General features: G+C 35.9%; 10 protein-coding genes, 1 long non-coding RNA gene and 2 pseudogenes across 12 annotated transcripts in view; 7 read left to right on the plus strand and 6 right to left on the minus strand.

The window, feature by feature from the left end:
- Positions 1-5244: 5244 nt before the first annotated feature.
- Positions 5245-22451, minus strand: LOC138328459 (uncharacterized). Of its 2 annotated transcripts, none has more exons than XM_069275268.1 (17): positions 22295-22451; positions 20390-20518; positions 18808-18950; positions 18212-18328; positions 17517-17630; positions 16949-17101; positions 16612-16820; positions 16036-16194; positions 15073-15233; positions 14574-14717; positions 13519-13661; positions 11574-11690; positions 11040-11153; positions 9899-10051; positions 9139-9347; positions 8539-8697; positions 5245-6702 (listed from the first exon to the last, which is right to left on the minus strand). In XM_069275268.1, the coding sequence occupies exons 1-17, from the start codon at positions 22324-22326 to the stop codon at positions 6538-6540; spliced, it is 2421 nt and encodes an 806-aa protein (XP_069131369.1). In that variant the 5' UTR covers positions 22327-22451; the 3' UTR covers positions 5245-6537. The 2 variants fall into 2 exon arrangements, with proteins under 2 accessions (XP_069131369.1, XP_069131370.1); XM_069275269.1 differs by having other exon boundaries at positions 20390-20515; positions 22295-22441.
- Positions 22452-35790: 13339 nt separating this feature from the next.
- LOC138327227 (uncharacterized) lies at positions 35791-47789 on the minus strand (annotated as a pseudogene).
- Positions 46728-84800, minus strand: LOC138327228 (uncharacterized). The gene is given in 19 exon segments (XM_069273208.1): positions 46728-48340; positions 48343-48503; positions 49365-49447; positions 50143-50316; positions 51808-51999; positions 53287-53439; positions 53666-53802; positions 55375-55659; positions 61164-61363; positions 62785-62870; positions 64167-64295; positions 64681-64857; positions 66988-67132; positions 68105-68244; positions 68709-68895; positions 69270-69388; positions 74174-74315; positions 81389-82383; positions 84602-84800. Coding segments are annotated over 18 exon segments (3570 nt in total). The 5' UTR covers positions 82353-82383; positions 84602-84800; the 3' UTR covers positions 46728-48244.
- LOC138328473 (uncharacterized) lies at positions 75180-77298 on the plus strand. Its single transcript, XR_011209215.1, has 3 exons — positions 75180-75274; positions 75576-75905; positions 76520-77298. It is a non-coding gene; the product is annotated as an uncharacterized lncRNA (long non-coding RNA).
- Positions 77319-80284, plus strand: LOC138328469 (integrase/recombinase xerD homolog). The gene has a single exon (XM_069275285.1). The coding sequence runs from the start codon at positions 78894-78896 to the stop codon at positions 79962-79964; it is 1071 nt and encodes a 356-aa protein (XP_069131386.1). The 5' UTR covers positions 77319-78893; the 3' UTR covers positions 79965-80284.
- Positions 84801-89618: 4818 nt separating the features above from the next.
- LOC138328460 (uncharacterized) lies at positions 89619-92667 on the plus strand. Its single transcript, XM_069275270.1, has 2 exons — positions 89619-89665; positions 90560-92667. Exons 1-2 carry the CDS (start codon positions 89651-89653, stop codon positions 92603-92605), a joined length of 2061 nt encoding a protein of 686 aa, XP_069131371.1. The 5' UTR covers positions 89619-89650; the 3' UTR covers positions 92606-92667.
- A 9178-nt stretch (positions 92668-101845) lies between these two features.
- Positions 101846-123917, plus strand: LOC138328461 (uncharacterized). Its single transcript, XM_069275271.1, is given in 14 exon segments — positions 101846-101869; positions 103093-103269; positions 103662-103790; positions 104317-104429; positions 107870-108069; positions 111672-111794; positions 113609-113893; positions 114516-114652; positions 114885-115037; positions 115965-116156; positions 116632-116805; positions 118040-118096; positions 118098-118120; positions 118810-123917. Coding segments are annotated over 13 exon segments (2004 nt in total). The 5' UTR covers positions 101846-101869; positions 103093-103108; the 3' UTR covers positions 119067-123917.
- A 1412-nt stretch (positions 123918-125329) lies between these two features.
- On the plus strand, positions 125330-128108 carry LOC138327229 (uncharacterized). The gene is made up of 2 exons (XM_069273209.1): positions 125330-125352; positions 126500-128108. Exons 1-2 carry the CDS (start codon positions 125330-125332, stop codon positions 128076-128078), a joined length of 1602 nt encoding a protein of 533 aa, XP_069129310.1. The 3' UTR covers positions 128079-128108.
- An 8392-nt stretch (positions 128109-136500) lies between these two features.
- LOC138328474 (uncharacterized) lies at positions 136501-139501 on the plus strand. Its single transcript, XM_069275294.1, has 2 exons — positions 136501-136597; positions 137383-139501. The coding sequence occupies exons 1-2, from the start codon at positions 136583-136585 to the stop codon at positions 139432-139434; spliced, it is 2067 nt and encodes a 688-aa protein (XP_069131395.1). The 5' UTR covers positions 136501-136582; the 3' UTR covers positions 139435-139501.
- Positions 139502-142267: 2766 nt separating this feature from the next.
- LOC138328475 (heterogeneous nuclear ribonucleoprotein H-like) lies at positions 142268-155809 on the minus strand. Its single transcript, XM_069275295.1, has 14 exons — positions 155630-155809; positions 153887-153989; positions 152912-152981; positions 151704-151832; positions 151187-151226; positions 150570-150600; positions 149872-149941; positions 148975-149112; positions 148339-148378; positions 147059-147095; positions 146626-146698; positions 144533-144673; positions 143704-143764; positions 142268-143042 (listed from the first exon to the last, which is right to left on the minus strand). Coding segments are annotated over exons 1-14 (1026 nt in total). The 5' UTR covers positions 155722-155809; the 3' UTR covers positions 142268-143041.
- A 4498-nt stretch (positions 155810-160307) lies between these two features.
- On the minus strand, positions 160308-243306 carry LOC138328476 (protein dachsous-like). The gene is made up of 20 exons (XM_069275298.1): positions 240898-243306; positions 177215-177398; positions 176374-176610; positions 173903-174148; positions 173479-173648; positions 171747-172839; positions 170476-171483; positions 169954-170196; positions 169601-169735; positions 169049-169258; positions 168543-168906; positions 167958-168352; positions 167498-167707; positions 166983-167194; positions 166348-166633; positions 165868-166058; positions 165427-165522; positions 164985-165126; positions 164596-164767; positions 160308-164271 (listed from the first exon to the last, which is right to left on the minus strand). The coding sequence occupies exons 1-20, from the start codon at positions 242635-242637 to the stop codon at positions 161643-161645; spliced, it is 9963 nt and encodes a 3320-aa protein (XP_069131399.1). The 5' UTR covers positions 242638-243306; the 3' UTR covers positions 160308-161642.
- A 14385-nt stretch (positions 243307-257691) lies between these two features.
- The window catches only part of LOC138328478 (UPF0462 protein C4orf33 homolog), a 19719-nt gene continuing 400 nt past the window's right edge, over positions 257692-277010 (plus strand). The window contains exons 1-7 of the mRNA XM_069275299.1: positions 257692-258344; positions 263241-263267; positions 274103-274309; positions 274896-274953; positions 275231-275282; positions 275500-275690; positions 276346-277010. The exon at positions 276346-277010 is cut by the window's right edge and continues 400 nt beyond it. Coding sequence (XP_069131400.1) covers positions 257942-258344; positions 263241-263267; positions 274103-274309; positions 274896-274953; positions 275231-275282; positions 275500-275690; positions 276346-276463 — 1056 coding nt within the window. The 5' untranslated portion in view covers positions 257692-257941 and the 3' untranslated portion in view covers positions 276464-277010. The remainder of the gene's footprint in view (positions 258345-263240; positions 263268-274102; positions 274310-274895; positions 274954-275230; positions 275283-275499; positions 275691-276345) is intronic.
- Positions 265232-272239, minus strand: LOC138328477 (heat shock 70 kDa protein 12B-like; annotated as a pseudogene).

Genomic DNA, 277010 nt, shown 5'->3' on the forward strand with positions numbered 1-277010 from the left:
GCACGGCGCACGGCGGACGGCGGACGACGACGGACGGTGCATGATGACTATAGGTCATCCTGACCCTTTGGGTCAGATGACCTTAAAAGCCAACAGGCAACATTTCTAATATGTGCAAAGCACATTGACAACTTTTATCTAAAATGATAGAGAATTTCCTTAAACGGAACTCGGAACTGGAAGAAAAAATATCATATATCGCATATTCTTCGCCTTACATGAAAATTATTTTTTCGCACACAAAAATATTTTTCGTCTTACACAAATAAATCTTTTTATTTTATCCTACTTAAAAAATGGCCTACATTTAAAAACGTGTTTTACACAGCGTATAGACTGGCCACCAGTCTCTAGAATATTGGAAAAAAATCACTTAAATTTGGCTTGATTATTTTTGTCTTTCTACTGCATGTCTGATTCTAATATAGTAAAGAACTCTGCTGAGAAAATCTCATCAACAACTTAGGGTCTGGTGGCCAGTCTACAGAGCGTAGCGTAATATTACCTACCTGTGTGTGTAGTAAATTTATAGTATATACTTGCATGTGATTTTCGAAAAGTACTCATTTTAGCCATCACATGTGTATTTGTATGATTACCTTGCATATTACCACTGCTAAAATATGCTAAAATATGTAGGACGTTTCATACTAAATTCAACTCTCTGATTGGCAGATTCCTTTTCTTCGTGTACTATATGAAGTACAAATCCGAGAATTGTGCGAAAATCCGACGTAATCATGACGTCACAATAGAGACGTCGACGTTGCGTATTGATTTGGAAAAAACAATCCATTGGAAAATCAATGGAATTGTACGTTTAAACGTATTTTATGTTATCAAGTAGTCGCAAAATTTTTCAACTTCATCGGGTGACACGGATTCACAGATTGCAAACAAAATTTTTTCATATCCCTTTTAAGTTAAAAAAATAGTATCATCAATGATTTATTAAAACATAGCTGTGATGCCATCCATGATTATTCGAGTTAATTATCCAACAGAAATCACATACCTAACCTATATCCGTTCAAAAGGTTACTAGTCCAATATTAAGCTGGTGGTTTAGGACTGACAAAAATAACATAATGGAAATCTACGTGTAAAGTTTTCGGTAGACAAGTGATCTAAATTAAGATTAAATCAAAGCGATATCAGTAATTGGATAACAAGTTAGAAATATAAATATAAAATTAAAAGTGTTCCAAGAAAAAGGTTATTCAAACGCCCCATAGAAATTAAAAATCCGTGTTTGTCAAAGACGTAATATCAACAGGATTTTCCAGATGACACGGGATCCCATCAAACGTAAGTCTGTAGGATACGAACTACTTTAAATGGTAAATCTGAAACAAAGAAGTGATTATAACCGTCTGCACACAAAAAAAATAATCAAATTTTCGAGTCGATCTGCCCCTCTGTCAAGGCAAACAGAACGAAAACGATTACATAATGTGTATCATATTAACATACATAGTTATTCTAAAAGTCGTATTTCCCACATACAATAAATATCACGCCTTTCAGCCGAAAATTGAAAATCACATTTTTAAATATACACAATAGCAGATGTACGTAAAAAATTAAGGAAGATTAAAAAAATATGTTTTTCTCTACTTTCAATATTTGTGCACTTTATAAAACCTAAGTTACCTTTGCAGATTTGTGAAAAATCCCAGATATTAAGCATCTTATGATACATGTTGTTGTGAATAGTTTATCTCTAATGTGACGCTACCTAACTTGGAGCGCTATCCAAAACGGAACACTTTTAAAATATGTGATACAGAATTTTCAGTTTGCAATCTAAACTAATAATAACTGGCTTGAACAAAAATTAAGGTGCTGACTAGTAACTGTGACAATTTACATGTATTATTTTCTTTCCTGTTGCTTTTTATTCATATACACGAAAATAATGAAATTGTGAGAAAAATCTGGGAAACAACGTCTTGCGACAAGCCTAAAAACACAAGATATTTTAAAACAAGAACAATAATTGCTGAATATAATATTTTTGACATATATGTGACTTAAATAAAGGAAAAAAAATATGTTTGAACTTTCCTTAAATGAATTCAAATATTTTTATCATGTATAGGCATTTATTAATCAAACCATTTTGGGTACTCGAACCTGCTGAAACACAGGGCTGGACCGAGCATGCTTCAAAGCTCTCTATTTATAAATACATTGTATATGAACTGCTGACAAGTAAACAAATCATGAAATTAATACTAAAGGCATCTATTTGTGGAATGTTCAGAAAAAAAATCTGGATTCAAGGACACGTAAGATTTTGTTTTACAATAATCTTCAAAAATAGTTCGGGTGACGTCACGTTGATATAATTTTACTGTAAATTTCTGATATCAGTACAAAAATAGTCAGTGTGCGTATTTCCAATACATCAATCAACAATTAAGCGATTTTAAAGGGGAAACATATTCCGTCTTTGTATATTACAGAGTTAGCTCCCTTTCGGGTAGGTATCGATTTTTACGTCATAATTTTGTGAGCGCAATTCACGTCGTTTTCGCCGAAAAATATGACGTTTTGCTCGCAAACACATGACGTCACACTCAATTAATACTCGCAAGGGCAGATAACTCTTTAATATGCAAATACAGAATAATTCAATTACAGTGTTAGGAACCCATCCTTACTCTCTGATGATTAAAATACTGTATAGTTGTGAAGTTCCACGGGTGTAAATTTTCGCAATTTACTGTTTGGAACTTGTTCACGGGAGATTATTTTAGTGGATTGTCTTTGAAAACGCCAATAATACAACAGACTATGATGTGTGAACCATGATTTTGATAAAGGAGGAGTGTCAATTTCAAACAGAAAATTGCCCCTCCTGTTCAACTCCCTCATAACACACAAGGGAATCCGACCTGACCTAATAATATATATCATGATGTCCTAATCCCCGGGTATCTGTAAACAAAAATATCGGCCATGGCAACCAGAGAGCCCAAATTGACACTCCTCCTTTCGCGAGGTTTTAAATTTCGCGACTTTGGATGGATTCACGAATTTAGCGAAATTAAAGCCACGAGAATATTAGCGAAATTAAAGCCACGAGAATATTAACAACTATATCGTAAACTCGCCCATGTCGTTCTTCTATTGTATCTATAGTGACCGATTGTTTATACTTAATAGACAGTAAAATATCAACACACAACAGGACCATGGGGCTTAACATTGGATGCAAATTAGTTATGTCATTTAATAGCCGGCCAGCTGATGTCTTTTGTTCATATAGTAATCAAGAATATCAAAATATAATAAAATTATCAATTTATCCTGGATGTAATTTTTAAGTTCCAATAATGATTATCATTAGGGAAATAACTCAGTCCCTTACAATAAAGGGAACTAACCCAGTCCCTTACAATAAACTCGAACTAGTTTTCAAACTGGCCATCTATCAATTTTAGTCTGATTACAAAATTTCATTAAGTTCGGTGAATACATGTATTTACTTAGGGTAACATCTACACTAGTTCCAATAATAATTATAATTCCAATGGGAAATGACTCCATTAGTTATGATGGAAGAAGATCATTTATCGTACTTTTTTTTCTAATGTTACTCTGTGTACAATGTTTCGTTAGTTTTGATGAATATTTACACAAGCTATCATGTTCACAACGAAGATACAATAATAATTATTAGTGCAAAGGGCAATAACTCCGTAAGTTACAATAGAATCAAGATGATTTTCAAAGTCGTCCTTGTTCTTCATAGTGTTAATCTTATCTAATGTTCTCTCGGTGCATAAGTTATCATGTTCAAAAAGTCAAATAATTAATGCAAAGGGCAATAACTCCGTCGGTTATGTACAGTCGAACCAAGCTGATTTTTCGAACGCATGCGCGATATTTCCAATGTTAGTCAAAATACAAAAATGCATTTAGTTGAGTGCATATTAATTCAATTTATCGTGTTCACATGGTTCAATTATTATAATAATAGTTGCAAAGAGTAGTTAAAGTCGAATCAATCCGATTTTCGAACTCGTTCCAATGTTAGTCTAAATACAAAGTTGTATTAAGCCATAGACATATATAATTTACTATTTGAATCTCTGATTTGGCTGAGTGCATGTTTACTCTAGTTATAGTATTCACAATTATTTGTGCAATGGGCAATAACTCCGATTGCGTAACTCGTCCGAGATCTCTACTCTAAGCATATTTACTGAAGTTATCGTGTTCATAAGAAAATATTAACGGGCGACGCACGACGACGGACAAAAGACTATCGCAATAGGTCACTATGACATATGGTCAGGTGACTAAAATAGGACTGTTCTTCAAGTAAGATATAAGCTTAAAATATTCATAGGAAAATATCTATTCTTGACGTTATATGTATGCTATTTTTCCTAAGTAATCTATTGAAAACCATCAGATCTGATGAATTAAGCTGTGAAAATCATTCAAATGTACAGACAAACATGTATGGTACCTTGCAAATATTAGTTACAATTACCAATAACTCTGTAATAATGTGAAATCAAATTGCAGATGGTCTGATTTCACTGATGGTCTCATTTCACTGCGCTGTATATGCAAATACATGTATAATGCATTTTGGAAGTACTGCCTGAAAATCTCATCCGGCTATTTAATTGATATTGATGTAATAACACCAGTTAGAGTCCACTTATATTTTATTGGTTATAATGGCCTGATTCAGTGTAATAGCCGATGCATAAAACAGTATACTTTCTATGTAGCTTTAAAGCATTTGATGGAAATATGACAAGAATTGAGAGGTATTTTCACCCGTTAATTATGTATATATTATACATGTGTATAGGTGTACATTACTTTATTGAGCCTTACAATGGATATGTAAGATATAGTTTTTCTTTGAATACATAAAAATACACATATAATTTAGATATATAGTGAAGCTTATATTTTATATATAGGCTTATTTTTAAGTAAATCAGATGGAAAAAGTTATATAACTAGTGACATATAGGGAATGTCTATTGGATGGATATATATTATAACTAGGGATATAAGAAATGTCCATCAGAACGATAGACATTATAACTAAGGATATATAGACAAAGTCAAATATTAATATAATGATAAAGAAATACATGTACTTAATATCATGACAAATGAAAATAAGGAGCCGCCCCAAAGCGTGGCATTATCCCCCGCGCCCCGAATTTGGAATAAGACTCAAATACATCAAAGTATAACTGCATGTATTGTAAAACTGAAAAAATAACAGCAGGTAACAAAATAAAACTATAATTTGGAATTTTTGACTAAGTTTCATTGGTAACAGAAAAAAAGGAAAGTCCGCAGCAGCAAAAGGCACAACTAGGTCACTTGTCTGATATATACAGAAAGTTTCACGGAGCTGCATTGAACGGTTTTGGAGTTAAAGCCCGGAAACAAAAGTAAACAGTTATTTGGTATTTTTACTAAGTTTCTATGGCAACCGAAAAAAGATCCAAAATGAAAGGTCCGCAATTGCAAAAGGCACTTGTCTGATGTATACAGAAAGTTTCAAGGAGCTGCGTTGAACGGCTTTGGAGTTATAGCCCGGAAAAGGATTTCGGACGGACGGACGGACGGAGCCAAAAACAATATCCCCCAAAAACACAGAAAATAGTAAAATAATGGTAGAAGCAAGTATAAAACCATGTAATGAAATGAAAACATAAATTCATATAGTATTTGAACCATTCCAGACAGCTATGGCGTCCATATAGTTTAATTACTCCTGAAGCGGTGACAACTACCTTTGGCTGTTTTTTTTATATCAATGATATAAAGTTACGACAAATCTAGATGTTTAAAGCTGCAAAAACCGCAACAAACTATGATTATTTTCACTTAGAAACTCTACGAAAAACTTCTGCATACGTTTCGACGTTTATTAGATATAACACAGTAATCAGGAAGATGTAGTTGTTGAGCAGACATGTCCATTTCATGCGATCGGATGTTTTGAATGTTCCCGCATCGCGCATGCACATAGGAATTGTTTACACTCTTCAAAAGATAAGAATATGAAATTGTGACTTGGACGTTTCTATTTATTTTCAGTTTTTTTCTCCATTTTGAACAAAATGGTTATACAAACTAAATTTTGTTATTAACACAAAGTACATAACTTTTACAATTATGTTTACGTCTATAATTATTTTTTATCCTTTATTACATGATTTTGAACGATTTAGTCCCTTTAATGAAAAAAATCATTTAAGCTTGGATAACGTGTTAATTAAATACTAGTAAGTGTACCTCATATTAGCGCCAGGAAAACATGACTTAATATGATCATAATTTCTATAAGTCGTCTTATATACCAAAAACTTAAACAACGCCAAGCCATCATTACGTTAACTTGTGAAAAACAATTTTTTGCTAACATTTGATTGCGCCAAATTAATTTCACTTCCGTTGCGTTTGATTGCGCCAAAATAATATCACATCCGTTTGCATATATTGCTTTTTATCATAATTTTCTGATGACAATATATATATATATGTCTACTTTCGGAGAATATTGATGGCATTGCACAGTTTTCGGTAGTCGTCTAGTTCATTGTAGATTTGTGTTGACACTCTCAGGTACAAATGATCTTGTACACAAAATATCTGTGTTTGTACGTCATACTGGGCATATATATCACCAACGAGACGAGCAGCGTCCTCCTGTAAGACAATAAGGTATCTTAGTCAGTGAAAGGCTTATAAATGTAAAAACAATACGCTTGTCATTAGCAAAGTAAAGTCAAACCTATCATTCAGTACTTGTGGTTTTCTATCTGCCCCCTTGTTGTAAATAAAAAATTTTGCCCAAATCCTGATTTTGGTCAATTAGCAGAGGACGCTTACTATTCCGCGGTACCTGATTCTGTTCTCGTTGTACTGTTATTTGTATTATTGGCGGTGTTTTTTAAAAGTGTTAATCGTAAAATGGTTTAAAAAGATTGTGCTAATTGTAATAAGAGGCCCCCCATGGGCCTTATCGGTCATATGACTATTGGCCCAATACAACACCTCAAAGAATGTAGTAGACTGGCAAACATTTAAGTCAATACAAAAGAAGAAGTTCAGGTTCTGATTTATTTGATGAATTGGACCATGAATGAAAGTCCCTTGATCCCCACCGTGCTACAAATTCAATATCCAGTCTCTAGGCCTCTTAGTTATTCACAAGAAGTCGTTTAAAGATTTAGGACTATTTGACATTGTGACATTGAATGAAGATCAACCTCATTCATTTGAACAAACTTGGTAGTTCTTCATCCTATCATGGCACAGGCCCAATATCAGGTATCTAGGCCTTTTAGTTATTCATAAAAAAGTCATTTAAAGGTTTTAGCCTATTTGACCCCTGTGACATTGAATGAAGGTAATGTCATTAATTTGAACAAACTTGGTAGCCCTTCATCCCAGCATGCCGCAGGCCCAGCATGAGTAACCTGGGTCTTTTGTTTCTTGAGGAGAAGACGTTTAAAGATATTATCCTTTTTGACCCCTGTGACTTTGAATGAAAGTCAAGGTCATTCATTTGAACAAACTTAGTATCCCTTCATCATAGCATACTTCAGGCCAAACATGAGTGTCCTGGGCATTTCGGTTATTGAGAAGAAGTCGTTTGAATGAAAAGTGCATGATGCACGGTGGACGGTGCATGGCGCACGACGACGAACGATGCATGAAGACAATAGATCATCCTGACCCGATGACCTAAAAATAGTTGATAAAGATTAGGTTAATCTTAAAAGTAATTTACATATATTGTGCTTATTGTAAAAATAGTTAATAAAGATAACGTTAATCTTAAAAATAATTTACAAATATTGGTCTAATCTTAAAAACAGCTTATAACTATTGCACTAATCTTAAAAAAAGGTTTATAAGTATTGTGGTAATTCTAAATATAGTTTATAAATACTGGTATTGTTTAATCTAAAAATTAATTTATAAAGACTATGTTAATCGTAAAAAAGTCTATACCTGTATTAATAAACTTAAGATTTGTTTTTTTTTTATTGTTGACAATTTTTTTGTTAATATAATATGATTAAACTTTTTTTCTTAATATCGCATTGATAATTAAAAAGAAATACCAACATCTGACGACATGGTTTATTTCTTCCTTGAAAGCATCTTTGATGATTTAAGTATTATTATCGCTGTCCTCTTCCTTTAAAGATTACAAAGAGAGCGACGCCTGACTTCAAAGCAATGCAGTCAAAATACTGTGTACCTTTAATCGATTCTTTTGATGTACAAATTAAGCTGAAATAGCCTATGTCTTATGTTGTCTTATGTTGTGAGTTGTATTATGACATAGTCTATGGGTAGATATAACGACAGTGATAGTAACCCCTGGACTATCGAGGATGCCTTGGAAGGCATTTCATGAAAGTTAACTCATATATATATATATATTTTAGGTAATGTGTGCATTCAGAATCGACATAGAATTATGATCTTGTTTTGACAGATAGAGAAACCAATGTAATGGTCACCACTGACCGCGTTGCCATGGTAATCCTTGAGCAGTGGAAGTTTGATCATTCTAGCACATGGCGGTTCCATTGACTTCGGGATGGGTAGGGTATGTGTGCCCCATCCAGAGATAAGTAGGTCTACTGCTTCATGTAGTAGGTTAGTGTTATAGTCCAAAACCTTCTCCTGGAAAATGCCAAATTAAGTAAATATATTACGTAGTATACCAGGACCAAGTTTCATGAACATTTCTAAGATAAGGAATCTCTTAACTTCAAATTTTTCACAGGAAATCATTACGAATTATAAGGAAGTCTCCTTAACTCAATATATTCCTTAACTTCTGTAATTCTTCCCTATGGACAATTTTAGGTTAAGGAATTCCTTTAAGTTAAGGAATGTTCAGAAAATTGGATCATATCATGATGTCGCGAAACTGGTACTAGATTTAGACCTTAATTTGTAGTCTATTTTACTTCATGACATTCTGAAGCATTTTGTTTAAGTGAAAACATTTTTTACAATAATCTTTGTTGCACTTGGCAAACTAGATATTGGAAGTAAAGAGATATAACCGTTTGTTGTGACGTCAATGTCAGCTCCATTTATTAATTATATGATAATTACCATTCCGCCGATGTCCTTATAGAACTGAAGCGCGTGCTTTAATGTTATATACGGCGTGTCGTCACGACAACCCTGCATTAAAAACTCTTTGGTCAGCCCTTGTTGATAGTTGTGTGACGTCACTAGTGGTTTGATCAGATGACGGTGAGCTTCCTTCACGAACAGGAATCCACATCCTCTAGGGCAAAACGCCCATTTGTGAAAGTTCCCTATTATCAAAGAATTTTAAAAGGTCATATTTTCTTATTCCCTTTTTCAAGTAACACGTACCAATTTTAATACCATTAAAAATAAATCAAATAGAACGAGAGAAAATAAGAATTATACGGTGCAATTAAAGCATTTTCAACATTTCCTTCATATTCAAATGTTTTCAGTGAGTTTTAATTTAAAATGTTCATTCCTACAGGAGGGGGCTAAAATAAACACTTGGAACTAGAAAGACACATACATGTATATGTAATAATTTACTATTGCAGATGTCCATGTCATTTGAACGTAATGTTAAAAAAATTGCATCATCGTTGCAGATCTAAATGCCATAAAACAATATTAGACTGAAATGTCTTGAAATGAGTCATAATAAAAGCATTACGGTGTACTTTCTTCATTATTTGCAAATCACAGGCTTATTTGCACAAGCGTAACGTCATACTTTTTCAGACAAACCGACGTGAATTTCTCTCACAAAAAATGACGTCACAATGGACGCGCAAGGGAGGTAACTTTGTAATATGCAAAGACGGAATATAACACATACCGGAGTAAAAGTCGGGATCCAAAGCCGTAATGTCCAATGCTACTTGTCCGGGTGCATTAGCGCCATCTACAAGAACCATGACGCCCAGTTCCTTACAAAGGTCGACGATCTTCTGGACCGGAAACATTAGGGCAGTACGACTTGTAATGTGATCTACGGGCAAGAAAACAACCCGGTGATTATCAACATACTACCTTTATCATTATCGACATAAAACCTAATCGTACGATTTTATCATTGTTAATCGTACGATTTTATCATTGTTAACAAACTAATGGTATACTGCTGTTCTATACCCCCATCATCGTGGTGCTCCAACAATATCAAACATAATTATATCAACTGCTTACTAATATAAAAGATAAGGCGTAAACCTTACACATTCAAAAACAAGAATACGTCGCCCTTCTAGGAAAAACAGGTGACACATGACTCGTAAATTGTTGTGTAACTTAAATTTTGACAATAAAATGAAACAAATGTGCGAAACAACGTTCGAAACATATCTCTTTCTCCAACAAATCATGTCATTATGCGTACTTGTGTCCCTAGCAGGTAGGGCGTCAGAATTGTACCTGCTGCAACTATTGCATGATCGTAAAAGGCGACTAAATTTAGTATCTTAACTTTTCTCGTCTTCCTAACTGACTTGGCACCGCCTCACTTTGGCATTGAGTTGAGCGTTCGCCCCTTTGAGGAAGGCTATGGGTTCTGTCCCCTGGCCGAGACACACCAAAGTCTATAAAAAAAGGTAGTTTCTGCTCCTGCTTAGCGCTCAGCATACAGGGAATGGGACGACTAGTTCGCCCGTTGTCAGTATAATGTGATCGGGTGATGTTTGTTGTCATCGGCGGCATGCTTCAGTGATATAGCACTATAAAAAGGACAACAGTTTTACTATACAACAAGACACAACATGAATATACCGCAATCTCCCAAAACACACACCTCGCACAACATACACGCAACACACCGCATCCATGGGAGGCCGTCCTTACATAACCATAGCTGTTAATAGGATGTTAATTAATCAAACAAACAAACACAAAAGGTACTTCGAATGACTGTTTGACCGGATTGAACTTTACAAAAGCATACATAACGAATACTTGACAAACATATGACTAATTTCCATAGTTACCTACGACAACCATTTTGATGTCAGGATGGTCTGTTATGAATTTGCGATGTTCCTCAACTACATCGTCTTCGCTGTTGATTGGGAATGCAATTTTCAAAATATGGGCTTTCATACCTGGAAAAGATATGCAGATTTAATCTAAACAATAGGACTAATTCATGTATAACGTAACACCTGATAACGTTTGTGCGGGACTGTTATTATTATCGGTGATGGAATGACGTTAGAATACGACATGCCGCGTTAACGTCATTTCAGCTGGAAGATTACAAAGAGTTACGTTTCATCATCACAGGAGATACTAGTCCCGCACAAACGCTTTATACATAAAAAAGAAAGACCTATTATTATCTCATAGCCCAGAATTAAAACGAGATTTTTTTACAACAGAACTTCATTAAAAAATGGAAAATGGTTATAAATACTGATGAAAGGGGATTATAATTTATTTCAAGTTCAACTGTTTTTCAATACATCCGATTTCAAATCAAGTGTATTTCATTGTAACGTATCATTCACAGTCTACAAAGTTACCTTGCCTTTGGGTCGATAGGTAGCGACACGTATTCTGTAATGCTCCAAAAGAGTTGTCGGTAAACATCAAGGCATCGTCAGGTTTAAACGGATACGTCTTTAGTACAGAATTAAATGCTATAGATAAACAAGAAACAACACTACATTTTTGTAATAATTTTCTTCATCCTAACGTTTCCCTTGATACTGTATAACACTCGCACAAGTGGTGAAGGCTTTGGGTTCTATCCCCTGACTAAGACACACTATAATCTATAAAATGGTAGTTTTTGCTCTTTCTTAACGCTCAGCATGAAGAGAGTTGGGCAACTGGTTTCCCCGTTATCAGTTTAATGTGACCAGGTGGGGTGTGATTGTATTGTATCCTGGACGACATGCTTCAGTGAGGTAGCGCTTTAAAAGGGTATGAGTTAAATTTACCACAGCCTCCAAAAACATACAGACATACACACAAACGCAATATATATTGCACAAATGGGAGACTGTGCTTTAGTTTGATAAGTCCAACCAACCATCTAACCAAATACTAGTATTAAGAACAATTTCAAAAAATTATAAATGCAACTACATTTATATAGCGAGTGTCGCCGATGATGCAGCAGACCACAGGACAATTATAAATATCAATATAAACTTTACTTATTTTACATAGATTACGGAAAAACTTATACAACTATGTTTATAACCCCCGATGGCCCGGATGTAAGCGCGCGAGGGATCTTAGTGTGGGAGGAAACCGGAGTGCCCGGAGAAAACCCACGTGATCGGGCAGGTGACCCCTAATCTTTTCACGTCAGTGCCGGGGATCGAACCCCGGCCGGCTAGGTGAAAGGCGAGAGACTTAACCACTTAACCACCCGATCAAAGGAAAATTATTAAATATTCCTTCCTCCAGCTTCCGAACCGGATTCTTACCAGCTGTTGCAGGACATTTTAGTTTATTACCGAACGTGTTGAAAACCACACTACCTAATGGCGCTTCTGCTGACTTTCTACAATTAACTGAAGTGTTGCTATAGCTTCTTATTTGATGTTCATCTTTGCAACACCTACCTCTTATTCTATTATTGCATGTGGTTATGTAAGCGTTTGTTTTATTTCTCGAGGTGTACACAATCTTGAGATAACTTTTACTTTTTCTTACTCGAGCTTTGCAGCACTCATCTGTTGTTATTATCGCTTTTGCTTTATTTCTCGATGTATGCAATACTTCTCTCTGGTTGTTTGAGGTTTTTGTCGTTACTTCGCGATCTTTACAACACTTACTCATTGTAAATTTTGATTTATATCTCGATGTATACAACACTTACATTATATCTGTTATCTGTGTATTCCCTTTTTCTTTATTTCTATTCTAGAGGTTTACAATTGCCCTGCAGGTAGGGCGTTAGAATTGTACCTGCTGCCCCTATTGCATGATCGTAAAAGGCGACTAAATTTAGGATATTATCTTTTATCTTCTTCCTAACTGACTTTATCTTTCCTAATGCCTCCCTTGGCAACGCCTCACTTTTGGCCTTGGGTTGAGCGTTCGCCCCTGTGAGGAAGGCTCTGGGTGCTATCGCCTGGCCGAGACACACCAAAGTCTACAAAAGTGGTAGCTTCTGCTCCTGCTTTGCGCTCAGCATACAGGGAGTGGGACGACTAGTTCGCCCGTTGTCAGTATAATGTGACCGGGTGGGGTGTGTTGCTTGGTGCCTTTGGCGGCATACTTCAGTGATATAGCACTAAAAAGGACAACAGTTCCACTATACAAGAAGACACAACATGAATATACCACAGTCTCCCAAAACACGCACCTCGCACAACATACATGCAGCACACCGCATAAATGGCAGGCCGTCCATAGCTGTTAATAGGACGTAAATTAATCAAACAAACAAGAGGTTTACAATAGTTACCTGTCGTTGTTTTGATTTAATTTCTCTGTATTTGCAGCACTTACCTGTTGTAGCGTTCTGAACAAAGACAAATCCTTCGGGATCAGCGTTAACGAACTTTGCAGCACAATCTCGGGATTCAATCCACATGTTGTATACTTTCCTCCGCATCCAATCATCAGGGTGGTCATCGAATTCATCAATGTATCTATGGCAACAGTTTGGTTTTAATGAAGTGATAATAATGCACGAATTAAAAAGTATAATTTGAATTTTTATACCGAGCTTATGCACAACACATTAAAATTTTTGAGTTATGATCGAACGTGACCACAAAAAAATGATTGGGCACATCATTTCATAGACTGGTGCAATAACATTTTCCTATCATGATTTAATTTTAAGAAGCATAAAAGAGCTGTATAGTGCAATCTTATTTCTAAAGAGAATGTTAATGATATTAAGGTATGTTTATTTCTGTTTGAAAGCTAACGTGAAAACCACAGCTACTCCTTTATGTCTATCCTTTTCTTGGTCTGTTTGTTGTAGTTTCTTGCCATTTGTTATATTGATTTCAATTATTTCCTCTTTGTATAACCTCTTTGCCGTTAGGTACATTTTATCATTATGTACATGTATATTTTATGTTTTAGGACATTCAATATTTCTTAAAACCAGTTGTTTTCGCAGGATGATATTTTTGCGATTTCTTCGATTTCGCAGGACATTGCTATGGTTGCGAAAATTTGGTCTGCGAAATATTGAGAAACGGTTGAATTATATAATACTACGTAAAAGCCAGATGGTGAAATTTTAAAACCGTTAAAGCTTTCTCGATTTTAGATAAAATCGCAAAGTTTGACCCCTTACGGTACTGTAAACCAACTTTCTTTCGCGTGCGATTTATTTTCGCGAATTTCGCGATAAATGAAAGTTCGAGAAAGTTCATTTCCGCGAATCGATCTCTTCCACAATTCTTGGACAGTAAAATTCAAAGATATCTCCATCAAATTTAAATTCCGCGAAACTTGATCTCCGCGAAAATGTTTTGAAACGGAAATCGCGAAATTTAGTAGCCGCGAAGAAAGTTGATTTACATTAACCTGTTCAACATGCGTACCTCAAGTGGATTTCTCGGACTCGTCTGGGAACACTTCCTCTAGCTGCATTGTTAACAAAGGTGGACCCTTTCCTGAAGGAAAATTCCGCGTCCCTGATTGAATGTCCAAATGACGTCAAAATAGGTGACGTCATTTCTGATGTACTGTAAAAAATATATTAATATATTAAACTTTATTTTAATTCGTTTCTTTTAACAATAAATGACAAAAGTAGCGTCAAGAAAAAATAGGATTTGGAAATTAAGTTTAAAACAACAAAAATATACATGAAGTAGTTTTAATACGATATGTACTAGAACGCTGACGCTATAGTATAGACTATTTGAAGAACCATAACTGATCGTCACTTGTCTTACTCTCTTTAGTTTAAACATATTTTGTTCCCATAAATGCAGCATGACCGGACACAAGTTAGATCTAACTTGCAAACGCCTTCTCCATATACACTATAAGATTGCTTTATATTTTATATATTATATTATAATTATGAAATCTTACTCTCTCAATTCCCGGATGGCTGCGATCAACTTGTCGTAGTCCGACGCCGTGTTGTAGACGTTGGCAGAAATGCGGACATACATGTCTCCATATCCACATATAGTGACAACTTGTATGTTAAATCGGCTGTATATGTCGGCAAACAGCCGCAAAGCGTCATTCTGTAAAAGTAAAGTGTAATGACTTTAGACATATAATACTATAATAGATTATTGACTCATTTACACATTTGAACTTTTAAACATATGGCCGGTTATTCACGCGGATTAAAAATTTGAATAAATAAAGTAAAAATGAGAAGATTAAATTTTAGCGGGTCAACTTTTTCGCGATCTATATTTTATGGTGCATTTGAGTTAACTATTTTCTCAATACACAATGTAATTCGTGAAATTAAGAAAATGTCCTCCTCCGAAAATAGCCGACTATACGGTATTCTAGTTCTACGCATGAACACTTCAACGTGGATTTTCAGCGAAGTCAAATAGTAACAATGTATCCAAAACAATGCAGAGAGTCGTGCATATTAAGCTACCCCTTTCCCTCCTCTCTTTCGCCGATCTTCATGATTGGCAAGTGTTGTGAGCAATGAAACCATTGCCTCATCATTTGGTTTTTAAGAAAACCATTCGCCCTCGTGTTGACTTCTGTCCCCACGGCTCGGTTCTTAAAAATGTGATTAGGCTAATCCCAGTTAATGGCTTTTTTTTAATCAGATGAAATAATTTCTATAAAATCCAACATGAAAAATGAAAATTTCTAAATTCTTTAATAACTCCATTCTTTGGTGACTTACCAATTGTTGACAAGATATAATTACATGATTTACAGCAGAGGGGAAATAAAATATACATTAATTATGTTATTAGCCTAATCAACTTTTGAACAATTTGACCCCGGTCAAGACACATCAGAATCGACAGTAATGACAAATATATATTCGTTGTTTTGATTTTAATTTACCGTAGTTGGTGAATAGCCAGTTAGTTTTGGTAACTTGATCAATCTCATGCATGGCGCCTCCATCTCTTTAGGAACAGGAAGTTTGTGTGTACCCCATTCTTTTACCATCTTATTGGCTGCTTCGTCCAGTAGATCTGAGCAGTATCGTATTATAGTTTCCTAAAGTCAAAATAAATACATGATAGAATATATTCTGGTTTAGTCACAACAAACACGAAACAGTCATATATATCTTCTTATAAAATTGAAACAAATATTACCAAGACAAGAGATTGTGCATATAACGCTTCCTGTTCTGAAACACCTGGCTCCAGAAAAGAATCTTAGACTGGAGTTTTAACTTAGTCAATCATAAACGTTTTGTAACAACATGTTTGATTGGCTAAATCTAAAATTAAAACAGATTTGGACTTAAGTCTGTTTCATGATCCTGAGGTCAGATTGTCATCACTTTTTAATTTTTAAGTTTTTATCTATGTTCAACTTATAGCGATGCATAATTAAATCAGTTTTTAGAGTTGGACTTTGTTGTAGCATGCATCATATTATGCAGATTCTTTTTATTTTCTGACCTACCATTCCACCAATACCATTGTAGAATCGCAGAGCCTCCGGTAAACAGAAGTATGGACAGTCGTCACGTGTGCCCTGCATAAAGAACTGCAGAGCCATACTCTTATTGTGATTGGTTGATGTTACCAATGGACACGCCCACTTCTGGTGCTCCTTTTTGATGTACAGTAGAGCACATCCACGAGGCGTGTATAACCATTTGTGGAAATTCCCTGTGGGTAAATCACAAGAATGCTACAATGGAACCGATTAATTTAATATACTTAATACAAGGATTTATAAGTGAGAAGGATTGTATCAAAAATGGCGAAAACTGGATAATTTTAATAGTACAGGGTACCTGTGTAAAAATCAGGCTCAATATCCTTCATGTCAAGTGGAACCTGTCCTGGAGCATGCGCACCGTCAATCATAGAAAGTACGTTGTGATCCCGGCAGACTTTTATTATCTTTTTAATGGGAAGACGTAATGCTGAGGCACTTGTAATATGGTCTGTTTAAACAAACAAAATCGGTGGAGAGAAATATGGGCAATCAACGCATCTGTTACATTTCAATTTTGGCGGATACTGTTCAGAAATTAACCAATACTAGCCGCTTTAACATTGTGACGATAGTTGATACAGTACATATGTAATTGTAACTGATCAATCATATCCCTCCTAACAATGAAATTATGTTTGCTACTGTAAAATAACCGATCAACTATCGTCGCTTTAACAACTACGAATTGCAGGTTGATCTCGTAAAGAAACTTACCAATCACAGTTTTTCTATTGTTGATTGAAAATGTGAAATAACTTACCACTTAATTGCAAACTTTTCATCATTTTAATGTTGTACTTATGAATAAATCGACCAACCACAGCCTTCCTCACATTGAGATGTTGCTTATTTCAGTAACGTACCAATCATAGCGATCTTTACATCGGGATGCTCGTCGAGGAAGTTGATGTATTGCTGAACGACCTCATCTTCTGATTTGATAGGAAAATGAATCTCCATCATGTGTAACTTTGCTCCTGTTTACATACAGTACAAATGTCAATAACGACTTACGACAAACCAACAGCACAAATGTCAATAACGACTTACGACAAACCAACAGCACAAATGTCAAAAACGACTTACGACAAACAAAGAACAATGATATCCGATTATATGTACCAAATAATCGATAGTTAGAAGTTTTGTAACGTTTATAGTTGCCTATTCATAATTGAGAAAAAAAGACTTTAGAGGTGATAGCACATTATAGTTGATCCCGATGAATAGATATACTGGTAAAGAATACAATTGATAAGCAAATGAATGATAATGTTATAATTCGTTAAAATACTTTTATAGAACAGTTTGCTTTACGGCAAATGCATTATATATGTAATGTTCTTATTGTTTACTTTTTCACCGTGATATCAACGTTTATCAGCAATGATATTTTTAATGATTCGAAATAATATTGTCATTAAAACAATTAACTTTACGACAAGATTATCACATATGTAAGGTTAATATTGTCTGTCAGATATAAATCGGATATTTTTTCCATTGTGATATCAACGTTGATCGAGTGAACGTGGGGATATTTATAGACACGTCCTACCGCCTCCCCCTGTTGAGATATGACAGGCTGTGTTCTGTACGGCTCTGTATGTATTGTTTGTAATCATAACTGCTTCTGTCTCCTTCAGTTTCAGTGCTTTTAATATCGTGTTGACACCTAGAGAGAAAAACAAATCATACAAAAACAAAACAATGTTTGCGTAATCAAACTTTGACACATTAAGAAATCATAAGTACAATGATTAGAATGCGTAATAAAAGAACATAATTCTTCAGAAGTTCTATTTTTTAAAGACTCAAAAAATGTCAAAATGAACGGACGCAGCATTCCATCAGAATTATTTTAGCACTTTGAAAATGAAGCAATCGCTTCACAACTGATTGTCCTTCCTCCTAGAAAGCATTGTTAAGCAACTCCAAACACATTTATGTCATAAAAATTGTCTTAAGAGGATTTTTCTTACCGTCATTAAAACAAACTTGGAAAGTTAGATTTGAAATTGACCATAGAATGCCATACAATACTGACACACAGGGAAAAAAACTTCAAATGTTTAATAATCGTCAATTATCATCCGTGAAATCACGAGTTTTGAAAAGGCTTTATAATATTTTCTTTGTTTCAAATTGCACTACCTGTAGTTGCGTTCTGAACCAAAAACAATTCGTCAGTGTCAGAATTGACGAATTTTGCAGCAACGTCTCTTGCTTCAATCCATAACTGCTCGCCACGTCTCTGGAACCAATCATCTGGGTGTTCGTCTGTTACGTATAAATACCTGAAATATAACCAGTTTCAGGGGTGCTTTGTTGCAGTTGATTATTTTATGAACAAGCTTAATGGTGTCGGAGAAAGCAATAGTTGAAAACGATTCGTGAATCCTTCCCTTATTTTTCATCTTTTATTGAAAAGATAATGAATGTACAAAATCGTTTTTTTCTTCTTAATTTTATTCCCCTTCGATTTCTATATTTTCAACCCACTCAAAAAAGATCTCCAAACCATCTCCATCGACATCGTTGCCGAGTTTCTCTTTGATCTCATGGCACCGTCGTTATATCCTCTTTGGCTCTCAACGAATTCAAATCAACTTCGATCTATGTATAGAATCTGTATGTTTGCGCTAAAGGAATAGCAACGCGTGTATTTTCGGGAATCAATGAGTTAGGATTCACGGTGTCTTATGGTGATGTTCACTAAGGTAGCACTTCAGCAGGTTCGGTTAATCATCGGGGCACACCTATATACTGGGAAGACAAACAGTCCACGAGCAAAAAATGATATATATGAATACACCTACGTTGGTTTTTAAAGGGACATGAACCTAAATAAACCATGTAAATTTGAGTAAAATACATATTTAAGACGTGTCAGATACCTTACTAAGTAATATATATCAGTTATTGTGCAAATGTGTCAAATAAAATAATTATAATGGAAATTCCATCTTTTTGTATTTTGAACCGTCCCGGTCGAATTTTGTAACGATAGTATAGTAGTGTTGAACTTTAGTGACCTCCCACAATGCACTGCACAAATGTAAACAAAATGGTGGGTCAAAAACGTGAGTGAAGCGAACACAAACGAATTCTGATAGAAAACGATGAACGTCAAGAGTCAGTTAAGTGCGCGATTTGGAAAATAGGTAAATGTAAATGGATCACTGAAACACAAGAGACGGGAGCAACTCCCCACTTTATACTTGCGTGATGTACATATGTGCAATAAGTCAGGAACCTCACTTCGCGGTGCACTGTCGAATGAAAAGTCTCGTTTGACTTTTGACTAATAATTCTTACGCTAAATACAAATTGTTTTATAACAAATATGGCTTAAACTTCATTTGTCAACCATCGTAAATTAGAAAACAATCTTAAAATGTGGAAAACAAATATTCCTTGTCTTGTCAGCAAGTTTGTTGTTCATTATAACCTCGCTTTCGGCCAGCTTTCGTTTTGTGTTCCAAAAATAGAATATGACGGTCTATTTTTATCATTTTTGGGGTAGGCATTCCCCACGTTTTCCTGTCGTTTTAGGTAACCAATCATTGTAATAAAATATTCAATAAGCATCTGAAAACCATATCTAAGCATACAGAACAACTTATTTAAGGTTCATGTCCCTTTAAGAGCTTTAATTTTCAAATAAGTAAATGTCAATTTAACTAGTCTTTTGAATTTAATTTATAGAAATTTCCTTTATTGCGGTTTCGCTTACCTTTTTTGAAGTTCCTTGACGCGTCGAGGCACCATCCCATATGAACCATGGTTAATGAATGTTGCGCCTTTTCTCATACAAAACTCCTTCTCTTTAATTTCCTCTCCAAACCGTATACTTCCGAGACTGCTGATGATACAAAAAAAAAGTCGTTAGAATTAATATCTCATTCATTTAAGTTGTATGGTCTATCACTGTTTAAATGTTAAACACATTTTCCTCCGTCTGTTCGAGGTTTAAACTTTCTAATTTTACCACTTTTTATAAAGTTGCAGCACTGGAAGAATTTTTGATTATAAAAGTAAAAACATATCTTTTTAACGTGTATGGCGTGCCGAACGTTGCAAAATTCAATAAGGAAAATAAAATGTGTAAAGAAAAAAATGTTATGTAATATATCGTTATATGTGTTCAATATGTTTTAATTTGTGTGTAAAAACAATGAATGTTTATGTAATTTTTTTAATATTTACATGTAAAAATAATTTTTTGTTCAATAATATCTTTGTGTGTGTGAAAAACATATTTTTGTGTAAAAATATATATTTATGTGTGATTTTCACACACAAACATAAAACAGCATCACACACAAATATATATTTTTTACACACAAACCATTTTTTCGCGCACAAATATAAAAAAAAATACACACAAATATATTTTTCATACACACAAAGAAATTTTGTTCACACAAATATAAAACAAAATCACATACAAATATATATTTTTACACACAAACCTCTTTTTCACACACAAATATAAAGAAAATACACACAAATATTTTTTCACACACACATATTAAAAATAATGAACACATATAACGATATATTACAAACACATTTTTTTTTCGCACAAATGTTTTTTACTTATTGAATTTTGCAACGTTCGGCACGCCATAAACGTGTACACGTGAAAAATATGCTCGAAATATGCCGAATCATTCTGAACTCTTCCGAACATCGTCGCGACAATCCCGAAGTAATCAGAGAGTTGTGAAACCAAGAGATATATCAGCACGATTTGCTCATATCAGCCATCGCTCTCCCTGTAATATTCAAAGTAAATATCTGCAGGCCTGTGATGAGTCATTTTTTCTTCTGAAATGCCTTCGGTTTTTAGAGATAGTCCAGGGGTGGATGTACCGACAGTGGAAGTAACCCCTGCAGTATATACGATGCTTATTTAATTAGCGTATAGCGCAGTACTAGTGTAGAGCAATCAACCGTAGGTCTCCGACGATATGTAACGTCATATTGTACAAATCTATTCATATCCACAGGTCAGCCAAGTAGTAAGGGAAAATACATTTTGTGACAGTATCACGCGGAGCTTTAAATAGCAATTCATTCTGAAAGCCGTTGAGGATGAACCAGTTACTGGTTAACCCACAATCAGTGTTGTTTTGGTGGGACAGGAACACGGTTGATTGTTTTGGTGGGACAGGAACACGGTTGATTGCACTGTAGCGTACGAATACGTATACGTAATGCAGTGCATTCAAGCGTGGGTCTCCGGCCTTGTGTATATCTCGGAGAAATTTCCGAAGATTTCCGGAATTCTCCGAGATGTTGCATGACTGTGTGGTGTTTTTTTCTATCTATTTAGTAAATATAGCTTCACAGAGTAAACATATTATGGTTAAACTACGTTAAAATCACGTATGCCCTTTACAACTAATTTCATTATAATTTCGAATTTTACAAGGCGTGGCGAGTTAATAAGTAATTACTATCCTTCATGCTATCAAAGGGATCGTATGTGCGTCTTATAACAGGATAATTATATAGTGTACTTATCACACACGTACAGTATATATATCACGACAATGTATTGCTCATATGTACAGATGTATAGTTACGTATGTGATATTGACATCAAGGCACAATACACACATTAGATACATACCATGACAAGTCGGTTTCAGTCCCAGTAGCCATGATCGATATTTGACAATAAAACAATAACTACTATCAAAGCATATCTGCAGGATCCCTCTTTGCTACCTAGAAAGGCGTTGTAGGCTGTGTCGTCTGCTACTACAGATATATGGACCAAGGGTCATCGTCTCTATTTACTTTGCGGTTAGTAAGAAATTAGCATAGATAAAATGTCGTATAAATCTAATACAACGTTAGTATTTCGCATTGGCTTTTCCTAGCTTGTTCTCAATCGACATTATTGAAGATAGAACATGAAGTAAATGTTGTATCTCCAGCGAGTGAAGAGAGACATACAAATTTCAGTGGAACGTTATTGATTTAAAGATGCTCCACCGCTGACAAATGATATTTTTTCTATCAAAAACAGGAGCAGACGATATAGTATTTTTATTTAGTGACAAAAGTTACTTACTTCACACCATTACCACCAGTGAAAAGTTTGAGCTTCTCATTTTACTTCGATATAAAAATATTAAAAATGATTAATTGCATCCCAAAAAACTTTTGTGGCACTATGTCCTATATTGAATGAAGTACTGATTGAGCATGCACGGGAAGCAAAATAAACTATTTGTTATATTTTTGTCTTGATTAGAAATACATATACACGATTAAACACGAATTAATGTTCAAATGACGAGTGTCGTTAATGCTCTGTCAACGGTGGAACATCTAAAGCATATCATATATATTATGCATGATTTCTATGCAACGAGTATTAGAGATACCACCAGAATTGAACTTCATTATATAGCAACTAAAATCGTATTTTCTAATTATTTATGATTTTTTTTACATATGTACATTTGTATTTGCATCTCTGTCCAAAATTAACGATTAACTATTTAACAGAACATCTTGAAGTAAGTTAAGAACATTCATAAATCAATTTGGATTTATATCGTCACTTACAAGAAGGATTGAGAATTTTTTCGTTTTATATTATTTCGCTGTAAATGCAATCCCGGTAACTCTGATTTCTTTCTACTATACATTACTACTACTAACCTCTGTAATTTTCGCCACCGATTTTGTCCAGAAATGTAGGGACAGGAATCCTGATTTTCAGTATTTATTTGGATTTTATTCTGCCTCATTGTAAAATATATCAAAAAGTGAGTCGCAGAAATTTGATTCTGTTTCCTGGATTGTTTGAACTGTTCCAGGACAAGTTGCTTTGGAGGCGGAGTATTTAATTAATAAATGTCTAGACATGATAAAAAATGTTTGAATTTATTTTAAAAAATTACAAACATTTTTTTTATTTGAGTCACATATATCTGTCAAATATATCCCGTTCAGCAATTGTTTTCCTTGTTTTAATTCATATGGTGTTTTTAGGGTTGTCGCACGACGTCGTTTCCCAGATTTTTTTTTACAATTTCATCATTTTCATATTTGAATAGAGATAATAAGCAAGTTATGCAACAAAAAAGAATATGACGTATGAATAATGTCACAATTACTATATAAAGCACCTTAAATTTTTATTCCGGTCAGTTTAAATTGTAAACTGAAAATTCTACTTCATTATTTTAAGCTAGATTCTACAGTCCTACAGTATAAGTGTATAGTGTGAATGGGTAGTGTATTATGAACGTAACCTCTATCTGCGACCTTTTAAATAAATAAATTCATTCATTTGTACACTCTAATTAATTATAAATAGTTGTTCATCCTACATGACCCAATATACATAATAAAAAGAAGATGTTGAAAGCATTTAGCCTTAGGCCTATGGCCCGAAATCTTCGTCTTGCCAGAAATGTTTTAAATAACCTTACAACCATTCTGCTTCTGCTTCTACTGTCCTATGAGCATCCCCAGTCGACGTTCCGACTATTTTGATACTTTGGGTGAGTGCGAAAAGTACAGTGGAAAAAAATCTTAATGAGAATAATGAAAGAAAAACAATGCACATATGTATTGAATAAATAATTATTCGCTATTAGAATACGCTATTGTAGAAAAAGAAATAACCACATAGAAATAAATAGGATTAAAAACATCGTTGACATTTACAGTTTAGATAATGAGATAGAGAGTTTTTGAAGCTGTCTAAAGTTTTGGCATGTACAGTAATGGGTGTGAGGTTGTTCCAGTCTATGATCATGCGTGGAAAATATGACATTTTTCTGTACTGAGTTTTGCAGAGTGAAATAGCAAAGCAAATATCATGTTGGTTTCTAGATGGACGTGTAGAGGGGAGTAATGTGTTACTATAATCAATAGTGACTAAGTTGTTTTGGATTATGTCCTTGGGGTTTCTAAACGAGGCCAATCTAAAAATCTATTTCTATGTCGATTTAGAGTAAAACGTGCACCTCTACGTTGGACATTTTCAATTTTGGAGATGTCGGTTTCGAGATCAGGGTCCCAGAAGGTACATAATATGTACATGCATATTCAACAGATGGTCTTACTTAGGATTTAAATGCCCGTTATTTTATGCATTTGGAGTTAATTTTAGGTTTCGTAAGTGTTATTTGCCTAGTTACGGATGTTGCCAATATGCTTCCCCAGGTCAAGTCTGATGTTAAGGTTACACCTAGGTACTTTGCTGAGTTTACATGTTCTAGAGTGTGGCCGTGTAGTGTATAGGGAGCGACTACGTGTAATAGATAGAACATTACACTTGCTCGAGTGAAAGGACATACAATATACTCCAGTCTTTCTTCCATGCCGCCAAATTATCAAGGTCAGACTGGAGACACTTTGCATCCGGCTCAGATGGTAGTCAGGTACATACTACTGTATCATTAACAAATAATATTACTTTAAATTTTAATGTAGAAATAGACCTGGTCCTAAGACAGATCCCTGGGGTACTCCGGACTCTACTGGCATGTAAGAAGAGATTTCACCTTCACACAGGATAAGCTTATGTTCGACCTAATAGAAAATGATTTATTCATTTCTTCCTTACACAATATTGGTGAAGTTTGTGGTGCAGTAGTGAGTAGTTAATTAACTTAATTAAAAGCTTTCGAAAAATCTAATATAAGGACATTTGTCTGTTTACCTGCTTCTAGATTTTTTGAAATATCATCAAAAAATTCCCGTCATTGGGTTTCGCAGGATCTAAATTTCCTAAATCCATGTTGTAGTGGATAAAGGAAACAGTGTTTATCAGAATGGGACATGATCAAGAGGCTAACAATAATATGTTCTAAAGATGCTGATCTATAATTTTCAGTAATATATCGCTGTCCTTTTTATATAAAGGTGCTTCTTGGGCCATCTTACAGTGATTTGCTACAATACCAGAGTTGTACGATTTAGTAACAAGAGGTCCAGAGGGCCTGTATCGCTCACCTGGTTATTTTAATGCTAAGTAATGTTCTGATTACAGGATCATTGTTTCTTTTCTGAAGGAATTTAAAGATTTACCTCTAATTTCCCAATTGAGACCCATTCTTTCTGCTCCAGGGGGTCAGAGCCCAAATTTATACAAACTATATTCTCTTCCCCTAACGGTATATTTCTGGCCAAATTTGGTTACATTCCATGCAGAACCCTATGACTAATAGTGATTTAAAGGATTTACCTCTATTTCACCTATTGGGCCCCGCCCCTCCTGCCCCCGGGGGGTCAGAGCCAAAATTTATATAAACTCTGTTCCCCTCCCCAAAAGGATGTTTCTGGCCTTAATTTGGTTACATTCCATGCAGAACTCTATAACTAATACATAGCAATTTAAAGGATTTACATCTATATTCCCCAATTGGGCCCGCCCCTTCTGTCCTCATGGGGATCAGAGCCAACATTTTTACAAACTCTATTCCCTTTCCCCCAAAGATGTTTCTGGCCAAAGGCTAACACTAGTAGCGAAAAAAAGTCCATTTAATACAGTATCACACAGAGCAAATATTTGTCTCAGAAAAAGCTGATGTATTTTCTGCTGAATTAGGCTCTTTTAGGAAGTTTGAGGTCAGGCCAACATGTAGCTTGCAAACTGGTTTGTTATATGTTATATAATAAATAAATAAAATCATTAAGATATGTAATTATTGTGTTATCTTGTATGCTCCAATAATATAATAAATATAGAAAATTAAAAAGGGTATTTAATAACTTAAAACGTTGAAAATTGCTACATTGTACGTATTCGCCTATATTTAACGTTTTCAGGCCAAAATTTTAAGGGGTATAAGAAAGCAAATCTATGGGGGCATATTTTCTGCCATCGAGTTGCCGACTTACGACTTAATGTAGAACGAATATACGTACCCCCGCGGCCTACTATACCTTTCGGTATTATGTCGATATAATTAAGGCATTATCATATCATATCGGAAGATGTCGACATAAACAGAAAAATACTATGTCGACTTATCACATGTACCTGCCCACATAATTATTCCAAGATAATTATGTAGAAAGTCAGTAACTCGGCCATTAATCGTGTTTATGCTTGGGTGTGACACCGACTTGTCAGGTATTGATGTCGACATCTAAACTTAAAGATGTCGACATCTTGTCTTGAAAGAGGAAATCAAAGGCCATCTTTCATAAAGCACTGTGTATATGCAGCAAGGCACCATACAGCAGAGATCGACGTTGATTTTTTTTTTAAATTCAGGTAAGTTTTTATTTATTTGATTTCAAAATTAAAAAAAAAAATTGTGATCCTGCACATCCCGGCCATGCAGCTGCAGCCTGCGTGTACGTAGCTGTTAGTCCGAGCTGAGGAAGTTAGGAGTGCAAAAGAACTCTGCTTTGTACAGCGAATTTTCCATCCTCTTGGCCATAATCATTTATTAATATATAAAGCTGTGTGTGTGTTTTGTGGATTAGCATTCGTACCAAGCCCATGAGGTACATACCGTAATAGCTTTCGAAAGCTTTCGAAAAAATCTAATATAAGGACATTTGTCTGTTTACCTGCTTCTAGATTTTTTGAAATATCATCAAAAAATTCCAGTCATTGGGTTTCGCAGGATCTAAATTTCCTAAATCCATGTTGTAGTGGATAAAGGAAACAGTGTTTATCAGAATGGGACATGATATGGCTCTAACATGATATGGCTAACAATAATATGTTCAAAGATGCTGATCTATAATTTTCAGTAATATATCGCTGTCCTTTTTATATAAAGGTGCTTCTTGGGCCATCTTACAGTGATTTGCTACAATACCAGAGTTGTACGATTTAGTAACAAGAGGTCCAGCCAGAGGGCCTGTATCGCTCACCTGGTTATTTTAATGCTAAGTAATGTTCTGATTACAGGATCATTGTTTCTTTTCTGAAGGAATTTAAAGATTTACCTCTAATTTCCCAATTGAGACCCATTCTTTCTGCTCCAGGGGGTCAGAGCCCAAATTTATACAAACTATATTCTCTTCCCCTAACGGTATTTCTGGCCAAATTTGGTTACATTCCACGCAGAACCCTATGACTAATAGTGATTTAAAGGATTTACCTCTATTTCACCTATTGGGCCCCGCCCCTCCTGCCCCCGAGGGGTCAGAGCCAAAATTTATATAAACTCTGTTCCCCTCCCCAAAAGGATGTTTCTGGCCTTAATTTGGTTACATTCCATGCAGAACTCTATAACTAATACATAGCAATTTAAAGGATTTACATCTATATTCCCCCAATTGGGCCCGCCCCTTCTGTCCTCATGGGGATCAGAGCCAACATTTTTACAAACTCTATTCCCTTTCCCCCAAAGATGTTTCTGGCCAAAGGCTAACACTAGTAGCGAAAAAAGTCCATTTTAATACAGTATCACACAGAACAAATATTTGTCTCAGAAAAAGCTGATGTATTTTCTGCTGAATTAGGCTCTTTTAGGAAGTTTGAGGTCAGGCCAACATGTAGCTTGCAAACTGGTTTGTTATATGTTATATAATAAATAAATAAAATCATTAAGATATGTAATTATTGTGTTATCTTGTATGCTCCAATAATATAATAAATATAGAAAATTAAAAAGGGTATTTAATAACTTAAAACGTTGAAAATTGCTACATTGTACGTATTCGCCTATATTTAACGTTTTCAGGCCAAAATTTACAAGGGGTATAAGAAAGCAAATCTATGGGGGCATATTTCTGCCATCGAGTTGCCGACTTACGACTTAATGTAGAACGAATATACGTACCCCGCGGCCTACTATACCTTTCGGTATTATGTCGATATAATTAAGGCATTATCATATCATATCGGAAGATGTCGACATAAACAGAAAAATACTATGTCGACTTATCACATGTACCTGCCCACATAATTATTCCAAGTTAATTATGTAGAAAGTCAGTAACTCGGCGATTAATCGTGTTTATGCTCGGGTGTGACACCGACTTGTCAGGTATTGATGTCGACATTTAAACTAAAAGATGTCGACATCTGGTCTTGAAAGAGGAAATCAAAGGCCATCTTTCATAAAGCACTGTTTATATGCAGCAAGGCACCATACAGCAGAGATCGACATTGATTTTTTTTTAAAATTCAGGTAAGTTTTTATTTATTTGATTTCAAAATTTAAAAAAAAATTGTGATCCTGCACATCCCGGCCATGCAGCTGCAGCCTGCGTGTACGTAGCTGTTAGTCCGAGCTGAGGAAGTTAGGAGTGCAAAAGAACTCTGCTTTGTACAGCGAATTTCCATCCTCTTGGCCATAATCATTTATTAATATATAAAGCTGTGTGTGTGTTTTGTGGATTAGCATTCGTACCAAGCCCATGAGGTACATACCGTACTATACTATATTAAAAGAATGAATGAAAAGTGAAAAAAATGCAAAACAATGATTTTTTTCACGTTTTATTTTCTTGCGAATCACGAAAAATACCAGTTACGTAATTTAAAAGCCATAAAGGTCACAGTACTACAGGTACACAATACACATAGGGAAATCAGCTTTACTATACATAAATATTTACATCTCTCGATACACTTATATAAAGGCACAAGGAATGGTCTTCATGGCCAGATTCAAGCTTTGGGCTAAAAATCCTCCCGGGACGCGGTTTTAACTCCAAACTCGGGATATGTCTGCATCTATTTTTTGTAGTTAAAACGTAGTAAAAAAAGTCACGTGCTTATACCTCATTCATGCCTTCGGCTGGAATATACAATTGTATTATGGGTAACTAGTGATCACATGATTGTGTGTTTACTTCCAAATATGGTGATAGTTTGCTTGCCATTTCTTCGGAAAAATTGATTTATTTGTAAATATTTAGACACCAAAATGTTATCAATATTGTATGCATATCATTTTGATTTCCACATATGTACTGTTTTATTATAAATAATGAACTGAAATGAGCTATAAAACTGCCATTTCCACGTTTTGTAAATAAATGATATAATGCGAATTGACCAATTCAATAGGTCTAACCGTCTAATCTAGAATCAGCGAAGATCGGCTACTCCCGGCTAAATTCGTAGAATTCTAAATTTATATTTATATATATTATTACCTGCATAGGTTTCATAACAGATACATATAACACAGAGAAAATAAGATCTTCGTCAAAAGGCCAAATTATATATACTAAATACAAGGTCAGAGAAATCACTATATTTGGAAGTAAACACATACTCATGTGATCACTAGTTACCCATAACAATTCCATATTTATTTCGGCCAGTGACATGAATGAGGTATAAGCACGTGACTTGTTTTACTACGTTTGAGAGAATAGGAAAGAAAGATAATTTTTTACTATCATGTTATATCATGTTTTTGTAAATTAAAACAGAGTAGTTCGATACTTAACTTTTGTACAAAATATTTTAAACAAATGTGGTCTTATGTATATATGGCACTCTCAGTTCCAACACAATTTGAATCCAAAATGGGTAAAAGCTCAAGTTAAGCAAATATTATGTGACCAATTTTTACAAAAATGGAATAATGACAAGATAGAATTTGTAAATATATGTTAATGAGTACTATTACACCAGACCAAATATAATATTTTCACAGCTTCTGAACTCAAAGAATATAAAAATATATATTCTATATTGCATTTCTTGACTGTTGTAAATATGTTTCTCTACACAATGTATTTTGTAAAGAGACTAATAAAGTTTGAAATTTGAAGTTAGACTACAAAGAACACGTGTTTTGTAGTACCATTATGGGGGAAAATTCCCCGCGGATCGTGGTTTCATTTCCACCGTTTGAAATTGCTAAGCAATACTATCATATCATTGTTTAATTTCCAAATTCTTTCCAAAGAAATTGTTAAGCTTCTGCGTAGCCCACTTAGCTTTTTGGGAATCTAATACATGTACTTGTACACATACTAAGGAAAACGATGTGCATGCACGGGCTTATGTGCTAAATTGGGACCTATATGTGTGTAGGACCTAACTCATTATGCTTCGATAGGTTCCGTACGAAAATGCCTAGATACTACTGGTTATTAGTATATCATTTTGTTCGTCAGAATTACTCTTCATAGATTGAAAGGTCTCAAGGCCCTCTACTAAAATTGTGAATTTCATGGCCCTGGGGTCTTGGAATTTTTTCCAGGGGAGAGGGTCAAATTTACCATAGTTTATATAGGGAAACACATTTATGAGCTTTATTTGCTCAATTTTCATAGGAAATGTAGCAGATGTAATGGAATCAACATGATGGCAACAGAATTGTCCGCCTGACTGTGTTTTGAGCTACACAAGCGGATGGGAGCAGTAGACAGGTAAGTCAAATCGCCAGACTAAATTGAATTCTTACAAATAAACACTTTGTTGATAGATCAATAATATGAGAGCCATTAAAATTTAATCTGTTGAAAAAGATTTGATTACATTGTAAATACTGGATCACTGATACTAGGAGATGCGCATGTTGTTAGCACAAACATATATACATATGTATATATGTTTCTGTTGTTAGTCATATCCTGTCCCATTCTGATCAAAACGTTTTCCCTTATCCACTACCACATGGTTTTAGAAAATTTAGATCCTGCGAAACCCAATGACTGGAATTTGTTGACGATATTTCAAAAAATATTGAAGCAGGTAAAAAGACATGTCCTTAATTATAGACTATTAGATTTTTCGAAAGCTTTCGATAAAGTTAACTACTTACTACTGCGCCACAAACTTCACCAATATTGTATAAGGAGGTGGGGGTGTGGTGACTAGACTAGTGGATAAATTATTTTCTTTAAGGTCGAACATATATAACCTGTGCTGTGTGAAGGTGAAATCCCTTCCTTTTTCATTACTAAATCGTACAACTCTGGTATTGTAGAAAATGACTGGAAGATGGCCCAATTGCAAGTAGCACCTTTAAATGTAGCAGGGTCTAGCTACTTAAGTGGTTTTAAAGTACATGTAATTAATAAGCACTAAACGCAGAAGTTTATTACTCCATAAAACACCCTCTTCATGAATGAAGAGGGCCCGACTCCCGGGAACACCCATACGTCGTATACGGCAATGCAAAGCTCCTGGAAATCGCTAATAGCATCGGCTTTGTGTCCAGAAACTTCTCTAAGATCTTGTCTAAGCCCAGACCAGAACTTGTTATGCAATCTCCTATTCCTTTCCTCCGGCAAAATGGACGACACTGCACGAGTCAATAAACCCTCTAATCTACAGGCCCATTCCGCAACAGACTATTCGGGAGACTGATGAGCTGAATAAAATCTTTCCAATAATGTCTCTTGCAAGTCGACAACACCATATAAACTAAGTAGCTTAACAATGATTTGGTTCGATGTAACTGACGAGCCCATTAATCTCATCACTGTCTCAGCGACAGGACCACGTAAAGAACTCCTTATGGACTGTCAAATACCCTCATCATTCTTCCCTGCATCTATCAGGCATTGGACATCATAGTTCCAAAGCTATGACATTGATAAAGTGGCGGCATTGGAAAACATATCGGAAATATTGATACTTCCCGCGGAATGAAACTGCAATTAAGTTATCGTTCTTGGCTGCTGCGCAAAGCATGATGGGAACAATTAAGATCCTGCAAAATTCATCGGAGAGACAGAGAAGAAGTTTACAACTACTCATATGTCTATTATCGTTTACTGTAAAATAGACGTGCTATTATGATTAGACAATTCTATCTTAAATGTTTTCGATTTTCGTTCTCAAACGTAAAACTTCCATGCCAATGTCTAGGGCGGAATAGATATACATATGTACACACTGTCCGACTAGAAATTACATCTAAATGACTGGGTTTTCAATTCATTTTATTGGTTGATAAAATTAGATGATGGTAAATCTCTCTACGTCATACTAAAGGTAATAGGGGATTGATTGAGAACAAGAGAAGGCATATACACGAAACCCGGGAACTCCTGCAAAGCTCACCTTTAGTTCTCGTTAACTGATGGTCTACTCAGTTCAGAAGAAACGATTTTGATGGTGAAATTCCATCTGCTTTGCTATCAAACATAGTTTTAATATTCTCAGAAATACATAAACTATCAGGAGATTGAGGTAATAATGATACTTTCTATTTGATTGAAAATAACCAAGGACGTATATGAGAAGGATAAGTCACACTGGGTTTTGGGGAGTACAAGGCAGGAGCTTTTGTGTTTGTGCACTAACCGTGACGTTGGGCGACGACTGATTTCCTTTGATATCCGCCGGCGCAGCCTTTGATGTAGCTTGCGGGTGCGAGTGTTACCGTCTTACTTTCTGAAGTGGGCCGTCATTTCATGAGCTGTCGTATTTTTTAACGCAAATTTAAGACATATCTAACCTCAATAATGTTTACCTACAATATGTCCTGAAAGCGGGGGATGGACATTCCATGAATTTGCTTGTTGATACATAATTTCTACTTTCTAGATTTAAAAAATATAGCGTAGACTTTTCGCCTTCCTCTATCAAGAATGCTTTTGACCGAATTACACTACCTTTAAGTTTCTCTTCTATTATTTTTTTTCATTCATCTAGATCTATATCTTTCAGATTGTTTTCTCTTAAATTCTTTTGTTTCTTTTTAAAAGATAAATGTCCCTATGAATTTCCTATCCAATGGGCTTGATCCTTATGATGCCCTCGTACCATGTCCCTATGAATCTCCTATCCAATGAGCTTGATCCTTATGATGCCCTCATACCATGTCCCTATGAATTTCCTATCCAATGCCCTTGATCCTTATGATGCCCTCATACCATGTCCCTATGAATTTCCTATCCAATGGGCTTGATCCTTATGATGCCCTCGTACCATGTTAATATGAATCTCCTATCCTATGAGCTTGATCCTTATGATGCCCTCGTACCATGTCCCTATGAATTTCCTATCCAATGGGCTTGATCCTTATGATGCCCTCGTACCATGTTAATATGAATTTCCTATCCAATGGGCTTGATCCTTATGATGCCCTCGTACCATGTCCCTAAAACTCTCCTATCCATTGGGTTTGATCCCATATGATGCCCTCGTACCATGTCCGTATGAATCTCCTATCCAATGAGCTTGATCCCTTTGATGCCCTCGTACCTTGTCCCTATGAATCTCCTATCCATTGAGCTTGATCCTTATGATGCCCTCGTACCTTGTCCGTATGATTCTCCTATCCAATGAGCTTGATCCCTTTGATGCCCTCGTACCATGTCCGTATGAATCTCCTATCCAATGCCCTTGATCCATATGATGCCCTCGTACCATGTCCGTATGAATCTCCTATCAAATGAGCTTGATCCTTATGATGCCCTCGTACCATGTCCGTATGAATCTCCTATCCAATGCCCTTGATCCATATGATGCCCTCGTACCATGTCCGTATGAATCTCCTATCCAATGAGCTTGATCCTTATGATGCCCTCGTACCATGTCCGTATGATTCTCCTATCCAATGAGCTTGATCCCTATGATGCCCTCGTTTCCATCCCTCATGAACACATACCATCCGGGCTGGCCGTGCCCTGGGTGTTTGGACTGTATATCCTCGTCACCAGGTAGGTACACAGGTAAGAAGCCGCGAGGTCCGTATCCGAGGAGCGACAGCACGCCAATTAGTCTGACTATTTTGATGCAATTTTACACTAAAATTGGGTCCGAACTTAATTTTAAAATAACGATATTTCGTTTTATTGTGGAAAACCTTATTGGATATAGCAATGAATTCTATATCACCTACTGAAGGTATGAACATGTTACAGGCATATTATTTACATGTTAAGGGATGCTACAGGGAGGAAATATAATTTATTTTAAAAAAATCCTTAAAATCCGTATTATTAAGTCGTTTGTACATATCTTTAAGCAACCCTGGAAGAAAAGTTAACCCGGTGGCATATGATTTTTATGCGATTTTTGTGATCAGGGTATACCTAAAATCAAAATATAAAAAAATGAACGAAATCCATGAGAGGAAACCAGAAGGGACGGTCTACCTTAATCAACGTACCTTAATTAAGAATCCTTTTTTGTAATGTTACGGTTTTTTAATATGAAACATGACACCAAGTATCCAAGTAGCGGACGATGCATCAACTGCGGAACGGAAGTTGATCTTTCAAGCATGCATTTTATACAAGGATCAATCTGATTGGTTAATTAAATTACAACTGTACAAAAAAACCTAATATCACACATCAATGCCTTCCTGAGAATCAAACGTGATTTTTCTTTAATACAATATTTCAATCTGATGATGACCAATTTCTAATCGCAGTGCGTATTGCCTTATATTGTTGCGATATTCATCTATGGAAAATGTCATAGTAAAGCAGGGGCAGTTCAGGAGAAATAAACTGACCAATCACTGGTCTACAGAGACTTCCATTGCAGAGAGTGTACCGTATGTGCTGTTCGATTCATTTGATGTACATCAAGGACCAAACTTATAATAAGTATCTGTTTTCAAGGATATTCGTCAGTGCTGTGAATATGAAACAATACTTAAAAAGAAACTATGACAAAATTTGGGTTCATACATGCAAGAAACCCAACATTTTTGTGCAAACAGTCTCGAGGGCCCGAATAGCTCATTTGGATATTTTAGCAATCATGGAGAAATTTCAATTTGGAAATCCGCCATGGAAGTGCCGAGCAATGATGCTATGAAGCTGTCAATTCTATTTTTAAAACCATAAACCAAGACATCAAATTGTAACCAAGAATACTGGCCATTTTTCCCTGTAGTAGAGAAGTATTTTTTCTATGAATATGCAACTTTGGTCATGCTTACTGGACCAACCCATTCTTTTCAGCTCGACCATTTGCATAATTGTCATTCACAACAGTACAACACCTGTTACCTGTTGTGAGGGCCTTGTTAAATGTTTTGAACGCACTAACCCATCCTATCAATTGTTTCCTGTTCTGATATTTTTCGGTAGTACCAATGTTTTCAATGTTTTTATGTGCACAAAGCAAGACTGTCATTTTCAGTTGTTTTTTTCTTCTTCTAATACTAGTAAGTTAAAGCACAACGAGTAATAACGTTAACTGCTTAGTTCATTTTTATTTCTCTATGTTGTATATAAGAAAAACGACGATTGTGGTATCTATTCTGTGACGGGCAGGAGAATGGGGGCGTGTCCGTCCCAGCATCGAGGAGCGTTGTCACATGACAGGATGTTGAACCGGTTATGGTTGTGGGCGTCACGCTGTATCTGTAACGTGTGAGTGTGTTCGTTGTCATTGGTGGTGATGACCATGACCTTCTGGTTTTGGGTCAGTGTCCACCAGTCACGTGTGTCGACGTAAACGTCATGTTGGTGAAGGCCGGGTGGCGTGTTGTGGGTGAAGGTCGTAGTAGAGTGGTGCAGATAGTCATCTGGATTATGTGCCTGCTTAGATTTCGATCCAAATGGTGGAGATTCAAAGAACTTCAGATTTTTCGGAATGTCGAGTACCATTTCCTTCAAGGCGTCCATTTCTTTGTACATAGGGCTTCCCTCGTGATGTGAAGGGGCTACAGGATAACGCGTTCGAATTTTTCGGATTCCCCCGATTTCTGGAAGGATGATGCGCGTTCCGGAAGGTTTGACAAGTTTAACGTGACCATGTTTGTCCAAAACACCAACAACGTCTTTGGTCGTGTCCGCTGGATCCCTTCCTACCTCGTTACTCTTGAAGAAATCTACGGGAGTGTAATAGTAGTTAGACCTACTTGTTCCATTAAAAGCCGTTGTTAAGTTGGTACCGCCTGTTCTTCCGTGCATTGATGGGACATTGTTTTTAGTGAAGAAAGTCAAATCGTATGGATTCCACTTGTAAAGAGGCGTCATCCAGATGATTTCCAGTGGCAAGGCGTACGAGTAACGCACAGTTGTGTTACTGCATGAGACATCTTTTATGTTGGAGTTGTACTTGCAGGACAGAACTGTCATTGGAGCTACTCTTGGCTGAGTGGTCTCGGCTACCCAAAGATTTTCGTCAGAAAAGCCCTTATAGGAAACGTGATGAGCTTGTGAGTTTCCAATTTTTGAATCTGTGAATCAATGGTAGTTAGCAGAGTTCTGTTCACTCTTTCCGAAATTCAGCATAGTATTTTCCTCGATTCCAAAAGTTTTATCTTTAAGGGTATGGTGGTAATTATCCTTGCCTGGTATTTCGCTCATGATAGAATCCAAAAGCTCGACTCCGGTATACTCTAGATTTTGTCGCTGTGCAGCCAGGAGAGTACTGTTATACTGGTTGTAAGAGCGTGGGTTAATTCGGAATCGCGCACTTCGCTGACTGTATGCTTTCTTGTATGAATATCTGTGAGCCATCCGAACTCCAAGATTGTCAATCAGAGATAAACTACTAAGAGTCATGTCGTGATTGCGGATTGGATGGCAAACTATTCTGTAGTTCCATTGGGCGTAAACTGGTCTTCCATCTACCACATCTGTAATTGTTGTTGGGAGGAAGCTGTAGTTCTCATTGTTACTTTTGCCACCGGTGTAGGATGTGAATCGAACCTTCTCCAGCAGATCGAACCAACTAGAAGCATCAAGAAAATGGCGGTCGCTGTGGAAGGGTTCGCTTAACGTCTTGGTGTCGGTTGTCCAGGCACCCTCTAGGTAGCATAAAACTGGCTTGAAGTAGTCGTAGTTTTTGTCTGTAAGATGTCAAATTTGGGTACAGTTTCAAGTGATAATATATGCTATCAATATACAACGCTCTGATATAACTAACACATGAAAAATGTTTGTTTACACTGTTTGAAATTTAAAAATCGTCTAGCAGCTAAATTTGTACTTGCAGAGTAGATATTGATTGTGATATCATATGTTTGGGAACGTAACTTCATACTTTTCACAGAAAACGACTTGAATTTCGCTCACACACAAAAAAAAATGACGTCACAACACTTCGCGAGAGAGACAACTCTTTAATTTGCAAAGACGTGGTTTCAAATAATAGAGTGGTATGGTAAACAGGAAGAATCTTCTGGATGAATCGAACATCCGGCCTTCCCTCGCATCCCCTAATGAATGTACATTTTGTATGTAGGTAATTACTGACAATCATTGATAGAGGGGCCGCCGTAGAAATAACAATTAAAAGGAGATACAAAATGCTAATATAAAGTATATGTATGGTATCGCGATGCACAAATGAACTTTTTTGAATAAACTCACGAAAATTTCACATGAATGAAGTTGGGAAGGATGGATACATGCATACCAAAATGATTTAGAATTATACAACAGATTCGAAAAAAAAACTATCATGTCTCTATTTACAAATACATTAGAGCCAGATGTGTACGAGTCAAAAGTAAGGGTTAATGAAACTTGTACTAGGTTTTGTAGAATAAAATTGTAAAATGCTACGTACCTTGCTTGTCGCCATGGTGACGTTAAGCTTTGGACACTGGCTATTTCCACAATGTTGGACTTCCAATTTCCCTGCGGATATATATGTATGTCCGTATCTACGGTATCTATGTCTTCGAATCCCAAGTGGGGGAAGTTGCTAGGTGCTAATCGGTGGTTTTTGTCCGGGTACTCCGGGTTTCCTCCACAACAAATCTGGCACGTCCTTAAATGACCCTGGCTATTAATAGGACGTTAAACTAATAAAACCCAAACTCGTAAACAGTAACAATAAACTGATTTCATGAGAAGTTAGGACAAAACCCTGTGCCTTTTTACTTACGCAAGTTGACGCGAGCTATCGAACAAACAATACTGCTGACTAAAGGTGAATGGCCACAAAACGTTTTTTATACGTGAATTTCAGCTGGTGTTTTTTATCCTTAATTGTTTGACCTGATCATGAAGGCTATCAGAGTACGTCTCCATGGAGATACCTGGACAGTTTTTTCTCACCTGTCATCCCCCCCCCCCCCCCCCCCCCGCCACACCTACAGGAGGAGATTATTTCAACTCCCAACCATATAATATATGCTTTATGTTCATTTTTCATATATCACTAAATTTAATCCTTGTACACATTTATAGACAGTGGGGTCGCTAAAAGGAAATTAACGAATACGCAAATTGGCCGAATTAGCGTGTGAGCGTCGAAGGCGCGAGATTTTGGTGTTTTATTTTGGTCTGACGGTGACCCCCCGGGATTAGTTTTATGTATTTTGATGATTTTGCGATCGCCCGACAGCGCGAGATTTTGGTGTTTGGGGGGTCCGGGGGTCTCCCCCTGGAAAAAATTACGATTTAGAATGGCTTAAATGATTTTTACGATGCATTTTGATGAATTTGCGAGCGCCCAAAGGCGTGAGAATTTGGTGTTAGAGGGGTCCGGGGGTCTCCCCCGGGAAAAAATTACGATTAAGAATGGCTGAGATGAGTTTTACGATGCATTTCGATGAATTTGCGAGCGCCCAAAGGCGTGAGAATTTGGGGTTAGGGGGGTCCGGGGGTCTCCCCCTGGGAAAAAAAATTACGATTTATAATGGCTGAGATGAGTTTTACGATGCATTTTGATGAATTTGCGAGCGCCCAAAGGCGTGAGAATTTGGTGTTAGGGGGGTCCGGGGGTCTCCCCCGGGGGAAAAAAATTACGATTTAGAATGGCTGAGATGAGTTTTACGATAAAGTTTAATGATTATAAAGCGTTCTTAACATGGTAATTTTTCGATTTAAAGCTACCTGCATTTAGAAATGATAATTGTTGTGTCGTCATAACATTATGCAACCCTACTCGATCTGAATATACCGGCTTCACACCATCGGCACATTGTTGTGTAACATAAAAAAATGAATTAATTGTCTCGCTAAGACATATAAACAAATTGATCTTTTAAGAGACATTTTTTAAATAGCACATAAAATCCATTGATGGACATTTTTAGTCTAGTTTGTGTGTATTGAATTTTCACTATTTAAAGTTTGACATTATGTGCTTGAACGATTTAGGAAATGCGCCGCGCAGCGGAAAATTTTCTAGAATGAAGTACGAAAAATGTGTAGGAGGACCCTTTTTTCTTTCAAATAAGCATTTTTAGAAAATTTTAGTCGGCGAAAATGGGGGGGGAGGGGGGGGGCAAAAAGACATGTTTGTCCCTCCCGTCCTGCCCCCCCACCCCCCCCCCCCACCCCCCGCTTCCTACGCCCCTGCGAACTCGCGACCCAGAGGTGGAGGGCTTGTAATCGGCTATCGCGACACCAGGTCTTTGCGGACGTAGTGGCTTTCTTTAACAACACAATCTACTCCCATAGCAGCACTAGACAAAATGCAATGGGCTTCCAAAAAATTACCCTTTTTACATCAACATGCCATCCTAAAAAAATTATGAACCCTGATTAATAAAGTAGTAGTTATTTTTCGAGCGCTTACCTATATGAGGACATTAGATATTATTTTTTATTTACCTGTATTACTCTTTATATGAAACTGTAATATATCTTGAAATTCTGCTGATGTCGTTTTCGACTATCTTTGAAAAAACAATATGCATGCTAATTAAGGGATCATTTTCCTGCAAAGGACCTGTTACAGCTACCATTGAATTTTGCCCACGAAGCAATTTAACAAAACACATGTGCATTTTGTAGTTCTTTGACAGATAACATGTAAGATACCTTTAAAAAATCCAAAAGGCCCCTGGGGCCTGTACTAGGGAGGATTTAATGTTGCCCTCATAAGGTGTACACCAGGGTTCCTTTTTTGGTCCAAAACTATATAAAATTAATGTTCAATTTTGTAAAACGATATCATAATCTCAAAAGTATATATTTCTTCAAATTTTGACCGACTATATGTGGCTTAAAAAATTTAAGTAAAATTTTTACAGTCTTGAGACCAAAAAGTGGACAAAGGAATTGGAGGTGTTTTTTCTTTCTATTTTCTGTTTCAAGTGAAAACCGCGTTCCCGGTAATAACGTTGATGTATTGAAAAGAAAGAATGTTGTGCATGTATGTTGAAAATACATGTAATTGATTTTATTTTGAAAAAAAGAGAGAGAGAGAGAGTGAATTAAGAGAAGAAAAAAATGAAAAATTAAATCTAATATCGTCGTATCCGAGAGCTTATCGTAAAACCTACATCTTAGGCGAGTTCTGTCGACACAATGTGATAATATATTTAAATTTAACTTTATGAAATAAAATCAATTTTTTTTTTTTTTTTGATGCACACCTTTCTTTTTATTTTTATTTCAAAATATTTTGATTTTACCATGGGACTTAGGGTAAAAAAGATTCCCCATCCTCTGCGGTTATGCAAATTTTGAAACGAAATTGAGGATGAAACCCACTTCATTTTTAAGTGTTCCGTTAACTCTACAGTGAGAACAATTTTTATAAAGATGTAATTAACCACCACCTAACAGATTTTGAAAATTTGATACGACTTTTGTCTTCTAATGATCTAAAACGTCTACAGGATTTATGCCTCTTTGTTAAAAAGTCATTTGAACTGATGGAAAGCTGGCTTGATAAATATTAAGTTGTTGTTTTGATCTACTGTGTGTTATGTACATGTATGTATTGCTATCGATCCCCTTTGCATGGATGTAAGGAAGCAATAAAGTCGAATTGAATCGAATTGAATATATTTTATGTCTACTTGCAGGCGACCAATTCTTGCCAAGTACCCAGTCTTGACATCGCATGTGTATTTGTATGATTTTTCATAAATAAAGTCACATTCTGGTCGCAGACGCTACCCGTGCAGGTTTTCAAAAATATTGTTTGGTAATTCGTGTGTATTCATACACGTATAAATGCAAATGTGATGACCTGTAGACATTATTATCTATGAACAAGCATAAGCTTATGCATTCTGTAAAAAAAAAATGATATAATTATTGATTTAGTATTGTCGGTATATTGTAGAACCAAAGCATAGGTGGTATAGCAAATCTGACCACATGTTTACGACGCGCACAAAAAAAAATTACTAAAATAGTATTTTTAGTATTTTTTTTTTTTTTGCGCGCGCGCGTCGTAAACCTAATTTACTAAAATAGTATTTTTAGATTTTTTTTTGATTTTTTTTTTGCGCGCGCGTCGTAAACCTGTGATCTGACAAACGGCAAATTTTTAATGACACAGATATCTCTTTACATTTCGACTCGAAGAAATACATGGTAATGCATCTGAAATAAAATATCCTCATTCGCGAGTCGTCTGTAAGGATGTGCTCAAATTCCCCGACATTTCAAAAAGGTGGCTGCGATGACGTAGCTCTGAACGACGGACGGAAGATTTCTGACAGATGGGAACCGGAGTGGAGGCAGGGTGTGATTATTCGTTCTAGTGCAAAGGCAATTTAAACAACGACAATAAAACAGTACTTACGATTGAATAGTATCTTCAGCCATTCTTCTTTTTGCCCTTTTCCCCTTCAAATTTTCACAATTGAAAAACCTCAGAATATGGCTGTCTTCTTGATGCACACGACACTTTTGAGAATGTCATCCCATGCATGTTCGTTGCACGTGCAAATGTTCTGTGATGTTTTATTGGTGTGTTGTCGCGTCAGTTTGATTGACAAGCAATGTCTGTTTTTACGTCATTCAAAAGTACACCAGGGTCATGACATTAGCCCTTCATCGTCAACTCTTTTAATTGTGTCTGTGCTTGTTTCACTATTGCTTTTATATATATATAGGCTCACGTTTTTGTAGACATTTCCGAGGGATTTTCGGTTGTTTAGGAATTTATGCGTGTCGAGTGTTCAATCCATTCGAAAGAAGTCCACCAAACTGTGCTTTGGTCATGAATATTTACAGTGGTCATAGTAAACTACCCACGTGGAAATTTTACGTACATTTAATCACTATTCCTGACGTCATTTCCCATTCAATCTTAAGCATTGGTTGTCATATTTTTTACATGCATTGATGTGTAACAACATTGGGTGTTCTAGCATATCCAGTGGTGCGCGATAGATATGCTAGAACACCCAATGCATGTTACACACAAGCATATCGGGAACATAAATGTAATTGAATTTCAGGTCAATGATTTTGTATTCTTTAACTGTTGTCACCGGTATTGTAACTTAAGATGGAATGTTACAAGTATCAATAATTCAGAAGCCGAACGAATATTTATTCATCTCCATTTTGAGGCGATATCTCGTTTTGTAAGCAATCTCTATTGGATACGACTTTCTTGACCTTCCATCTGTCATGTGCAAAGTTGTTCAAGCCAATGTAGGAATTCATAGTCTCTTGAGATGGAAACTAGATTCCTGAACCCTGGCATTTAATTGTGTTGCTCTTCTCTTAAGCCTTTCGATGGTTTCCATACCTTTTACTTTTTTCCAATATTGTGGGCTGACTAATGTTTTAAACAGTTAATCGAAAGCACAGGGACCTGGCACGATTTTTTTTAAACTAACAGTAATATACATATATATATATATATATTATAGTATCAAGGGTGTGAACTCGGCGGTCGAGAAAAACGGACCTATTTTCTTAAAACCGTGATTATTTTAATAAATGGGTTCTATAAAACATTGACGGATATCTTACTTTAAAGAGAAATAATTTATCTTTCCATTGAGTGCATGATGAACAAAATTGGCCAAGTATTGACGAAGTTATGGCTTGATGAATCGGGAAATTTGCTAAAAATATGCTAGGTAGACATTTCCCTGTCCGGTCGAAATGTCGTCTCGGCTCTAATGGGTACCTCAAAAACCAAGCCAAAATCACAAAATCTACGCTTGTGGTGGTAAATAGTACCAATAACTGTGTTCATCCACAATCTCCTTTGGAAGTGTCATGACCCGTACTTTGTAGAAACTCCATTTAAACATCGTGTAGCTCACTTACTTTAACCGTCACCGCCATGTTCATTCTTCTCTCGGAACGCTTCTCGAGTTTACTCAGAAGCCCAACATTACATAATTTGCATAATGTAGTCACGATATGTAAAGTCGAGAAGCGTTCCGAGAGAAAAATGAACATGGCGGTGACGGTTAAAGTAAGTGAGCTACACGATGTTTAAATGGAGCAAGGATTTATAAGTGAGAAGGATTCGTGTCTGTCTCTTTACATTACTAAACACCACACGAGACGCCTATGAACCGGGAATAAAAACCGTTTTTCTCAACAAATACTTGTCTTATCGAGTCAAACGAAACACCATTGTAAAGTTTATTAAATTTCACGACGTTTAACGTTATAACTTGCTTTAAAAACGGAATGTTTAGGGGATATGTCTTAAATTTTCGTTAAAAAAAATCGACAGCTCATGAAATGACAGCACCGCTTCAGAAAGTAAGACGGTAACCCTCGCACCCGCAAGCTACATCAAAGGCTGCGCCGGCGGATATCACAGGAAAATCAGTCGTCGCCCAACGTCACGGTCAGTGCACAAACACAAAAGCGCCTGCCTTGGACTTCCCCAAAACCCAGTGTGACTTATCCTTCTCATGTACGTCCTTGAATGGAGTTTCTACAAAGTACGGGTCATGACACTTCCAAAGGAGATTGTGGATGAACACAGTTATGGGTACTGTTTACCATCACAAGCGTAGATTTTGTGATTTTGGCTTGGTTTTTGAGGTGCCCATTAGAGCCGAGACGACATTTCGACCGGACAGGGAAATGTCTACCTAGCATATTTTTAGCAAATTTCCCGATTCATCAAGCCATAACTTCGTCAATACTTGGCCAATTTTGTTCATCAAGCACTCAATGGAAAGATAAATTATTTCTCTTTAAGGTAAGATATCCGTCAATGTTGTATAGAACCCATTTATTTAAATAATCACGGTTTTAAAAAAATAGGTCCGTTTTTCTCGACCGCCGAGTTCACACCCTTGATTCTATAATATATATATATGTATACTATTGGTAAAAAAAAATTCGTGCCAGGTCCCTGTGATCGAAAGTGACTTATCCAAGTAAATAAATGATCTTCTAATCATCCCAACTACTTACTGGTGTTGCACTTTGCAGATCTGATATCAACCACAGGGACCTGGAACAAATTTCTAACCAACAGTATTTTATATGATATATTATATATATCAAAGAAACAAAATTTAACAAAGCATGACAATTTATTCGATCTACGGCACCCAATCGCCTAGCCAAATATAGCTGCGCCTTCTACCACTGCCCCACATCCACTTTAATATATAATTACTGTTGGTTACAATTGAAGTTGTTTTTCTTGTGTGTCAGGTCCCTGTGATGTCAAATAAAATCAGTTTCTTTTTCAATAATACCCTAATGTCAATCATCCTAAATTTAAATTCTAATGAAAACAATAACTTTTGCAGTGAAAAGGTTTTATTCAACAATTCAGTTGTTATATATACTGTACATTAAATTGTAGATGTTGTAATTAAAAAAAAATAAACACTTAAAAATTATAATTATGTATTATTTCAAATTGAAGAACTTATTCTTCCCCGATCCCTAACTGTAACACATCACCTTGTCTGTCTAGGTCTCAATGTACCTGGACACGATGTCCACCTGTAGTGGACACCGTGTTCACACGTAGTGCACTCCGTGTCTACCTGTAGTCTAAATCTTGTGCACTCCGTGTCTACCTGTAGTCTAAATCTTGTGCACTCCGTGTCTACCTGTAGTCTAAACCTCGTGCACTCCGTGTCTACCTGTAGTCTAAACCTCGTGCACTCCGTGTCTACCTGTAGTCTAAACGTAGTGCACTCCGTGTGCACAAGGGTGTAACCTTTAGTCTACTACCAACTGTATGTATGTCACAAAGCGTGGTAAATAAGTGATTTACATGTAGTATTGGGTAGTATTGGGTATTTAGTCGTTTCGTTGGCCAGTATTGAGCGATATTTGGCTTTAAAAGACACATTTTTACACAAAACTGATTTTATAAGACAAACTTTATATTAATTTAACATAGATAAACAAAATATGTCATAAAAGAATGGTTAGTAAGTTATTTACATATAGTATTGGGTAGTTTTGGGTATTTCGTCGTTTCGTTAGCTAGTATTGGGTAATTTCTGGCCGATATTAGGCCTTAAAACTCACATTTTTACACAAAACTCATTTTATAAGACAAATTTTATTTTAATTTAACATAATTAAATAGATTATGTCATAAAAGAATGTTTAATTAGTGATTTACATGTAGTATTGGGTAGTATTGGGTATTTAGTCGTTTCGTTGGCCAGTATTAGGCGATATTTGGCTTTAAAAGACACATTTTTACACAAAACTCATTTTATAAGACAAACTTTATTTTAATTTAACATAGACAAATAGAAAATGTCATAAAAAATGGTTAGTAAGTTATTTACATATAGTATTGGGTAGTATTGGGTATTTCGTCGTTTCGTTAGCTAGTATTGGGTAATTTCCGGCCGATATTTGGCCTCAAAACTCACATTTTTACACAAAACTCATTTTATAAGACAAATTTTATTTTAATTTAACATAAGTAAATAGATTATGTCATAAAAGAATGTTTAATTAGTGATTTACATGTAGTATTGGGTAGTATTGGGTATTTAGTCGTTTCGTTGGCCAGTATTAGGCGATATTTGGCTTTAAAACACACATTTTTACACAAAACTCATTTTATAAGACAAACTTTATTTTAATTTATGATGCCCTCGTACCATGTCCCTATGAATCTCCTATCCAATGAGCTTGATCCCTATGATGCTCTCATACCATGTCCCTATGAATCTCCTATCCAATGGGCTTGATCCTTATGATGCCCTCGTACCTTGTCCCTATGAATCTCCTATCCAATGCGCTTGATCCTTATGATGCCCTCGTACCATGTCCCTATGAATTTCCTATCCAATGGGCTTGATCCTTATGATGCCCTCATACCATGTCCCTATGAATCTCCTATCCAATGAGCTTGATCCCTATGATGCCCTCGTACCATGTCCCTATGAATCTCCTATCCAATGAGCTTGATCCTTATGATGCCCTCGTACCATGTCCCTATGAATCTCCTATCCAATGAGCTTGATCCTTATGATGCCCTCGTACCATGTCCCTATGAATCTCCTATCCAATGAGCTTGATCCTTTATGCCTTACCATGTCCATGATCTCCTATCCAATGAGCTGATCCTTATGATGCCCTTGTACCATGTCCCTATGAATCTCCTATCCAATGAGCTTGATCCCTTTGATGCCCTCGTACCATGTCCCTATGAATCTCCTATCCAATGAGCTTGATCCCTTTGATGCCCTCGTACCATGTCCGTATGATTCTCCTATCCAATGAGCTTGATCCCTTTGATGCCCTCGTACCATGTCCCTATGAATCTCCTATCCAATGAGCTTGATCCCTATGATGCCCTCGTACCATGTCCGTATGAATCTCCTATCCAATGAGCTTGATCCCTTTGATGCCCTCATACCATGTCCCTATGAATCTCCTATCCAATGAGCTTGATCCCTTTGATGCCCTCGTACCATGTCCCTATGAATCTCCTATCCAATGAGCTTGATCCCTTATGATGCCCTCGTACCATGTCCCTATGAATCTCCTATCCAATGAGCTTGATCCCTTTGATGCCCTCGTACCATGTCCCTATGAATCTCCTATCCAATGAGCTTGATCCCTTATGATGCCCTCGTACCATGTCCCTATGATTCTCCTATCCAATGAGCTTGATCCCTATGATGCCCTCGTACCATGTCCCTATGAATCTCCTATCCAATGAGCTTGATCCTTATGATGCCCTTGTACCATGTCCCTATGAATCTCCTATCCATTGAGCTTGATCCCTATGATGCCCTCGTACCATGTCCCTATGAATCTCCTATCCAATGAGCTTGATCCTTATGATGCCCTCGTACCATGTCCCTATGAATCTCCTATCCAATGAGCTTGATCCCTATGATGCCCTCGTACCATGTCCGTATGAATCTCCTATCCAATGAGCTTGATCCCTATGATGCCCTCGTACCATGTCCCTATGAATCTCCTATCCAATGAGCTTGATCCTTATGATGCCCTCGTACCATGTCCGTATGATTCTCCTATCCATTGAGCTTGATCCCTATGATGCCCTCGTACCATGTCCGTATGATTCTCCTATCCATTGAGCTTGATCCCTATGATGCCCTCGTACCATGTCCGTATGATTCTCCTATCCATTGAGCTTGATCCCTATGATGCCCTCGTACCATGTCCGTATGATTCTCCTATCCATTGAGCTTGATCCCTATGATGCCCTCGTACCATGTCCGTATGATTCTCCTATCCATTGAGCTTGATCCCTATGATGCCCTCGTACCATGTCCGTATGAATCTCCTATCCAATGAGCTTGATCCCTATGATGCCCTCGTACCATGTCCGTATGATTCTCCTATCCATTGAGCTTGATCCCTATGATGCCCTCGTACCATGTCCGTATGAATTCTCCTATCCATTGAGCTTGATCCCTATGATGCCCTTGTACCATGTCCGTATGATTCTCCTATCCATGAGCTTGATCCTTATGATGCCCTCGTACCATGTCCGTATGAATCTCCTATCCAATGAGCTTGATCCCTATGATGCCCTCGTACCATGTCCGTATGATTCTCCTATCCATTGAGCTTGATCCCTATGATGCCCTCGTACCATGTCCGTATGATTCTCCTATCCATTGAGCTTGATCCCTATGATGCCCTCGTATCCATCCCTCATGAACACATACCATCCGGGCTGGCCGTGCCCTGGGTGTTTGGACTGTATATATCCTTGTCGCCAGGTAGGTACACAGGTAAGAAGCCGCGAGGTCCGTATCCGAGGAGCGGCAGCACGCCAATTAGTCTGGCCTGGTAATCTACCTGGAACAGGTGTTCTCTGTAGTCTTTTTCTTTTTCTTTGTGGTGTGTCCATCCAAGTAACACCCCACCTAATGAAAGATTGAAACCAAAAGATAAGTTATGATTTTAACAAAGGAAGTTTTAATCAAGCAAACTGCACAAAAATTAGCCCAGGTACAAAATTACAATATTATTAACGATCTACCATATTTGCTGTAATTAGTGCCCCTCCCCCTATCCCTATAAGTGCTCCTCCCTTTCTCTGGAAAAGGAGTTCTATAAACGCCTCCATCTCATGAATGTAACAATGTTTTAGAACATGTGATGCCTCTAACATCAGCATTGTATCTCATATTTCATGAACTTGCAAGTCATTTACATGTGAATCACAACATCACATTGGATAAAAGGCATATACATGTATACTGTAACAGATTAATGTGCCATGAGTACAGAAAGAGTTAAAACATGGCTGACATTTTTCGTCCACAACTTACATTTTGATTCACTAATAAGAGCACCCCATTGTTACAATGTTTAAGTACCTTGGGAGCTAATTACTGCGAATACGGTATTTATGGAATATTAACAGATTTCCTATAAAATGTCAGCCGAGTGATTATGATATCCAGACATTACACAAGCCCTCCATCTCTGGGTCACAAGTGTATATAGATAATATTTGTTATATGGAGGGGACATAACTCCGAGACCTTACTGGGACGAACACTCCACTCAATGTCATAAATGAGATGGGGTAATTTGACAGAAAACAATTAGTAAGGAAGAAGAAAAAAAATGAAATCTCTAATATTCGCTTTTTATAATCATGCAATGAGGGCAGCAGGTACAATTCTAAAACTCTATCTGTGGGGTTTTCAAAACTCCTGACCTTTTCCCTATTTGTCTGACATCGGTGAATAGATCTACACTCTGTACAGCTGACTTACCCTGTTGACTGATGAAACACGACTCTGTACCATAACCAGGGAGGGTAACAGCCATCAGAATCTCAATAGGCGGTGCGCTTTCTCTGAAAATTTAGATTAAACTAAATACAACAAGGTTGTCAACAAATTCCTGATATAGTAAACAGCTATTCAGTGATCTCTGATTCCAAAGTATATTTGAAGAATTTGACTACGGGGCCTGTCCAACAAGATTCATCAATGAGCAATTTCCTATATTGAAATTCCACTAGGAAATCACACGACAGTTAAGGAAGGTAAATTAAGATTTTGAAGTTTAACATCTGCATTACTTAATCCTTAAACTTTTTTTTTGAGACACCAAAAATTGATGTATGTTATAAAACTTTGATAAAATTGGGGCCTCTTAACAGGCTGAAAATCGCCTGATATCATTTTTACAATAATTTGCATTTCATCATTTATCAAACACATTATGTGCTTGGTACAAGAAACCAATAGTAAGTTCTGGTGTCGGGTTAATTTCTTGTTACAACGATGGTATTTAATCAGAGGCAAAATATATATGGGATTAGTTCATTTTCATTATCTGTTGAAATTACATCTGTGTCATTTTAAAAAAGTCCTTTAAGAAAGTTACTAACGGTATTCAACCAAACAAGTGCCCATGGCATTTACAAAATTGAAAAAATGAAAAGGCGCTTAATGAGACGAAATTATTGCAAACCTATACAATTTTGATAGATTTGGTCTTAATTATGGGTCAAATATGGTATTCAAACCTTGAAAGAAATCATACCTTGGGCCGTACACATCTGTTGGTACCAACAATATAACTGTTATATTATCAAGGCAAAGCGCTGCTCTGTAAACTTCCTTCCCATCCCGAAACTCCCTCTTGGTACCGGTAACTTTGATTTTTTCTCGAGTGTTGCAGATTGCTGACCCTTCATCATTCACGGTGAGAGGGGTCCTGTGTCAATTTGAAGAAAATTATTGAAATTTAAATGAAAAACACAGATATGAGATAAAGGCAAAATAATTATAGGGCTGCCCTCATGTGTGCATAGTTTTACCAAAATAAGTGTATGTGCAACATAAGAAACAAGAGTATAAGGATAAAAACTCATTTTAATGAAGACTTTTGTTTTCTTTGTAATTTTTATGTAGGAACTTTAATTAAGAAAAATGTCAAACAAAACATATGTATTTTCTGTGATCAGTTTAATGTTCTTGAAATAATTGATATTAAAGTCTTTATAATATGGTTTATATATTTTGATTTTGGAAATTCATTTGATTTCATTCTATTTTTCTGTTTCTGCTGCGTTGTATTTGCAGTACTTTGATTATTGATTTGTTAAAGATTCCTGATTCATAGAAAAAGCTTGAGTATAAAGCCTTTGGACATTCTCTTGGCAAAATATTTAATACAAATTTTGTTTTGTATCTCAGTTTTATATCATTTTTGTAATGTTCAATAATGCATAACCATGTCTTAAAGGCTCCATTTGAAAAATTTGGAATAAATCTTCCTATATTGAATTGATAGCGTCCTTATGGTGTGGGGATTCAAAATTGTACAAATGGTGGGGCTGACCCCTCACAAGCCTGAAAGGTCGGGATCAAAGTGTCAATCTGGCTATCTCCATATAAATGACTTCTTCTCTGAAACTAAGCAATGGATAGCACTTCTATTGCATTGATAGCACCCTTATGGAGTGGGGATTCAAAAATAGCGGGGATCACTCCCGGGGGCCTGAGGGTCTTGGTCAGAATGCGGCTATTTCCATATAAACTAGTTGGTATAATTGGTCTCAAGCTTTTAAGTTTTTACCGATATTTATCATAAACTAGAACTGTCACCAGAGTGGACAACTAATACCTCCTGCTGCACAAGCTTAGTATAGCTCCATGAATAGGGGACGTTGCAGAGCCATATATAATTAACTCAACTCCCCTTTATGTCAGGGTTCTGTGTACCAAATTTTATCAAAATCTGTCTGGTAGTTTAGGAGGAGTTCGCCGGACGAAGTTGTTTCTACAAACAGACAGACTGATAGACAGCCGGACGGACAGACAGACAGACAACCCGATTCCAGTATACCCCACACATTGCCCCCCCCTCTCCTTCCCCTTCCTAACTTCATTACGGGGTATAAAGACAGGCCCCCACTTTGTTGTTATGACAGTATAAATGAATATTGGAGGAGGGGGTGCATTCTATATATCCCCTCCATACGACACTTACTTGTCAAGCATTTATTAGGAATATTTAGTATTGAAAAGTGTCACCTTCATACATCAATTTTGGCTTGACCAGTTCTTTCCAAAATTTTTGATGTGCAAAATATACTGATAGTAGATTTTTCCGCATTTTCATCTCAAATAGCACCGGAGCAACTTCCAATGGTGACAATTTATAAAAGTTTTTATGGTAGTTTGGTGCTATGAAACAACTCACCCACTGAACTCAGCCGACAGGACGACAGGAAGTGAAACAAAGACATGATCAGGGTCTTTAGGTACACTACAAAACTTTATCCCCATGTCCATACTGACCACAAGAACACATCCTATTAGATCAAGGTCTCGGACGCCAGTAAATTCTCCGTCAGACTCCCTCTCTCCTTTTTGCGAACACCAGCTCCAGATTCTGAAATTAATCAATCAATTTTATTCCTTTGTAAAATTTCATCTAAATTTCAAGTGAAGTTATAATTGAAATGACTAGCACATAACACAATTAATGTATTCAACCCAATAAGTGCCCAGGGTGCTAAGAAATTGAAGAGGGTACATATAGAAAACAAGAGGCCCATGGGCCTTAACGGTCATCTGACTATTAGCACAATACAACATAGTCGTTTAAAGATTTTAGATATTTTGACCCCTGTGATCTTGAATGAAGATCAAGGTCATTTTTTTCAAAAAACAAAATGGTAGTCCTTGATCCCAGCATGTCACAGACCCAATATCAGGTCTCTAGGCCTTTTATTTATTCACAAAAAGTTATTTCAAGATTTTAGCCTATTTGACCCCTGTGACCTTGGATGAAGGTCAAGGTCATTCATTTGAGCAAACTTGGTAGCTTTTCATCACAGCATGTCACAGGCCTAATATCAGGTCTCTAGGGTTCCTACTTATTCTCAAGAACTTGTGTAAAGATTTTGACCTATTTGACCCCTGTGACCTTGAATGACAGTCAAGGTCATTAATTTGAACAAACTTAGTAGCCTTTCATCCCAGCATGCCACAAGCCCAATATCAGTAGCCTGGGCCTTCTGGTTCTTGAGAAGAAATCGTTTAAAGATTTTAGCCTATTTGACCCCTGTGATCTTGAATGAAGATCAAGGTCATTCATTTGAACAAACTTGATAGCCCTTCATCCCAGCATGTCATGGGCCAAATATCAGGTTTCTAGGCATCTTAGTTATTCACAAGAAGTTGTTTAAATGATTTTTACCTATTTGACCCCTGTGACCTTAAATGAAGATCAAGGTCATTCATTTGAACAAACTTGGTAGCCCTTCATCCCAGTATGCTACAGGTCCAATATAAGTACTGTGGGCCTTCTGGTTCTTGAGAAGAAGTTGTTTAAATATTTCAGCCTATTTGACCCCTGTGACCTTGAATGAAGGTAAAGGTCATTCAATTGAACAAACTTGGTAGCCCTTCATCCCAGCTTGCTACATGTTCAATATCAGGCCAGGTGAGATAAAAATGGTTCTATACACCTCAATTTGGTAAGTGTTGCAGATACGACAAATATGTTAAATACCTAGAATAGAGTACAACAAAATAGCCATCAGCTGCAACGTCTCCATTTAATCCTTGTTATCATAAAGTTGTAAACTTAACAAACCATTAAAATCTTCATCTTATAAACTAAAGCATGGACTTCAACAAATAAAGAGCTAACAATAAAACGCTGAAATGTTACCTGCTATTAAAGGTAATACCCAGGAGCTGACTACCAAATATGAACACCCCATTAATATCGGAACATGCTGTCCCTCTGTCAGGATCACATCGGATACATTCCCCAATGACTGGTTTCTTTGTGATATCTATGATCTCAAACTTGGTTTCTGCTCTGAAACAAAAATGTATTACATGGAACTTCAAGTTTTTTTTTATTTTACAAAAAGTTGTAATAAGAGTTAACAATGGTTGATGGTAGACAGACAAAGCATAATGTTATCCATAGGGTGTTAAGCTAGTTAAGCTTTATACTGTTTATGCATGGATTTCATACGATGGGAAAGATGATGTTGATTGAAATGGTTCTAGATTTGATCCAAGATAAACTTATATCTTACGGCTGTTCAAGAAGGATATTCGCTCCTGGAATAGTAAAACAAACTTGATTGCGGACTGCCAATGGGAAGAATGAGTTTTTCTGGTCAAGAGGAGCTGTGCTGGCCATGAAAGCTTCCTTAGATGTCAGATCAATGACCTAAAAAATTAAATTTATAAGTCAACTTTTAAATCATGTTCAGTCATGAAATACCGTGAAATTATTTATTTTCATTTATTGGGCTATATTTTAGTGAATTATGAAATTTCACAAACATTGTCACTCAAATTTGTAGACAAGATCAGCCTCGGTAAACAGCTCCTGGGGTTGGTCCCAACACCTAGGGAAAAGGGTTTTGACTGTTGACCGACAGGGAATGAAACAACAGTAAATTATTTTCCGTGTTAATTAGACATGTTGGTGGTGGAGCATCTTTAAAATGGCAACATCATCACTAAAGTTATTTTTTATAAGCTCTCTCTCTCTCTGTTGATACACGGGCAATATTTCCAAACCTGAAATCTTTCCCTGAAATTAATTTGAAATTGATCAGAATTTAACAGGAATATGACCAGAATTTGATCTCAGTGAATTTTCATGTGAAATTCAGGTCAATTTCAGTTTTTAACATGGAACTGACTTTTCTGCTCCTTTCATGTCAATTTCAGGTCAGATTTAAACCAGAAATTCTTCTCAAATTCAGGCAAGGAAATTTTGCAGGTGTAGCTCCGGTAGAGAAAAAGTAAATCAAAGCTCATGAGAAGCTCATGAGCAGCACATGAGCTTCACATAAGAATGATGTTAGAATCCTATGCAAATTAGGTGAGCCATGTGAGCTTTTGTTAGCTCTTAAAAAGCTCATCTGATTTGCACATGAGTTTTTTTAAAACTAACAAAAGCTCACATGATTTCTGGAAAGCTAACGGACCATGTGAGCAATCTGGACTTAGAGGATAAATGTTTGTGGTCAACTTAAATGAATTACAAATTAAATAACCAAACCCAAATTCTGGCAAATTTTGCAACAATTTGTTTGCCTGATAATTTTAAACATGTTAGTTGCAGTTTAAATATGAATGCATGACCATCAGTACACTCTTGATCTTTGACATAATTTCAGTTACGGATACACAAACTAAAATATTAAACCCTGCAACAAGCTGCTGAAGCCTGATGCTGGCACTATCTCCTTTTTCAGTTTCTCTATAACTTTGAAACAACAAAATAATAGTGTAATAATTACAGTTATTATACCCATGATGTCGGATCTGGCTAATTGTGCTCAAGCATTATTAAGTATTTTGGTTCATCATCATATGTATTATGGTGGATTAGTGAACAACAAATGATGATGGAATCATTGAATTAAAATCTATGATTTATTAACAAATAAAATACCGGGTATTTTGAAAGGATTCAAAAAGGCAAATTGTATTGGGGTTTTTTTTGCAAAACATTTATTTTCAAATTTCTCATGTGAGCTTTTCTATTGCTCACATGCTTTGTAAAGCTCATATGCTTTTGGTAGCTCAAATGGTACTACATAAAAGCTTTTACCTCATTTGCATGTTAAAATTAATTCATGTAAGAAGCTCATGTGCAAAATCGTGTTAGTTCTCGCATGAAGCTCATGAGCTTTTGGGTACCAGATTTCTGTAAGGGAGATCACTATAAACGCAATGTAAGTGAATCAACAGATAAAAACTAGTAGGAAATCCCCACATGACTCACCCATATGTAATTTATATATGAGCCATCCATCACTGTTGTGAAGGTTAGTCGATCCCCTACCACACACAGGTTTCTGAGGACCAGACGGTACTCGGTTGGATTAGCTTTATACTCCAGTTCTAGAGCGGGTGGTTTTTCATATTTTTCATACACAAATTCAACTGGTCTCGCTTTCTTCCCTTTTTTTGGTTCATACAGCCTCTTCAATCTGTTTTCTCTTTCTTTTAGTGTTCTTTCATGGTTTATCCTTAATTCACGCAGGGTGTATATTCGTTCAGTTACCCACTGAATAATGTAAACAAATATTGTATAGAGTCAGATTCAACTCCCCACCAATCCTTTTTCCCACCTTGATATATGATCATATAGGACGAAACACTGAATGTCTCAACATGTTGTTGTCATTCTAACAAATACAAAATCACTTTACGAAATTAATTGTATACATTCAAAACTACAGATTATGCTGGCAATATACCAGAAAGAAAATTATTATTTCCTGTGTATTACCAGTGTAGTCCGGGGTCAATATACCATGATTCAAAATACCATGCTACACCGGCATCGGACTATAACGAACGGAAAGCAAAATCGTGTATTTTTCTACCATTTTGTAAAATCAACGACAGATAACTATACTAATGACATATGAGTTAATTATATGATTTAGTGATTTCACTTGAAACAAGAGGCCCAGAAGGCCTGTATCGCTCACCTGGTTTGTAATGCCAAGTAATGTTCTGAATACAGGTTCATTGTTTCCTTTTTTAAGGAATTTGAATATTTACCTCTAAATCCCCTATTGGGCCCCGCCCACGCCTCTCCTGCCCCAGGGGGTCAGAGCCAAAATTTACACAAGTTCTGTTCCCCTTCCCCCAAGGATGCAAATTGGTTACATGGCAGAAAATTTGTTTACAATCCGTGCAGAACTCTATGACTAGTTTGATTTAAAGGATTTACCTTATTTCCTCTATTGGCATACCCCCCCTATTGGGCCCCACCCCTCCTGCCCCTGGGGGTCAGAGCCAAAATTTATACAAGTTCTGTTCCCCTTCCCCCAAGGATGTTTGTGGCCAAATTTGGTTAAAATCCATGCAGAACTTTAGGACAAGTAGTGATTTATAGGATTTACCTCCATTTCCCCTATTGGGCCCCGCCCCTCCTGCCCCCGGGGGGTCAGAGCCAAAATTTATACAAACTCTGTTCTTATTCCCCCAAGGATGTTTCTGGCCAAATTTGGTTACATTCCATGCAGAACTCTATGACTAGTAGCGATTTAAAGGATTTACCTCTATTTCCCATATTGGGCCCCACCCCTCCTGCCCCGGGGGGTCAGAGCCAAAATTAATACAAGTTCTGTTCCCCTTCCCTTAAGGATGTTTGTGGCCAAATTTGGTTACAATCCATGCAGAACTCTAGGACAAGTAGCGATTTATAGGATTTACCTCTATTTCCCCTATTGGGCCCCGCCCCTCCTGCCCCCCCGGGGGGTCAGAGCCAAAATTTATACAAGTTCTGTTCCCTTTCCCCCAAGGATGTTTGTGGCCAAACTTGGTTACAATCCATGCAGAACTGTAGGACTAGTAGCGATTTATAGGATTTACCTCTAAATCCCCTATTGGGCCCCGCCCCTCCTGCCCCCCGGGGGGTCAGAGCCAAACTTTATACAAGTTCTGTTCCCCTTCTCCAAAGGATGTTTGTGGCCAAATTTGGTTACAATCAATGCAGAACTCTATGACAAGTAGCGATTTAAAGGATTAACCTCTATTTCCCCTATTGGGCCCCACCCCCTCCTGCCCCCGGGGGGTCAGAGCCAAAATTTATACAAGTTCTGTTCCCCTTCCCCCAAGGATGTTTGTGGCCAAATTTGGTTACAATCCATGCAGAACTCTAGGACTAGTAGCGATTTATAGGATTTACCTCTATTTCCCCTATTGGGCCCCGCCCATCCTGCCCCCGGGGGGTCAGAGCCAAAATTTATACAAGTTCTGTTCCCCTTCTCCCAAGGATGTTTGTGGCCAAATTTGGTTACAACAAATGCAAAACTCTATGACAAGTAGCGATTTAAAGGATTTACCTCTATTTCCCCTATTGGGCCCCACCCCTCCTGCCCCCGGGGGTCAGAGCCAAAATTTATACAAGTTCTGTTCCCCTTCCCCCAAGGATTTTTGTGGCCAAATTTGGTTACATTCAATGCAGAACTCTAGGACTAGTAGCAATTTAAAGGAAATGTTGACGGACGGACGGACGACAGACGCCGCGCCATGACATAAGCTCACCGGCCCTTCGGGCCAGGTGAGCTAAAAATTATTCAGATATATGCAGAGGCATGTAAGTCAAGTTAACAATAACATACTTATTGCTTGAAAATAGATTTCAAATGTAAAAAAAAACATGGGCCTTAACGGTCATCTGACTATTAGTACAATACAACATAGTCGTTGAAAGATTTTAGCCTATTTGACCTCTGTGACCTTGATTGAAGGTCAAGGTAATCCATTTGAACAAACTTGATAGCCCTTCATCCCAGCATGCTACATGCTCAATATCAGTACCCTGGGCCTTCTGGTTCTTGAGAAGAAGTCATTTAAAGATTTTAGTCTATTTGCCGCCCGTGACCTTAAATGAAGATCAAGGTCATTCATTTGAACAAACTTGATAGCCCTTCATCCAAGCATGCTACATGCCCAATATCAGTACCCTTGGCCTTCTAGTTCTTGAGAAGAAGTCATTTAAAGATTTTAGTCTATTTGACCCCCGTGACCTTGAATGAAGGTCAAGGTCATTCATTTGAACAAACTTGGTAGCCTTTCATTCCAGCATGCTACATGCCCAATATCAGTACCCTGGGCCTTCTGGTTCTTAAGAAGAAGTCATTTAAAGATTTTAGCCTATTTGACCCCTGTGACCTTGAATGAAGATCAAGGTCATTCATTTGAACAAACTTGGTAGCCCTTCATCCCAGCATGCCACAGGCCTAATATCAGGTCTCTAGGCCTCATAGTTATTCACAAGAATTTGTTTAAATGATTTAAGCCTATTTGACCCCTGTGACCTTGAATGAAGGTCAAGGTCATTTATTTGAACAAACTTGGTAGCCCTTCATCCCAGCATCCTACAGGCCAAATATCAGTACCCTGGGCCTTCTGGTTCTTGAGAAGAAGTCGTTTAAAGATTTTAGCCTTTTTGACCCCCGTGACCTTGAATGAAGGTCAAGGTCATTCATTTGAACAAACTTGGTAGCCCTTCATCCAAACATGTCACAGGCCCAATATCAGTACCCTGGGCCTTCTGGTTCTTGAGAAGAAGTCGTTTAAAGATTTTAGCCTATTTGACCCTCGTGACCTTGAATGAAGATCAAGGTCATTTATTTGAACAAACTTGGTAGCCCTTCATCCCAGCATGCCACAGGCCTTATATCAGGTCTCTAGGCCTCTTAGTTATTCACAAGAAGTTGTTTAAAGGATTTATAGCCTATTTGACCCCTGTGACCTTGAATGAAGGTCAAGGTCATTTATTTGAACAAACTTGGTAGCCCTTCATCTCAGCATCCTACAGGGCAAATATCAGTACCCTGGGCCTTCTGGTTCTTGAGAAGAAGTTGTTTAAAGATTTTAGCCTTTTTGACCCCTGTGACCTTGAATGAAGGTCAAGGTCATTCATTTGAACAAACTTGGTAGCCCTCCATCCCAGCAACCTACAGACCAAATATGAGTACCCTGGGCCTTCCGGTTATTGAGAAGAAGTCGTTTGAATGAAAAGTTTACGCACGGCGCACGGCGCACGGCTGACGGCGCACGGCGCACGGCGCACGACGACGGACGGTGCATGATGACAATAGGTCATCCTGACCCTTCGGGTCAGATGACCTAAAAACTTGAAAGTACTTTAGCATGAATTTGAAATAGAGTTAACAAAGTTTATCCACATATTTTTTTTTTTCAAATTGAGTATGTCTACATAGATAGGCCTGCATTTGTCACCTTCTGATGTAAAAATTGTGTAGCCCAAAGGCAATACACAGGAAATTAAAGCACTGTTTGAATAAAGGTATACTTGCAAATTTATCAACCACACGATTCTTTTCTATGCATCATAGATCAATTATAGTTTCTCCATCCTCAATTGACTGGTCACTATTGGTACCTCGTTGTTTATATTTAGTAAGCACATACGCCCTGGCCTCCTGCAATATGAATTTAACATTTAAGTTACCATATCTACCCACCAATACAATGTATTATGTATTCTCATTGGGTGTTTGCATTTTGAAAGATTGCACAATTCTTTTTTATGGATAAATCAACTAATTTCTGCTCATTCTCTAATTCAAGTACTACTTTTTTAAAATTAAATTGAGCATGAAAAATTGACTTGGACTCCTGTAATATGGACAATTTTAACAATTTAGATCAAGTTCTCCATATCTATACATCAATATGTCAGTTTGAGGCAACGTGCCCTCCTTTAGCAGTTTCGTACCAGTTGTACTGAGAATTGATATGGCGCAACCACATAAACATGAAATGAGATTGGAAAATTTTCCAAGATGGCAAACAGTCCATTGAATGGAATTATAGCACTGTCGAATATGATCAAGATAGCGTAGATGGAGAACACAAAGCTTCATCGCCTATCACTCAGAAGATAGTTGCACAGTTCAAGTATCTATACTTATTTAAACATGGAATTATGAACAATTTAACACAGACTCAAAAAACACCCTCAAAGGAGCCCAGTATATTGGTTGTATTAATACTCACGTTCAGACATCCTTAACAACCATTAGGAAAACAAAAATCATTAAAAAATTTATGAATTGATCTTAACTTAAGCTTAAAACAATAGACAAAAAGAGACAACCTATGCACCCTCCAATAAACTTTTAAACATGGAAATTATGACAATTTAACAGACCTCACAAAGACCCATAAAGGCCCCAAATTGGTTGTATTATCACGTTCAGCATCCATACACATTAGGAAAATAAAATCATAAACATTTATGATGACTTAAGCTTAAACAATTGACGAAACAGAAACTTGCTCAGAAACTTTAACGTGAAATGGGACGCCAACGCTGACGCCGACGCCGGGGTGACAACATTAGCTCCCTCTATTCTTCGAATAGGCGAGCTAATAAGTGATTTTTTCAAATCATCATATTAATGAAATGGTTATAAAATATGTATCAATAATAAATTTTGCATGTAATACATTGAAATACACATTCTATAGAATTTCTTCAACTATTAATACTTTCAACAAAGAAAAGATGAAAATTAAATGAAAATTTCATATTTTGCATCTTGGATGCAACAAGAATTGAACCAATAGAACTGATTGGATTTGGCTGCAACAGATCTGTATTGGTTATAACTGGTAAGAACCCATAAATGAAGCGCACAGTTCAAAATAAGATTTCACTTCAAGGCAATATAATCACAAAATCATGAGAATTCAATACTTTATCATCCATTACCGCAACATAAAAAGGTCAATTTTCAATATAAAACAAAATATACTATGCTTAATTACTGTGGAAAACTTTATATTAGCAAAAGAGAAATCTGTGTGTTATTTTGCAAGAAAATTAAAAAGCAAATACAAATGTTTCTCGAGTAAATTTAACATATATGTAAGCACAATTATTAGTAAGAGCCGTTGACAGCGAACTTTTGTATATTAGCAAATATGAATAATAAAGACACAAAAAATTGTATACACGACTGGGTTTACTATAGGTAATTAGAAATCATACATTATAAAAAAGAGAGTTTACATAGCTACCTTAATGCTGTATTCTCTCATGAGTTTGTAGATGTTCAATCGAGCTTTCTCTCCATTTGGACCCGTCCAGATCAAAGTTGCCATATCGAAGCAGGTCAGAGATCCATTAAACGACTTCCCTGCATTTTGTCCCAGCACCAAATGTACGTTGATACCATTGCTGTTGTATACCTCTAACATTGTTGGTATCACAAATACACCTGTTGTCACAATTTTACTTAGGTTGTAAAATAAACCAATAAAGAAAAGAGGCTCAGAGGGCCTGTATTGCTCACATGGCTTGGTATGCCAATGGTACTTTTTCATGTACCACGTGATACCCGATAACGTTTGTGCGGGACTAGTATTTCTAGTGGTGATAGAACATATTAAGTCTTTGTAATCTTCCACCTGAAATGACAATAATTAGCGTGGGATATCATCTTTTGATGTCATTCCATCACCAATAGAAACATAGTCCTGCACAAACGTTATCAGGTATCATGTGGTACGTGAATTAGCCCCGGTAATCATATAAAGGTTTTAAAGCTCCATATTTATTTAGTTTCAGTACTGTGATTATTGTATAAAATTTAATAAAGCTGTCCCCGTGACATAATCAGCATCTCAAAATACAGCTGTTGTTGCATTTTTATGGTGGTTATAAAATAAACGAAACAAAAGAAAACTTTCCAGATGTGGAAACACCCTCTAATAGTGATTGTTAGTAAAAGTATTTCTAATTAACACATCGAAGGTTATATTTAGAAAATAAAAAGTTGACTGCAAATTTTAGTGGCAACTGATAAACACACAGTTGCTACTGTAAATTCCGGTAAAAGATCTTACACAACAGTATGTTTTAATTTGAGGTGGATCACTCCAGACTCCTAGAGTATTTATAAACTTAAGCTTACATGGAGCTAGACTCTGAGGTAGATCACCCCAGACTCCTACAGTATATATAAACTTACATGGAGCTAGACTCTGAGGTAGATCATCCCAGACTCCTACAGTATATATAAACTTACATGGAGCTAGACTCTGAGGTATATACTCTGAGGTAGATCATCCCAGACTCCTACAGTATATATAAACTTACATGGAGTTAGACTCTGAGGTATATCACCTCAGACGCCTACAGTATATATAAACTTATATGGAGCTAGACTCTGAGGTGGATCATCCCAGACTCCTACAGTATATATAAACTTACATGGAGCTAGACTCTGAGGTGGATCATCCCAGACTCCTACAGTATATATAAACTTACATGGAGCTAGACTCTGAGGTAGATCACCCCAGACTCCTACAGTATATATAAACTTACATGGAGCTAGACTCTGAGGTAGATCACCCCAGACTCCTACAGTATATATAAACTTACATGGAGCTAGATTCTGAGGTGGATCATCCCAGACTCCTACAGTATATATAAACTTACATGGAGCTAGACTCTGAGGTAGATCACCCCAGACTCCTACAGTATATATAAACTTACATGGAGCTAGACTCTGAGGTAGATCACCCCAGACTCCTACAGTATATATAAACTTACATGGAGCTAGACTCTGAGGTGGATCACCCCAGACTCCTACAGTATATATAAACTTACATGGAGCTAGACTCTGAGGTAGATCACCCCAGACTCCTCTATTTGTAATGACTCTGCTATCCCAGGCTGTGAATACTTTGGTTGGACTCTGGTGTTGATCAAACTGTAGAGTCCTGAATCGTGAAAGAAAGGACATAAGATTTGATCAAGATATCCAAACTGGTAAACTAAACAATGTCAAAATATGTCAAAATACAATAGATTTAGAATGTCACAAAAATTATTTATCTCACAAGAGATTCCAGAGGGATCTTGGCACCCACCAACGAATGATCTATGTCTGACAATGGAAAGAGGGATCTTTTCCCTGCTTTTCAAACTTTTTCAAACATACTACATATGAAATTTAAGACAGGTCGCTTCATTACTTTCTGAGAAACAGCAATGAAATCCAAGATGGCGGCAGGTTGGCCATCTTGTTGACCAATCAGTCCCAAAGGTACTATGCAGAACTAGGGCCCAAGGGGAACATACACATGTAATTTGAGAGATATCCCTTCAGTAATTTCTGACAAATAGCGATAACTATCAAAATCCAAGATGGCCGCCAGTCGGCCATCTTGTTGACCAATCAGTTACCAAATGCAATATGCAAAACTAGGGTCCTAGGGGAACCTACATACGAAATTTGAGACAGATCCCTTCAGTACTTTCTGAGAAATAACGGTAACAATCTTTAACTATCAAAATCCAACATGGCTGCCTGGTGGCCATCTTGTTCACTGATCAGTCCCAAAATGCAATATGCACAACAAGGGTCCTACGAGAACCTACATATAAAATATCAGAAAGATCCCTCCAGCACTTATAGACTTCAATAACAAGTGTATTGCTCACCTGTTGCTACCAACTTGAAGGCTTTAGAATTGAACTTAATCTATTTATTTCAATACAGCTGGATTTTAAAGAATTTGCTTTATTTCCCCTATAGAGCCCCGCCCCTCTGGCCCCTGGGGGAACAGCTCCACCGTTTATACAAAATTGGTTCCCCTTTATCCATGGAAGCGTTAGACTACATTAGAACTAAATCCCTTCATTTCCATAGAAGAAGAAGGATTTTAAAGAATTTGCTATATTTTCCCTATTGGGCCTTGCCCTTCAGACCTCTGAGTGACCAGATCCACCATTTATACAAAATTGGTTCCCCTTTATCCATGGAAGCTTCAGCCCAAATTAGTACTAAATTCCTTCATTACTACAGAAGAAGAAGGATTTTACAGAATTTGCTATATTTCCCCTTATGGGCCCCACCCCTTAGGCCCCTGGGGGGCCAGGGTCACCGTTTATACAAAATTGGTTTCCCTTCACCAAAGGAAGCTTCAGACCAAATTTAGTGAAAATCCATTCAGCCGTTTATGACAAGTAGGGATTTTTGTGAAAAGTTGACGGACGATGGACTTTAAACTTACCCCGTGTATGGATTGAGACGGATCCTTCGGATTGGAGGTAGAAACATTTGCATGTTTCCTGTCAAATACCCGCTACTATCAAAATGGAGGTCAAGTGTTTTGGTACAAAGGCCACTTTCAAAGCCAAAACTGGAAATGAAAAACTGATTCAGTTCACCCACTAAAATTTTAGCTCGTATCCAAAATAATGAATGAAAATAACTATATTTTTTTGTAATTCTAAATCATAATAAAAAAAATCAACCATTTTTCATAAAGAATGAGAATAATGTTCAAACAAAAATTGGAGTCAAATTTTACAGGTAACTTTACATAGTGTATAAACCAATACTATATCTTTAATTGGAGTTAGCTTCATTTTTCATCAGGCATTTGTGTTTAACATATATTGGGTAACCTACAAATGCATTACAAAAATATCATAACCAATTCCTTGCTGAAAGACGCAACATTCAATTTCTAACTATGTTACAGTAATTGACAATGTCAAATATAGATAAAAAAAAAACCTTACCCAGAAGCAATATTTAGATGGTGAAGTTGCACCCTCCACAACACAGGCAGAAAGTGGACGTCATTGTCAATCTCTTTCACCATGGTAACCAAGGGTTTCCAAGGATTATATTTGGCCCCTTTTCCACTGAGAGACACTATGTCCCTACCAGGGGCATCCATGAACTGGTCCTCCAAGCTGAAATATTGTAGACTGAGATGAAGACCGGATTCTCCTGAATAAGTTCATTCTTTCTATGTACCGTATTCTACCAAATTAGTGTACCCACCCATCCCTATATGTAACTCCTTCACATTTTAGGACTTCTGACCACATACACTTTATCAAATGCTGATTGAAAATATGAATATGATAAACAATGTTTGACCAAAAAAGACCCCCAATTCCTATAATCACCTTTCCCTCTTATTGAGGCCTCATTTGAAAAAAAAAAAAACCTTTTTGAGGCCTCATTTTCATAAACACCCCCTTTTTGGGCCTCATTTTCATAAACACCCCCTTTTTGAGGCCTCATTTTCATAAACAACCCCTTTTTGAGGCCTCATTTTCATAAACATCCCTTTTTGAGGCCTCATTTTCATAAACATCCCCTTTTTGAGGCCTCATTTCATAAACATCCCCTTTTTAAGACCTCATTTTCATAAGCACCCCCTTTTTGAGGCCTCATTTTCATAAGCAGCCCCTTTTTGAGGCCTCATTTTCATAAGCACCCCCTTTTTGAGGCCTAATTTTCATAAACACTCCCTTTTTGAGGCCTCATTTTCATAAACACTCCCTTTTTGAGGCCTCATTTTCATAAACACACCCTTTTTGAGGCCTCAACTTCACTAAACTTAAATGCAGACTGATACTAGGAAAACTATTTTGAATTTCTTTATTTGATTTCATTTTGCAAATTTATCGATCACTCACTTTGTGCAATTATTTTATGAAAGGCTAGTCTAAATTTGGTTCTATTTAACACAGCTTTATTTTTTTAATCTTTAAGTGCCCAGTGTGCTTATTAGGTTCATTCCTTCAACTTTTCACATATATAATATTCCATGTTATTGTTATTTCTAAAATCTTCACAAATAAATTCTGGATTTTCAAGCTCTAGCAAAAATCTGTATCTCTCGATAATAAAGTGACATCCAGTTAACCTGAAGGTACAAGAGGCCCATGGGCCTTAACAGTCACCTGAGTGCGGATACAGAATGAAGTAAAGACATAAAAACACTATGTATTGTCACATCAGTCTCTTGAAGTCTGTCTTTGATTTTATGAATTTGACCATTAATCTAAGAAGTGTACTTTATCCCATTACATCTGTTACATTTCCTATCAAAATTGAGCAAATAATGTGTTGTGTTTTTCCTCTATAACCTATAGTAAATTTCACCCCATCCCAGGGCCATGAAATTCACATTATTTGTAAGGATCTTGAGCCCTTAAAATCTATATGAAGAGAATTTAATTCTACCACATCTATGAGTGGAAAAGATTTTTGAAACTTGAGAATTTTGACCCCTAATTCACAATTTTGATTGGCCTTATGACTTAGAAGGTTTCACTTTAGCAGTTTTGGAGAAGAAGTCGAAAATGTAAATTGTTTACGCACACACAAATTTGTCTAAGGTGACCTAAAAATACCCTAAAAGACATCTCTGAAAATACCCTAATTAATACTACCCTTTTTACAAACTCCCAGTAGACTGTGTGTTTTTACTATGATCCTTTACCTTTTTACAAACTCCCAGTAGACTGTGTGTTTTTGCTATGACCCTTTACCTTTTTACAAACTCCCAGTAGACTGTGTGTTTTTACTATGACCCTTTACCTTTTTACAAACTCCCAGTAGACTGTGTGTTTTTGCTATGATCCTTTACCTTTTTACAAACTCCCAGTAGACTGTGTGTTTTTGCTATGACCCTTTACCTTTTTACAAACTCCCAGTAGACTGTGTGTTTTTGCTATGATCCTTTACCTTTTTACAAACTCCCAGTAGACTGTGTGTTTTTACTATGACCCTTTACCTTTTTACAAACTCCCAGTAGACTGTGTGTTTTTACTATGACCCTTTACCTTTTTACAAACTCCCAGTAGACTGTATGTTTTACTATGACCCTTTACCTTTTTACAAACTCCCAGTAGACTGTGTGTTTTTACTATGACCCTTTACCTTTTTATAAACTCCCAGTAGACTGTGTGTTTTTACTATGACCCTTTACCTTTTTACAAACTCCCAGTAGACTGTGTGTTTTTACTATGACCCTTTACCTTTTTACAAACTCCCAGTAGACTGTGTGTTTTGCTATGACCCTTTACCTTTTTATAAACTCCCAGTAGACTGTGTGTGATTGTTTTTCCTCCCCTAATAGGGCATGAATCATGCTGAGATAGTACACAAGTTGGGGGTCAGAGGTCGAAAATTCCTCCAAGAGAGATTTAGCTTCTTCCAACCATTCTCTCCCTGAAAGAAGCAAAAATTCATGGTAGTGTTAAAGAATACATATGAAGTAGCAAGTATGAGCTTATTACAAAATTCCCAGTCTATGGAAGTAAAAGTACATAATTATGTACTAAATGACATTATTTGATTCACTCGGTATCAAAATTTTCATTATTCCCATTCTTTCTTTTTTTCATCTCTATTTTTGATGTTAACACTCAAGACATTCTATTAATAATAATCATAATGCATTTATGACCTTTGGTGTGTTTAAAGGAATAATTATACAAAGCATTTCTGACAATTTTGACTTTATTGTACTAAAATGTACAAATCCATTGTCCTGTATTTTAAGGACCATTGACAATTTTCATGAATTGAATGTCACTGGAGTCAAGTGCATATTTTTCACCTTTTTCTCCAATTCTTGGAAAAGAATTTAAAGAATATATTGATAATAAGTGGAACAAACACATGCAATCAAATTAATATCTATTCAGTTCAACATGATACCATGCTTTTTAAAGATGCTCCACCCCTGACAAATGGTATTTTTTCTCTCAATCAAAAACAGAAGCAGGCGAACAAGTATATTTCTTCAGTTACAAAAGTTGCTTACTTTACACCATTACCACCATTGAAAAGTTTGAGCTTCTAATTTTACTCCAAGATAAAAATATTAAAAATAATTAACTGCTTCCCAAAAATGTTCTACAGCACTATATCCTATATGGAATGAAGTACTGATTGCGCATGCACCGAAAGCAACACAAATTATTTTATATCATTTTTTGTGTTAATTAGACATATATATATATGATTAAAAACCAACTATTGTTAAAATGATGAGTATTGTTTATGCTCTGTTGGCAGGGGGGAGCATCTTTAATGAATCTCGCATCATAAAAATCCAAAATGGCTGACCAATAAAGATAAAAAAATGTCCCGACTAATTGGATACAAGAGAAATCAATGCATGAAAGACATAATTACCCTCAAGTGATCCACAATGTGTACAAAGATAAACATCCATGATATGTCTCTCAAGTCTGTCCACCTTCGTACGATACCTGTTGGTCCAGACATTCTTCCATGCTTGTCTTGAATAACTCCCTTTTTGGGGAGACAAGATCCTTACAAAATAAATAAAACATGTATAGTGGACATCAGTCAAGAAGTTTTGTTGAAATCCCTGCAATTGTTTAGGAGGAGTAGTCAGTCAATTTTTAATACTGATAATTTTCTTTTCTTTTTATTTTTTGGGAAGGAGGATAAATTAAAGTTTTCAATATTTTATACAGCATTTACCATTTACAGCTATCAATCAACCCACAAAGTCCCTCCACATATATATGATCATATCAATTAAATAAAACAATTAAAATATTAAAACAATAAAGCACCGACAAGAATACAGGATCAAGGTTGACCTATACCGGTGTTGTACAGAAAACACATCCGGTGTACTGGGAAGTAAAAACAGATTACAGGTTTGAATGTCGAAGAAATTCTTGAACTCAACTTATACTAGAACTACATATAGGTAGCAACTTTTTGTTACCAAAATCTATAGTGGCTTATATTTGTTCAAACTCACCCCTGGTCATTCAGATTGGCGACCAACATCAGCATGTTTGTGGTAATATCGTCGGCCTCGTTACTGTTCTTGCCGTCCTTCAGTAGACTATCACATGACAGCCTGTAGAATTTGGCTGCCCTCTCCACAGCGCCGATCTGAGCATGCATCCTGCCCACCTCATTCAAGTATACAGCCTTCAGGATTTCTGTAAGAAAGATTCAAACAATACAATACACAATAACTATCATTATGATGTCTAAGCAATCATAGCATTAGATGTTATCTTCATGGCAATCAGTCAAATATTTCTTTAAGTGTGTAGAGAATAGTGTTCTCCTTTAAGGATTTTTTTCTGCTGGCCCTCAGGGCTGGCTGACCCCGAAAAAAAGTAACTAGTCCTAACTGAAAATTACTGGTCCTTACAATGTTACAATTCATCCTTCATCCTTGTAGTTTACATGATTACAAAACTATACTTGCAAAGTAATAGTTTTACTAACAAAATATATCAGCATATCCGAATTAGTAACGTGTGCTCTCAACACAGTTGACTGAACACTGTTAGAGAAACAGTCTCACCTTTTGTTGTATTCTGTGAAAGTGACATAAAGAACTCTGTAGACATCTTGATGTCCCCTCTCGCCCACAGAGCGTACGGCACAGCATCGTCAAAAAAGTACGACACCATGGTCGGAAACCTGATCGAATATTTTTAATCAAGATCAACGTAAAATATCACTGAGACAACAATTGATTCATAGAAAAGTTCGTTCAACAAGATCTAATACAACACAACTTCTATAATATGTCTCATGATTTTAACAAAATATGCCTTATATCTTAAATAATATAAGGCAGGGTTTGCACTGCAGTCGTCCCCATATCTTTTCACTTTTTAAGCATAGAAAATGAAAAGGACCTCACTTTTTTCTGAAAGCCCATTCCAATTACAGAAGGGGGCCCTATTTTATCTGAGAAGGACCTCACTTAAGGAACACCCAGTGCAAACCCTGATATGTGTACCCAATGACATCAAAAACATATAACAATTTGTGTCACATAATTTCAACATTATATTTATACATGCATAGCCTCAAAAATCACATTATTTCAAAAAAAAAAATTGTCACACATTTTCAACATTATGTCATGCGACTTCTATGAAATGTGCCATATAATTATAACTTGAACAAAATGATGAACATGGCGTTTTCAGTATCTCTATTCCATTACAAGAGGCCCATGGGCCTTAACGGTCATCTGACTAATAGTACAATACAACATAGTGGTTTAAAGATTTAGCCTATTTGACCCCTATGACCTTGAATGAAGATCAAGGTCATTCATTTGAACAAACTTGGTAGCCCTTAATCCCAGCATGCGACAGGCCTAATATCAGGTCTCTAGGCCTCTTAGTTATTCACAAGAAGTTGTTTAAAGGATTTTAGCCTATTTGACCCCTCCCACTGTGATCTTGAATGAAGGTCATAGGTCATTTATTTGAACAAACTTGGTAGCCCTTCATCCATGCATCCTACAGGCCCAATATCAGTACCCTAGGCCTTCTGGTTCTTGAGAAGAAGTCGTTTAAAGATTTTAGCTTATTTGACCCCTATGACCTTGAAAGAAGGTCAAGGTCACTTATTTGAACAAACTTGGTAGCCCTTCATCCCAACATTCTACAGGCCTAATATCAGGTCTCCAGGCCACTTAGTTATTCACAAGAAGTTGTTTAAAGGATTTTAGCCTATTTGACCCCTTTGACCTTGAATGAAGGTAAAGGTCATTCATTTGAACAAACTTGGTAGCCCTTCATCCCAGCATCCTACAGGCCCAATATCAGTACCCTGGGCCTTCTGGTTCTTGAGAAGAAGTCGTTTAAAGATTTAAATCTTTTTGACCCCTTTGACCTTGAATGAAGGTCAAGGTCATTCATTTGAACAAACTTGGTAGCCCTTCATCCCAGCATGTCACAGGCCCAATATCAGTACCCTAGGCCTTCTGGTTCTTGAGAAGAAGTCGTTTAAAGATTTTAGTCTTTTTGACCCCTTTGACCTTGAATGAAGGTCAAGGTCATTCATTTGAACAAACTTGGTAGTCCTTCATCCCAGCATGTCACAGGCCCAATATCAGTACCCTAGGCCTTCTGGTTCTTGAGAAGAAGTCGTTTAAAGATTTTAGCCTATTTGACCCCTATGACCTTGAAAGAAGGTCAAGGTCATTTATTTGAACAAACTTGGTAGCCCTTCATCCCAGCATTCTACAGGCCTAATATCAGGTCTCTAGGCCACTTAGTTATTCACAAGAAGTTGTTTAAAGGATTTTAGCCTATTTGACCCCTTTGACCTTGAATGAAGGTCAAGGTCATTCATTTGAACAAACTTGGTAGCCCTTCATCCCAGCATCCTACAGGCCCAATATCAGTACCCTGGGCCTTCTGGTTCTTGAGAAGAAGTCGTTTAAAGATTTAAATCTTTTTGACCCCTTTGACCTTGAATGAAGGTCAAGGTCATTCATTTGAACAAACTTGGTAGCCCTTCATCCCAGCATGTCACAGGCCCAATATCAGTACCCTAGGCCTTCTGGTTCTTGAGAAGAAGTCGTTTAAAGATTTTAGTCTTTTTGACCCCTTTGACCTTGAATGAAGGTCAAGGTCATTCATTTGAACAAACTTGGTAGTCCTTCATCCCAGCATGTCACAGGCCCAATATCAGTACCCTGGGCCTTCTGGTTCTTGAGAAGAAGTCGTTTAAAGATTTTAGCCTATTTGACCCCTATGACCTTGAAAGAAGGTCAAGGTCATTTATTTGAACAAACTTGGTAGCCCTTCATCCCAGCATTCTACAGGCCTAATATCAGGTCTCTAGGCCACTTAGTTATTCACAAGAAGTTGTTTAAAGGATTTTAGCCTATTTGACCCCTGTGACCTTGAATGAAGGTCAAGGTTATTCATTTGAACAAACTTGGTAGCCCTTCATCCCAGCATCCTACAGGCCCAATATCAGTACCCTGGGCCTTCTGGTTCTTGAGAAGAAGTCATTTAAGGATTTTAGCCTATTTGACCCCTTTGACCTTGAATGGAGGTCAAGGTCATTCATTTGAACAAATTTGGTAGCCCTTCATCCCAGCATGTCACAGGCCCAATATCAGTACCCTAGGCCTTCTGGTTCTTGAGAAGAAGTCGTTTAAAGATTTTAGCCTATTTGACCCCTATGACCTTGAATGAAGGTCAAGGTCATTTATTTGAACAAAATTGGTAGCCCTTCATCCCAGCATTCTACAGGCCTAATATCAGGTCTCCAGGCCACTTAGTTATTCACAAGAAGTTGTTTAAAGGATTTTAGCCTATTTGACCCCTGTGACCTTGAATGAAGGTCAAGGTCATTCATTTGAACAAACTTGGTAGCCCTTCATCCCAGCATCCTACAGGCCCAATATCAGTACCCTGGGCCTTCTGGTTCTTGAGAAGAAGTCATTTAAAGATTTTAGCCTTTTTGACCCCTTTGACCTTGAATGAAGGTCAAGGTCATTCATTTGAACAAACTTGGTAGCCCTTCATCCCAGCATGTCACAGGCCCAATATCAGTACCCTAGGCCTTCTGGTTCTTGAGAAGAAGTCGTTTAAAGATTTTAGCCTTTTTGACCCCTTTGACCTTGAATGAAGGTCAAGGTCATTCATTTGAACAAACTTGGTAGCCCTTCATCCCAGCATGTCACAGGCCCAATATCAGTACCCTAGGCCTTCTGGTTCTTGAGAAGAAGTTGTTTAAAGGATTTTAGCCTATTTGACCCCTGTGACCTTGAATGAAGGTCAAGGTCATTTATTTGAACAAACTTGGTAGCCCTTCATCCCAGCATCCTACAGGCCTAATATCAGGTCTCTAGGCCTCTTAGTTATTCACAAGAAGTTGTTTAAAGGATTTTAGCCTATTTGACCCCTGTGACCTTTAATGACGGTCAAGGTCATTTATTTGAACAAACTTGGTAGCCCTTCATCCCAGCATCCTACAGGCCCAATATCAGTACCCTAGGCCTTCTGGTTCTTGAGAAGAAGTTGTTTAAAGGATTTTAGCCTATTTGACCCCTGTGACCTTGAATGAAGGTCAAGGTCATTTATTTGAACAAACTTGGTAGCCCTTCATCCCAGCATCCTACAGGCCTAATATCAGGTCTCTAGGCCTCTTAGTTATTCACAAGAAGTTGTTTAAAGGATTTTAGCCTATTTGACCCCTGTGACCTTTAATGACGGTCAAGGTCATTTATTTGAACAAACTTGCTAGCCCTTCATCCCAGCATCCTACAGGCCCAATATCAGTACCCTAGGCCTTCTGGTTCTTGAGAAGAAGTTGTTTAAAGGATTTTAGCCTATTTGACCCCTGTGACCTTGAATGAAGGTCAAGGTCATTTATTTGAACAAACTTGGTAGCCCTTCATCCCAGCATCCTACAGGCCTAATATCAGGTCTCTAGGCCTCTTAGTTATTCACAAGAAGTTGTTTAAAGGATTTTAGCCTATTTGACCCCTGTGACCTTGAATGACGGTCAAGGTCATTTATTTGAACAAACTTGGTAGCCCTTCATCCCAGCATCCTACAGGCCCAATATCAGTACCCTAGGCCTTCTGGTTCTTGAGAAGAAGTTGTTTAAAGGATTTTAGCCTATTTGACCCCTGTGACCTTGAATGAAGGTCAAGGTCATTTATTTGAACAAACTTGGTAGCCCTCCATCCCAGCATCCTACAGACCTAATATCAGGTCTCTAGGCCTCTTAGTTATTCACAAGAAGTTGTTTAAAGAATTTTAGCCTATTTGACCCCTGTGACCTTGAATGAAGGTCAAGGTCATTTATTTGAACAAACTTGGTAGCTCATCATCCCAGCAACCTACAGGCCAAATATGAGTACCCGGGGCCTTCTGGTTATTGAGAAGAAGTTGTTTAAAGAATTTTAGCCTATTTGACCCCTGTGACCTTGAATGAAGGTCAAGGTCATTTATTTGAACAAACTTTGTAGCTCATCATCCCAGCATCGTACAGGCCAAATATCAGTACCCTGGGCATTCTGGTTCTTGAGAAGAAGTCGTTTAAAGATTTTGGCCTTTTTGACCCCTGTGACCTTGAATGAAGGTCAAGGTCATTCATTTGAACAAACTTGGTAGCCCTCCATCCCAGCAACCTACAGGCCAAATATGAGTACCCTGGGCCTTCTGGTTATTGAGAAGAAGTTGTTTGAATGAAAAGTTTACGCACGGCGGACGGCGGACGGCGCACGGCGCACGGCGCACGGCGCACGGCGCACGGCGCACGGTCATCCTGACCCTTCGGGTCAGATGACCTAATAAAGTCAAACAAAGGGAGAAACAACATAAAATTGTCTTTATAGCCAAGTGGTCTTTATATACAGGTCAAATGGTGTTGAAATTGGTCTTATTAGACAGGTGGTCTTTATAAAGAGGTGGTCAGTGGGGCAGCTTTTACCATATTTACCTTTTCTTCATTGCAGATTTCAGTCTAGCAACCACACTTCTGGTTGCCCTGGTGATTCTGTCATCTTCACTCTCGGACTGGTGTCTGAAGGCGTTATCCGATAAAAATGGCGGCATCATCAGAGCTAAAGAGGCAGTCACCACTGTCAACATCAACAACAAAGTAAAGTCAGGGTCAAAAAGGGCAGATTCACTTAATTTGGTGATGTTCGTAATTTGGGGACATGACTTTTCAGGGTCATAAATGGATGTGCTCAGAACAAAAGGTCAAGAGGGTCTGTATCACCATCTGACTTATTATGCATTGCAAGGGGATGTTCTAAGTATAGGGTAAGTATTTTTATCCTGCAACTGCCGCACAAACTGACGGATAGCTTCTGCCGGATAAACTTGTGCTTTATAATATCCGTCAATACGAAATGCTTTATCCGTTAATACAATCACGTGAACTTGTTCCACATCTCACGGAACATTTTCTAACTCGACCCCGAACTTAAACCTTACAGTGAATGAAATGTCATTTGGTGTTGTCTTTTTCTTGGCTCATAGCAAAGGTTTGTATTGTAAAGTAATTCTTTGATGAGTATTTTCATATTATTTCAGTGACATTACACACTGAATAGAATCACTGGTACTGTTTGCAAATTAAATGGGCTTATATATTTCCCACGGAAATAAAAAGGAGTACACTCTCATTCGGTTTAGTGAATGAATCTTTTCCTCCGCATCAAAGAAGTGTCACGCTTCCAGCAAAACCAAGTAAATAACTGGCAACTTACTTTCGTGTTAAATGTCATTATGGTTGCAGGATAAACATAATACATGGTTAGTATCTTACAATACAAGGTTTATTTTGGTGCTTGACACGGAAAGCTGAGATGACTCGGCAAAGCCTTGTCATCTTGGCTTTCCTAAGTCTCGCACCAAAATAAACCTTGTATTGTAAGATACTAACCATGTATTCTCTATATTTCTTCTTGGATTTTTAAGATTAACACCTTTATAACCTCAGTGACGTCAGAGAGATTCTGCGCAGGCGCAGCATCTTTTCGAATTCGATGGGAGACAAGACAGCGCGTTCCTGACGACCTCCGGAATTTAGGTATATATATATTTTCTCCTTTGAGTTTGTTTGCATAATTGCGGTGATTATGTTAGCCTTGGTGGCTTGGTTATTTTATCACGTACGGTACGTGTCATGGATTGTGTTTACAACGAGGTGGTCTCGTTTTTGGTTAGCTGTACATAGAGTGGCAGCGTTCATGGCTGGCGGCCATGTTGGAATTTTTTAGGGAGAATACTAAGTTTTTATATTGGAAACTAATTTTTATGATGCAATTCTGAGAAAGTTTATGTGATGTTGTTCTTGTGGTATAATGATATATATATTGTATGGTTTCCAGGCTGTGAGAGTAAACATGGCCCCACAAATCCTTAAAAGACGACACAGCCTCGTGGGAAAAGATTTACTTCCACTTATAAAAAAGCTTCGAGATTTTCATGGTGACATATCTGGTTTCACATATGCCAGATTGAGATCCTCATTGGCAACGGAGAATTTACCGGCTGCCAAACTTGTCAAACATTTTCGTGAATTAACTGGAGAAAATGAGAAGGAGATCTTGGAGATGGCGGGGCGTGAAGTCAATGGTGACAATTTAATGATCCTGCTTCATTTGTCTATTTTGCATGCAAACGATGTTGGCGGCCCGGATGGACAGGAATTGCAGCAGGTAATTTTTGTTTTATGATATCCTGTGACTTTGTTTTTGGATATGTACATATATTTGTTTTGCGGCGGTTATCAACATGCGTAGGCGTAAGCCAATACAACGTATTGCGTCAATACTCCCTAGTGGGTATCGACAATTGCTCATTACCCCTTAGAGGGATGGTTGTATTGCTCATACTGTCATATACAGGTACGCATAGGTCGGACAACTGCATGTTTCCATTACCATAACGGTATTAACATAGTTTATCGTTTTGAACGAGGTCAAATTCCACGACAGGAGATCTATGAAAGTATGAATGCGCAAAATATGGCAATAGAACAAAAAAAAAAAAAAAATGGCCTAGTCTATGAATGTGCAATATGGCAATATAACATAAAGATCATTGATTAATATATTGTCCTCATTGTCCTGTAGTCACTACTCTTTTCTTTGTTTATTTGTAACTTTATTACCACCTCCATACACATATAACAATGATGACATGATTCAGTAATTAATATTTATCTATATATTTATTTCATTTTTATTGATAACATGGGTACATTTGCGGATTGTTCTTCATTAGTTTTGGGTAGATATTAAATGCAATCTGTAATTTATTTTATTACCAGCCGGTTCGAATACCCCCTAGATGTACTGACATGTCAGGTGCTAGTGGTGGAGGTGATCGAGAGGAGGCCCATGAGGAGAATCTAGAGCCACCATCGAAAAAAAAAAGAAGAATGTGTCTTCGGAGGAGGTAAATGTTCTAAGGGATCGTGTCAAATTCCTCTGCACACAGAATGACCCAAGTGAGATGCTAATTCTGCTGGCCCTAGACGAGCTGGCACATGCTGCAAAGAAGGTTTCATCAGAAGATGCAGACTTATATGATGAACTCTCAAGGCAGGCCCAAAGAAATCAGGGGAAAGTACAAATTCCCTCTCTGGCTTTAACTGTTTTGGGGGGTGGGGCCTCAGATTTAATATCCAGAGCCTTGTCAAAATGTAAAAAAGTTGAAGAGTTACCAAAAGAAAAACCAGTTGTGACACCAACACATGTTCCAATTAGTGCCCAATCCCCATTGGCTAATTTGTACTCTAATACTTTTCCTCCACTATATCCAAATGGCATGATGATGGCTCCTCAATGCCAGCCTATCACACATCAACCCTACTATAGTCAGGGTGGGTACCATTTTGGCCAACAACCCCAGAGTTCTCCAGGTTGGGGTTACAGATCACGTCAATATAGGGGAAGGGTGTCGGCGTCAGCTTCTGGTATAAGACAAGTGGGACTATGCTTATTTTGTGACACTATGGGCCATCATATCAAAGATTGTGAAAAGCTAAAAGCTATTAAAAAATGAATGAAGTTGTTAGGTCTTAAATGGCTATTAACTACATTATAGTGATATATATAAATATATTGTATAATGTGAATTTCATGGATTTGGCATTGTGCTGAATAAGTTGAGTTTTTTAATTCATAGTTTAAGTTTATTGTTACTTTGTTATTTAGACATGTTAGGTGTTTTAGTTAATGATAGCTAGATCTCCAGCCCAAGAGATTCTTATTCTCTTGTGGACCTTGGTTCACATGGGCTGTGGGGTGTGGCTGTCTTTCTCCAGTGAAGGCCGTCTGGATGCTTTTAATAAGGCGTAATATTGAATGTAAAACCCATTTCACTAGAGTTCTGAAGATTAAAACTGGTGTGAGAATGTTTTTTCACCATTTTCAGCCTCATCCTGTTTTTGTCCCGGAAGAGGCAACAGAATCATTAAGAAGGCATCCAGTTTGGTTGACTCTGGAGTCAGACAAGCCTCATCTCACAGCGCATGATCATCCTACGGCAGAACAGGTTTTAGGGGGAAACATTGGGTTTAATGTAAATAAATTGCCTTTAAGGGCTGCGGAATTTTCTGTGTCTGGTCAGTTACATAATTATTTAGACCAGTGGGAAGAAATAATTGACAATCAGAGTTTGGAGGCTAAGAATGTATTGGCTTGGTTGAAAAATGGTGTTGATGTCCAAGAATTCTTCCAACCTTTTAAGGGTATGTTTAAGGGAAAGGCTTATGACACTACTAGCCCACCTGAGGTTTTTATGAAAAATGCACCCTCTTGTATCGGTTTCGAGCCATTTATTGCTCAGGAGATTACTGAGCGCCTTAAAAATGGATCAGTGCGTTTATGGGGAAAGTTAGGACAATGTGAACTTCCCAAACTGATTATGCCATTGACCGTAGAGCCATCAAAGCCCCGGCTTTGTCATGATGAGCGCTACCTCAATTTATGGATAAAAGATTTGCCATTTAAATTGGACACATTGAGGATTATTATACCTCATGCATAATATTGACCTCCAGCTGCAGTACATTCCTTCTCGTGATAATCCAGCAGATGCCCCTTCTCGTGTGGTTGATTTGTCTGAAACTATGCTAGGCAGTGAGGCTTGGCAGGTTGTAGAGGAACGATTTGGGCCCCATTCAATGGATTTAATGTCTTCTGACTTTAATATTATGAAGGATCAGTTTGGGTAATCACTCCCCCATTTTACACGGGGACCAACCCCAGACAGCGCGGGAATCAATGTATTTTCACAGACCCTTTGTCCACTGGAGAATGTATATGTCTTTCCTCCATTTGCTCTCATTTTTCCTGTTCTTAAGTACCTACAGGAACAGAATTTATTCAGATGTACTATTGTTGTCCCAGAGTTTCACCCTATACCAGTATGGAAACCTTTCCTGTCTAGATTCTTGAGAGAATCCATTGTATTGGGATTGCCTGGGGAGACAGGTATTTTGAGGTACCCTTCAAAGCAAGGTTTTACCCCGGATGACTCAGGGTTGAAGTGGCCATTGATTGCTCATCGCCTTTCTTTTATTGTAGGTAATTGACCATGATCTGAAAGTCATTGACCAGCGTTTAAGTCAGTTGAAAGGAACTCTTAGGGAGACACCCTCTTACAAGAAGAGGATCAGTTTGGAAAATAGTTTGAAGATGTTTCTGAGATCTTTGCCTGGGAGTCCTGGACTTCATGATATGGGACCGACTGATGTTTGTCGTTTCTTGGTATGGTATGATTCTAAGGGTAAAACTCAGATCCATTGTCAGGTTTGTCCAAATGTTGGCAAGCATGGTATATTTTCTTGTGGATGTCCCAAGGGTATTGCTGCTACCACACTATCAGTTTTGGTGTGTACTTTGACAAATATTCTTGAGTTTGCAGGGAGAGGTAAATATTGGGATGAATACAGCAACACAGGCAACCCAGTATTATCTAGTTGTGTGAGAGAGTATATGAAAAGTGTGAAGGTAGAACAGGCCAAAGCAAGGATACTTCCCAAACAATCAAAACCTTTATTCATCAGGAAAATTAGGTTAATTGTATCTTACATTTATACAAAACTTCGGAATGGAGATACTTTTCTATCACTTCGGGAAAAATTTACTCTGGTAAGAGACCAGGCTCTCATAAAACTACAATTTTTTGCTGATGATAGAGCATCAGATATGTCAAATTTGCTGGTACAGGACCTCAAGAGATTACCAGATGGAACAGGGTACGCAATTTGCCATACCTTCGGGAAATCTCTGCGAGGTGGTGATGGGAAAAATAATGGTTTTGTTATCAAACGCTGTTCTGAGGGAAGGGTGTGTCCAGTTGAGGGAGTTGAATTGTACATTAATAAGTGTAAAGAATGGGGTGTTGACTTGACAGCAGGATATTTGTTTCGTCCGGTGACCGAGAATGGTGTTGTTCTGACAGAGGCTTTGTCATACTCTGCTATTTATGAGAGATTGAAGTTATACCTCCAACTCTGTGGGATTGATGAAGGTGAAACCCCCCACAGCCTTCGTGCTGGATGTGCTGTTACTCTGGCAACATTAGGGGTGGTTGATAGAACACAATTGAAAGGACATATGGGATGGGCTAGTGATAATATGGTTGATTATTATAGTAGAGCAACTCGTCTTTACGACTCTGATGTGGTAGCATCAGCTCTTGCCTCCTCAGTTACTAGTGATCAGGCGGAAAAAGGTTATGCTCAGTTAGGAGATCTATCTTAGTATCTTAGACTAGACGTCTTTATGTATATTACATTGTATGATATTGAGTGACTGTAGGCCTAGGGTTGAGCTACTGTATGCGACAGCAGTATGAACATGTGATTATGTACATATCATATTGAGAAAAGTGGTTAAAATATATTTTGTAGCCACCATTCAAAACATTCTGGATTAACTTGGAATTTTTTCCCTGATATAAATTGAATTTGGTGCGTTATTTTGTTGATGTTTTTCTTCATTTGACTATGATGTAATTAATGGATTACCGTATTTGTTACTTAAAACTCTGTACTCAGCTAAATCTTGAGGGAACATTCTGATTGTTTTATAATTAATGGATTACCGTATTTGTTACTTAAAACTCTGTACTCAGCTAAATCTTGAGGGAACATTCTGATTGTTTTATCTAACATGATCCATGGTACTTGCTGATCAGGATTTATTTCCCTAATGAGACATTGAAGAGTGATGAGCATTATGTATCATCAATGACTGTTAACGATACATTGTCAAAGATTTGTGTCTTGGTTATGATTGTACAGACTTAACTAATGGAATAGGCCTATTATATTATGGCCACATGTTTGTAATGTACATTTCTTATCTAATATGACTTTCATATTAAAGGGAATTAAATGTATTTAAACATTGTTTTTCTTTTATTGAGTATTGGGAGAATTGAACCCCATTAATGGCTAGTTCATTAAGTGGGTGTATAAGACAATGTCATATTACAGGTAATTTTATGACAATTCATGAAGGCAACAAGAACAAAATGTGAGCTGTGACCCGATTGTGATTTGACGTAGTGGGTTACTTTGCAGTCTATTGAGAGCGAACGGTCACATCATGGAACATGGATATTTTATCTTGTTATATTGCTTAGAGAGTGGTGACATATTTTGCGACGCTTGGTCCAAGAACCTAGAAATACCCAGTACTTAGTTAAGGAGCGATGAAGCTGAATCCATCAAGTCACTTAGGTTATGTTATGAATCTAGAAATACCCAGTACTTAGTTAAGGAGCGATGAAGCTGAATCCATCAAGTCACTTAGGTTATGTTATATTCCCTTCCTCCTAAGGATGTTTCTTGCCAATTTTGGTTAAAATCTGTTTAAAACTTTGACTAGTAGGGATTTAAAGAAATTTCCTCAATATCACCTCAGAGCGCCCTGCATATTGCTCCTACCCTGGAGAGGTCAGAGCCAAGATTTATACAAACTCTGTTCCCTTTGCCCTAAGTATAAGCTTAGTTCACCCTTTGATCACAATCCATGCAGAACTCCATTACTATATATATAAAAAAATGTTGATGGATGAACAGATAGATGATGGATGCCGCGCCATGGCATAATCTCGCCGACCCTTCATTAGAAATGAACACTCATTTAAATATATATTATATATTTAACCCTGGTCTTACCTGCCCATGTAGTGATTGTTCGTCTATCCTCAGAAGACAATGATCTTTCCATATAGGTATACTGTAGTGTAGCTAGCGGATCCTCATCCTTATCCTCGCTCTCATGTTTCACACTGTCCACCTGTCTCTGCACATCTCTAACAAAGTGTAATAACTCTGGTTTATCACCGCTGGACAAACATGCTTCAGCAAAGTTTGCTTCAAAACGTGCCATCGTCGAATGCAACCAGGACAACTGCATTTTTTGTAAAGAGAAATCCTCATCTGGGTAGAAAAGTTGTTTTATTTTCTTTGGAAGTTCTGGCATTGATCTTAAGTTGATTTTATACGATGATTTAATACAAAGTTGAACAAGTGAAGGAACATTTTTACAAATGTCTACAGTTTTGTCAACTAAAGTTTGATCTGATAGCATATGCACAATATCATCTAACTCTTCCTCCATGAAGGGGCGGATATGGTTTTCATACATTGTGCATATTTCTTTACGACGTTTTTTCTTCTGCTTTTTACTAAGTCTTTGTCTTACATTTGAAAAGCTTTCACTCAAACTGGAGTTTTCATCTGTAAACACTAAATCTTCATCATCTTCACTTTCATTCCTTGGCGTGCAAGTAATGGGTACATCATGCTTTCCTTCACTTCTAACCGACCCACTCGCGCTTTCACCAGTAACAGACTCTGAATCGGAAACCAACAATTCTTCGGCTGAAAAGAACTCATCTTCAGAACCACTGAAACTCTCAACAGACAAATTTGACAAGTCAAGATCTACACAATTTTCCTTTCCAAAATCTTGAGTTGTCTCCTCTGATTGTTGTTTTGACCGACGTCTCTTCCGTTTTTGTACAGGTACAAGTTTTGTTTCGTCAGCATCGTTAAACTCCCAAGAAATCATACGAGCATAAGATTGTCGCTGGCTTCTCTGCGCAATAAGTGCCTCTAGACCCTCGTCTTCATCCATGTTGTTTTATGTTCAGTACTGGTCTTGTACTCTACAAAATAGAACCACTAAATTACTAAGTATAAGCAAAAGAGCTTGACTTTCTATCAATAATATATAGCATAAATATGTATATAAAAAACCTATATACTAATTAAATGTATATAAAAACATGTGCTTTTATAAACTGGTCAGCAACCAACTCTTGCCAAGTACCAAATTAATATTCTCGCCGTTGCATGTGTATTAAAATAATTAAATTTGTATTATTACACATGAATTTCCAAGTAATAATTATATATAACTTGTGGAAAACTGCATGTAGTATAGGGTCTCCTATCAGAATATGATTTTATTTATGAAAATAGCCATGCATTCATATACACATGCGATGCCATGGTGAGAATTGGTACTTGGTGAGAATTGGTTGCCTGCCAGTTATAATATAACATTTTCTCCTCACCTGTTACATTAACATCTACATATTGTATGTGCCCACCTTCAACAGTCTGATATACAAATATTTCATGGGTTACTGTGCTCTAGATCATAATATTTAACCCGAGGTGTTGGTAATCAAAAAATGTTATATTGCACAAGGCCTTTTAAATATTATGAGCTAGAGCACAGTAACCCATGAAATATTTGGTTTATTACATAATCAATTTATCACCAGTTTTTTTAGTTGATTTTTAATGAATTCCAGAATCACAGATCAAAATCTTCACCACCTTATCGTACGGGAAACCTTGTAACAAAACATATTCCATGACAGATTGGCGTATAGTCCACATACTTCATGGCGTAACTCCACTTTTCATGTCGTATTGCATTCTTTTAAATTATTAGAACTATATGCAGCCTTTTAATCATTACACATTCATCGTGTTCATCCTGACTCCTCTACTTGATCAAACCAACTGTCAAGCACATCGAACAACATCTATGGCGTGCTTGATCTGACATCTATAAAGCTAGCACAAAACTGAGCGTGAACCTTTGTGACGTCATAATAACGTAACTCACTGATGAGCGCGATTCCTCAGAGGTTTTCTACAAAGCTAGACAACAACGGCGAGGTGTTCCAAAAGCCATGCAATATATAACATCTCGAACCGTGCAATATAACGTTTCCATGGTAGCGTGCAATATAACTTCGAACTGTGCAATATAACAAAGTTTTATTGAACGGTTGATATAATAGTTGGAAATATTATATTTCCTCATATACATATAGATTGGTGTAAACAAATTATGTAATAAATAAAAATACCGGAGGGTACTGATATACATCATAAACATCAAGATCATGTGGTCTTATCTAAGTCTGTGTCATATTAAACTTTATCACATACTTTGTTTACACCAAGCTATTATCTCAACTGTTCAATGAAACCTTGTTATATTGCACATTTCGAAGTTATATTGCACACTTCCATGGAAATGTTATATTATGATAACACGATATAACTCCGGTTTGAATGTCTTATTTTCTTCTTTAACATTATTAGACCTCTATGCGGCCTTTTAATCTAATCCTACATTCGCCGTGTCCGTCCTCTACTCGATAAACATCTACATGACGTGCTTGATTTGAGATCTATAAAGCTAGCGCAAAATTGAGCGTGAATTTGAACCTTTGTGACATCACAATAACGTAACTCACTGTTACGTGCGATTCCTCAGAAGTTTTCTACAAAACTTGACAACAACACCGAGATGTTCCTAAAGCCGTGCAATATAACATCTCGAACCGTGCAATATAACGTTTCCATGGAAGCGTGCAATATATAACTTCGAACTGTGCAATATAACAAGGTTTTATTGAACGGTCGGGATAATAGTTGTGAATATTATATTTCCTCATATATAGATTGGTGTAAACAAATTACATTTGTATGTAATAACATGAACTAGAGCACAGTAATCCGTGAAATATTTGTACAATATTTATGCATTGCTACTGTTTTTTCAAACTCCTGTACATGTGATTAGACAGTTGGACACGAATACAAAATGTGAGTGTGTGTTAGTCCGCTAAAACTGACCATAATCGCAGGCTCAAAATTCTGACCGATCTGACAGGCGATCAGTCAGAATTTTGAGCCTGCGATTATGGTCAGTTTTAGCGGACTAAGTGTGTGTGTCTGTGTATAAAAGTATTTGTGTGAGGAGTGTGCACATTTTGTGTACAGTTTTTAAATTTTAAGACACGTTTATGAGCTTAGAATACTAAAATTCGAAACGCCGATGATTAAAAATTTACAAACCTGTATTTGCTGTTTGTTTACTTCACAACACTGGCCGATATCCCATGCACTTCTTCATTCCCTGTAAAAATCGCATACATTCTGCTAAAATAACGTTCAACGATGCATTTTCGTATTACGATAATCTACCTGAAGCTGCTATTATCATTTATGTATGTATATCATGGGTTGGTGACGCAACTTTACTAAAGCAACAGAAACAAAATATCAACACAGTCACTATTTAAAGTTAGAGTTAACTCCCTTGTTCCTGTTATATCCGGTATTAAGGATGTACACCTCTGAGAAGTCAAAATTCTCTTGTATTAAACTTTTTTTCTCATATAGATTTTTAGGAAAATGAGTTCATACCATAAAATAAAATGGAAGAAAAAACATATGTTCGTGTGCTCGTTTTGAGCTATTGTCACTCAAAACTCTTGTCAGGCCTCATCTGGAATATATGGCACGCCGTTTTGTCATAAAATACACATAATACTTAAGGTCAAATCTTTTGACCTTAAGGGCAAAAAATGTTTTTTGCCATTATGTACATTTCACCTTAAGGGCAAAAGATTTGACCTTAAGGTCAAAAAACTTTTTTGCCCTTAAGGTCAAATCTTTTGCCCTTAAGGTCAAATCTTTTGCCCTTAAGGTTAAATGTACATAATGGCAAATAATTAATCTGTAGAAGTCACTATGCTATTCATACCCCTAATCACATAATGGACTTGTCCACATACTGAACCTTTAAAAGTTGAAAAAAACCAATGAAAACACAAAACAACTGATGAAAATTAAAAATCCCATAAAATAATTTAACAAAATTGTTTTCAAAATTGTTCATTTATTGACACTAGAAGTCTATCTTTTATTTATATTTATATTCATTTATATTGCTACAATTATAATAAACAAGTTGTAACTTTACATGTATATTCAAGAAATCTTTAGCCCTTGCTTAAGGTCAATAAATCTTTTGCTCTTAAGGTCAAAAACATTTTTTGCCCTTAAGGTAAATAAATCTTTTGCCCTTAAGGTAAATAAATCTTTTGCCCTTAAGGTCAAAAAAATCTTTTGCCCTTAAGGTCAAAAAACTTTTTAACCTTAAGGTCAATAAATCTTTTGCCCTTAAGTTCAATAAATCTTATTCCCACCTTAAGGTCAAAAACATTTTTTTGCCCTTAAGGTCAAAAAACTTTTTTTAACCTTAAGGTAAATAAATCTTTTGCCCTTAAGGTCAAAAACATTTTTGCCCTTAAGGTAAATAAATCTTTTGCCCTGAAGGTAAATAAATCTTTTGCCCTTAAGGTCAATAAATCTTTTGCCCTTAAGGTCTAATAAATCTTTTGCCCTTAAGGTCAAAAAAAAACTTTTGCCCTTAAGGTCAAAAATTTTTTTAACCTTAATGTAAATAAATCTTTTGCCCTTAAGGTCAAAAACATTTTTTGCCCTTAAGGTAAATAAATCTTTTACCCTTAAGGTAAATAAATCTTTTGCCCTTAAGGTAAATAAATCTTTTGCCCTTAAGGCAAATATATCTTTTGCCCTTAAGGTCAAAAAACTTTTTTAACCTTAAGGTAAATAAATCTTTTGCCCTTAAGGTCAAAAACATTTTTTGCCCTTAAGGTAAATAAATCTTTTGCCCTTAAGGTCAAAAAACTGTTTGGACTATTTTATACTTTAGACGATAATACAAATTTTACCATTCCCCTCAAAAAATGATAAATACTACAAGATTCTTGAATTATTGAAACATTGAAACCTTATTATCCATCGCTGATACTGTTTATTGAAGAAATACCCACAGGGGGCCACCTCAATGAAAATGGATGTTGTCATACATCTTTTGTATTTGGAGGATGGACTGATGAGTATATATGACAGTCATGTGATTTTTTTCAAAAAATACGAGATTTGAAAAATCATTAAAAAATCGGGATATTTACTATCTCTGTTTTATAGTAAATATCCCGATTTTTTAATAATTTTTCAAATCTCGTATTTTTTGAAAAAAAATCACATGACTGTCATATATACTCATCAGTCCATCCTCCAAATACTAAAGATGTATGACAACATCCATTTTCATTGAGTTGGCCCCCTGTGGGGCTAATGTCATGACCCTGGTGTACTTTTGAATGACGTAAAAATTCAAAGACTTGACACAAAATGAAACAGACATTGCTTGTCAATTAAACTGACGCGACAACACACCAATAAAATATCACAGAACATTTGCACGTGCAACGAACATGCATGGGATGACATTCTCAATTGTGTCGTGTGCATCAAGAAGACAGCCATATTCTGAGGTTTTTCAATTGTGAAAATTTGAAGGGGAAAAGGGCAAAAAGAAGAATGGCTGAAGATACTATTCAATCGTAAGTACTGTTTTATTGTCGTTGTTTAAATTGCCTTTGCACTAGAACGAATAATCATACCCTGCCTCCACTCCGGTTCCCATTTGTCAGAAATCTTCCGTCCGTCGTTCAGAGCTACGTCATCGCAGCTACATGTACCTTTGCACATGATCATTTTTATAGCACTTTGAAATGTCGGGGAATTTGAGCACATCCTTACAGACGACTCGCGAATGAGGATATTTTTTTTAAATGCATTACCATGTATTTCTTCGAGTCGAAATGTAAAGAGATATCTGTGTCATTAAAATTTGCCGTTTGTCAGATCACAGGTTTACGACGCGCGCGCGCAAATAAAAAAAAATACTAAAAATACTATTTTAGTTAATTAGGTTTACGACGCGCGCAAAAAAAAAAAAAAAAACAAACAAAAAAAACTATTTTAGTATTATTTTTTTTTGTGCGCGTCGTAAACATGTGGTCAGATTTGCTATACCACCTATGCTTTGGTTCTACAATATACCGACAATACTAAATCAATAATTATATCATTTTTTTACAGAATGCATAAGCTTATGCTTGTTCATAGATAATGTCTACAGGTCATCACATTTGCATTTATACGTGTATGAATACACACGAATTACCAAACAATATTTTTGAAAACCTGCACGGGTAGCGTCTGCGACCAGAATGTGACTTTATTTATGAAAAATCATACAAATACACATGCGATGTCAAGACTGGGTACTTGGCAAGAATTGGTCGCCTGCAAGTAGACATAAAATATATTCAATTCGATTCAATTCGACTTTATTGCTTCCTTACATCCATGCAAAAGGGATCGATAGCAATACATACATGTACATAACACAGTAGATCAAAACAACAACTTAAATATTTATCAAGCCAGTTTTCCATCAGTTCAAATGACTTTTTAACAAAGAGGCCTAAATCCTGTAGACGTTTTAGATCATTAGAAGACAAAAGTCGTATCAAATTTTCAAAATCTGTTAGGTGGTGGTTAATTACATCTTTATAACTATTAAAGACAATTGTTCTCACTGTAGAGTTAACGGAACACTTAAAAATGAAGTGGGTTTCATCCTCAATTTCGTTTCAAAATTTGCATAACCGCAGAGGACGGGGAATCTTTTTTACCCTAAGTCCCATGGTAAAATCAAAATATTTTGAAATAAAAATAAAAAGAAAGGTGTGCATCAAAAAAAAAATTAATTGATTTTATTTCATAAAGTTAAATTTAAATATATTATCACACTGTGTCGACAAAACTCGCCTAAGATGTAGGTTTTACGATAAGCTCTCGGATACGACGATATTGAACCGAGATATGCCGGGCAGGTGATCTTATACTACCTGTGCAGGTGTCGATTTAATTTTTCATTTTTTTCTTCTCTTAATTCACTCTCTCCCTCTTTTTTTTCAAAATAAAATCAATTACATGTATTTTCAACATACATGTACAACATTCTACCGGGAACGCGGTTTTCACTTGAAACAGAAAATAGAAAGAAAAAAAACCTCCAAATCTTTTGTCCACTTTTTGGTCTCAAGACTGTAAAAATTTTACTTAAATTTTTTAAGCCACATATAGTCGGTCGAAATTTGTAGAAATATATACTTTTGATATTATGATATCGTTTTACAAAATTGAACATTAATTTTATATAGTTTTGGACCAAAAAAGGAACCCTGGTGTACACCTTATGAGGGCAACATTAAATCCTCCCTAGCACAGGCCCCTGGGGCCTTTTGGATTTTTTAAAGGTATCTTACATGTTATCTGTCATAGAACTACAAAATGCACATGTGTTTTGTTAAATTGCTTCGTGAGCAAAATTCAATGGTAGCTGTAACAGGTCCTTTGCAGGAAAATGATCCCTTAATTAGCATGCATATCGTTTTAGCAGAATTTCAAGATATACAGGCAAATAAAAAATAATATATAATGTCCTCATATAGGTAAGCGCTGGAAAAATAACTACTACTTTATTAATCAGGGTTCATAATTTTTTTAGAATGGCATGTTGATGTAAAAAGGGTAAATTTTTGGAAGCCCATTGCATTTTGTCTAGTGCTGCTATGGGAGTAGATTGTGTTGTTAAAGAAAGCCACTACGTCCGCAAAGACCTGGTGTCGCGATAGCCGATTGGTTAAGATGTCTCGACATATTACCACAAGCCCTCCACCTCTGGGTCGCGAGTTCGAATCCTAAGTGGGGAAAGTTGCTAGGTGCTGATCGGTGGTTTTTGTCCGGGTACTCCGGGTTTCCTCCACAGCAAATCTGGCACGTCCTTAAATGACCCTGGCTATTAATAGGACGTTAAACTAATAAAACCCAAACTCGTAAACAGTAACGATAAACTGATTTCATGAGAAGTTATGACAAAACCCTGTGCCTTTTTACTTACGCAAGTTGACGCGAGCTATCGAACAAACAATACTGCTGACTAAAGGTGAATGGCCACAAAACGTTTTTTTATACGTGAATTTCAGCTGGTGTTTTTTTATCCTTAATTGTTTGACCTGATCATGAAGGCTATCAGAGTACGTCTCCATGGAGATACCTGAACAGTTTTTTCTCACCTGTCATAGATACGGTAGATACGGACATACATATATATCCACAGGGAAATTGGAAGTCCAACATTGTGGAAATAGCCAGTGTCCAAAGCTTAGCGTCACCATGGCGACAAGCAAGGTACGTAGCATTTTACAATTTTATTCTACAAAACCTAGTACAAGTTTCATGAACCCTTACTTTTGACTCGTACATATCTGGCTCTAATGTATTTGTAAATAGAGACATGATAGGGTTTTTTTCGAATCTGTTGTATAATTCTAAATCATTTTGGTATGCATGTATCCATCCTTCCCAACTTCATTCAACTTCATGAAATTTTCGTGAGTTTCATTTAAAAAGTTAATTTGTGCATCGCGATACCATACATACACTTTATATTAGCATTTTGTATCTCCTTTTAATTGTTATTTCTACGGCGGCCTCTCTATCAATGATTGTCAGTAATTACCTACATACAAAATGTACATTCATTAGGGGATGCGGGGGAAGGCCGGATGTTCGATTCATCCAGAAGATTCTTCCTGTTTACCATACTACCCTATTATTTGAAACCACGTCTTTGCAAATTAAAGAGTTGTCTCTCTCGCGAAGTGTTGTGACGTCATTTTTTTTTTGTTTGAGCGAAATTCACGTCGTTTTCTGTGAAAAGTATGAAGTTACGTTCCCAAACATATGATATCACAATCAATATCTACTCTGCAAGTACAAATTTAGCTGCTAGACGATTTTTAAATTTCAAACATTGTAAACAAACATTTTTCATGTGTTAGTTATATCAGAGCGTTGTATATTGATAGCATATATTATCACTTGAAACTGTACCCAAATTTGACATCTTACAGACAAAAACGAGGCAAGGGAAACAATATTTTGTATAAGAATTATAATGCTTTTGACCCAGTGTCCAATTAGAAAATTTGACCAATAAGAATATATTTCTGTTCATGTCAAATACTTAACTTTTTTGAAAATAACTTATGTCCTTGATCGTGCTTCTTTGTATGTTTGCAGTGTGTGCTACCCCTGTTGTTCCTGGGCCTATTGGGCACCGCTGTCGGTAACATACAGTCTGACATTGACAAGCTTGTCAATGACATCGACGAACTGGCCAGGCAACTCATGCTTCAGCAGCTTTTTATCGAGGAGAGGATACGATCCGATGGAAACTCTGGAGTGAAGCAGATCCGAGGCAATCATAAGGGAACTCGAGCTTACTTCGGAGATACCTTCAACATGGGATCTATGATGTCTATCCACGATCATACTAACTACGACCGAACTATTGGCATGGGCGAGTTCAATGCTGTGATGAACGGAGTGGAATTCCGGACAAGACACAATGACTACAAACTACGTATGCCAAGCGAAAATAGCACTGACTTCAACCGCCTCCAAGATGTACCGTTTCCAGAGGTCCCGCCTTCCGTGAAAGCCAAGCACAGTGTTCCGGATCAGATCAAGGAGATGCGAGAGTATTTCCGGGCATTCAAGGAGCAGAACGCTTCCATCCGCCACGATTATCGAGACTACTTCAAGCCAGTTTTATGCTACCTAGAGGGTGCCTGGACAACCGACACCAAGACGTTAAGCGAACCCTTTCACAGCGACCGCCATTTTCTTGATGCTTCTAGTTGGTTCGATCTGCTGGAGAAGGTTCGATTCACATCCTACACCGGTGGCAAAAGTAACAATGAGAACTACAGCTTCCTCCCTACAACAATTACAGATGTGGTAGATGGAAGACCAGTTTACGCCCAATGGAACTACAGAATAGTTTGCCATCCAATCCGCAATCACGACATGACTCTTAGTAGTTTATCTCTGATTGACAATCTTGGAGTTCGGATGGCTCGCAGATTTACATACGAGAAAGCATACAGTCAGCGAACTGCGCGATTCCGAATTAACCCACGCTCTTACAACCAGTATAACAGTACTCTCCTGGCTGCACAGCGACAAAATCTAGAGTATACCGGAGTCGAGCTTTTGGATTCTATCATGAGCGAAATACCAGGCAAGGATAATTACCACCATACCCTTAAAGATAAAACTTTTGGAATCGAGGAAAATACTATGCTGAATTTCGGAAAGAGTGAACAGAACTCTGCTAACTACCATCGATTCACAGATTCAAAAATTGGAAACTCACAAGCTCATCACGTTTCCTATAAGGGCTTTTCAGACGAAAATCTTTGGGTAGCCGAGACCACTCAGCCAAGAGTAGCTCCAATGACAGTTCTGTCCTGCAAGTACAACTCCAACATAAAAGATGTCTCATGCAGTAACACAACTGTGCGTTACTCGTACGCCTTGCCACTGGAAATCATCTGGATGACGCCTCTTTACAAGTGGAATCCATACGATTTGACTTTCTTCACTAAAAACAATGTCCCATCAATGCACGGAAGAACAGGCGGTACCAACTTAACAACGGCTTTGAATGGAACAAGTAGCTCTAACTACTATTACACTCCCGTAGATTTCTTCAAGAGTAACGAGGTAGGAAGGGATCCAGCGGACACGGCCAAGGACGTTGTTGGTGTTTTGGACAAACATGGTCACGTTAAACTTGTCAAACCTTCCGGAACGCGCATCGTCCTTCCAGAAATCGAGGGAATCGGAAAAATTCGAACGCGTTATCCTGTAGCCCCGTCACACCACGAGGGAAGCCCAATGTACAAAGAAATGGACGCCCTGAAGGAAATGGTTCTCGACATTCCGAAAAATCTGAAGTTCTTTGAATCTCCACCATTTGGATCGAAATCTAAGCAGGCACATAATCCAGATGACTATCTGCACCACTTTACTACGACCTTCACCCACAACACGCCACCCGGCCTTCACCAACACGACGTTTACGTCGACACACGTGACTGGTGGACACTGACCCAAAACCAGAAGGTCACGGTCATCACCACCAATGACAACGAACACACTCACACGTTACAGATACAGCGTGACGCCCACGACCATAACCGGTTCAACATCCTGTCATGTGACAACGCTCCTCGATGCTGGGACGGACACGCCCCCATTCTCCTGCCCGTCACAGAATAGATACCACAATCGTCGTTTTCTTATATACAACATAGAGAAATAAAAATGAACTAAGCAGTTAACGTTATTACTCGTTGTGCTTTAACTTACTAGTATTAGAAGGGAAAAACAACTAAAAATGACAGTCTTGCTTTGTGCACATAAAAACATTGAAAACATTGGTATTACCGAAAAATATCAGAACAGGAAACAACTGATAGGATGGGTTAGTGCGTTCAAAACATATAACAAGGCCCTCACAACAGGTAACAGGTGTTGTACTGTTGTGAATGACAATTATGCAAATGGTCGAGCTGAAAAGAATGGGTTGGTCCAGTAAGCATGACCAAAGTTGCATATTCATAGAAAAAAATACTTCTCTACCACAGGGAAAAATGGCCAGTATACTTGGTTACAATTTGATGTCTTGGTTTATGGTTTTAAAAATAGAATTGACAGCTTCATAGCATCATTGCTCGGCACTTCCATGGCGGATTTCCAAATTGAAATTTCTCAATGATTGCTGAAATATCCAAATGAGCTATTCGGGCCCTCGAGACTGTATGCACAAAAATGTTGGGTTTCTTGCATGTATGAACCCAAATTTTGTCATAGTTTCTTTTTAAGTATTGTTTCATATTCACAGCACTGACGAATATCCTTGAAAACAGATACTTATTATAAGTTTGGTCCTTGATGTACATCAAATGAATCAAACAACACATACGGTACACTCTCTGCAATGGAAGTCTCTGTAGACCAGTGATTGGTCAGTTTATTTCTCCTGAACTGCCCCTGCTTTACTATGACATTTTCCATAGATGAATATCGCAACAATATAAGGCAATACACACTGCGATTAGAAATTGGTCATCATCAGATTGAAATATTGTAATAAAGAAAAATCACGTTTGATTCTCAGGAAGGCATTGATGTGTGATATTAGGTTTTTTTGTACAGTTGTAATTTAATTAACCAATCAGATTGATCCTTGTATAAAATGCATGCTTGAAAGATCAACTTCCGTTCCGCAGTTGATGCATCGTCCGCTACTTGGATACTTGGTGTCATGTTTCATATTAAAAAACCGTAACATTACAAAAAAAGATTCTTAATTAAGGTACGTTGATTAAGGTAGACCGTCCCTTCTGGTTTCCTCTCATGGATTTCGTTCATTTTTTGATATTTTGATTTTAGGTATACCCTGATCACAAAAATCGCATAAAAATCATATGCCACCGGGTTAACTTTTCTTCCAGGGTTGCTTAAAGATATGTACAAACGACTTAATAATACGGATTTTAAGGATTTTTTAAAAATAAATTATATTTCCTCCCTGTAGCATCCCTTAACATGTAAATAATATGCCTGCAACATGTTCATACTTTCAGTAGGTGATATAGAATTCATTGCTATATCCAATAAGGTGTTCCACATTAAAACGAAATATCGTTATTTTAAAATTAAGTTCGGACCCAATTTTAGTGTAAAATTGCATCAAAATAGTCATGTTTTCTTTTTTTCTGAAAGAATATCTCAAGAAAAATCGATTTTGTATAATTTCCATGAAGATTGGCTGATTTGCAATACGAAAAGCCAATAAAAAGTATACCTCACTGCATTGTTTTTCAAATAATGACCGATTTGCTTCCTAATACCCCTTAAATTTTGGCCTGAAAATGTTAAAAAATACGCGAATCCGTAGCACTTTTCAACGTTTTGTGTTATTCATTTTCCCTTGTTAGTTTGTTACCGATTGGTACATCTTTAGATTGATACACTTCAAGTAAACACTCGAAAAGGTTCTAGACGAAATACTTGCTCGAATGCCGATTTCAGAAGCGAGTTGTAATAGATGGGTACGGGGAAATAAAATACGTTTGCCGGGATTCGGATAGCGACGTAACAAACGTATGACGTCACAGAATAGACGGTCAAAGTTAAACGAGCGGACACTCAATATTTTCGTCAAATTTGTTGTAATTTCAAAGTGAATTGGAGCGTGCCCTCAACTTTCGGTTCATGGAGTGTCTCACCTTGTTCATATAGTAGGGGTAGGATATTTTATTTCTCCAAAACCAGATGCAGACGCCTGCGCTGTATTTAAAGATGCTCCACTGCCGATAAAGCATAAATGATAATCATCATTTAAACAAAAATTGGTATTTAACTGTACATATATATAAATATATATATATATGTCTAATTAACACAAAAAAAAACCCATAAGATCATATAATTTTTGGGATACAATTGATTATTTTCAATATTTTGATCTTGAAGTAAAATGGAAAGTTCAAACTTTTCATTGGTGGGTGTAAATCAAATAAATTTTGTAACTGAAGAAAAATACTAATTCGTCTGCTCGTGTTTTTGATACAGATAAAAATACCATTCGTTAGCGGTGGAGCATTTTCGTCAAAGTTGCGTTTTGCTACCTAAAAACTATCTCACAAACCAGCAGTGATTTATGATTTTTCAGAAATATTCCCATGCAATCTTTAAAAAAAAATTATGAAGATCCACAAAGTTTCCTTAAAAGTTACGATCGAAACAAATATATTACTGTTGAGATGAGAAACATACCATTAGCTTGTAAGACAAGATGTACTCAATTGGTTGGGCACCAGCTTCCTGTATCTGCCCACAGGGACCTGGCACGATTTTTTTAAAACTAACAGTATAGGTATATATATTATAGTATATATACTATTGGTTAAAAATTTTCGTGTCAGGTCCCCGTGTATCTGTCCAGGCTGAGATGAATTTCACAACTGAAGGTTGACTTTATTGATTATAACGGGATTTACAGTATCGTAAGTATCCATCTACTCATCTCGGTTGTATACATGCAATGTCTTATATAAGTTCTGTCACCAAGGACGATGATACACAGAGATATAATGGGCAGGTGTTTGCTGACAGTACAGATGTAATTCTACTCGGGTCAATATTGGAATACTGACAATTACAGTCCAATCAAAGTTAGACTTATAATTTCGCTCCACTACGTACTTTACTATACGCTCGAACGCAGACAGTGTTTTTTTAACTCTTTTTCAACAACAGCCTGTGCCTTTTTGATTGGGAAAATATGATCGGCATATGCGGGAAATTGGGAAAATATGAAACATTACAAAATCACAGAAAAAACACACAAAATCAACAATTCAGTTTTATTATGATGTACCAGCCTTTGCTTTGACTTTACAAAGGTACAATACAGTACTGTATGGCTGCGAAATGAAAATTACAGACAATTTTGTTTTCGTAAAGATTTGTGAAAAATCACAGTCTGAAATGTCTCTAAATCTCAGGTTTGAGACTATTGTTTACATCAAATCGGTGTTATTTATCAACAATACATATTCAATCGTCTTTTAGACAGTAAATTTGTATAGAATTCACATGTCCCGTTTTCTTTTTTTCAGTCCTTTGAAGTCATCAACCAACTTCTCCAGATCTGTAGATTGAAGTTTTACTTCAGTGTGGCAGATCCTCATCACACACCCTCCAGCTGCCGTTGAGAAAGTCGGTTTTCTCTTTGGTGTCAGAATATTGTTCATCAGAGAGAAACCTCTTTCCACAACAGCAGTGGATGGTGGGATGAGCATTGCTAGCTCATATAGTTGCTTGACAGAGGGGAAACATTGTTGTAAAACTTGGTCCGTCATGAAGCGGTGTTGTATGTCTTGAAGTTTCAACTTCTCATTCTTCCTGCAAAGACAAAAATAAAAATGGACATTCAGCACAATCTGTCAGTGTGTTAATAACTATTAAGAAAATCAGAGAATTATAATGATTGAATTTATCACTACTCAACTGCCAAGTGATTCTATTTTTTTCCTAACTAATAGTTTGATAATCATAGTTATCTAGCTAAAGTTTCCCCCAATCCACCAATCTGAAAATAAACTAGTAGGTAAACACAAAGATTCATTTTTTAAGTTAGTAATTTATTTAGAAAACTTAACTTAAGGATTATTTTTAAATAAAAATACTGAATAAATTACTAGTCTATTAGTGCAATTGGCAGTAGATTACCAACAGGAAAATAGAAAACAAAAGGTATCAGATATGGACTACTCTACTAACCTCATCCTGGCTGTGTGACTGTCGGTGTACACATAGTTTGTTGTTATTTTGTAAAAAATCCTAGGGATTCATTGTTACAATTTAGGACTTACAGACACTTGACTCGTACCTGCGTTCACAATCCTATAGACGCTTGACAAATACGTTTACAGATAATGCGATTCAAACTCAAGAGTGACCCTGAACGAAATACCGGAAGTAAAACGCATTGGCGATAACGATCAATCATCAGCGCGCTTTGCAGTCAGATAACAGTAAACACAGAAGTTCTACGATGTTTTCTGAATTTATTACGGCATCTTTTGAGACAAAAAACACTGGGACAAGACAACTGCTATCAATAAACGACAGACAACTCAATTGGGAAAATACGATTTTATTTTGGGAAAATACGATTTTATTTTGGGAAAATATGCTACTTTTGAGCTAGGGGAAACAGCCGAAGTTCGGCGGTAGATTCGGCCTAAAAAAACCACTGGCAGAGCAACATATATAGTGGAGTAGAATTACACGTCCGACTTAAATCATATAGTTTAAAGATGCTCCACTGCCGACAGAGCATAACTGATGTATAATCGTGTTGATATTTGTCTGATCAACACAGAAATGCATATGAAATAATTCGTTTTACTTTTCATGCACAATCAGTACTTAATTTCATATACAACATAGTGTGACTGATTTTTTTTCGGGGTGCAACTAATTATTTTTGTTATATAGTTCTGTCTTAAAAAAAAATTAGAAACCCTTAACTTTCCAATGGTGGTAATGGTCTAAAGTAGGTTACTTTTATAACCGAAGGAAAATACTAAATTGTCTGCCCCTATTTTTGATAGTGAAAAAATACCATTTGTCAGCGGTGAGCATGCATCTTTGATAATTTCCAACATTCTTTCTTATGAAATGATATCCAACCGCTTGTTTTTGAGGGTAAAATATAATATGTCTTTGTATATTAATGTTCGCTAGATCACAGAAATTCCCAATATAGCAAAAAGTCATTTATTAGTTTAATTACTCTGTAATCAGCTCACTAATCAATATGGATGTAGCATACACGTACTTTCATTGTATACAACAATTTCACGAAAGTGATTGTGTCACCCGCACAGCATCACCAAACGTGGCTACAGTTGAAAATATTGTTAATAATACAGTGTATCAAGTCCGTAACGCTTGCAAATATTGATGGATTTTGACCAGTATCATACCACTCCGAGATCTCATTAAATAAAGCAATAAACCAAATATGGTTGAAATTGGACAATAAATACTAAAGCTATCGAGCGGAACCATAGATTTATCTGTTTTGACGATTTTAAAGTCCTGTAACTCTTGCAAATATTGATGGATTTTGACCAATATCAAACTATCTTATTAATATAAATCAATATACTAAATTTGTTTGAAATCGGACAATGAATATTTAAGTCATCGAGCGGAAACCACGGATTTATCTGTTTTGACAATTTAAAAGTCCCATAACTCTTGCATCTATAGACGGATTTTGATCATTATCAAATTCGTATGAGATCTCATTAATATAAAGCTATATGCCAAGTTTTGTTGAAATCGGACAGCAAATACTTAAGTTGTTTCACGTAAACCATTTCCCGGACGCCGACGACGCCAACACATAATCTAAATTCTATATAGATTTTAAATAGAAACTGATACAAAACTCGATCTGGGATATAAAGAAATTCTGAGGATGTGTGACAAAAAGATATGTCTGTTTAGGGTTACATTGGCAAAAACATAGGGTAGGTAGGTCGGGATATTGTTTTAGTGTCTTTTACTCTAAAGTAATGGCCGGTACAGGAGTCTGAGATCGAAATCCCGACTTCTATTTTTTTTCGTATAAAATTGGAAAAAAATTAGGGTCAGGGGTAAAAAATTAGGGTCGGTCTCGTACCCTTAACAGACATTTTTTTTTGTCTAAAATTAAAGTTAGGTCAATAACAAATAGTCATGTTAGTCTGATGAATTTGATTAGGACTTTGGCCATTATACAACGACAATATAAACATATTTTTATGGTTGTTTTTTTAAAGGACCTCTTTCACGAACAATGGAAATTTGCCCACGAACCATTTTTATTTAAACTAAATGTTACATGTAGCAACATTAATGCAAACCCTTGAAATACGTGTAAAAAATTCAAAAGGTCCCAGGGGCCTGTGCTGTGGCCAAATCAAAGTTGCCCAGTAGAGGTGTATGACAAGGTTCCCTTTTTGATCCAAAAAGGTATCAAAATAATGTTTAATGTCATAAAACTGTATTATTTTCTGAAAAATATAAATAATTACATATTATGATTACAAATATGTAGGCAAAATGTAACAAATAAAATTTTGGTTACATTTTTAAGAAAGAAAATGTCGAAATTTTCGGTATTATTTTCGGCCATGTCAATTATTAACAATAGAGATTTACCCACTTCCAGTTTGAGTGCACCAAAAATATTTTCTAAAAAGTTGGCTCATTACCTTAAGTAAATAATGTGAAAATTGCAGAAAAATTGGGGACCGGTAAATTTGTCGTTTAAAGTGAATAGTCGGGCAAAGAAAACCAGTCTAAATGCGTTCATTGGCCTTCCAAATGTTCTCACATATTAATACGACGGCCAAGTTCTGCTTACGTTTCCCAGTTCTGACCATTGAAATAAAGTAAAGTTGAAAGCATTGAAAGCGAGGCTGCGTGGAAATGTAACCACAGACATAGTGAGCCGGGAGGACGTTTTATGTTTCCTATACTTTGAATTAATTTCTACGTACGCAGACAGATTTTGACGAGAAAGCTTATTTTTCTATTCCATAAGAAATTATACTGAATACATTCACACCATTTTTACCGACTTTAGCCATCCTTGCCCGACTGTTCACTTTAAGGGTTATAACATAGTAAGGTCTATTTTTAGCAGTTGTACTTCATGGTCACACCAAGGCCCTTTTCAATCATAAAATTGAGAAAACAAAGAAAGCAATTTCTCAAACTTATTTAATACTCATAACTTACATTAAATGTAAAGTAATATATGATTTTATAACCTATATATTGTAGAATAATCAAAATATTGAAGCACAAAAACAAAGTATTTTGGAATTTTAGGGCATTATCGTTCACTTTTCAAGCTAGATGATGATTACAACTGCATTCTCAGGAATATTCTTTTTTTACAGCTGAAAGGCATGTAAAATAAAAGAATAACAAAATTTAGAAAAAAAAGTGGGAGTAGATTATTATGTAAGAGAATCAAGTTTTTACCAATTTTCACACATCTAGTATGTAAGTACATTTACCGGTATGTATATTGTTGTTGTTTTTCAAAATATTGTACTTCAAAGTTTTGGCAATGGCATCAAATCACACCATTACAAGTTTTTTGTTTAAAAAACCAAAGACAAATTAATATGTTTTTTTTTTTATTCAAAATTGTATTAATTTTACTATATTAAGTATTTCTTAGCAGTTTAAGATTTAGATTGTTCAGAACATTTTGTGATCAATCAACTGAAGTTTAATTTTGAGTTTTTGAATTTTCTGCAGAATTTTCATGAATTTCATGAAGATTAACTAAGATTTTTTTTCAGTTTAAAAACTAACAGCATCTTTTATGGTTAATGAAACAGTCAAAAGTTTTTGAGGTCCACAGGTTTTTTTTCATAATTAGCTTTGTGTATCGTAAACACATCATACTATCAATCAAAATGGCTTAAGGTTTATCATTTCGGGTATTAAATTTTGATTTTATAAGAAATTTGGTTATCACAACATGAATTATAATGTCAGAGGGAACCAAATGAATTAATTTATATGTGACACAAAGCTAAGTAAAATAAAGTATTTGTAATACACTGCATCTAAATGATTTCCAGTTTGATCAGACAACCTCATTTCCTGTTTGACTGTTTCTTCATTATCTCTGTACGATTAATACCATATCCGCCAATTATAATTTTTAGAGATGTTTTTGTTCATAAAGATAACTTCAGAATTATAATAAAATTCATATAATTCTAAACTCAAAGTCAGTTTATATAGTATGGAATAAAACGGTTTCATCGTCACACACTCTTTTCCACTGGGATATACACCATGTATATGTACTGTGATCGAAGCCTTTCTTTTGTGTCTTATACGCAGTAAAGCTATTTAATTTTCTATTTATCTAATAATACTATCACGGAATTCAAATATGATTATTGATTTTCATTATTAAAACTGCTACATTCAGTTAGTTGTTTTGCAAGATTAAAAAAGTATTTTGCATTAATGTATCCAAATCTAAAATGATACATAAATGAGTTTCCCGACCAAATTAAACTTAAAATCTAAAAAACAATATAATATGTAACAATGATATGATTTACATTTGTTAGCATGAATCAACATGAATGTTTATCTATCAGAAGTGTTAGCCCTGCAAATAATTGAATTACTGTAGGTTTTGTATCATGACTAATGTAACCTGGTTAACTCTTCCCTTTCAAACCATACAGTTACTTAATCCCATTTTAATCACTCTCTTCACTGTAAATATGCTCTATAATTGCAAATAAATCATTAGAACAGGCCATATTAGTGAAGCTACTTCAAATGCAAAACAGCTTATTGTGGTCAAAACAGTCTACTGGGAGTTTGTAAAAAGGTAAAGGGTCATAGTAAAAACACACAGTCTACTGGGAGTTTGTAAAAAGGTAAAGGGTCATAGCAAAAACACACAGTCTACTGGGAGTTTGTAAAAAGGTAAAGGGTCATAGTAAAAACACACAGTCTACTGGGAGTTTGTAAAAAGGTAAAGGGTCATAGTAAAAACACACAGTCTACTGGGAGTTTGTAAAAAGGTAAAGGGTCATAGTAAAAACACACAGTCTACTGGGAGTTTGTAAAAAGGTAAAGGGTCATAGTAAAAACACACAGTCTACTGGGAGTTTGTAAAAAGGTAAAGGGTCATAGCAAAAACACACAGTCTACTGGGAGTTTGTAAAAAGGTAAAGGGTCATAGCAAAAACACACAGTCTACTGGGAGTTTGTAAAAAGGTAAAGGGTCATAGCAAAAACACACAGTCTACTGGGAGTTTGTAAAAAGGTAAAGGGTCATAGTAAAAACACACAGTCTACTGGGAGTTTGTAAAAAGGTAAAGGGTCATAGTAAAAACACACAGTCTACTGGGAGTTTGTAAAAAGGTAAAGGGTCATAGTAAAACACACAGTCTACTGGGAGTTTGTAAAAAGGGTAGTATTAATTAGGGTATTTTCAGAGATGTCTTTTAGGGTATTTTTAGGTCACCTGAAACAATTAAATTTGTGTGTCCGTAAACAATTTACAATTTCGACTTCTTCTCCGATACTGCTTTATCAATTTTCAGAGATATCTTTTAGGGTACACGTATTTTCAGGTCACTGAGACGTGTGTCTGTTAACAATTTACATTTTCGACTTATTCTCAAAAACCGCTGCAGCAAATTCAATGAAATTTTGTGCAAACCTTCTAGGTCATAAGGCCAATCAAGATGGTGAATTATATGCCCCCATGAGGCTGTGGGAGGGGTCAAAAGGGGTCAAAATGGCTGAAGTATGAAAAATCTTCTCCACTTGCAGATGTAGTAGAATTGAATTCTCTTCTTAGATTTAAAGTTCTCAAGGCCCTCAACAAATAATGTGAATTTCATGGCCCTGGGATCAGATTACTGCTGGAGATGGGGTCAAATTTACTATAGGTTATAGAGGAAAAACACAACACATTATTTGCTCAATTTTAATAGGAAATGTAACAGATGTAATGGGATAAAGTACTCTTCATAGATTAATGGTCAAATTCATAAAATCACTGACAGACTCCAAGATACATAGTGTTTGTGTTTATACCGCTATGTCTTTGCTTCATTCTGTATCTGAACTCAGGTGACTGTTAAGGCCCATGGGCCTCTTGTTACTTTAATGTTTAGTGAAGATTAGGCCTCAAAAAGGGGGTGTTTATGAAAATGAGGCCTCAATCAGAGGGAATGGTCTTTAAAGGGATTGGGTGGGGAGCTTTTTGGGTCAAATACAGTATATGATATTCATATTCTCAAAAAGGGGGTGTTTATGTAAAAAAGGGGCCTTAATAAGAGAGAAAAGAGTTCATTGGGGGCTTTTTGGGTAAAAAAAGAGTGTGTTTTTGAAAATGAGGCCTCAATAAGAGGGAACATTGTTCTTAGAGATTGGGGTCTTTTTGGGTCAAATACTGTTTATCAAATTTACATTTTCAATCAGTATTTGATAAAGTGTATGTGGTCAGAAGTACTAAAATGTGAAAGAGTTACATATAGGGATGGGTGGGTATACACTAATTTGGTAGAATATGGTACATAGAAAGAATGAACTTATTCAGGAGAATCGGGTCTTCATCTCAGTTTACAATATTTCAGCCTGGAGGACAATTTCATGGATGCCCCTGGTAGGGACATGGTGTCTCTCAGTGGAAAAGGGGCCAAATATAATCCTTGGAAACCCTTGGTTACCATGGTGAAAGAGATTGACAATGACGTCCACTTTCTGCCTGTGTTGTGGAGGGTGCAACTTCACCATCTAAATATTGCTTCTGGGTAAGGTTTTTTTATCTATATTTGACGTTGTCAATTACTGTAACATAGTTAGAAATTGAATGTTGCGTCTTTCAGCAAGGAATTGGTTATGATATTTTTGTAATGCATTTGTAGCTAGGTAACCCAATGTATGTTACACACAAATGCCTGTAAAACCAATAATTACACATTTATTTACATTTTAGCAGATGAAAAATGAAGCTAACTCCAATTAAAGATATAATGTTGGTTAATACACTATATAAAGTTACCTGTAAAATTTGACACCAATTTTTGTTTGAACATTATTCTCATTCTTTACGAAAAATGGTTGACTTTTTGATTATGATTTCGTTATCTTGTATAGGAGCTAAAATTTTAGTTGGTGAACTGAATCAGTTTTGTATTTCCAGTGTTGGCTTTGAAAGTGACCTTCGTACCAAAACACTTGACCTCCATTTTGATAGTAGCGGGTATTTGACAGGAAACATGCAAATGTTTCTACCTCCAATTAGAAGGATCCGTCTCAATCCATACACGGGGTATGTTTAAAGAAAAGGTGGCATCATCTAAGTCACTACGGGCAATAATTGAACATAGTCAAAGATAAATAGAATCTTACATGGGTCTGTGAACTGGACAGATATCTCAACACTCGAGTTGAGATATCCCTGTCCACTTCACAGACCCATGTTTGATTCTTTTTCTCCCATACTTAGTAGAAAATATGATGAAATTCCACTTGGTTTCCCCAGTTACTCCGCATGTATTGATAATGTTACGTTAATGTGTGAGCTGTCTTACACCCCCGTGTGTAAGATAGAGATATCTTTTCCCTAGCAACCACGAGATATTCTGTGAAGTATGGGAGAAAAGGGTGATGAAGTTTATAGCGGTACATTGTTCTTATTGATATCAACTTAACAATAGCAATAGGTGTTTTCTTTTTTTACATAAATAATTTTTGTGACATTCTAAATCTATTGTATTTTGACATATTTTGACATTGTTTAGTTTACCAGTTCGGATATCTTGATCAAATCTTATGTCCTTTCTTTCACCATTCAGGACTCTACAGTTCGATCAACACAAGAGTCCAACCAAAGTATTCACAGCCTGGGATAGCACAGTTGTTACAAATAAAGGAGTCTGGGGTGATCGACCTCAGAGTCTAGCTCCATGTAAGTTTGTATATACTGTAGGAGTCTGTGGTGATCTACCTCAGAGTCTAGCTCCATGTAAGTTTATATATACTGTAGGAGTCTGGGGTGATCTACCTCAGAGTCTAGCTCCATGTAAGTTTATATATACTGTAGGAGTCTGGGGTGATCTACCTCAGAGTCTAGCTCCATGTAAGTTTATATATACTGTAGGAGTCTGGGGTGATCTACCTCAGACTCTAGCTCCATGTAAGTTTGTATATACTGTAGGAGTCTGGGGTAATCTACCTCAGAGTCTAGCTCCATGTAAGTTTATATATACTGTAGGAGTCTGGGGTGATCTACCTCAGACTCTAGCTCCATGTAAGTTTGTATATACTGTAGGTGTCTGGGGTGATCTACCTCAGACTCTAGCTCCATGTAAGTTTATATATACGGTAGGTGTCTGGGGTGATCTACCTCAGACTCTAGCTCCATGTAAGTTTGTATATACTGTAGGTGTCTGGGGTGATCTACCTCAGACTCTAGCTCCATGTAAGTTTATATATACGGTAGGTGTCTGGGGTGATCTACCTCAGAGTCTAGCTCCATGTAAGTTTGTATATTCTGTAGGTGTCTGGGGTGATCTACCTCAGACTCTAGCTCCATGTAAGTTTATATATACTGTAGGTGTCTGGGGTGATCTACCTCAGAGTCTAGCTCCATGTAAGTTTATATATACTGTAGGAGTCTGTGGTTATCTACCTCAGAGTCTAGCTCCATGTAAGTTTATATATACTGTAGGAGTCTGGGGTGATCTACCTCAGAATCTAGCTCCATGTAAGTTTGTATATACTGTAGGTGTCTGGGGTGATCTACCTCAGACTCTAGCTCCATGTAAATTTATATATACGGTAGGTGTCTGGGGTGATCTACCTCAGACTCTAGCTCCATGTAAGTTTGTATATACTGTAGGTGTCTGGGGTGATCTACCTCAGACTCTAGCTCCATGTAAGTTTATATATACGGTAGGTGTCTGGGGTGATCTACCTCAGAGTCTAGCTCCATGTAAGTTTGTATATACTGTAGGTGTCTGGGGTGATCTACCTCAGACTCTAGCTCCATGTAAGTTTATATATACTGTAGGTGTCTGGGGTGATCTACCTCAGACTCTAGCTCCATGTAAGTTTGTATATACTGTAGGAGTCTGGGGTGATCTACCTCAGAATCTAGCTCCATGTAAGTTTATATATACTGTAGGAGTCTGGGGTGATGATCTACCTCAGAGTCTAGCTCCATGTAAGTTTATATATACTGTAGGAGTCTGGGGTGATCGACCTCAGACTCTAGCTCCATGTAAGTTTATATATACTGTAGGAGTCTGGGGTGATCTACCTCAGAGTCTAGCTCCATGTAAGTTTATATATACTGTAGGAGTCTGGGGTGATCTACCTCAGAGTCTAGCTCCATGTAAGTTTATATATATTGTAGGAGTCTGGGGTGATCTATCTCAGAGTCTAGCTCCATGTAAGTTTGTATATACTGTAGGAGTCTGGGGTGATCTACCTCAGAATCTAGCTCCATGTAAGTTTATATATACTGTAGGAGTCTGGGGTGATCTACCTCAGAGTCTAGCTCCATGTAAGTTTATATATACTGTAGGAGTCTGGGGTGATCTACCTCAGAGTCTAGCTCCATGTAAGTTTGTATATACTGTAGGAGTCTGGGGTGATCTACCTCAGAGTCTAGCTCCATGTAAGTTTATATATACTGTAGGAGTGTGGGGTGATCTACCTCAGAGTCTAGCTCCATGTAAGTTTATATATACTGTAGGAGTCTGGGGTGATCTACCTCAGAGTCTAGCTCCATGTAAGTTTATATATACTGTAGGAGTCTGGGGTGATCTACCTCAGAGTCTAGCTCCATGTAAGTTTATATATACTGTAGGAGTCTGGGGTGATGATCGACCTCAGAGTCTAGCTCCATGTAAGTTTATATATACTGTAGGAGTCTGGGGTGATCTACCTCAGAGTCTAGCTCCATGTAAGTTTATATATACTGTAGGAGTCTGGGATGATCCACCTCAGAGTCTAGCTCCATGTAAGTTTATATATACTGTAGGAGTCTGGGGTGATCTACCTCAGAGTCTAGCTCCATGTAAGTTTATATATACTGTAGGAGTCTGGGGTGATCTACCTCAGACTCTAGCTCCATGTAAGTTTGTATATACTTTAGGAGTCTGGGGTGATCTACCTCAGAGTCTAGCTCCATGTAAGTTTATATATACTGTAGGAGTCTGGGGTGATCTACCTCAGAGTCTAGCTCCATGTAAGTTTATATATACTGTAGGAGTCTGGGGTGATCTACCTCAGAGTCTAGCTCCATGTAAGTTTATATATACTGTAGGAGTCTGGGGTGATCTACCTCAGAGTCTAGCTCCATGTAAGTTTGTATATACTGTAGGAGTCTGGGGTGATCTACCTCAGAGTCTAGCTCCATGTAAGTTTATATATACTGTAGGAGTCTTGGGTGATCTACCTCAGAGTCTAGCTCCATGTAAGTTTATATATACTGTAGGAGTCTGGGGTGATCTACCTCAGAGTCTAGCTCCATGTAAGTTTATATATACTGTAGGAGTCTGGGGTGATCTACCTCAGAGTCTAGCTCCATGTAAGTTTATATATACTGTAGGAGTCTGGGGTGATCTACCTCAGAGTCTAGCTCCATGTAAGTTTATATATACTGTAGGAGTCTGGGGTGATGATCGACCTCAGAGTCTAGCTCCATGTAAGTTTATATATACTGTAGGAGTCTGTGGTTATCTACCTCAGAGTCTAGCTCCATGTAAGTTTATATATACTGTAGGAGTCTGGGGTGATCTACCTCAGAGTCTAGCTCCATGTAAGTTTATATATACTGTAGGAGTCTGGGGTGATGATCGACCTCAGAGTCTAGCTCCATGTAAGTTTATATATACTGTAGGAGTCTGGGGTGATCTACCTCAGAGTCTAGCTCCATGTAAGTTTATATATACTGTAGGAGTCTGGGGTGATGATCGACCTCAGAGTCTAGCTCCATGTAAGTTTATATATACTGTAGGAGTCTGGGGTGATCTACCTCAGAGTCTAGCTCCATGTAAGTTTATATATACTGTAGGAGTCTGGGATGATCCACCTCAGAGTCTAGCTCCATGTAAGTTTATATATACTGTAGGAGTCTGGGGTGATGATCGACCTCAGAGTCTAGCTCCATGTAAGTTTATATATACTGTAGGAGTCTGGGGTGATCTACCTCAGAGTCTAGCTCCATGTAAGTTTATATTTATTGTAGGAGTCTGGAGTTATCCACCTCAAATTAAAACATTAAGACATACTAATGTCTAAGATCCCACTGGCATACCAAACCATGTGAGCAATTCTGGGCCTCTGGGCCTCTTTTCTTTATTGGTTTATTTTACAACCAATGTAAAATTGTGACAACAGGTGTATTTGTGATACCAACAATGTTAGAGGTATACAACAGCAATGGTATCAACGTACATTTGGTGCTGGGACAAAATGCAGGGAAGTCGTTTAATGGATCTCTGACCTGCCTCGATATGGCAACTTTGATCTGGACAGGTCCAAATGGGGAGAAGGCTCGATTGAACATCTTCAAACTCCTGAGAGAACACAGCATTAAGGTAGCTATGTAAACTCTGATTTTTATAACGGTATTATTTCTAATTACCTACAGTAAACCAGTCTGCGAATATACATAAGTTGGCTGTCAACGGGTCTTACTAATAATTGTGCTTGCATATATGTTAAATACCAGAGAAACATTTGAATTCGCTTTTTCATTTTCTTGCAAAATAATATGCAAATTTCCTTTTGCTAAAATGTAAAGTTTTCCACAGTAATTAGCATATAGTATGTTTTTGTTTTATATTGGAAATTGACTTTTTAGGTCATCTGACCCGAAGGGTCAGGATGACCTATAGTCTTCATGTTTCGTCCGTCGTCGTCCGACGTCCGCTGTGCGCCGTCCGCCGTGCGTAAACTTTTCACATTTTGAACTTCTTCTCAAGTTCTATGAGTGCGATTTAGCTGAAGCTTACATGAAATGATCCTGACATGATCCTGACAAAGTGTGATTATTTTTCGGGTCAATCCAAAATCCAAGATGGCCGCAACAGCCGCCATTTTGAAAACAGATTTTGAACTTCTTCTCAAGTTCTACCGGTGCGATTTGGCTGAAACTTGCATGAAATGATTCTGACATGGTCCCGACAAAGTGTTGTTATTTTTCGGGTCGATCTGAAATCCAAGATGGCCGCCACAGCCGCCATCTTGAAAACACATTTTGAACTTCTTCTCAAGTTCTACCTGTGCAATTTGGCTGAAACTTGCATGAAATGATCCTGACATGGTCACGAAAAAGTGTTGTTATTTTTGGGTCGATCCGAAATCCAAGATGGCCGCCACAGCCGCCATCTTGAAAACACATTTTGAACTTCTTCTCAAGTTCTACCGGTGCAATTTGGCTGAAACTTGCATGAAATGATCCTGACATGGTCACGAAAAAGTGGTGTTATTTTTCGGGTCGATCCGAAATCCTAGATGGCCGCCACAGCCGCCATCTTGAAAACACATTTTGAACTTCTTCGCAAGTTCTACCGGTGCAATTTGGCTGAAACTTTCATAAAATGATCCTGACATGGTCACAAAAAAGTGGTGTTATTTTTCGGGTCGATCCGAAATCCTAGATGGCCGCCACAGCCGCCATCTTGAAAATACATTTTGAACTTCTTCCCTTGGGCCTCTTGTTTGAAATAAAATTTCTTGAAAGAAATTGAAAATGATCCTGACATGGTCCTGACAAAGTGACACCATATATAATTAATTTTACTATTGCCAAGGTAGTCAGATGACCGTTAAGGCCCTTTGGGCCTCTTGTTTATATTGAGGTAATGGATGATAAGTATTGAATTCTCATGATTTTGTGATGGTATTGCCTTGAAGTGAAATCTTATTTTGAACTGTCAGCTTCCAATACAGATCTGTTGTAGCCAAATCCAATCAGTTCTATTGGTTCAATTCTTGTTACATCCAAGATGCAAAACCTGAAATTTTTAGGTCACCTGACCATAGGACATGATGATCTATTGTGATAGTATTTTGTTTGTCGTCGTGCATGGTCCATTGTGCGCTGTCTGTTGTGCGTCGTGCATTGTGCGTAAACATTTCCTTGTGAACTACTCCTACACGTGTATGAGGTCTTATTCCACCTGATTACATTGGGTGGATATGCGACCTCCTATGAGATCCGTGTGTCCTCCATGTTGCTGGCAGCGCCCGGTTTTTTGTTGCTGGGTTTAAACGTATCTAAGACAATTTAAATGGCAAGATATATAAACGATTACTGATTGACTTACTTGTTGATTATATATTAATCCATTCATGCAAATAATTTTGTATGACACCACCTATATATTGTTAAATCCGTGTTAAATCGTATGCAAGTCGATGTTCTCAATTCTACTGTCACTAAAACGTTATGGCTACTATGGTTAATACAAAACACAAAATTTAAATTTAGCGAAACGCATAATGGAAACGAGGCTTACTTCGTTCCGCTTGTTTTGCGTACACAGTTAGACAACTCCTAAATTTCATAAAACCTCAATATTCCTATTCAAATTAAGAATGGCGACCAATTCAAGTGAAAATACGATGAAAGTTATAAGAAATGCATTTATCATGGCTTCTTGGACTAATTTGTCGGAAATGTCTTGCAAATATGTGTATTTATGATATATAAATCCAAAAAGGTAGGTGACAACATATAAAATGTGACGTTTGATACATTTTACATCATTTTGATCAGCTGTGGCCCAGCAACATGAATCAATGGCCGTGCTCGTTAGAGGTCACACGACGCAATGTTAAAAGTATCTTGTCGTGTTAACCTCTAACATTGTTGGAGTACTTGTGAACTTGATAATTGATAACTTTAGTAAATATAAACTTAGCTTAATGAAACTTTGTATGTACACTAACATTGGGAATATATCAAACGAAATCGAAAATCAGCTTAAATGGACTGTAACTTACAGAGTTATTGCCCTTTGCACTAATAAATTATTGGACCTTGTGAACGCGATAACTTGAGTAAATATAAACCAAGCTTACTGAAACTTTTTATGGAGACTAACATTTGAAAGATCTCGGGCGAGTTTGAAAATCAGCTAGATTTGAAAGTAATTTATGGAGTTATTGTTCTTTGCATTAATAATTATCATTGGAACTTGTGAACGCGATAACTTGAGTAAATATAAACCAAGCTTACTGAAACTTTTTATGAAGACTAACATTTGAAAGATCTCGGGCGAGTTTGAAAATCAGCTAGATTTGAAAGTAATTTATGGAGTTATTGTTCTTTGCATTAATAATTATCATTGGAACTTGTGAACGCGATAACTTGAGTAAATATGAACCGAGCTTAATGAAACTTTGTATGTAAAATTGGAAAGATCTCGAACAAGTTTGAAAATCAGCGTGATTTGACTGAAATTTACGGAGTTATTGCCCTTTGCACTAATGTTCATTTGAGTAAATATAAACCGGGCTTAATGAAACTTTGTATGTAGACTTATTTTAGATCTATGTTCCTGATTTGTGAACAAAAGACATCCGTTGGTTAGTGAATGACATAACTAATTTGTATCAAATGTCAGGTGACCGTTAAGGCCTATGGGCCTCTTGTTCATTTAATTGTCATCAAAATATTTTCTTTGTTGAAAGTATTAATAGTTTAAGAAATTCTATAGAATGTGTATTTCAATGTATTACATGCCAAATTTATTATTAATACATATTTTATACCCATTGCATTAACATGATGATAGGAAAAAAATCACTTTTCATATTCAAAGTGTATCATTCTATGGATGTCGCCATCTTGGAAAATTCCAAACACATTTCAATATATGGTGCCATATCAATTAAGTACAACTGGTATGAAATTGCTAAAGGAGGGCACGTTTCCTTAAACTGATATATTGATGTGTAGATATGATGAACTCGATCTAAGTGGAGAAAATTGTCCATATTACAGGAATGCAAGTCAATTTCTCATGCTCAATTTAATAATAAAAAAAACCAACCTAGTACTTGAATTAGAGAATGAGCAGAAGTTAGTTGATTTATGCAATCTTTCAAAATGCAAACACCCAATGAGAATACATAATATATTGTATTAGTGGGTAGATATGGTAACTTCAATGTTAAATTCATATTGCAGGAGGCCAGGGCATATTTGCTTACTCTATATAAACGACAAGGTACCACTAACGACCAGTCAATTGAGGATGGACAAACTTTAATTGATTTATGCATAGAAAAGAACCGTTTGGTTGAAAAAATGGCAAGTATACCTTTATTCAAATAGTACTATAATTTCCTGTATATTGCCTTCGAATTCGGGCTACACAATTTTTACATCAGAATTTTTTTTACATCTGGTCAAATTCATATGCATGTCAAATGCAGGCCTACTTGTAAATTCATGTCAAATGCAGGCCTACATGTAAATTCATGTCAAATGCAGGCCTACATGAAAATTCATATCAAATGCAGACCTACATGTATTTCTGTAAACATGCTTAATTTAAAAAAAAACCATGTGGACTACACTTTGTAAACTATATTTCAGTACTTTCAAGGGTTTTCTTTCGCATTTGAAATCTATTTTCAAGCAATTACTATGTTATTGTTAACTTAATTTATATGCCTCTAAATAAACTTGTATGATTTTTTCGAATGAAATCACAAAATCATAATTAACTCATATGTCATTAGTATAGTTATCTGTCATTTATTTTACAAAACGATAGAAAATGCACGACTTTAATTTGCTTTTCGTTGGTTATAGTTTGATGCCGGTAATACACAGTTTTCTTAAGAGCGACCAGAAAAACTAATGTCATTTTGATCTGTCCAAAATGCCCATCATCCGGTTGCCGGTTTTTACACGGCTTGGGCAGAGCAATTAAGTCTATAGCTTGTTAATGTTAAAAAAAGAGGTGTGAAATAATTAACCTATAACTGAAGCCCTTTATAAGCAGTTGAACAGACAACACATGCATTGTTTGTTTAGGCTGCCATCTTGGATGGGTCATAGTAATATACAGTACCGGAAATAGGTATGAAAATATCCTCGTAAACCTGAGCTACTCTAATAAGAGACCAATCTCTATTAAGAAACCACTTTTCAATTTTCCTTGAGCGGTCGCTTAAGACAGATTTGACTGTATACTGCCAGCATAAACTTTAGTTTTGAATGTATACATTTTGTTTTGTAAAGAGATTTTGTATTTGTTAGATTGGGAACAACATGTTGAGACTTTCAGTGTTTTGTCCAATATGATCAAATCTACCGGTACGTTTTCATAATTTTATCGGCATAAATAAAATTCAAATATGTTAATTTGCCTGCATTAGCTAATTTGATCAGATGCTTCATTTCATTTGAAATGAGAAAAATACTATGCTCAAACAGTGGTGTAACGAGGTGGGAAATAGGATTGGTGGGAGTTGTGCTCAAACAGTGGTGTAACGAGGTGGGAAATAGGATTGGTGGGGCCGGTGGGAGTTGTGGGAAATAGGATTGGTGGGGCCGGTGGGAGTTGTGCTCAAACAGTGGTGTAACGAGGTGGGAAATAGGATTGGTGGGGCCGGTGGGAGTTGTGCTCAAACAGTGGTGTAACGAGGTGGGAAATAGGATTGGTGGGGCCGGTGGGAGTTGTGCTCAAACAGTGGTGTAACGAGGTGGGAAATAGGATTGGTGGGGCCGGTGGGAGTTGTGCTCAAACAGTGGTGTAACGAGGTGGGAAATAGGATTGGTGGGAGTTGTGCTCAAACAGTGGTGTAACGAGGTGGGAAATAGGATTGGTGGGGCCGGTGGGAGTTGTGCTCAAACAGTGGTGTAACGAGGTGGGAAATAGGATTGGTGGGGCCGGTGGGAGTTGTGCTCAAACAGTGGTGTAACAAGGTGGGAAATAGGATTGGTGGGGCCGGTGGGAGTTGAGCCCAAACAGTGGTGTAACAAGGTGGGAAATAGGATTGGTGGGGCCAGTGGGAGTTGAGCCCAAACAGTGGTGTAACAAGGTGGGAAATGGGATTGGTGGGGCCGGTGGGAGTTGAATCTGACTCTATACAGTATTTGTTTACATTATTCAGTGGATAATTGGAGAAGTACAGACCCTGCACCGATTAAGAACAGACCATGAAAGAAAACTAAAAGAAAGAGAAAACAGAATGAAGAAGCTGTATGAACCAAAAAAAGGGAAGAGAGCGAGACCAGTTAAATTTGTGTATGAAAAATATGAAAAACCACCCACTCTAAAACTGGAGTACAAAGCTCATCCAACCGAGTACCGTCTGCTCCTCGACAACCTGTGTGTGGTAGGGGATCGACTTACCTTCACAACACGGATGGATAGCACACATTTACCATACTTATGGGTGAGTCATGTGTGGTTCTCCTACTAGTTTTTATCCTTTGATTCACTTTCGTTGCGTTTTTAGTGATCTACACCGGCAAAATTTCCTTCCCTGAATTTGACAAGAATTTGTGGTTAAAAATCTGACCTGAAATTGACCTAAATGGAGCAGAAAAGTCAGTTCCAGGTGAAAAATTGATCTGAATTTCACCTGAATTGAACTGAATTTCACATGAAAATTAACTAAAATCAAGTTCTGGTCAAATTCCTGTTAAATTCTGATCAATTTCAAATGAATTTCAGGGAAAGATTTCTTGGCCTGAATTTCAGGTTTGGAAATATTGCCCGTGTATCAACAGAGAGAGAGAGAGAGAGCTGATAAAAAATAACTTTAGTGATGACATTGCTGTTTTAAAGATATGCTCCACCACCAACATGTCTAATTTTCATGCCTTGTCGGTCAACAGTCAAAACCCTTTTCCCAAGGAACTGTTTCCCGAGGCTGATCTTGTCTACAAATTTGAGTGACAATGTTTGTGAAATTTCATAATTCACTAAAATATAGCCCAATGAAAATAAGTAATTTCACAGTATTTCATGAATAAACATGATTTAAAAGTTGACTTATGAATTTAATTTTTTAGGTCATTGATCTGACATCTAAGGAAGCTTTCATGGCCTGCACAGCTCCTCTTTGCCAGAGAAACGCATTCATCCCATTGCCAGTCCGCAATCAAGTTTGTTTTACTGTTCCAGGAGCGAATATCCTGCTTCATCAGTCGTAAGATTCAAGTTTATCTTTGATGAAATCTTGAACAATTTCGATCAACATCATCTTTCCCATCGTATGAAATCCATGCATAAACAGTACATGTATAAAGCTTAACTAGCTTAAAACCCTATGGATAACATTATGATTTGTCTGTCTACCGTCAACCATTGTTAACTCTTATTACAACCTTTTGTAAAATAAAAAAAAACTTGAGGTTCCATATAATACATTTTTATTTCAGAGCATCAACCAAGTTTGAGATCATAGATATTACAAAGAAAGCAGTCATTGGGGGATATATCCAATGTGATCCAAACAGAGTGACAGCATGTTCCGATATTAATGGGGTGTTCACATTTGGTAGTCAGCTCCTGGGTATTACCTTTAATAGCAGGTAACATTTCAGCGTTTTATTATTAGCTCTTTATTTGGTGGAGTCAATGCTTTAGTTTATAAGATTAAATTTGATGGTTTGTTAAGTTTACAACTTTATGATAACAAGGATTTAAATGGAGACGTTGCAGCTGATGGCTATTTTGTTGTACTCTATTCTAGGTATTAACATATCTGTCCTATCTGCAACACTTACCAAATTGAGGTATATAGAACCACATTTATCTCAGGGAGATTCAGATAGTGTATTCTTTACGCAGAGGAAAAGGGGATCATCTAGCATTTTCTTTCCCCAGTAGGAAATCTGGTGTAATAGCTAGCAAAGTCTTTTCCTATGGGAAAATGAATAGGGGAGTGCGTGATCAGCTAGCCTTTTCTTTCCTCGCAGGGACTATCAGCTAGCCAATTCTTTCTCCAGGAAAAAATACAAGTAACTATAGTAGAGAAAGGGGGAATCAGCTAGCAATTTCTTTACCCAGGGAAACTTGAGTGGGAGCAGGGAGGGGAAAAATGGTCTGTTATAGGGACTTATATTATAAGTATTTGTCTTTATAAAGTTAAGTATACATACAATGTAAAATACATTAACATGCTGAATTTGGCTCTATATAAGCGTCCCTATCCATCCTAACGGTCCCATCCATCAAAACCTCACATCCATCAAAGTGTGTTGGACTTTAAGCTTCTTTCTTTTTCAGATTGATGTATGGCTTACTCTGTAGAATAACTTCATGAACTTCATAATCCAAATTTGTTTCTATTATGTACCCCCCTTCAATTTCTTAAGCGCCCTGGGCACTTAATGGGTTGAATACATTAATTGTGTTATGAGTTCGCCATTTCAATTATAACTTCACTTGAAATTTAGATGAAATTTTATAAAGGTACGCCTGTGTTACTTGGAATAAAATTGATTGAATAATTTCAGAATCTGGAGCTGGTGTTCGCAAAAGGGAGAGAGGGAGTTTGACGGAGAATTTACTGGTGTCCGTGACCTTGAACTCATAGGACGTGTCCTTGTGGTCAGTACGGACGTGGGGATTAAGTTTTGTAGTGTACCTAAAGACCCTGATCATGTCTTTGTTTCACTTCCTGTCGTCCTGTCGGCTAAATTCAGTGGGTGAGTTGTTTTATAGTACTAAGCTACCATAAAAACTTGTAAGGGTGCTATCAATGCAATAGAAGTGTTATCCAATGCTTGGTTTTAGAGAAGAAGTCGTTTATATGGAGATAGCCAGATTGACACTTTGATCCCGACCCATCAGGCTTGCGAGGGGTCAGCCCCACCATTTGTACAATTTTGAATCCCCACACCATAAGGATGCTATCAATTCAATATAAGATTTATTCCAAATGTTTCAAAAGAAGCCCCTAAGACATAATTATGCATTGATGAACATTATAAGAATGATATAGAACTGAGTTTTCAAGAACAAAATTTGTATTAAATATTTTGTCAGGAGAATGTCCAAATGGCGTTATACTCAAGCTTTTTCTATGAATCAGGATTCTTTAACAAATCAATTAAAATCATTATACATTTACCTGTCATTATTTATTTTGAAATTTCAAAAATTCTCTTCAAATTGATGCAGGACCCCTCTCACCGTGAATGATGAAGGGTCAGCAATCTGCAACTCTCGAGAAAAAATCAAAGTTACCGGTACCCAGAGGGAGTTTCGGGATGGGAAGGAAGTTTACAGAGCAGCGCTTTGCCTTGACAATATAACAGTTATATTGTTGGTACCAACAGATGTGTACGGGCCAAGGTATGATTTCTTTCAAGGTTTGAATACCGTATTTGACCCAATAAGTTTTCATGTCCCTATAAGCGCCCCAATCTGCTTTTGAGGCTTCAATTCAGTAGCCATGGCATAATTAAGACCAAATCTATCAAAATTGTATAGGTTTGCAATAATTTCGTCTTATTAAGCACCTTTTCATTTTTTCAATTTTGTAAATGCCATGGGCACTTGTTTGGTTGAATACAGTAAATAACTTTCTTATTGGACTTGTTTAAAATGACACAGATGTAATTTCAACATAAAAGATAATGAAAATGAACTAAACCCATATATATTTTGCCTCTGATTAAATACCATCGCTTTAACAAGAAATTAACCCGACACCAGAACTTACTATTGGTTTCTTGTACCAAACACATAATGTGCTTGATAAATGATGAAATGCAAATCATTGTAAAAATGATATCAGGTGATTTTCAGCCTGTTAAGAGGCCCCAATTTTATCAAAGTTTTATAACATACATCAATTTTTGGTGTCTCAAAAAAAAAGTTTAAAGATTAAGTAATGCAGAAGTTAAACTTCAAAATCTTAATTTACCTTCCTTAACTGTCGTGTGATTTCCTAGTGGAATTTCAATATAGGAAATTGCTCATTGATGAATCTCGTTGGACAGGCCCTGTAGTCATATTCTTCAAATATACCTTGGAATCAGAGATCACTGAATAGCTGTTTACTACATCAGGAATTTGTTGATAACCCCTTTTCATAGGCATAATAATTATCATATTTGGATGTGGGGGAGGGGGGTGTAAACGCTCTATTACTCACATGGGAGGGTCCCTCATACTCTAGATTTACAATATAATATAAATTCATTTCAGTTAATGCAAGGTTTACCACATTAATCAAATATGAAAAAATATGAATGAATGAATGAATGAATGAATGTGGACATAAGTAGATATTATAAGCATACATATTTGAGGTCTGAGAGTAGTTAGAAAGGAAGAATAGAATGAAACTAATGTAATAAATTTAAGTCTAAGGATATTTTGATTGCGATGAAAGGTATGTGTGATGTGTGAGAGCCCCCCTGTGAGGGGACATTATTTATATATGAAGGCTGACCCCAAGGCCCCAACCCTGGCAGCCTTCAAATGATAGAGATATGTCTGGGGAATATAGAATGTGTTTTTTGTTGTTTTAAAAAAAAAAAGGCAACCTTGTTGTATTTAGTTTTTGTATCTAAATTTTCAGGGAAAGCGCACCGCCTATTGAGATTCTGATGGCTGTTACCCTCCCTGGTTATGGTACAGTCGTGTTTCATCAGTCAACAGGGTAAGTCAGCTGTACAGAGTGTAGATCTATTCACCAATGTCAGACAAATTGGGAAAAGGTCAGGAGTTTTGAAAACCCGGCAGATTGGGTTTTAGAATTGTACCTGCTGCCCTCATCTCATGATTGTAAAAGGCGGATATAAGAGATCTTATCTTTTCTCTTCTTTCTAACTGACGTTTTTCTGTCAAATTACCCCATCTCAGTAATTAGTTCCCAAGGTACTTAAAAATTGTAACAATGGGGTATTCTTACAAGTGAATCAAAATGTAAGTTGTGGAAAAAAATGTCAGCTATATTTTAACCTTTGTGTACTTGTGTCACATTAATCTGTTACAGTAAACATGTATATGCCTTTTATCCTTTGAGACGCATTGTGATGTTGTGATTCACATGTAAAAGACTCGCAAGGTTCATGTAATATGAGATACAATGCTGATGTTAGAGGCATCAAATGTTGTAAAACATTGTTAAATTCATGGGATGGGGGCATTTATAAAACTTCTAATCCTTCTCCAGAGAAAGGGAGGAGCACTTATAGGGATAGGGGGAGGGGCACTAATTACAGCAATTATGGTAGATCGTTAATAATATTGTAATTTTGTACCTGGGCTAATGTTTGTGCAGTTTGCTTGATTAAAACTGCCTTTGTTAAAATCATAACTTATCTTTTGGTTTCAATCTTTCATTAGGTGGGGTGTTACTTGGATGGACACACCACAAAAAAAAAGAAGAAGACTACAGAGAACACCTGTTCCAGGTAGATTACCAGGCCAGACTAATTGGCGTGCTGCCGCTCCTCGGATACGGACCTCGCGGCTTCTTACCTGTGTACCTACCTGGTGACGAGGATATACAGTCCAAACACCCAGGGCACGGCCAGCCCGGATGGTATGTGTTCATGAGGGATGGATACGAGGGCATCATAGGGATCAAGCTCAATGGATAGGAGAATCATACGGACATGGTACGAGGGCATCAAAGGGGTCAAGCTCAATGGACAGGAGATTCATACGGACATGGTACGAGGGCATCATAGGGATCAAGGGCATTGGATAGGAGATTCATAGGGACATGGTACGAGGGCATCAAAGGGGTCAAGCTCAATGGACAGGAGATTCATACAGACATGGTACGAGGGCATCATAAGGATCAAGCTCATTGGATAGGAGATTCATACGGACATGGTACGAGGGCATCATAGGGATCAAGGGCATTGGATAGGAGATTCATACGGACATGGTACGAGGGCATCAAAGGGATCAAGCTCATTGGATAGGAGAATCATATGGACATGGTACGAGGGCATCATAAGGATCAAGCTCAATGGATAGGAGATTCATAGGGACATGTTATGAGGGCATCAAAGGGATCAAGCTCAATGGATAGGAGATTCTTAGGGACATGGTACGAGGGCATCATAAGGATCAAGCTCATTGGATAGGAGAGTCTTAGGGACATGGTACGAGGGCATCATATATAGGGATCTAGCTCATTGGATAGGAGATTCATAGGGACATGTTACAAGGGCATCATAAGGATCAAGCTCATTGGATAGGAGATTCATAGGGACATGGTACGAGGGCATCATAAGGATCAACCTTATTGGATAGGAGATTCATAGGGACATGGTACGAGGGCATCATAGGGATCAAGCTCAATGGATAGGAGATTCATAGGGACATGGTACGAGGGCATCATAAGGATCAACCTTATTTAATAGGAGATTCATAGGGACATGGTACGAGGGCATCATAAGGATCAAGCTCATTGGATAGGAGATTCATAGGGACATAGTCAACGTCAAATCCCTGTGTTTCAGGTACAGAGAACAATGGTTGTAAATCAGAATTTATTTTTGCTCACCTGGCCCCACGGTTGTGAAACAGACTTTACTCTAAAACCGTCTTAAGTTTAGACTTAGCCAATCACAAATGACGTTACAAAATGTTGACAACAGTTCCATTGACAACAAACTTTTTTATGTCATCTTTTGTCTCTGTTTTTCTGTCATATGATATTTTTTACCTGATCCATGATTTCAACATATCTATTTGACAAAATATCCATGTTTATATAAAATTTCATGTATATATTCCTGTTTTATTTTAAGATACAGGTATCCCATGCTTTTGATATTTATTTTTTCATAATTCCCTCTCTTGGGTAAATACAATGTCATGAACAACCAGTAATTATTACTTGTGAAGTTGAGTTGACATTTAAATAATGCTTTGAACTGTATAGATTCTAATATTCCTGTGGGTTTTAATTTCGCTAAATGCACGGATTTAACCTAACTCGCGAAATTTAAAACTTTTCAAAAAAAATTTTAAAAAAAAAACCACATTACCCGGTACATCACCTGAATGATACATTCAAAGGCTACAACAGTGATTTGTGAAAATAAACCACTTCAAATATATTGACAACAATAAGTCGCAATTTTTTACACTCGCGAAATTACAACTTCGTAGTGCATGTACATGTATATGTGTTTACACATTGAAAACTGAACAAATGATGCAATTACAAGTATTTTTTGAAGTATGCTCCATTTTATTTTTGTTTACTATATACATTTTTTGTTATTGTATTTTAATTCATTTCTGCATTTTCTGATTTTTTTAACCTTCAAATTTTTTGTTATGAAATTACACACATTCAAGGTCATTTATCAAGAATACCACATGTGTGTGTGGTGTTTTTTTTACATTTTTTAAGACAAGGACAATATGACTTGCTATATGAGTAAAATATATAAAGATTATACTCACATAACTACTCACATAACATGAGAGTTGACAGGTCAGTCGTTGTTTTTATCGGACATTATTTTGCTGGCTGTGAATGAATTTCTTTATTAATGAAAAAGAGGTAGGCATTTGACATTGTTGACTGTTTAAATGAAATTTAAATGTTTTATATTGTGACAATCCCAACTTTGAAAATGTAACCCTCATCATCAGGTACATCGCCAATCAGAGGTTACACACAACGTAATGTTTCAGAAGTGTCTCATTGTTTTATTCCTCTAACATTGTTGGAGTACTAGTTCACATACAATTGTTAGGTTACTTGCCTCTGAATAGGATAATTGCAATGACAGGGTAGTAGCTGATGGCTATCTAAACAAACAGAAATAATTCTACATCCTGATCTGTAGAAGATTTTCTGGTTTATATTTCTTTTAGGGTTTTGTTTTATGCGTATATTGATGTTTTTTTCATTTATAGTAGTTATTTGTAAACATGCATGACGATTTGTGTATTTGTGGTTATGCTTATCAATAATGTATCCATGCATTTGTTTTGATAGAAATTATGTTGAATTTTCAAAATTAAACCTCTCTGTTAGCAATATTGAAAAAATAGATTGAATGTGTTTAATTGAGGAAGACAACCACAAAAAGGAATAGTCTAATCAGCCTTATCGACCAACTCTTTAGAAAGAGATCACTTTATGATTGTCTGAAATGATGAATAAAAAACATAATTTGATTTAAAGGTCATGATACCTTCTTTGTCCCATCCTCGATATTCCAGGGGTTCTGATCACTTACGATCTCTACACCCCTGGACTATCTCATAGTAAAACTGGAGACAACAGAATAAAACAGGTAATTTAGTCCTTTGATGTACATCAAAAGAACCGTATAACGGTACACTGTGGTTGACTGTGGCTTTGAAGTTGGGCGTCGCTTTCTCTGTAATCTTCAAATTAAATCTTTGCTGGCCTGTGATTGGTCAAATGTTTTCCGCTGAGTTGCCTTCAGTTTTACTGTGAGATAGTCCAGGAGTGTAGAGATCGTAAGTGATCTGAACCCCTGGAGTATCGAGGATGTCTTTGTCCCTTAAGTGGTCTTTATAAACTGGTTTTACTCTTTAACTGAAGCAATATGGTTGATATTGTGGTTTATCACACTTTTGTCTTTGATAATGAACGTTTTGCCCATGCGATACTGGTGCTGTCAACGCCGTCATATCATCGCCCGGGCTGATATCACATTATGACGTCATGATGTGATATCAGCCCGGGCTGATCCGGGCTGATATCAGTTATCGGCCCGGGCTGATATCACGTCATCCGAGGTTTTCACTCCGGATTTTAGAGTTGCCGCTTCAATTCAGTTTCATGCAGACGATAAGTTGGATAACGGATACAATTTTCAATTTCAAAATAGCTCTCGGATAAACATATTGAGACAGATATCAGAAATCAGAAATAGTCTATTTCATAATTATTTTACTGAAAATTTTGTCTTTTAAGTAAGATCAGGTCGAAATGAGTTTGTCACATTGCCGAAAACAAAGCATTGCAATTCATATTTATAACACAAAATAACGTATTTGTTGTAAATGAAATCAACGACATGCGTTTGTCAACAAGAAGAGACGCAGGAATAAATTAGACAGTTTAATAGTTTAATTTTCCCGTCGAATTCATAATTCCTGTCCATTTTAAAACTGATCATTCTGAAATGAACCCGCTTTGCTGGAATTTGTTGAAAATGGTCAATTTTTAAGTGATAGTTAGCCTTCACAAGGCTCTTGTTAATTTTGCTAAAAATACATTTTTCAACTCGTTCATTTAACCGGGGATTATGTATTTGTAAAACATATCAATGTAATGAAGTTTTTCCACTGTTTCAACATTAAATTTGCCTACATTATGGCCAGTTGAATATCGGTCATTGATCAATGCGTTTTAATACACGTTTTTAAATTGTTAAAATTCTGTTCTCTTTTTATTCAAAATGTGTGATAAAAAGGTTATGATATGACAATTTTGATATTGCACCCTTTATCAGCCCTTGACCTGATATCAGTCCTCAGGCCTGCGGCCCTTGGGCTGATATGGCGGTCTCGGGCTGATAAAGGGTGCGATATCAAAATTGTTATATAATAACCTCTAATTATTTTGGGGATGAAATGATAATAAAGTAATTAAAAGTGACATGAAAAGGTTGGAATAAAATACTAATTTAATGTTGTAAATCTAATTAATAAGATAAATTTTTTAAATGGTTGTTACTGAACAAATTATTTAATTTGATATATGTGTATGTAAATCCATATTGGTAGACATAGTCTCACCATATTGTAGTTAATCGTGCTGTTACACAAAGAAATGTTTATCACTTTTCTAATAAGGAAATGAGAGAAAAGATTGAGAATTACCTGTTATATATTTTGTATAGTGTGATGTATTTGCTGAACCACATGTTTGACCATTTTTATACATGACTATATTCCAATTTACATGTGATATATAGACTGTGATGAAATATATATATATATATATATATATATTTTATTTTTTTTTCGTAATTTTTTTATTTTTTTCAAATTTTGTAACACATTTGACATGACAAACGAGGACACTTTCATTCTTCACATACACACACATACACCTTATACTATCAAATATACACACAGAGAGACGAAAGACAAAAAAACAACAGAAAAGAAAAACAAAGAGAAAGGAAAGAAATAGAGAGAGAGAAAGAGAGAGAGAGAGAGAAAAAAAAAGATAGATAAAGGGGAGGGGTAGACAGAGAGATGGTATTTAGAGTGGCACGTACAGTAAATCAAGATCGAAGACATAAGAAGTTATATAGACAAAACAAAAAGATGATAATAATGAATAAATATATAATGATAATTTTAAAAAAGTAATAATAAAAAATATATTTTGATTTTAACACATATGTATATATCATTGAAACTGACCGTCTGTATGAATTAGTGTGAGTTCGGCAAAATGTCCATTTCTTAATAAAATAATTTATATTGAACAGTGAATTGTTATTGTTTTAGAATTTAATTAGGATGATTGACATTAGGGTATTATTGAAAAAGAAACTGGTATTTGACATCACAGGGACCTGACACGAATTTCTAACCAACAGTAATTATATATTAAAGTGGATGTGGCGCAGTGGTAGAAGGCGCAGCTATGTTTGGCTAGGTGATTGGGTGCCGTAGATCGTGAGTTCGAGGACCAGATAGGGCACGAGTCAATAAATTGTCATGCTTTGTTAAATTTTGTTTCTTTGATATATATAATATATCATATAAAATACTGTTGGTTAGAAATTTTTTCCAGGTCCCTGTGGTTGATATCAGATCTGCAAAGTGCAACACCAGTAAGTAGTTGGGATAATTAGAAGATCATTTATTTACTTGGATAAGTCACTTTCGATTAACTGTTTAAAACATTAGTCAGCCCACAATATTGGAAAAAAGTAAAAGGTATGGAAACCATCGAAAGGCTTAAGAGAAGAGCAACACAATTAAATGCCAGGGTTCAGGAATCTAGTTTCCATCTCAAGAGACTATGAATTCCTACATTGTCTTGAACAACTTTGCACATGACAGATGGAAGGTCAAGAAAGTCGTATCCGATAGAGACTGCTTACAAAACGAGATATCGCCTCAAAATGGAGATGAATAAATATTCGTTCGGCTTCTGAATGATTGATACTTGTAACATTCCATCTTAAGTTACAATACCGGTGACAACAGTTAAAGAATACAAAATCATTGACCTGAAATTCAATTACATTTATGTTCCCGATATGCTTTGGTGTGTAACATGCATTGGGTGTTCTAGCATATCTATCGCGCACCACTGGATATGCTAGAACACCCAATGTTGTTACACATCAATGCATGTCAAAATATGACAACCAATGCTTAATTGAATGGGAAATGACGTCAGGAATAGTGATTAAATGTACGTAAAATTTCCACGTGGGTAGTTTACTATGACCACTGTAAATATTCATGACCAAAGCACAGTTTGGTGGACTTCTTTCAAATGGATTGAACACTCGACACGCATAAATTCCTAAACAACCGAAAATCCCTCGGAAGTGTCTACAAAAACGTGAGCCTATATATATAAAAAAGCAATAGTGAAACAAGCACAGACACAATTAAAAGAGTTGACGATGAAGGGCTAATGTCATGACCCTGGTGTACTTTTGAATGACGTAAAAATTCAAAGACTTGACACAAAATGAAACAGACATTGCTTGTCAATTAAACTGACGCGACAACACACCAATAAAATATCACAGAACATTTGCACGTGCAACGAACATGCATGGGATGACATTCTCAATAGTGTCGTGTGCATCAAGAAGACAGCCATATTCTGAGGTTTTTCAATTGTGAAAATTTGAAGGGGAAAAGGGCAAAAAGAAGAATGGCTGAAGATACTATTCAATCGTAAGTACTGTTTTATTGTCGTTGTTTAAATTGCCTTTGCACTAGAACGAATAATCACACCCTGCCTCCACTCCGGTTCCCATCTGTCAGAAATCTTCCGTCCGTCGTTCAGAGCTACGTCATCGCAGATACCTTTTTGAAATGTCGGGGAATTTGAGCACATCCTTACAGACGACTCGCGAATGAGGATATTTTATTTCAGATGCATTACCATGTATTTCTTCGAGTCGAAATGTAAAGAGATATCTGTGTCATTAAAATTTGCCGTTTGTCAGATCACAGGTTTACGACGCGCGTGCAAAAAAAAAAGAAAAAAAAATCTAAAAATACTATTTTAGTAAATTAGGTTTACAACGCGCGCGCGCAAAAAAAATACTAAAAATACTATTTTAGTATTTTTTTTTTTTTTTTGTGCGCGTCGTAAACATGTGGTCAGATTTGCTATACCACCTATGCTTTGGTTCTACAATATACCGACAATACTAAATCAATAATTATATCATTTTTTTACAGAATGAGAATAGAGACATGATAGGGTTTTTTCGAATCTGTTGTATAATTCTAAATCATTTTGGTATGCATGTATCCATCCTTCCCAACTTCATTCAACTTCATGAAATTTTCGTGAGTTTCATTTAAAAAGTTAATTTGTGCATCGCGATACCATACATACACTTTATATTAGCATTTTGTATCTCCTTTTAATTGTTATTTCTACGGCGGCCTCTCTATCAATGATTGTCAGTAATTACCTACATACAAAATGTACATTCATTAGGGGATGCGGGGGAAGGCCGGATGTTCGATTCATCCAGAAGATTCTTCCTGTTTACCATACTACCCTATTATTTGAAACCACGTCTTTGCAAATTAAAGAGTTGTCTCTCTCGCGAAGTGTTGTGACGTCATTTTTTTTTGTGTGTGAGCGAAATTCAAGTCGTTTTCTGTGAAAAGTATGAAGTTACGTTCCCAAACATATGATATCACAATCAATATCTACTCTGCAAGTACAAATTTAGCTGCTAGACGATTTTTAAATTTCAAACATTGTAAACAAACATTTTTCATGTGTTAGTTATATCAGAGCGTTGTATATTGATAGCATATATTATCACTTGAAACTGTACCCAAATTTGACATCTTACAGACAAAAACGAGGCAAGGGAAACAATATTTTTACAGACAAAAACTACGACTACTTCAAGCCAGTTTTATGCTACCTAGAGGGTGCCTGGACAACCGACACCAAGACGTTAAGCGAACCCTTCCACAGCGACCGCCATTTTCTTGATGCTTCTAGTTGGTTCGATCTGCTGGAGAAGGTTCGATTCACATCCTACACCGGTGGCAAAAGTAACATTGAGAACTACAGCTTCCTCCCTACAACAATTACAGATGTGGTAGATGGAAGACCAGTTTACGCCCAATGGAACTACAGAATAGTTTGCCATCCAATCCGCAATCACGACATGACTCTTAGTAGTTTATCTCTGATTGACAATCTTGGAGTTCGGATGGCTCACAGATATACATACGAGAAAGCATACAGTCAGCGAAGTGCGCGATTCCGAATTAACCCACGCTCTTACAACCAGTATAACAGTACTCTCCTGGCTGCACAGCGACAAAATCTAGAGTATACCGGAGTCGAGCTTTTGGATTCTATCATGAGCGAAATACCAGGCAAGGATAATTACCACCATACCCTTAAAGATAAAACTTTTGGAATCGAGGAAAATACTATGCTGAATTTCGGAAAGAGTGAACAGAACTCTGCTAACTACCATCGATTCACAGATTCAAAAATTGGAAACTCACAAGCTCATCACGTTTCCTATAAGGGATTTTCTGACGAAAATCTTTGGGTAGCCGAGACCACTCAGCCAAGAGTAGCTCCAATGACAGTTCTGTCCTGCAAGTACAACTCCAACATAAAAGATGTCTCGTGCAGTAACACAACTGTGCGTTACTCGTACGCCTTGCCACTGGAAATCATCTGGATGACGCCTCTTTACAAGTGGAATCCATACGATTTGACTTTCTTCACTAAAAACAATGTCCCATCAATGCACGGAAGAACAGGCGGTACCAACTTAACAACGGCTTTTAATGGAACAAGTAGGTCTAACTACTATTACACTCCCGTAGATTTCTTCAAGAGTAACGAGGTAGGAAGGGATCCAGCGGACACGGCCAAGGACGTTGTTGGTGTTTTGGACAAACATGGTCACGTTAAACTTGTCAAACCTTCCGGAACGCGCATCGTCCTTCCAGAAATCGAGGGAATCGGAAAAATTCGAACGCGTTATCCTGTAGCCCCGTCACACCACGAGGGAAGCCTAATGTACAAAGAAATGGACGCCCTGAAGGAAATGATACTCGACATTCCGAAAAATCTGAAGTTCTTTGAATCTCCACCATTTGGATCGAAAACTAAGCAGGCACATAATCCAGATGACTATCTGCACCACTTTACTACGATCTTCACCCACAACACGCCACCCGGCCTTCACCAACATTACGTTTACGTCGACACACGTGACTGGTGGACACTGACCCAAAACCAGAAGGTCATGGTCATCACCACCAATGACAACGAACACACTCACACGTTACAGATACAGCGTGACGCCCACGACCATAACCGGTTCAACATCCTGTCATGTGACAACGCTCCTCGATGCTGGGACGGACACGCCCCCATTCTCCTGCCCGTCACAGAATAGATACCACAATCGTCGTTTTTCTTATATACAACATAGAGAAATAAAAATGAACTAAGCAGTTAATGTTATTACTCGTTGTGCTTTAACTTACTAGTATTAGAAGGGAAAAACAACTAAAAATGACAGTCTTGCTTTGTGCACATAAAAACATAGAAAACATTGGTACTACCGAAAAATATCAGAACAGGAAACAATTGATAGGATGGGTTAGTGCGTTCAAAACATTTAACAGGGCCCTCACAACAGGTAACAGGTGTTGTACTGTTGTGAATGACAATTATGCAAATGGTCGAGCTGAAAAGAATGGGTTTGTCCAGTAAGCATGACCAAAGTTGCATATTCATAGAAAAAATACTTCTCTACTACAGGGAAAAATGGCCAGTATACTTGGTTACAATTTGATGTCTTGGTTTATGGTTTTAAAAATAGAATTGACAGCTTCATAGCATCATTGCTCGGCACTTCCATGGCGGATTTCCAAATTGAAATTTCTCCATGATTGCTGAAATATCCAAATGAGCTATTCGGGCCCTCGAGACTGTATGCACAAAAATGTTGGTTTCTGGCATGTATGAACCCAAATTTTGTCATAGTTTCTTTTTAAGTATTGTTTCATATTCACAGCACTGACGAATATCCTTGAAAACAGATACTTATTATAAGTTTGGTCCTTGATGTACATCAAATGAATCGAACAGCACATACGGTACACTCTCTGCAATGGAAGTCTCTGTAGACCAGTGATTGGTCAGTTTATTTCTCCTGAACTGCCCCTGCTTTACTATGACATTTTCCATAGATGAATATCGCAACAATATAAGGCAATACGTACTGCGATTAGAAATTGGTCATCATCAGATTGAAATATTGTAATAAAGAAAAATCACGTTTGATTCTCAGGAAGGCATTGATGTGTGATATTAGGGTTTCTTGTACAGTTGTAATTTAATTAACCAATCAGATTGATCCTTGTAAAAATGCATGCTTGAAAGATCAATTTCCGTTCCGCAGTTGATGCATCGTCCGCTACTTGGATACTTGGTGTCATGTTTCATATCAAAAAACCGTAACATTACAAAAAAAGATTCTTAATAAAGGTACGTTGATTAAGGTAGACCGTCCCTTCTGGTTTCCTCCCATGGATTTCGTTCATTTTTTGATATTTTGATTTTAGGTATACCCTGATCACAAAAATCGCATAAAAATCATATGCCACCGGGTTAACTTTTCTTCCATGGTTGCTTAAAGATATGTACAAACGACTTAATAATACGGATTTTAAGGATTTTTTAAAAATAAATTATATTTCTTCCCTGTAGCATCCCTTAACATGTAAATAATATGCCTGTAACATGTTCATACCTTCAGTAGGTGATATAGAATTCATTGCTATATCCAATAAGGTTTTCCACATTAAAACGAAATATCGTTATTTTAAAATTAAGTTCGGACCCAATTTTAGTGTAAAATTGCATCAAAATAGTCAGACTAATTGGCGTTCTGCCGCTCCTCGGATACGGACCTCGCGGCTTCTTACCAGTGTACCTACCTGGTGACGAGGATATACAGTCCAAACACCCAGGGCACGGCCAGCCCGAATGGTATGTGTTCATGAGGGATGGTACGAGGGCATCATAGGGATCAAGCTCAATGGATAGGAGAATCATACGGACATGGTACGAGGGCATCAAAGGGGTCATGCTCAATGGATAGGAGATTCATACGGACATGGTACGAGGACATCATAGGGATCAAGGGCATTGGATAGGACATTCATACGGACATGGTACGAGGGCATCATATGGATCAAGCTCATTGGATAGGAGAATCATACGGACATGGTACGAGGGCATCATATGGATCAAGCTCATTGGATAGGAGATTCATAGGGACATGGTACGAGGGCATCATAGGGATCAAGCTCATTGGATAGGAGATTCATAGGGACATGGTACGAGGGCATCATATGGATCAAGCTCATTGGATAGGAGAATCATACGGACATGGTACGAGGGCATCATAGGGATCAAGGGCATTGGATAGGAGATTCTTAGGGACATGGTACGAGGGCATCATAGGGATCAAGCTCATTGGATAGGAGATTCATACGGACATGGTACGAGGGCATCAAAGGGATCAAGCTCATTGGATAGGAGAATCATACGGACAAGGTACGAGGGCATCATAAGGATCAAGCTCAATGGATAGGAGATTCTTAGGGACATGGTACGAGGGCATCAAAGGGATCAAGCTCATAGGATAGGAGATTCATATTAACATGGTACGAGGGCATCATAAGGATCAAGCCCATTGGATAGGAGATTCATAGGGACATGGTACGAGGGCATCATAAGGATCAAGCCCATTGGATAGGAAATTCATAGGGACATGGTACGAGGGCATCATAAGGATCAAGCCCATTGGATAGGAGATTCATAGGGACATGGTACGAGGGCATCATAGGGATCAAGCTCATTGGATAGGAGAGTCATCGGGACATGGTACGAGGGCATCATATGGATCAAGCTCATTGGATAGGAGATTCATACGGACATGGTACGAGGGCATCATAAGGATCAAGCTCATTGGTTAGGAGAATCATACGGACATGGTACGAGGGCATCATAAGGATCAAGCTCAATGGATAGGAGATTCATAGGGACAAGGTACGAGGGCATCAAAGGGATCAAGCTCATAGGATAGGAGATTCATATTAACATGGTACGAGGGCATCATAAGGATCAAGCCCATTGGATAGGACATTCATAGGGACATGGTACGAGGGCATCATAAGGATCAAGCCCATTGGATAGGACATTCATAGGGACATGGTACGAGGGCATCATAAGGATCAAGCCCATTGGTTAGGACATTCATAGGGACATGGTACGAGGGCATCATAAGGATCAAGCTCATTGGATAGGAAATTCATAGGGACATGGTACGAGGGCATCATAAGGATCAAGCTCATTGGATAGGACATTCATAGGGACATGGTACGAGGGCATCATAAGGATCAAGCCCATTGGATAGGACATTCATAGGGACATTTATCTTTTAAAAAGAAACAAAAGAATTTAAGAGAAAACAATCTGAAAGATATAGATCTAGATGAATTGAATAGGGAAAAAAAAGAAAAAAATAGAAGAGAAACTTAAAGGTAGTGTAATTCGGTCAAAAGCATTCTTGATAGAGGAAGGCGAAAAGTCTACGCTATATTTTTTAAATCTAGAAAGTAGAAATTATGTATCAACAAGCAAATTCATGGAATGTCCATCCCCCGCTTTCAGGACATATTGTAGGTAAACATTATTGAGGTTAGATATGTCTTAAATTTTCGTTAAAAATACGACAGCTCATGAAATGACGGCCCACTTCAGAAAGTAAGACGGTAACACTCGCACCCGCAAGCTACATCAAAGGCTGCGCCGGCGGATATCAAAAGAATCAGTCGTCGCCCAACGTCACGGTTAGTGCCCAAACACAAAAGCTCCTGCCTTGTATTTCCCCAAAACCCAGTGTGACTTATCCTTCTCATATACGTCCTTGTTTATTTTCAATCAAATAGAAAGTATCATTATTACCTCAATCTCCTGATAGTTTAAGTATTTCTGAGAATATTAAAACTATGTTTGATAGCAAAGCAGATGGAATTTCACCATCAAAATCGTTTCTTCTGAACTGAGTAGACCATCAGTTAACGAGAACTAAAGGTGCGCTTTGCAGGAGTTCCCGGGTTTCGTGTAAATACCTTCTCTTGTTCTCAATCAATCCCCTATTACCTTTAGTATGACGTAGAGAGATTTACCATCATCTAATTTTATCAACCAATAAAATGAATTGAAAACCCCGTCCTTTAGATATAATTTCTATTCGGACAGTGTGTATCAAGGAAATTTGTTACACTATACATATCTATTCCGCCCTAGACATTGGCATGGAAGTTTTACATTTGAGAACGAAAATCGAAAACATTTAAGATAGAATTGTCTAATCCTAATAGCACGTCTATTTTACAGTAAACGATAATAGACATATGAGTAGTTGTAAACTTCTTCTCTGTCTCTCCGATGATGAATTTTGCAGGATCTTAATTGTTCCCATTATGCTTTGCGCAGCAGCCAAGAACGATAACTTAATTGCAGTTTCATTCCGCGGGAAGTATCAATGCCGCCACTTTATCAATGTCATAGCTTTGGAACTATGATGTCCAATGCCTGATAGATGCAGGGAAGAATGATGAGGTTATTTGACAGTCCATAAGGAGGTCTTTACGTGGTCCTGCCGCTGAGACAGTGATGAGATTAATGGGCTCGTCAGTTACATCGAACCAAATCATTGTTAAGCTACTTAGTTTATATGGTGTTGTCGACTTGCAAGAGACACTATTGGAAAGATTTTATTCAGCTCATCAGTCTCCCGAAAAGTCTGTTACGGAATGGGCCTGTAGATTAGAGGGTTTATTGACTCGTGCAGTGTCGTCCATTTTGCCGGAGGAAAGGAATAGGAGATTGCATAACAAGTTCTGGTCTGGGCTTAGACAAGATCTTAGAGAAGTTTCTGGACACAAAGCCGATGCTATTAGCGATTTCCAGGAGCTTTGCATTGCCGTATACGACGTATGGGTGTTCCCGGGAGTCGGGCCCTCTTCATTCATGAAGAGGGTATTTTATGGAGTAATAAACTTCTGCGTGGAGTGCTTATTAATTACATGTACTTTAAAACCACTTAAGTAGCTAGACCCTGCTACATTTAAAGGTGCTACTTGCAATTGGGCCATCTTCCAGTCATTTTATACAATACCAGAGTTGTACAATATTGGTGAAGTTTGTGGCGCAGTAGTAAGTAGTTAACTTTATCGAAAGCTTTCGAAAAATCTAATAGTCTATAATTAAGGACATGTCTTTTTACCTGCTTCAATATTTTTTGAAATATCGTCAACAAATTCCAGTCATTGGGTTTCGCTGGATCTAAATTTTCTAAAACCATGTGGTAGTGGATAAAGGAAACAGTGTTTATCAGAATGGGACATGATATGACTAACAACAGAAACATATATACATAGAGATGGGAAACTCCTTCTTTGTCTATGTTGACAGGCAGAGGGACCTTCAGTTTATAGGCATTTTCCCTTGGCTAACTACTTTTAAGTGTATTCTTTTATACATGATATTTTTGCATCAACAAAAAGTTTAAACATTATATCATGGTTTGATGTGATCAGTTTTCCCAATTAATGTTATTTAATATGATTTTTGAAAGTATGAAAATGAGCAATTTTACCTGGTTTTTCGAAAATCAGGCATTCAAAACCGGAAGTGCATTTTGTTTTATTAATATATAAGTTAAAATATTATTTTTTCTTTGAAAAATCGTACTCAAACCATCTGAAAATTACTTAACTTTTATAACATATCAAAGTTATTCTGCGGTATTTAACTATAATAGAGTTTATCTAAAAGCCCCTAGAGACATACAGATGTACATCTGCCTATCGTGAAAATGGCAAAGTTGCCAATCTCTATGTATATATGTTTCTGCTAACAACATGCGCATCTCCTAGTATCAGTGATCCAGTATTTACAATGTAACCAAAACTTTTTTAACAGATTAAATTTTAATGGCTCTCATATTATTGATCTATCAACAAAGTGTTTATCTGTAAGAATTCAATTTAGTCTCTGCTACTTGACTTACCTGTCTACTGCTCCCATCCGCTTGTGTAGCTCAAAACACAGTCAGGCGGACAATTCTGTTGCCATCATGTTGATTCCATTACATCTGCTACATATCCTATGAAAATAGAGCAAATAAAGCTCATAAATGTGTTTCCCTATATAAACTATGGTAAATTTGACCCTCTCCCCTGGAAAAAATTCCAAGACCCCAGGGCTATGGAATTCACAATTTTAGTAGAGGGCCTTGAGACCTTTCAATCTATGAAGAGTAATTCTGACGAACAATATGATATACTAATAACCAGTAGTATCTAGGCATTTTCGTACGGAACCTACCGAAGCATAACGAGTTAGGTCCTACACACATATAGGTCCTAATTTAGCACATAAGCCCGTGCATGCACATCGTTTTCCTTAGTATGTGTACAAGTACATGTATTAGATTCCCAAAAAGCTAAGTGGGCTACGCAGAAGCTTAACAATTTCTTTGGAAAGAATTTGGAAATTAAACAATGATATGATAGTATTGCTTAGCAATTTCAAACGGTGGAAATGAAACCACGATCCGCGGGGAATTTTCCCCCTTAATGGTACTACAAAACACGTGTTCTTTGTAGTCTAACTTCAAACATCAAACTTTATTAGTCTCTTTACAAAATACATTGTGTAGAGAAACATATTTACAAGCCAAGAAATGCAACATAGAAGGAGGACAAATTAAATGACTTTTTTAAACATAACTTTGATAAATTTACCTAAATTTCTCATTACATGTATTTTTATATTCTTTGAGTTCAGAAGCTGTGAAAATATTATATTTGGTCTGGTGTAATAGTACTCATTAACATATATTTACAAATTCTATCTTGTCATTATTCCATTTTTGTAAAAATTGGTCACATAATATTTGCTTAACTTGAGCTTTTACCCAATTTGGATTCAAATTGTGTTGGAACTGAGAGTGCCATATATACATAAGACCACATTCGTTTAAAATATTTTGTACAAAAGTTAAGTATCGAACTACTCTGTTTTAATTTACAAAAACATGATATAACATGATAGCTGTAAAAACCTACATATTTGTAATCATAATATATGTAAATATTATTTATATTTTTCACTGGCCGAAAGAAAATAATACAGTTTTATGACATTAAACATTATTTTGATACCTTTTTGGATCAAAAAGGGAACCTTGTCATACACCTCTACTGGGCAACTTTAATTGTTATGAAACCTTATGCAGGGCCATATTTCAGCACAGGCCCCTGGGACCATTTGAATTTTTTACACGTATTTCAAGGGTTTGCATTAATGTTGCTACATGTAACATTTAGTTTTAATAAAATTGGTTCGTGGGCAAATTTCCATTGTTCGTGAAAGAGGTCCTTTATAAACCTTTTAGCACATCACCATAATTAAAAACGATTTGTAAAATGATACATATTTACACTTTGATTGTGTATTGTATTGTTTACTGTCTTCATTATAGAAGAATGGAAAATACATCATTTTCAAATTATCCTCAAATAACATGAATGTTTATATCGAAATATATGTCTTAAATTCATAAAATGATATGATAGTTTTAATGGTAAAGTCATATTATAATCGCGAAGCTTGTTTGAAAAACCTAACCGATGTATTTTTGGTCTTGCAGATTTATGTATTTTATGCCACATGTTCGGGAATCTGACAAAATAATCATTATATTCAGTTTTTACTAGTTATGAATATGCAAACTGATTTGACTAAATGTCAATGATTTGAGCAGTAGTTTTAAAGGTTTAAATGTACAGTATACACAAAATGGTATGAGTTACTTGTTACAGAAGTTAAATATGTAACAATATTAAAACAGATACACATATAAATGGTCCATTTTTGTAAAATCTAAAAGATTTTTTATACCAAATTGAATCATCTAGTGTAAATGGGTTATTGTATTTATATAATAAAACAAAATAAAATATATCAGTAATTAAAAACAATATGTTCATGACGTTACAATCCATCCGTCTATGCTTATTAATATAGTTCAAGTTAAAATTAATTCCGCCTCTTCTTATACATACTATTGTGTCAGAGAGCAAATACAATCTTGAATTCTTGAATATTGAAAAATAAAAACACAGAACATAGACAGATTGATCAAGTTAAGATATGAGCTATTGTTTTTGTATCTATAAGGTCACAGCAGTCAATGTCGTCAATTGTGAAAACATTTTGAGCTTCATTTGTCATTGCTGTTGTAAAATAAATCGCAATTATTGCACTCCAGATTCTGGAGGTTATGCCAACATTTGTATTATGAAATTACTGGACTAGAAGTTGATTTTCAGACAAAGTCTTGCAAAAACAAAACTCTACATTCTTATGAACAATAAACCCAAACATATTTACCAAATCCGCGTTTTCTGTTGTCCATTTGAGTTGATATTCAAAGAGATTTAAAAGTTTACGCCCAATGTTGGACAAATTTGCTGTATGTTACTGTTAAGAAGGTCAAAGTTAGGATAAGCTGATAGCTGGTGTTCCTGATCTATTGATAACCCCATTAATGTAATGATGTAGTGTGAAAGTACATTTGAAAATAAAATATTGCTTTTCCTAAGTTACAATACAATCGTATTACTCAAATGGTAGTCAGCTGGTGTACCTTTATCATTAAGCTTGACCTGGTCAGGTATATAAGCTATCAGATGACCTGGCCGTGTAGATACTGTCCACACCTGCCCGGAGATACGGGGATACATATAAATCTTCGGGGACATTTGAAGCCCAACATTGTGGAAAAGTCAGTGTCCATAGCTTAGCGTCACCATGACGACGAGTAAGGTAAGTTTTATTCACATTAATTTCTGTTATACCTCTGTATCCTAAGCGCTAATAGACATCATGTTATACAAATGTTATTCTTGCCATGGACTCTAAAATTTGATGTTTTTCGTTACTTAATTTTTCACTTATATTTTTATTTCTAAATATTCTCATTTTCGCCCGAATTTTCTTTTCTTATTTACTCCCACGCAAATTACTGTTTTCTCATCCAATGATCCTCTTTTCACCTATTGAACTTCTATTCATTGACGTTTTTATGATTCGCCAACGGGTCCCGTTTTTATTTTTATTTTCTAATACACTTCCTTGAAGCAGGTTTCTTTTCCTTAGTCAATGGACCCATTTTGTCTTTTGTTCCTACTCCCTTGGAGGTTTCTTTTTTCTTTCATAAACATTAGTGTGTGTTGTTTTGATTCCTACTCTGCCATATCACACATATCGCACATCGAATTATGAAGCATATGTTACCTAAAGATGACCTTATCGACCATCCCATTCATGAATGGATTTAGTTTGATTCCTAAAAATATTCCATTGGCTTTCTTGTTATCAAGCATCAGCCTCGTCTATAGCGAGTGTCATACTTTACATAGTTAAGCGGTCAATAACGGATTAAACTAATACTTTTTTTTTCTTTTTGCATCAAATATAATACTTTCTGATATAAGGACATCTGAAATTACAATCTCATTCGCATAATCGTTCGTTTGATTATTAATAGACTTTGTTGACTGTAAATCCTTATTCACATCTTACCATTGTATTCATTTGTATGTTTGCAGTGTATGCTGTCCCTTTTGTTCTTGGGCCTGTTGAGTACCGATCTTGATGCTCGCGACATACAGCCCGACGTCGACAAGCTTGTAAATGACATAGGCGAGCTTGCCAGGCAACTCATGCTTCAGCAGCTTTTCATCGAGGAGAGGATACGATCCGACGGAAACTCCGGAGTGAAGCAGATACGAGGCACTCATAAGGGAACTCGAGCTTACTTCGGAGATACCTTCAACATGGGATCTATGATGTCTATCCACGATCATACTAACTACGACCGAACTATTGGCATGGGCGAGTTCAATGCTGTGATGAACGGAGTGGAATTCCGGACAAGACACAATGACTACAAACTACGTATGCCAAGCGAAAATAGCACTGACTTCAACCGCCTCCAAGATGTACCGTTTCCAGAGGTCCCGCCTTCCGTGAAAGCCAAGCACAGTGTTCCGGATCAGATCAAGGAGATGCGAGAGTATTTCCGGGCATTCAAGGAGCAGAACGCTTCCATCCGCCACGACTATCGTGACTACTTCAAGCCAGTCTTGTGCTACCTAGAGGGTGCCTGGACAACCGACACCAAGACGTTAAGCGAGCCCTTTCACAGCGACCGCCATTTTCTTGATGCTTCTAGTTGGTTCGATCTGCTGGAGAAGGTTCGATTTACATCCTACACCGGCGGCAAAAGTAACTTTGAGAATTACAGCTTCCTCCCTACAACAATTACAGATGTGGTAGATGGAAGACCAGTTTACGCCCAATGGAACTACAGGATAGTTTGCCATCCAATCCGTAACCAGGGAGTGTCTCTCAGTAGTTTATCTCTCATTGACGACCTTGGAGTTCGGATGGCTCGCAGATTTACATACGAGAAAGCATATAGTCAGCGAACTGCGCGATTCCGAATTAACCCACGCTCTTACAACCAGTATAACAGTACTCTCTTGGCTGCACAGCGACAAGATCTAGAGTATACCGGAGTCGAGCTTCTGGATTCTGTCATGAGCGAAATACCAGGCAAGGATAATTACTACCATACCCTTCAAGATAACACTTTTGGAGTCGAGGAAGATACTATGATGAATTTTGGAAAGAGTGAACAGAACTCTGCTTACTACCATCGACTCACAGATTCAAAAATTGGAAACTCACAAGCCAACCACGTTTCCTATAAGGGATTTTCTGACGAAAATCTCTTTGTAGCCGAGACCACTCAGCCAAGAGTAGCTCCTATGTCAGTATTGTCTTGTGCATTCAATGACACTTTGAAAGACGTATCTTGCAGTAACACAACTGTGCGTTACTCGTACGCCTTGCCACTGGAAATCATCTGGATGACGCCTCTTTACAAGTGGAATCCATACGATATTCCTTTTTTCACTGACAACAAAGTCCCACCAAAGAATGGACGAGTAGGTGGCACTAACGCAACATCGGCCTACAATGGCACTAGTCAGTCATACTACTATTATACGCCTATAGACTTCTTCAAGAGTAACGAGGTAGGAAGGGATCCAGCGGACACGGCGAAGGACGTTGTTGGTGTTTTGGACAAACATGGTCACGTTAAACTCGTCAAACCTTCCGGAACGCGCATCGTCCTTCCAGAAATCGAGGGAATCGGAAAAATTCGAACGCGTTATCCTGTAGCCCCTTCACATCACGAGGGAAGCCCTATGTACAAAGAAATGGACGCCTTGAAGGAAATGGTACTCGACATTCCGAAAAATCTGAAGTTCTTTGAATCTCCACCATTTGGATCAAAAACTAAGCAGGCATATAATCATGATGACAATCTGCGCCACTTTACTACCACCTTCACCCACAACACGCCACCCGGCCTTCACCAACATGACGTTTACGTCGACTCACGTGACTGGTGGGCACTGAACCATAACCAGATGGTCACGGTCATCACCACCAATGACAACGAACACACTCACACGTTACAGATACAGCGTGACGCCCACGACCACAACCGGTTCAACATCCTATCATGTGACAACGCTCCTCGATGCTGGGATGGGCACTCTAACGGTCTCCTGCAAGTTACGGAATAGATACCGAAGTCAATTATCACTAACTTCAAACTTTATCATAAAAGAAATAAAAGAAAGAGCTAATTAAGCATGACTGATTTTTTTTATACTCTAAACATTGTATTATTTTAGCCGCAATTAGATTATAATTATGAACGAGATAGCAACATGAAGAATTCGCGAAAGTCCTATTTAACATACAGGCTTAAAGAAATGCAATTAACTCGATCATATTTCATATCTATTAAATGTTTTCAGCACAAAGTAAAAAAATATTATTACCGCTAAAATATGTTCTCCCGTTTACAGTAATTACAAGCTTGTGAACGTATACATTTGTTCTTAATGCATATTCATGATCAGAGGCGCGTTTGATAGATATTGATCATAGAAAAGTATTAAACCTTTATGCAAAAAACGTAATAATAATAGTTATTTTATCGAACACTACACCTTCCGACCTGATTGTCCATAGCATCATAAAATGATATAACAGCTGCACAGTACCGTCTATGAGTTAATATCAACTTTTATGTCTCTCATATTGTTATTGCATGGGTCAGTTTTCTTCCAAGTTCAGTTTCATTGATGTCAGTGACAATGTATAAATCTACAAAGTGTTCATTAAAAAGATTGCGGTGGTTCATTAGTACATGTAGTCCAAGTTGTTGTTTGTGGTAGTGCAGTTGAATGTCGTGTCCATTATATATGTGCCCAAGTTAAGCTGATCACTGCTAAACTATTAAGATATATCTTATGATTTTCAGTACAGAATTTTAAAATCACCTTAATAACTGGATCCTTTTCTCCTTCAACATGGCACATCATGTTTTTTAATACCAATTTTGGTAGCAATTTGCTTTAATATCTTCTTCAATGTTTCAATGTTCTGTGGGTGACACGTGTTGGTTAAAATAGATTAGATATCCAAGTCCCTGTTCACAAGTTGTGGTTCATCGGAAACGTGTCTTATTTCATGTGAAGTTGTTGGTATTGAATAATAGACATATCTATATATATATCTATATTGACGACAGATTGCAGCCAATATACAGCTTGTACTCAAGTGCGGCTTATACGTGTACAAAAACTGGGGAAAAAATCGTAAAATTTTTGCATGCTATACTTCAGTGCTGCTTATAATACAGCAGTTATCATTATGTTTTGTTGTCAAAATGTTTGGGCATCATGCAAAAGGACTCAATGCCTAATATATGGACCATCAATGAAAAATATAAGAAAATCAATTTCATTTATTTCAAAACAATCGACACAGCTTTAATTTCTCTCTATATATCACTTAACCGCAGACTTATAAATACATCATCTGAATGCTTATACATGTCTGTGCACCCAGCTTCTTTATAAAATAATCATAATTTCCCATTTCTTTTCTCCACAACAATAACTGAAACGACTAATAAAGATATATATCACGTGGAGCGCGTTAGCGCTCCTCGGAAGATACAGTTGGTAGTAGACTAAAGGTTACACCCTTGTGCACACGGAGTGCACTACGTTTAGACTACAGGTAGACACGGAGTGCACTACGTTTAGACTACAGGTAGACACGGAGTGCACTACGTGTGAACATGGTGTCTACTACGAGTGGACATAGTGTCCAGGTACATTCAGACCTAGACAGACAAGGTGATGTGTAACAACTTGGGATCGGGGGAAGAATACATATATACTGTATATGTTTGTATGTAGATAGCTTCTGCTATTCATAGCCGCTATGAAAATTAGAAAAATACATTCAATCCATATATTTACATTGGAATGATTCATGAAAATAAGAGTTATTGAAAGGTAATTATATTATATTTAAAATTATGACACCCATACACGACGAGAAACGAGATTAATGGAACAGCTGGATGACACAACGTCACGTTTTCAATCTTTCGCTTTCCGGTCGACCTTTTTTTTTGCAAATGACAAACGATAAACAAGAAATATAGATAAAATAAGATTTGATTGACTTATCACAGTAAACCTTAGTTGATTCTATATCAAGAAACAACGCATAAAATATCATACATTCAAATATTGTGGGGACTAATTTTTTATTGATATGAAACTGGCGTGACTTTCGAAATCAGCTGACCGATGCACGAGAATAGTTGTATTCAGTGTATTCATAGTGTTTTCATAGGCAAATGTTTTTTTCGTCAGCTAGTTGATTCATATAGTGACGAAACACTAAGAATGTAAATATATATTTATAAAACATCATTTCACCTGTTGTGAAATATCTCCACACAAGAAACAAATATAATTTCCAGTCTACTCATTCAGCCCTTGAAGAAACCTTTCAACGTTCTTAAAACAAAAGCTGGAACAGTTCATTATAAAATATGAGGGGTGAATGCGTTTAACAATATGAACTGTTCCAGCTTTTGTTTTAAAAGAGTCCAATAGTCCTATGGTTTCTTCTGGAGTGAAAGATTTAAATGACAACTATCTTCACCTTAATGTGTTTAGTACTTAAATCCTACCACTTTATTTGTGTTTTATGTTTAATGAACAACTTTGTTAATTAAAAACAGTTGGCTATGTTTTGGATATGGAGGAACCGACTTAATTTCACAGCAGAAATCATCTTAGCGTTTTTCATGTTAATTATTTGCACTTAAATATGACTTGTAAATTACATTTTTTAATTTCTTTATATTGCTGGTTTATACCTATTTCTATGAATGCTTTCCTAACCTGCTCAAAGCCAGTTTTGTGCTATTTTCTACAAAATCAGTACTACTGTATATTGTTTGTATGTGTGTTAAATTAAAACATCATTGTTCAACACCCAAAAAGAAAAATGTTTTCAGATAAGATATAACTTCTCACTCTGTTCACAGTTTAATATTTATTCATCACACAAATACACGCATAAACATACTCACCCTCACACACATAGTACACTCCTCTAACACACATACATGTACATACACGTTACTAAAAATGATTGATCTTTGACCAGTTTTCTCTCAAGGTCATTTTACTTTAGAAAATTCCAATGTTGAAACAGCATTGCCAATCCTCTATAATGACCTGCTCTTGAGACTGGACAGAGCCAATCCAAGCATTATGGTAATACTTTCTGTTTCAACATCATGCTTGTGTTTTATATTCTCTATACATTGGTCATTTTAGGATAAATGTCAGAATTTTCACAATGGAAGAAAGAATCAGTATTTGAATAAATATTACCGACCTACAATGCATAGCAACATTTTATGAAGACTTATCCATTGACAGTATAACATTAGAAATATCAAAGAAGTTTTATCCGATGCTTACGAACGATGGACATATATTGTGTACATGTATAACTGCTTTATGACAATGGATCAAAGCAAACATGATGCTCTTGAAATGATGACAGCTAGTAGCCACAAATCAATGTTGGTTTTAAGTTTGTACTTAAAAATGGTAAGAGCTTCTGATCAGTGATCATAACCGTGATAAACGGAATAGAGTTTGCTGATAACCGTCATCGTGTCAAATCCTGTCCACTCTTTCTGTGTGTTCCGCATCACAGGTCAAGCATATGCACAGTTCAAGGTCATGACACATAAATATTTTGCCATTCATCACATAATGTTCTCGGAAATTATTTCACATGTCTGAAACAAATTGCAACAAGAATTAGTTTTACAGTCAAACCTGTCTTTAAAGACCATACAAGGGATAATGAAAACATCCTCTTTATAGCCAAGAAGTCATTATATACACATCAAAATAGGTTAATAATGCTTATTTTTGGCACCAGGAAAGTGGTCTTATTAACAGTTGGTCTTTATACAGAGATGTCTGCTATGGTAAGTTTCACTGTAATTAGAAATGAACCATACCAAAAGTCATTAAGAAGAATGAAGAAGTCATAATTTCATAGGTCAGTTCAAAAGGTCATAAGAAATATGTGACATAGTGAAATTGTCTATCTACAGAAGTGAGAATAAGGCATTGCATTTTAATCACATTGGTTCACATGTCTGAAAGAAAATGGAACAAAAAAATGATTTTACAGTCAAACCGGTCTATAAAGACCATACAAGGGATAATAAAAACATCGTCTTTATAACCAAGTAGTCATTATATACACATCAAAATAGGTTAATAATGCAAATGATAAGATACTGTAAGGTTTATTTTAGTAAATACTTCAAAAGTCAAAAGAAAATACAGATCCTCGAGTGAATGTTAATTCTGTAAATACAGTCAGTATTCGAATGACTATCAATTCCTTAATTCGTCTTAAAGAAAATATGCTTAGCGTTATCTTACCACATCAATTTGTCTGCATATTTGAAATGGATTTCTTTCTCTGATGGACTAGTCTCGTACACTGAAATGATTGAAAAATCAAATATAGAAATATTTTCATATGAAAGGTATACAGAACGACAGGATGATACGAACTACCGAGCTACTTAATTGTGATGGCTTAGATGTTAGCTAGTACAAATGTTTGTACAGTGACAAACTGCTGTCTTTTATATGAAAAATACCTTGATATGAAATTTAAATCTAGTGCATTCTGTATTTGATAACAAGAGATCACAGATGGATCCTTGAGCCCATCAATTGAATCTGGGGAAAATACAGACTGTATCAATTTATTGTTTTATATTTCAAATAAATTTCAAAACTCAAAATGCAGATGCATGTAAGAATCTTTGAAAATCAAAATAAAGAACCAAAAAGTATCAAATTCCCAGATGGCTTCCTTTCAGACATCTTCAAACCAGATCATTCCCAAAAATGAAAAAAAAAACGTGCAGCATTCTTAATTAAGCTTATAAACGATTACACAAGTAGTGTTCTATGCTTAATTATGGTAAATTAATCTGTTACACACAATAGGCCAGTAGTATAAGATTTATATACCATCCTGTACCATTGAATATACATGATCTAGTTGATTTTTCTTTTAAATGCATTCTAATCTCCACCCACGTTGTATTAACTAATTCACCCCTGAAATTTCATAGTGGACTGGTCCAGGCTTTGATTTAGAAGAGTCTAAATGTGTCTACGAGGTGAATGAGTTAAACTCCAAACTAGCCCTAGAAAAGAAGACTATGGTATAACAAGGTTGGATTGTATCACTCACCTTCTATATATCTGTTAGTCATATATTTATTGTTCTTTTCCAGTGTTTCTGATAAATCTTCCTTATCTATCAAACAATAGGCCATTCCGCTTGGCCGCCTGTCTGCTCCGATACCCAACAGAACCTCTGATGCCGGCACACCTAGATAAAATTGATCAAATCTTAATAAGCGTAATTTTATATAAATTTTTCGAGTATTCCTTTAAAAGTTGTTTGTGTTATGATGCAGAAATGAAACTTAATAGGAAATACATTAAAAATGTAAGTGGTTTTTTTAATGGTGCAGGGACTGCAGTGGTCGGGTGTTTAAGATGTTTCGAAACATAATACCACATGTACAAGTCCTACACATCTTAGCTTGAATACCATTGGGGGCAGTTACAAGGTACTGATCAACCTATGGTTGGTCAGTGCGTAATCTCTGGCTGTTAATATGACAGCAATCAACAATTTTAAAGATGCTCCACCGCCGATAGAGCATAAATGATATTCATCATTTGAACAATAATTGGTGTTTTAACACAAAAAATAAAATAGAACAAGAGGCCCAGAGGGCCTGTATCGCTCACCTGGTTTTTTGTTAGTAATTATCACAAGAATCTGACAATTAGAAAAATAAGCAAAATTGACTCCCAAAGTTTAATTTTGAATCACAACCATACAATGATGCTATTGATACCACACAAATATGCTATCCAATACATAGGTTCAGAGACAAAGTAATTTATATGAAAATAGTAGCGTAATTGACCTTTTTGACCTCGCATCTATTGCCGTTTAAGGCCCCGGGGGTCAGCCCTATCATTTGTACAATTTCGAATCCCAACCCTATAAGGATGCTACCATTGCATTATAAATATAAGTGCTCTTCCATTCTTAGTTGCAGAGAAGAAGTTGTTTATATGGAAATAGCTAAATTGACCCCTTTTGACCCCACCCTTCAGGCTCCGGGGGGGGGGGGGGGGGGGGGGGGGGGGGTCAGCCCCAACATTTGCAAAATTTTGAATCCAAACCCTATAAGGATGTAACCATTGCATTATGAGCCCAATCCCATGTTAAGTTGCAGAGAAAAAGTCATTTATATGGAAATTGACCACTTTTGACCCCGCCCCTCAGGCCCCCGGGGGTCAGCCCTATCATTTGCTCAATTTGGAATCCCCAGCCTACAAGGATGCTACCATTTCATTATGGGTGCTATACCATGCTTAGTTGCAGAGAAGAAGTCATTTATATGGAAATAGCCAAATTGACCCCTTTTGACCCCGCCCCTCAGGCCCCCCCCATCATTTGTACAATTTTGAATCCCCACTCTATAACGATACTACAATTGCATTATGAGTGCTATCTCATGCTTAGTTTCAGAGAAGAAGTCGTTTATATGGAAATAGCCAAATTGACCCCATTTGACCCCGCCCCTCAGGCCCCCCGGGGGGTCAGCCCCATCATTTGTACAATTTTGAATCCCCACCCTATAAGGATGCTACCATTGCATTATGGGTGCTATCCCATGCTTGGTTTCAGAGAAGAAGTCGTTTATATGGAAATAGCCAAATTGACCCCTTTTGGCCCCGCCCCTCAGGTCCCCGGGGGGTCAGCCCCATCATTTGTACAATTTTCAGTTAGTAGCCCATAAGGATGCTACCAGTCAAATTTTATTGAAATCCGACCAGCGGTTATGGAGAAGAAGTCGATTGTTGACGGACGACGGACGCCGGGCGCCGGGCGCTGCGGTATCCCATAAGCTCACCTCGGTCCTTTGGACCAGGTGAGCTAATAATTTATTTTGTCTTTGTTGCAAGGGCAATCAGTACTTCATTCCATATAGGACATAGTGCCACAGAATTTTTTCGGGATGCAATTAATTATTTTTTATATTTCTAACTTAAAATAAAATTAGAACCTCAATTTCAATGGTAGTAATAGTGTAAATTAAGTAACTTTTGTAACCGAAGAAAAATACTAAATCGCCTGCTACTGTTTTTGATAGAGAAAAATTACCATTTGTCAGCAGTGGAGCATCTTTAAACAATGCAAAGACAGATTTTGTGGAATATTTCTTTTTTAATAGGATTATGATAGACTTACTAACTTACCAATAAATTTTTTGATGTCCTGAAGTCCTGCTCTGAACGGAATGCCTTTCAGGGTAACAAATGTTTTACCATCCTAAGAACACAAGGTAACAATAGTTATTATTGTAATACATGTACAAAAATATTACCATAACAATCATTCATTTCTTTTACCATTACCAGTATCTAAATATCCAAACCACCTAATTTCCAGATCTATTCTTAAACCAAATTCTTATCATCTTATTATATTATCCAAGTCAAGATTATTTCAGATTCATCTGTTAGTCAAATTCTAATAACTTATGCCCAAGTACATGGTAAAAATTACAGATTTGCCACCCTTCAAGTTTGCAGGGAAAACAATGTGGTCGCTTATAATCTTGAAAATAAGGTATTAATTAAGTAAAATTCCTAAGATCTTAATCAAAAGATATAGTTCCTATGCACTTACCGGAACATTAACCACTTCAGATCCACCAAGTTGGTTTCTTTAAAAAAGAAATGCAAAAAAATTAACTTTAAAGGCCCATTACCTTTTCGAAACAGCTCTTAATTTTTAAAATGGGAATGTAAAACAAGATCGATAATTTTGGAGAGTCTTAAAAATTATTACTTACCGTTAATACTACATTTATCATCACCTTCTGAACAATTTGATTAAAATAAATAAAATATTTATTTTCATAACGCGGGTCGTATTATGTTTCCCGCCGTCGTCCTAAATACCGCGCGGTAGTTGACTATCACTGGCCAGACGGCAAAACAGCGAATTGACTCTCCACTGTTTTCATATATTACGCAGGAAATCTTGCATATGTTTGGTGTCGTAACCTTATTTTAGGTCATCGGTATGCATTTTCTGATGTTATTAATGTTTTTTTAAGAAACCTTTATATTTTGCTCCGGAAAGGTCATGGGCCTTTAACCTAACTTGAATGTTAACAACATAAATGACAGTCTGTGACGTTGTTGATTTTTTCCGCTCCTAGTAATTTGGACTAGTAAACCCCAAGATTTGACTAGTCTGACTATTTAACCACTAGTTAAAATGAAATATACAGTTGTTTTACTTCAGCTTTTAAAATTCAGTCATGATCAATTTACAATTTTTCACCCAAATTACAGTATGCTTTCGTGAACACAAATTTTTACAAAAATGATGCATCCAATTTGAAATAATTGCATAAAGAATGCACTCAAAATGTGTTGAATATATGCAATTGATCACCGCTCTTGTAAATCTAGTATTTAACAATTTTAATCGAATGGGGAGCCACTAGTCCAATTGGACTAGATCATTACGATTGGCACTAGTCTGGCTGTAAAATTACTAGTCATGGGCATCGGACTAGTGTTTAAAGTCGCAGACTGAAATGACTTCTGCCTCCTTATCCAGAGAGAATGGGACAAACACTACTAATACAATAATGAATATTATTTCCCTTATGTAATTTTCTGTATGAATGTTGTATAATACCATGGACAAAATATATGTATATGTTTGATTTAATGGATTAATGTAAACCTTTTGCAGTATTGTCATTTTTGCGATAGATATACATTTGTACATTGTACATTGAAAGAAGTAGCTACCAGGTATATACAATTTATATTCTACATGTAGTGTTACGCATGGTAATATTTTTGAAGTGAAATTAATGTTTGCGGGTAATTACATATGATTGTAAGTTTACAGCATATGAAATCTTTGGGTAAGAAGTTCTAACTTACCTGTATAATCTACTCATCTCGAAAAATGAACAGTGCATCACTGAAAATATAAGGCAAAAGCTTAATTTCAATAGATAGGTTTAAAAGCTGCTTGTTCATAACTTTCAGAATTACTTGGTAATTAGGCCAAAAAAAATATGTCTGTTTAGGGTTACCCGACTGACCCTAATTTTTTATCTCCGACCCTAATTTTTTCCCCTACTTTTCTACAAACACCCCCCCCCCCCCCCAAAAAAAAAAAAAAAAAAAAAAGTCCGGTTTCGATCTCAGACTCTGGTTAAGGCCATTACTTTAGAGTTAAAGACACTAAAAAAACATAAGATGAAATTATTGTGACCTACTGACCCTATTTTTTTTGCCAATTTAATCCTAAACATTTTGACTTTAATAGACAATATTTAAACAAAATGTTTCTTTTGTTTTCTTCTCTTTTTTTTTAATGGATGATTATTTTTATTATACTCAATATAATAGACTAAACAACTTAACAAGTCTACATTAGAATTGGGAGGGATATCATGAATATATGTTTACACTTTAGTAAATATGTATATTTTAAATTTCATATTCATGTTATAAATTGTAAAACTTTTCAGCCTAAAAATACAGGGTCATAAAAAGTAATCTTTTACCTACCTTCGATAAATCTATCACCCATATACTTTTTATGAAGTGCCAACACTTGATGAATGCTGTCTTTTGGCACTCTAACAAAAACTTTTCCCATGAAGCGACTTCCGACTCTGTCAAATATTATATTGTCTACATCAATTCCTGAAATAAGAAGAAACAGTCAATTGTAATAATGGTCTTCAAGTGAATGATATCTTTCAGTACAGATATCACGAAAGTTGATAAAAAAAATGCCCGGACATTCGGACCGGCAAGGACTGTGAGTAAGCAATAAGCCAGACCAAACAAGATTTTGCCGGCCGAACATTAATGTTAATTTTTGAAGTAAACATAACTTCCTGCTATTAGTATCCAGGCAGCTGTTTTCATGATTATTCTATGCAGTTTACATTTTTGCCAGGTTCGACACCTGCATATTGCTTCAAAGACGCCATATTGCAGGACGGATTTTAAAATAGGCGGTCCGAATCAAATTTTGCCGGACATGTCTGTCGGACTGGCAAATTTCGCGTCTGTCTGCAGTACTGTCGTTTGGTTTTAAGATATATGTCCTTTTAAAGTGTAAACAAATATTTGAATTGTACAACCAGTATCAATACGAAACATGTACAATGAATTAAAGGTCATGTCTTTGTCAGTTATCAATCACATAAATTTGAATTCAAACAGGAAACATTTGTCAGATTAGAAGCACCATTTCCAATAATACAGTTGTCATAGAAATATTGATGTCACTAGGATTCCAATGTTTTGTTACAGATCAATAGCATAACTTAAATTCAGAAGGTCAAACTAGGAACTGTACAATGTAAATATTACAGATTCAGTTGTGTAGAACTGTTGATGCAGTGTGGACAATTGCAAAGTACCTGGGGTTTCTAAGATTAATGATCAACTTACCTTCTAGGAAAAATTTGATATCTTCTACTGAGGCTGAGAATGGCAGACCTCTTAGTTTCATGTACCTCCGCTGGAAATTTAATGAAAATGATCTTACAAATATCATACCCATCATGAGTACAGGTTTACTAGTAGAAGTCAATACAGAGGAGGTCCGAAATAGAACCAAATAGGGTTTAGTCATTCATAAAATTATTGTACAAAATAAGCTATAAATCAATTCTCAAAAGAAATCATTAAAGAAACATGTACAGTTTTCACGTTTTCAGTCTGCATTTAATTTCAGGTAATTGAAATCGAGATTTAGCCTATTTGACCCCTGTGACCTTGAATGAAGATCAAGGTCATTCATTTGAACAAATTTGGTAGCCCTTTATTCCAGCATATGCCATAGACCTAATATCAAGTCTTTAGGCCTCTTATTCACAAGACGTTGTTTTAAGATTTTAGCCTTTTTGACCTTCACGGTGACCTTGAATGAAGGTCAAGGTCCTTCATTTGAACAAAATTGGTAGCCCTTCATCCCAGGATACTGCAGGCCCTTCAGGCCAGGTGAGCTAAAAATAACAAAATTAACAAAGTTCCTGCTTGCGCTTCACTACAAATGTATATTTTCAAATACATGTAATGCAATAGTTTTTCTATTGAATCCAATACTTCAGAACAAAAATTATGAATTTGTAAAATATTATACTTACATCACCCATTTCAGCTTCAAGTTTAGCTTGTCTACAACAAAATTGGAAGCATTCAGACCTTGCCATTTTACATTCTCAAAATCACAATCTTGTTTCTATTTATAGTTAAACAACAGGTTTGAATATATACTTTGGTATATCGGTGCATGTATATCAACATCACCATAACAGGGTTTTTTTTGAGAGATTGATCCCAAAACATTAAAATGATGTCACAATTACCAGAAGGTAAATCATACTTCACCAATGTCATTTTGGTATCTCAAAATCAACTTTTTGAGCCTTGGTACAATATTTTTTAGGAAAGAAGGGAGCAAAACACTAGAAGCAACACTAGCATTTGATAATGGTACTGAGAGGAGTAGATATGATGGTAGGAGAAAAATAAACACCAGTAGCATCTATAACATTTACTTTTTCTGAATCAAATTTTAATTTGTGCAATAAAATCCATATTGACGAATTTAGAATAATAATGAATTTGCAATTGCAACGGCAATATACATACAACATTTATATATTGTAAGAACAAGAATAAGATATCTGTCAAAATATGTAGGTTTACAGGATTTCATGAAAAGACGATACAAAATGATGTGAAAAACAAAACTACAAACCTTTCAAGGCTCTGCTCTTCCCTTTCAGATACTTCCTGCACTAAAAATTAAATAGATATTGTAGAAAAACTGTATCCTATGTAATAACTGAATTATAGGGTTTTAAAAATTGAACAATATAAAAAAAAATTGTTGCTTTACTTGTGCACTAATATTGTGAAAAGATAACCTAAAGTTGGTTTTATTAAGCCCTTAACTTAATAACTGGCCCTGAGGCCAAAAAAAAATTATATTCATGTTTCAGGTTACATACATGATTGAAAAAAATAGGGTATGTTGATTGGGATTTTTTAAAATTATATCATTTTATTTTTTAAGGAGGGGTCGGGAGGGGGTTGAGTTGCTTTATTACTACATTACGAAGGGTAGGTAGGGGTACCTGAAACATCCATTTTTTTTTTGTGGGTGGGGGGGTGGGGGAGGCGCCTAATTTTTTTCAATTATTTAAGCGCTCTGCTGGATGCTTAATGGGTTGAATTTTTAATGGTACTTTATAAAATAACAGTAGTTCCCTTACCATTTATGTATCTGCTACCAATGTAGTTTCCGCTTTTTGTCATAGCTGTTTCAACACTGTATTTCGGAATTTGAACGTACACTAAGTATATATGATCTTGTTCAAACCTGATGTTACTGACATCAACTCCTGAAATGAGAAAATGGTCACTAGACTTTCAGGATATATAACTAACTAATAAGTTTCATACATAATTTCACTAAAGTCTGTCTGATTTTGTTTCCAAGTTGATATGGTCCAATACAAATCTAAGGGCAATAACTCCAGAGCTGACATAGTTAACAGCATTCATTACTTGCACAAAACCCATAACAAATGCCAACTAGAAAACTAACAGCTGTCATTTGATCCATTTCAAGTTTTAAATTAATGCAAAAGGAGATAACCATTACGATTTTCCTAAATTAAAGGGAGATAATTAACATGACCTTACAGTGTACCTATCAAGCTCCTTGAGTAAAGGGAGCTGAACACCTAAAGTAAAGGGAGATAACCAACATCTTACCACTTCAAGCCCCTAAAGTAAAGGGAGATAACCAACATCTTACCACTTCAAGCTCCTAAAGTAAAGGGAGATAACCAACATCTTACCACTTCAAGCTCCTAAAGTAAAGGGAGATAACCAACATCTTACCACTTCAAGCCCCTAAAGTAAAGGGAGATAACCAACATCTTACCACTTCAAGCCCCTTAAGTAAAGGGAGATAACCAACATCTTACCACTTCAAGCCCCTTAAGTAAAGGGAGATAACCAACATCTTACCACTTCAAGCCATTTAAGTAAAGGAAGATAACCAACAAGTAAAGGGAGATAACCAACATCTTACCATTTTAAGCTCTTAAAGTAAAGGGAGATAACCAACAAGTTACTACTTCAAGCTCATAAAATAAAGGGAGATAACTAACATCTTACCACTTCAAGCTCATAATGTAAAGGGAGATAACCAACATCGTAACACTTCAAGCTCCTAAATAAAGGGAGATAACCAAAATCTTACCACTTTCACGCTCATAAAGTAAAGGGAGATAACCAAAATCTTACCACTTCAAGCTCATAAAGTAAAGGGAGATAACCAACAGCTTACCACTTCAAGCTCCTAAATTAAAGGGAGATAACCAAATCTCACAACTTTTAAGTTCATTAAGTAAAGGGAGATAACCAACATTATCGCTCCAGAAGTAAAGAAAAACAACCAATATGATCTTACCATCTAGGAAATTTTGGATTTCTTCAGCACCTGCACTAAAAGGAACTCCTTCTAATCTCAGATACACAGTCTACAAAATACAGAAATATGTCTCAGTAAGATTCACCATTAGTCACACCATCCCTTTGATTGTGACGTTATATTTTGACTTTTTATTTTAACTTTATAATTCATATTCATATGACAGGTTAAATATATCATATCATGGATTTGATTGATTTCACGATATGGATGGATTTGTGAAATTAGCGAAATTAAAACCCCCACAAATATCAGCAAATATACAGTTGTACACATCATTTCAGGATCCTGAAAACACCGTAATAAAGTCAAATGTTAAATAAGTTTTAATAAATTAAGTTTATTTGTAAATTCTCAAAATAATAAGAAAAACTGGAGTTATCTTTACATTTATACTAAATATTTTTTCATTGCCATGTTTCACTTAACTTTTTTAATTTTCGTATTTTGTTTTCTTTCAGGATCTAATCCTCCACTTTTTAAGAAAAAGTTACTGTATGTTAATTCATTTAATTAAAACATGCTATGGTCAGTGCAAATATTTGAACTTATTACTTAGAAATCATTTTGTGAATTATTTAAGACCTGTATCAATTAAATTTTGATATTGATATTGCAATCTGGAACGAAGATGGAAAAAACTGCCATATTTTTGTGATCAAGTTTATTTGATTTATCTTATTCCTTTGCCAAAGATAGATACATGTATATACATGGTCGAAATAAAAATTTATTTAGCAAATTTAAATATAACGAATGTGACAGATGTCAACATATCGAGTGCCGACTAATTGAGAAAAGGGAGGGTAAAATCCTGTCAAATATAGTCAACAACAGTATGGAAAGAGTTAATTAAGTCAATATGAGTGGGTGTGGTTTAATCATCTGACCAGAGTGACGTCAGCCTGAATGGTCAATATCCTGATTATCGGACGACATGGCCATAGTACCTACCTCCTGTTCTTGAGTCTGTAGTTGAGATGATGCCGTATCGCAGAAAGTTGCGGATGGAATGATTTGTGGCAATGCAGCATTGTGTTGAAAACCAAACAATGTTCTAAAAAACAAATTTGAAAGGTTCAAACATCAGATATAAATGTAAACTTTGATTTAGATGTTATATGTTTTATTATGTAGTGCTATACACACTACGATCCTTCCCTTTAGCCCATAGAGACATTAACCATGCAGTAAGCTTTAATTTGGGTTGTGAGGTTAATTGATCCCATTCGCATTGTACAGATTATTCTTGCTCCTATCACAAAAGTATGATTATATATTTGAGTAACTAAGACGCATAAAAATGTTTCAACAGTTCAGTCAGAAATGTAAAACAACTTTGAGCTCAAAGCGGAATATTCAGCTTACCAAATAAATAATGTCTATAAACATAACGACAATACATATAGTATATATGGTTTTAGCTGTTAGATTTCATGACTGATAAGTGTGCAGGGATCAATCTAGCTCTGATTTATCACCGTTTATGGGTAATTTCCCCTCAAGGAATGAATTCCCCTCTGGCCTAAAATTCCCCTGACGATTTAAAAATTCCCCATTTGAAGCTAAAAAATGACCGTTTTTGTAACACAATTTCCCCTGTAACTTATTTTTCATTAATTTTTTTAGACTTTTGTTTGCAAATTTCTTCATATTTATCATACAGCTACTGCATATTTTATTATAAACTCAAATTTTTCATTATTGAGCTTAAAATCTTGCTTTACTAAATCTAAAAACGAAATTAGTTGTATAACAGAACTTTTTCGTTAAAATGAAAATTATTTTTGACCAAAATAAGAAGATTCAAATTCCCCTATATTTCGCCAAACTTTTCCCCTATTTTGAAAAAGGTTCAATGCAAGGAAAAGTTTCCCCCAAAACCTAGATTGATCCCTGGTGTGTCATAATTCATTTTTGACTATATATGTCAAATGTGACCTGCTCTTAGATGAGTGAACGCTCAAAGTTTAAACATTATATCATGGTTTGATATGACCAATTGTCCCGATTAATATGATTTACTATGATTTTTGAAAGCATGAAAATTACTAATTTTACCTGGTTTTTCGAAAATCAGCCATTCAAAAAATGTGACAATTAACCTCACCTGTTTGTTTACATTTGTCCAATATAGGTGTAGTCATGCAGATTTGGGTATAACGTCATGTTATTCCAATCTAGCTATATACAGCAGTCAGATTTAGCAGTGCTACCGGACCTGATGTTAAAAGTTAGTGCAAATGTCATGGTTAATTGAGTTTTGCCTGTGTTCTATTTTTAGCCCCATAGGAAGCAATAGAGGATTTACAAACATTCTGATAATGAAATTTGTTTCCATTTGAGTAATGTGGAAAAATGTATCAGTGATGTTGCCATGAAATGATTATGACGCCCTTTTTGATAAACATGTTTAAAACAACTTTATATGTGCATAACAAACAACTTTATATGTGCATAACAAAAATATCCTCAAATACAGGACTGTTACGCAAATGCAAGACTATCCTGGATAGTGTCATCAACCTGCTAAATGGGACCACATAATACATAGGGGGTGATATGGATTCTAGTTTTAAATGAAAAAGTTCGGTTGGGGTAATGACCGAAATAAAGTCAGAAACAGCATGAACTAGCTAGCCGGTACATATCTTTCAATGTCACGTCATGTCACGCAGCGCTAACCATTTATATTACCTTGCAAGTTTTGCTATTTTATCAGGCTGGAACAGTGGTCTGCATCGTGGTATGACAACCGATAGACTCCGAGTGATCCTGAACACATTCATGTTGTTTTTACACTTTTTTCTTCACAACGATAAATGTTGTTCTTTTCCTACACCGAACCACGTTTTAGCCTTGACCTTGAGTATGATTCACATCCGAGTCGGAGAGAAGCTTAAAAAGTTGGACCTCAGTAAAAACACGAATAGGCCCACTGAAGATACATGCGTAGAATTTTTTCTGATAAACATGAAAACCAGCGTATTGTAATATTATTGTTATGGCATCGAGTATTAGGAAGATTATTGGCATATTAATGGAATTATGTAAGGATATTTTATCAGTAAAATCTAGGGGTATGACTACAGTGCGTGCATAAGCAAAACTTTTGACCAGGACTGACAGGATTATCATAAGCTTATTCTCTTTTAGCAATGTTACTATTTCTATGGTGAACTGTGTAGTTATATCAGTCTTTGTTCATGTTTGATTTATGTCAAAATATTTCATCCATCAAAAAGGGGTTCTTAAAACAGTATGTAGATCAATCCTTGTTCAGTTGGGTTTTAATTAAATTTTAATAATACCAACAGATCTCTTAAATATGAATATTTGCTATTACCATAATAGTATATTTGAATTAAAGCATAACTTATATGCATTGAAAATATATCAATGTAGCCAGAAATTTAGATAGTTAATTAAATCTCTGATGTAACCAAAATTGTTGAAAGGACTTTTTAAGAGTTATTGCCCTTTGTTCATTTTCAAATTGTTCATGCTGTCATTTTTTGTTTTCATTCAAAATCATCCAAATTTCTATAACTAGGGCTCAGATATAAAAATATTTATTAACTTTATGGAATTACATTACATATTTAAAGGATGGCCCATTTTTTCTGCACATGTACCTTCTACAAGAGGCCCAGAGGACCTGTATTTCTCACCTGTTTTTTTTTGTTTTTTTTTGTGAGTAATTCTGTAATTTAGTAATTCGTGATTCAAAAATCACAAGGACAATCGACCCCACAGTTTGTTTAATTTTGAATCCCAACCATAAAATGATGCTATAGATACCATACGAATATGCTATCCAATACATAGTTTCCGAGAGAAAGTAATTTAATTTATATGAAAATAGTAGCCTAATTAACCTTTTTGGCCCCGCTCCTAAGGCCCCAGGAGGTCAGTCCTATCATTTTTACAATTTTGAATCCCCACCCTAAAAGGATGTCCCCATTACATTATGGGTGCTATCCCATCCTTAGTTTCAAAGAAGAAGTCATATGGAGATAGCCAAATTGACCCCTTTTGACCCTGCCCCTCTGGCCCCAGTGGGGTCAGCCCCATCATTTGTACAATTTTGAATCCCCATCCTATAGGGATGCAACCATTGCATTATGAGTGTCCTCCCATGCTCAGTTTCAGAGAAGAAGTTGTTTATATGGATGTAGCCAAATTGACCCCTTTTGACCCCGTCCCTCAGGCCCCTGGAGGGGGGTCAGCCCCATCATTTGTACCAATTTTGTATCCCACCCTATAGGATGGTACCATTGCTTATGAGTGCTATACCATGCTCAGTTTCAGAGAAGAAGTCGTTTATATGGAAATAGCCCCATGACCCTTTTGACTTGCCCCTCACCCTATTAGCCCATCATTTGTACAATTTTCAATCCCCACCCTATAAGGATGCTACCATTGCATTGTGAGTGCTATCCCATGCTCAGTTTCAGAGAAGAAGTCGTTTATATGGAAAAAGCCAAATTGACCACTTTTGACCCCACCCCTCAGGCCCCCTGTGGGTCAGCTCTATCATTTGTACAATTTTGAATTCCCATCCTATAAGGAAGCTACCATTGCATTATGAGTGTAATCCCATACTTAGTTTCAGAGAAAAAGTCGTTTATTTGGAAAAAGCCAAATTGACCCCTTTTGACCTGGTCTGCCATGGTCCCATCCAAGTGTTGTAATTTTTCGGGTCTATCCGAAATCCAAGATGGCCATCACAACCGCCATCTTTAAAACACGTTTTAAACTTCTCAAGTCCTACCAATGCGATTTAGCTGAAACTTGCATGAAATGATCCGGACATGTTCAAAATCAAATGTTTTATTTTTTGGATCAATCCGAAATCCAACATGGCCATCAAAGATGCCATCTTGAAAACACATTTTGAACTATTTCTACCAGTGCGATTTGGCTGAAACTTGCATGAATTGATACTGACATGATCCCTACCAAATGATGATGTTTTTCGGGTTGATCTAAAATCCAAGATGGCCGCCACAGCCGCCATCTTGAAAACACATTCTGAACTTCTTCTCAAGTTCTACCAGTGAGATTTGGCTGAAACTTGCATGAAATGATCCTGACATGGTCCCGACCAATTGTTGTTATTTTTCGGGTCAATCCGAAATCAAAGATGGCCACCACAGCTGCCATTTCTAAAACACATTTTGAACTTCTAGTTCTACTAGTGCGATTTGACTGAAACTTTCCTATAATGGTCACGATATGATCTTGACAAAGTGTTGTTACATCTCTGGTTGATCCCAAATTGCAGATGGCTACCACAACACCATATGTACAGCCGTGTGCCAAAAGTCTTCGTAATTTTTATATTTCCTTATATATTCTATGTATATTTACCTTTTTTGTTCGATTTTTCCTGATCTCTTCTAGGCGCAGATTTTAATCGAATTTGGCATACTTGTAGAAAATTATCTACACTTTCCGCTTATAATATTTACATAATTTTCCTTTATGCACTTTTTGAGAAAACCGTATTTCATAACCATGCAAAACTTTATCGTTGCCATTTTGGTAAGAATACAATGACGTCAAAAGTTTAAGTGGTGCACAAAAATAAATATATTTTAAAAACAAAATATCGGAAAATTATACAAATATTATATAGACTTACAAGATTTTAAATATACCTATCTCAGAAATGGAAACCTACGCATCGATAGTATTCAAGTTGTTTATTCTCCAACCAAGCAATGGTCCTCCTCAAAAGTCTTAAGTTTGAAGAGACGGACAGAATTTTTTGGAAGATTTTTCTCCTGGTGCTCTGACTTTCCTCTACTTCCAAAACCAGGCTCCGATTTCTCGTAACAAAAGTGCAGACTTTATAAAGTCAAAACTTAAGTTTTTCTCCTTATGTAACTTATATGAAAACTTTAGACTTAAGTCAGTTTTGTACATAAGTTGTTTCGAGAAATCAAGGCCAGGTAGCATATGTCCTTAATTGAATCCAATAAAACAGAATCCAATAAAATCTATGTATACAGTTAAAATGACAACACAAAGAAATGAAATCATTTATTCTTTTTGTTTTATTACAAATATATTTCATAAACTCCTTTCTCTCAGCAGAGTATCATTGCAAGGAAATATTAATTTAATGAAATTTTGTTCATGAAGAGATGATGAATAAGAAAAACATCACATGGAACTTTTTCAAAGTTCTACATTTGTAACAAATACTTACAATGAGACATTTTGACACAGCTTGACACTTACAAAAATACATAACAATAAAAATTGTAATCACTACATGAATATAAATCACTATCTGCACTACCATATTATTCCTCCCTTGAATTTCATAATGAACTGTTCCAGTGTTGGAACTAGAAGTGTTCAAATGTGTTTTTGGGGGGGGGGGGGTGAAAGACACTCCTGACATCATGAATGAATCGAAAAGTCAGCATTTGTGTTTCAAACAAGAATACGTCTCTTGCATTTTTGATTCTGTTATAACTAAAAAAAAAAAAAAATGCCGTTATTTACAGTTATTTTATTACAAGATAGCACTACATTTCCCTTTCATTAAATATGTAGTTTTATTTCCAAATTTCATCAAAGTGACATGGACATAATCGTAAATTCAGAAACTTGTTCTATTTCTTTGACATTTAACAAATTTTTAATTTAAGGTAAAAACAATGTTCCTGACTAGCTATAAACTTGTAAGAACTACTTTTTAATGTTGTAAAGAAAATATTGCCATTTTCTGCAAATATTATACGATATTTTTCATCAGATATTGTAATTATGACAAAAAAATCACATACTGATAAATACGAGTTTTCAAAACATTGATAATTGGATGAACTAATTCCATGCAATTTATAAATAAAAATTTCGTTGAGAAGGTTTAATATCAAAGTAATATCACAAATCAATTTCAAAATATTGTCATAACATGGTTGTAACTTAAAAGCGTAAACAAACATTTGCCAAAGATTACTTTTTTTATAATCAGTGTTAAAATTATAATCTCTCAAAGGGTTTTAATTGCTTGTCAATTTCAATAAAAATATCTGCAAATCTGTTCAAAAATTATGTGAATGATTTTTTTTTATGTTAATTAATATTTAATGATATTATTGAATACTAAAGCTATATATGAATCTTTGTGTCTCAAGAAATAATATCCACGGATTTCCACAAGTCAGGTTCAATTCTCTCATACAAACTTTCAATAAACATTTTCATCAATTTAAATATACATTCATTTTTCTCTCAAATCAACACAGACACTTTCACCTCTTAGTTCTACTGTTAACGTTTTCTCCCAATCATCTGTTTTAATTCACATAAAATATAACAAGATTTAACGCTATCATCAATATCTATAAAATGATAACAAGATTTAACGCTATCATCAATATCTATAAAATGATACGTATACATTACTAAACTTACACTAGAAATCCTTATATCCTGATTTCACCTAGAAAACTCATATACACATGATTTTAAAAGGAAGTTTTATTTATGAATTTCAGACCATACATTCTGTATTGCAATTAAAACATTCACAGTTATACCTCACAACAACTTCACATACTGATACATTAAAACGTGAAAAGGAATTGCAGGTGTATTACCTTGAAAATTATTTGGAAGATAATCTTTGAATAAAGTAAACAGACAAAAAGTAGAGAGAGAGTAGAGATTAAATTTAAGTAAATTTTAAAGACAATGTACCAAAAGTTACTAACTAGCTAAAAAACAGTATTAATTTCCCTAATTTAACAGAAAAACATATGAAAGTAGAAATGTTAGATATGAATGATTTTGGTATATTTTTTCTCTTACCAGTGATTCAACTGAATAAAATAATATTGCTCCCTTTGAAATAATGGAAGTACTAAATTATGGCTACATATCTAGATGTCGCTATTTACGAGGTGAAATGGCACTAAATGTTGGGAGAATGACAAAAATGATTATTTAAACATTGAAAATGACCTCAGCCAGTCTGAATAGCATAACACCTCTCTGGTGTTGGTGCTCCCAAGTATTCAAGATAAAATTTGAGAAAGTATTCTACATACTGTTAAATTTTTTTGAAAAAAAAGGAAAGAAAAAAAAATACCGTTAATTAATATTCTCTTTAATGGATATATCATCCTGGTATACTGAAAATTAAAAGCAAAGTAAATCAGATAAAAAAGAGAATAAAACTTTATAACCTTTTTTCTTCATGTTGTAAAAATATTCTAAAAAGATTAATGTTAAAATAAATGACTAAAATAGAAAAAAAGAGGAAGAAACAACTGGGAGGTCATTTAATTGACATCAATACAAAAATTCAGTCTCTGCGTCACTTTTGATAAAAATAATTTGACATTGGGTACATAATATTTCGTAAACTATTCACATAATTTGAATACGTCCAAATGCACATACTAAGGTAAAAAAAGTCATAGAACAATATAGAATGCATTAAAATCATATCACAGCTGTACTTGTTGCTAATGCATCTTTGAAATACAAAACTGGAGATATTTCATATCCCATTTAAAACATCCCTGAATGGAAATATTGTTCAGGGCTCAAACTAGTTCACTGGAAGACAATACCTCACTTGCTTCATCAGTGTGACGTCACTTCGATGTCACGTCACACCGACGACATGAAAATTCTCGAGGTATATATATATATATATAAAGGCCGGACACTGGCCAGTCCACTAGATACGGAGCTCCTGGTCACACTCGTGGGGAGGCGATATCACTAACTGATGACCCGATGGAACCCCCATTTGTTGTCTATTTGACATACTCTGTCCACTATGATTGTGTGTGCTTGTAACTGGCGCTCCTGTCGCCAACGGTAACAAAGATGGCGTGAATGATGGCGTAAGAGGAGGGTTGAATCCCCCCTCGTGTGTGATGGGTGAACGTGGGTTACTAGGAAGCGAGACATTGTTTTTGATATTGTTGCTATTTGCTATAGTACGTGGAGGTTTATACGAACTGCTCCCTGCACTACTCTGACTAGACCTTCGATTGGCTGGCTGAGACATCGCCTGGGGGGGAGCGTTCGTTATCATGGGAGGGGGGATCATTTTCACCTGAGGTTTTAATGATGTATTAACACTGTTGATTTGTGGCACAGTCTGTATAGGCCGTTTCTTTGGCTGAATTGTGTCGTCCTTGAGTCTAGCGATCTCGGAGAACACATGAGCAAGGGGCTGATATTGCGGACCCCAGTCTAGTAAATAGTCCCAGTTGTAGGACCCACTGTATTCCTCCTCACTGTTTATAACACTGGACATAGAGCCCGGCTGAGCATAGTGTTCAGGCTCGTGGAATCCAAGGTCTCGTGGCTGTGTGTGGTGCGAGCCACTTATCATACTGATAGGAGGCCCAACTTCATTGTCTACAGGCTCAAGCCTTGTATAGTCTATATCCAGTGGATCATCCACTGTATCAAGCACACCACTCTCCTCCGAAAATGGCGGCAAAGACTCTTCAGAAAAGGAGGTATTTTTATTTTTCGTTGGAATTTGTGAAGAGTCTATGCCAAGCCTAGCTAAATAGTCTTTAGAATTTTGAACTGAAGGTTCAGAAGTATTATCATCGTCTTGTATGCCCGAGTCTGGCATGTTTTTACTCCTGAATCCACTCGACTGATTAAGATCAGACTGTAAAGCATTGATCATACAGATCTCCTCGTCATCTTCCGCTTCTACAGATCCACGTCCACTCGACACGGAATGATGGGAGTGTTCTGATACTTCCGACGTAATGTTATTAGAGTTGGACCGATTGTAAGTTGGAGCCTCATTATAGGTGATTCCTTGTTGAGGCGAATTTGGAGGGAAATCAAATGCCGTGAAATCTGTAGCATCGTACACTTGTGCTACTGGCTTTTTACTCCTCTGCTTATATCGTACAAATATAAACACAATAACCACTACGAGAATGACTAGCACAACCACGAACACTATTACAATGATCATCGTTGTACCACCAAATCCTGCCGAATCCACAGTTTGTTCAGGAATGATCTGACACCCAGTACATGACTCATCAACCTCTATGGCGACAACTGCACTCTTTGAGCGTGCATCTGCCACAGCTGATTTCACTTCGATGATGAGTGTTTTATCTGCATCTGCTATGGACCTCTTGTGGCGAAAGTGTTCTGCGTCTCGGCGCCGGCGACTTCCAGGATTGGAGTTAAATCCCAATTTAACATAAATTATACCAGTGGTGATATTCACATCAAAATAATCATTGTGACGGTTTAGGAAGTAATAGAGGATTCCGGCAGATCCTTTATCGTCGTCACTAGTTACCACTTGTCCTACCTCAGTTCCAACCTCGGCGTTTCCTTTAACAGTAAAACTGTATTCTGGCTTTGAGAATTTAGGTGGGAATTCATCAATGTCACCGATGACGACTCTTGCTCCTACAGTGGCATTTCGTCCATCACTAACCGTAACAATAAAAGTGAAGCTGCCAGGGACATCATTTACAGTAGTCGGAAGATTTTCAACATCAAAGACAATTTTGGGGTACACCCATCCAGTATTAGGATCAATCCTAAAGAATCTGTCATCACTTATCGAGTAGGAAAGCTCACCAAATATTCCAGAGTCACCATCATGAGCAACAGCTTGGAACACAGGTGTTTTCACAGACTGTTCTTCATTGAATACGGTGTAGTAAAAAGGTACAGGGAACTCCGGAATATGATCGTTTACGTCTGTCACATCAACAATCACCACAGCCATACCCGACAACCTTGGAACTCCTGGAGGACAGTCTAAGCAGTCTGTTGCCTGGATGACCAGCCGATGACTCGTGTGTAATTCATAATCCAAACTCTTTGAAGCAGCAATTTTTAAATCTCCAGACGAACTGTTTATTTCAAATATTCCAGCTTCATTTCCAGAAACAATGTTGTATTGTAAACGAGCATGGTTTTCAATGTCACCGTCACTAGCCAACATCGTCAGGAAGCTTGAGCCAGATGGGTATGTTTCCAGCAATGGAGGTACGGTATAATTAGTTTGTCCAAATCGTGGCTTTACATCGTTTACATCTTCTATCGTTACATGCAGCATTATCGACCCTCTCAAAATCGGAGTGACGTTGTCCTCTGCCACAATGTCAAGGTCATATTCGGCTTTTACCTCTCTGTCAAGCTTTCCATTGACAAAGATTTCGCCTGATAAGTGGCTTATGTAAAACACATTGTTGTCATTGCCTGAGCGAATGGAGTAGTAGATCGTCTGGTAGGAGTCGGCGTCCGTGGCGACAAGTTGAGCGACTGAGGAGCCAATCTGCGTATTCTCCATAACACTTATCCTATAACAAAAATTAAAAAAATATTTCAATCTCTTTAAAACCACAAGTTTTAATTTTAATTTTCTTTTCTTTTCAGATCCACAATAAAGAAAATCATGTTAATGTCAAAATATATCTAATTCAGTTTTCATAGATTTATCAAATTTTAAATAATAAAATGAAAATGGTATAAAACATATGTGTACACAATTTTTAACTTAAAACCATTTGATAGTTGAAATACTAAATAGTTTTATTCCTGAAAAACTATGTGACTGTGTTGGTTTAGTCTAAAGAGGGAGATAATCCAATTATGTATTTAAGGTGGAATGCATGTATACTTACGTGCTGCTGGAAGATGAGAATCGTGGAGCATTGCTGTTGACCGGCTCTATAACTAAATGGACAAAAGTGGCTGTGGAGCGAGCTGGTTGACCTTTGTCTGTAGCCGTCACTGTGAGCTGTACTGTCTGATGGTCGGGATCAAACTGGACCTCTCTGGTCGTTGTTATTGCACCTGTAAAATAAGATAAATATTGTTTTAATTAGCAAAAAATACTAATGTCTGTTTTCGCACCCCTTACAAAAATTGCAAAGCTAAATAGATGTAGGAAAATATACAATGAGCTTATTTAAGTAGCTGTAAAGTGGAGACAACTCTGTACTGATTACGCAAAGGGGAGACAACTTTACTGATTATATAAAAGGGAGACGATTCTGTATTGATTACATACCAGTTGATGGGTCTATGGTAAATCCACTGTCTACACCCGTCTCGATACTGTAGATAATCTCGCCGTTTGTACCGCTGTCTAGATCAGTGGCCGTAACATACAGCACCAGAACGTTTGCTAACGTACTTTCCATTACAGTCTCCTGCAGAAGAATTGATAAAAATTAATTTTGATAACATGTTTACAAAGATATGACTTAGAAAGTTGATTTCGTTTTACAAAGATATGTCAAAGTTTTAATCCTCCATCTTCAGATGTACAAATCTGCTAATAAAATTGATTTGCAACAATTTCTTTGGAAGATTTTTCATCATAAATAATATCCACAATCTGACTATTTTCTGTTATAACACACTTTAAGTTTGTCTAACAGCCATTCATTGGAGTGGTTTAACAGAACTTAACACAACAAGCCACATTAGTCATCAGGTACTTTCCTTACCTGATAACTAGACTGTACAAACATGGGTGAGTTGTCATTGACGTCCATAATGTACAGGTTTATCTTTGTCGGGACCGTCTTGTTCCCATCTGTCACCTGCAGTGAAAAGAATAATGCAGTCAGATATCATATCAAACTCAAATAACTACCGAAAAAAAGTGAACATAAGGTTTGTATGAGGTAATGTATAACATGGAAAAAGTGGTCCGTTTTTCTTTAAAGTTAGAAGATATCCCATATTATCTAAGTGAGAAACTTTCCTGGTTTCAGAGAGGAGTGCTGTAATTGAATATCGGACACCTTAACAATTTTGTACTTGGCCCTTGTGAAAGTGAAAGTAAATTTGAGTTATAAATAGAATTAGTAATATCCGTAAGACATATCCATATGAACCCTAGACAAGACAGGATTTGAAATGACATGAAAAAGCCTTGTATTTACCTGGAGTCCTACAACATAGTGGTTAGTCCCCTCGTGGTCGACAGGTCTAGCTAATACAACGTCGCCGGTGAACTTGTTGATTGCAAAACGTCCCTCCTGATTACTATCGTGGGTGAAGTCGTAGAGGAGAGGAGGGAACGTATCACGATCATTGGCTGTTACCCTCATGATCTGAGAGCCGACGGCAGTAGCTGATGACAAACAAATTATCATTTTAAATGCAAATCATTTATTTTACATCAAAATGTTTTGCAGTTTTCTCATTTTTATATCTTATGTAAGTTGAAATTAAAACAAATGGAAAAAATTCACACAAAAACCAAACCTCCTTTAAACTGGTATAAAAGTATACTTTAGGAGAAAATAAAAAAATTGACAAGGGAGGCTAACAAGATCCATTCGTTATAAAGACAATCTAATATTCAAATCACAAAATTAATCCCCATTATAACTGACACACAGACGCCTAATAGAGCTTACTTTCTGTAATATTTTCATCGCGTGGTGGTGGAAACTTCGGACTCTGGTCATTTACATCTACAACATTGATTGTGACGACACATGTCCCAGTCTTAGTAGCGGTCAGAGCCCTGTCAACGGCCTCTATCTCCAGATGGTACTTTTGGACAATCTCAAAGTCGAGCGGGAGGTGGGTCGTGATGTGTCCGCTGTCGTTGATGACAAACACAACATCCTGGTCGTTTGTCTGTAGGATGCTGTATGATATCATGCCGTTCACAGAGCTATCTAGATCTGTCGCTATCACCTGTTTACAATAACACAATGTAAATTTTCAGTGATATATTACCGAGATTTATTGACTTCATATCACAGTCTGTGAGAATTTACTATGTAAGCAGCTTATTATACATTACATAAGTTTCAGCACAATATTTATTTGATACCATAGATTTTATTTTGTGTGTTTTTTTTTAAATATTGATATAATTTTGTTGTGAAGAGACTCTTTCATAACAAGATGGCGATGAACAAAAACCTACAAAAATGGAGGATAACTTTGAAATAATTATTTTGGAATCTGTCCAATAAGGGGAGGTAATTTGTGAAATAGTCAATAAAGGGAGAGTTTTACTTCCGATAATTAATGTCTGTACCTGAGAAACAGTGGTTCCAATAGGAACATCTTCTCTGATGAATGTGAAATAAGGATCCTGAGCGAACTGCGGAGCGTTGTCATTCATATCTAGGACAGCTATCTCCACCAAGCTATAACCGACGAGGTCACCATTCCTGGCCGAGACGAGCAGCTGGATTTTCTCATACATCTCGTAATCCAACTTCTCATTGTTATTGACTCTAATTTCACCTGAAAAACAAAAATGAGGCAGAAATTAATTAACAAGGTAGATTTAAATCTAGTTGGGTACTTCTGCTAGAAATTCATTATTAATTCAATCTTTATTGTTAAAATGAAATTGAACTGAACTGACAACGATGAAACTATTATCTAACCAAAGAATGACTAAATTTGTTTCAGACCGATCTTCTACATAGTCAGATGTCAGATAAGGCAGGTTATATCATAATTCTGGCCACAGTACCTATCTCGTTAGTGCTAATTAACTTACCTGAGCTTGAAATTGAGAAGCGTTTGTGCTGATTAACTTACCTGAGCTTGAAATGGAGAATATATTGTCGTTGTTTCCCTCCACAAAGGAATACTGGATACTCCCCTGTAGGGATCCTTCCATCACCTGTGCAGTTACTGTGGTTACTACCGTTCCAGTGTTGGAGTTCTCTTCAAGCTGTGCGTAGTATGTATCCTGTGTGAACTTGAGATGTGCATGTCTCTCATTTCCAACCTTTATTTGTACAACAGCTGAAAAATAATATAATCATTAGACTTTATACATTTAATATGCAAATGACTTATTTCACAAATTCATTCAAAGTAAGAAATTTAATACCTTGTTTTCACAAAGACATAATATTCCCATCATGTACCTCCCCCAAGTAGTGTGATGCTTAAAAGGCTACAGAGTGCAGTTTTAAATGTTTCATTTCATGACAAGGCTATAATTATTTCACTTAAATTCTTTCCAATGTAGACATGTTTAAGTCAGACTTACTTGTTGTTGTCCTGGAGGGTGATCCTAAATCTTTAGCCATCACATGTAGGTAATGATATCCTTTGGATTCTGTTGTGAATTGTCTTGTGTAAATATCACCGTTATTGTCTATCCGAAAAGCTCGTAACGATCGATCTCCGGAGCTGGTACTGAGGCTGTAGCTGATCTGGTCTAGGTCACGGTCAGTGGCCATAACCCTGATCACCCGCCTGTCTGCCGTCGCATCAAAGCTGATATTGGCGATGTACGGAACATTCTGGAAGATTGGTGAGTTGTCGTTAACATTGTCCAGAGTAACTTCCACTGTAGCAGTTGTACTCTTCCTGTTGTACTGACTGTTGTCCTCGGCAACCAGCTTAAAGATGTACCTCGACTTTTTCTCATGATCAAAATGCCTGCAAGACAAAATTATAAACCTTAAAATCAAAATTATCAAAAAAATTTCAAATATATTTTTTAATCAGGTTGTGACATATGACAGTATGAGGGGAAGGAACATGTGTAAATTATCCATAATGGTCGAGCATAACAATATAGTAAACAAGTCTAAAATTATCTTCTGTAGATTGCAATCAGGATACTTACCTGGCCGTCGTAATGTTTCCTGTAACACTGTCCACCTTAAACATGCCGTCTGTGTCGTTTCCCAGTGAGTATGTGATACGTCCATTTCCGTTCTCGTCGCGGTCAGTAGCAGACACGAGTCTGACCATCGTGCCGATCTCGACATCCTCACTGATGCGCTTCGTGTACTTATCCTGTATAAATGTTGGAGCGTTATCGTTCTCGTCCAGTACGGTGATGTGAATGAGCATTGTCCTGGAGTTTAGTCCACCGTCCTGGGCCTGGATGGTCAAGTTATACTCGGATCGTTCCTCACGATCAAGGTATGTACAGGACAGCTGACCAGTGACTCGGTCAATACTGAAGTGGTCACCAAGATTACCATCTGGAACAAAAATAAATCTTAATTAAATATTTGTAACAAGGATAACAACTTTTTTCCCACCTGAAATCAGATTTAAACATTAAATTTTTTTTCTATATTTTGTCCTTTGTCAATATCTGTTAACATGACCATGAACTTGTACCTGTAATTGTGTAAGAGATTTCTCCGTTCCTGCCCTCGTCCAGATCCTGGGCGCGGACCGTGTAGAATGCCACAAGGTCAATGTTCTCTGGAATCCTCAGCTCTAACACACTTTGTTGAAACTGTGGCACGTGGTCATTGACATCTGTCACCTTGACAACCACCTTTGTGGTATCGTACAGCATAGGGTTACCATTGTCAAACACAAAAGCTGTAAGGAAAAATAATTAAACATTGGTAAATCTACAAAATGTAGTTTTCGAGCTATTTTTTCTTATTTGTTATCCGTTCTAGGGACCAGGAATTGACTTCGACTCAACCCAGTCAATCATCTTAAAATACAAACACAAAGAAGGAAAAAAAACGGGACTTCAAAATTAATTTGACTCAACCGGAATTTCGACTCAAGCGATTTTGAGATAATGAGTTTCGACTGTAATTAGAGTATACAAAATCATTAAATTGGCTGTATTTTGGTATATCACTTCACTAATGTAATACACAATATATTTTCAATCATACTGCAATTAAGAATTTTATGCTGATGAATTACCTGTAAACTCGTAAGAGCTCTGTTCTTCCCTATCCAGTATAGTGGTGACTGTAAGAGCGCCGGTCTGGGAGTCGATGGCAAACTTCCCTCCAGCAGTGCCTGGAGGTAACATGTACGTTATCTGTTGGTTATCACCTGAAAAATACAAACATTTCACACTTGAAATATTTACATTCAAATACAAAACTTGGATCATTACCACAAAATTAGACAATTTTCCCAGAGGTGAAGTTTTTGAAATATGACATGAAAATGAAAGAATTTTGATTTGTTAATTATAGATCGAACATATTTTTAAAAATGAAAAAAAATATCTCTACTTCACAAATCTGTCTATATTACCCAATACATACCTAGATCAGAATCAGTTGCTGTCAAGGCGATGAGGAAGTCACCTGGGCTGTTGTTCTCAATGATATCAACATTGTACACCCTCTTGGAGAAGAAAGTGGGCGGGTTGTCGTTAACATTGTCCACCAAAATGGTCAGCTCCAAGAAGGATGTATGTTGTGGCATCCCGCGGTCCGTCGCACTGACGTTCAGGGCGTAACTGGCTTTAGTCTCTCTGTCCAGCTCATTGCCGATCGACAGTATCCCTGGAAAAACATAAAAATGTAAAATATCGGCCATTTTAAATTGAGTTACCTCCCCTTACCCATTTCCAGTACGACTGTCATTTATAATATCACACAACGATCTTGTGTGGTTTAAAAATAATTAATTTGAAATTTGCCTACAGTAGCTTAAAACCCACAAATATCACAAATGATGTGAAATGGAACCAGAATGGTTTTAGTTTTATTATTGAATATGTTTATATTTTTTAAAATCATCATCTTTTACATCACAATGCTTTTGATATAACCCTCACTAACCTGTGTTAGAATCCAGAGTAAACTTGGCTCCATCATTTCCAGTCACGATCTTGTAGGACACAACACCATTACCACTGTTCTCTACATTGTCATCCAGGTCTACCGCAAAAAGTTTTACGATGGTATAACCGACGGGCATGTTCTCCAGGACATGTATGGGGGGATAACTCCCAAACTTTGGTGCATTATCATTCTCATCCTCGATGTTTATGACAACCAGAACAGTTGAGTGAAGACGATCCGTTGAGACCGGAGAGTTGTCTTCTGCTTGTACCAACAGGGTGACGGTTTTTGTCTGCTCGTAATCAATCATGGATTTAATTCTCAACGCTCCTGTCTGAGCGTCAAGGCTTAAAAAACCAGAGTCTGGTTCCTGATTCTGAATTGAGTATGTAATAGAGCCGTTGACACCGGAATCCAGATCTGTTGCCGAGAAGATGTAAACAATCTGTCCAATAGGCTGGTTTTCAGGTTTGGACAAAATAATTGGGTTTCTTTCGAACAATGGTGGATTATCGTTAACGTCAAGGACGTTTATATTGACCTTGATGGTGCTAGTTTGTGGGAAGACGAGACTTTCATCGATGGCATGAACACCGATAGTGTGCCATGACGACACCTCGTAATCAATATCCCGAATACAATATATGTCTCCGTTGGATTTGTTCACAGAAAATAATTCGAAATCATTACCAGCAAATATGAAGTAGGAAACTTTTGAGTTGTCGGTAGGGTGAAGTTTGATTCTATCGACAATTGAACCCACTCTAGTGTTCTCAACAACATCTACTGTCATATTTTGGTCCTCGTTAATGTCGCCTTCGTTTATGTCATTTAGGACACTGATGGTGATGATAACTGACGATGATTTCTGTGGAGTTCCATAATCCACTGCTACGACAACTACACTGTACTCAGTGTTTCTCTCGTAGTCTAATACCTCAGCAGTTGTTATCCAGCCTGATTTGGGATCTAACTCAAAATGTTTCAATGATAATGCATTTGAACCTGTGGAAATATAAAAGAAACAATTTTTGAAAGATTTCCTCCTTACAATCAGTACCTACACTACTACATCAAGTTGAGAAAAACATAAGGATAACCAAAATACAATGTAGTTAACAATAAAGAAATTTCTCCAATTCAATTTAGAATTTTTTCAAAACCAATTTCAATATTATCATTTTTACTAAATGTCTACAAAAATACAGTATGCAAAAAGATACTAATCTTTACTTTATCTTCACTTGGCGAATTTTCCTTACAATTACCTTGTTCATCAAAATAGTAAGAAACTGTTCCATTCTCCTCGTTGTCCGGATCTTGTGCGCTGACTTTGAGGACATCAGTGCCTTTGGGTTGATTCTCCATGACTGAGCCACGGTTATCCGATGTAAACTGTGGGGTGTTGTCGTTGATATCAAGTAACACAATTCTGACTGTTGTAGTATCGCTGCGAGATGGAGTTCCGAAATCCCGAACCATCACATCCATGGTGTACGTGCTCTGTGCCTCGCGATCCATGGCGACAGAGGTACTGATTTCACCGTTATAGATGTTGATGATGAAATCACTTTGCTGGACTACAAAGGCATATTCTAGCCTGGCGTTGTCATTGATGTCCTGATCTGTGGCCGACACGGAGCCAACCACAGTTCTAGACGCAATATCCTCTGACACAGCGAAAATGTAAAGATTGTCCGAGAACTCTGGGTCGTTGTCGTTTGCGTCTGTGACAAGGATTCGTACAGTGGCTGTAGCTGTTAGCTGTGAAGGTTTTCCGTTGTCCTTAGCAATGACATACAACTGGTACAGATGTTGTACCTCTCGATCCAAAGGCTTTTTTAGGTACATGTGACCATTGTTTGGCCAGATTCCAAACAGATCGCTCACCTCCTGAAGGGAATAAGTAATCTGATCCATGTCTCGGTCACTTGCCTGCACTTCTAAAAACGTGGAACTTAGCGACAAATCTTCCGCTACATTCACTTCATAGAATGTCTTCAAAAATGATGGTGGGTTATCATTTTTGTTGGTTACGTACACATTCAAGTTCGTAGTGGTGCTTTGGGGTGGGTCACCCAGATCACGAGCCGATATGACTAGAGTGTAAAATTTGATATCTTCGTAGTCTAATGATTTCTGAAGCCGAATTTCTCCCGTGACTTGGTCGATGATGAATGTTGAGTCACGATTCTCGACCAGGCTGTAACGTACAGTGCCATTTTGACCGCTGTCCTTGTCCGTGGCAATGACCTTGTAGAGAACTTCGGCCATGTCCTCATCCTCCCATACGTGAATGTCAACATCTTGTGTGAAGAACTCTGGAGCATTGTCGTTGATGTCCTCCACAGATATATTCACCTGTATAAGTCAAACATATAAGTGATTAAGATTTCAAAGTAATATTTGGTTATGTTTTTTATTGGAAATTCACTATTTTAATACAATGTATATTTAACTCATTCTCCCCTGAAATTTCATAATGGACTGGTCTAGTCTTTGATTTAGAATAGTCTATCTTCAGGGGTGAATCAGTTAAACATCAACATAGTTTTAATGCATTGATCATCAAATCATTCAACATGTTTCACTAACCTAGGTATTTCTAATATACTAAACATAATTTCATAATTTCTTATTTAAAGTGAATAGTCGGCAAGGATGGCTAAAGTCGTAAAAATGGTGTGAATGTATCCAGTTAATTTCTTATGAAATGGAAAAATAAAATCTCTCGTCAAAATCTGTCTGCGTACGAAGAAATTAATTTAAAGTATGGAATTCTAAAACGTCCTCGCGCCTCACTATGTCCGTGGTTACATTTCCACACAGCCTTGCTTTCAATGCTTTCAACTTTTCTTTACTTTAATGGTCAGAACTGGGAAACTAAGCAGAACTTCGTCGTATTAATATGTGAGAATTTTGGAAGGCCAATGAACGCATTTAGACTGGTTTTCTTTGCCCGACTATTCACTTTAAATTTGAGTATGGATTCTAACAAACCTGAGTTTTTCCAAATACAGGTGGACTGTCGGTCTCAGCCATGACGGTGATGAGGAAACTTGTCGTCTGCTCATGGTCCAGTTGATCGTCGTTGGTGAAGATTTTACCGGACAGACGGTCGATGTAGAAGTGGTTGTCAACGTCACCAGAGGATATGGAGTAGTGGATGGCTGTAAATATTGAATTGGTACGTATATATCTCATTCAAAGTACAGAATATATCAATGCAAATCATTTACCTATTTGGTACATAATCCAACATTTTAATATGTAAAATCTGTAATACATTTCAAAATCTGAATGATTTATGTATTTGAAATGCAAATTAGGACTTTATAGATAAATGGCAAAAATTAAAAAAAAAAAAATTAACAAGTATTTTCTTTAACCTTGACCTTTGACCTATGTTGACCCCTGATCTTACCTTGACCACTGCTTGGTGTGACCGTAGCCAAAACTTGTCCGACCAATGTTGATTGGTCAGCTTTCTCTGGTACAGAAAAGCTGTAGGTTGCACGTTCAAATGATGGACGTGGGGAGCCATTTCCCATGACGCTAATGTAGACTGTAGCAGCCTGGACTGAAGCAAGACCGCCGCCATCATAGGCTTCTACTTCTACAACATAGACCTTCTCCTCCAACGGGAGACTGGCTGACAGTGAGATCAAACCTGAAAGAGAAACAGAATCTTATACTGATGACATCAGATATTATATACAATGTATTCAATATCAGGGTGCTGTACCTGTAGAATGGGCATCCAAAAATATGGTATCAAGCATTTAACACTTCTGATTAAAGTCAAACGTTGTTAAATTTTCAATAAACAAAATCATGGTTACAGCAATTTAATTATGAAAGTTTTAGTAGGGACGAATAAAACACTTTCATTTTTTTTTTTTTTTTTTTTTTTTTTGTTAAGTTAACATGGCTTGACAATATAGTTACATAAACTTCTGACCTAAATCACAGAAACCCATTTCCCTAAATATATCATTATAAGTAATCCTTGTAATTAAGATTAAAGATATATTGAATTCAGCAATTCAGAATGCATCTTTATTCTATACATTTATTTCTATTTCTGATTCTAATCAGAAAATCTTAAAGCAGCAGCAGAACATGTCTAAGATCTGTCCCTCAGAATAAATTAATCTCCCCAATAGTAAATCACCGATCCTGATTTAATCTTATTAATGATAATCCCCATTGATTATGACTCCAGACACATTTTATCTCTACACGACACCCTGTTGGTCGTTATCACTAGCATTTATCATCATATCTATCCATCTTCACTAATCTGAATCCTTATTACTGCGACATTCAATATTCTATTTATAATTTCGAATGACCTTGCCAGTTATGACCTTTATTAATTTTCACTAGACGTGGTGTTAAGTATATCATCGCCTACAGCAATTAAGTTGAATGACATCTGTGGACATATGTACACTAGCTGGCTAACTGTGAAATAATCTAGTAACATTACAACTCATCCAACACATCTTGTATTTCTCCACTGCCTCTATCTTACTATCGCATTTCTACGACCTTGGGAGATAAAATCTGACGCCTCAACATGTTACATGATATTACAACACCAGTGTTTTTTACTCCCTTGATATGTACAACATGCCTATACAGCAGACATGACGGATTATCAGCGATGGCCAACTTCCAAATTTTCTAATCCAGTAGAGAATGTGGACAGAATGGGCGATGGAAACTGGCAGAGAATGACAGTCAAATACCAGACACAAAGTTACATATAAATTCTGCAACATGATACCTGGTTATATTAACTCTTTTACTGTAAGTTAAATGGTAAAACCTCTAAAAATACATCCATAGAATATTGATGTACAATTCTGAATTATCTCCCCTTTTGTTTTTGGTAACGTATTCAAGCCAAGGTTCAGGTGTACTAGAGGCAATATCAGTTTTGTTCTGGACATTTTGACTATATACATTAGAAGGGACGTTGTAAGATTTTATATGAGGGCTAAATAATATATATCTCAATCCCTTCCTTATCTTTATCATCTTCATTTCCCGTAAAAGGTTTTCAAAATTAATCCAGAAATCATTTCTTATCTTTAACAGCCGTGTAACCTTATCCAACAGTAAGCCATCTTAATCCCTATATAGCAGCTTATCAAACACCTGGACTGACTGACCAGTTCACCAGCAGACCGTGGTTTGGAAACCTTCCATCCCTCAATGATCTAAATGGGTCTAATCCCTTTCAAGAGTGGTTAATCCCATTATGGTTAAATAGGGGTGTGTTATGTTTTGGTGTGTTGGTCAGTTCAGGCGTAACAACTATGACAGGTGAATGGCGGTGGTCAGTATTACGATATAGACGATAGGCTGAAGTGGTCTGAATTTTACGTAAATCCAAGTGACACCTCAATACCATGCTAACATCAAGTCTTCGTTTTACAAATAACTCAAGAAGTCAAGGCTGCCCTTTGGATATTTGTTATTTCTGCTTATTATAAAACAAGATTGAAGAAAGGTTATCTAAAATTTGTTAAATAATTCTATAACTAATCACCTCCTTCAAAATGTTTTATTAAGTAATTCTAACTTTGTAATTCCTTCCCTCAAAATGTTTTATATCGATTCGAGAAGCTCACTTGAAGCAATTCTGATGCCTCATACGGGTAAATAAATATTTCAAAGTCATTTCATTTTAACATTTTATGTCATGTTGAAACTTTGATACAATCTTCCCTCTTGTGTATTAACTCTTCAAGGCTTAATTCAACTTTTTGAAAATTTTCAAAAAGTTGAATTAACCTGAAGAGGGCAACCTAACAATACATATTAAACATATATATATATTTCTTCGATTTAAGATGTCTGACAAGATTTTTTTGATGTACTAACCACTCTGGGCGTTGATGGTAAAAGCGCCACCTTGTGAGCCAGATATGATGCGATAGAACACGCGGCCGTAACTGCCACTGTCAATGTCGTGTGCCACCACAGTAACGATATCCTTACTGGGGTTTGTAGCCTCAACAAAGTCCAGATTTTGGCTGTAGTTCCGTGGGTAAAACTCCGGACGATTGTCGTTGATGTCCGTTACTGTAATCTGGACGCGAGTGTCGCCGGTCAAACCGCCTGAGAATACAACAAAAATCACTGAATGTAAAAATGCTGAAATAATTTCAAAATTAAGCATTTGGTTTGCTGCAAAAAGTTGAGTGCATCTACAGCTCTATAGAAATATTTTTATTTATGTTTTTGATAATGAAATATTTTCTAAATGCTATAGTGCTATATTGAGTGCACGTAATTTGATTTTTTTTAACCCTGCAGGGATTTAAGTTCTGTCTTTTATAACAGAACAACTAAATGCTGTTATAATGAGTTTTTTCTCACTTTAATTCAAAATGAATAATATTCTACAGGCTCTTATCGGGGCACAAAATAGAATACTTTCAATCAATGACGTTTGTTTATTAACTAATTTAAAACAAATAAAGGTTATTTATACCCTCATATTTACAGCATAATCGTTAATCTTAGTTTTCATCTCAACAGGAAACAATGGCTAATGGGTGCCATATTTCAGGAGAGGCTATCAAATTACTTATAATAATCCCTCTCTCTTGTAAGCCTTGTGGCTCTAATGAAATCTTTTTGGAGGAAAAAAATCAATTTTTCTGTCAGAGATCTGTCTCTGAAACAAAAGATGGGAATATAATTGTGATGGATAAGTTACCACTATCCACAGCGAAGACTTGGAAGGTGTAACTCTGTTGGGTTTCATAGTCCAGAGGCTGCTGAACACAGATTTGGCCGGAGGAAATCCCGAGGCTGAATTTATCATTGGTCTGGAGGGAGGAGTTGGATAGCTGATATGTCAACTGGGTGTTTCCATTACAATCTGGATCATCTGCCGACACCTGTAACATAGCAACAAAGATGTCATATTTAGTTACCATAGCAACACAAACAAACAAACATCCAAGTAACCGAAACAGAAGCAATTTAATTTTAGTTGCAGAAAAGTAAAATGCACTTTGCTGGATTCTATCTAACCACAATATAAATACTATCAATACAGTTTTCGGCTTATAGTTTTAATTATTTAAGCTGTTTTCAACACAATCTAAAAACAATAAGCCATTAAAGGGACATAACTAACACATACACATAATTAGGAACATTAAAACCCTATTACTAATTACAGTTTTATTTTCATTAGCTCTCAAAGTAGCAGCTGGGTGAATAATTAAACACATCTACAATATTGCTTCCAGTAGCATCTTTGTCATGAATACATTTAGTTTTGCTGAAGAGGTTAAAGTCATTGGTAAATGTGAACAGACATCTATTTGTCTATATTCACATCTGTGTATCACAGTAAATAAAAGTCAATGAGAACTATTTGTCTGAGCAAATATCATCAATAACTCTAATTAGTTCTACCAGGTGAAACCTATTCTCTCCCCCCCCTCCTCCCCTGACAGCTCCCCCCCCCCCCTAATTCCTTTATATATCACATTGTATGATGTATTATCACTAATGTATGGTATCCCTCCCACAAACCACCATCACTACTGTTCACCATCACCACCACCACTTTAGTACGTACCCCACATGTGGTTCACTAATTGATTACCTCCCCTTAAATGTCAGGTATGTGTCAGGGGTGAACTTTAACAGGTGTGGTATATTACCCAAACCACAGTCAATGACACACAATATATATGTCTCATACATGTTCATTAGGTCTAGTTAACACTGAAAATTAGTACAGAAGCCATTGGATGTACATGGCTGGTATTTACTAAAGATGTAAAATTAGTGTACAGGTGTTTCCACTATGTAGCAGGTTGCATATATATATATATCTTTATATATACTACTCAAAAATATTTAAGAGAATTTTCATAATGGAAGCAACTTGACATTTCTTTTTTAATGTTTTCTTTTCTTACAGCAGGATTTTCATGCCAGCCATCATGTTCACTAGAAATAATTTTTTTTTCTTGTCAGTATTATATTGGCAATTCTGTAGCATCATTATTTTTCGGTCTCATTGTCATTATTATCTTTATCTCAATCTACAGCTTCAGCAGCAGCAACTGACAAGACAGCCATTAGCTTTCATTGGTTATCACTTCCAGCCATGTAGAATTGTTATTTCAGCACCAGACCTCATCATCAGAGATAACCGAAACACATGAAGGTACTGATCCCATCTTAAAGAGGAACACTTCCAGGTGAACACTTCTGAGTACATCAGGTTCCCTCATCAACACCCAGCACTCAAAGGGTGTGAACCCTATTGGTTTCTGATAAAGGGCCAATCATTAGTCTGCAATTACAGATTGCAGTAATTTGATTGGCTAATGATTAAATCAATACCTTTATCGCTTATCTCCATCAGGTGTAGCATTGACTGCCCATTTACACAGAATAAACACAATAGCATTTCCACAACCAATCAATTATTTAGCAGACTTTTTTCTGTTGACAAATGCATGCTAAATTACATTTACAATTATTTTTCCTTTGTGATATAGTACATAGAATTTGCATATGCAGTGATGGAAAACATTAGCATAGATTACATAAGGCTAATGATTGATTACAAATGTCTGAACAGTATGTCGGGAATGTAAAAAGAAAATCTGTTTACCACATAAAATTTGATTTATATAGAACTTGATGAATTATTTTGCAAAAAAATATCTATTAATCATAATGATGTTAGGTATTTATATCACTATTAGGTAAATCAAAGAAAAAATCCTCAATAAGTTCACAATTAGGAATAATAATTATATGGAAATAAGATAAAGTACAGATATCTTTAGTGTTATTTATTATTTAGAAACCATACCAGGTATCCAATTATCAAATGTCTTTTTTTACAATTTTGTTGATTTATGAAATGCTCTTTTAACTATCTTCATTTATCGAATGTCTTAATTACAACCTGGAGACTTATTAAACCGCGAATGACTGAGATCAAACAGAACTATCCCTTGTATTATTAGTAACTTATTTTATTTGTGAACCAGGGGGGGCCTTTTAAATATAATTAACCTTGTTAATTTCTTAAAACACGTACAAATAAGATCTTCTAATATAAAGCTGGACCTCACAGAAGACACCTCGAGCGGTAACTCCTGACATTGAACTTTAACCTGTTATTACATCGTTATCGTAACAAATAAAGAATTCTCTATGTCCTGTATTATGTGACATTAACCACATACTCACGAAAAATTTCCGTTAGGAATTCCACTTCTGGGGCTTAAGAGGGACGAACACACGCAAAAGAGCTCATAGTCTCCTCTGAAGGAATTCTTTTTATCCAAATATTTCGTAATTGAGCAGACATTTTCCTCACTCTCTAATATACATTACATGTTAAATGGCATTATGGTTTTCATTAGTATAGAATAACATGCTAATTAGGCCACGTCTGAATTGACAAATTGTCTGATAAAAATCATGGCTATCCATTTTTCAGAAGGACATTTTAAAACGTCGCTGCCTTTTTTGTTTTCCTGTCATACAGTCATGCCACTTACGTTGTTGCTTTTAACCTCAATAATTTTTAAGTTTTACACCTTGAGTGAAGGAATTTCGTGCCAGTGTGTACGGGGATGTTTTCTGCTTAATGACTCAACATTATTTTAATGTACACTACGGCACCGATTATCTTGGGGCGTAAAATATATAGTCACCCACGACACGATTATCAGTAACTAGAAAATAAGCGTTTTAAAATAAACTGCACGGTACAAGTAACACTGACATTTTACCAGTCAGACTAATGTTTTCCCCTATAGATTTTACATTAACATGAGGTATATACACGTAGGCAATGGCAAATTATCAGTGGGTACATATGTATACAATTATACTAGTGAAACACCGATTTTTCATTTTGAATCTTTGGTGATAAGAATTTCTACATTCACCCCACATTGTGCAATATGTTGTTCGTTACAACAAGAGAATGTGTATTTGTAGATTTTCTGTTGACACAAAGTAAGGAAATGTTTATAAGAATTTGCACCTCTTGACTGTTTGGTACATACGTGTCGTATCATGGTTTTAGTACGGTGTGACAACATCAGTCAATATTACCCTCTTGAGAGTAAATCTGTGAACAAATAATATAAAACATTTCGGTAATTTCATTCAATTTAAAAACGGTGTACAAGAATGTTTTATCCTTTTAACATTGGCCGCGGTGGCAGAGTGGTTAAGATGTCTTAACATATTATCATAAGCCTTCAACCGCTGAGTCGTGAGTTCGAATCCCAAGCGACGCCATTGCCAGGTACTGACCGCTGGTCGGTGGTTTTTCTCTGAGTACACTGGCTTTCCTCAACCAACAAACCCTGCACGTCCTTAAATGACCCTGGCTGTTAATAGGACGTTAAACTAATAAAACCCAACCTTGTCTTTTCTACAGTAAAACTGTCATAGAGGACACCTTTGTATAAAGGACACCTGTCTATAAAGGATATTTTTGCTTTGTCCTTTTAATGTCCTCTATTGACAGGTTTGAATGTATTACAGATGTGAAACAGCACTTGCCACTTATAGTACTAGATATAAAATTTAAAGTGGTGAAATTAAATAAAGAACTAAATAATAAAAAGTGAAATCTGTACAATAGTGACACAATTTTTTAAGTACCAGCAAGACTTATGTAACTTTTGTAATTCGCAACTGTTTTCCAAAATATTTGAAATTATTGAACATTTTCTGTTTTTAAATTTTGTCCTACTGATTGTCCTACTATAATTCAGCTATAACTTGTACCTGTTCAAAACATCATCCACCATCTTTGATTTAGATTAGTAATTTAATCAAACATCTAAGGTTTTTTCCTTCAAATGTAGTAAAGCTATCAAGATCTCTGCACAATGGTGAGAAACCTTAATACCAAATCTGTGGGGACTTTTGTACTTAAACAACATGATAACACATGTAGATTATCACTTTAGTATTCTTATCTCCCTTTAATGGAACTCTCCTGAGAAAAGAACTTGCCTCATGTGCATAACTTTAAATACTGGAACTGATGTGGTAACGGATAACACAAAACTTTGAAGCAATAGATTCCCATACAACTTATCATTTCTAATGATCTTCTTGACTGAGCATTAAACACGAACCTGTCATGCCTAGCTGTTAATGCACAACTTAACATCATGTGGATTTTACATTTATGGGGAAATGAACATTTTTCTTTCTGCACAGTGCAGAGGTGTAGGCCCTTGAGAATATATTATACAAAATGCACTTACATACATGTATATTTATCTGATATTTTGGAGCCTGAATCACCTAATAATAACCACACAAAGATATTACGATCTAGTCATTGTGAAATTCACATGTTCATGAGCACAGAAAGCTAAATTAACCACAAATTTGTACATTAATGATCTCATTAGATCTAAAATGTACTTAAGGTAAATCGTTTGTTCAGGGTTCAAATTTACCCTGGCCCCACTTCCTTAATTCACTACAGGTTGTGTCTTAAACATTAGACATTAATTCTCTTGTTTACCGATTTTCCGTCTAAAAAGGCTGCATTTACCTTCTTGCAGTCTGGATAATTTGAGCGAAAATGTGCAAACTGGCGTTTAATTTGGTTGATCTGTTGCCCATTCCGCAGGAAGTTTTTTCCCCAATCAGTTTACCATTGAAGTTCTGTCTGGTTTAATGTAGCACCAAGTCGGGCAGAAAATGTGCTTGTGTTTTTCGAATTTATACATCAATACATAATTAGGGCCAGCTCAGGAGAGTATTTGAACCCTTTTATGGTCAATCAGGAATACCGTGGCTGGCACACCACTACAACTCAGAGTTGAGCACCTAACACTAATTCAATGGCTTTAAATAATTTGTAGTGATGAACTGCACGAAGACAATTAAACTGTAATTATTTGCCTTGCTGGTGGTTTAACTAGAATTTCCTCCTTAATAGGTAAACCTGTATACAGCAATCTGGCTTTTCCTCTTATTTCAAATAAAAGTTGTTATTATTTGGGGACAAAATGATAGAAACAAGGAGCGTAAATATTCATTGGAGTATTACGTTGGTTAACACATACAAATATTTATTTCAAATATCAGTTTAATTGATACTAATATATTTGCATATCTTTTCATTTCTATATGATGTAGATCTATACAAATTGTTCAGAATTGTATAAACTTTTAAACAACCTCATATGTTCTCATTGTCAAATAACAAAATATTTTACAATTTACAGAAGTGAAAATAGTGATTACATTTACATGTAAAATCAACTGAAATCCTAATCAGTTTCGTCCTTCAGCAGAGGAAAGTCTTTAAATCTTATTACAGCATCAAATTGACTGTTAAGATGGGATAATTACATCAAAAGAAACAACAGAAGAAAGCTTAATAGTGATACCCCACATGTGTTTATTATATATCCATTTAGATTACTGGCAAAGTTGTTGGATACGCTACCAAGAGTCTAAGTGTAGGAGGTTGGAGCCAGTGAGAGTTAGGCTCTATAAATTTCCTGTTACCACTATCAAATGACATTTCAGCTCCCCACACGGCATGTCTGGTATTTTTTCGGCTGAGAATACATGGAGAGGTGCTAGAAATTGTCCAAGTCAGCCATGACGGTCTGTATGGACCATTTTCTTAGTATGAAAATGGGATTGCAATGTCATGAATGTAGCCCGAAAATTGTCGACAAATTGAGGAAGAAGTGTGTGAAATTCCAGACAATAAAATAACACTGTGGTGAAAACTTGGAATCCTTCCCATATACACTTAGATACCCACATTCAACTTCTACACAAGCAAGGTTTCAAAAGAATACAAGTGCTTTAGCACTAAGTTTCAATTTTTATATATGCTTCAAAATGAACAACAAAATTCAAGAAAAAAATAATTGCTTTTCCCATTTTAAATTACTTCACAATAATAATGACTGATTTTTAAGAAAGCTTTGCTACAAGGAGACTAAAAGTGTACTAAATTGTAGTTTAACTTAACAGAAATGAGTTCGCTATTTTCATTTCTTTAGCACAATAAATCTAGCTTGTATTTTAACAAATGTGTTTTACTTTTCGCAAAGACATTTTAACAAACTGCCATATCACCTTTAATTCAATTTTGAATGATAAAACATTTCTTAATATTTGCATCTACATTGCTACATCCACCTACAACTAAAGGGAGATAATCTTACATGTCTCCGATGTCACGTTAAATGTAGAAATTGGATCGCTACCCACACGGCATTGACAATAAAATGTTTTTCATGTCATCATATTTAGCATCGTTTTCTTGAATGAAAATTAATTTTTGCAGTGTTAAGTCATTTTTACAAGTCAGACATATTCATCTCGAGTATCAATTTTTATATAACAGAATTTTCAATCATAAATTAACGTAGAAATTGTATGAAACAATACATGGTATAAGATCCCATTCTAAACTCCGGCAAAAAATGGTCTATGAAATGCAAGTCATTCGGGAAGTATCCATATTTTTTTTGTTTAATATGATTCCATAATGCCCAACAGTGGCAATAAATTAACAAAGAGGCTCTAAAAACATTAACAAATTAAAACTATTATTTATGTGTAATACTGTCATGATGGTGCAGAAACTGTATAGCATATAATAGATACAGACAATAGGGAACTGCAGACTATTTTATGATGACAATAGAACGCTAAAAGTTGTCCTCTTAGGGCACCCTCAAGCTCTCAACAGTAACTTTATTACAAATATTCTGGAGTCAGCATTACGATGCGTTTTTCAAAATATTACATTTTTTTTTTTTGTCTTAGTGTCTGATTATTTCTGCACATACTTGCTCTATATTTTCATGATGTTTCTAAAGATTGAGGAATTTGTGCATTAAATTTATTAGGGGTCATAAAAAATTTCTACTCATATGAACGTCATGACAGAAACTGTTATAATTTCTCCGACAGACACTTTTAATGATGCTCTGAACCGATTTAGGTAATGTTGTAACATCGACGATCTATAAATCGCTGAGCAGTAAAATTTTACATAATATTGATTGATTCTTTTGATGTTTAACTACGAGTATGACCTAGTTATACATCTTATAACAGTATAACCTTGTGCCTATTATTCCTATAATAATTCTTCTGTACTTTTGTTAAAAGGTTGTTCGTCACACAATACACCATATTCTTATGTTTCCAATAAAGCATAAAATCAACATTGCCATTCACAAACTAGTAATGAAAACTGGACTAAACGAGACAAAGAATCCATTGATTTGGGGATCATTTTTCACAGTACAAGTAATAAAGAAAGACAGCTTGCAGATCGCTTATGGTTCAGTTTGCTTATGTTTTGTATCATATTTATGTAGCGTTGGTTATTTTAGGTACAAATTTGATGTTGATGGAAAACATAGTACCAGGAGAAAAATCTTCAACTTACGAGCAGTATCTGGCAACTACTGAGCACCTTATTTTATTTGTGTTTATTATCCAGTTATTTCCCCTGCGGGAAGGGATGAATTGTGACTCCCTCATTTACTTTGTCAGCAAAAATAATGTTGCTTTTTAAACATTTACATGCAAAATGGTACAATCCGTACCTACCCAAGGACAGATAACTCTAGATCTCTAATATACAAATACAGAATACCTCCAAAATATTCTGAAAACCTAACCAAAGTGCAGATAAAGATAAAAGATGTTGTACAATACCATCATCCCTTTGCATGCTTTGCCCACTTCCACCAGGAATGTGGATTTTGTCCGATCTAAGATTTTCTCACCTAAATTATGTGATTTAATTACAATGGAGGCAGATTACTGAGCAACCTTGTCAGACCGTTCACATTCCGATATAAATTCCAGACAATTTAACCGTAAAATAATCAATTTCCATCACAATAACACCAACACATAATTAAGACGCAACGGTCAGGTCCCCCTTCCTGGAGGAATGATTGATTGACAGACCAGGCCCCGCCCCTTGTCACATTCAACACTTTCATTGGTCGATATATTACAGTTTTCCGTACAATCAACACCTAGATTCATTCAGCATGTTGTCCAACATCTCCCTCCTTAATGAGAATTTCTGGAGAAAATTAACCTCTTGAGAGACATAACAACCTGTTTTTAAGGCACACCTATCAGTGATCTACTAATTAACTTTAGTTTACAGGTACGCTGACATACTTCCTCATCACCTTTTTTTACTGTGTTGATCACACTCCGGTTTCTAATTGCCAATTTCCAGTAATTAAGTTTCACAAAATTAATTACCTGGTATTTTGTCACAACATTAATCAAGAAAAACAAAGAAGGGCAGTCATTCTGTCTTTGATAGATCAGCTCTGTGAGGCAAAACAGTTCTGGAGTGAAATTGGATCTTAAATTAAGATTTGGTTTGATTTGTCCTGGCAGGGTCATTTAATTTAAGGATGTACCAGGTTTAAATAGTGGAGGAAAGCCAGAGAACCCGGAGAAAAAACAGACTAGCAGTCAGCTTCTGGCAGCTGCCCACATCTTATTTGAACATAAAACCAAGAGGTTGACCAATCCAAGGGCTAAGTGGTGAAATGTCAGGACATCTTTTATATCACCACTTGGCCATAGCAACCTACCCATCTTTTATCGATCATTAACAAATGCTTAATGAAAGTGTTTTATTTCTGGTGTCTTTGTCTACATACATTGTATATATAAGATGTAAATGTATTGTACTGTTATAAATGCTGGTGTAGAGTTTAAACACTTTATTTCATCTCACCTGTAGAAGCCTTACCTGTATTTCGGTCATTTCTACCTGTATAAATCTACTTGCTATTGATCTGTAATCAATACACAGTCCAACAGTTCTAATATACCTATTAATGCATTAACATGCACGTGTTGTTAAAAGGAAGAAATGAAAACATTCCCACATGGAGAATATCGTTTACCCCGAAACTTTAAATCAATATTTGACCATCGGACTACTTCAAGAACCTATTATAACTCAAATTCTCCTAAACAAAAACATTCCTGTTCAAATGTTGAGCATTCAGCATGATATAAATGAACGGAGTATTTTTTGTGGAAGTAAGTCAATGTTATTCAAGGCCTTTGGTAGATGACGAGTATCACTCTACTATAATATACGACTCCCTGTGGGGTAAGCTTGCCCACAGATTAGGTCTCAGCCGTTTTATTTCCCCACCTTTATTTTTCTTACCTACAATTAACAAATACTCAATGTCTTTCACTGAACAGGCACTTATGTATGCTGCGTAGAGTGTACTGTAAGTGTTTATTATCGTGATTAAAATGTTTGAAAGTTAGAGCTCTTCAAAACTTATGTATTTCTTTGAATTATCTCCCCTTTGCTAAAATATCGAGACTTACATCTCCAAAATATTTTCAATTTCTAAAAATTACATTAAAACCTAAAATTTACAATTTTTTGACAGTTTGAGCTATCCATGTCCAACTTCTGTATTTTTTTAAAATTATCTCCCGTTGATTAAATCTCAACACTTCAAAACCTTCAAAGCATTCTTGACATGATATAAGTGTATAATCTTTCTATTTAGAACTAAAAGTCTTATGCTGACCTTGTTGCAATTGAAGTTAATCTGACATAAATAATTTATTTTTTCAACCCTTTATGACCCTTTATACCACATTTTATCATATCACTATCACAAAACTGTTTTATGATGATAATCTATCTTTTGTTCCCACTTATTTCAAACATAAATCCATTGAAGTGTACAGAAATTCAAAGGAGATGCCATCCTGGGTTTCCTTGCTAATGTTGCAGATTGACCAAATTAAAAGAAAATACTAGCAGGGCTCCAACAGGGCTCAGGTTTATTCCATTCATTTTTTATTGGCTTTTTTTTTTCTATCTTAAATAAATTCTAGATGGGGTGATTTCTCTTGAGATCTGTTTATTCAATCAAAATAACCCAACATCACACAACAGGAGGGAAAGATGACTTCAGTATGTCACAAACACCAAAGAAATAGTCAAGTTTTTTTGTGTGCTGGGTAATTACTGAGGCTTAACATATAATGCTAAAACTTGTAAACAGCAGACTGTATAAGTTAAGTTGACACATTGAAGATAAAATGTCAATTTGTCATCAGCTTTATTCCAAGATAAACTGCGGCACCAAAATCACTCAGAGCTTAGGGGCAAAATGTAGATTTCTTTTTTTCAACCAGACCTCACTTTTTAGTAAAAATACCACTAAAAGTGCAGTTGTCTGCACATCATCTTGAATTTCAAAATTATTGTACATGGAAAATATTGTAGTGTTGACGCATCTCACGGTTTTACATACATATCTGTTAACCAATTAAGTAACATAACATAAAAAATACACATTTAATACAAAGTTTTATCAAATTGGAAAATCTTTATCCTAATGTACTTCTTTAATGAATTCAAACTCAATTTGTAAACCTATGTTATCATTAAATTCAAGGACATATGCTGGAATTTTTTTCATGTTCTTTCATGTTTATTTGGGTCAAAACCCAATATTTTGATTGAGTGCTTTCAATATAATGACTCAATTTAATGATATTGAACCAGGTCAAAGCAAATAAACATATACAAACATGATAAATATATTGATCAGATGTAACAAACTAACTCAATTATTGTTTACAGAATTTGTTAACATAGTTTCACACACTCCTAATAGTTTAAGAGAGTTTATCTTTTGCCAAAACATTTGTTTGTGTTATATTTGTGAGAACTAGGGAACTAGGTAATCTAAGCTTACAAATTATTTCATATTTTTTTCAACTCTAGGAAGCAGTGAGGAATTCCGATGTTTTAAATATAGAACACATGTTATGATACAGAGTTCTACGGGCTCAATAATATAACTGATTTCATCATTATCCTTAATGAAGTTGGGATTCCCTGCTACCATGGTAACCAAAACCAAGATCACAAAGACAACACAAAAACTGTTTTTTTATGAATATGTAAGCCTATGCCAGAATGTACCTTAAGAATTATGAATCAGATTTCCCTGCCAACATGATGTCTCTTATTAATACATATCAATTAATTTCTTATAATTACATCTTCCATGTGCTTTTCTGGTAATATAATCAGAAATTGGATGCTTTTTGAAGATTACTGGTGTATGAACAATAATACCACCCCAAATATGGCCAAAGTCAGATTGAAATTGGATTAAAAACTACATAGAATATCATAATTGAATATAATATTTTTCTCTTTTATCCTAATTGAACAGATTTTTTTGCAATTGTTGACCGCCAGTGCACCTCAAGTCATCCATCCCTAATCCTTAACTTCCATCGGTCTTATACCTGCACTTACTGACCAATTACTAATGCCCCGAGTGACCCCTGGCCGGCCGATCGATTGACCATAAGGTGTACACACCTGTATTGATTAGTAAATCGTTAATACCAGACCAAGTTCTGTAGACTCTCCCTGAAACACATCTTACCTATGGTATTAGTTAATTTTACTTAATTAGAAGCTTAAAGTTTTAATGGATTCCGCCTGGCCAACATTTGTTACTAAAATCAACAAAATAATTAAAGTACATTTAGACAAGTTAAAATAATACCTGTTGTTGGTTAAAAATGCTTGATTACATACGGCACTACTTAAATATACACTAGTATCTGAATGCCTTGAACAACAGAAAATAGACAAAAGGTTCATGACCTAATTAGGTGCCCTGCAGTTTGAAAAATTTCAAATATTCTCCAATGTCTCTGTGTGAAAATAGAACTGAAGGTAATTTATGGCTTGTTTAACTGCTGATAACATCAGAAAAGAATCAAAGGATGATAATGTAACCTGTTCTCAACGTTTCTTTTTCATGGGAAAATTTCAGGTGTGAAACAGTGACCAGTTTTGTCTATATACCTGTACAGGTAAACATGGCCAGGTAGGTAACGAAAGGTAGGCAGACAAGAGAGAAAAATCTCGAGAAGAAAAAAAATTGACATTTTGACACATGAGACGACTGGCAACAGGTACAAAACAGTTCCAAAGCGTTCGGGTGGATTCTCAGAAGTAAATTTTGACAACTGTAAATCGTCGCTATCAAAGTCTAAATCCAGCACTGTGCATATATCTTTAAATAAATACTTACACCTATGTAAAAAGTGGGAAAATAAGTTTAACTGCAATTACACCCTATATGCAGTATGGCATTAAATACCTTTAGTGCACCTATCTAGTTCTCCGACACAGGTAAATCACAGGTAAAACACAGGTAAATCAGGTACACAATCCATAATTGATGGTTATCGTTACCAAGAGAAGTGGGATATTCAATATGTCAAAATTGTTCTGACTGTTTCCTTAGTGTAACACCTCTAGGAAAATTTCCTTCAAGTTTCTGGGTAAATCTAATATTTATTGCAAAGTCAATTTTCACCTGTATCTTTTGATTATAAGGTCTTAAGACTACAGCAAGAGTTTAACCTCTTTAAACCCACTACTTATAAATGTTTAACTTTCAAATTGAAAGCCATTTTATATTGATTATTTATTTTGAAAACTTTAAAAAGTCGTAACTATACAAATTCTGGAGTGAGAAATTCAACACTTTCTTCATGTGAAACATCTCCATCCCATAGAACCATGCCAACAGACAGCTAACTAGCTATAACCAAATCTCAGAAAATTATCATCAACTTAAGAACTAATGCATGTCAGTGTTAACGAGGCCATATGTACAAGAAAGTTTTGAAAGAAAAAATCTTGAATTTGATATCTATAGCTTAAAAACTTTATAAGTAGATCGAAATCTTAATGCTCAATTCAATAAAACATCTGTTTTGTAAAACCATTTTTTATCTCAATGTTTTATGCACATGTATGTTTATACTGCCAAATATATTTTAGACGACTGCATCGATAAACTTTATCACATAAGCTGATATAAATCCTTTAAATAAAATTGCACATTTTTCTGGCTTATGCCTACAGATCTACTAACATAGAAAAGATTTAACTGTTCACACACACAACGACCACAAAACAACTCCATGCTGGGACAAATTGAAAATCATCTGTCACCTATTTCATCCGTATGGTCATAACGACGGAGATATCGGACCAATTTATAAAAGTATATGATCGCTCAATATTCGCCGATGACTTTACAAGCATGACAAGGGATTATGGCTTTAAATGGACAAAATCTTGCACAAAGTCCCCATTCAATAAAGTGGCCCGTTTTCTGTATGTGCACCGTGATCCTCTTATCGGCCAAGATAGCAATGGATTTGGTAGGTTTGTGTAGGGAATGGAGATGTTTAAAAGACTTATTCAAAAGGTTCACACCTCATAGTGAATCATATAACGTTATATTGGTCAGTTTATTGAGTTGTAGGTGTGGTCATTGTTCAGTTATTGGTCACCATGTATATAGGGTGATAATGACCACTGGTCAATGTGTATTGAGACAATTAACCATTAATTTATAAATTTAACCACTGATGACCTAGTCACTATATGAGGAGACTAAGAAAACCTTGAAACCCAGAAATATGAAAACGAAAAACGATTCTTATGACTACTGATACGACTGTTATGACTGCAATTAGCCAAAACTATTAATAATTGTATTCATCATAAAACTATTCCTAATACATAATAGCTTATAAATACAGACTGAACGATACTCTAGTATTGATAACTAACACTATAATCTGGTCCTAATATTTTCAGTATTTAGGAATATATTCTCAATTCAAACAAAAAAATAAATACTTAAAAAAAAAAATCATATTTCACAAGACATTAATTTATTCACATTCAATATAATTCTACAATAATCAGGTTTGAAAATTGGTAAAATCTCTCATGAATCACCTAACAATATATTAGATTTTTTTTTATATTCATCTAATTTTCTACATTTTTCATAGATCATCGATATTATCCCATATAGAAGACACACATTTCACACATATAAAGAGCTTAAAAGCATTATAAAGCCATTTTTTACACTATAGTACGCCACATTAAAATGATATCAATAATTCTGATATGAGAATGATTCACAAGTCCTGTTTTTATTCTTTCAATATCTGGAATTTTTTTTTATAAATTCAAGGGAACCATAGGTGAAAGTGTAGAACTATATTTTCTTGAAAGTGTTCTTTACGATCTTTTGTAGAAAAGACTGGAATTTTTGCACACGAAGATCTGAAAATGAGATAACTTTCACGGGTATTGTGACGAGATTTTATCACGTCGAGTATAGATAATATTTGTTCCCATCGCTTAAATTATTTTTACACAAGTCATGGACAAAGTCGCCGATAGACACCCATTATCCTTAAAATTTAATCACTTGAAATTCTCTTTGGCATCTTGAATTTTTTATTCAGATTTTGGAAGCACCTGCATTGAATCCACTTGAAAGTATAATCTTGGATATTAGCCTTTCTCAACTGTGGTCATTCAAAAACAAGTACCATGTACTGGATTTAAGACAAGCTGTATGCCAGACATTGAAAATGCCTGCATAAATTTTGCAAAACAGCATTAAAATCAAATAAATGTGGGTGCACCTTGTGTCTGACTTTTCAAGCACCTTGAAGATCAAACCAAACGTCTCGCAGATACAGAATTATCAATGAGCAAACAACTTCCTCCGATTTACAATTTTGACTAAACATCGGTGATCTATTTGAATATTCGATGGTCCTTATATGTAAACCAACACATCTGTTTGATATACAAAGGGTGATTGTAAATTCTATTTTTGTATATGTATACATGGTATATAGCTTTAGCCCTCGGATCTTATGAGAAATTTTCGTACCAAATACCGTTAAAATCAGCCATTTTGATGGTTTTGTTTCCACCTATGTATATAATCAGGTCCGCGCTAAAGCCATTGTTTGTATACCAGGGTCTCCGCAACTCTTGTTGTAAATGTGAGTTTACATTAATCAGCTATCTCACATCAAAGTCTGTATGAAAATATCTGTTTCACCTTTAAGCAAACAATGAATTTGCCTCGACATTTTTAATGAATATGTACTTTAAGTTAAGGGGCCCCAAGAGGGGGGATTTTTTCTTCATTATAGATGTTAATCGCTATAAGTTTTGATGTAATAATCATTCTTGATTGCTGCCCCTTTTGCAACTTAATTATCCTCATTCTAAAGGAATGACCATACATCTTAACTCGAGTTGAAAAAGTTTTTATTTTAAACAGTAAATATATTTCAGTGTCAAATTTCTATAACCTAGTTCAGTAGGTTCATAAAGCGATGTAATTATGACTGAAAACGGAAGATATCTTAATAATTGTCCTCTTAAATAATTGTCAAATAAAACAAATTAGTTTTTAAAGGTTTTACCTATTTCACCAAATTTGTAAAATGATTTCAGGAGATTTTATTCCTCACAATGGAATCTTTAAGCAAGTCTTTCTTACCTAAATTATTCTAATTTGGTGTTCGAGTCAGGCTAATTTGCTTGCTAAGTACTGGTGTCCCTTTCCATAATTTGCCCTGATTAGGAATGTATACAGCCCATAATGGCTCCCTAAGGGTCGTGATTGGGCCCCGCCGGGATCTATTTACCTTTAGTATAGATACCTGCGTAAGTGTCTCAAGCTTAAGTTCTCCGTCCTATACACCTATATATTGGAATTCAATAACACTGACCTTAAATTAACCTTCAAAGAGAAAATTCTATGGTATCCATGTTGAGGAAATTTCAAGTGAGTGAGTGTGGGGGCCGCGGAGAATGCACTACAAAGCCAAACTATCTCAAACCTATAGTGTATTATCTCTTATACAGAAATCATTTTCACTATTGACTCTGAAAACTTGACAAAAACCTGTGATGAAGCAAGTCAATATCTCCAGTGTATTAGTAGACTTCATATCAAAGATATTCTTCTCATTCACTTGTTTTTGAAAAAAAAAAAAAATACACTTCACAGGAGTTCCCCCTGGCAGTTTACCATGAAGCCTGCATATCCGAGAGCTATATATACGACCATCTGTACCAGACTATTACAAACCCTTTCATGATGGCTCCATGTCAACTAATCATTCATAACATTATAATTGGCTCTTAAATCGAGATTCAAAATGATAGTGATCGCATAATTGGCAGGCCCAGTAAATTTTGAAGCTAACATGTAGTCATGAAGAGGCCTGATCTATAAGTTTGTGGAGTTCAGTATCGATCCTTGATTCTGTGAACAAGAAGAATGTCAACAGAAGTTCACAGCCGGCTACATGCCGTCGTCTTTCAGCAGACTTTATAATTTACATGTACAAATATGGTCAAATATTTAATGGACAATTCATGTTTATCTAAAAACCTGACAAACTGCGTCTCAAATAAAGCTCTGATAACTTTCGGATTTTTAACAAACTTAATGAAAATACAAATCGGGGCCACTTTTGTCTGTCCAAACACAACTCTCAATGCTTATCTTGCGTATCAATCACGATTTTCACTGATCCGCTGTACAAACAGGAGGGGACAGGTCGTTTAAATTCAGCCCCAAATGGTCCGTCACCACAGACACAACGGATAAAGGCATTACAAATTAAACACGAGATAAAACTTTGCCTGTTTGTGGAATTTTAAAACATTACTGTATCGTTGTCCTGTATACATAGACAGTTACAGTAGAATTCCCTCCCTCCAGTCCTTCTGTTTATATTTTTCATTGAGCCCTAATCTAGTGTTTATGGTTCTCATTCCTCCCTCGCGACGTTCATCCTATCCGTTCATCCTATCTGTGTCTCGTTAGATGTAAGTTTTAAATATGTTCAAATTCTGTCAATCACTTCAGCCGTTGTGTAGTCTTCGTTTGTCCCATTTGTGTTCTATATCTATCAATTACTATGGTGATTTAGGAATGCACCAGTTGCTGGAAAAACTGCAGTTCCACGAGGAAAAAAACCATTCTTACATTGCTTGAATTGACAAAGTCTAAGAGATGGAGGATGAGTGGATATAGGAATGTCAGGATGTTTCAACCTAGCCCTTCCATGTTTAAAGCTCTTAGAATGACACAAAGGAATGTAATAAAATTACTTTTAGTTGATGACACGTTAAACTTAAATCTGTTAATTATATCATAATTGACATCTCCAGAAGTGACTTCATACTGAATGTTTGATATTGGTATTGAAATAAACAAACCATTATAGTGCGAAACCACAAATTTATGACAGCTTAAAGCCATTTTAGATCAATTTAAAACCTTATATCACACATCCTGTGTATTGAAAACAAATATTTACTGAACAAAACGTAATCAACAATGTCATATTTTTCTCGGCTACAAAGCATGACATATCTCCTTGTAAAAGTACAGTCCCAGTCAAATGAATAGAGCTTCCTGCTGGCTTTCTCTAAACCTGGGCTAGAAAAAGTTCTGCAATCAAATTGTCACGCTCATAACAATAGCCGAAATATTTTTCAACACAATAATTAGTCTGTTTATTTGTTGATAACGTGATACCACACAATTCTGTTTTTGTGTTGTATATGCTCAGGTAGGAATATTCTGAATAGTGTGGGGTTTAGTGTGAATTACTCGAGAATGTACTGTATCATATCTAAGATGATTGATTAGAAAACATATATAAGGCTGTTTTGTCTTGTTTTATAACCTGTTGAATTGTGGAAACACCTCAAGAGTGACCTCCCTTCATTAGTCACATGTTAAAGAGGCACCCTTAGGGGCAACAAATAAATTTCAGATTTTTTTTCAAATTTTAATTCTCTTATTTTCTTTACATTATAAAGTAATAAGACCTTTCAGGAGTACATATTTCAAACAGAATTGACCTCTAAATATTTTTTATGTTTTTTTATATTTTGTTCCCCACATGGGCCCCAATTACAAGGTGTCATGAAGACCTCTCTGTCATACAACAGAATTCAGACATGATGAATTATATGTATAAGAGGCCTATGATTAAGACAGAGAAATTTAATTAAGACATAGATAGCCATCCGTACACCGATTTGACATATACAAGTCTTCAACCAATATACAGGACAAAGCTTCGGCCACCTGAATGAAAATAACTCGGAAAACCTCGAGGGGATTTAACACGGGTCAGCCACCTTTCTCACTCGGCTGAACAGAATACAGGTGTGTGAAACATCCCCTTAAAGTCAAAACTAAGCCACCAACGTTTTCCGAACATGAAAAAATGCTACTACAGAGGTGGTTGTACTTTTGAGTGGAGTAAGAGAGTGTCACTTTGGACTGTATACGGAAACCTTACATAGATCATATCAGTGTCAAAACGTAACCATTTCTGTCCTTACTGAGTCGTGGCAAGTGACGTTTATGTCAATATAGGGCTTCGTAAACAGGCCACTTGATTAATTAGTGAAAAGTGACCTTATACAATTTAATATCATTATATTTTGGAACGTGGATGCATGGTATATTCAAAATCAGACAAAGTATTTTTATGAATTAATAAAATTATTATACCAAAACCCTCAAAAGTCAAACAATTTGTTTGTTAGCGTTACATACTATTAAAATAATCAAACACGCATATTTAACTATTATTTTGAATGATAAAATTCTTTAAATAAAATTTGACCTGGAAGTATTATAAATACTTGTTGATCAATTGAAGTTTTTTCATTCCAGTATTTTGATTTTAACCTAACACACTGCATGTTTTAAACATGTTTTTGGTGAACTGTCCTTAAAATATAGTAAAATCTTTAAATCTATACAATTTCCAAGTCCAAATATTTGCCTTCAATTGATTTACTCTATGTATAAGAATTCACCTTTAAGAACAAGTTGAAAGGCTGGGCAGGAATGACACACCTGTAACAACCTAAAAAGTCAAATGTAGCCATTTACACCAAATTGAGTCTATCAAAATAGTTCACAGATCATTAACGCTGGATACTGGCCAGAGTTTGGTTTTTCTAAAGCTTCCTGACATATACCTATATACAGTTCATATATTAAAAAGCTCTCTAACTTTGTTCATAATTTAAAACCCATTTACATCCTCGAATTTGGTTTGATACAATCGGCCATATACGAGTGTGTGTGTGTGTGTAACTGTGTGCAAGATACAATCTCTTCACTGCCTGAAGGAACAACTCAGAGAAATTTTTTTTTTCTTTTCTTACAGAATTCGTTTTTGATGAGAGATATATATTGAAACTATCCATATGACATACCATACAGTGCGTATACACAAACTTAACACAGTGTTATGTATATCTTAAAGAATTAAGAAATTTTACTATGAAATAGCTGATCTAACTTTAACTTATTTAAAACTTGCAGTTGGAACTCTAAGGAAATTATTATGAGTACACACACGTTCTAATTCAAATATGAATTGATTAATTAAAAGTCCACATGATATTGATGAATTGTTTTGATTTTGAAGTCAAAGACAAATAAAATACAATTTGATATCATTAATCAAGAAGAATGAAACTATCACTTCCCTAGTTGCAACCCCCCCCTCCCCCCCCCACTCCCCCCAGCAGGCTCCAAAATCCAGCCCTGCCCTACCCCACAACCCCTCAAGTTCCCCACCCAGCCCTGCCCCTCCTCTCCCAACTTCACTGATTTTTATCCAAAGTGGGACACATGTCAACTGGTACTACATAAAATTAGTGTTTTTTCTCTTGAAACTCACTTTCCTCTCATCACCAAAAAACTGGCATGTCCTTTAAAATGAAACTTATTTTGAAATTAGTTTTGTAGTTTGCTGCATTTTAGCTCATAACTGTATTTAGCACCAAAAGTTATAGCATTAAGGTCATCAGTACCGATGAGGATTTCATCATGTCTGTATTTGTGATCTCTACCTTCAATCTTCTGTCTGCACGCACACACAATATTAATATATAGGGCTAATTCATCAGGCATTTCTACAGGTTCTCATCCATCATCAGAGACACCACCTATAGGACCACAGGCCACTCTAAGGGGACATAACTCATGTGTAGTATAGTCACGTCTGACAGAACATTGGTTATAATTAGTCATGTGTTAGTCATTGTAGTATTTTATTGTATTCAGATATAAAATGGGGTTTTTTTATTTCTCAACTTAGTTAAAAAGCTGTGCGAGTATTCTCTAAAAACACTTATTTTCTTCTTTGTTTTTCAATTAAATTTTTCATGTATTAGATTGATTTTTTTGCTTACTTTTTTAACTTTACAAAAGTCAACACAATGTTCAATCAACTCCACTATGTAATATATTAGATTTTATGATTTGTTTGGTTTTTATTGTATCTCCTTGTGATAGAAGACTTCTACATTACCTACCACAGAATATAAATATTTCAATGTAATACCCCACAACGCTGATAATCAGATAATCCACAGCACTGAGAGAGACACTGATGATTTAGACATTCTCAGACCTGCATATCTACAACAAGAGCAGACAGGCCACCCATTGCAAAGTGTATCTAAAAGTCATTAGGAGAAATTTTGGAAAGTCATGCTTTTTTGTCTGCTGAAATCTGAAACCTTCCTTCAAAGATAATTAAGTTTAATGACAGATTAGGTGAGGATAAGCATTATCTCCATGTAAACAGGAAAAGTTGAAAGAACATGTCGGAATGTTTAAGTACAGACATTGTATGAACCAAAACACTTAATGATGATTGAAAAATTTATCTAAGAAAACAATCTATTAGACATGCTTAAGCTTTATTGGTAGCTTTTGAATGCTATTTTCTAATTTTTTTCCAAAAACTCGCATGTAATATCAAAACATATGTGTCAATTATTCTTGAAAAATTCTATGAAATGATTAACAACTCTGAGAAAAAGTCAAAGTGTGACTTTTAGAAAGATACTATGAGCAAGATTTCATTTTTTGGAGATAAACATGGAAAAAATAGAATTATGCGTAAAAGGCACTTTAGAAATCATGTCCTACAGGAAATTGCCTATGGAATATTAGTAATATAGCCCAGGTGTACATTACCAACTACAAACATTTATATGATTAGGACATTTGTGACAATACCATAGAAAAAAGTTCCGAAATCAAAGAGAACTTATGATAATATAAACATCAAATATGTTTTTCTTTTCTCTGAAGCTCTCTCTGTGAGAACTCAATCTAGCTTTTAAATGGTTTTCGTATGTATATACCAGTGATAAAAATTAAACTTTTACGACCGATGTACATAATTCTACACAACACAATATGAAACTTGTGTCGGAGCATTGCATCTGTACAACGAAACAGGAGAAGCATTATCATTTTATGTGCACATATCATAATTATTGACTCAAGCTGTCAGAATATAAATCTCCTTTACAAACTCGAGTAATAATGTATGATATTCACGCTCTGCCACACAATTTCGTTGAACCTTATCAAGTCTACCTCAACCTTTCAGAGATAATATCGGCTGTTAAATCGTGTAAAATATATAATTTGGATTCATTGCTGATTGTCAGCAATATCTGGAAGCTATTATTTTGAGCAGAAAAAGGTTAAATTCAAATTCCATCTCGACCAGAAAATCTTAGTCAATATATCAACCTGTGGCATATAAAGTGTCATCACAATTTCAGTTCATACACTCATGAACTCCTAAATACCTACCACATTACATATATAAACATACATCAACTCAAGACTGTCCAAATTCCGGACCGACTACATTTGTTCCCACACACAAACTTCTTTTTTCATAATTAAATTTCTCTTCCCAAATCTATACAATGAATATACATCTCTGAACCACATAATTATAATGCATAGATATTCGAGAAATATTCAAATCTGAATATTCATGAAGTTATCACCAAAATCTGAAAAAAATATCATGAATAATTTAACATTTTTTCTGCAGTTTTCTTTGATAGAACATTCAAATTTGAATGTAACTAGACCTTGTTTGTAAAATTTGAAATTTGTTTTCCAGACAAACTGAGGACAACTCACTCAAAAGGTCTTATCAAAGACAGCATTTCTGACAGCAAATTGAATTACTTTTTCAAAAGAAATTTCAACATTGAATTTTATTATCAAGTGGATTTAACATTGGATGGCTTCCTAATGTAACACTCAGGAAAATGAAAACGTTTAAGCGAAGCAATCATTGTCTTTGAGAGGTTTGCATCCTATGGAGATGTTGAATGGTGTCACGATAGTATGATGTAAGAGCAAGTCTCATGGCCTGATCAATCACAATTTCTAACTCCATTTTCGACGGATTTGAAAAGAAAATTACACATGAAGGATATCATTAAGAAACCCACTTTCTATCACTGCCGACGTTATAATTATAATTCAGCACATAAAGACGGATGAGGCTTCCGATTGGTTGAAAAGTAATATTTCTGGAACGAATGTTCTGCAGTTCATGTTACATTATAAGTGACACAACGAACGTTGGTTTTACCGACATTGTCTTGTTTCTTGTAAAATGGATTTGGTTACAGCTACCATGAATAGACTGATGCTAAAAAGAATCTTGCACCTTAGTGTTGCTTTCCCTCGCATTGTGAAGTGATGGCTGGTTGTGACATTTAGTATTCGAGCCAGACACCCATATTTAGAATATATATAGCTACTTTCAATTCAGTTGCAATGCATACCTATTCAACTTAAGGACTTGGTAAAACTATAATAAACACTAAAGACTTCCACATATGAAAATATCACTTATGTTAAATTCTAATTATAATGCAATGAAAATTTTATTTCACTTTTTTAGACTATAAAGAAAATATTTGATGTGATTGTAAGTCTAAGAGCTGACCTAACATGCTTAAGTTAAACCATGTGGCGACTTATGTCGTGAAAACAAACAAATTTATATCTAATTGCATATCTTAATAGGGAATGTTTTTAATAGGAGGACCCAATTTCATAGCTGCTATCAAACTCCCCTACTTGGCTGTAAAACCTCGACCATGAATTTGTCTCTTTAAACCCAATGGCCTTAACAATGCTTTATTTTGCACACTGTATCTTTTGTACCAGAATGTTTTAAATTGCCTGAAACAATGTCATTCTAGGTGTATTTAAATGGAGTATGCTTAAACACACATTGTAAGCCAATAAATTGAATTTATTACCCACCTAAAGGAGGGTAGTTGAGAAACGTATTCGTGTAATTTTCATTTCAGACATGACTTACGTAGATCCTGAATTTGAAATGAGATTTTCCGGCCGTGCTGAAGAGCGACGTTCAAACACACCTGTACCGATTCAAATAGCTTCCCTATGTTTACCTTACCTGAGAAAATGAATTTTTCTTCAAGAACGAGACCTGATGTATTTGTAATCAGTCCTAACCTAAGGATATGTAATGTCTGCCAGGTATTTCTGAACACCCCCGGTCACAAAAGGTGACACTAAATTTGAAGAGGAGAGAAACACCCCGCGGAACAATACCAGATCCCATTCTATAACGGGGTTTGTGATATCCATCGCTCTAAAGTCCCTGTCTATAAATTACCTCATTTTCGTATCATCTTTTGTGATAATCATATGTTTGCAAGTTCAAATGCAGATGCGTAATTCATATGCATGTACATTTGATCTTTCCTTTGCTGAAGTGGATTGTTTGACAATCGAAACAAAACAATTGCCCACTGCTTGTGTTTCTTATAATTATGCATGCCGACTTTACCATTTACACTCCTGATATATATAAATATATACAAATGTTGATTTTTTAAACAGATTTGGTTTCAGCACTTTGTTAATTTAGTGTCTTTTACCCAAAAACCTTTTCCTTCGACACTCTGAAGTCAAATTATATACCTTCAAAGGAACAATTTGGAGCCCAGCCCTGCTTATACTTGTTAAACTGACGAGGTAAACTTGCCATTGATGGGTTAAGTCTTACCTATGGTGATAATATGGGCTTGAATTATACCTAAACGTTATTCTCTAATTTGTTATGATTTCTCTTAATGACAGGTTCTCTTAGCTGACATGATGTGTTTCCTGTCGAGTCAGTTCTCAATCCTCTTGACAACACCCGAAAGTGAAAAAAAGGATTTGATATCAATCAAAAAAGCTTTTAAATCTACATAAAAATGACATCAAAAAGTCTTCAAGAGTATTTATAAAATCTTGTTTTACTGTCCTGTAACCTCAAATAGTAGTTCGATTTTCATGTTAATTGTGAGAAACCTTCGGCTCTCCAGTTTTCCCCGGTAACAAGGTTTTTACCACTGAGAAATATTATACCTGTGATATTTACACCTGGGAATTTACCTATACTCAGCTGTATAATCAGGGCCCTGACAGGTAAAAATATAGCCTATAAAACTGTCCTACTTAAAGTACGACGAGCAAAATGATGTTGGTCTTTATATTCTGACTTTTTAAGGGTACTCTTGAACACTTATGCTGTTTGACGTCTGCTTAACAGGGGACAGCTCTTAGATCACAAGAGTGTGCAAATGATTCTTCGAGATAAGAGCGCACATACATGCACAATTTGCTATCATAGAGATAGCCAAAAATCTTTTTGGAGATTGGGTCTGGTATACTTTCTGTTGTGCATACAAAATTGTTCATGAAGCCTGCCCATGCACACGATAGGGGTTTTAGAGATTGTCACAGAATACATGGATCATATGCAATGTTCAGGTAGAAATGTAAATTTGTGCAGCATCTTTTAATATGACACCTGACAGATTTGGGAGAAGATCAAAAACCCTTGTTAGCAGCATGTAAACTATTCTTTGTGAAGTGTGCAACATCACGTCAACAGTATTCCTGGCCAGGCAATTAGCTTCACACCTGCAATTTCTCTTGTAGGGCCTCAACTGTCACAAGTCCGCATATCAAACTACTGCACAACACTGCTCTCATTACTAAGTACCAACTTTATCCGCAATTTTTCTTATCAATCTACAAGCAAAATTTGCATAATTTTCTTTTTAATTTCGAGGGGGAAACGTCATTACAGCTTATCAAAGTCTACGATCTTCTCGGACTGTTTCAGGTTAACCCTTATTAATTCAGATCCCCCTGAATATTTATTTACCATATATATCACATTGGTATTTAAGCTTACATATTCATGTATCGCCTTATCAACACATCAGACACGTTATTTGTAGAAATTTAATTTGCACATGACTTTTTATCTGTAGATGCATACAAGGATATGTACATATCTGTCTATCACGACAGACGTATCAGCCAAAGCCGAGTTCCAAATCACCTCATAAACCACAGCCATGTATCCCTATCAGGTACAATCAGAACTATTCACGTAATTTGTCACATAATTTTGTCATCAAAGCTAAAATTATTTAAAAACTATTTTTAATTGAATAAAGAGACAGGATATTCAAAAGGGATTTTAGCTATCATTTAAGAACCTGAATGTTTAACTAGCATCCAGAATATACACTTCTGGCCAACGAAAAAATTCTATAAAGGAATTTATATCCATTAATAAACAGGCCCTTTAATTATCACACAAGTCTAAAAATGTATCATTTGAATTTCAGATTATCTCCCCCTTTCTTTCTATATTGTATATAATTATCTCCTTTTCTTGCACTGAACATAAGAGACATGGACGGGGCCTGCTTCAGGGATCAAATTTACCCTTGATTTTCACATCTTTATACTGTACATAATTACCTTCCCTTGTTCTCATTTTAGATGTGTACCATGTGTATGAAGTACATATATTCTGTGTTATAAGCCGTTTATACATGATGATGATGAAGCTGGTAAAGATGCTTATGCTACACCTGCTGTGCATTAAATACAATGTAGATGTTCCTAATATATCCACACAACTGCCAATAAAACCAGACAAAATAACTGTCTATTAACTAAACACAGGGCCTGAAGGTTTACTGCAGAATTTCTCATAAAACCAACCGAGCCTGATCAATATCCAGAGATACAGCCATTCCTCATTATTATTTCATGACCCCATGTTCATAACATGTATCTAGTTGTGAGAACGCGGCCCTGATCAAAGTGAAAGTGTTCGCACCCTATGCCGTTTGATACAGGCCTATATGACGGATGTATAAGCTATACCCTTCAACTGTTTCCCTGTACGCAACATTGCGTAACCGTAATACAGTTCTAAATCATTTATACTGTAGCACATCTAATGTTTCTTATCAACATTCTCATCAACTGACTCATCTATTTTTGATGCTCTGTCACAATTATCTTGGTCTTTAAATCGTTTAGTCTTTTCCTAAAATGAACAGTTATCTTATTCTCTATTGACAAGAATTCTGTCATCCTTCACTTCTTCAATAGTTACTCCTTTCATCCATGACCATGTCATCAGAAGCGGTAAAATTCTAATTAGATGTATATATATTGAAACTTTAATTATCAATTAAAAGTAAGGGGAGACAACTCTATAAGGAAAGATAATAAGCCCAAGAATAAACCATTTATAGATTAATTTGAATATCTCTTTTTATGCATATTCATGTATAGGACATTTACATAAATTAACTACAGTTCAGCCGAAACCACAACATAACTGTCAGCATATCAACCTAATTTGATGTGAAATATTATTCAACATTTTTATCATGACTCCCAAACCGCTTTTCAATAATGCTAAACAGATTTTGATAGACACGAGACTTATTTGATAAACAGCAAGAATTACAGAGTAGATAAGCTTAAAAATTATCTCTGTGCTTCTGGACATATTCCAGAATCTGTGAAGACATGAACGTGTACTGTGCTTATGAGAGAAGACAGGCAGACGGTCACGAGCAGACAGGTATAGAGGAGATTGTACAGGCATCAGTCTCCCACTTTTCCTCGACAGACAGAAATATCACCGTGTCACAACCGCTACCTTTGTATTCTGTTCATCCCGATGTTAAATTACACACATTACCGAACACTTAACGCAAGAGACTTGGTAGCAGCCCAGTAAACTAAGAATTAACTTTCTTTTTTTGTAGCCCGTGATTCAGGAACTATGTTTGTAACTAGATACCTTGTTCCTTTAACAAATATCGTTATTTGTACACCCCTCATTATTCGCTACCCGCGTATGTGCACGTTGTTACATCACCCATGATGGCAGAAACCTAATCCTGCTATTTCGTCTCGAGATATTCACATAAAAATGTCCGGATAGCATAAAATACACACCTATATTTTTTTTTAAATTCAGATTGGCAGTTATCCTCCACAATGATTTTGTCACTTTGTCTCGCCGAAGTTTCTTCTATGTCAACATGATCTGGGTTTTAAAAACACATCAAGTTGACTCAAGAATAAAACGGAGGTGTTCTTCAGGGGGTTCCAATCATGCCAGTGTTAAATAGATGTGTAGACTTAATCACAAGAAAAAGACAGCGCTGTAAAAATCACAATTATACTTTGAGTCATTATGCATCATGCGGAATACTTTCAAAGGTCAATTCCAGTGAATTTCCAGCATATTGTCTACAGACGGACGCCAAGAAAGACAGACAAAATATTTGACAGAAAAGACTGAATATTTTTTAAAACATAAATCAACTTGCTCCCCTTACAATACAACAGTTAATGAATTTGCAGTGACGAGAAATCAAATTGATTGCCCAAATAACTCAGCATGCATACTAATTAATTTCTGCAGTCATGAGCATTGCTCGGTCATTCCTTGATGAGTACTAAAATCCATAAAGGCGTGTAATTGTAGCTCAATATCAAGAAGACCTATCAACTCCAGCACATCAAATTTGTGAAATTAATTCTTTTCCGTCTGAAATCTGCACAAGTTTGTGTATCATTTTACAACCGTACAATTGCAGGCATCACATATAGATGGAATGCATTATTCAAAAGTACATTCATAATAGTAAGTGACATTACGATTAGTAAAGAAATCAAAGTAATTAATATTCTGACACCGTCACTAAGTTAAGGAATATAACCTTAATTCTTCCATCATTATTCTGTATTTAAAATATTGAAATACGATAAAAACTCAAATTCAAACCCTGAAATCAAACTTCAGATTTTCATTTTCTCTATATTTCATCCAGACATTGGCAGATTTTCATAAATAAAGTTTTGAATTAGCAAACAGAAAATCTAGGTCATGGATAAAAAGATATAAATGAAAGCAATATAATAACTGTATTTTGCCTGCTTTTGTATGAATCCAAGAAATTTAATACCTTAACGGAGCCATCTTATATTTTAGGTCAATCAACAGTTTTGACTGTAGGAAACATTACACTCGTGGCTAAGAAAGGACTTGTAAATTTTTTAAGAGACACATCTGTCAAACTTGATACTCGTGACCATGAAAGAGTCACTGTGTCGAAGCTACAATATCGCCAGAACAATGTAAGTATTTGACCCCAGCCGTTACCGTGTCGTCACGGCGACACTGACTCGCTCCCTCGCTTGACCTACCTGGATGACCTCTATTGACCAATAACACTGCCCCTTACAAACCTATTACAGATTAGTTTCAGCCTGTCTGCACAAGGCATCAATAGAAAAGGACAACTCGAAAAATTCCAATCCAAATAAAGAAAAAGCAGACTTCACAAACCTTATATCAAAGATGTCAAAACTAAAGGGTTATTGCATATCTCAAAATATTAACACCAATTTTAAAAAACAACACCTGGTACAATATTACCAGATTTGATAATTTCGGCATATGCAATTTGATGTTGGAATATCCAAAATATGTTCAACATCATCAGAAATTGACATCATTTGTTTTGTACCTTAAACAATGAAATATTAATTCACAACTGGTATTTACAAATTCTATAATATATTATAGAATTATTACAACCAGTATTTACAAATTCTATAATACGTTGTAGAATTATTACAACTATAGGCGACAAAGTTTTGATTGAGGGTTTTAATAACCAACGTCCAACAACTACAAGATCAAGATGGTGGCCCTCCATCCCTCTACCTGTATTTTTCATGCCAGATCCTTAATCAAGAGATCAAGAGGCCAAGTGATTTGACTACAGAAGGACTGACATTTGACAAATGGATGTCCAGTCCTGACCATTCAGGTCATGTCCAGCTGATTCAGACACTGGTCATCGGTCTGGTTGAACTGGACAATACTTGTCCTTTCTCTGACTGGACATTTGGATTCCCTAATGCCCATTATCGCTTGGTTTCAGACTTCCAAAAGCCATTTTTCACAGATAATCTGTTTTTTGTTGTACGTTTGTTTTTTTGTTCTCTAAAGCTTTTCCACACCTGTAACAATTGAATTAAAGCGATTCCATTTAGTGTTCCTATCCACCCCGTCCCATTTAATCCCCTTTCTGTCTCCGAGCTCATCCTCCGTGATATATCACCCAGTCACAGCGGCCGAATTAATATCTTAATCTAATGGATATTCCAAGCCACCCAGAGAAATCAAATGAGTTTCAATTACAAGCCATTTTTGGTTTTAAAGCCGCAAAAAATATCTAATTCTTCATGTCTTTGTAATTGAATTTCCTGATGAAAAAAACAATGTATAATTTCACACTTACATATATATCAATTTAATTGAAATGGAAGATCTTGAAAAAGTATCGTATGAATTGCACCCCCAATAAAATACGGTCTTATGTAATTAATTTACAAAGATAGGTCTGTATTTCTTTTTGACTTTTTATCCCATTTCTGATTTAGTATTTAAAAAATAGAAATAACATTCCCAATTCTACTTCTATATCACTAATCTTTCTAAACTTTAAATTAACTTGAGATAATTTATAGGTTGGGTATAACATTACTGAAATTTATCATGTAGCAATTTTATTTTCTCAAGGTCCAAGTATAGGCGTTATTAAGTTCAGTTTAACCTGACTTTTATACAAGTGCGCCGAGCTTGACAATTTCATCATTATCTCTTATCAGAATCAGCAGTGCGACTTACACTTCATTTCACCTATGACAATAAACCTAAATATTCCACGGTTATAACGATTCCGGACTCCTACAGGTTCCTTCTGTACCGACTCCGATAAATCACCCAAAATGGTGGTAATATGTACCAACACCTGTCCCCATAAATTGGCCTTGTATATAATGCCTTATATACAAGAGATATTAGCTGTGAATTCATTTAAAATATGTCTGTCGTTTTTATAGATAATGTGCAGGATAAAATATAATGATGAAGTTGTTCCCTTTAGACACAGTGGGAATCCGGATAGGTACCCAACGAACACAGCGACGCCGCGTCAATGAAGTAATTATTCAGGTATTTACCTTGCTTCTAGATAACTGACAAATCACACCCAGTTATATAATGTATCTATATTAATGCCACAGAGCTTCTATCTACTCAGGGGCTGCAGTGGCCGAGTGGTTAAAATGTACCGACATATTACCACATGCCCTCCACCTCTGGGTCACGAGTTCGAATCCTATGTGGGGCAGTTGCCAGGTACTGACCGCTGGTCGGTGGTTTTCTCCGGGTACTCCGGCTTTCCTCCATCAACAAACCTGGCACGTCCTTAAATGACCCTGGCTGTTAATAGGATGTTAAACTAATCAAACCAAAAAAATCTATCTACTCCTGTTTTTGATTAGTCAGTTTAAAATTGTATGCCTCAATCTAGTGGATGAAGCTCTTTGGATTCTTTTTCAGATGTATTTCAACCATAAACCATTTAATTTTTATTTACAAATTCCTAATGTACAATAAGCACATTCACTTTTAATATGGACTGTTAATACCAATATCAAAATGCACCTAGCTTTGCACTTAATGTTTTTAAATGATAAATTTTTTCAAGTATAAGCACTAGATGGAATTCCAACAATTTTTTTTCAAGATAGCATGTGTGAGTTTACTTCTTAACACACCATATAGTTTTTGTAAAAATTGGTAAACTTAATGTCACGTCTCACGTGCAAGTCTTTTTAGTCAGAATATGACCTGATAGCATGGTTATCTTAAAGAAATGTCAATTTCAAGTTAGATGTACTTTTACACAGTATAGCCTTAAAGCAAAATTGAGAAAAAAACAATTAATTACTTCATGCCAGTAAAAGTCTGACTGCTAAAGTAGACATTTAAAGACCCAAGAGAAAGACAAAAACAAACACGAGCAATTCTATCTGAAATGCATTGTCTAAATACCATCTCATCTCGGACAAACTCATTAAGATTATTCTTTCTAAAAACAATGAGTCAAGAAAAAGGCAAATGCACTTTAGGGTCACAGGGTTCAGATCTGAAGTTGACCACTTCTCTAGATTTGTTCCCAAGAGAACGGCTCCCCCCCTAACCTTGTCAGCTGTGAGAAAGAGAAGTCCTATCTCTACATCCCTGTGTGTCATTCCTTATCCCCCAAAACATTCTTGTCAACACCATTAGCCTATTTATCAACCAGTCCATCAACAAAACAACAGTCAGGGACCAGCATTATCTCCCTTAGATATGCCTGGTTGCCATGGTGAAGTGATTGCACCTGTTTGGCTAGAACAAAAATTTGGTGCTAGACACGTTTTCTCATTGTTTTTGCTGCCCCGACTTTGACCTTCAAATACCCCTTAGTCTATCATCATTCGGTGAAATGGATGTCAGTGAAAACAGCATTTTCTCCTCTTAATCGTGAGTCTTGATCATGACCTATATTTATTTCTAGGTTGATTCTTAAATCTAGCATAAAATTTTTATGAGTGTCATTTTTTGTCTTAAAATTATTATTGCAGGGAGAGTTTAACCAAATTGCAGTAAATGTTTATTCAAAATGCAATATGGATAACATCATAAGTTTTTCTTACGCTTCATTCGACAGAATTATAAAATGCACTGAAAATCTTATGGTTGTTTTAATTTGGTTCTGTAACTTACAGATAAACTGCCACCTTTAATTTGTCATGTTTGTGACTTTTATTTACTCCTGCAATCTGTTAAATGTAGTACATACAGTATCATTTTCAAAAGAAAACTCTGAACTTCCGCTCAAAAATAAAAATATGACCGATACCGGAGGTATTCATTTCACCGAATGATGAGAAAATCATATGCTACTAATTATATGGCCTGGCATTAAAACTATTTTAACGGCTTCAATTGGCGTCAATATAAACAAATATAAGAGTTGTGTGTAAAACATATGTTTGGATTATTCTAAACCCTGCTGGGCTGGAGTTTATCTGAGATGGAAACCTTGGAATTGAAGCCTGCTGATTCTGCTATCAGGGGTCTAGCTAAGTGAATAGTGAAAGCTAAATACTCACACAGAACTATAGCCCCATCAGCTGTAAAATTATGTTTATTTTCTAAAGGAGCCCAGGCAGTTCACTCCTAATTCTTCTATAGGCTATAATGATGTCTGTAAGATAAACTTGGCCTGCCTAATGTTTTAATGTACTCTTCTGATTTACGGTAAATATTCCTAATATTTGTACCACTTAATAAGCAACTTTGTTAAATTACCGCCAGATGTTTCATTTGGGTGGGGGAAAGATGGTTACTCATCTGGGATGATTCCCAAAAATTTATCTTTGAAATTCTCCTTTGAAATTAATAATGGGACGTTCCTGACTTTTCATACTTTAAATCGGTTAATCAGGACATTCTGTGGAACCTATATACAATTTTTCATGTCAAAACCTTGGTAAATTTACTACAATAAACTGTAGGATCCATCTGTTTCCAACTCTGACCTGTTGTATATAACAGACAAACAGTACAGGCGCTGATCTGAAGGCATCTATCACCAGTAGGTGTTCAGCATGGTGTAAATGTCTGGCCAGCCATACACATCCTCTACAAAAATTCCTCAGAGTTTATTTTTCTTTTTCCTCGGTCTTAATGACCCTCAGACTATTACTTTGATCATTCCTCTTTACTGAAGAGTTTCTAACAAAGGGTGATTACTACCAACATAAACTTCTGCCATATGCTAGTTAGAGTATAGTTAATGATAAGTTGTAACCACAAACAGTGACTGGTTTTTGAATGATATGCAATTATTTTGATAAATTGATGATGCAAATAAATGAAATATGAGTAGTACTTAGCCAAATCTACAATTTTTTCAGTGTGGTAGCAGGAGACTACATTGAGCATGTATTTAGCCATTTATAGGAAGTTAAAATGAAGTGTACAGTACACTAAGAATGATGACCACATTGATTGATGAATATGTATAGAAACACTTTAATTCAATCTGAAATCAATTGAGGAAATCAAAGATCAATATGGATCACTGGTTTGACATGGTTAGACAGTCTTGTTAGGGTCCTGTGCATCTCCTGGTGTCAGTCCATCAGTCAGGAAGGTGCAACTGACAACCCACACTCAGTCAGGTATGGTAAGCTTAAAATGTGTAATTCAGAATATATCACAAGCTTTTCTAGCTATTTCGAACACTTTTTTTTATTTTCTCTCTGAAGGATCACTACACCATTTTACCACATGTAATCCATAGTAGAAACTTACACACTATTGTTCCATTGTTAAGAAAAACAATTTCTGCATCTACACATTATTTTAATAAGTTAATTAAGCTGCTTTCACACAGAATATCACATCCTAATATTTATAAATTTGTCGGCTTGAAAAATAAGTAAACACTCATTAAAGGAGAATCATTCCTATTTACTTATGCATTGCAATATAACATTATAAATATGCATTAATGTCTGTCGAGGTTACATGCAGAATGATCAAGCTAACAAATCGTGATATATTTGCTGTGTTAATTAGTACAGTCCGCCAGTCTAGGTATATATATATGACAAGTTCATGTCCAGTGTCTGATAATATTAGATACGGATCATAAATCATCTCTCCCTAATTGATAAGCAAATGCCCCAGGCTTCTGTTTTAATGCACAGACAGAGCCATATTCATGTACAAGGGATCCCAGTGTCTTACTGAGACATTACAGGGCGGATCTGTCGTAATTCTGGGGAAAGCCCGCTAATTGTTAGATAGAGAACATCTAGGCTAATCCAGTATATATGTATAACGTTGACATAAATTGCAAGAAAATTGTCAGAAGAGTTTCAATGAAATCAGTGAAAATATTCTTAACACTATAATAGGAAAATATTCATTGATTTGCTAGAATTTGTCAAAATTTAAATACATGAAATGTATGTCCTTCGTACAAAGATATTTCTCTCATTTTCAAAAGAAGAAAGTCACAATCTTCCTAATTTTCAGTATTTCCATTTTACAAAAGAACAAATATAAATCCTTAGAAAACACTACAATATAAGGGCACAAAGCCTGACAAAGATGAAAAATGACTACTGTTACGAAAATCTGATCACTTTAAAAAACCAACAAAAAACCCAGACCGAACAATTCAACAAAACTTATTTTTCACAAGCTTATGGTATCGACAGTACAATATTAACGCTTGAGCCCAAGAGCAGAAACATTTAATTTGAATTGTATACACCAGAGATACATTTAAAAGTTGTTTCACATTGTTGACTTATTTGAAAGGTGAACAGCCCCTTTTCCTGTCTCCTTTCTACAGTAGACGACACGTTTTGATTAGTTTTTGGGAAACATTTAGCCGAGTAGCCATATGAGAATGTGTCGAAATACAATACAAATCAATACTGTATTTCAAACCCTTTCTATAAAACTAGCTACCACCCATGCGCTATTAATTTTCACTGACGATGAAAACGTAATGGTTTACTGTGCACGCTTTAAATTCATCTACTCAAAAGCAAACATATTACCTAATGCTTTATGTGGCATTCTTCGCGCTTTTAACTCCGTTTTCAAAATGAGAGCTTTTCGTCAGTCAAGCATGTAATTCCGTCCCGTCCCACAAAACAGATGACTACCCCGCAGTGAAAATTGTATACATTTCTATAAAAGGCAATATCCTGATGCTCAGGACCCGAATTGTACTCAACATTTATCTGTATATTTTAAAGTCTTGGCCACAAAGACGATAAGTAATTCTACACAAGTTCATAGCTCAATAAATTCCAGTTACTCAGCATGAAGCCATTTTCATATCTTCAATGCGAGTTACAAGTCAGTTACATTTCAACACATGAAATTCACGACTCAATTTAGTTCTGCCTATGTCAATAACAATCATAGATTTAATTTCGCAAACTTTCGTAAAGGGAAATAAATTCTGAGCTAAAGAATAGGGTTTGTTGGAGGGTATATGATTTTTGTGAGATAAAACCCACAAACTTGAGATTTTAGTGGCTGACTTAAATGTATTTTCTAGTTTATATCACATGCGGTTTATCAATAAAGTGCAAAAGTTTAAAGAAAATCATTTTTATACACATTCCTGACCGAGGCCAGCTGGGTCTCCTAGATATACAAAATCTTAAAGTAACAAACGATTATCATATAATCTTCTTTTCACTCTAAAAATTATTCTCCAATATATATATAACTCATTAAAAATTGAACAAAAATTCTGATACATATTTCAATCAAAATCTTTCATTCGTGCAGATAATTTGGATATATAATTTTCCCTTCAGTATTTTGTAACTTTCATTTCGTTTGCAGACTATCTTAAATTTCCAATAACATAATCAAACATCTGATAATACAAGTTTTTCAATTACTCCAAATAAAAGAGCTTTCAATATCAAAGTCATGTTTGTAATTTCAAACCTTAAATTGATATCTAAAATATTTCTATCATTAAAACAGATCCTTGAGCTTTCACGGCATTGAAAAAAGGATTTCAATAAAAGTATCCTATTTTTCTTGAATTCTAATTTTCATTCATCGCCCGTTAAATCCTGTGACATCTACCTCTACTTGAAAGTGACCCCGAAATAATTGGTACATGTTACCACCTGGCTCCATCAATTTAATGAAAACACGTAAAAATACGTAACATTTGCATACACTTGCTATCGCAAAACACACACCGTGATATGTTCTATTTATAACTTGAGTTTTTAAAAAATTCTGTCAACAATGCCGTCATTATTGAAAAAAAAATAAAACTAATTTTTTTTAATTGATAGCAAATATTTTTGAGGTGAACATGAAGTACAATAAATATGCTACAACAATGTAATACCTTGAAGGCTTACTCTGTCACCCCAAAGGTTACATATTCAGACCTCAGAGTTAGGCCTTCAGGAGTTAAACAACCGATAATTATCATAAAATCACCCGTTTGACGTCTTGCTTGACTTCGGTTATGATGTGAGGGACTCAGTGGAGTGAGAAAAGCAGCATGTGTGGAATATTTTTGTAAAGACGTACACACTCTGCGACCATTCAGGCGATGCGGTCAGTCAGATTTTATGTGACTTTTAACGCTCACACCTGTCGTGGGTTCCCCTGTTTTGTTGGCTTGACACCACAGCCGAACCTGTATTTCTACCTGTGATTTATTTCTGTATGGGCAAACATCATAAGAGGACCTGCATAAAATGTATTATACAGGTCCGTAAGATAGAGACTGGTCGCAAAACATATTCCTTATAAAACTTCACCAAGTTTTCAAGCATACGTATAACAAAAGGTGCAGTCGTACTATTCAAAGCAAGTGCTCTTCAAATTGCTTAACAATGGAATTGACAACAAATACATTACTGAAATCAATAATTTCTTTTCAATTTTGTATTTCAAAAATTTTTCTGAAGAAATCTTATCCACCATTTAAAACCTGAAATTTCTTTCATATTTTTGACCCAGAACATTAGTTTTCACAGAGCTAAATTCACAGCATTGTTGCCTTCGATTTTAGCTTTGAATCGTGTAAAATGCAAGTCATTCTTGTTAAGTCAATAAATTTATGAAACTAAGATTATTGGAGAGTAAAGAAGCATGTGTAATCATGTGATCATGCTGTGAAAATTGTCTGAAGTCGATAAAGACAAAAAACAGACCAAGAACACCTTGAGCTATTTGACTTGCCATTGTCCCTGGTGCAAAGTACAGAACAACGAGTGTGTGGAGACAGGTGTTCAGATTAGTCATTTGGAAAACTAATCCAATTTACGTTTCTGTCATTTTTGTTTTTTTGGAGGAGACAACAGTAGATAAACTGGCTCTCCCTGGCTTAGTGCTAATTGTGTATAGAAACAGGTGAGTGTTCATGTAGATTCCAATGATGTCACAACGTTTAAAACCTCAGGTATTTTACCCCGAAGGCCTTCGGCGACCATCCCTGTCCAGGACAAACACAAGAGCTCAAAAGCACTGACCGTGCCAGATAAAAGACAGAGAAATTATGTTGACAAACATTACCTAACACTTAATTTCCGGAATGATTTTTTTCTCCTTTTGAGAGTCTACCACACATGTGCTAATACTTGGTCTAACACAGTGATGATGGCATTGGATAGCTTTGGCCACTGAGCAAATAAAACCCAGTGAGCTGAATGTTTTCTGTGTAAACAGGAACGAACACTCTTTAAAATGTCAAACAGAACAGGGATCTAGTTAATCTGGGACCTGTTTTATCACAGTGGGTGACCGATGGCAGTAATTGACCACTGCTATTGGGTCCTAACTGGCAAACTGACCACTTCCATTGATGACCAATTATGTTCTGCTAGACAGCTATTGTATATGGAAATAAATTCCATGCTGACATTTCAAGCCAATAGGAGAACTTTTACATTTAAGGTGACTAATATCGTGCCAAAAGGCATACTTTCTCCATGTAAACCTCAACAGAATGGCATGTTTGTATTTCTTGCCACTGTAGTTTTCTGTCTGAAAACAGTAAATTGAGGTATTCTCCACACAAAGATACAAATATTGCTCTAAATGTTGGCAAGACAACGTAGGATGGGTCTTGAATGAAATGATAACCGGTCTCCGCAGAAATATTAATATAAAATTCTTGGCTATAATTATCTTTCTAGTTCCTGTCATTATCTATAATTGATACAAAAATGTCTCAATCTGCTGCAGGCATGAAAGCAATTATCGCACCAGTACCACCCGCAAAAAATGACGCCGAATTGTCACTTTATTTCTAATAATATTTACATTTATGCCTATAAATCATAAAAATGGCAACCCGTCAAATAGAAGACAAAAATGACACACACAGTATGCATACATCGTGTAATTTATTTTTCACTCCACTTATTTCTACGACGAGAGTTCATTCAGAAAATGAGGCTGCAGAAAAATGATGTAATGTAATTTTAAAATCTTTCGGCTTTGAACAATGAAAAAAAAATGCTGGTTAAATTGTACATGGACTAATATAAGGCTGTTGAATGATGAGTCATTAAATCAAACACGCGAACTCTTCAAGTACAGATATTAAACTTGTTCAAAGGTTTTCTTAAAATGATCTCTTGAAATTAAAGTACAACCTAATTGCCTAGAAATTGTACATTTGACTATACAAATACAAGAACCTGTCAAATAAAAAATTTCCAAAAATCTTTTCTTCATTTTCAAGAATTTTTTCTAACTTTTCTGAAACCAAATCTAAGGACTACAACAGAATCTATTTATGAATTAAAACACGCCATTTCAAACAAGATTTTAAATCCAAACAGAACCTGGCCATAATCGCCTAAGAAGTGGCGTTTAAATCTTCAATCTTCAGGAAAGTGGATTACAAAATTGGCCCATGGTACTGTAAGCTTGTAATTATGGCCTCCGAACTCAGACGCAGCCTTAAAAGATCAGCTACCTTCAAACAGATTGATTCCCCACTCTCAAAAATCCAACTAAAACTATGCGGACATGTTATGTGAAAATCAAGATGTTTTCCTGGTCACAAAGGGACCACAACAATTCTAACTAGGATCGAATGTACGCTAGTTAGCAAATGCCGACATATTGAAGGTACTTAACTCTCATCCTAATCTGCTCAACTTTGACCCTAAATCAGACGTTTCGTTCCATGTATGTGTGTGCCGTAGCTCTTCCCCCGAAGGGAGCTTACTTATTTGACAATGCCGACATTCGATATCGTAACAAAAGCTGTTGTACCATGTCAAATTAAAAGAACATCTATTTTCCTCTAATTTGCATGAACTTTTTAAGTTTAAAGTTTATGCAGAATAGAGGTTTCGTTGATCTGCGGCCATGATGTGTCGCATGTGATTGCATGTGAATGGCCACCGTTTGGCAGGACTCAATGCAAGCTGGTATCAGATACATAAGACTTGGCCATCCCTGAACAGCCTATTGTCCGTCTTCCTTGTCCGAGACAAATTAAGCTACAACAATGGAATCCGCACTTGTAGTAAACACTTTAAATCAATGAACTTGCATGTATAAAAATATATTATTGTCACAGAATCACAAGTTAAAAATCTTAAGAGCAATAGAAGGCAACTGCAGACAAAATTTTTACTGCAGATTTTATCAAATTGCAGGTACGCCATAATTTTTTTTCCGAAATTTCTATTAGCAGTTTTCTCAGTTTATTTTCATCAAACATTTGATACGATATGTTGGGATTCAAGGCTAAACTCTCCTATATTTTTAAATATAATCCTAGCACATTTTTGTCATACTTATAGATTATTTGCCATTTCTTTTGATATTGATCTTTAGTCAAAACCGTTGGATTAAAACGAAAAATCTTTAAGTGAATTAAAAGGGGTAAAAGTGATTTACAAATAAATTGAACTCCTTCAAGTTCTTCCTCAATTCATTTCATTGTTGGCGGAGATTTCTAAATGACAATTAACAGAACTAGTCTACAATAGCGACAGGTAATGGGGTATTTTTCTCCGGACCCTCTGTCCCTGGGACCATTGTACGGACCCCTTCTGCACAGTTCACCGGCCCTTAGCGGACCCGACCAACAGTTTTTCACAATGATTTTCCTATGGAGAAAATGAAAGGAGAGTTTTCATGCATTTAACACTGTTTAACTTCATAGAAAGGCCGACCACTTCTAACAAACGAGAATCAAATTGTACCTTTATTCGTACACAGATTTCACCTTTTTTATTCTAATTTGTAGTAGCTGGTATGGAAGATTCAGTGGATAAATTGTGTGCCGAAAAACAACTTGAAAAGACCCGGACGATGACAATTTGGAGACTTACTGATCCTTAAAATCATTCCAATTGTATGAAAAGCCAAAAAGGGATTTTGTAAGATTTAAAATATCATTTAATTGGACCTAAATTGTTGAAAATTAGTCAGTTTCACAAAAATTCTGATCATGCCATCTTGAAGGAAGTATTTATTGATTATTCATACCAATTTTCTGGGAGGTCATATATATATCACACTGAAATGAAAGTGGTTTTGGGGCTATATGTAACTTGATATAACAAAGAACAGTAGCTAGTAGATATTATTAAACAGATGAAATGAAATTTATATACAAAAATTTTTCAACAAATAAAAACCTTCAGATAAAATCTGTGATCGTTTCCTTATGGATCGCATTTCAGCCCTGATAACGATTCTCTACACCAAATCTACCCAAGACTTATTACCAGCCCTATCTTGTCTTTTGGGTATGGGACATTTATGAAAAGCCTAAAACCAATAGATCATTTGCCTGAAGAGCAGAAAGACATTTTCTAAGGTGCAAGCTTCATCAGGATATAATGGAAACCTTGTACTGTATGACATAAGGTAACGTGATCCCTATAATTTGCTTTCCTGTACGATCTCTATACCAGAAAGCAGAGAGCAATTTTATTGTGTTTGTGACTTATATACCACATTCGCAAATTATATATGCAACCTTCAATTTATCTTCCTTGCATATCTCAACTCTTAAATCTTATATCTAATTTTTCGAAAAGGGATGAAGAAATATAAATGGGTCTATTATTTTGAAATATGACATCATGTTATGCCGTTCTGCGCACATTTTCTGTAAAACTTGAATTTTTGTTGAGAAATAAATTATGCACCAGATTTCCAATATCTTACACAAACAATTTATATGATATAAGTATAAAAAAATAATTCTCATACAACATGTAATTCTTTCCGCAAAAAATTCAATCAAATTGATATTTAAAAAAAAAAAATTCAAATCACCAATGGAAAATTTCAATTAGAATCCAGATGCTTTCCATTATATCAACCATGAACTTTTGTATGCATCACATTCAAAAGAAAAAACTTTATATAGTAAACAACACTTTCCTTCTGTTAACACCAGAACATAATTAATATTTTATATAGACATTTTATAGTTAGTTTCTAAATGATAAATGTATATTTTTACACCCGATTTTATCTACAACACTGCTAAATGTTGATAACATCCTACTCAAAGGTGTAGATTTCGAAATCTACATCCACATGTTCCTTTCATTCCCCACAAGTCTTCTTCTGCAACTGTTAACAATACAAGAAAAAACACCACAAGTTTTCTGTGATTATGATCGTAAAATTACAATGACATGCAATAAAATGATTTTTGTACAAGTTTGCATCAGTGTGAAATTTGACAACTGATAACTCCAATCCTTGTGTGGTCTTTTAAATGATTTATGGAAAATGTTATTTTTATACTGTATCCCGTACATACAGCTAAACACGACAATACTTCCAGATGCTGATGATAAAATGGAAATTCAACATAACTACGCAATTTGAGCATACCATTTTGTTCAAAAGATTCCAATTACTGAGTGATGAAACGCTGAAAAGCACAAAGAGATACAAATCCTCGTATTCAATAGTAACCATCCCATCTAGATGTTTTTTACTTTTCCGCTTTTCATCATTGTGTTTTTCTCGTATTGCATTATCTTTTATTCAGAGATTCCAACTCATAGCTGATAAAGCAATATTCTCATTTTAGCTCTGTAATGTATCTGCCGAACTCATTAAATGATCATAAAAAATATTAAGAAAAATGCAAATAAATGTTTTTTGTGAAAATAAGTTTTTCTTATTTTTCTTATTATCGTTTCCTGTGTGTTCTTCATTGTGTTTGTAAATATTTGCAGACTTTTTCAGATGATCATAATTTCATTTTTTCATGATTAATGTTTACTTTAACTATAAGTATTAAAATAAACAAACCCATCTTAAGTGGGATGGTCCAGTATTAATAGTTTTAATGACTTTGTCAATACCTCATCTACCTCAGTGTTAAACCTGACATACATGTCCTTAAATATTTTATCATGTTTGTATTATGGTTCAATAGAGTGACTATTGGCCCCCCAACGTCCTGAGAGCCTGTCAACATCTAGCAAGCTAGCACACCTCACATACCATATATATCATCTACTGGATTTGAACTACAAAGGTCAAATCCCCACGCTCCATAAAACAAATGTTCATATCTCTGAGGTCAAGAACAGTAGCCCCCAGAAAGGGTAAGATAATATTTCTGACCCCTTTTTGATGGGAGAATCGTGAGACCAAAGTGGTTAAACAATACTCATGGCGGCCAAAATGATCGCTACTGACAGGAGAAACTCTCATCGGAGTGATAAAGTGTTGTGTTTTCACTTCTGTGTAGGGTTCGGGCTAGTTCTGTTTACAAACAATGAGGAAATCAACGACATAAATGATTACAAATTGTTTCCTATCAACACTCGTTTTCCTTTTCTGTAATCCGTCTGTGTACGGTTTTAAGTTCAACAATGTATGGTAAATCTTATACACGTAACTTCAAATTCTGTCTTATAAACAAAATCAATTCAATTTTTTTTTCAATGTTATATCTATAAAACTCTATAAACAAAATCAAATAAAAATAATTCGGCAATTGAAAGCGAGAGGGATTATAATAAAAAAAATTTGGATGTACATATGACTTGTATCCAGATAATGTAAAATTGTTGAATTTTGCCACTTTTATAGCTAATTTATTTATCCATCATTCTCCATTGGCATATCAGCTCTCGGCGTTGGAATGTGACAGAAATGAATCGGTATACCTGTCAATTTCTGACTTTTCCTGATCAACTTAACACCTAGGCTGCTATGTCAGTTACAAACGTTCCATATTAAGTCATCCATATATAAGATGTGTATTAACTCATCCACCCCTGAAATTTCATAATAGAATAGTCTAGTCTTCGATTTAGAAGAGTCTAAATGTGTCTACAGGGATGAATGAGTTAATGGAATGATTTCTCACATAGCCACACCCGTATCTCAAGAATCAATTTGGATTTATAAATTAAACCCTTCTACTTTTTAGTGTAAACATGTTTACTATGCAATAAAGAACTGTCTGTTCATTATAGTTAATTAAGTTACAAAATAAAATAAAATTTTTGAGTTCAGCCATAACGTTTCCCCTCAGAGAGCATAATGATCTCTTTACAAAGCCACCCCAGGTCATTTACGATTTTTTTTTTATGTTTAAAGCATTAATTTATTCAGTTCAGTAACCAGTTATGTTTACTTTGAATATCCTAATATTTCTGGCACCGCTGCGCTGACCTAGCCGACCCAAGCAAAAAAAATTCTTTTCAACAAATTTTGTATTCAGAAACCGAAATATTTTTGATTGAGAAATCAAATCAAAGTGATAGATGTAAATGCATCAAATGGGAAATGAATTCTGTCACCGAGGTCTTTTTAAACCAGTCTTCCCCTTCGCTACCCAAACATATAGAGTTGTAAATTTCCCGACAAACGGCTAGCATGACGCCCAGAATGTGCAGAATGCTGAGGAAGATAGGTATTATACAAGTACAAGGCCTGTCATTTACGATATTGCGTAGATCTATCTATGATTAAGTCATATTTAGTGATGCATCGAAAAGCAGTCGAAACAATATTGGAAAAAATTACTGTAATTTTTTTTTCAAGAAACTTAACGGTAAATTTATGGATGTCTAAAAGGTATTTACAACTAATCATAACTGCACTGCAAATTAGTTTAAAACACTCTTTTTCTATTAATGATATTAATAAATTGAATATATGTACTCTATACTATTGATAATACTGGTCTTAAATATTTTATTCCTAACTCTGCCAACGAGAAGATGAAAGCAATGAAGACAGAAACTCACATGTTCCACTTTATTTCAGAATACAGTATAGTTTGTCGTATAATTAAGTATTATTGTATTTTCAGACAGGTAGAAGATACTTTAAGTGACTCCCGACGCATTCTGTATGTACTTTTATCGACACTTAAGTCTATTTTATTCGTGACAATTCACCTTTGAGGTACCCCGCTGGGAATCCAATGAGATACACAACACTTAGTTTGAAAGCCAGTTCATTAGAGGAGAGAATTTTGTTAGGTGGATCTACATCGTCTGACATAACATATCCTCAATTGGCCCATATGGTCCTGTATTTCATTGTAAATGATTTATTTCAATTATAGCACAGTTAGAGTCTACTGGAATTGACAAAGGCAATTATCAAATAACTTGAGCTTTCAGAGAATTTACTCATATTTTTTGTAAAAAAAAAAAGAGCTCAAGTCATTTCTCAGGTGTCAACAAAAATGTTAAAGTGTTTAACTTTAGAACTGCGGGAAATATATCTAATCTACTCAACAAAATCGAATATTAATTGGATTGACGGCTGAATAACTGCAAATGATGGCCATAATTGGTATTTGGCATTTGATGCCAGATTGTATTCATCGAAAGACTGGATCATATGTGTCATATAATTTTTTGCATATGTGTCATAAATTTGGTGATGTAGGCTACCAAATTTTGAAATTCAATCGTTTTGGGGGCATAACAATTCTTTTAAATATTCATAATATATATTGTGCAACTCATATTCACACATAATTTGACATTTTCTTTCTGTTTTGAAAAAGTTCTGATAATTACTTGCAATATATGTGACTAAATATTTTTGTAAATTTTAAATAAAGGATATTTTCAGACAAAGAACTACCAACTGGAGTTAAAATTGCGGTCAGTTATAATTAGAAAACATCAGTGACAGATATCAGATGGCTTTATATGGGGTGTGGAACGACCCCGCGGACAGTTTGTGTGGTTTCCTACCTAAACTGTTACAATACGTTCTATAGGAGCAAGTCATTAGGCACTGATATCTTTTAAAAAACTTTTTTTGACATATTCATCAGTAGCACATTGTAGAGTTATGTATCACAGGAAAACATTCTATACAGAAAGGCCACATTTGAAATTGGATAGGCCTTGTCTGAGACCGGCTAGATCTACACACTTTTGACAAAACCTGATCAGAATTTGAGATAGTGATTTCAAAAGAGGGACAATTAGGAATGGAATTGAGAGTGGTTGTCGTATGTGGAAGCCATTCAGGGTTAATATTCTGAGTATAAATACTGCCTTGAATAATGTAAGCCCATCTCCTCATTTAAACTCCGACAAAGTAAACCCAGCAAGTTGTTTGCATTGAAGTATTTGTTCGAGACGAAAGTACTTATGTATAGAAAGAAAGGTATCGCTGTTCTAGATGAACAGTTTACATGCAATCCGCCCCTGTAATGACAAGTTATGGATACCATGCTTGAGGAACTAATATTCCATCGAGGGCAATCCGGTAACTTTTACCAAAGGATATATAATTACGCCTCTGCTCATGATCAAACATACTGATTGTCCTTTTGGTCGGCTCAATTTCTCACAATTTGTATCGTTTCAGATTTTTTGTCAACAGGGTCCATATTCAAGTTCATCTCATCAAATAAAACTGACTGGAGTAAATAAAATGTGAATTCAGCTTGCATACATACTTCCTGTTAATCTTTTGCTTTCTATTACGTGTTCAGCCATTTTGGATTTTGACCTAGCTTTTCTAGACTATTCTTCATGTGCGTGTACATTTTTTAATGCATTCTGGGACATAGTACAGGGTTACAATGAAGTAGTTATTGGCGTGTTCAATATCAAAAACATACAACTTTCTCCAGATCAGAATACATGGCTAATGAATACAATTTTGATGCAGTGTCCTTTATAAGTGTCTGTGTAACATCGTTTGTTATGACAGAACTGAAGGCCACATACCATTGGCCCCGTTCTATAAGCAGACTCGATCCATCTGCATTATTTACAGGTGAATGGTTATAGCATTAGGAGATGTAAGGCATGTGTTTGTATGAACAGATAAACATGAATAAGGTTTATTGGTCTGGTATGAAATATTTTCATAAATTTAGAAGATGATCGATGAAAAATCTTTAGAAACAATGTTCAACAGAAACTTAAACTGTATTAATATCCCAGGTACTTATATTACAACATAAATGAAGACAATTATTATCACTTTATTTACATTGCTGTAGGAAATTAAAATTTACTGCCTATGGACCATACAGTATCGACAAACTGATTGTATTGTAAATGGTGAACTTTGAACTCCGTTATTTAGTCGTCAAAATCTCAAATCATTGAAAATAGAAAGCATGACGCAATGCATTTTATAAATCATGATCATATTTTCAGCTTACTCCTTGTTTCAGTGTATAAATTTCAATAATTAACTTCCTTCTGCTCTAAGGAAATTTATTTGGTTCAGATTTGATTTGCTTAAAGGCTTCGCTCTCGACTTAAGGTATACAGGTGTTGAAACAGACTATACCTTCATAGCTTGTTATAATTATTGCGACATGAACTGTTACATATATATAACGTGTCCTGTTACAATTAAATTTTTTATCACCGATTAATAATCAAAAGTGACATTATACTCACCTACTTGGGGGTCGAAATGATACATTTATAGGGCTATGGTAGTTTTAATTTTGTTATGGTTGATCAATTATTTCACCCCTTTAATTTTATAATGGAATTTCCCGGTATCACAATTGGCAGAGTTCAAATATGTATTCAGGGGTGAATAAGGTTTCCTTGTTTTATATTTACCCCCCCTGGGAAATATATATCTCCTTGTATAATATATATAGATACAAAATATGCTTATAATGTACATAAATCAAATGAGTAATTTTTAATTTGATCTCAGTCAGAAACTTAATTAATACACAAAATATTCAGAGATAAAAAAAACCATCCATGTGATTAATCAGAAATTGACATTAAACAAGAAGTTGATTTATGATTTATATAATTTAATTGTGTTTTTAACACCTATATCTACTTGTAAAAGAGTAAGAGTAAAAAAAAAATAACAAAGAAACATGTATTATGCATGTATAAATAGCTTTTTTTCAATTCAGTTTCAAACTAATTACAATTTAATATATGCTGGGGACATGTTTCATGTCGAGATATAAACCTATCACAGCTAAACCAGGATATAATGTCAATATGCCTATTAATCAGCTTTGGTGTCTTCAAAATCCTAACACAGAAACTGATTTTTATTACCGTTAGTATAATTTCAACTACCGTAGTATTGCTTTAAACCTTTGACTGGCTTTGGGGTATTTTTGTCATGTTTTATGAAAAGGTTTTAAAACTCTTAATTAGAATATATGTGCACATGTTCACAATTTTACAAATTTTAATGGAATTCTACATTGACTCTAAAACTCAGAAGATATCTTTACCAAGCTCGAAAAGATCAAATACATTGATAATTGCTTATGTTTAATTTGTATATAGCTGCAGAAGCCCATGACTGGGTAAGAAATGTTTCCTTTTAAGTCAAGGGTATGATATTTTCCAGGTGAGAAGGCGTACGAAGGCACTGGATGACACATGCTTTAGGAACAGGTCTGCGGTATGGCATTCATAACCTTATAACCATCAAAGCCTCCATCATGTTTATTCACAAAGATACATATCTCTACTTTAATAAACACTCATCCCATAACGCAGCATAACATCAAAGGATGAAAACATATATACATAAAACCATGCATGCATGACCTTCGACCTTCAAAGGCCTAGTATACATAGTAGAGCATCATGCATCTCTGGTTGTATATAATTTCAGGATTACTGCACTGGCTTTGGTACAACATCAGCATCCGAAGCAAATGTTTACATTTACAGAACGATTTGAAGCTCATTTCTACTCAAAGGTTGAATCTGGATCATAGGAAGTTTAAGGAACGTTACAAGTGTATAAAATAAATTATCCATTATAGCTAGGGAATACGGATCACAAACAGAAAAGTAAACTTCATCAGCACAGAACCCACCTGGTGCCCTAATGTACCTCATTTCACAGACCTGAGTTATAACCATCTATAGACCAATGTATAGGTATAATGATCTGTTATAGATGTTTTGTACCTGTATATAGATCAATACTATATATAAACATACAAGTCCTAGGAGTGGTGTGTAGGTACACTCGCCTGTATAAAAGATTGGACCATATACTGGTGGTCTGTGGACATGGAGAGTCCATATTTTATTACTGTATTATCTGACACTGTGGGATAGTCAGATTATACAGGGTGTCAGAACAAAAGGTTTATTGAAATAGCAACACCAGGTACTTGTTAGCTCTTATGTAAACTCAGATGCCATATACAGTGCTGGGTCCCAAGTTAAGTCTTTAATAGCTCAGCTTTGGGCTGCTCAACTTCAGATACACCGAAAACTTGGGGCCCAGAGTTACATGGGCAGGATACCTTCAACTACAATATTTACAAAATGATGCACAAATGTGGAAAAGGATCCGGAGGTTCAACAGATAATAGAAAGCCCAGTGTCATATCAACGGTTTTAAAATCATATAAAATAATGCAGAAAAACTTTGATTGACACTTCAACCAATACCACAGCAAAGTCTGTAAATGGGCGTAAGCAGACCTGTATATAGCCTAAGACAATCGATAGGCTACCCACACACAACGTCCTATATATACCCTGAATACCACCGGCCACAATGAAAACATGACCCAGCCGAGACCACCATCAAGCAGTAATATCAATTAAGACATAAAACCTGTCTTTTTTTAATGTGCGACATGGAAAACACGGCCCATCAATTCCGTGCTCATGAGAAGCCAAAGTAATGCGGTGAATCATTCTCTTGGTGTATGGGTTCGGACATAAAAATGACAATTTAAAATCGGAATCTGACGCTTAAACTCTTTGACCATGCATTAGGCCTACACAACACTAATCTAAGACTAGTCTTGCAGGATATTGTCCGAAGGTAATGGCGATCAACCCGGATGGAACCAGAGACCTTCCGTGATTTAAGATTGATCACATTTCACAGATAGATTTACACAGATCAATGCAATGGGGGTTACAGAAAAGAGTACCTTTGACCATGATCATGTTTAAGTCTTCAAGGAACGCAGATTGTGGTATTTTGCTGCCAATAATGATATTGTCTGGCATATACCATAGTCAACCAAAGAAATGAACATGTGAAGAATTTAAAAAAATGAAAATGCATAAGGACTAGAAAAGATTCACCATGCTCTATTTTGTACTGTTGAGTAAATCGAATTGCAATTTGATTTAAGGCAGAAATGGTTGCAATTATTTAGTCATATATAGAATGTGGAACTGATACTGTGTAAACAAGATTGGGAGAGCTATAGATCAAATTACATTGTATGTGATAAATCTATTGTTTTATGTATTGTGTTGGAGAAAACAATACAGTTGACCAGTGGTGATGGACCCCAGATTCCTTCAGTGATGACATAGCGTGGCATATGGGATAGATAAATAGGAGCCAGCAGGATGGACAGAGGTCTGACATTTCTCTGTCAGGGAGGGTCAGTTAGTGGACCTAATGGTCAATCGTTAGCCTGTCAATCACGTCCCTGCACCTGATGGTGGTCAAGCGTTCTGGCTCTGAGACACAAAATGCTTCCTGTCATGTTCATCTGCATGTTATTTTCCAAGAAACATGGCCATTATCTCAGAGCGCATCTGGGTCTTGTCCTGATGGTTGTTTAAACCCCTTGGGTCATCGGTCACCAATGGTCATCCATGTGGTCACTTGTCTTGAGATAATTGTGTAAAGTGGACAACCGCCACCGACTGTTGTATGGGTTTTATCACATTAGCTCTGATGAAAACTATCAGAATATACCTCAGCTGTGAAATTGACCGAACACCAGAAAAATGTACTGTACACTCGATAATTAGATTAGATCAGCCGAAATAATCTGATAGCCGAGAAAGTCATCATACAAACTCTGTAAAAATATTAGCTATTTTTATCAAGAATATTTGTGAAATTCTTCATCATGAACTTTGTTTATAAATACCGACAAGCATTTTCTCTTGACATAAACATTCAGGAACTAAAACTTCTTTGAACATAGTTTAATAATTAATGTGTCATGGTTAATAAAATCTGTTTTAACTCATTTCTAAAAACCATCAACATTATTGCAATCTTTTTGCATGATCAGATTCTGCCAAAACTGAACCATAAAAATTTGCTTACCCAGCCATATTTTTATTAAGCAAACATAAAAGAACATTTGAAATTTCTTTCAACAGAATTTCAAAATTGAGTATAAGCAGCACTGGCTTTCAGATACAAGAATAAAATAAAAACTTCCACACAAAACAGCCCCTAGCTGTAACCATGGTTACTGGTTGTATTAAGGAATAGCAAATGAACCAACAGCTACTGGAGGGCTTCCATCTTGTGAAATACACAAAGCATGATGGGTAATAAAGCGTAATGGACGGAAAACGTCTGATATTAAGACTAATTCAAACTGAAATAATTGATACTAAATGCCAAGAAACATCAGCTTGGCACCAACGAACCTTGTCTGATTTGTGGCACGCTTCAAGCAGAGGAGGAACAAATCTGAGGGAGGGGCGCTGTGGAAAGTTATAATGATAGCACCAAGGAACCTTATATCACATGTTACAAGTTATTTCCGAGATATAATTCAGCTCCCTATCTTATAATTTGGTATCCTTTCTTCTTGCCTGTGGTGTCTATAGAGACAGCGACCAAAGCATGTTGGTAACTCCAGATGTGTCATTCTCAGACCCCCAAACTATAAAGTCGACATGAAAGGAAATTCTATCTTTGTCATTTTTTTCCTTCATGTTCCCCAACGTATCTTTCGGTGCCTCCGGGTGACAGGGAATCACTAGGGACCAGCCTTTTTATGTCCGCCTACCATCATGTTTTCACCAAATTTCCAGCATGAATGCCAGTAGTAAATTAGGGACCAAAGATTTTATATGCCAAAAAATTCCCCAGGCAACACTTAGGGCTAATACTACAAACACCAATACAACTCTGATGGTTTATTGCAAACACCATGACGACTATGATGGGCTGATATTCAAGGGATATAAAACATCTCTCGGTTAAGACATAAAACTACCATTTTATCGGCTGTTATGAGATGTTTCAAAATGATTTGAACATATTACAAATTACATTAGACTTATAACCCCTTATATTCTAATAACACGGAAAGCTTAAATATACATTTAGATCAGAGCAGTGGATAGCGGAGATTTATAATTTATACAACCTTACTATTTCGTCTTTGACACCTGAATCCAATTTTCTCAAGGTTTATGGCCAAATTAGTCTATATCACTTTTGAATGAGATCCCAGTAAAATCGCTTAAGTAAATATTTTACATTGACAACCATACACTTACATATATATTTTGATAAATGGATTTGTTGATTTTTTTTTAATTTTCTTGCCCATCCTCCGAATAAAATTTTTACATTAACGAGAGATATTTCAATGAAATAAAATGTTACACTTCAATATAAGCATACTCTATGTTCATCCAAACACCTAATGATATCGAATAAGTTTGAACCAGTTCAATTGAAACATAAAATTGTTATCTGTACAGAAATATTTCTTGAAGCTAATTTACCTGTCACAAAACTTCTACCCATTCATAGAAATATCTAATTCCACACCGTGACATTAAGACCATAATAATAAATGTAGCTAAAATCTCATTATTAGGGATATCGAACATCTCAATATAAATTCCAATATTAAACCATGTGTAACCAATGCTGCGGACCTGAACCCTGAAGTACATTTGTGTAGATTTATAATGAAACCAACCAATCAGAGTTTATTGTCCTCTACTATTATCTTCTGAAGTGCACGTATCATCGAGTTGACCATTAGTCAATTAACATGAGATGGACCGATGATGGACATTCGATGATGGACATTTCAGTCCCTATCATTGATGATATAGCCTAATCAATTTCAGGTTGTAAGTTTCTGTTGATATCAACACCTGATCTAAGGTTCAAAGGGCCCCATTCGCAGTATATAGGGGATATTAAATGGGGCTTTAGGGGCGATAAGACAATCCCTTAATGGGATAAACTCCACACACATAAAAATTGGGGTGGACACAGCATTAAATTTTCAGTAGTATAATTGTGAAGTAACGTGTCTAGACTTGTTTATGTTGTACAATGGCTATGAAGTGTGGATTGACTACTATAGGCCTATTTAAAGGATTACAACCCAATGTTAGCCAACTACATACAGATGTACACATTTCATTGTCAGAAAATATGTCTGAAATAAACGGCAGTTAGACTATCACCATTACATCTGTTATACATAACGAACTGCAGGCATTATAATCAAACAACAAGCTGCAGGCATTATAATCAAACAAAGCAATACAAGTATACTATGCCAAACACACAACATACAATATCCGGCTTTTGGTTGTATCTAATGGTTATTAAATATATTTGCTTATTTTTTCTGAAAAGATGATTTTTTTTTTACTTGCTTTTAATTTTATCTACACAATATGATTTTTTTTTAATTATAAAATCTAATCAAATACTGTTAATTAATATTAAACTTCTCTGAATTTAACCTATTTAATTTAATTTCCAAATTCAAATCCCCACCTTTAGTATGCTAATCATTCAATATGGTATGGAAATTACTTGGCGATTTCTACATTTCCCCCTCCACCCAAGGGACCCTCAAGAAAATTGGAATGGTCAGCTAATGCATTGGATTTAGTGGTCAGCTGCTGGGAATAATTACATTCAGCTGGTCAAAGGAATTTGGCCATAATGTTAATGTGGTGGGTCAGGTAATTTGTCTAACCAAACACCTCAGTTGTAAAAACATATGATGGATAGGTCAAAACTGACCAGGGGTCATCACCACTCCAGCCACTGGACCAAAGTGGAGGGTATAAGCATGCAAAGTATATGTACTAGTACCACAACAGGCATCAACTGACAACACATTTGTGTGTGGGCTATTTTATTCTTTTTCTTTCTTCTTGATCTTGATAAATCTAGATTTTACTATGAACAATAATACACCAAATTCTATATCAGAATGTTTATACTTTTTGCTAAGGAGGGGAAAATCTGTTTATAACCTTGAATCTTGTCAAGCTTTGCTAGGTATAAATACAGAGCATGCATGGATAAGCTATCAACACACATAAAATGACTGTATCTTACATTCCCTGCCTAGCGATACGTATATCATGCCATGATAGGCAAATGTGCATCTGGGAATTACAAAAAGTCCCATTAAGTCACATAACTGGGACGTAACCCTTCACAAAACATCGTAAATGTTCCCCCTACACTTGTACCCAAGCAAACAATCGTGCACGAGATTCAGAGCTCCGGATCTTTCGTACCAGAAATACCTGCTAAATGGTCGTGATCGGAGAATTGACAGCAGAGATGCCGAACTCGTAATATTAGAAAGTGCAAAGAATCCTAGCCTTATAACAATGTAAACAATCTGGCTTTCTCTTGACGGAGACTGACAGGTGTTGCCACGAAGGAAGCTCTACCTGTCTGTAATCATCTTTACTTGGGTGGCTATCGTGCCGCTTTGTACGCATAGCTACAGTGTCATCACGGCAAACAAAGGGCTTATTTCATTTCTCGGTAATGCTAAACAAACAATAACAACCTGTTACTAGAGCTAAGGGCTGATGATATGTCTTGTATCTCTTACTAAAGATTATTGATAAAGTCGGCAATGATATCCAGATTATACACCGTGCATACAAATATTCAAAATCCTCTCTCGCATGAAATATTTTAGCTGTGTGCATTTTGTGGATTTTACTGAATAGTTTTACGTTTCGCTTAAAGTGCATAAAGCTACTACTGCAATATACATTCATCTGTGCATTAGGCGCTGTTTTTCTGTTGATGTGCATAACTGTTTTATTACATGTGGCGGCTGGAAAACTTGTTTTGATGAATGTAAAAGAATATTACGACTTCCCATTCATCATTTTGTTTTTCCTTTTTCATGGCTCATTTATTTTGTGCACAGAAACTTAGACATTACCTATCTGTCTAAATGTATATGAAATTTTTTGCAAATAAGCTGACACTTTGTATCATGTAAGTTGAAAATGATTTAGTATCTTCCCTTTACGACACTATCATTAAGTTTCCTACAAGCTTCACTGATGTTCTGTTTCAGGTCGAACAGCTCATACCAAAATTTCCGCACAATTTACAGAGGAAAATTAAAATCTGCATACATCGCCCATTCATCATTATGGATGGATGGCATACATCTGCCTTTTTCTGGTCTTTCCTATCCCTGTACAGGAAAAAAATCAATCCTAATTTGAGCGAACGTATTTCCCGGGAGATGAAGAGAGGTCAGAGAAAAAAGGGTTAGGTTAACATGGCCACTTTGGGATTATGAAATGTTATGATATTTACTAAGTTTGGCCAAAGTGTAAAGATCCATTTGTCAGGCGGCTCTATGGCTTTAATACCTCTCACACACATGGTTTCAAAGTAAGCATATCAGCTAACGTCACAAAAATGTGCGATTCTAGCAAATTATTAGAGTATTCCATTGTTTAGCATCTCCTGTACAAGGACATGTTTTGACAGAATCTATTTACCGTATTCGACCCAATAAGCGCCCAGGGCGTTTGAAAAATTGAAAAAAAATATATGAAAAGGTGCTAATAAGACGAAAATTATTGCAAATAATCTATACAGTTTTGTATAGTTTTGGTCTTTGTTTATGCATGGACATTTGAAATTGAGGCCTCAAAAAGGGCGAGGGGCGCTTATAGGGACATGGGCGCTTATTGGGTCGAATACGGTATCTCAAATTACTTCAGTATTGATCTATACATTATTATAAAAGTGATTTCAAACAAACCCTGTAATGAAAAATTTCTACACTTTATTTTCAGCTTGTATTTTGATATTATAGTTTTTTAGAATTCAAAAGTCTTCAAAATTAATTTAACAATTAACAAAGAATGAGAGAATAATTTGAGAGAACATTTTGTTTTTGATGGTACATTTTGTTTATTTTTTGGGGTGAAAAATTAATGAACTATGGCAGATAATATTTTGTTCTTAATTGAAGAAAGTTTGTATTTAAGTAAGAAGAAATTTTTCAAATATTTGAAAGATGATTTATCCTGGGGAGCAATATGTAAATTTCAACATTTATAATCAAATTGAATAAAAACAGATTTCTCATCAGTCTTGTATACCAAGTAATTGATGTTCATAAGATGAGAGAATTTAATATGAATGTCTTTCTTGGACAAATTCTTGGGCATAAAATCATTTAAAACCTATATTTATAGTAATGAAATGGATTCTTTCCAGCTGAGCCGGACAAAAATGCAAAAAGCGGGGTTGTAAAACTGGACGGATTTATTGGAAATATGTCTGACCATGGAAATTCTTGGGTCTCCAATTCATCCATGGTCAAGTTTTATGTCCAGTAAATTGATTGTTTCCTGCTGGGATGGACATAAACACAGGTTGTCCAAGCAAAACTGACCAACCATTAATAACTAAATGCCTGGCTGATCAAATACTGCACACACAGGAATTCAATATCTAACTTTCGTTTTTTACTCGCGGGGTGTCAAATGGTGATAAAGGAAAATCTCATAACTATCAGGATTATAATTAAGAGCTTGCAGAACCTGAAAATTCTCGTCTATTTGTGGCCAGTCCACAATGACCACTGCCAACACCTTTTATTTTCTTCGTTTTCATCTGCAATTTTTATGTTGTCATAAAATGACTATTAAATCCCGTTTCGACTAGCGACCACTACCACCAGAGGTCAGCTATTCATCTGTGCTAATTCACATGTATTCACTGACCTGCTAGCCATAACAATGACACATTTCACCTGGTCTTTACAATTCATTGGTTACCATGGCTACTGATTTCAAAATACAGAAAAATCTCAAGATGTTACCCCTGTCTTTAGATCAAACCTGGACGTGAATTTGTGATTTAAACATCAAACTCTATAAAGAACTTTTTTGAACATGTCGCTGAAAAATGAGACATATATTTTTACATAAATGCTCTTGAATTATGAATTGATGTTTTTGAATAGCGACATATAAACTAGAAAATAGGGGGAAAAAATAATCTACTATCCGACTTTTAACCTGGCCATGAAAAAAATAATGTCCATGACACTTATTTACTGTATTCCATAAATTTATGTCAAAGTGCCTTTTGGTCAAAGATGGTTCATTTAAAAAGATGTAAACGACTGTAGCAAAGGGAGATAATTGTCTAAAGGGAGATAATTATATATATATATATATATAGTATATATCAGGTTTACATATGTTATGATTGTTATGTATGATGTTAATGATTTTTTTATTTTATCATTAAAAAAAACTTTGGTCAAAGTTTTTAATTTATTGAAGCCATGAAATCAATAATTAACTATGAGAATCTAAGATGAATAGTTCCTATATCATTTACTGAAAACAATGGATTTCTCTTCGATTATGAAAGGTTGTATGATAAAATTTCCATTGAAAAAACATAACATTTATACTAATGAGCCAAATAATTACTTCCATTTCAGACAACTACAATGCGTGCCTAAAGAAATTTGGATTATTTCCTTGGGGTCCATCAATATCAATAAAAATCAGCAAACATCATCAATGCTTCCAAAATAGTTGTTGTCTTAGAGACAAGATCTCTCTTGGTTTAGAAATCACTACAATATTTATCTCTAAAGTAATTTTAGTCGTCACTAATGAGGCTGTGTCATGCAAGGTGCTTCCCTTACTCCTTGGTTCTTCTCTTTCCTTTGTCAGAATATAATGTCAATCAGCATTTGAGCTGCTCAAAATGGTCCATTTGTAGAAGTTAATTATACTGAAATTCTCATAAAAGGGATATAAAAGGTCAAATGTCATTCTTAATAGTTATAAAGTATATCGTGCAAGGTAAAAAATACCAGTGATGTGAAATTTTCACCTTATCATTAAAAATAATGATTTTCTTTCTTTTAAAACAAAAGTTTTATGAAATGTTGAATAAATGTTGAGTTGAATTTAAAATATACCAAAGTGTTTTTTTTTTTATTTTAAAACAAAATCAACATTCAAAATATCAAAATGTTATCATTTGATCAGTCTGTCAAGGATGTCAAAAAAGTTTTGTTTTTCCGTTGAGATAAAATCTGTGTATGTCTGTTTTGTATTCTAAACAATGATAACGAATCAGGAGAAGAATTTGAGTGTACCACCTTAGGACATACAGGTGTAAAAACATCTGACCCTTTCACCTTATAACGGTACAGTCATCATGCAAATACCTGTATACATCACAAATAACAATATATTCATAGGCAAGGCATCTGTTATAGTTAGAGTACCTCATGGCTAGAAGATAAAATCTATACCATTGTCCAGCCACTATGACAGACTAGACATACCGGTATATTATATATATGGCCGATACCTAGCTGTAAAACTCTGAAGCTGATTCACAATATAGTCCATGCATAAAACATCAAGGACCTTTCGGAAATATAGAATAATTTATGATATGGTTTTGGATAAATTCATTATTAATACATTACCCTAAAGCTCTTAACAGTTCAAAGGGCCATTAAAATATGTCCTCTGGGAAATTTATCAAAAAAATAGTTAAGAGTGGGTTTTCCACTAGATAAAGTTGATTTTTTTACACGGTAGATTTAATTTTCTGCAAGTGTAGTCGATATTGGGATATGAAATACAAAAACATACAGCTCTACCTAAATTTATGTTTAATTTCTAATTGACATTATAAGCTCTGAAATTTGCTTTTACAGTAACTTTGAAATCTCATATATATTGAATTAGTCGTATATGTCCTCCTGTGTTATATCTTCTGAGAGTCAGACATATACCCTTAAGGATATATATTATATCAAATTATTTACAACAAAAGGAAGTTGACCGATGCAATCCTAAATAACTCGAAACCCTAATATGATTACTAAGACCACGAATACACCTCAACTATTTTCAATTAGCTCGTAACTGATGACTATCGTATTTTTACACTAATGTCGCCTTCCGTAAAATTAAACAAAATGGCTAACCATGGAAACCTAATCACAAAGGTATCGTTGATGTTCACTCGACGATGCGACCCGTCCAGCGTAACATTGTAAACGTTTAGGGTTGGCCATGGACACCCCTCTCGTCTGTACTCAAGAATGTCCACATCAAACAATGCGTCATAAAAGTACATGATTATTTAGTAAATTTAGCGTAAGGCGGCCATTGTTGTTCACAAGTCCTGTGTACTTATTTACCTCCGAAAGTTTGACCTAATCCTTGCTCAAACATGTTACTGTTCATTACATAACCAGCAATTACGCCAAAGCAAACTTCAGAATATTGAGAACAACAGATGGGTTTAGTTGCCAAACAGTGCGATTTAGTCTTTCTAAATATTTTCTTAATTTTACAAATTAATTCTCCTACTACACTCGCCTACCCTTGTATAAATCTCTATAGAAGAGAAAGCTGATTCACCAACGCGAACTTGATATACGACAGAAATGTGTCTTATAATCACACTAATGACACCCACAACATGTGAAAATATCACATAAACAGAAAATGGTTACCTTTAGAAAATTTACAATACTACAAGAATTGTAATGATAAAAAAGTCTTCTTTTTTTTTGTGATAATGACTAAGTTGGTAAACTGCCAGAAAGATGTTAAAGAAGATATACCCTGTAATGACCGACTCTGGCCACAGTCCAGTACAGAACCATTGTCCAGTGCCACACGGCCCTTCTGGTCAATCTTAACATTGTAATCTGTCATAAAAACATCAATTGAAGGTGTCTTTTAGCACAAAAGTTGAGAAACTGCCTGTGGGTATGTTATATTCACCCAGAGTGGATTATAAAGAGCTGATTAGGTGCGTGTTTGTCTCCCCTTTTAGTCCCTGAAAGGCATAAAAACTTATGTCAACATGGACATTGGAGAAAGGTTTTTGTCCGAGCCGAGCAAACATCCCAGAGAAATGCCAAACTGGACCTACTGGTCAATTAAAACTGAGTCAACATTTCAATGTGAACTAACAGACATGAATTGACTTTGGGACAGAAAAGTTTGTCCTTTTCAAACTTTTTCAGTGTTTAAATCAAACAGCTTTTGAAATTACCACAGAAAAAACCATTACTTTAAACTATATTATACAGACTAAGAAAAAAAAATGTCGATTGTCATACCCTAAATATATATCTACTGCCCACTTCTGCAATGAGGAACGAAAATATTCACTACCAATTCAATAAAATATTTTAAGGTCTGTTGTTGTAAAAATCTATACAAATCTGAACAAAACTGGCTATAAACAGATTTGGCTCTTCACTGTCGCCAGTCCTACCGCAAACACTGTAGGACTCTTGGTCCCGTTCAGGTATAGTCTTTCAAAATTCAGGTACAACCCCGAGTTGACACGGGTGCAAAATTGTCTCGTCAGTGTAAAACAATACACTGTCTTATACAAATCAGACGGAGGCTTGGATTTCTCTTTAACGTAACTCACTCATGCAATCGTCACATTAAGATAGCAAAGAGTTGGTGGATTTCCTCAAATGATCGGCGTCATTCAACAAATTTTTGCCCACGATGTTTCTACACCTGAATACCTATATTGTGTGTAAGAGGTTTCACACATCATATATCTGTATATAACATTTAACATATCATTTCTCTTCATAGAAAGGTGTTATTGTAACTAGGAAATGAAAATATTCTTGATGTTTTGAAAACAGAAGTTACACTTTTTAAGTAATTATGATATATATCAATTCAAAATTTCATGTCACCAGATTTCAATTTCAACTTTCATCACTTGAATGGATGGATAACATGATACATCTTCTGATATATCAGGTACCATTCACACATTTTACCTACAATTTTTTTTACTCTTGACAATAATCAAGATACTGATACTTTATTGACTGATGTGCATAATATAGCTGCATGTATTTGTCCTTGAAGAACTAGTGTATCTTCAGGTGCAAAGTTTTATCGGTGTGCATATGATCAAAAATAAAATTTTATCCCACATTAAGATATATATATATAGTACTGCAGTACAATATGACTCAATAAACAGTTCACAAGAATCGTCCCACCTCTTCATACCCATACCATAAATGACCACTTATGACCTAAAGTCGACTAAGTTCCTGTCACCTTCTCTGAATTATCAGCAATTTTACCTGTCCAAATAAAGCGGCCCCCAGGTCATAAACTAATCGCGACGGGTCAGAATGATCAATAATTTGTTGATCGGGTTTATCACCTGCTAACCAGATACCTGTATCTCCTACCTGGATAGGTCAGTCCCTGGGGAGTTACACAGAAAAAATGCTTATCATTATATTCCACGGGATAAACAAAGGAATCCAAATAATGATACGGTTTATAATTATCGAACTGAGGGCCTTTAGGTAAACAGGGATAAGTTCATTGTTCGTAGTAAAAGCAAAGACTAAAGTACATTCTTGAGAAAAAAGATAGGCTGCAACACTGCACCATACATGTATACAGATGTTTGAACATTACGCCCGTTATCTTGGCAATTCATCAGAACATGTAAAGATCCTGGTCTTTTATTACCTAGACATCTCTAATTCGTCCATCCCAACAAAAAACTATTTCCTGCGAATTCGTACACCACCATTGTCAGACAAAACAAAAGGTATTCGGCCCATGCTGACGTACCAACTGACCTGAACTTGTAATTCTTGTGTGTGAATTTTTATTGAAAATCAACAAAACTTGAATATCAAACTTTTTACGACCATTCATATGTGCATCATACAAACTGATATGACAGGTTTTCTTTTTGATGTAGATATAAAAACAGGGGAATATCAAAGTTACATGCTACAGTTGTTCACGAACAACAACATTTAACAACATGATGAATAGATATCATAGGTTAACATGCAGACTGAATTATGTTCAGGAGCAGCCAAGAAAATAAATCAAACTTAAAAATTACATGTCATATTCGGGAACAATTTCGTTAAAAAATTTCTGCATATTTCAAATGGTTTTCTTTAATCGTGTATTTTTGAAAAAGAAAAAAAAAACATCACTAAGAAATTATGTTTATACTTCTTCCAATTTTCTTCTGCATGCTATTACATGTACTCATAATGCCAAGCATTTTTTTTATTATGAAATAGTTAGGTAAATAATCAAAGTAAATGTCATAATCCAAGTCCGCATCCTATATCAACATTTTGTTCATGTTAACATTTGAAAAATATGTGGGAAGATTTTAAGTAAATTTTCAACACAAGCTTGATTAATCATCTCGTCCATTGTTACGATATAGTCTACAGGCATCTGTGGTAGTTTTCCAGCAGATTTGGGTTATAAGTTAGCTGATCGTAGTCAACCCCCAACAGCAAGCCAGCTGTGAAAATCATGTCGCTCCAGGTCATTTTCAAAACATTGATTTTCAACTCAATTCAAATCCAGGTGAATTTAGAGAACACACATTTTTCATTTTCTTATCAAACACTTTTGACGGATGATCAAATCTTATCTATCAGATGGTCAATTTTGCCCCATAACCAAATATTTTAAATTTTTACTTTTCCTAGCGCAATTATTGACAAAAAAAAAATCGTTAAAATAGTAAACCAGGCTAGCTATTATTTTTCATCTGTTTTACTTGACCTAATTTCAATAACAGTTAATCAAAACGGTATATGCTTAAAGGAAGAGGATTAAACGAATGTTTTGGAAATAAAATCTGATTAAATCTAAAAGTTCACTTTTTAATCTACTTATAAGTAGTTTGGGATCTGTAATTTTCTCTCTTCACAGTATTAGTCCAAGCCAATATATACCTGCCCTATTTGAACCTGAGATAGTTATGAGTAATATGTCTAGGAACATATTTTGTTGTGATGCTATTCCATAATTATCAATTTTTTTTCAGTATTCAGTAATTGTGGGATTTTTTTTTTCAATTAAATCCTTATCAATTATGCTGGGCAAAATTAAATATCTTTATTTTTTTCACTGATAGTGGGAGATAATTATACACTATTGAATACTGTGAATGTACAAAAATGTATGCAGTAAAAGATTTGGTAATCTTTGGATATTGTACAAATCTATGTGGAGCACATTCCATTAAGAAAAGATTCTCATAAAAGAATGAATTCCTATAACAATAAATTTCGTCATGACTAATTATCTTAAAAAGCTTTGCTTCCGGCCCTTATAGAAATCGGTTGGGAACAAAAATGTGAGACATAATTTTCTTTTGTCACACAAAAAAACATCTATAAGATCATGTATTGTCATATTGTTCATGTCATGACACCCCACTGATTCTAAATTGGATTGGAACAAGTCAGTAATTGGAAGAGAAAAGCTGTCAAATGAATAGTTGTTTGTGGTTCTCTTTAATTTCCCCAGTTTTCAAGCATCATTATGATTTTGAAAAACTTATAACTGTTTATTTCAATCATGAAATCACACACATAGTGTTAATCACAAACTTTGCAATTGTTTTTAAAAATATTTTTTTCCAACTTGTATGTGCGCACAGTAGATTTTCAGACTAGGTGACTGTGTATACGTAGTTGACAACATGAAGTCTAAGGTCGAGACAATTTACTTCATAATAAAGACAAGATTTGTAAAAAGGCTTTTGAAAGTACATGTATTACCAACTCAACTCAATTAGGCATAAACTCTTTCCACTCCGATCTCCTGTTCGGAAACTTTATGTGGTAATGTTTCTGCTTGTCCGTTTCTATACAATGGCAGCCATTTGTAGGGGTGTAATTTACAGGCCACATTTAATGTCGCAATACAGATTGTATACACTACAAACAGATTTTAAAGTCGACCCGTATTGAGGCAAACCAATATTCTATAAACTTCAGAGTGACAGAAAATTACTTGTACATGCAATGTTGCTTCTGATCTTAAATTTACTTGAATAGATTTTAGTATCAACAGCTTCTTTTCAAAAAGTAATGAAAATATTTTAGTTGTATCAATTCTTGAAATTTTTGGAAGGAACATTTAGACCTATTACAATTAATTTAATTAGCTGAATTTCTTATAACTTTAGTAGATTTATTCCATGATGAGAACAAACTTGCTACAATTATTCCAAAACGTATGTGCCCAATATCTAATATAGACTTTGTATATCTTATTTATACTTGAACTTCGGAAAATAGTTTTCTTTATTCTCTAGGTATATGTTTGAGTATAAAATGATGTGTAATCTAGATCTGTTCTTATAGTACTCTCTCAAAAATCTTCATGGGCTGAAAACGGAAAGAAGGCTACATTTTTGTTATTCTTTATTGATAATCTGAAATAAAATATGCTTTTTTGCACTTACCGTAAGAATGCAGCTTCCAACTTGAACATTTTCTGGCACAATTTGCTGATAATACGTATGGGCAAACTGCGGCTGCATGTCATTTACATCAAGAACAGTAATTTGAACTGTCGCACTTCCTGTTTTCGGAGGCGTTCCTGAATCTGTTGCAGTAATAATAATCCACGGATTAGGGTTTTCTTCGCAGTCGATAGTATCCCGAGCACGAACTACAACAATACCTAAAGAGGGTTCAATATCGAACCAGTTCGAATTATTGACATGCGACTTAATTCCGTATGTAATATGGCTATTAACGCCAGCATCTTGATCAGAGGCTTGAACCTGTATTACCGAAGAGCCCTCTTGGGCCTGTTCTTGCACGGAAGCTTCGTAAACACTTTGCGTAAATTGCGGGGCATGATCGTTTACATCGTCAATCCATAGAGTGAAGGATCGGGCAGCTTGAAGTGGAGGTGACCCACCATCTACAGCAAGAATTGTGATGTTAAAATTTGGATGAACTTCACGGTCAAGTCCAGCTTTTACATAAAGGATGAAAGTTACATTGTTGGTCGTTTCTAATGCGAAATACGGATCTGCTCCCTGTAATGTGACGGTAATATTGGAATAATACACCGACGGATTATCTGGGTCACTGACGGAAATTCTCGCAACAGGTGTTCCGACGCTGGAGTTTTCTGGAATATGTCCCGCAGTTGTATCATTTGACAGAAATAAAAGATTGACATTCGCAGGTTGTTCGTTTATGTCGATGACAATAATTTCGACAGATGTTGTATCTCTCAATGGTTGGGAAGCATTGTCAGAAGCAATGACGGAAAGTTGGAATGCTGGGGTTTTCTCGTAATCCAAAGGTTTGTTAATACGAATAATACCAGTCGTGGGTTCGACACCGAAATGTCGGTCAGGATCCTTCTGATAATCCATGGTGTAGGTTATCCTGGCATTTTCATTTGAATCCTGATCTGTTGCCGAGACTTTCAGGACACTTTTACCAACAGGCTGATCTTCTCGAACTTGAGCACTATAACGACTCAGATCAAATTTTGGTGGATTGTCATTTGCGTCTAAAATCTGAACTTGAATCATAACACTTCCTGTTTTGTCACCTCCGTCTACGACACCTATAACTAACGCGTAACTAGAAATATTTTCGAAATCTAACAGCTTTTTTATTACAAGATCCATATATAGAAAAGGTTTTGACAACTGTCCTTTTAATTCGAAGTTCCCATTTTCGTTGCCGGATGTTATTTCATATGATTTAATTCCGTTATCTCCTGTATCATCGTCGATTGCACTTCCGATATGTATTGAAGATCCTGTATTCGCGCTTTCTGAAAGTTCTATTCTTCTACTGACGTTGAATCTTGGGTAATTATCGTTGATATCTCGAACAATCACCTCAGCTTGAATTAGACCATCAGACGTTGACATGACGATGAAATTGTACACCGATTTCGTTTCTCTGTCTAAGACTGAAGCTGTTGTTATATATCCATTATTCAAGTCAATATTTAAACCTGAACTATCACCATTTGGTATAAGTAGATATGGAGGTCCAAAATTGCTAGCTAGTCCTTCACCCAATCGGCCTACATATGAATTTTCAGGTAATCCTTCATCTATATGGAATGTCTGCTTTGTTTCGCTGGCTTCAGCAACACAAGTTACCGGTAGCAGCAGAAGTAGGAAATATTTCATTAAGTTCATTTTCCCTACCATTTTGGCAGCCATTTTAGTTCTGTGTCTTTGAGTATTTAGATATAATTGAATTTACGAGACATCATTATTTGACATTAATCAGAAACACCAATTATTTTTTTATCTTAAATTGGTGATTTTTAGTAATAACTAATTTATCTTCGCAAATGAAACGATTTCCGAAATGATTTTCAGTAGCTGACAATTTCTATATCATTTCCAGTTATTTCTCATAGAACCAATTCGTCCTGAAATACAGGTGCCCGATTAACTTGTTGAATATTGTTTATAACTCGTTTCAAACACAACGTTAAGTAATAAATTATAACTTTAGTCTAGTTCTCACCGTTTGTGTCGACTTAACACCAAACAAAACACCAAATTCATCCATGTCACAAAACTGCTAACAACTCCTCCACACAACTCGTTCACAAAACACACCTGAGTTTGTGTATTGTACACAACTACACACGGACTCCACTATGCGGTGTACATTTTTTACCGTTTTCCTTCGTAAAAAGTCATTTTCACAACAGAAATGGTACAAATCCTCTTCAACACGTTAAACTTTATCCTCACACTACATTTTCTCTGGTCTTTCAAGTCATGTCTTCAGCGTAAACACAAAAATCCGAGAGCCTTCATACATGCCTACCGTTCTAGCGTAAGGCAGTCGCCAAGTTAACTCAATCAACTATTATGAGAACCGACAGTGCGCATGTCTCGTTTCCGACACAAAACATGTACCTGGATTTCTTTTATGAATATCTCTCAAATACCGCGTTCAAAATACATTTTATTTTTACTTAAATACTATGAAATATGTCGTACAGTTAACGGGGAGCTGTTAAATTGCATTAATTATTTTTTCTGTGATATAAATGTATGGAGTCGGAAACAAGACGACTACCAAGTTGTAAGTGTGTAGTAATCACGTGACATGTAAATACAGGTGAAATACAAACATGTGTCAAAATGGTTTCTTGTATGCACAAAGGCCCTACCGTTAACAATAAGCTATCTGTACGGTATTCGTCTCGGAGAACGTATAAAAAGAACCAATTAATCAATAAATAATCACATCAGAGACTTGTATAATTGTTAATTAAAAAAATTGGAGGTCTGAAAATCGATTTTAATTTTGCGTAACTAAAGTTTCTGACGAAAATACTGACATTTAAACTAGTAATCTCAATTAGTGATTGTTTATTAAGACAAACTTGAAAACATTAATTAATTAAGGATATAAGTTATCTTTAGACAAAGATTTAATTATCTCTGATTTAGACAATAAAATGCCTAGAAATCGGCTATGAATTGCACTTTTCCCCTTGATATCAGAAATATTTAAATATGCATTGGACATTTGTAAGTGAAATCAAAATGTTTACCTACACATGCATTCATATTTCGTTACAGTTCTTCACATATATGTTAATCGTTTACATGATATAGTTGGGCTTTTAAATTTATTTCTTGCATCATTTTCGTTGTGTTAATTTATAGCCAGACCAGGAGAAAATCATTTGATCTCTTAATATTTCCATTTTAATATCAGTGGGTATAATGATATATCTAGTCCTTACACATATATATCGGGTATTATCTCAGTAAGTGGATCTTCAGTCATCCCCGGATAAGGGCGTGAATGTAACAGTTTATTACAGTCCAACACAAAGGAAAGTATCTACTACCTATGCGTGCTATCCCTAGGTAAAAATACCTGCCCAACAGGTAAGGTGCTAATCTAACCAGCGGTCTGAGCCCCCCGGAATCATTCAGGAATTTTATCGAGAAACTCAAATAGTCAAGTCTCTGCATAAAACACACAAGCGCGTGTCACTATCGCTGACGATATCTCATTGATGACAGGAGTTACTAACATCTGAAATTGACATCGGTAATTATGTCTGTGTACGTTTCAATGTGTCGTTACTGCTGTCAATATCACTCAATAAAAAGACACTTTGTTCGCTATATCACGGCATGCATTCAGTTTTCGAAGGTGAAGCGATTAAAAACGAAGTAAAATTTAGATAAAAATATATTGAAAAATGAATCAGAATTGATACATAGCTGAATTAAGAAAAAAGCAATTTCATTGATTGAGTGTTTTATAGATATAGATGTGGGAAGCTAAAAACGATTCTTCAATCTGTTTAGTTCAATATAATTATAAAATATTTCAGCATTGGTCATGAGATTTTCCGTCTCAAGAGTAGAAAAGGACATCCTTGAATAAATATATTTATCAGTTCAATTCCAGTCAAATATTTTTTTTTTCTCAAAATTTTCGAATTACCAAATGAAAGACGACTTTGTTGATTTGAACATAATTACATGTACCTAAAATCTCATCCAATATGTATTCATAAATCGCATATTGGACATGCAGAAAATTCATCAGCTAATCTGAAAGACATTCTGTGTACAGTAATATCACAAAATGTGTCGTGTATTGCATATTATTTCTCTGATAAGTTTCACCTCAATATAACGATAGTTTTAAGTTGTGTCAAATTGTCTATTACCCTAAATCGAGAAAAACTGTCTTTCGCGCCAGTGTGTCTATTTCAGAAGACTAATTACAGCACATTTTCAATGTTACGCATCGAAAACACATTTTCGTTAATGCCTTTTCCAACCACATCAATTACTAGGACGGGTTTGAGTTATCTTTGATTATGATTTCCAACAGGGTAAATCATTTGTGACCGTCTCTCTTTAATTAAATTCCTCACGGGGTATCATATCAAAGCATAACTTGTACATTTTGTAGTTTATAAAAGGGAGCCACCATTCCTGAGCTTCATTAATGACAAAAACCTGTGCTCTGCAATTTCTCAATTAACATGGAATCATGTTATATGCTATATTATTATGTAATTGTCGATAAACATGATCGAGAATTCTTGAAGATTTTTAGAACATAATACACGAACTTTCTTTAACTTTCTTTGTTTAATGTTGAGCTTAAGCGCAAAATTTGCTGAAAAGAAAAACTCATGTTTTAAGTAAAAGAATTGTATTATTCCAGATTTCGTTACAATGTATGTACATACTAGAGATTTAGATACCATATAAATCTATGTGCATATGAACTTCATGTATATTACACATAAACTGATTTATTATTTTATATCTAAAGAAATTACTTTTAAACACCGGGGAATTCACTGAGACATTTTCGCTTGTCTGGCAAGGTGTAAATATTTTTACCGATGCTTCCAGTGATGCAATATATGTGAGTGTCTCACTTCCTCTCATAGTATTGATATAAAATGTGTACATCAACACATTCCCTTACACAAGCTTAATAAGATTACCGAAAAAAAACTGTTTAAACTATTACCAAGAAGCTATAAGTACATATTTAGGTAGTTATATACTTAACGTGTACATTTGCATTCGGTATTTTCTGATATTAATCCCGAGAAAAAATACATTGTATAGTTCATTTAAGAAAATCAAAGAAATCGCCTTCGTTTTAGGAAAGTCATGCCTAATGCCGTTGTGTGAAATCTCGTAATATTAGGGAGTGATATTGTTCTCTTTAAATATGGCGAGTCCAGCTGACTCCCACGATCGTTGTTTATAATTCTAAAGTTGACCAGTTACAGTGACTCACAATAACAAAGACTAGAATTAAAACGGCGACGTCATGCTTGAGTAAGCATATACATTCTGGCGGCATAATTACAAAGGATTAACACACAACTGATAGGTTATGCTTTAATTAGAACAAGAAAAGAGAGATTACACTCTGACTTTTCTGACCCCGGGTCAGGTGTTGCGACTCCGCCGTCTAAATAGATATATAATTATCTACGAATTAACAAAATATTCCGGGAAGCACGTACTTTGTTTGTACTGGAATTAACGATAATGGTTTGATGTTTTCGCACGCGTTAATGAAATTACGTAAAAGGTGGCAGGTTGTTTGAACTACCGTGCATCATGTATTATTTAAACCGTAGCTCCGTGATGTAAAATTCCGATGACAAAATTGATCAATATTAGAGTATAATTTACGTTGGTATATCAATATATCGAATCTGACTTTTAGATAAGACTATGAATATTCAATCATGTATAATCGGTATATATTATATAATCAACCACAAAAATCAAACGCATACAATATTCAAATTAAATAGTACTGTTAATTTTCATTTATATATTTTTTTCACACAACTGACTAATGGTGTCTAAGAAGTGTTAACAGGTTACATTAATAACTGTTATTTGTGAACATTTCTATAATCCGTGGGTATCTATGCACCACAAACAGTAGCCCGATCACCATTCTCAGTAAGACTGTAAGAGTTACGCCCCTTTTAATAACGCTATTTAAAACGACCAGAAACGACCAGTATTCGATTGGACCAGTATTACTATAGGGGAACTAACTCTTGAAATTATTTGGCTTCAGTGTCGTTGGATGTAGTTCTTTAACCGGTTTAACACTTTCTGCAAACAATTTTTCATATCTCGATGAAAGTAAAATGAAGACAATGGCACAAATGATGAAAAAAAAACAAAAAAAACCCACTAAGTAGAGGAGAAATAATGACAAAAAAGCGAGCCCTCTCCCTGATATTTCGTTACAAAAGACCCATAAATCTGAAGCGCAAGTAGATCAAGCAAAAACAGTGAATGGAAAGATGCAAATCAAAATCATGATGCTTTCTTGGTGTTTTTTTTGTGTGTGTGTGGTTATTATTATTATAAAACGCTATATCTATTTTTAAACGATCTTCGAACTATCCTATCAGATGGCCAACTCCTGACTTCAAAATACGGTTTTTTGAGCGAAAGGATCCATTTTTGACAATGTTCTCCCTTTTCCTTATACAGACATACAAACACGTGTACACGAAGTGACTGTCCTTTTATCCAAAAGAAGGATTGTGGAGTGCATAGAACAAGAACAATGTATATTCAACAAATCAGTCCTAAAAAATAAAAATAAAATAAAATAAACAAACAAACAAACAAAAACAAATAAACAAACAAACAAACAAAAACAATGGATTGGTTTGGTTTGTTTTATCATAGACATGTATTCCAAATTCTTAAATTCTTTTATTACTTTTGACTTTATAGCCAATCAGTCTTGTACAAATGTATCATGATTTATTATACAAAAGAAATGCATATCACATTAATTATGACATAATCTTCACATTAATACTTAATATACCTTAACTTTCACAATATCAAATCCCTAATAACAACAACATCCCGGTAATAGGGTACAAAATGTATTAAGATTACCGCGATAGGTCTTATATAGCTGGCCAACTCTAACAGGGTAAAAAGTATATACATCCGTTACACAGGGACCTGTGACCTGGTATAATCTAATTTGACTAGCTTCGTATATTTTTGAATTTCAACAAACTTGCTTACACTAAGTAAGTAAATTGATAAGTTTAGATATTGATGGGTTATAAGAACGGTATTCCGTGTATATGGTGCATTGCGTGTGTGAAGTGCCTGGGGTTGTTTTTTTCGGAGACTGGTACATGTATATTCGTGTTGTGCCGTCTTGTATATTGGAACTTTTGTCCTTTTTATAGTGCTTTATCACTTAAACATGCGGAAGACACCAAGCACCACACCCCATCCTGCCACATTGGACTGACAACTGGCGAACCAGTCGTCCCACCCAATAGGGAATGAAGCACCAGTATCAACCCTAAACGTGAATACAGTTCACAGGGCAGACACGACGAGACATAAAAAGTTATCTATTTATAACTGTCTTTATAAAGTACAGTTTTTTCGTAACAGGTAAAGATTAAACATTTCTGACTTCTACTTTATATCTGCACTGTCTCCGATATTACCCACAGGCGCCATCCTCGACACTCCAGGGGTTACTATCACTGAGATTATATCCACCCATGGAATTGTTTCAAGATAAAATAACTGACCAATCACAGGTCTGCAGAGACTTTCTGACTAACACAGGCCTGCTGAGACTTTCATTAAAGACTACAGACGAAAATGACTCACAAATTCAAAGCCACGCAGTCAAACGCACCTGTGTACTGTATATGTTATATGGCTTTTCTACTTTACAAGCCTTTGCAGGGCGGGCAACTCCCCGGCAAACATGTCTTTTTGCGCCCCCCTCCCCCCCCCCCCATTTCCGCCGACTGAAATGTTCTAAAAATACATATTTGAAAGAAAAAAATGTCCTCCTGTACATTTTTCGTACCTCATTCTGAAACATTTTCCGCTGCGCGGCACATTTCCTAAAACGTTCAAGCGCATAATGTTCAAACCTACATTAAAAATGTTCATTAAAGTTATATGTCTTAGCAAGACAATTAATTCATTATTATTTTGAGTTACAAAACAATGTGCCGATGGATGTTCCGATCGAGCAGGGTTGCACAATGATATGACGACACAATTATCATTTCTAAATTCAGGTTACTTTAAATCGAAAAATTACCAAAAGAACGCTTTAAAATCATTAAAATACATTGTAAAACTCATCACAGCCATTCTAAATCGTAACTTTCTCCCGGGGGAGACCCCCGGACCCCCAAAACACCAAAATCTCGCGCCTATGGGCGCTCGCAAAATCATCAAAATACATTGTAAAACCCATCTCAGCCATTCTAAATCGTAATATTTTTTCCGTGGGTCGACCCCCAGACCCCAAAACCTCGCGCCTTCGGCGCTCACATGCTAATTTGGCCAATTTGCGTATTCGTTAATTTCCGTACTTATGGTTGTGTGTGTTGAATTAATCTCTCTCTGTAGGTGCAGCGCGGGGGAGTGTGGTGGTGTTTACAAAATATTGCGGACCTTTGCCCCCCATTACGTTTCATCTTCCTACGCCACTGAATCTCTTCCAATATTTAGCGTAAAATCTTGTGCTCACGATGGATACGGATATTCTTTTCCAGTGAGGAGCCCGAGTTTGGGTTTGCCATGAAAATGTCTTCTGAGAGAGTTTGCCCGCGCCATCTGATATCATATGGGTTAATTATTGCACGGTATTCTTAAAGGCCCATCTACCTTTCCGAAAACGGCTTTTTTTTTTAATTTTTAAAATGGGAATGTAAATCAAGATCGATAATTTTGTAGAGTCTTAAAAATTATTAACTTACCGTTAATACTACATTTATCATCACCTTCTGAACGAATATGATTAAAATAAATAAAATGTTTATTTTCATAACGCGGGTCGTATTATGTTTCCCGCCGTCGTCCTAAATACCGCGCGGTAGTTGATAATTACTGCGCCAGACGGCAAAACAGCGAATGGACTCTCCACTGTTTTCATAATATTACGGCACAGAAATTATTGCACATGTTTGTGTGTTGTAACCTTATTTTAGGTCATCGGTAATGCATTTTCTTATGTTATTAATGTTTTTTAAATACACTGTTATATTTTGCTCCAGAAAAGTACATTTTGATTTGAGTCAAATTTACTCTAAATCATTTATTAGTTTGTTTTCCGTATACTTGACATAATATTTTCTGAAATCAAAAAAGGTAATCTATTCTTGCGTGCTTTACTGGCCTTTTCCTCCTCTAAGTAAACCTTTTTTACAGTTTTCCGGATGTTTATTTCTATAAGTGTTGATTATTCTGAGCTTATTTTCCCTTTCAAAAACCTTTCAAAATACCAAAGAATGAAACACTCGCATAATTGGGCCATGCATTTTTATTTTCTTTATTAAGGTTTACATAATATGGCAGTTTTACTGAAATAATAATATTATGATTCAAATAATTCATTTAGCGCGTCGGAGAAAAAGCGTTTTGGAATGTTGTTTGCGTCTTGATGACGATGATGTTTACATACGCATCGTCAATTGGCGAATGTGCAAAAAAAAAAAAAAGAAAAAAAAATCAACGAAGACAGAGACTGGAGGGCTCGTAAGTAATACTAGTGAATTGCTATCATGTGTTATCGCATTCGCGTCGATTAGGTACGCATTTGTTGATTTAACCAAATATCAATTGTAAAATTGTTTGAATTCTTTCTTTTGTATTTATCTTCATAGAAACCGTGATATTTGTAGATGGATTAAGCATCGGTTTGATTTTTCATTTCAATATTGTTTTCACTGATTCTATAAGAATCTATTGATGGTCTGTAAGAGATGTATACATGCGTGTTGTACAGTTTTATGTATTGATGAAAAACCAACATTTTGTAGCTTTTCAAGAGCCATATAATGACAGTTCTATTAATAAACAGTTTTTGTGTAAACCAGGTTATAATTCTGTTTGGTCGGGACATCATGAAATATAGATATTTAAATGCTGTTTTCATAATTTTTTGTGAAAGAAGTTTTAATATATCCACCACGGTAACTACCACAAGGCCATTTTCTAATGAATATCACATGATCATGCGGTATCAGAAGTATACAAACCCGAACTCACAAAACTGGGACCAAGTCAAACTGAACTGAGAGTGTCAGAAGGTCATGCTTTCATCTATATTTAGCTAGAGTATGTAATTAACACGTGATGATTATATAACGATACTAAAGTATTAATTATCAAAAGCATTTCATGTACTTTATGAATGATTTTTGATGTTGTTGAATGCTGCGCAAATATAAGCCCAAAACCCTTTAATTTTGTCCCAGGTGGTTGTTCTCCGGGATACTCCGGTTTCACTACAACCACACGTAGAGCCTTCGCAAAAATCTATTTATTTTTTCAGTACATTGTACACATCAGACACAACAGATCAGTATAATTGGTAGAGTTACAAATCACGTCGTACAATTAATCTTATATGATAGCTGTGATTAATTATTGCATTGTAGTATGTAATTGACTACGATCATAAAGGTCGAGATGCATGGGTAAAATGTTATTGATGGTGAAGTGAAAGTCAATATCAGCATTTTGATTGCCTTTACACCTGTATTTTGGTCGTTTGTCATAAAATGAACTGAGTTATAAAACAAAATTGTTCAAATTTTCGTTGTTCTCAAATGTTGTGGACCCTTTATATACATGGGAAAAATCTCTAAATTTCAAAATCCACGAATTGGCTTTCTCTTTATCATTCAATAAACCAAGGATTTAAAAGTCTCATTATACGTCCTTGAATAAACATTAGCAATTTTTCGAATTTTTGACAAACTGAAGAAACTTGCAGTTGATGCAAGCTTCAAAGAAACGTGAACTGTTTCATAATCAAAGCCTAAGGTGGTACTCGCAATCACAAGGATCAGAGAATTAGTTACCGAATATATAAGTTCATGGACCGCACCTAGAGTGAACTTAGACCATATTTTTTAGACGTTTTAAAGGAGGTCTACATAAAAAACCCGATAAATCTTACATCTACATGGTACTATATAATCGTAATATAGTACCATGTAGAGTATGATTATTTATCGGGTTTTTTTAAATAACGTGTGCACAAACCTAACTCCGCGAATAAAAGATGTAACAATTAATGTAATGTCGTATATAATAAAATGGAAACTCTGTACTCAACCGACGTCGGTCCACGAGTGATTGTGTGTGTAAGTACGATGACTTTCCGTCCGTGGCGAATATATTGGTTTTGGTTTGGTAAGTTTTACGTCCTATGAACAGCCAGAGTTTTTGTCTAACAGACTTGGTCCGTTTTGAATGGTGAATAAAAAAACCGGAGTGGACCGAGAAAAACGCACCAGCGCCTCTGGGATGGCGGTTTTCGAATTCCCCATGTGGAGGACATGCTATATACTAGAACCCGCAGACCAGTGTTAATTTTATTGCTCCGGTAACCCGGCTTTCCTCTCACCAAACGAACCCTGGCTGTTAATAGGACGATTAATCTACTATTATAAAAAAAAACTTTAAAAAATACACAACCCGTTGCAACACGTAAGGTAAAAACAACATAGATGATTTAACATCATTCCACTTGTCATAAAATCTCCAAGCAAGAACACAGAACGAATGGCCAGTCTATACCAATTCCTATTTTCGAACACTAGTACCAGAAAAAAACACACCGTTTTAATACAATCATTTAAAAACATTATAAAAATATGCGCGAGAGCGCCGTGAAGAGTGGGACAATCTAAAAACAATTGCTCATCTAAGAAATTTTGTCGCGTGTTGGATATAAAAGTCATTGAGCAACCTTCAAAATGCACCTCCACTTACTTCAACCGAATAATTCGGGAACCGAAATTAACAAAAAAACGCGCCACGATCTGTGTCTTCCAGAAACCTACTTCCCCAAAACACCGTGGTGCAACATGTAGTGACGAATGTCACGTGTGGGGTCCGTTGTCGACACGCGCGTGCTGTCCAGTCCTTTGTAGCGTAACAACGAGAATCTACGCACACAAGTTTTGTCATAACACATTTAAGAATACTTGTGAGGATCTATTACAGGAAAACCTTTGGATTAACCTTTACATGCTCAGTGATTATATACTTTCATTGGATATTCTGGATAATATTCATGGACTAATTCAACAATGATTCTGTTGAAGTAAACATGGAATTGGAATATACCTCGTAGTAATCTAACCCGCTTGATTAAAACACATTATTGTGTTGCACCATTTTTCCACAATATTGAAACATCGGGTTAAAAAAATACCAGCCGGCTATTCATGAAATCACAATTTTCGACTCTGAAAATTGGAAGAAAAAAAAAAAAGGGTTCCACCCAAGCAAAATTGCAATTTTGATAAAAAACGACATCATTTAGATTATGACGCTAAAATTGCAATTGTTAAAAAACATAAACCTAGTCGGATTTTTTTATCTAACTAAACAAGAAAAAAACATTTCTATGTTCACATAATTTGTCATTGTTCTAAAAACTTTCTTTATGAAAAATTTGGCTATTAAATGGTATTAAACATTGTTCAATTACGTTATTAATTGCAAAATCGATAAAACACAATGTTTCAACAAAAGTATTTTGTACGTAACAATGCTATCAGCACATGTATGTAATGGATGTCACAGAGGACTTTAACCAGTGACTCAATACTTGCAAGCCTATTTTAGGCCGCAGGAAAACTGTGCTGCAATTGACAGAATAATTTCATTGTGATATCGTATATATACACTGGTACTAATTCAAAATGGATTTTTAACTGTCAGTGCTGTTGTAAGTACCCGTAATTTGTGAAGCTGCTTGAAGTAAAAAACTGGAATCAAAAATTGTTAAACAGAGAAAAAAATACAGGCCAAATTGTACATAACATAAGAAAAGTGTGATATTGAAAATTGACCAAATATGATTGCTATCGTGTTCAAAATTTGACTATGACCCCAAAATTCGGATTATTTTTTGGTAAAATGGCAACTACTCACCAAAAATTGAATAGCCTTTTGTTGTAAATGCAAATCTGCTGCTTTAAATATATTCACAATGCTATCATACCCATTATAGCATAAAGACATTTAATTCATAAAGTGCTCTTATATACACTATAAGTACTCTGACGCAAGAAGTAAAAATGAAAATGGATAAATATTCACAAGAACAACGATAAAAAAAAAGTATCAAAAAATGTGGACTTTTTTTTTTTTCCGGAAATTTGCATTTTTATTGAAACAGATTGTTTAAACTATTTTTTTCGTGAAGAATTCTCAATACTTGTTAATCAGAGTACCTTTTGGTTTATGTCTATAAAAAACATTTGTATCAATTGAAATGGCTTCTTATTGCGTGATATTTTCGATCCGCCATTTATAGCAGCCATTTGCATTTATACATAGGTCTCCTGCGACTATTGCTGGTCCGAGTTTGCCAAAAACAAACTGTTGGAGGTACCTGGCATATTCACAATCTGAACACGATGGCTGATTATTTGGATTCCATCAATGCAATTCACTCGAGTTCTAGTCTTCTCCTAGAACTATACATTTTTCTCATTTTTTAATGTATTTTACACGCAGCACCACAAAATTACATATAACTGTAAGACTGACAGTTAGCCAGGGTATATACCAACTATTTAAATGAAAATTAAGTTCTGTTCCAATTGCAGCACAGTAATGCGTTTTAGCGCTTGCAAAATCGGGGAAGGTTTTTAAAGCACGTATTTACATGAAACTTAACCCACTCGGTCACCGCCGCGGCCCCACCGTGCGGAATCCACGGGCATACGAACGGACAAATTTAGAAACAGGTCGATTGGACTCGACCTGTTCCAATGTATTAGTTACATTATACTGGACAACGACAGCAAATAACACATGAAGTACGATATTTCTGTGATCATGAACCCCACACTGTCCACAGGTCATTTCTATGTTTCGCGAGTCATTATGATTGCATTAGAGGTTACTTCCCCTCGTTTCATCCGACATTATATATCATAACGTTATCCCCTTGATAAATCAAAATGATGTTCTGTTTAATTCAAACACGGAAAAAAGCAAAAACGTGTAAAAAAGTACTGTAACATGGTCCTTCTTTGGGATATATATGCTTCTGAGATGGATGCGATAATGTTCTTGAACATTTATATTAAATCTGAAGAAACAATGATAATCATCAGCAGATATTTTTAATCACAATGTGGTAATTTTATCAGCGTTTTGATTTGCTGATTTTTGAATTTTCGCTTAATTATTAGTTTTACGGTTAGAATTCATAAAAAATGCCAATCCTCCTGAAAAGAGGCATAATGATTTTATATAGATATAAACTGTATGATTACATATTAAAGTAAAGTATTTTTATAAAAATGTTGAATGTGGATTTTCTTATAAATAATAAATATAAGCATCTCGTTTGTACCTCGATCGCGCGATATGCAAGGTCTATTCTAAAAAGATAAAAAGGACTTTTGAAGTTAGGAGCAAATAAGAAAAATCTAGCACATACTAGTAACTGAGGTCACAAAAAGAGTAACAAAGTAAAAGATTTTTTTCATTAAATATAATTTTCATACAAGTACATGTTATCCATGTACATAAATGATAAAAATGAATAAGAAAAAGTGCAGTAGCACAGGTAAAGCGGGTAAATCCAGGTTAACTTCTCTGAAGTTGACTATAATCCTTGTCATAACATTCTGCTAATTATTAGATTATAAAAAGTGGGCAAATGGAGATACAGACATTTGTATGTACATTTTCAATAAAGCGTGAAGTCGATCTGGCGTGAAGTCGAGAACAAATGGATGTGCCTACCAGGAATCTAACAATTTCAAAATTGATCGCTAAATCGTGGTAATCATTAGAGTTTGACTCGTGTTTACCCCTGTTCAAACGAGCCCATTTGTGTTATTTTACCCATATTCGGTGAGTTTTAGGCTAATTTCGGAATCCGCCATGTACATAAATGATTGAACCTCATTACAAAATTTGTTTGGGAAATTTTCTTTTTTTTCTGGCTGCGCATGCGTACTCGGTATTTTTAGCTCTCTGGCAATGAGTCGGAATACCCACTCTTATGCCAGGTGTTTTCTGTTGTCTTTCTCTAACATTAAAAAAAAAAAATACAAAAAAAAAAAAAAAAAAAAAAAATGAAAATGGGACTTTAATCTATGATGGCTGATTTCGGCATTGTTGAACTATCGCATTAGCGACCCCGCCATGCGACAGTGCGACCATACACCATGCGACAGTGCGACAATGCGCAATGCGAGAGTATGACTATGCGCCAAACGAAGAGCGACAGTGCCCCAAGCGAAGTGCGACAATGCGTCATGCGACAGAAACATAGTGACAGTGCGAGGCCATGGCCGAATTAATTAATTAATTTTGACATAAAAGACATACCACGAAACAGGGTAGGTATACAATCTAAGTAGATCCGTCGATGTCTAAGACACACAGAAGATTCATCGATATCTAAGACACACAGAAGATTCATCGATATCTAAGACACACAGAAGATGCATCGATATCTAAGACACACAGAAGATGCATCGATATCTAAGACACACAGAAGAATCATTGATATCTAAGACACACAGAAGATTCATCGATATCTAAGACACATAGAAGATTAATCGATATCTAAGACACACAGAAGATTCATCGATATCTAAGACACACAGAAGATTCATCGATATCTAAGACACACAGAAGATTCATCGATATCTAAGACACACAGAAGATTCATCGATATCTAAGACACACAGAAGATTCATCGATATCTAAGACACATAGAAGATTCATTGATATCTAAGACACACAGAAGATTCATCGATATCTAAGACACACAGAAGATTCATCGATATCTAAGACACACAGAAGATTCATCGATATCTAAGACACACAGAAGATTCATCGATATCTAAGACACATAGAAGATTCATCGATATATAAGACACACAGAAGATTAATCGATATCTAAGACACACAGAAAACCTACTGAGGCAAATGCACTTAACGACTTGGACACATGTTTTATCCATTAACGCAAAAAAACTGAAGATGTATGCTAATTCCTAATTTACATATACCATTGTTTTTGCTTACATGTGGCTTGATACTTTTATCAAGATTTCCGTTACCATATGCATGTATAACTGATGAGGTCATATGAAGATACATACACATATTAGATTTTAATTAACGAAAGAATGTTACAAATGTAATAGCTCCTAATGAAATGAACATGCGATTTGATTACATATTATATAAAATATTCACTTAAGTCCGTATATCATCCCCGGAGTGACAGGATTGTGTATGTGACAGTATCGGTAACCCCCGGGGCAGACAATTTAGCTCTCCACGCCATTAACCTGTACACTTGATTCAGGCATAAACTCGGTCATCAACACATCAAAAAGTATATAAACCTCTCACTCTTTGATTGTTTTTGGGGGTTCAAACCCTCAGGCATGTAATATAATCACAGGGACTTGTTATAATTTAATATCGCTTCATCAATTGTTAAATAATGATTAAACGACAGAAAATTAGTTTCATTTTAATCATAATTTATTCAGCACATTGGAAAACCTGATTATTGATTTATAGAATTTATGCGTCATGGATAATTGTCACTAGCTCTGTTGCTATTTACTCTAGAAAATGTCTTATTTACAATTTACAAGTACATGTAGTAGACAAGTCCCTGTGATCAGCAGACGGACATAGCCAGACTCAATTTATCACTCCCGGATGTCACAAAGATTTGTGATTTAGTCCGCTACCCTCCGGTCAGCTCGTAAGATCTTTTGCCTGTTTGACTTTTAATAAGTGTTGTAATGAATATACTTTGCATATTTTAAACATCATAACGTTACGACGGGACGCACACACGTTCAGAAAGAGCGACACGTGTGTGTTTAAAGCTGCAGATGGTCACAAAAAAGCTGGAATATAGCCATTTTACGGAAATTTTTCTGATTACAATATGAGGACGACTTGGCGAGAAGCGGATGATGTTTGGGTGTGTGGACCATATAGCGATCCCGGGGGGCAGAGGAACGCCATGACCCCACCCACGGATATACAACAACACCACGGTACCATGGCAACTACACACCAAAGGATGGACAACTCGCCTGTCCTTAAATACAATCCCCCTGCCCACGGGGTATACACAGATACGCCCGTGCTCTACCCTGTTGTGAGTCAGGATTGGGTTAAGTTCGACCTCGCCTTTGTGGACCATCATGTGATTCAGAAGAGCCCCAGGGTCGAGGATAAGACCTGGAGGGGTAGGAGCCGGAAGGCTGCTGTGTTGTTTTACCTACTGGGAGTTATCATCATCTTTTTCTCTGTAGCTGTTCTTGTCACGTTCATCGCCTTTCTCAGTAAGTAAAACACGTTAACAAGTAACATATATATTTTATAAATAAATACACAACATATATATATATATATCAAGACAAGTATTTAGTGTTCTATACATAAACACACAACAAAGTAAAACAATCACATGTATATGACATATCAGGAACCTGTTTGTTAAGCACCGATGAATAATTCAAGAGTTGAGAAATTTTATTGGTCGTTATGTAATTTGCTGCCTTCAGATCTCACGTGAATATGTTTATTAAAACATCATAATGTACGTTCGGTATTTCTGAAATTGATCGCGACTAAACACCGCATACCAACCTGACAGGTTATGGTAATTTATAATTTGTTGTTATCATTTGTGGCTCAACTGTATCTATTGGTGGATGACAAATGTTTCCAGAGGATTATTTTCGTGTCGATCTCAATAGATCACGAACCAGACCAAAACCATTTCATTTATGTTCTTTGTACCATACCAAGCCTATCTATCAATTCTACTTCTAATTGCTTGATAGAGCCAAACCACAATGGTACTTGATGCTCTGTCACATGACAGAGACAAACCAAAGTCTATTGGTACTTGATGTTCTGTCCCCTGACAGAGACAAACCAAAGTCTATTGGTACTTGATGTTCTGTCCCCTGACAGAGACAAACCAAAGTCTATTGGTACTTGATGTTCTGTCACCTGACAGAGACAAACCAAAGTCTATTGGTACTTGATGTTCTATCCCTGACAGAGACAAACCAAAGTCTATTGATACTTGATGTTCTGTCCCCTGACAGAGACAAACCAAAGTCTATTGGTACTTGATGTTCTATCCCTGACAGAGACAAACCAAAGTCTATTGGATACTTGGCTGTTCTGTCCTGACAGAGACAAACCAAAGTCTATTGGTACTTGATGTTCTGTCCCTGACAGAGACAAACCAAAGTCTATTGGTACTTGATGTTCTGTCCCCTGACAGAGACAAACCAAAGTCTATTGGTACTTGATGTTCTATCCCTGACAGAGACAAACCAAAGTCTATTGGTACTTGATGTTCTGTCCCTGACAGAGACAAACCAAAGTCTATTGGTACTTGATGTTCTGTCCCCTGACAGAGACAAACCAAAGTCTATTGGTACTTGATGTTCTGTCCCTGACAGAGACAAACCAAAGTCTATTGGTACTTGATGTTCTGTCTCTGACAGAGACAAACCAAAGTCTATTGGTACTTGATGTTCTGTCCCCTGACAGAGACAAACCAAAGTCTATTGGTACTTGATGTTCTGTCCCTGACAGAGACAAACCAAAGTCTATTGGTACTTGATGTTCTGTGACAGAACAAACCAAAGTCCCCTGACAGAGACAAACCAAAGTCTATTGGTACTTGATGTTCTGTCCCTGACAGAGACAAACCAAAGTCTATTGGTACTTGATGTTCTGTCCCTGACAGAGACAAACCAAAGTCTATTGGTACTTGATGTTCTGTCCCTGACAGAGACAAACCAAAGTCTAATTGGTACTACCTGATGTTCTTGATGTTGTACTTGGTTGTTCTAGTTCCCTTGACAGAACAAACCAAAGTCTATTGGTACTTGATGTTCTGTCCCTGACAGAGAGACAAACCAAAGTCTATTGGTACTTGATGTTCTGTCCTGACAGAGACAAACCAAAGTCTATTGGTACTTGATGTTCTGTCCCTGACTGACAAACCAAACATTGGAGACAAGACAAACCAAAGTCTATTGGTACTTGATGTTCTGTCCCCTGACAGAGACAAACCAAAGTCTATTGGTACTTGATGTTCTGTCCCCTGACAGAGACAAACCAAAGTCTATTGGTACTTGATGTTCTGTCCCTGACAGAGACAAACCAAAGTCTATTGGTACTTGATGTTCTATCCCTGACAGAGACAAACCAAAGTCTATTGGTACTTGATGTTCTGTCCCCTGACAGAGACAAACCAAAGTCTATTGGTACTTGATGTTCTGTCCCCTGACAGAGACAAACCAAAGTCTATTGGTACTTGATGTTCTGTCCCTGACAGAGACAAACCAAAGTCTATTGGTACTTGATGTTCTATCCCTGACAGAGACAAACCAAAGTCTATTGGTACTTGATGTTCTGTCCCCTGACAGAGACAAACCAAAGTCTATTGGTACTTGATGTTCTGTCCCTGACAGAGACAAACCAAAAGTCTATTGGTACTTGATGTCATCCCTGACAGAGACAAACCAAAGTCTATTGGTACTTGATGTTCTGTCCCCTGACAGAGACAAACCAAAGTCTATTGGTACTTGATGTTCTGTCCCCCTGACAGAGACAAACCAAAGTCTATTGGTACTTGATGTTCTGTCCCCTGACAGAGACAAACCAAAGTCTATTGGTACTTGATGTTCTGTCCCCTGACAGAGACAAACCAAAGTCTATTGGTACTTGATGTTCTGTCCCTGACAGAGACAAACCAAAGTCTATTGGTACTTGATGTTCTGTCCCTGACAGAGACAAACCAAAGTCTATTGGTACTTGATGTTCTGTCCCTGACAGAGACAAACCAAAGTCTATTGGTACTTGATGTTCTGTCCCTGACAGAGACAAACCAAAGTCTATTGGTACTTGATGTTCTGTCCCCTGACAGAGACAAACCAAAGTCTATTGGTACTTGATTGTACTGTCCCCTGACAGAGACAAACCAAAGTCTATTGGTACTTGATGTTCTGTCCCTGACAGAGACAAACCAAAGTCTATTGGTACTTGATGTTCTGTCCCTGACAGAGACAAACCAAAGTCTATTGGTACTTGATGTTCTGTCCCTGACAGAGACAAACCAAAGTCTATTGGTACTTGATGTTCTGTCCCTGACAGAGACAAACCAAAGTCTATTGGTACTTGATGTTCTGTCCCTGACAGAGACAAACCAAAGTCTATTGGTACTTGATGTTCTGTCCCTGACAGAGACAAACCAAAGTCTATTGGTACTTGATGTTCTGTCCCTGACAGAGACAAACCAAAGTCTATTGGTACTTGATGTTCTGTCCCCTGACAGAGACAAACCAAAGTCTATTGGTACTTGATGTTCTGTCCCTGACAGAGACAAACCAAAGTCTAGTGGTACTGATGTTCTGTCCCTGACAGAGACAAACCAAAGTCTATTGGTACTTGATGTTCTGTCCCTGACATGAGACAAACCAAAGTCCTATTGGTACTTGATGTTCTGTCTCCCTGACAGAGACAAACCAAAGTCTATTGGTACTTGATGTTCTATCCCTGACAGAGACAAACCAAAGTCTATTGGTACTTGATGTTCTGTCCCTGACAGAGACAAACCAAAGTCTATTGGTACTTGATGTTCTGTCCCCTGACAGAGACAAACCAAAGTCTATTGGTACTTGATGTTTCTGTCCCCTGACAGAGACAAACCAAAGTCTATTGGTACTTGATGTTCTATCCCTGACAGAGACAAACCAAAGTCTATTGGTACTTGATGTTCTGTCCCCTGACAGAGACAAACCAAAGTCTATTGGTACTTGATGTTCTGTCCCTGACAGAGACAAACCAAAGTCTATTGGTACTTGATGTTCTGTCCCTGACAGAGACAAACCAAAGTCTATTGGTACTTGATGTTCTCCCCTGACAGAGACAAACAAAGTCAATTGGTAGTCTATCCTGACAGAGACAAACCAAACTATTGTATGATGTTCTGTCCCCTGACAGAGACAAACCAAAGTCTATTGGTACTTGATGTTCTGTCCCTGACAGAGACAAACCAAAGTCTATTGGTACTTGATGTTCTGTCCCTGACAGAGACCAAACCAAAGTCTATTGGTACTTGATGTTCTGTCCCTGACAGAGACAAACCAAAGTCTATTGGTACTTGATGTTCTGTCCCTGACAGAGACAAACCAAAGTCTATTGGTACTTGATGTTCTATCCCTGACAGAGACAAACCAAAGTCTATTGGTACTTGATGTTCTGTCCCTGACAGAGACAAACCAAAGTCTATTGGTACTTGATGTTCTGTCCCTGACAGAGACAAACCAAAGTCTATTGGTACTTGATGTTCTGTCCCTGACAGAGACAAACCAAAGTCTATTGGTACTTGATGTTCTGTCCCTGATGTTCTGTCCCCTGACAGAGACAAACCAAAGTCTATTGGTACTTGATGTTCTGTCCCCTGACAGAGACAAACCAAAGTCTATTGGTACTTGATGTTCTGTCCCTGACAGAGACAAACCAAAGTCTATTGGTACTTGATGTTCTGTCCCTGACAGAGACAAACCAAAGTCTATTGGTACTTGATGTTCTGTCCCCTGACAGAGACAAACCAAAGTCTATTGGTACTTGATGTTCTGTCCCTGACAGAGACAAACCAAAGTCTATTGGTACTTGATGTTCTGTCCCTGACAGAGACAAACCAAAGTCTATTGGTACTTGATGTTCTGTCCCTGACAGAGACAAACCAAAGTCTATTGGTACTTGATGTTCTGTCCCTGACAGAGACAAACCAAAGTCTATTGGTACTTGATGTTCTGTCCCTGACAGAGACAAACCAAAGTCTATTGGTACTTGATGTTCTGTCCCTGACAGAGACAAACCAAAGTCTTTTTCCCTGAAAGAGGCAATGATTAGACTTTTACCCTTGATATAGATAAAAATGTTTTTTGTGGATACAAGTAGTTTACAACATTTAGATTAAATGTTCTTTTCAGTCAATTAAAATAATTTAAAATATCATAAGTTTTGCGTGGGTGGCAAAGTTGCTGGCTTGGTTTATTAATTTTTTAATTAAATATCTGTAGACTTCTTAAAATGTTATTGTTATTTGAAACTTTTTTATTATAAGGCTGTGATTGTTTAAATTATCGATTGTTAAAGCGATAGATTAAATATATTTTATGATTGTGATTACTTGTATTTTTCAGGTGGAAGAGACAGCAAAAACACAAAAGGTAAATATAATGAGACCGTAATCTTGAAACTGATTATGTTGTCATTTTATGTGTAATTTACTTCATTCTAACCTGTGTTTTTTGTTAGAAACAAGCGACAACATTAGCTAGGAAGGATGTACATAGTATAGATAAAATGTATTTAGTGTATACACCCCCGGCATTAGTAATCACCGAAAATAACTTAAATCAGTTATCATTTTCAAGTATTGTAATATACTTCAGGACAATGCATGAGATAACGATTAGATAATATCGATATGTTGACATGTGTATACCCAGTTCATACCCGTATAAATACAGTTTCGTTGCAATACTCGCTATTGCATATAGTTCGCACATCTCTCGAAATTGCTATTTTTTCGGATTACAAGGTAGGTATATATTTTTGATATGAATCCTTTCCATTTTATATCGTTCTGCCTTTCTTATCCCCTTCTTAGGCATGTGTATACTTTTAACTAATGTGATAGGAAATAACATATCGTTATGAATGATACTGTACCTTAAACTTTAAATTAGCGAAGTTTACTTTTAGCGCTTCAAGGAGTTATCGACTTATTAGCCTAATGTTGAATTTGCATAATCATTATTTATCAATTAACGGGAGCTATTCTATTATCTGCCACTCAGATTGCATTTATATCTCCTATAAATGCAATCTTAGAATCCATAAATTGTTATACTTATATTTTGTTTTCTATTCCAAAGTAAAACATAATTTAAATGGGAGTGAACATTTGAATTTCCCGCTTCATCCATTTAACCTAACAGGCAAAGCCCATGTGATAAAAATAGTCCATATGTAAATTGATGAAAAGACAACAAAAACTCAGTGTTTTTCAATAGTTTGTGAGTTTCCCGCTAGTAATACAGATATTTATAAGATATTTTATAACCAAACTGGTTCATTCAACTACAATGTCAATTTTACCGTGCGGACTAACTTTTTGCCAGTACATAGGACTCCAATTCATGTATAAAGGAATTACTACTCTAAGTCTAGACTGCATTTATTGACTCATAATACAGATCAGAAATATCATAAGGGTAATGGGAGTTTCACGTGTATGTTAAATTTACCATTTATCCAGAATGACATTTTGGACAAATTTTAATGCTGTACTTACATTTAATTAGCTTAATGATAGGAACGGCAAATGCGCTAAAATTAGAATACGGTTAAATAGGTACACGTGCAGTATTCTAAAGGTTGGCAAGGCTAAATGTTACAAACGATTTTGTTATCATTTTTTAAGTCATTAATTCTTTTAATAGTATGTGCATCAAATAGCAAACAATTGTAAAGCACAAACGATATGTTCATTTGTGACGTTCCGACTGCCATGATATCTGTTATAGAATTTCTTACATTGAAATTGTGCGTCGGAGTGAATTCTGAAAGTTGAATGATATCCTCCAGTTGTGGTAGAATATTATCTAAGTAGAATCATTGTGCCGTGTTAATCATCAAATAACTTTCTAGTGTAAAGAAAGTTGTTTAATGTTCAGAGTAATTAATATGAAATACCTGCATAAAAAATAATACTAAGCAGCCTTGGTCACGAGAAGGCCCAAATTAACACTCTTCCTTTGTTCTTCTGTAAGTATGAAGAAGGCCTGTATTGTATTGTAGTAAACAAAGAAGATTATGTTCAAAAATAAGTTGTTTACAACTTTGTTTTATTTCTCCCAAGAAAATACTGAAATAGCGTAGACATACTAAATGTAATATAATCCACACAACAAAGAATATAAATTATTATGTTTTTCTCATTGTTCAGTTATTCATTTGATAGTAGGCAGTGATCCTACAATAACTGCATTGTCTTCTGCTTACCATTTTGTTATTTTGATACTGGTAATATAATTCATTTTTTATTCGAGGGTTAAAGACAATAGATACGTGTGTACACATGAGGTCAATGTTTTAAGGGACATTTTTTCGTTTATAAGAAGTTCTGGTTGCCGCAACGGAACTCAATGAAAAACATGTACATTGCATAATATTTACATAAATAAAACATTGATTCACATACTAAGACCGGAGTAAAACAACTTCGCTAGCCAAGGGCATTCAGTCCGATACTCTCCCAGCGACGTAGACTACTGAATACCCTTGCCTAACGAAGTTGAGAGTAACAATGCATGTAAAAATATAGATAAAATGAACTAAAGAACCGATGACATTTATCAAATTTTCATCCATTTACTGAACATTCTGACTTGTCAGAGATACTCCCCTTCGTAAAACTCAATACTGACCAAGTGAAACAAAGGGAAGCAACTCTAAGAGATCATACCAATTACCGTACTACTCTGTCACTATTCTTCTACTTATCGGTATTGTAACACACATAATTGACTATTTAGTGTTAATTTAATATAAAGTGTATAGAATCTCAGCATTTTTTCTGGTATCCATACACAAGAGTGCTTATTGCGGATTAATTTCCGAACAGACAGCACATCCAAAGTCATCACAAAAAATCAAATGTGGCTGCAACATTTTTCCCAGTTTCGTTGTCAATGACTTCTACCTCAAGTTCGGTTAAACCAAAGGTCATATGAACCGTGACGGATCTGTTGAGACCCTTGGAAGTATCTGGTAAATCGATATCCAAAGTCCCAATCTGTGTACATCCTGGATCTGTGACGTACTTTGGGTTCTCTTCTGTAGATACATACACAGGTAAGGTCACGGATGTTTGGTTTGCTTCAATGACGCGATAGTTTTTGTTTGTCTGTGGTTTCCCGATTTCCACGCATTCTCCAGTGCGAACATGGATGTCAAAAATGTAATTGCATTTCTCTACTCCTGTTGACGTTATGAATCGTTTAGATGGATCATGCCTATTCTCATCAAAAGGTAGGAAACCTTTGATGCCGTAAGTATATTTACATACACGTTTTTTAATTGCCAGTGGTTCCTGTCCAAAAATAACTGCTCCTTTTAGAACTGCAAGTCCACCGTCTTGAGGTACAATCATGCGAAGGTTTGGAAAGTTCTTTTTGATACTATCTTGAAGTACCAAAGATTCTGAAAATCCGCCGACCATCAGTATGCTTTCGACCCCTTTAGCAGTCGACTCCTTCAGTAATTTCTTCAAATGGTCCACTATATGCTTCGTTGGTTCTTCGAAAAACTCTTTCGCTCGGCTTCTGCTAACTCTTAATTTATCCCCAACGAAAGACAAGTTTCCTTTAAACTGTTGCTTTGATTTCACAATTGTGTTGATATCCTTCCTATTCTTTTCCTTACACGCTTCGTTCATCGTTATTGGAACTTTGAAGGTGACTTTCCAATCTTCATCATCAGCAGTAGCAGTATCTGGGCCAATTGTGCGTTTTTTCACCTCGAAATCGCGGAGGAACTCGATCATATCTGCTTTGTTGTTTTCCATGAATCTGTTAAATGCGCCATTACCAATGATTCCTGATAAGAGAAGTTGGAAGGCGTGGTCCACCTTGGTACCTCCCCAGTCTCCACCATTGGCCTTGTGGATTTCCTTCAGTGATCCATCCCGCTGTACCTCGTGTACAGTAATGTCTATTGTGCCACCTTTTTGAGAGAAAAACTATAACATTTAATACATTTTTCATACTTCATTCTAAATCCAAAATTGTCGAATAATGGACCTCGTTTATATTTCTACAGTTTCAAACCCACCAAAAAAGAGATCATTTTTTTCTAGGTTGATGACATTTACAAGTTCAAAACGATAATATTTTTTATCACACTACTACCAATAAACAATGTCGAAATAAACTCTATGAGGAAACAATATACGTTTACTTCACATTTCATTGAATTTTCCAAAAGTTTATCCCATTAAGACTTTGATTAATTCTTCTTATTGTCATTCACTAGAAAAAAATACTTTTAACCGATCTGGCCCGAAGGACCGGTGAGCTTATGTCATGGCGCGGCGTCCGTCGTCCGTCCGTCCGTCCGTCCGTCCGTCCGTCAAAATGTCCTTTGAATCGCTACTGGTCCTAGAGTTCTGCATGGATTGTAACCAAATTTGGCCACAAACATCCTTGGGGGAGGGGGAACAGAACTTGTATAAATTTTGGCTCTGACCCCCGGGGGCAGGAGGACTGGGCCCAATAGTGGAAATAGAGGTAAATCCTGTAAATCGCTACTTGTCCTAGAGTTCTGCATTGATTGTAACCAAATTTGGCCACAAACATCCTTGGGGGAGGGGGAACAGAATTTGTATAAATTTTGGCTCTGACCCCCCGAGGGCAGGAGGGGCGGGGACCAATAGGGGAGATAGAGGTAAATACTATAAATCGCTACTTGTCCTAGAGTTCTGCATGGATTGTAACCAAATTTAGCCACAAACATACTTTGGAGAAGGGGAACAGGATTTGTATAAATTTTGGCTCTGACCCCCGGGGGCAGGAGGGCGGGGCCCAATAGGGGAAATAGAGGTAAATCCTATAAATCGCTACTTGTCCTAGAGTTCTGCATGGAATGCAACCAAATTTGGCCACAAACATCCTTGGGGGAAGGGGAACAGAACTTATATAAATTTTAGCTCTGACCCCGCGGGGCAGGAGGGTCAGGACTGGATAGGGAAATAAAGGTTAATATTCAAATTCCTTCAGGAAAGAAACAATGAACCTGTATTCAGAACATTACTTTGCATTACAAACCAGGTGAGCGATACAGGCCCTCTTGGCCTCTTGTTGATGTTTCAATCAATCTTTCAACTTTTATTATGTAAATATCATCTTAGAAACGTACCTCCAGCATCTAACACGTTGTACTTTGACCCGGAAGTAAATGTCTTTATTCCACCCTCTCCTTTTCGCTCCAAAGGAAGGTATTTGCAGTAAAGAGATGCAGCTTCAGGTTCTAGAGCAATCATTAGATGACTTTTTTCAATGCCAGCCTTGAAAGATAATCAGATCAAGATCGACATTACAAGTCTATCAATTTTGAATGAACTTTATGATGTTTCTTTCTTTTTTGTTTGTTTTTTTTTTTGCTGTTTTTAATACTATTTGACCATACTATCTACTGCTGCTGCAATGTTAATCATGAACTAAATAATATCACAAAGCGGGAAAACATGGAAAAAAAACACCGACCAGCGGTCAGTACCTGGCAACTTCCCCATATAGGATTCGCAAACCGGAGTACTAGTAGTAATATTTCGTGATACTTAAACTACTTGACCACCGCGGCCCATATGACGTCATCATAATCTACGCCTTGATGCTGAAAGGTGTTATATATTTTGAGACGGAATCTTCCCTGTTGATTCAACCTTTTGGGTATGATATTGACTTGTCCCTTACCGCCTCGGCAGCCTCCCGCATGAACTGTTTTGAAGCGTCGGACCAGATTGCCGGAACAGTGAGGACCCAGAGGATATCTTCGACCTTTATGCCTGTTATCTGGTTCTTGCATGTAGCCATCATATGGTCCTTGAGATACTTGATGGATGCTGTAAACACCTTAATCGCGTCCATGGGCTGGCCTTGATCATCTTCTATGGTGAATCGACGATTTAGACACTAGATAACAAAGGATCAAAAATGTCATATATAATCGTAATTCACACTATTATAAACTAATGTTATGATGAATCAAAAGGTGTACCGTTATTTCCTGCGCATCGCCCGCGGGCGATACGATTTGTTTTACATCAGAAAATGCGTAATGCAGGTTATCTGCCGATGCGAGTTTCTGTAGAAACTATTACCAGAATAATATGCATGCTATACGTTGTAAATAGCTCGAGTAACCCTCTTTCTACGCATAAGTATTTTCACATGAGCTATGATCTTTTGCATCTAAAACACACCGGTATTTCCAAACAGTAAAGATGTTATTGATAACTTTGCATGTCTTTCAATAAGCCAATACCCTTTCGAAATGAAATCACTATAGCATATATAGACTTATGTACTATTATTAGTACATACTACACTTTCAAGGATTACATCGAAGTATAACCCGCGGACAATCTGCCGATGCGGATTATCTGTAATTTATTTTACAAAATTATAGAAAATGTCTTATTTTGCTTTCCGTTAGGTTTTCCCCGGTGCGGGTAATACGCCGCAAATTACGATATCTGTTCATTTGCATTGTCCTTTTAGCTTCATTCAAAGCGTTTGCTACATATGTTGTTGTTATAAGTATGAAAACAAGAATTCCGCGGAAGTGGATGTGTCGCCTGCACAGCATCACAAAAAATAGTTATTTACTGTTGAAAAATTTGTTAATAATTAGGTTATCAAGTACCGTAACTCTTGCAAATATTGATGGATTTTGACCAGTATCGAACCCATCTAAGATCTCATTGATATAAAGCAATACACCAAATTTGGTTGAAATCGGACAATAAATACTTAAGTTATCGAGCGGAAACCATGTTTTGACGATTTTAAAGTCCCGTAACTCTTGCAAATATTGACGGATTTTAACCAGTATCAAAGTCATCTAAGATCTCATTGATATATAAAGCAATACACCAAATTTGGTTGAAATCGGTTAATAAATACTTAAAGTAAATCGTACGACGAGCGGAAACCGTTTCCCGGACGCCGACGCCGACATAGCGATACCTATAAGTGTCGCCCTTGCGTTGCAGGCGACACGATAACAATAGCCACATCATTATGAATACCTTGTTGTCATAAAGCTTCATTTTAAATCGTCGAAAGTATCGCCATCCACGTTGTTTCCCTTCCAAGGCCAAATCAGAATATTTGTCTTCAGCAACAAACCAAACGAATGGAATTCCTTGTTTGGTTTAAAAAGAACACAGGTGGACGTCTTCAAAGAAATCAGACCGCCTGACCCTGCTATCCAGTTGCTGGACGACACCTTCAAGGGATCCCGTTCATAGTCATGTCGGAAGGAGAAGGCATACCCCGAGTACGTGGTCCCAAAGTCAATGGCAGCCACCAGGAGATAATTTCCTGGACGCTTTCTGAAATTGAATATAGTTCTTTTATTCATAGATTTTATCCAAACAACACGCATCTTATTGATCGTTTCAAAGGCCTGTTCCAACTTTGTAGATTTTCCCCAAAATATAATTGAAATATTTTTGAAATAATATTTTTTTGAAATGTGAACGAAAAATTTTGAACAAAATATTGTTATGCTATTTTTATGCTAGTTTAGACAGCTCTAAAACATTTTCCTGTTAAGATATTTGATAGTTTTGCACATTGTGCCCAGTCCTTCTAACAATCTCCAGTGGCTTCACACACTACGCTAACTGGACCACACTTAAGGGCTTTGCAATTTTACATGTTACAAGAAAATCACAATTTTGATGTTCAAAATGAGGATTGTATCGACCCATCATTATTTTTTTTTGTGTTTTTGGGGTTGGGGATAACTTATTCAGTGCCATTTTTTAGTACAAATAACCCACACAGAAAATAAATTAATGACTGTTTTAGCATTTGTATACGAATTTAATTTAGCCTTTACAATAGCCCTGATGACGGCCAGCAGTCCCACTTTAAGCAACCATTTAAGAGTGTAAGAAAATTAAACATATATATTTGTTAAAAAATAATTAACGAATTATATTTCGAAACATTATATCAAAACAGGTGCATTTTGAACTTGTAAAACACAATTTCTTGGAATGCGTTAACAATGCAGTGTTCTAACACAGTAACATTCTGCATGAAAAATCAAAGAAAAAATATGTTGCATTTTCTAATAGGGGTAAAAACTATATTCTTATTCGAGTATAAGTATAATCATTGTCCTAGAGGTCGTAACTACCGTGAACAATTGTGTCGGTTGTGGATACTGTAATAAAAGAATTTTCGCGTGCAATAGATTTCGCGTCGTTCGCGGAATATCGGAAACCACAAAAAATAATCTCTACGAAAATGCTCTGAGCACAAATATGGTAGAAAATATGCGATTATCCGAAATTAAATATTCGCGGAAATTTCTTTAGTTAGAGTTCATCTCTGGATAAAAACGCAAATCACATTATTTGTATGGTTATATGGTTATTCGAAAAGAAAACACTTTCGGTTTGCTAAAATACACTACATTAATCTTATTAAGAAGTGATATTACTTCCTTGTCGTACATAATTTGCATATTTCAGATTTAGACTGAAGCCAGAATCACCAAGCAACTTTTCAGTTCATTTCCTAATTTTATTTCTCCACATATCTGTCTTGATACGATGATATTCATATAATCTTTTACGAAAATGTTCTTATACAGCGAATAAATGGAGACATGTATTAATTCAGGGTAACTACGCATTTCATAAAAATGGCTTCTATAGACTACAAGCACAAAATGGTCTTGTTAATAAAATACAGATATTCAAGGATATTGTCGAAAGTTATCTAACAATATTTTTATCTAACAATATCTTTACAAGCTTTGTCTTTTGAAAACGTACTTACACTTCATCGTCTCCTTTGGCGGCCATCGTCAGAGTGCTAAAAATAACAATACCATTCAAGCTTTGGCTGGGTGTCGGCCACTTTAGATATTCAGGTTTCAGTTTCAACAGGTTCAGGCTGGTACATGCTAAAGAACTATACACTAGATAACTGATATTGAAATATCATTGAACTACGTACAAGCAGGAAGTTTAAATCCTGTTTTGTTTTTGTAATATTTAAAAAAAGTTAAAATTAATCAATCTTTCCAAAATTGTTATTTTATATTCATGGTATGAAAACAATTAGCGATTTAACCATGAAAAGTAAACTCCTTGAAAATTAGGGTTGTCGACGGTTAATCGGTCGGAAGTCTGCTAACCGGTTACAAAATTCCGTAACCGAATAATCGGACTTCTACTTATATATATGAACTTACAGACCCATATGACATTTGAGACAAACACATTTTCGTGTTCTATTTATAAATTGATATTTTTGTAATCTGCATTTTTGTCGAAATTGAAAATATTTATGTTTAATTTTTATTACTTTGTTTTATATGTAATATGTACATACCCCCCCCCCCCCCAAAAAAAAAAAAAAAAAAATAATAATAATAATAAATGAATAAATAAAAACAAACGCTTTTCTAACATTGTATCATTATATATACACAATTGGAGTTTTAAGCTAACATTCAACTACATACGTATTATTCCTTTTTCCAGTATTTGCTTTAAATATCATACGTTTATCCTTGTTTGTTGTGGATGGGAAAGAAGCCTATTTGGTAATATTAAAAACCGATCCTTTCTGTGTGACTAGATAATGAACCTTCGTATTTGACTACAAGCGATCATAGATTCAAAATCGCCTAAATAATGGAGCTGAGACTAGGTGACTAGGAATAATACGGATCCCTTTAATTATCATCCAAGTTAACTTGAACTATCCACCCTACCCGTGTGTAATTTCAAAACGAATATTGTGAACACTATTTTTTATATTGCACTTTGTAGGTCAATCTTAGACAGCTTCTTTTTAATTCTATTTTTGGAACTTGTGCTTTAGTGCTTTGTCAGGGATATCAATAGATCTCGTTCAATTCCTTTGAGTGTTTTGTAAAATCATTTAATCTATATTTTATGATATACACTAGGGGACTTGGTGCATTATATGATGTTTATCATTGTCTAGGTTTGTGTGTTTGGAATATCATCGTCATTTGATAAAATGGTAATCGACATTATTTATATATATATACATGTAAAAGCTATATATTAGTGAAATGTTTGGGTTTTTTTATGTACTGTTAAAAGCATAGGGAGAGGGCGTGTTTCGGCATTTTGTCTGTTGTCCAATTCCCATATACATTTCTTAAAGCTTGATATAGAACTGTTAGGCCTGTGTAAGGGTACGGGAAATCATTTTAATGGAGAAAATGCTGGATTTTGAGAATTTCAAGAGGTCGAAGGTATGAAATAAGTTTGGTTAAAGTATTCGCCCTAGTTAAAATATTGTTATTTTGAATGCTACTTCTTAGGTGTACTTGATAAGTTGATAAAAAACTGTTCATGCATCAGGCCTAACCTTAGCTAACACTGTTGACTCGTAGATTGTTGTGTTGCTCGTAAATGTAGTCAAAGTATATAAACAATGGTAAATCAATTAAACAAGTCCAAGGGGTTCGGTACATATCTCTGTCACCAATCAATAAACCAATATGTTAACCAGTGTCTCTAGCATATACAAGTCCAAGGGGTTCGGTACATATCTCTGTCACCAATCACTAAACCACTCTGTTAACTAGTGATTATTATTTATTAATTAAGTCGATTTAGTATTACAATTTTAAGACATTGAATTTTCTTCCTCTCCTTACTCTCCCCCCCCTCTCTCTCTCTCTCTCTCTCTCTCTCTCTCTCTCTCTCTCTCTTTTCTCTCCAAAGTGTTCTTATTTACTATTTAATCATATTTATATATTTCATTACTTTGCATATCATGTTTGTATTCGTTCTGTATTTTGGAAAGGGTGGCAATATAAGTTGCATAAAACTTGTACCCAATCCTTTTGTATATATTTGCAATAAAAATATGTTAAATCATCAAAATCATGTTAACTAGTGTCTCTAGCATGTACAAGTCCAAGTTCGGTACTTGTGTTGTCACCAATCACTAAACCACTCTGTTTACTAAAAACAAGGGTATGTATCTTGTCCTTTTTGTAACATTCTGGTATAGAAATGGCGATTACAATGCGACTTTTACAAAAAATATGTGTCCTTTTGATTATATCACTCAAATATGGCTGATGTTTGACCAATCCCCTACACTTGTCCGTTCTTCATTTATAGCAATCTGATGAAAATAACAGTCTTAGGAATTATTTATCATGTAAAGAGTCGCGGGTAATATTAAATTTTCATTTGTTTTCAAAGACAGATTTGATCCAAGTGTGATGGAATTTTCCATAACAACAACATGGGACTCTCGGCCGATAGATCATCCCCCTGTCAAAATCAGACTTAGCCGCCATGTTGGCGGAAATGACGTCAACATTCACGTGTCAGCGCCATTTTTTAATAATCCTCCAAATCCAGGCGGACCAGCTGGACAGCCATTTCCTCAGTTATATAATTACGAAGGTAATTTGCGATCTTACAATAAATAAATGAATGAGATAGATAAATATGAATAAATAAATATAAAAAAATTATAATATAATCGAATAAATAAAAAAAATATAGATTTTAGTTTAGTGAGTCACTTAATCTTCATATCTGGTAACATTTCGAGAATTCAGATATGTTTTTCGAATTTTGGTGGAAAGTTCTTCCGAATAAAATTTTCACTCTGGTTTTTCAGGATAATACCTTATATGTTCATTATTTTCTCTCTTTTACTCGAAGTAGATGATGGCGTTGATAAATGATAGTGTCATAACGCACATTTTCGTAGTTTTATCCCATTGAAATGACGAACCTTGATATAATAACAATAACGTTCATGAAGTTCAATCATGTGGTTATAACGGCATGGCTACATTTCGGCGCCCATTTTTCAAATACAGTCACATAACATATCGGACATCAAGGACATCAAGGATCCGTTCCGTAGTAGTTATGTGTGTTAATCGTATCAGAATTAGAAGAAAACCCACTTTTAGGTATTTTAAAAGCAGCTAATGTTTATATTTCAATCGTCATCGATGCTATTTTTTCACATTTTCAGTTGTTGAAGCATTTTTTCTGAATGACCAAGACGATTATCTAGAAGTGGAACTCAGTCCGTAAGTTAAGTGTTTGTTACGTCATATCTAATTTTCATAGCTCTATAACGCCAAAAAAAAAAACAAAGATTGCCGTACTAAGTGCGTGATATGCGCTATGATGGATGTGCACAGTGAGCGTGATGTGTTTGCAGTATTTTTATATATATTTATTTTCTTACAATTTAAACTTTTTCACGTGATTTATTCGTTTTTCTTGCCGGATTATTTTCTCACATAAATTGTTTTACCGCTATTATCAGTTGATCGTAAGTCTATTTCTTTTAAATTTACACAGACATGGTCAGCATCTGTTGTTAATGTTGCGAGGAGAAAGAAACGCTGTTAAGGTGAGTGACGTCATAATGAATAACGTAATAATGGTTATTCATTCGAAATCAGTCCTATGCCTGCGAATCATTTTTTTTTTAAAACTTCTGTAGAGTTTGTGAGCAAGTATGACTGTCTGATTAATGTACTTATATTTTAATCACATGTCTCCATTTTCTTTTTCATTTTGACTTTATATATACACCCAGAACCATATAAATGTATATATATTTTTAGCAACAACTTCCAATTTCCTACACGGCCAGTATCCATGGTAATAAGTGGGAAGGAGACGCTATAATTCCGGGTCGATACTTCCCCCGTGACGTCACAAAGTTTAATGCCTTTGCCATTCACGGGTCCGATCCAAACCGAGTTTACGAGTCCTTGTATCCAGTGCCAACGGGAAAGTATCCGTCAGCAGACTTGTAAGTGGTTTAGTTTCGTACAACATATTTCACGAAAATAAAACTAGCAAACAACACATAATTTCATATTAAGCTTAGTGTCATTAAAGACAATGGAAAATTTCGTTGAACCTCCGTGTAAAATGTCTTATACGAAAATAAAGCTAGCAAACCACACAAGATTTCTTTTGACGCTTAGTTTCGTAGAAATTCCGTGTTCAATGTGTTGTACGAAAAAAAGACTAGCAAATAACACAAGAGTTCATAGCGTTGTTTGGCTGCCAAAGAAACGAGAAAACATAATAATATGTTTACTAATCAGAGGTTGAAAGAATTGGGTTTTTTTTCATCAATGGGAAAAAGAGAATAAATCATACTGAGAAGAAATCCATGAATCATTTCAGTTGTATTATCTGCGTCACCAAAGCTAAATTGAGAAGTTCTGCAGAATATGATTTTAGGTATATTTTCGGATTACTTTTCCTATTTAGTGATTTTTGTGGGTTCAGTATATAACACGTGAGCATTAGACATGTTTGATATCAGTTATTTGATATTTAATTTTTCTTCTGTTAAAAATACAAATAAAATCTGGTGCCGAGACCAAGATTTGACATATACCGACAAAATGTCCTAATAGCGACTGAGTTTTAATTATACTGTTTTTCTCTTTCAGTCACAAACTGGGATATTTCCGTGCTATAGATTTCCAGAGTATTTTACCCAGTAACCATGGAGACAGCTATCACTCGGATGAGTGGAGTTCTATACCTGCCCACCACCACAATGGCTAAAACGTGTCACCTAAGCACTTTTCTTCAGAACATCCACACAATAGCTAATCATGTTACAACATATATAACAATATATCATCACCAGCGCTTAGATTGTGTTATTCGAGAACTTCTTCAGAACTTCTTTGAGAGCATCCTCCACATCGTTTTAATCATGCAATTCAGCAACTTTCTTAGAACGTAGCTAAATATGACCATGTATGTAGATACTGAGTTAACGGGTTGTTAAATCTGAGCAGAATTTAAGAGAACTGCACAGTTTAAGAGACCCCCTATGTTCATATAAAAACGACAATAAACAATATATCCATCAGTAGGAACTACAACAAACCTATTGTGTGCTCTTTTGTAAATCCTGTCTTATTTTTTATCATGTGTGACGAACTATTTTAACATATATGATCATTTTCACATATAGGGTTTAGGTACTGCAGGAAATTGGGGGATCCGGAGAAAAAAAACATCGTCCTACAATTAGTACGTCAACTAACCCATGAAGGTCTCAAACTCGTAGATGAAGACAGCCAGTGATTTTCTTACAAAAAAA

This window comes from Argopecten irradians, chromosome 7, assembly GCF_041381155.1.
Source record: "Argopecten irradians isolate NY chromosome 7, Ai_NY, whole genome shotgun sequence".
NCBI lineage: Eukaryota > Metazoa > Mollusca > Bivalvia > Pectinida > Pectinidae > Argopecten > Argopecten irradians.

Bases quoted from the DNA above. Each gene is read 5' to 3' on its own strand.
- LOC138328459 (XM_069275268.1), bottom strand. From the start codon at position 22,326: ATGGCTACTGGGACTGAAACCGACTTGTCATG. The intron at 17,102-17,516 runs GTACGTTACTGA...TTGTTTAAACAG, and splicing joins TGTAAAGATCGCTATGATTG to ACCATATTACAAGTGCCTCA. The intron at 9,348-9,898 runs GTATGTGTTATA...CTTTGATAATAG, and splicing joins GGATCCCGACTTTTACTCCG to GGAACTTTCACAAATGGGCG.
- LOC138328469 (XM_069275285.1), top strand. From the start codon at position 78,894: ATGTTTCTGAGATCTTTGCCTGGGAGTCCTGGACTTCATGATATGGGA.
- LOC138327229 (XM_069273209.1), top strand. From the start codon at position 125,330: ATGGCTGAAGATACTATTCAATC. The intron at 125,353-126,499 runs GTAAGTACTGTT...GACATCTTACAG, and splicing joins GCTGAAGATACTATTCAATC to ACAAAAACGAGGCAAGGGAA.
- LOC138328475 (XM_069275295.1), bottom strand. From the start codon at position 155,721: ATGAATGTGTTCAGGATCACTCGGAGTCTATCGGTTGTCATACCACGA. The intron at 151,227-151,703 runs GTAAGGGAACTA...TTTAATTTTTAG, and splicing joins TGGTAGCAGATACATAAATG to TGCAGGAAGTATCTGAAAGG. The intron at 149,113-149,871 runs GTAAGTTGATCA...TTCTTATTTCAG, and splicing joins TATCAAATTTTTCCTAGAAG to GAATTGATGTAGACAATATA.
- LOC138328476 (XM_069275298.1), bottom strand. From the start codon at position 242,637: ATGGCTGCCAAAATGGTAGGGAAAATGAACTTAATGAAATATTTCCTA. The intron at 168,353-168,542 runs GTAAGTATCCTG...TTTGTCTTGCAG, and splicing joins GGAAACATTACGACGGCCAG to GCATTTTGATCATGAGAAAA. The intron at 167,195-167,497 runs GTAAGTTAATCA...TTTGTTTTTCAG, and splicing joins ATTCTCCATTTCAAGCTCAG to GTGAAATTAGAGTCAATAAC.